General features: G+C 40.8%; 5 protein-coding genes and 2 long non-coding RNA genes across 20 annotated transcripts; 5 read left to right on the top strand and 2 right to left on the bottom strand.

Annotated features, from left to right (window-relative positions):
* Nucleotides 1–99,552: 99,552 nt before the first annotated feature.
* Nucleotides 99,553–108,856, bottom strand: MRPL15 (mitochondrial ribosomal protein L15). The gene is made up of 5 exons (XM_065668274.1): nucleotides 108,699–108,856; nucleotides 105,305–105,462; nucleotides 102,566–102,731; nucleotides 102,003–102,126; nucleotides 99,553–100,899 (listed from the first exon to the last, which is right to left on the bottom strand). The coding sequence occupies exons 1-5, from the start codon at nucleotides 108,795–108,797 to the stop codon at nucleotides 100,562–100,564; spliced, it is 885 nt and encodes a 294-aa protein (XP_065524346.1). The 5' UTR covers nucleotides 108,798–108,856; the 3' UTR covers nucleotides 99,553–100,561.
* Nucleotides 108,857–112,393: 3,537 nt separating this feature from the next.
* On the top strand, nucleotides 112,394–126,214 carry LYPLA1 (lysophospholipase 1). Of its 2 annotated transcripts, none has more exons than XM_065668272.1 (9): nucleotides 112,394–112,517; nucleotides 113,121–113,152; nucleotides 116,207–116,272; nucleotides 117,981–118,028; nucleotides 118,969–119,039; nucleotides 119,627–119,700; nucleotides 120,345–120,446; nucleotides 121,039–121,215; nucleotides 122,669–126,214. In XM_065668272.1, exons 1-9 carry the CDS (start codon nucleotides 112,449–112,451, stop codon nucleotides 122,720–122,722), a joined length of 693 nt encoding a protein of 230 aa, XP_065524344.1. In that variant the 5' UTR covers nucleotides 112,394–112,448; the 3' UTR covers nucleotides 122,723–126,214. The 2 variants fall into 2 exon arrangements, with proteins under 2 accessions (XP_065524344.1, XP_065524345.1); XM_065668273.1 differs by lacking the exon at nucleotides 112,394–112,517 and adding an exon at nucleotides 112,648–112,697.
* A 5,249-nt stretch (nucleotides 126,215–131,463) lies between these two features.
* On the top strand, nucleotides 131,464–158,539 carry TCEA1 (transcription elongation factor A1). 2 transcript variants are annotated; one of them, XM_065668270.1, is made up of 10 exons: nucleotides 131,464–131,801; nucleotides 137,628–137,690; nucleotides 140,837–140,942; nucleotides 149,779–149,866; nucleotides 150,914–151,059; nucleotides 152,893–152,949; nucleotides 153,884–154,038; nucleotides 155,938–156,084; nucleotides 157,009–157,080; nucleotides 158,200–158,539. In XM_065668270.1, exons 1-10 carry the CDS (start codon nucleotides 131,733–131,735, stop codon nucleotides 158,206–158,208), a joined length of 912 nt encoding a protein of 303 aa, XP_065524342.1. In that variant the 5' UTR covers nucleotides 131,464–131,732; the 3' UTR covers nucleotides 158,209–158,539. The 2 variants fall into 2 exon arrangements, with proteins under 2 accessions (XP_065524342.1, XP_065524341.1); XM_065668269.1 differs by having other exon boundaries at nucleotides 131,469–131,801; nucleotides 150,911–151,059.
* Nucleotides 158,540–162,469: 3,930 nt separating this feature from the next.
* Nucleotides 162,470–214,020, bottom strand: RGS20 (regulator of G protein signaling 20). 7 transcript variants are annotated; one of them, XM_065668262.1, is made up of 7 exons: nucleotides 213,941–214,020; nucleotides 208,014–208,370; nucleotides 207,533–207,855; nucleotides 172,392–172,540; nucleotides 168,750–168,836; nucleotides 167,727–167,961; nucleotides 162,470–166,239 (listed from the first exon to the last, which is right to left on the bottom strand). In XM_065668262.1, the coding sequence occupies exons 3-7, from the start codon at nucleotides 207,650–207,652 to the stop codon at nucleotides 166,051–166,053; spliced, it is 780 nt and encodes a 259-aa protein (XP_065524334.1). In that variant the 5' UTR covers nucleotides 207,653–207,855; nucleotides 208,014–208,370; nucleotides 213,941–214,020; the 3' UTR covers nucleotides 162,470–166,050. The 7 variants fall into 7 exon arrangements, with proteins under 7 accessions (XP_065524334.1, XP_065524335.1, XP_065524338.1 ...); XM_065668263.1 differs by having other exon boundaries at nucleotides 207,533–207,757; XM_065668266.1 differs by having other exon boundaries at nucleotides 207,533–207,623.
* Nucleotides 166,970–169,886, top strand: LOC136008675 (uncharacterized). The gene is made up of 3 exons (XR_010610192.1): nucleotides 166,970–167,108; nucleotides 167,814–168,073; nucleotides 168,721–169,886. It is a non-coding gene; the product is annotated as an uncharacterized LOC136008675 (long non-coding RNA).
* On the top strand, nucleotides 169,956–196,620 carry LOC136008673 (uncharacterized). Of its 4 annotated transcripts, XR_010610191.1 has the most exons (6): nucleotides 169,957–172,566; nucleotides 179,314–179,602; nucleotides 182,452–182,555; nucleotides 184,056–184,300; nucleotides 184,877–185,041; nucleotides 195,782–196,620. It is a non-coding gene; the product is annotated as an uncharacterized LOC136008673 (long non-coding RNA). The 4 variants fall into 4 exon arrangements; XR_010610189.1 differs by lacking the exon at nucleotides 195,782–196,620 and having other exon boundaries at nucleotides 169,956–172,566; nucleotides 184,056–184,695; nucleotides 184,996–185,462; XR_010610190.1 differs by lacking the exon at nucleotides 195,782–196,620 and having other exon boundaries at nucleotides 169,959–172,566; nucleotides 184,877–185,462.
* A 3,084-nt stretch (nucleotides 214,021–217,104) lies between the features above and the next one.
* On the top strand, nucleotides 217,105–263,062 carry ATP6V1H (ATPase H+ transporting V1 subunit H). Of its 3 annotated transcripts, none has more exons than XM_065668261.1 (14): nucleotides 217,105–217,176; nucleotides 218,379–218,505; nucleotides 226,785–226,887; nucleotides 228,348–228,437; nucleotides 233,121–233,234; nucleotides 234,287–234,391; nucleotides 235,281–235,334; nucleotides 238,077–238,174; nucleotides 240,534–240,726; nucleotides 243,755–243,933; nucleotides 244,714–244,839; nucleotides 246,286–246,387; nucleotides 252,368–252,481; nucleotides 262,705–263,062. In XM_065668261.1, exons 2-14 carry the CDS (start codon nucleotides 218,402–218,404, stop codon nucleotides 262,763–262,765), a joined length of 1,443 nt encoding a protein of 480 aa, XP_065524333.1. In that variant the 5' UTR covers nucleotides 217,105–217,176; nucleotides 218,379–218,401; the 3' UTR covers nucleotides 262,766–263,062. The 3 variants fall into 3 exon arrangements, with proteins under 3 accessions (XP_065524333.1, XP_065524330.1, XP_065524332.1); XM_065668258.1 differs by lacking the exon at nucleotides 217,105–217,176 and adding an exon at nucleotides 217,183–217,352; XM_065668260.1 differs by lacking the exon at nucleotides 217,105–217,176 and adding an exon at nucleotides 218,012–218,058.
* The last annotated feature ends 25,296 nt before the right edge of the window (nucleotides 263,063–288,358 follow it).

Raw genomic sequence — 288,358 nt, 5'->3', positions numbered from 1 at the left:
CCCCAGCCAGGCCGGCCCTGGGCTCTGCGGGGAGGGCGGCTGGCCCTCCGGCAGCTCCGCACACAGCCCGGGCCACACCTCACCTTGCAGAGGAAATCTGGCGAGAGCTCCAGACTTTATGACTTCTTCTTTACGAGCCCCCACTTTTTTTTTTCCACTTTGCTCTGGTAGTGGTGTTCACACTGGGCTCTCAGGGAACTATTTAAAGCTGCAAGCAATAAATGAGCCGATGACAGGGTTATTGGAGAAAGTCGTACTTCGCTACCCCAAAATGCATGTTATATTCCTCTCACTCTTTAAGCGATGGCGAATTACTATCACCACCACCCATCGTACAGAATAAGTACTGGAGGCAGAACAGGCACATTCTCCAAACTTTTTCATTTTTATTTAATTCTACCAGGTTTATTTAAGATACATATTCTGTTTAAAGCAGACATTGTTCTTAACACACAAAGGAGTTCAAGGATGTGGCATCAGTGTGTTCCCACCCACCATTCGCTCTGATGGTGTTAGACTCTCTGAGAAAACACATGCAAGTCCCGGCGCAAGTATTGTGCTGGTTGTATTTTTAAATTGTGTCTTTCAGTAATGGTAAATCAAAGATATTCAAAGTTGAGTAAAAGCTTACCCTTTACAAAATCTATGTGAAAAAAACCCAACCCAAAACTGCTACCAACCAACAAATAAAATATAGCACAGACAGCATCTGCTACCTTTGTTCCACAGAAGCAACATTTTACAGTCCCAGCAGCTTCTTCAAGAGCACCCGTCATATGCCTTCCAAACATACATTTGCACACACACATAAAAGCTCACCATGCTGGATTTAAGGATCTCCTTAAGCATTCTGTTAAAAAGGTAGCAAATGGAACAATAGTGGATATAGCTAATCAGTGAGAATACCAATATTTGCTTTTTCAAGCACATTAGATATTTATTAAAATTGATGGAAATTAGTGTAAGACTAGGAATGGATTTCTACACCAGCATTAAATAAATTGATTCCTGGTTTTATATTAGTATTAAATAATTACTCAGGCAGCATGTGGCATTTCTTCATGGCTTAATTTTATCACAAAATAACAAATGCTTCAGCAGGTGAATTACCTCCCTGTACTTTTATAAGAATATTAGATAGGACCTTATTATTAAATAATAATAGTTTAATTGCTATAAAAGTAATATTTGAGACAGAGCCAATTCTGGCTACCTACATAACTCTAGTTCACTTTATTTCTGTAACTTTATTTTTCATGTGTTTAGCAAGTAAAAATCACTATAGCAGCAAGACTTCAGTTCCAAAACAGCAAAGGCGGTCTTATGCTTGAGGCACTACACTTAACCTGGATCTGTACAGAGAAAGACCTTGTCCATGAGAGGCATAATCCATATATCAAAAATATCGAAAGTGAAATATCAATAGTCCCAAAATTCACTGTTACTGCATGTTTAATTATAATTCACAATCTGAGACAGATCTTGAAAATAAACAGTGTCACTAGCTTTAAAATTAATGTTTTAAAAATGGGGGGTTTACTTGTATTTTCAATTTTTAACCTCTAGGATTCACATTTTCAAGCTGTTCTGTAATCGAGAAAGTGAGAAGAATACTTCAGTATCACACCATATTTTTTAAGTCACAGGACATTCAGAAGAAAAGGCTTCAAAGGAAATCAAAGTAACTTATTTAAAGTTTGGTTTGCTTAAACCAGTTCAGATATATTCTAGAAGAATATAATAACAAGTGAACTATCTCATGTTTCTTAGCCAAACCAATATGTTCATCAAAACCCAACTCATTATAAAAGAAGTAAAATTTAAAATAAACAATTATGTTGCACATATCAACATATCAAAATACTTAAAAAGTGGTGTATCAACATAAAAAAAAATTATGAGTAATTCTGGACAACCTGACACATCTTAGAAGTCTCATTTTTTGGAGATGATTGCTCAAAAAAACCCATTGCTTATGTTGAACAATTAGAAAAATAAACTGTTATACAGGTTTCTTTATATTCCTTTAGAAGTTTTAGTAGGTAGGAAATCCCAAAGGGTTAACTTCTTCCTTGTCACACCTATTGTTTCTATGCAGTGACAATACAGAAAACCTGGTAGCAGCCTAGACGTGACCCTGTAGTAACCCTGATGTATGCACTTCTCTGATTGTCTCCTTTGGACTGATCCAACTGCTTGACCAAAGATCCAGTAAATATTTGAGTGCACAGAGTAAGGTAGTGGCACTTTCTGTGTAGAGCTGGTAACAAGACACAACATCTCACCTCTGTGTCAACAGTGAAAAACAAACAGTGGCTGCTAGTGAAGAACATCAACTTTCATGCAATAGTCAGCACTCAGGTACTCATGACTGTGACCTACACACTTTATCACATTTTGATCTGCATTGTGAAAGCAGAGACTACAGCGGTGGCTGTCCAAAGTGTAGCCTTGAGGGCTCACTGGTCCCAAAAGAATCTTCTTGGTCCTCCTCTCTGTGTTCCTTCTCAATCTATTTCACCATTTTATGCAAACACGATAGAATCCACATGAGGGAAGATGAAATACATCTATGTAATTGCTGATCTCAAAAAATATGTGCCAACTCTAAAATTCAACTTGCAATACAAGGGCACACATAAAGTTTGCACACATACTTTGTGCATACTGTTTCCTCTCCTACTGTGATAGGAGTACAAGGAATTAGGCAGCAAGAGGGACTATAACTGTAGGCACTGAACAAATTAAAATGCAGTCAAATCTAATGGAACTCCAGAATACTGCATTTTACCACGTGCACCTATTTTTCTGTCCAGGAAGAATCCTATTGAAACAATAGCAGCAATGTTTTTTTCTAACTGAGCTCAGGCTCCTCGTCTGCCTTACAGTTCTACCATCCGCCCCGAACAAATGCAGAACAACTTGTGCTGCAGTAAATTATTTGTGCCTGAAATAGTATGAAATACTTTGCTGAAGGGAAGTAGCTCTGTACAAGAGCTTAAAAAACAGGCTTTGTAGAGTCAAGAACCTATCTAATCTGAGATGAAAAATAATTAAACCCAGGTCTTGCATATTGCTTAACTAAGAATTAACCTTTATTAACTGTCAGTTTTTCTTCAGCCTCTTGCAGTTTCATATTGATCTGCTCATATACTACTTTTCACCAAAGATCCACATTGCTAAATATCTTAATATCAATGTTTTAAAAAGGATGTCAGAAAACACTATCTTTTTCTTTGCCCACTCTATTTCATTTATGTAAAATGAAGATTTTCATTTTTTTGATTTTTTGATGTTTTGATTTTCATAGTTTGACAAAAAAACACAACCTAGCCCAGCCTAAGGGCAAAGACAGCCCAGGTTTGTAAAACTCCAGTGAAACCCTTGTAGTTTTTGGTAAGTTTTGGATATCCACTGGAGCAACTCCAAAAAGGCTTTTTATTACAATGCATTGCACAGCCCCAGTGATGATGCAGACTGTGTTTGTATAGAATTTAAAAGAATGTGAGAGTCAGATTTTGTTCTGTCCCCTTCTACAGAATTTATTAAGAGCTGCTTGTCAAACCAGGCAGAAAGAAAACAAAACATCCTCAGCAAAATAGGTAGTGTTCCAAGAGACAAGGGCTTGAAAGAAGGCTCTAGGGGCCATAATCAAGGAAGAGAAAAGGTGTAAAAATAAATATTTATCATGAGCTCAAGAAGGATTAGAATAGTAAGTAGCTGGAATTCTTTCATCTCTCCCCTTTTACCCATATAAGTCTCAGGCAGGGCATTACAGGGTTCAGGTGTGACAGCTTGAGTGATAATTTTAGAGCAAAGGGGTTGGCAAGGAATTTTGTGATCAATGTCTTGCAGTGGTTGGTGGCTTCAAGATAATCAGGAAGTAGCATGCTAAAGAGCAGAAATCTATATTCACATCTGCAAGTAACAAAGATCACATGGCACTTTATAAGGAACAAAAGACCCTGCAAATCATGCGACAGAATGGGATCAGAGCAAAGCTTCAGTATGTTTTGTGATTACAATTTACTCAAAAATTCTTCCTTGTGAGGGTGGTGAGGCACTGGCACAGGCTGCCCAGAGAAGTTGTGGCTGCCCCATCCCTGGTAGTGTTCAAGGCCAGGTCGGAAGGAGCTTTGAGCAACCTGGTCTAGTGGAAGGTGTCTCTGCCCATGGTAGGGGGGTTGGAACTAGATGATCTTTAAGGTGCCTTCCAACCCAAACCATTCTATGGTTCTATGATTCTACAAACAAGAGGCAGTTTATCAAAGGAATTTTCTTAGTACTTCTCAAGCTGTAGCTGGACATCAGTGTCACAATTGTATCTTCTCTTGCATATTCCCAAGGTTTCCCTGGGCTTCCTCATCTTGTCAGCATTGCTTTCTGCTTCTCTATTCCCCCCAGTCATTTTGCTGCTTCCTCACTCATCCCCCCACACGTCAGTAGTGATTTGTGCCCCAGATTTTTCCAGTACTACTATCTCTTCCACAGCTGCCCACTAGTAGGTTCAGCAGCTCCAGCAAAAAGTCCAAGCTATTAAACCCTCTTGTGTACTGTTACAATGGGAGCAAGGAAAGTGGGATGAACAGAAAAATGATTGACCTGCCACATGTGGGGACAGTGTGGAACCTTGACAGCAATGGATTTATTTCCAGGCTCTGGAAAACGGCATGCTATTGCAACTGACTTTTTTTGATTACTCTATAATTTTTTCACTTAAACAGCATACAATTCCTACAAATTCTTTCTACTCCTAAATAATTTCATACTCTTCCTCTTTTTATAACTCTCCTTTGTCCCCTCTCCAGCATTATGGTTTCCCCATTACTATGCCATCTCTTTTTTTTCCCAACTCTTTGCATTTTAACTTGCCTTCATTTCTCCAGGATTCTAGAAGAAGAAAACCATGAGAACTGTCTCTGTCCAACTTACATAGCTCAAGACTAGTTGCAGAAAAGGCCTTCCTTAATGTCTGATACTGTATTTTGTGGCACACTCATAGTGGCAGCAAGTCTGACTATCTTAGCTTAAAATTTAGTGAATATTATTAGCATCTAAAATTCCTTTTTTTTCTCATGAAAAGTATAAGAAGTATAGAGGCATAGTGATTCTCTGCCTTCCTCCAAACAAGAGAAAGGTCAAGTCCCTGTGCCAAATAATATACCTGCTAGATTATTGCACTTTAGTATTAATTAAATACTGAAACACCACATCATGGCTAAAGAATGAGCGAGAAACTCAGAAGAAATTTTCCATCCAAACTATTTAATAATGGTAACATTAAGATCTTAACCTGGGAGATATGGGCACCTGGGCTGGGGCCTGATAAAGTGCAAATTGTGATCAGTTCCAGTGTGATCACTGTGCTGTGATCCAAGAAAGGAATTCCAGAAGAAAATTCCAGACAGAAAATAAAATTTCAGGTTCTCTGCCCATTCAAATATATAGCCTGCAGGGCATTTTTTTTTTCTCCTAATACTGCAGCCCACATTGAAAATGCAGAAGTTTTTTAAAATCTTTGTTCAAAACTTGACATCTTATACCTCAGAAATAAAACTAAAGTATTAGCAATTGTACAACTGCACAAGATCAAAGATACTTAAGAAGAAGCATAGCATTATTGTGACCTGAATAGTGGCAAAAGCCATTCTGAAGTCCTGGACCGTGACATTGCCTTTCCACTGCTGCGTGATCTCACATAAGAGAAAGGAAGAGAAGAAACTGAAAAAAATGTGGTTTTAGTATGATGGCAGAAGGGAAAATCTTGGAACTGGCCGGTCCTGGAAAGGGTACTGTTGCTCTAGGAACAGGTGAATTCTGAATGTCAGAGCATAGAGTGGGGCTTGCAGGGTAACTGTGCTTCCCAGGAAGTCTGTATCTGGAAAAAAGAGCCAACAGTAAAATGAAAGATTCAATTCTGCTGATTCACTAATACAGAAGACAAAGCTGCATTTGGGAAGGGTGATATTTTTTTAGTAGAAAATATTCCTATTTAAATAAAAATCAAAAGAATAGCACAAAAGCATAACAAGATAAGAGATACAAAGGAAATAAATAAACAAACTTTCTTTTTAAATGAAGCAGAAATGCAAAAATGAAAATTTGGATGATGGCTTAGGTGATGAAAAAATATTTGCATGTCTAAAGGCAAAAATAGTTAGAGGATGTATATTTTCTGCTTTTCAACATTATTATGAATTGAGACAACCCTCTACTCAGACCGTATCCTTGCTTAATGTAAACTGAAATAAACAATATCAAATTTGTAACAGCTCTGTAACAGATGATGATCTCGTTCTCTGTGCACTGCATATTTTTATAGCCTTTGTCTATCTAGCTATAGGAGCCATAATACATGTACTTGCTTTCTACCGAATAGTGACTGGCTTACAAATACCTTATCTGTGCACTGAAATCAGGCAAGGGGGAGGCAGACGCACATACTTGCTGATAGACATTGCAGCACTACAATGTAAGGAAATAAAGTAATGCAGGATTAACTGAAATCTTTTTAGAGGCACTACTCCAATTTCCTATTGCTCTAAGCAGCACCTATAATGTGGCAGTGTCGATTTACTCTTCTTGCACACTAAATGTACAAGATTGCGGGGGTAACTGTTTCTTTTATTACAACATTCACATTTAGAATTATGTGCATTAGTTAACTTGCCAGATATAAGCTGCATACTGTACTTCAAGCCTGTTTTCAGTTGCACTGGGGGTAACTCCTTAGGCAACAAAAGACCTAACAGATTGCAGATACATATGAATTAATAGTTGTTTTGCACAGCATATGAACGGGTCACAGCTTACTGCAATTCATGTCTAGCAATGCTCTTTAATCACTACTTTCGTGGGTTTTGTCCTATAACCAGCCCCATGACATAGCTGTAATGGGTAATCAATCTTTTTTCCTATATTTAAGATATAGCATCGCAAATGTTTTATTCTTAAAAGAATTTTTCTTATAGAAATTTTATTTTAAAATCTCACCAAAAATACTGACTTCATTGACCTGCTGGAGTTTATTTTGAACTTTCATGTATCATCTTCCTACATTCTTTTCAGGACATGCTCATCACAGTTTTGTCTTTGAAGTCTGATGAATCTTGAAAATATTTTACTACCCAGTAGCACTGCTGGTACAAAGGCAATCTTCTATCAGAACATTTATGAACTTTTACTTTTTGTATTTGTTATCTCCAGTTAATTTCTAGTTAAGAGGCACAAAACTCTAATTTCTTAATTTCAGCCTAGAGAACACATGCTGTCCTCCCAGTTTTTGCTAAACAAGGTCATAGATTTGTTTAGAAAAGATGCTTATTTCAAAGAAGTAGGCACATGGTCCTAGCATGGAAGGCATGCTAAGGCACATGAAAAACAACAAGGTGCTTGGTGACAACCAGCATGGCTTCACTAAGGGGAAATCCTGCCTGACCAATTTGGTGGCCTTCTATGATGGGGTACAGAACTGATGGACAGGGGTAGGGCAATTAACGTCATCTACCTGGACTTGCTCAAAGTGTTCGACACTGTCCCACACAACATCCTTGTCTCTAAATTGGAGAGACATTAATTTGACAGGTGGACTACTCGATGGATAAAGAACTGGCTGGATGGCCGCACACAAAGAGTTGTGGTCAATGGCTCGATGTCTGGCTGGAGACCGGTAACGAGTGGTGTCCCTCAGACACCGGTGTTGGGACCGGTCTTGTTTAACATTTTCATTGCTGACATGGACAGTGGGATTGAGTGTGCCCTCAGCAAGTTTGCCGATGACACCAAGCTGTGTGGTCTGGTTGATATGCTGGAGGGAACGGATGCCATCCAGAGGGACCTTGACACGCTTGTGAGGTGGGCTGATGCCAACCTTATGAAGTTTAACCATGACAAGTGCAACGTCCTGCAGCTGGGTCAAAGCCATCCCAGGCACAGCTACAGCTTGGGCAGAGAAGAGATTCAGAGCAGCCCTGCAGAGAAGCACTTGGGGGTGCTGGTTGATGAGAAAATGAACATGAGCCAGCTTCAGTGTGCGCTTGCAGCCCAGAAAGCCAACCATATCCTGGGCTGCATCAAAAGGAACGTGACCAACAGGTTGAAGGAGGTGATCCTGCCCCTCTACTCTGCTCTCATGAGACCTCACCTAGAGTATTGTGTGCAGTTCTGGTGCAGTTCAACATAAAAATGACATGGAACTGTTTGAACAGGTCCAGAGGAGGGCCACGAGGATGATCAGGGGACTGGAGCACCTCCTGTAGGAAGACAGGCTGAGAAAGTTGGGGCTGTTCAGCCTGGAGAAGAGAAGGCTCTGTGGAGACCTCATAGCAGCCTTCCAGTATCTGAAGGGGGCCTACAAGGATGCTGGAGAGGGACTCTTCACTAGGGACTGTAGTGATAGGACAAGGGGTAATGGGTTAAAACTAAAACAGGGGAAGTTTAGATTGGATATAAGGAAGAAGTTCTTTACTGTGAGGGTGGTGAGGCACTGTAATGGGTTGCCCAGGGAAGTTGTGACGCTCCATCCCTGGTGGTGTTCAAGGCCAGGTTGGACAGAGCCTTGGGTGGCATGGTTTAGTGTGAGGTGTCCCTGCCCATGGCAGGGGGGTTGGAACTAGATGATCTTAAGGTCCTTTCCAACCCTAACTGTTCTATGATTCTATGATTTTTGTATTTACAGGTATTCTTTACAGGAGATGCTGCTCTGTGTAGTCAAGGGTATCTATAGCAGCATTACCCCTACATGTTTATACAATCCTCCAACAGTAGCAACCTGTGCAAGTCTATTCCCAGGTACATATAGAAATTTTGGCACATGTTTAATATAAGCAGGCCTGGTCTTGTGTTCTCAGAGTAGGCAAGTCTCCAAGAAACCACTGAACTGGAATTTGCCTGGATAAAAAAAATGCATGGTTTCATTACATTCTTACCTACTTACATACTTGCATACAGAAAGAAGAACTGAAAATCCTCACTCAAAGTTTAGTTCTTACTTTCTCAACTTTTTAATCCAGCTGAATAGATAATTTGATGTTTCATTCAGTTCTATCAGCTCTTCTCTCAAGAATTTTAAGGCAAAAATGAGACCACAGGTCCGAAGTCATGAGGCTACAAGAACCAATTTTCAATTTTACAAACAGAACTGTTGGAGGGACACTGCAAGTGCCATTCCCTAGCCTTTATAAATTACCATTAAACACAACTGCAGGAAGAAGACAACAGATCAGCAGCCACCACCCCAAAAAATAATCTTCAGCCTGCTCATACCAAAGTGAGCATGCTGACATTTTCATGTGGTTGACTAGCTTTTCTTTATGGCTACCATAAATTCAACTTGTTATAATTACTGTCAATAAAATTAATGAAATTACAGGCTGCTCAACAAAAGGAATATCAATCTGTAGCATTTTATTAGGTCAGTAAGACCTCCATTTATCACTGTTACATTTTGTGTAAGGCAGGGATTTGGCTCTTGATTTGTAGCTGTTGTAATTTCTTAAAGTTACATTCCAAGATCTTAGAAACATCTCATATATCGATTCTGCTTGCTTGATCAAGAAAAAGCTTCTCAAATTAAGCAGAACTTCTAAAACACTTTCTGAAAGCTTAGAATACTTTTGGTCCCTAACCAAATGCAAAAAAGAATAGCACTTTAAAAAAACAAAATGCAGCAAATTTTAAGTAACTGATGATTTGGAAAAGCATCTCAACTACAACCCTTCCTAAAAGGAGTTGTAAGGTTTTCCACTTTGGAGCAGCAGGCATGAAGAAGTCCATGCCTTTCTAGTTTCCTGTTTACTATATACCAGTAAGGAGAATGCTGCAATTTTTTTCATTTGTGATACAGTCTTTTCTTTTTTATAATTAACCTGAAGTCACACAAAGCCTTTCCAATATTTAAAAAAGCTCATGATCAACACATACGTATAGAATCATATCAATTCTTTTACACAATGTAAATCAGAGCAACTCATCTGCATTTTGTCTTCCTGTGTTACATGAAGAAAATGGTTCTTGGTGATTCCATGATCAACTAATAATAGAATTGCTTCACAGATACATTGACACTGGTTGATAGTCTGGTGTCAGAATCTAATTCTTTATTCTGTGACAACATTAACAATAAGAAACATACTGGAATTTCAGTTTTGAAACTTTGGCTGATCTTACTTTCAAAACTACCTCGGTTGTTTCATAACCTGCCTTCCATTTTCAGCCATGTCCTACGCATTGAAGAATTCAAATTTCACTGAAAGTCAGAGGGTCTTAGAGTTTCTGTTATGTGAAACCACAAGCATTACTCTAAACAAGAAATAATCCCACAACAAAACCCAGTTAAACAAATAGCTTCACAGGTTATACTGTGTAGTCAGATTTAAAGAAAATATGTGTTTACTTTCTAGAATCTTCTGACCTTGCTTTACTAAAAAGCCAGTTTTGGCAGGTTATGTCTAATGATCACAAATTTCTGTCAGCAGTCTGGGCTTTCAGTGAAACAATCAGCTGCTGTTCACTGGAATGATAAAGGCATAATCCCATTTGGATTTTCTTTTCATCACTGTAGCTTACTCCCATTTCAGGCAGGCTAAACTAAATAACACAGACTGCCTACCCTAAAGTTCTGTACTGGTGCAGGTATAATGATGGAAGTAAATGGGATAGTACTTTGTGAAGATATACTGCCTGGGGAGTTTCTTGCTTCAACACAAATATCTCAAAGTCAATGACTGCTGAAACTAGTTCTTTGTCTTACAACTTCATTGTAGAGATATTTTTTGCCACTTGTACATAGAGTTATACAAGATGTGCAGAAGCCGTCTTATTTAATTAAGCAACAGAAACATAGGGGTTTAAAACAATAAAAACTGGTGTGGGTTGAAATGTTTAACAGCATTTTTCACAGCACCGTAGCAGGCTGAAGTGTAATATTACATGCCATCAAGAATCTGTGCTAAAAATCTAGATATATACGTTATTAAATTGTTCAGGCACTAAAAAAAAGTGAGATATGTATTCCTCTTTTTTGAATGGGTTTGAAGATATGAGGCTAGAGCTCTGTCACCCGTTTGGAGGGTGTTTTACATGTGCAAATACAACAGCTCCAGTAGATACACTGCTTGTTGCAGACTGGCAATATAAACCTTTTCTTTATTGCTAGAAAATATGAGTGCTACCATTTACTCCTTTTAGTGATGTTAACACAGCCCAGAAATTAATTGTATCTATTTTCTGTTGCATGTATCATTAAGCTAAGGAACAGCCTGTTCTCTTACAGACCCACACCTTTAGGAGTAGAATGAAAGTTTCTCTTCTCACTTAGCAACACTGTCTGCAAGTAGTACATCAGGTATTAACACTCACTTTTCAGGCCAGTCACAAACATAACAAATGTTAAAAAAGCAAAGCAGATAAGGACTTCACAAATTCACACTGCATTTTGTGAAGGTTGACATTGCAGGCATCCCTTTTAGTAATCAACTGGAACAAGGTGTTTGCTTCTATTATGTGTTTCCCAGGTGAACTTAAAGAAGCCAGGCATTTAAAAATATTAAAGCATTATCTAACCTAGTTGTATGCAAAACTACCTGCTGTAGGACAGGATGCTCCACAAAACTGAGTAAGGATCATTAGTGTCCTGCCTAACCATAACAGAAGCCATGACTGGAGTTACCACTGTAATCAGTGTTTCATAAAACAAATATAGGAAAACTGATTTAGGGACAATAGATAGTTTTTCAAGCAGTAAAACCAGAAAGTATTTTATTAGAGTAAAAAATATGACTTTTTTACCCTGAAAATCACTTAGAGGCTCCTCATATGAGCAGCTTACTAAAGGTAATGACTAGAGGACTCATGACAAACAAGCCATCTCTTCTCTCATGAATATTTGCCTCTCAACTGCAGAAAAACAAACCCTCCTTTATTTCTAGTTTTGGAATGCTACTGGCACAGTCTGTCCAAGGAAGCATTAGAACTTGTTGTCTTTTGTTTTTCAGTGTGTTCCTCAATACTTATTCCAGGTGAAATACATTTTAAGACACTAAGAAAAAGACTTTCCTTAGGTTTTGACTTTATGTCTTGGGGGAGTTTATCAAGCAAAATGACATTAAAAAGTGCTAGGTTATGTCCTCAAATATTTATTTAATTTAGAACAATGAAGTTGTGTTTGGAAATTATACCTGTCACTTTAAAATATGCCTCCTCCTGATTTAATGCTGATTCATGGCACAAGACCCAGTTTCAAGATTACGCCAAAATGACAGCAGTGCTTTTTAAATGACAGGTCAACTAAACCTGAGTGATTTTAGTGAAATGTCGTTAAGGGATCTAGGAGACCGGCGTGGTTAAACAAGGAGCTGCTGGGCAAACTCAAGTGGAAAAGGAGAATCTATGGATTATGGAAGGAGGGGCTGGCCGCTTGGGAGGAATATAGGACAGTTGTTAGAGGATGTAGGGAGGCAATTAGGACAGCTAAGGCCTCCTTGGAACTCAATCTTGCTAGTCGGGTTAAAGACAATAGAAAGGGCTTCTTCAAATACATAGCAAATAAAACTAAAACAAGAGGCAATATAGGCCCACTGCTGAACGAAGTGGGTACCCTGGAGACAGAGGATATAAAGAAGGCAGAGGTGCTGAATGCCTTCTTTGCCTCTGTCTTTACTCCTGCAGACTCTCCCCGAGGGCCCCGGATTTCTATAGCCCCAGAAGGAGTCAGGACAAAGGAGGAGTTTGCTTTGGTAGATGAGGATTGGGTTAGGGATCAGCTATGCAAACTGGACATCTGTAAATCGATGGGTCCGGATGGAATGCACCCACGGGTGCTGAGGGAGCTGGCGGAGGTCATTGCTAGGCCACTTTCCATCATCTTTGGTAAGTCGTGGGAAATGGGCGAGGTGCCTGAGGATTGGCGGATGGCAAAGGTCACACCAATCTATAAGAAGGGCAAGAAGGAGGACCCGGGTAATTATAGACCGGTCAGCCTTACCTCCATCCCTGGAAAGATGATGGAACAACTTATTCTTGACTCCATCACTAGGCATATCAAGGATGAGGGGGTCATTAAGAACAGCCAACATGGTTTTATGAGGGGGAAGTCATGTATGACCAACCTTATAGCCTTCTATGAGGAAGTGACTAGGTGGAGGGATGATGGTAGAGCGGTAGATGTGGTTTTTCTTGATTTCAGTAAGGCATTTGATACTGTCTCCCACAGCATCCTCATAGATAAGCTGAGGAAGTGTGGGCTTGACGATCAAGTAGTGAGGTGGATCGAGAACTGGTTGAAAGGAAGAAGGCAGAGAGTTGTGGTCAATGGCGCAGAATCTAGCTGGAGGTCTGTGACTAGTGGAGTTCCTCAGGGGTCGGTGCTGGGACCGGTGCTGTTTAATATTTTCATCAATGACCTGGATGAGGGAACTGAGTGCACCCTCAGCAAGTTTGCTGATGACACAAAACTGGGAGGAGTGGCTGACACACCAGAGGACTGTGCTGCCATTCAGCGAGACCTGGACAGGCTGGAGAGTTGGGCGGGGAGAAACTTGATGAAATTTAACAAGGGCAAGTGTAGAGTCTTGCATCTGGGGAAGAACAACCCCATGTACCAGTACAGGTTGGGGGTTGACCTGCTGGAAAGTAGTGAAGGGGAAAGGGACCTGGGGGTCCTGGTGGATAGGAGGATGACCATGAGCCAGCAATGTGCTCTTGTGGCCAAGAAGGCAAATGGCATCTTAGGGTGCATTAGAAAGGGAGTGGTTAGTAGGTCAAGAGAGGTTCTCCTCCCCCTCTACTCAGCCTTGGTGAGGCCGCATCTGGAATATTGCGTCCAGTTCTGGGCCCCTCTGTTCAAGAAGGACAGGGAATTGCTTGAAGGAGTCCAGCGCAGAGCCACAAAGATGATTAAGGGAGTGGAACATCTCCCTTATGAGGAGAGGCTGAGGGAGCTGGGTCTCTTTAGCTTGCAAAAGAGGAGACTGAGGGGTGACCTCATCAATGTTTACAAATATGTGAAGGGTAGGTGTCAGGATGATGGAGCTAGGCTTTTTTCAGTGATATCCAGTGATAGGACAAGGGGCAATGGGTGTAAACTGGAACATAGGAAGTTCCACGTTAACATCAGGAAGAACTTCTTTACTGTAAGAGTGACAGAGCACTGGAACAGGCTGCCCAGGGGGGTTGTGGAGTCTCCTACACTGGAGATATTCAAGGCCCGCCTGGACAAGTTCCTGTGTGATGTACTGTAGGTTACCCTGCTCTTGCAAGGGGGTTGGACTAGATGATCTTTTTAGGTCCCTTCCAACCCTTGGGATTCTGTGTGATTCTGTGATTTGTAGTCTTCATCAAAACTTGCTGGGGTTATGTATGTGCTTTTAAAGAGAAACAAAGATTTCAAGGTGTTTTCTTCCTGCTGAAGGAAAAACAAACACCTTACTGTGGAAATCACTTTCCAGTAGGTTAGAAAAATGTGAAAACCAGTGAAATCATATGGGAATTTTATTGAGTAATTATCTCTAGCCCCAAGGTAGCAGCACTTAGCAGACCTGGTGAGAAGCCAAGTGAGAGAACTAGTACAAATGGAAACCAAAGAATACTTATTCTTGAAGGTTTACAAATTAGTAGGTCATAATCAGTTTATAGCAAGACACTTTTTAAATTAATCTTTTGTTTTCACCCAGGGATCTTATAGAATCATAGAATAGTTTGGGTCAGAAGGGCTTGTGCGATAAGCTGATTTGCTCACCACTTTTAAAGATATGAAGATTCATACATATTTGACTTAGAGTGCAAAACACAGTTTTGCTGTTGTCCTGCAAATTATACTAAAGAATTCTGGGGGTAGATGAAACTTCTCTTTAATTTTAAAGTCCTCCATATACTTTCACTGTTTAAAGGAAACACACAGTTATATTTAAAGTTCAAGTTCTTGTATGCCATGGAAAACGTGTTGAACCTAGTACAGAATTTGCCTCAGTGCAATTCCAGTGCTGGTAGTAAGCCATTTTCTAAGAGCCCTTCTTCTGAAGACTTGTGCACTGGGTTGCTGAAGCTGGTTTTCTAAAGGGTCAGACCGAGGCCCACATGAGGCCTGAGCTGAGTGGAGGAAGATTCCTGACCTTCATTTTCACCTGAATTGTGCTATGAATGTCAGGCTTACAGAAGAGGGCAAATTAAACACAATTATTACATCTGAAATAGCTGTCTGTCACTTATTTTGTTACTTTGAAAATGCTGTTTCAGAGACAACACCTGTGTTATCACAGCATTTTGTTAACAGACCCAAAATAGTAAGCAGCCTCAAATAAGGAAGGAGATAGGGACCATATTCCTGCAGAAATTAAATGCCACCTCTCTATAAGTCACCTGATAAGCAACTGATGTTCCCAACAAAATAAAGTACTTGCAAACTGTTATTAGCTTCCAGTTACTAGCAAGATGTTATGCATTTTCAATACACTATATATTACAGAATTTGGATCAAATTAACTTTCTTAGCAGAAATTTCAATTGGATAATAACTTTACTCTTGAAAGACATAATGCTAAATGAGGCTATCAGTTTTATGGAGAAAATCCAGAACTGAAACCACAAAGTTTATTGCAGCAGATCAGAGTAGTAACGTAAAGTACTGTTACCTTTTTTTTTACTAGCAGAAACCTGCTGTGGGAAAAAAATATTTCTCAACCCAACTGTTTAAAACAAGGCATAGGCAGACAAAATAAGCTGTGCTGAGATGACACATCTACTGTACATCTTCTGGCAAGCAGGCCCCAATATTCTAGACAACACATAAACAAGTGTCTTTTTACAGAGGGACAGAATGGCTCCAGTTCCAAATCATGGCTTTCAATAACAAAGCAGGGAAGTGAAAACTCCAGTTTATTTACAAAGTGTATGTGCTACAAATGACAGAGATAAAAGCGTTTCCGAGAAGAAATTCAAGGAACTTATTAGCCTGTAGACTAACAGTATTCTCTTTGATATACATTAGAAGTCTAGATACATGTGTGTCACAAGCCAGTTGTGAAGCTATGGCAAATGGCAATTTGAAACCTTATAAAAAATTAAAGGATATAATAAAAAAATTAAAAAGTATCTGTTTCTATCTTAAAAAAGTGAAACTAGTCCCAGGGACTACGTTTTCAGCTTTTGAAGGAAAAAAAAGTCCAAAGGTTTTTCTTGGCTCAATATTTTTATGGGTCATCTGCAAAGGCAACATAAAAGTCAGGAGGAAGAAAGCTTGCAACAGAAAGGAGAATGTCACAGAGGAGAGTGGAAGGAAAACATCAGATGGTCCTCCAGTTTGCACTTCCTAAAATCTTTTTGTGCAATTCTTTCATCCTTTAATTTCTTTTCATCCCTTGTTAGCACATATATTACAAAGATTCAATTTTTATCCAGAAATATATTGCAATTTAAAGAAAAAGAAAACAAAGCAAAAAAACCATCAAGCTGACAAACCCCATGATGTGTTTTATAGGTGTTCAAACTAGATTATCATATTTTCTAGCTTGATAATCCATAAGAAAATTTAGGCTATGAAACTATCTTATAAAATCTGTTCTTTGAGTTTTCCTGACAGCAGAATATGTGTGAAGTTACCAAGAGTTTTGGCATCTTTTAGAGCATTTATCTGCACCACAAGAAGGCTGATTGACACCAGTTAATTCATACCAACAGGATTTAAAACATCAGCAACAGACGTTTCTTAATGGAGCATATCCAATAACCACTGTTTTTACTAGTTGCTTACAGCACACTCTTTATGCAAGAATGTTTTTACAACATAGTTATATACTAAAAATGATGTGGAAGCTACCTAATACCAGTTTTCATCAGTTTATCTGATGAATTTAGCTGATTTGGCCTTGCTTCTTTCTTGTTACTAAGGCCCTATGGAGAACAGCTGGATGTGCTGTTAAAAGAGAGCTTCCTGATGCTCTTGTGTCTGGCTATATTAAAGGCGAAGTTATCTATCCCCTCTCCCCAGCCACAACAGAAGAGACAATAAACAAAACCCTTTCAACCCTAGAAATCACATTTTCTCTGTGGAAGGCAGAATGGGGCACAGCTGAATGGCTGGGTCAGACTCACCTTCCTACAGCACCTCCTTCTAGAAGCTTCTGCAGAGGTCCCACCTTGCTCTTCTTCAGAGGCAGCAGCCACTCACTCACTGGCTTTATTATGCTTGTAATCTCATTATTTCCATGTAAACTCCATCCAAATCCAGAAAAAAACAACATGAATGTGCAACAAACTTCCATCCTGGGGAGAGTGACTGCATCTTTCCTGTCAGCATGCAGGCACTGAGGGCTGTCGGGGCTCTCACCTCCCCAGCACTTCACCATTGCTCCCCTTTGGGATCATTCTTCATCCTTCATGATCTTTAGCCTCTTTTTCCCACAACACAGACCTTTTCAGACAGCTGTTACTCAGAGGAGCCTCTCCATGGCCCAGCCACCAGTGGGTGCAGAGGGTGGAAGGAGGGATAAGCCATGCCAGCTGAGGTGGTTCCAGGCATTCACTGGGCTCTGCTGCCTGCCCCGAAATGCAACCCAGAATGAAAGCAGGCAGGACTAACTGACTGCCCTTGGTCACCGTGGGTATCTTGGCCAGTAAAAACTGGACCATATGACCCCTTTGCTAGAAAATAAAATCTGAGAGGATGGGGATGCATGTTGCCCTCCATTACCAGAAGCCCAGCCACCATTTGCAAGCAGCCTCTGCCAGATCACTGAGGAGAGCAGGGAAACATTCCCCAGAGAAGCTGTGGCTGTTCCATCCCTGGCAGTGTTCAGGGCCAGGTTGGATGGGGCTTGGAGCAGCCTGGCCTAGTGGAAGGTGTCCCTGCCCATGGCAGGGGGTTGGAACTGGATGAGCTTTAAGGTCCCTTCCAGCCCAAACCATTCTCTGATTCTCTATCTAGTGTGTTAAAATGTGCAGTCTGATTAAAAGTGATGCTGACATATGAAGTAAGATACAGAGGAAGAGTTGAAGGTTCCTCATTTTTGCACTTAAATCTGTGATTTGACCTCTTTTTTTTTCCACACACATTCCTCCAAATTTACTATTTAATAAAAAATTGATTTTGTGAGAAGTTTCTAATTAAATTTTGTTATTAAAACCCCCCACATTAAGATAGGTACTTAAAAATTTGGCACCCAGCATGCTTTTTTTCTGTCATAAATATTTCCATGGAAGAAAACACAGCAACAGAAATTCCTGGGATTTTCTCTACAATTATAAAAACCAAAAGGATATAAAGTTTATTTTATTTCACACTTGGATTTCAGTTAACAAAGGCACAACATAGCATAAATAATTTTGGATGTTATGTGTAATGTATTGCCTAATTTTTTGACAATTACGCATTGACTGCAGCTGTTTTAAGGGAAACTATGTTTAAAAAAGCTAATTATATTCCAAGTATTCCAAGGGAAGTGGCCAGAAGAGAGCATAAATGGCAAGGATATTCATCAGACAGCGGCAGGAGCAAAAGCATGTTGTGATTGGGATTTTAACACATTTCAGAAGCCTACTGCATGAGATAGTTTAGTGATTACATACTCACTCATCTATTTCCCCTCAGTGTTTATGTTGGAAGGATGGCAAGTTATTTTGAAAGAAATGAAGAAAAAAAGAAGTTTGCAAAGGAAACTGTAGAAACTGGTCCTGATATGGAGTAATTTAACACTGAAACATAGAAGTAATATGCACAAGTTGGTTAAAAAAAGGAATGTCCAGTACTAGTGGCTTAATGCTTTAAAAGTAGATTGTGTATTCTTACTGTCCTGAAGGTAATGTGAGTCTTCCCATCAACTATTCCCATCAACAAATTACAGGATATGTGTAGATCTTTCTGGTTGTTTTGGGAGGATGGAATTTGCTTTGTAAGGAGAACAGAATATTGCCTTCAGACCAGTGGCCAGGTCTGTTTGCCACTGTAGACATAGGTGCAGGCGTTGCTTCTACTGGCATTTCCCTTCCTCTTTCCAGGTTGTGTTGTTGAAAGAACATATCTGGTTTACTCCCTGTATTTCTTCTGATTTAGGCAATTCTTTGATCATCACTCAGCTGGAGCAGTAAAGAGAGCATTGAAGTTTTTGTGTCACTGCATGCCACTCAGGACAGTGTAGGGTCTATCTGCACACAGTAAAACGCAGCACAGTATCAGATGAGAATGTGTTGGCAGTCTTGCCGTCCAAATGTCTTGAAAGAAGTCTAATCTTCTAAAAAAAAAAATAATTAGTGATTTGGTGGCTGTGAGTTTTTTAAATATACAGAATCTTATTAATGCCTCTGCCCAGGTTTCATACATGCTTTAGGGTATTCAGAAACCAAATAAAATCAGAGTTTAACTAAAATGAAGATGAAAAAAACTTGTATCTGTAGAATCTGTTGTAATTTTAAAAGAAAAGCAAAGAACTCTCTTTCTGGATGAACTAATTTTCCTTAGCGAGACAGGATTTCCCTACTGACTATCAAAAACATTGCTCAGCACCTTCTCTGAAACAGTGGAGTAGTTAAGATGCTAATAACAGATTGACTTCTGATGTACAAGATTAAAAAGAAGAAACAAAAAACAAAACACTAAGGTCTTAACAAAGAGGAATTGGGGCAGATGAAGTATTGAGTCAACATCCTTTGCCTCAGTCCTCACAGCTGTAGGCATTGTAACAGGGTAGATGAAGGCTCACCTAATGTAAGGAAGGCTTACGGTGAGTATAAAATCTCTGAAAGCGTCTGTAATGTTCTTCATATTGCTCCAGTTCAGGCTAGAAACTACTTCCACTCCTATCTAGGACAACAGTCATGATATCATGCTAATGACAGATTAACCACAAATGAGGATGTAACCCCAAATATTACAAGCCTGAGGCACCCACTACCTGCTGTTATGACCACAGCCATAGAGATAAATGCACATTTTAGGTAAAAAATATGCTTAAGAAAAACATTTGTCTTTGCACAAACTCACAATACCTAGGAAATATGACAACAATATGCTTTTATGAGTTTTGGCTGACTTGGATTACGACTGTAACAATTTTCACAGAAAATGCTGTATTTCAGCTGAAAGTGAAAAAGGAAAATGACACAGATGGATGAACTCCTGCAGTAAGAGAAAGGGAAAAGTCCCTGTGTTGGAAGATAATCTAAATACAATAAATAGTTCCTGGAAGAAATCAAGGTCAGAATTCTGCAAGGTAACTGCTTTTCAGCCACTCAAAATGCTATGTTATAAATTTAAATTTAAGAGGTCCAGACAAGATCTCACGGCCATTACTATTCCTCCACTGACTCAGAGTTAACAGCTTTCTTAAACTGGTACCTGTGAGTCAAATTCATGCTTGAAAGCAATTGTCCTTGCCCAAAGCTGAAAATAAGTTCTACTGTAAAACAAATGTAATTACGTCTCTGCAGGAAGGAACACGTTCAGAACGATCATGAAGTTGGTTGTAATCAATGACCTTTTCCGAAATACCTTGAACTCTTTCTTTTGTTGATGGGACTTTCTAAAAGTATACTGGGAGCCATAGGTTTCTGGCTTGTACCCATTTTAAACATTGCTTATCGCGCAGTGCTACAATTTGTTATCAGATGACCCTGTGCTCATATACAAACACAACCACTATCAGGCACAGACAGGCTATAATCTGGCAATAGCTTTAAAAAACAGAAACAAACACAATGTGTAGGGAATATTAATAAAGTCAAGGAATTCTGGCACAGAATAAGACTACTAATAAGTATTTGGACGGAAGTACAACTAAGACATGATAAAAGTCCACATTAATTTCAGTCCTATTCCCTATGACATAAACTATTCTAAATAGCTACCATCACCTGAAGGGCTCACTTTAGAGCGGTTAAAAAACCTTTGCCTTATCTAGCTTTTGCAAATATCATAATTACCTTGTTTTATAGGATTCTATTGTGTCTAATGAGTCAACACATAGACATTTGTACAGAACCAGTCATTTAATTATAACCATTATACTTGCTTTTGAAGAAACATCTTACAGGAAAGACTCTTCCTTCAGTAGATACCATACTAGCATACATTACAGGATAAATTTATTAAATTTCAGAATTCTTCAGTACCTGTAACAGGAGCCAATGTTTTTAAAAGCACTCCCATATGGCAAGATATGCAAAGTAGTCTAATTTCAGAAACTACCAGCAACTACCATGGTTCGTAATATGTTTAGGTTCACAGTCTCTCATAATACTGCATTTTCAAAAATGACATTTCATTGTTCTAACCTTCAGTAGAAAGTCAGTGAATTGTTGTCCATTTATTCTAAAATGGGAATTAGTTCCCTGCCTCACAAGAATACAGTGAAAGTAAAATGGAGGAATGACTATGCAGCTATCGGACGCTTTAGAGATGGGTACTAAATAACCAGGCGGATAAATAAGAACAATCTAACTTCATGGTTCTTTTGTCAGCATAGCCTCTGAAGAGTATGGTGACTTTTTGTTAGTTTAAAAAAATTGCCTGTATCAAAAAGATCATTTATAACATTCATTGAAAGCTGTGCATGACTTTTTCAGGGGCATAGCATGCAAAAGGCAAAGGTCATAAAATTCTAATGTATGCTGAAATGTTTTTTTTTGCAAAGAACAATGGATTTGCCCAGATGCAAGTTTATCTTCCTTGGCCAGTGCATAGGTAGACTTAAATGCTTCATTTTTCATCCCTTACTATCTATTCTTTGGGCACAAACCAGGAGGAGGACCAAGAACACAGCCTTTCTTCTCACACTGTATCCAGTCCTGGGATCCAGAGGTCGCTACACAACTACATAGCTAAAAGTCACAACTGAAAACTAGAGCAGGGCACAGCTGATGGGACAGATGTGTTTAATACTGAGCCTGAGCAGACAGTGTATACATTTTCTCTTCATAGTACTCTTTAGATTATTTTAAAAGATTATCATATTATCTCCCTCTCCTTTTTTTGGATCAAACCTTGCAACAAATTCATGTTATATTACCAAAACCAAATCCAGAAGCTTTGGTCAGCAAATGTGTGTGGCATTAATAAGGATCACTCAGGAATTATGCTTACCAAGTGTGGAAATAAATGGGATTCCATTTAAATGGCGCTTGTTCTTTCTGACCTTATCCCTCATGATGCAAGAGTTCCTGGAAAACTTCAAACTTTGACATTTTAGAGATAGGCTCTCATTTAAGAGAGCATGGAAGATTTTAAGCCACTCAATACCAGTATTCTTTGATACGTGAGGCACATTCCTTCTTTTTTTAAAGATCCCAGTAGTTTATTTGCAAAAATGGTTGAAAAGAATTCACATTGTTCAGAGAAGAGCTTGATTTTAGAGAATCCAATCTCTGGACCGTTCATCTAAGTGTTTTCTTACAGATGCTCTACTATCATCATTACCATGATGTCACTGATTACAATATTCCAACTGACTAATCAGGAAGGAGGCTATGCCTAAACTGGATGAGGTTATGACTATAAAGTATTGTTATCTTTTTCTGCTAAGGAAAGTTTGGTAGGGGAACTCCCACTCAGGAATTCTTTCTTTTGCCAACTGAAGGGTGGTTGAAGTGCCAGTTCAATCAGCTTTATCACATACATTGGTAGATTGCACCCATGCTTAGGCTGTGAAATAAATCGACTCATTGTCTCTTATTACTATAAAATAACTGGATTTCAATAGCATCCGCAAGTCTCATAGTACCTTTACAAATGTGGGAAAATACAGTTCTTCTCTAGAGACGTTATCTAATACTATCAAAAGGTGTTAAAGTAAAAGAAGGCAGAGAAGGATATAATCACATTTACATACATGTATATGCAAGCATACAGTTTTTATTAAAATCAACATGGCTAAACTTAAGCATTCAAAATTACCAAGACCAAAAAATTATGTGATAGGAAGAGGATTCCCATATAAAATAATTTAGTGAAATCTCTTAATTAACTAATATGATTCAGCTGAATATGGGTTACAGAGAATTTGTAAAAGGAGAGTAAAAAAAAAAAAAATCAGAGTGCCATGTGGATGGTATAAGGTACATATAATATAAAAATAGGTATTTTTATCCAGCAATTCTATAACTCAACAAAAGTTATCAAAGATCCGATAAGACTTATTTTCCAAATAAACAAAGTGATTTAATGAAAAACTAATTTTAAGAATTCAGTTAATTAAAAAAAAAATATTCAATTAACCATACTACTGTCTTATTTTCTGATTCTTTTGTCTGAGTAATGTCAACACAACCCATTTGCTGAACCAATTAAATGTAAGTATCTTATCAATTCAAAATAATGTTGATATATTCTAAGATGCCCCCATAAGATGTTCCACTGTTTGGAAACTGATGGAATAGAATTGGAATGCTTCCCTAATTTACCCATTGGAGTATGCTACCTGATGATACCCTGAATTCTTTATGGTTGTGATCAAACTGAAAGCTTATGATTTTCTTGAATGAAATTTTTATGAAGTTTGTGAACGCTGGAGTTTGGATTAGTGTTCATTAAGAGTCTCCTTTGATCCTAAAATATAATAATAAAATGGTGTCTATATGCGTGAGTTCAGTAAAAGACATTTGTCTCCTTAAGAGTATATGAACAATATATTACACTTAGATTTTGCTAACTTGTTGCGTGTGGTTTTGTTGCTAACTGAGCAGAGTGTAAGGGAACTACACTTTTCTCCTAAGGAAATCCAGTGTTTTAATTAAAAATAATTATTCAAGGCAACACAGCTAGGTCTGGTCAACTAAAGTCAGTAGAATCATTCTTTTGACATCCCTATTGTCATATGAGTTATAAAGGCTCATGTTATTGCACTTTTTAGTCTCTATGAAGAAAACCAATATTCTAAGTGGAGAATTCTATTGCTGTGCTGGGGATGCAATTACACTGGATTTTGAATCACCACCTTAATGTGTTCTATCTACTGAACTTCTGCAATATTCTCCTTTTATGGTGTTTAGAGCAAGGAGACATATTCCTCAACTGATGTAAACTGACATCAGGGCTGTTAAAGTTTTTGTAATGCTGATTTCAGCATGAGAGATGGATTCACAGGTTGCAGAAAAGCAAACCTAAGAGAAACAAGAGAGTTTTCCTTTCTCTTTTTGCATTTCCCCAGCCCCTTCTTTTTATTTCTTCTTTTACCTATTTCAAATAACATATCTAAAAGAGAAAAATTAAGTGTCAGAAGGAAATTACTGAGTGATCTGCAGATGATAGTTGTTTGTAAATGTAAAGGTAAGGATATTTCCATTTACGGAATTCAAATGCATTCCAAGTGGCACAGCCAGGATAATGTCAAGTTTTTTTCCGTGATAAGGCTAGAGGCAGGAAGCCATGAGAGGTCAGGAAGGAAGCACTATCAGGCCTGAGAGAGGACCAAACTGCAAAGGGAGTAGCAGAGATTCTTGTATTTAGGCTATGTAACAACTGCGCTATTTTACAAAGATAAATAGCTACAAGTGCAAAATCCTACCTACTGTCCCTTTAAACTTACTGGGGAAAAATATATACCCTTATTTGCCATGTTTGTCTGTTGCTTCTAGCTGCTTTATTAGGGGGAAGAGGGAAAAGGAGGGGAAAGCAACAGGGAAAGTATTATTTCACATAAACATTTCTTCTGGGATGCAGACTGGTTTGTTTATAGCAATTCAGTTTGACCCTGGGCACACCAAAGGAAATGGCTTTAATACAGGTTTTGATTTGTCATGCCAGAGCTGAATGTAAGTGGTTTAGTTTGCACTGATATGTTTCCAAACATCACCAGCATCACCTGCTTCCCGATATACTGCCCAATGGGAAAAAGGTCAGAGAGCAAGTTAAGGAGAAAGGGAAAGCTCTTACAAAGTTTACTTGTAAAAGAGCTACAGTGAAAAGTCCAAGGCTATTGCTCTTTATCACAGCACCAAAGGTTTTCAAAAGAGGTCTAGGGAATCCAGCTAAACTGGGCTGACAGTTTCCCCACCTTGTGAAGTGAGGGGACTTATATTTTATTCCAATTCAGTCCTGTCATGAAATAAAGACATTTTACATTTTTTCTTGGAAAACGAGAGAGACAAACTGCAGGAGAGCTGCTTGCCTTGTAAGGTGTTTGTTGCCTTGCTATTTTACCTACTGAGGTCGAAGTTCTTACTCTGCTGTTCACATACATTGGAGAAGAGAGGGGGTTGGGGAAAACCTGGCAATTTGACTTTTGGTACCTTCGAGATGTTGTCTCTGAAAAACAACTGATGGTGAAACAGGCCACATTCGAATAGCTGATACGTGGTGAGACAGCCATGAAGGAGGGGGTGGATCCAGACCAGACCCAGTAATAATGATGACGAATCAGTGTGAAGATTTGTCCTAGATCTCATTAATTCTAATTATTGACTAGTTCAGGGGATACCAAGTAGCTTAGAGTGGGCTAGTGTCTTTCTTGGTTCCCCTAGGAATTTTATAGGATTTTCATGCTTCTCTGATATTCTTTGCTGGCTCTTAAAGGCAGCTAGTTTAAAAATAAATGACCACATCCCAGTGGTGCTATGACTTTCAGGCATAGAGAGACTTCAGGTTTGTTGCTACTATTTTATACTTATATAGTTAAATGAAAGCCAAACAATTTACTATTGTACTAGGCCATCTAAAACATGAAGGGTGAAAGCCAGGGCCCACTGCCTTTAATGAAAGCAGGATACCAAAAATAGTAGCAGCTCCAAAAAGCTGTCTAAAAATACAATTACTCACAATAGTAAACTTGTGCACATGCTTTGGGATCTTGGCCCAAGTAGTTTCAGAGGAACTCATTCCCAATTAACTGGTAGGATTGCTCAACTACGCTCCCTTAAGTTATGGAATAACAACCAAGAAGCTTATCCAATTTACAGCAAAAGTGGGAGCTTTAGAGCTGTATATTGGATTTTACAATTATTTTTCTATAGGAAAAGTGTCAGCAGCAGAAAGAGAAGAACATAAATCCAACCTGACTCTTTTTTTACCCCAACCATAGGACTATCATATTTTTCTGTTTTCTGGAGCCTCTTTTGGAGCAACTAGAATAAAGTCTTTCCATGAGATTCATTAAAAGGAAATATAGAAACATTTGGACATTTCAGTAAGACCATGCAGGGTCCCAGCCTTCCTGAGGAGGCTGCATACTTCGAGCAATTTGCTTCTTCCATTAAATCCAGCAGTATTTTGATAGACTGCTGGATTGTTTCTTCACTGTCAATCTTATTTTCAAAGCAGTGCAATGCAGGGGAAGGGAAATAGCTTTTTCTGTGAAGGTTACAACTGAGCAAAGCAGAGAACACAAGTCAAACAGCATGTAGAAGGAGAGAAGATTTTGTTGCACTGCTTGGTTTTGGTAGGTTTTGGTTATTTTTTTGACAACAGCTGCTTATTGTTATTTTCATTAAGATTTCATTGCATTGAATTTGAGAAATGATATGGAGAACTATTTTGCTTTAAGAAATAAATTTAATTTGAAAATACAGAGATTTCTGAAAGTTGCAGCAAAATGACAGAAAGGTGGTATCATTAAGACAAATAATAGGTTGGAAATATGAAGCTGGAGTGCACTGGCGGAGGTGAAGGAGGCATCATCCCTGCTCTGATGCCTCTGAAGTGCGGCCATCCAACAATGACTACTGGTGATATAACCAAAACTATGACAAACAATGTAAAACATAATTGCTTATTTGCCTTGTCTCTCATGCCTTGACACTCTGTGTTCTTTAAGACAGAGGCTCTCTTTTATTATGTTTATATAGACCTTATACCTTAGAGCCACTCAGCAATATAAATAAGCAAATATTGAAAAAAAAAAAGAGGTATGTGGAGACTGCTTTTATAATTCATATTTATCACTTAAATATTAAACTGGAACAGCAAAAAGATCCAAGAGGTGTACAAGGAAAACAATTTTAGCTAACATTTTTTGAGTTATCAGAAGGAGGTTAAAGGCAGTTTAAATGACATTTTTATTTCAGGAGTGTTGCCAATTTCAATATTTGTTGCATTTTTAAAGCCCCAGCTCACAAATCTCAGGCAACCTTACTTTTGAAAAGTTTTCAAAAACTCACAGTTGCAGAGTGGAATAAAAATTGGTTTTGGTAATATAACATGAATTTGTTGCAAGGTTTGATCCAAAATGAAAGAGCTTAGAAACCTTAATAAAAGGAACTCAACAATTTGGTTTTTTTGAAGTTTCTTTAATTCAAATGTATTTTCTTGACCTGGTAGATAGCAGATCCTGAACTCAGGTGTTGTGAATACACCAGACCACCTATAATTGCTTTCTTTGAAGCAGTACCTGACCTGCAGAAGGTGAACCCAGATCAGAAACCTTGTCGTTCAAGAAGCCTTGGATGGAAAGACTTAATCCAAATAATGTTTGTATTATGAAGGAGGTACCCAAACCAGGAGAACTGATATCTGAAAAAGAAACATGAAGTGACTAGACCTTCATACTTCAAAAAGCTTGAATACCGTGATAGCCCCCTAGGTGATGGGTTTGGTCTGTACAAAACCCCAACTTATGATCAAACTAAAACTCTGACAAAATGAACTTTCTTGCAGGGGAAGAGGCATGGATATTGCTTATTGTCCACGTGCCTAGTCAAAACAAAGATTCCTTTCTGAGCCCTTTTCAGGCTGAAATGCTGAAATGCCTTTAAATGCTTTCTCTGTCCAGTTAGAACACAAAAACATGTTTAGTCAGAAAAAGTCTTGAACAGTTCAATAGAAACATAAAGAAAAATTCAGTAGTCAAGAAGACTGAAAATCCATCTCAACCACTGTTTAATTTCACCCATTTGAAGAGTGAAAGCTTATTCCTGATGGAGAAAGGTGAACAGAAATTCACTTTTGTAAAAATATATCACCTATGTGAGTTTCCAAGGTCACTGAGACCTCTCCTGGGTTGAATAAGTACCAATGGGTACTTACTCAAGAACCAGACTGGGAGGTAGCTTTACCTTATGAACGGCTTTTTAGGTTGCTAAACACACCAGGGAGGTGAAAGTACAGAGCTACATTCTACCCATTTTATAAGCACGTGATTCTGTTACCTTAATGGTATTCGTACAGAAGTAATAGAAGAACTTTGTTCATGGCATTCCACTTGTCTAAAAGTAATTCTTTGCTCCTGCCTTTAACAACAAACTTATGGTACATTACTGTGTGACACTTCCATAATGGCAGAGTTAGTGGAGCATGACAAAATCTGGCCCAATTTACACTGGGTTTTGAGAAAAACTAGGACGATTCCTGGCATGATCAAGAGATTTTTATTAAATCGGAACTGATGTGAAATTGAGTTAGTCCACCTAAAGCTCAGAATGAATTTTTACACTTACTTGAACTTGAACATCAAAGTACAGCTTAAGAGCAGGCCAAAATAAATAACCTGGAAGTGTATCCACAAATCCTACAAGTCAGAGCTAACAAGGCTTTTAAAAAGCTCTGCCAGATGCCCTTTGTAATACACACAACTCTTTCCATGTATGTAACGGCTATATAAAGTTAATGCTAATATATCATGAAAAGAACAACCTTTTGTTTACAGTAAGTGATACGTTCAAAGGCATCAAGTTTAGCCTAATTTTTCTTTGCTTATATTAAATCTGACTCCTTTACCTGCCCTCTACAGGTACTTTTCTTGATGTACCGGTAGCAGAGTCATAGACTAGACAAAGATTTATTCTCTACACATCTAGTCTATGTCTAATTTGACAAGCAGAGAATTCTCAGTGTTGTGGTCCAAAGCCGCATCATTTTCCCTTTCCAAGCAGACAGCTGAAATACATTATTCATAACATCCAGCAACAGGTATTCCAGAACATGTACTGCAATACCTGGTTAGAAATAGTACAGTGAAATAAAACTCAGAGGACCAAGCTGGGGGACAAATGAGCTGACCTTCTTGTAAAAAAAGGAACTATACTATGCTGTTCAGAGGATACTTTTTAAATGTCTTAATAAAGACGTTTATGTAAAAGGAAGTAAGTTCCATTGCATAAATTCTTTAGTCCAATGGCTAAGTACTATGGGTTCTTCCCTGATGTTATCATCCTTGTCTGTTGTCCTCCTAAAAGTCAAATAAAAGCTGATTTACATGTTTTGAATCATAGCTATTTGATTTCATTTGTAAAATACGTTTTCAGACCAGATACAGCTATTTACCTGCTCCCTCTTGTGTGCTGTTACAGAATGGTTTGAGGAATATGCCTTAATTCACTTACAGAACCAGAAGAAAACTCAACTGAAAACATAACTTAAAAACATCTGAACAGCTGCATTAAGCATTATCATTCTTCTGTTAAAGACTCTGCCAGAGGTGCTCTGGTGGGTACCTTGGCAGCAATTTAAGATACGACAACAGTTTGCCTCTGCTATCTGTCTGCCAGATATTACTCTCCCTAGAGCATGTACTCACTCTTCAGCAGCTCAAGCTTACAGCATCTTATTTGAAACAGCTGAGTACTGTACTGTGTTATGAACTGAAAAGGCTGAGGTGCAGGAACACATCCCTTCTGCTACCATGTCACAGATGCTAAACTGTGTAAATCCACCAAAGCTAGATCTACCAAAGCCCATAAAAGCCTTTCCAGAAAGTTTTAAATACTGAGTGATCTACCTCTCCCCAGAGTGGCTTCTACTCTCCTCTAGTTAACTGCAGAAGGTTAAATCCCCTTTCCTTCTGCTTGAAGACTGGAGATGGCTGAATGAGGGGGTATAAAACTGTATGGTGAAAGATTTAGTGGGTGTGTTGTTTGCCATTAGAATTTGGCTTGGAATTTTAAGGAGCTTTCAGGAGACTTAGCAGATAATGATCTGAAGCCACAAAATCACTCCAGGCATCTCTTCATCCCACTATGCATTATCTGAGGCAGTAATACCATCTTCTCTGCCTAGTGGCTACTTCTAAGTAAAAGGGTTCCTTAATCTGTTCTTAAATGTTTCTGTCACCAGATTGCTTTGTGTTTTTAAGCAAAGTGAAATTCAGTGCTTGAGAAAAGTGCAAGGATGTTGATATAGTGGAAACTATAGTAACAAAATAACAGCATTCACAAACTTTCCATGAGGAAGTGAAAATGAAGTTGTTACATACCATTCCAGTGTCAGCTGTCATCCATTCTCCACCCAAACAAAGACCAAAGTTGCACAGTGGAGTGTGAGGTGGCCAATGAAAAATCACTCTTTCTTCAAGGATGCTTGGACTACCTTGCTTTTTGAAAAGAGGAAAAGAAACTGCACACCTGCAGAGTCACCAAATCCTCTCAGCCTCTAACACGTCCCATGGACCACTTACTCCTTCTATCTACTTCCTGAACTTCTAACACCTCTTCAAAAAAAGCCATTTCCACAACATACCAAAGACCATCATATTTGGATATTGCTAAACACGGGAGGTAAGAAAAGGACACATGGAACTGAGAGGTTCTTACAGATAAGGCCATGGCTAACTGATCACTTTCTGGCAGCACAGGTCCCCAGGTGAACTGACCCTTGGTGATATAACACTGAAGGACTTCTAGGCAGGTAGGTCATGAGGGGCTGTTCTACTTAACACTTTAAGATTTCCATTAGAAGTCAGTAAAAAGCTGATGCAGACACAGAGTATCAAACACTTGGCAAATCAGGCCACAACATGCTGCATGAGATTTATATTCAAAGCAGACTTAGTTTTAATTTTAGCCACAGGTTGAACATTCACCATGTTTGATGGTCCCATATCCTGTGTCCATGGTGGGTACGATACACAGAATTACTGTCCATCTGAAACAGGCCACCATTGGGTGGACAGGTAATAGAAAAAGGGGTTATTCCGCACCCCCCCCCCTTTTTTTTTCCTAATAAAATCTGAAAAGAACTGAATGGTATTGTGATAAGCCAGAACATAGGTTAAATAAGCAGAGGATAGTTTAATTTGGAAAATTTCCTCTGCTCCTCTGATATATCTGATTTTGATGAAGTCACAGATATCTTTTTGTCATTCATCCCATAGTCTCACCCCAACAAAAAGGCAGCTTACTGCCTCTTCTATGCTTCATAAGACAAAAATAGAGATTTGCTACCATAAGGTAGCAGTGAGCATAGAAGACTGAAATCTTTTGGCAGAAAAGCAACTCTCATAGAATCATAGAATAGTTAGGGTTGGAAAGGACCTTAAGATCACCTAGTTCCAACCCCCTGTCCCCTACCTCACACTAAACTATCTCACCCAAGACTTCGTTCAACCTGGCCTTGAACACTGCCAGGGATGGAGCATTCACAGCCTCCCTGGGCAACCCATTCCAGTGCCTCACCACCCTCACAGTAAAGAACTTCTTCCTTATATCCAATCTAGACTTCCCCTGTTTGAGTTTTAACCTGTTACCCCTTGTCCTGTCACTACAGTCCCTAATGAGGAGTCCATCCCCAGCATCCCTGTAGGCCCCCTTCAGACGCTGGAAGGCTGTGATGAGGTCTCCACGCAGCCTTCTCTTCTCCAGGCTGAACAGCCCCAGCTTTCTCAGCCTGTCTTCATATGGGAGGTGCTCCAGTCCCCTGATCATCCTCGTGGCCCTCCTCTGGACTTGTTCCAACAGTTCCATGTCCTTTTCATTTTGAGGACACCAGAACTGCACACAGTACTCCAAGTGAGGTCTCATGGGAGCAGAGTAGAAGGGCAAGATCACCTCCTTCGACCTGCTGGTCACACTCCTTTTGATGCAGCCCAGGATACGGTTGGCTTTCTGGGCTGCAAGAGCACACTGCAGCCGGCTCATGTTCATTTTCTCAACAACCAGCACCCCCAAGTCCTTCTCTGCAGGGCTGCTCTGAATCTCCTTTTTGCCCAAGCTGTAGCTGTGCCTGGGATTGCTCCTCCCCAGGTGTAGGACCTTGCACTTGTCCTGGTTAAATTTCATAAGGTTGGCATCAGCCCACCTCACAAGTGTGTCAAGCTCCCTCTGGATGTCATTCCTTCCCTCCAGCGTCAGCCACACCCTCCTGGGATGACTAAGCAAGTAAGTAAGGTTACTTGCTTAAGCAATAAGTAAGTAACCAAGCCAGTCATGGAAGTATCATCCCTCATTCCAGCCAGCAGTAACGGGCATGTGGACTACATGTCATGATCCTGAGTATAAAAAAGCAATTAATCTACCTAATGATACCAGTGTTACCATCCTGAGAGAAATCCTGCTCCATGGAAATCACCTTCCTGTTGTTATTTCTTTAGTATGTAATTATAAATGAAGCTTAAATATTACTGATTCATTCTGAGATTTTCACATGGGAACCCAAGACATCATCCCTTTTTTTGTTGTTTGGTAATGAGTTATTTACTGTGATATATTCCTGAGAACTTTAACAGGAAAGAACAGTAGCTGACATCTGGCAGAAATATAGACAGTTATATAGATTTTAAACAGAATGACCTATCACTTTTAGCAAATATATACCAGAACAAAAGGCATTAACTAGAAGCCTAAATGGCAAAACATAGATGGCAGGAAGAGATCAAAGAAATCCTGCTCTTTGCTATATGAATAGAATAGGTGAAATTACTATACAAGGAAGAGTCTTATATAAAATTAGCATTGATATGTTTATCCTTGTTTTGAATACAGCTTTGTTTGAACTGAGAAAAAAATCATAAAGCAGCCAACAGTGTTCAAAAGTGGGTATCCTTTATTGCTGTGTTATGTTTTCAGGAAAGATTGATTTCCACCCTCTCCTTTTCTTACCCCCTGCCATTAAACATAAAGGTTTTTTCTACTAACACATTTTTATTTGTTTGAAAGCATTGAATAGAAACATTATATAGAAGTTTGAGCTGAAAGGGATGGAGAAAAATATTTCTTTCTTAAAAAGCACATTTTAATAGAACATTATATGCTCTATTAAAAAAAACCCAACTGAAAACTAATGCTTTCATGTCATTAAGAGTAGGCAAGATAACTTTAGGCAACTGTGAGGTTCTTGAGGGGTGGCAGAGTCATGCAGCCACTCCTAATTCACATGATCAGCAACACGTGCTGCAGTAAGCAACGCTAATAGGGGTAAGGGCTTCAGCCCCCATGGCTCTTCTGGGAAATCTTTCCTGGGACTTTAGCAACAGTTGCTAAGATAATCAGGCTTTATTTCAGTTTCTCTACTGTCTGTTGTAAGAGGATTTCATTAATGAAGGTGAAATTATTAGGTCTTCCATATTTTCCTAGTATACAAAGTATAACAAAAGCAATGCACAGAATGCATTTTTTGATTTGCAGTGGGGACAAACTGAAGCAAAACAATATCCCAACTAACCCAGTGTGGTATTACACATTAAAGGCTGGTATTATGACTTAAGGAACCCTGAAAGATCCAATTATAGAATAATATACTCAAGGGAAGTCCTGTCCTAACTGCTTTCAGCATAAAGTGGCCTTCTGTTCAGAGGCAGCAGAGTACCTTTCAAGCCCCTGGGATATGCTGTTCATTTAATTATCATACTATCCGAGTTATTTAACTTACCTCTAAGAAAATGACTAACACTTTTTAATGAATTATGCTGTTTTGTGGTTCAGTAAAAATTATATGTGCTAGTAACTTTTCTCAACAGCTATTTAGAAATTTTCTATCACTTGTGACAGAATATACAGATTTATGGATACTAAAGTATTTCACCAGAATGTCAATACTATATTTTGAAAAACTAAAGTACTTTGATCTAATGAGAACTTTCATGTCTTTCTGTTCAGATACTTCATCAAGTTGCTTTACATTTTATTTTAATAATACAAATAAAAAAGTACTTGACAAATCCTAAATGTAGTAAGAAATGTCTACATTTCCTCTCTTGAAAAAATCAGGATTTTTCTCCAGGCCAGATGTATTTCTTGCTATTATATGTTTTGTAGTAGGGCCTGCAGGCCAGCCTGAACTTACAGGGTCCTATGTATGTATATGTAACCTACTTCAGGTCTTGAATTGGAATGTTGATGACAGTGTCCCTAGGCTCCCTACTTAATAAATTCTTTCCAAAAGCCATTCAGAGAAGCTACTTGAAAGTAAATTGTGTGAATATCTCCTAAACAAACTAGTTCTGGCCTGCACCCCGCAAAAAGCCTGACGGTCTATGTAAGGAAATTCTAGGCAGTATATTCTGTACAAATAGTAAAATCTTGGCATATTATAAGGCCTTTGGAAACTTTCTTCTTTCTTATCTCTAGTTATGCAACTTTGCTAACCTTTTTTCTGCAGAGGTCTTTGAGTCCTTGGCTGCTGGCCATAGCAAAACAGCTGAACATCTTGATTATCAACAACTTCAGCTATATTTCCATCCTAGAAATAATTTCTTTCCTGACTCAGGTGGTAATTCAGCCATAGAATAGCAGGAAAATTAACTTAGTCTTCCAAAGGAGTATAAAACTTGTGACATCCATGCTTCAGCGAGAAGTGATCTTAAGTGTAGAGTTCTGTTCTTCAATTTTAAAGCCAAAAGTCTCAGAAAGTGCCCAATCAAGTTCACTGTTTTTATACAAAATTATGTCTTTAACCTCTTGAGGTCTCCCTGTCTTAACAATGATAGTAATAGCAGTCAGTATACAGGTTCTTTTTAGTAAAAAAATAATGTGACTATCAGAATACATTAGAAGTTATTAATGAAATATGTCTTTTGAGGAAAAATGTCTCATTGTGCAAGCTGAGAGAGACATATTAGTTTGAATGCAAGTATGACTGAACACTTGGTATTAAATTCACTCTTTATTCATCACCACCAGCTGTTTCTATCTTTTGAAATTTGGGTTTAATCATACAAGTCCCCAATCAGCAGGTCTGTCCTACAAAAGCATTATCCTTCAGCATCCCTAAAATCAAATTATTGTGCATTTAGAGAAAGAGGATGAGTAACACAGGAAGAAGTGCCACCTAAATCTCCCCAAGATTAATTGAAAATGGAATATCATTTTAAGTAATATATCCATGACTTTAGCTGCTTTTTCAAGCCCTGGAGTTTCAAATTCTTCTTAAAATGCCATACAGACACTACTTCTGTTTAAAAAGTCGTATGAATATTACCTCTGATGAGCAAATGCAAACTTCTAAAAGATGATGTAATGGACAAACTGTCAGGTTTTTAATTTAAAAATTATAGCCTTTATAAATTGTGAATAAAGGCTGGCCCTCGTTGTGTAGGTGTGTAATTTCATTGGTTAATCAGAGATGAATTAAGAACAGAATCTAAGCAACAATTAGAAATCACCATGCTCGTTTGAGGAGGATTCATTGCTATCAATTCCATGCAGCTGTTTTCTCAATAAGCCCTGCTAGCACAGATATTTCTTATTATTTCTGTTAAAACAGAATGTTGGTATACGACTACCGCTAAAGGACATTGTTTAAGAATCACTGAATTCATGTGTCTTTTTTGATATGATCACTGATCATAAAACTGTACTCCTAAAACTGTAATCATTAAACTGATATGGCCTAAAAGGACCAGACAGTTTTGTCAAGTACTCTTAGCTTCTATTTATCAAATAACCAATTTCATCTAAAGTCAAATTACTTGTTTTTTTATTAATTTTCAACACTTACCGTAAAACTTTACAGTTCAGGCTTAGTTATCTAATTCTGTTTGGGCTAAATAGGCATTTAGTTTCATAACTTTTTATGAAGGAACAAAGAAACATAGGATCACTACAGATCCCTAGAGTCATGGAGGCCAGGTGCCTGCTCTTAAGGGGTAAGATTTATGTCATCAAAATTTAGTCATTAAGGATAGTTATCTACTCCAAGGGTCCTTGTATCAGAGGGAGATTCACCCCCCTGAGTTAGACACCTATCTTAGTCTCAGCCCAAGACCCAGATCATCTCTGGCTGTAGAAGGACTAATAAGCGTCAGAAGTTTCTTATGAAATAAATTCCACTTTTAATTTACAGCACACTCAGAGCCTTTTTCAGTGTCCAGCCCATGAGAAAGGCTGGGCCTCAAGGACATGTTTTGGTTCACTGTGCTGAAAAGAATGAGCTTAACTAACCAGAGCATGGTAATTAGAAAACAGGTGAGTGAGAGAGAAAAGTGCTGGGGAATAGAAAGCAGTTTTATGCAACTCTGTAGGGAAAAATAGTGTGCCTGTGAAAACTAGGCTAATAAACAGACCAATTAGTATAGCAGAAAACAAACAAACTCAAGCATATATGAAATTTTCCTTGGAAGTTTCATACGTCTGAAAGAATCCCTGTTTTTTCAACTTCTTTAGTTGTCTTAATAAAAAGTATTCCCTCTATAAAGTTTTTTCTTACCTCCTGAATCTGTGAATGTTGTAGTGAAGATAGTGAAGCTATGATTATTTTTTTACTTTTCCCTGTATTATTTGTATAATAACTGTAAATATAAGTTATTGATACAAGCTTTTGATCTCTTGAAGTTTCCATAAAATCATTTTATGCTTTATAAGCACAATAATTTTAACCTTGGCGTACTCCTGTTTAGACCCCTCAGGATTTTACATAATCAGAATCTCTCTCCATAAATATGAAGCAGGTCTAAGGACAAGGTAGCAAGTAAGAAACCTTAATTAGATGCCTAAAGCTGGGTAGTGTGAATGCTCTTCATGCTATTAAATAGGTACTGTGAACAGCTTTAAATACCATTAAGAAAGGCATTTCAGTGTATTGTCTAATTTGTAGTGGTAATGCTGTCATCACAGCAGTAAGGCTATGAGACAGACAAAATTAACACAGAAGCTTAATGACCTCTATGGGAAAAGCAAAGAAATTGTTGAGCCAATAGCCTCTTTAAATACATTGAAATTGAAAAGTTTCTCTGGATAGAAGCCACTAACACAGGCTGAAGGAGAACCTGAGAAAGTCAAGGGAAGGGAAATTCATAAAGGGTTACTACCTACACAGAAACCATGTCTAGGTCGGGAAATCCCAGAGCTTTAAGTATGTGAAGGCTGGGAGAGCATTCAGTAAAATAAGATATATGTTTGTCCTGTTCTTACAGTTCCCCTTAGCCATCTGCTCTTAAGCAGACTCTGATCTGACCTAGAGCAGATGCCGTTATGGACATATTTATGTTTTTAAGAAGTAAAACATTGAAATTAAATATAGTTTTATTTATTAAAAAAAGGCACCAGATAGATACATTTCACAGTTGAAAACATTTTCCAGGTGACATTTCAGAGATCTCGTTGGTCTCTGCATGCATATAAAGTGGGTAATTCTTCATTTCTGAAATAAATTACTTTATGCCATATCTCAAGAAATGCCTAGTTAATAGAAAGCAATAGATCTAATTCAGGAGATAGATACATTCATGAAAGGCATAACATTTTCTAGTGAGGGACTAGATGCATTCTGTTTACTAACAAGTACTTCAAAGCCTTTAGAAGGCATCCTCACCCTAATTGAGCTTGCTAGTCCTCTAAAATGTTTAGGAGATGAAAGCAAAGCTAATCCACAATTTGTTCACCTTCCTGGTTATACATGCAGCACCAATACAATGCCTTCTTGATTAGAAGTGAATCAGGCACATAGTGCAAGGAGAAGCCATCAATAGAAAAGATGCAGATTACTATTGTTTTAGTTAGGAATGAACATCCTCTCACGCCTAATCTATGCAGTGCTATCAGGTGCTAAAATATTCTCTCTACAGTACAGCAGCAAACAAACAGGGTCTTTATTATACTGCTCCAAAGTATCTCAGATTCACTTGTGATCACAAGCTGTTACAAGAGGGATGTGAAACAATAACATCACAGCCCTGGTGAGCATGTTCACAAGATTTACCTGTCAAGAGGACAGCGGATGTACTACATTGGAAGTCAGGGATGATAGCTCATTTCTTTGTTTTGTCTTGTTTGCAGAAAACAGGATCATTTGAGGGGCCTGCAGCTGAAGAGAGAGAAAGAAAGGGTAGAGAAGTCTCTGTTTCCTAAGTTGTGACCTGATAATTCTGATAGACTTTTAATGCATAGTCTATTTGAGCTGTAGTTTAGGCTAGCTGAAAGCATAAACTATGTAATGATTGCCTTATAACTCCATTTAAGCACCTGACACATTGAACAGTTGAAGGCCTTCAGCTGGCGGAAACTGGAGAAAAAAGGACAAGAACTGTACTCAGTGATATCAGCTATAGTCTGGCATGAAATTTGTGCTGCTTTCTCCTTTTGACCTATCTACTTATTTAACCAAAATTTCAAGGTGATTTTTTTTTTTAACCTAATGGAAAGCCACGCTTGAAGCTCAAAAAAAAAAGAGTTGTCTTTGCACTGACTGTGCTCTACCTGCAAAAATCAGTGGAGAACAGCTTTGCAAATAATTCCTCTTTGGAAACTAGTAGCTACTGTGAATCCTAACAGAAATTAATTGGCTCAGACAGTCCTCCTGCCTCCAGATACTACCTTCAGAGGAAGAGGGACTGCAGGCTTGGGTGACAGACACTTAAGCAATGTCTTCATTGTCATAATAATTATTAATATCCAATAGCAAGATACAAAATTCACCTTGAGAGTAGGCCTAATCGCTTCTGCTGTAGTGCAAGTAGATTAGATCAAAAACTGGACTTGTACTGCAAGGAAAGACTGAAAATGGATTGTGTCTCTTCAGGCTGGAGAGCAGAATGCTGAGAGGAATGAGATCAAGATCATCATAAAGCGAGTTGATAAGATGCGTGTGACAAAGGTGAAATTATTAATCACCACTTCTGCAGTAGCAGAATGAGAGAAAACACTGAAGTTATTACAAAAATTGGTTTAAAAGAGATAAAATATTTCTTTGCCCAGCAGGCAGTAAACTTTGGGAATTTGCTGCTACAGGAGGCAGTGGAGGCAGGCGGTGGCAGCAGGTTCAAAAAGGGGTTAGACAAATTCATAGGAAACAGCTCCATAAGCAGGTTCTGAAGGGCACAAGAGCCATGCCCCCAAATATCCTTCATGCAACAGCTATGGTTGTTGGGAAGTGTAAGGGGAAAGCACCACAGAATGTGGTTGGGCTTGAAGGCTTTTCTCCAGACAGCATCTCCTATTGTCCTGTTGGAGATGAGCTGTGGACACAGACCATGCTCTGAACTTTTAGAACCTAAGAATCCACATTAGATAACAGATAAAACCACAATGAATAAACAAACCAAAATATCATTAATAGTTTCCTGTTACAAGTAGTCCCTCACTTTGCTTAACTGATATCTCTCTCCTTTTCTTCCATCTTTTGTCTTCAGCTGTTTGTGGAGTAAGTAAAATTTGCCCTTATGTTTCTGTTCTCTCCTTTTTCTCTGACCTTTCATTCATTCTTTCCATACTCATACCAGCACAGTTACAGGCCTAAGGGAATTAAGGTCTTATCTGAAACATGTAATGCTTTGGAGAACTTTCACAGGGTCTTTGGATCTCATCAGTGACGAAAGCACATAGAAATTATTACTGTTCTAAAAGTGCTCATTGAAATGCTTGCAGTCTGCTTTTTGAGATGCTTGCATGGAAATGCTATGTAAACTCCACTTTCTAAAATCCAGAACACACAGAGGATAAAGATGAGTTACCAAGATCAACAGCAACATGGTGGTTATTTGTTGTCATTTTTTGCTCGCCCTTTCTAGGTTTTAAAATTACTGATATTTAATTCAGACTATTTTGGGCTGAAGTTCTCAAGCATGCCACAATGGATCCATCCAGAATCCTCCCTCTGAAAGGGAGTTAGCAGCAAATGCTTTGAATAATAACGAAAGAAACTCCAGTTCTTCAGAACATTTCCACCTAGCCCTCTAAATTAAAGGTAGTATATGACAAGTTTTGTTCCGCTTATAGAAAAACATGATCGTATTTCTTTGAATAAACATCTTATCATTTTTTGACATATAGGAACAAAAAGATGAAGAGAAAGCAATGATTTCTCACATTGTCCAGCTAAGATCTGCTGACTGATAACATAAGCAGGAAGGTGGAAGGAAAAGACATGCATGCCTGCTGTTAAAGAAAAGACTATTTGCACATAATGCTCTGGAGAAATTATTGAACATTTCATGCACACAAAATACAAGCCCTGTCACTTTGCCAGGGTCAGTGAGACCTGGGCTAATCTACTGAGTCAGTTCTAGTTATGCAAGTTAAACGGTTTAGTGGTTGCTTTAATTAGGAACCCCACTTTATTTACGCTCTCAAGAAATTGTAGTAAAGAATGTTCCATGTCCATGCTTACCAGCCCCACTCCTTGTCCAAACCCTCACCCCTCCAAAAAAGCTCTTTGGCTCCTTCTGCTCACGGCTGGCAAGTTGCCAGAAACACATTCCAGAGTGTAACAAACGCAGGTATCTCAGCATAAAAGTGAGATGCAGCACAAAGCATCCCTTCTGTGAGAATCCCTCAGAGCACATGGACAAGAAAGGCTAAGAAATTATTGGCACTGTGAAGAAAACAACAGGAATTTAAATTAAAGAACAATTACAAAAATTATTCACATTTTCCTACATCTGTTAACAACATCACTGCAAATGTTTTCATTGTGACATCAATCGTCCTTCACATAATACTCCTTTCTCATTCTTATCTCACAAACATATCCACACCTTCTTCCATGCTGCTCTTTCTAGCAGACAGTAATGACCTTCCACAATGTATTTGTCCAGTTTCACCCTTACCTAACACAAACCCTGGCCAAAGGAACTTTTTGACCACTTTGCTTCATTAAAGTTCTGTGTATCCTGAGGACAGGAACTCATCAAACAAACAACTCAAACACTAAGATGGCCAAACCTAGTCTTATTTTCATACCACAGCCTTATTCCCATTATTTGACTCTCTCCTGAGGATGTTTCTTCTGCCATTTTACCACTGTATACTGGCAATAACTTAATTAAAACCCACAGACCCCTGCTGCTCTAAGTAGATATAATAAACCTCAGTAGGGACCTGTTGATTTTTTCCAGCTTGGCCCATTGAATTCATCATTTATGAGTGATGCATTCATTCAATGGGGCTGGGATCAACTTCCACACATTCCATGACTCACATAGCATGTTTGTAAGTGCTGTCATCATCAAGCAGCAATAAAAAGTAGCATCTCTCACATATAGATGCAAGTATACAGACCCAATGCAGTATTTCTCAGAAGCATTGAATTCTGCCACTCCAAAAAAGGAGGCAAAACCATGACCATTCCTGCTATAGGAAGAAGGAGAGAGGTGTCGTATCTATAACAGGCAAGAAGAACCCTAAAGATTTCAGCCAGCCATTCTGCAAGGAATCCTCTTTGCTGCCACTGCCCTGAGGACATGAAATCTTCTCTTGGTTAGAGGTGCAGCAACTGTTCCAGTTTGGTCTTCTACAAGTCCCATACAAACAAAGAAAACATTGCATATATGGTCACTCTCCTGCCTTAGCAGTTGCCTGCCTTGTCTTTACCTAAAGCTTGCTCTAGCTGTATGGATCTTTCCAAAATATTTGAAGGAGATGGCTTTGAGTTTCCACTTATTTATTTAAAAAAAAAGAACCGCAAACAACAACAAAATGTAGAAAATCAGGGGCTTTTGATGGAAACTGGTTTTACTAACCCAGAAACAGCAAAGCCTCCTCTCCCCAGAGCCCATACTTACCAGAAACTTAAAGGAAAAGGATAGATAAGAAGAAAACATCAGAATTTTCACTTTCAGAGATCCTAGTGAATCTCTTAAGATAATCTGACATGGACCAGAAGGTTTCCATATTCACACTGGAAAGTTATCTTGCTAAAACAGGGCTTTGAAGAGTTGCAATGAAAACCATTTTGTGACCTGAGTGGTCTGACAAGGGAGGCAACTACACTTAGCATTACAGCAGGTGACCACAATGAAGCCACCAGGCAAAGTACAGTTCAGACCAATTAATACCATGGTCAGCCATGTAACTTTGTAATTTGTAAACATGCCTAATGAATCAGGAGAATGACGCTCCAAGATGTACTGAAATCCAAAGGAAAACACAACAGAATTTGGGCTGCAGCAAGACCAGACATCCTGTTCAGAGAAGTTGTTCTTCTGTGCAGCTTCCTTTCCCCACTTCCTCTTGGCGCCTAGTCCTGTCCTCAGGTCATTAGACCACATCACTTCCCTGGTAGCAGGTTATAAATACTGAGACAGATAGGTACCAACATGATACTGATAGCACTTCGATAGCAACAGGTCTACATTATCAGCTGTATCTCTTGCCTAAAAGCTAACAGAGATTTGATGGACCACCCCTGCTAAGGACCAGTTTCAAATTTACACCTCCCTTACTGTAAGCCTAAAAGGTTTTTCCTGTGTTAATAGCAACTCAACCTTGTAATTTTTTCTACATGGTTCAAGCATAACACTGTGCAGGGCACAGGAAGATTTGGCTACCCACAAAAAGTATATGATCGGTTTTTTGGTCTTTGGTTTTGGTGTTGTGTTTTTTTTTTTGTTAGCACATTTTAAAAACCCAGACAAACAGTGCAGCATGTTTTAACACTGGTTAATATGGGATTTTTAAATCAAAGCACTGCAAATCGATAGTGAAGTACCTAACACTCAGCTTTATTGATTATGTCTACACAGACTTAATTCACAGGTTAACCATGCTGGCTCCCCAGATCTTGTCTTTGCTGAATGTAGACACAGCTTGCACACAGTGGAGAGAATCTTCCTATCACGCTTTTGTTCTTTAAGGTAATTAATCCAATAAAAATCCATGTGGCAAGTGCTAGACATTTTTGTGGTGGTGTAGCCCCAGAGAAAAAGGTTTCTCAGTCTGAGCTGGGCTTTCAGCACATGCCACAAAGAAATGTGCTCTCATTTCTGTCACATAAAAAAGCACCATGAATCGATGTTATCAAGTGTTCTCAGATCTCCTTGCAAATTCCTCTGAATTATTTAGAATTTTTCCTCAAAATAGAAAATATTTTTTTTTCATTGAAAACAATAACAACATCAGCAAACTTCCCATCAATAAACCATGAATTTAATGCAAATCTCTGTGTATGATTAAGAGAAAAATGTCAATATAGGAAGAGTTTTCAGAGGACAGTATTTGAACACAGCCTCTTAATTTGAGGAGGAATCCAATCAGCAAGATGTCATCCAGCTAACTGAAGAAGTGAAAAAGTGAAGGTGTACTCTGTGTGTTGTAATCAGGCTTTTGGCAAATTCTTTTTGGTACCTTCTTTTCTAGCAGCATTTTCTTTTTTGGTACCATCTTCTCTAATGGTTCTGTATTAACTAGTAGGATGTTGTCATCAGTTTGGGGTAGTGAGAGAAGATTTCTGCTGTGCAAAATTCTGTATGAGTGAAGGATTTGAGTGAAGAGGAGGAAATGGATGGAAACAGCCATTCAGCAGTACATAAGTGCTTCTTTTCACAGCTGTGCTAACCAAGGCAAGCAAGGGAAAGATGAATAAAAATTTCTCCCAGATCTTACCTGTATTCCTAAAGGGATTCTGTGAGGAAAATGCTTCTCTTGGTGTACTGTACTGCTTTGTGGAATAGGTTTGCTGAATGATCAGTTGAGAAAGGGAAGAGTACAAATCTGCATCTTTACAGATTGCACTTGCTGCTAAATACACACTGACTGTGCTGGTTTACTGCCCCACCACATTTTTGAAACTGTGGGTATGACAATAGTTTCTACCACATGCAGGATTACCTTAGCACCTATATTTTCACCTTCTGTAAGCAACATTCAGCACCACAGTGTAACAACTTACAAGCCACAGCAAAGAATGCAGCATTTGACCAACAGTACAGATAAAGACACTAGGGTTTGGGTTTAACTCTAAATGAGGGTGACCATATAAAGAAATATTGAAAACCTTTGAAAATCTTATAGCCTGGATATGTTAAGGTCCACCAATTAGCTGAGCCAGTAACCCAAGGCTGCTGCAGGCCCACTCTGTACCTGCACCAAGCCTCTTTTCACATATCATATAATCACTTTGTGAACTTTGGCTCAGGCATTTCTCTAATGCTGTCAGGGATAAAAGAGTGCTGTCTGTCAGCTCTCCATACACCACATTTCCCCACCTTCCCATATCTTCCACCTGAGCAATATTAGGCATTCTTGGTTTCTGTTTCAATATAATGTCTTATTCAAGGTTGGCACATTGAGTTGTAGCATGAGCACAGTTCATCCCTTCCAAGCAATGACTTAAGTTATTTTTAGGATATCAAGTAAATTACACATTTCATTTCAGAAAATGCCCCAGTTTTAAAACTAGATGTTGAAAACCATCTGCAGAATCGTGATCCTTATTGTTACTCTCACACGCTCTATAGATTAAACTAACCTTTTTTCCTGGAGGTGGGGCAAGGCCTCTATTCTCAACGGCATTTCCCTCCTAAGGGCAAGTTGTTTCCTTATATGTTACATTGAATGAGTGAAAGAAAATGGACAGAAAGCTGCACAGGCCAGGCACTGGCAGTCCTGTGAAGAATGGGGAGAGTTAATTGTGTGAAGTAAGTAGCTGTGGCTCCCTAAGAAGGAGAAAGATGGAGGGGAAAATAAGGGAGGGCAAGTGAAGCCCAAGTCAGATTAAGATCTCTTTCCCTCTTTCTTCTTGTGGCTGCAGCTGGGTCTCACCCACTCTCCTCCTTGAAACTGTCAGCAAGCCAATGCCTGGCACAACGGCCAAGTAATTACTGATGACATGCGAGAAGTATTTTTTCCAGATTGGCTTTCCTGCCTTTCTGAAAGAAAAATAAATGAAAAGCTGTACCCCAACAAACACGACGGGAAAAATAACAACACTTGTATGGGACTGATACTGGAAAGGTGCTGCTCCTCCAGCTGCAAGCTGGAGGGAACTACTACCAATCTTGCCCTTTGTCGTCTCAGCAAGGAAGGGAAAGATTGAAGGCAGGATGGGAGAAGGGCTCTTTTCAAAAGTCAGCACATCTCTTTAGTCAAAGCTCAATATCACACCAAAAACAGGGAGAGAAGACAGCAATATACAGGTTACCAGGCTTGGCAGTAACTGAGACTGATACAGCACAGTTTGCGTTTGATTTACTGAAAGTAAAAGAACAGTATCATTCTATCCTCTCCTCTCCTTTGAACCTGAGTTATATGATTCATCCCGCCATCTGTTAAAGACTAATGAACTCGTGTCCCCCCAAAAGATGATTTCTGCATGTCTTTCTCAACTATCAACTTCTACACTTTAAGACAGGAAGATTGATTTCTAAAACTCCACCCCATATTGCAGAACTGGCCTTAACGGTTTGTACAGTCCTATCTTGCAAATATTATCTGATGGCTTATGCAAAAGGCTGTTTTATTCCATCTGATAAAATCAGGACCAGAGATCCCACTACCTGAAAAGAAACCTATGTGCCCAAACAAGATCTCATTTCTACCCAGAAAAGTTGCTTTTCTTTCTTTTCACAGCAAACTTTTATTCTATAACTCTCAGTAGAAGCCACAGAGAACAGATTTCTAACCTTCATCTAGTGCAGCCCGGGAGATGTTTGTAATCTCTCTCTCTGTGGACAACACAAAGAGAACTATGCCCATTAGATTGATGAATTGATAGAACTAATTTGGAGGTTTTGGCTTTTTTTTTTTTTTTCACTGTAAGAACCTTGTTTCTCTTCCCTTTATATCTACAGATGACAGATTCGTTAGGACAGTCCTTGAAAAGACTGTTTGGGTTACATAGTTAGGCTTCCTGGGATATATAGATATTAGAATGCTTTCCAATTCATGATTATGGGGTAGAAAATTCAAATAATAAGTCATTGTATATGACAATGGATGGGCAAAGGAGCTGGGATATTATTTGCTACAGACAAATAATTAATTAATGAAAGATAACGAGAAAACCTCTCATTTTAAAACTACAAAAACTCCAATTTGAAAAAATTAATTGTTCATTCATACCACAATGATTGCTACAGTCAATGATGATTCTGCAAAACTTTCTGTTTTAGAACCCTGATTTTACATGTTTCTCATTTGAAAGCATTACCATTTTCAGGGTAGCTTTTCATTCTATTTCAAAGTGAACTCCTCACTGACGTTTTTGCTAAGTTCTTATGAAATCAATTCAATTATGTTAGAGCCATGCAAGAATAGAAAGTCCCATTAAAAGAAAATTGTCTAACTGGGCCTATGAGTTTAATTCACAACATCCTGCATTTGAAAGCCTCAAATCTGGGGCTTAGTCCTCCCAGTAAGACCAACCAGCCAAAGCTCCTATGAGAATCAGTGGGACATTTCTTCTCAAAAAAGGCCTGGTAAAACTTTATAATAGTTTATGTTTCCTTGAAAAAATGATGCAAAATCTGAGCTTGCTTCTACAGAACCAAGTTATCAAAATAGCATGCTTTAAGATGATTTAAACTAACCCATTGTCCTTAACACCACAATAGAGCAGAACACACACAGCTACTGTTCCCCAGCTGAAGGATAATAACTTCCTCCTAAGGGATGGGGCCTCCTTTGAATGTGTTAACTCATTCACTTTCAATCACATACCCATATCTGTGAGCAACTCACCAGAAGGTGTTATCTGTGGAGCACTGGTACTTACCTGGCTCTGTTCCCCCAGAATCTTACCCCCATCTTTCTTATGGTTCAAATCTCTGGCTCATGCTCCTAATAGATGGGACTGCTCCCTGTCTACTTGGGTGCTTGTCACTGCCCACAGAACTAAGCTGCCTCCCAGGCAGTTTCTGAACCACTACAGTTTGCTCACAAAGTGTTTAGTGACAAAACATAAACCAGAATTCAGGATGTGGAAATCTGCAAATGGGCTTGTAGCAGAACAGGGTTAATATGGCCAAAAAGGGCAGCTCCGTGAGACAAGCATTGCGGTGTCTTCAGAATAAGAAGATAACCAGATGTTCTAACCGTGAAAATACTCTTGCCTTCATTTTCTTTTCTTTTTAAAATATATTTTATGCGTAACTTTATACAGCATTGTGAAAACATAAACAGAAATGCAAGAAATTGCAGAAGCAAACCTTTATGCAAGACATATCTGTGTTGCCCATAAGCAAGTTTGGACCTTATCCCTCCCACCCTCATGTCTGAGTGCTTTGACGCACATAAATCTGCCTTGAAAGAAAACAATCATTGAGGTACAGTTATTTAGAAAATTAAATTACTCTTCAGAATATTTAAACAGACCCTAAATCAGAGAGTGCATTTATAGCATGCTAACAGTCAAAATCTGCCCCACAGCTACTTACAAAAAAAAGCTGAATTTTACCTATTTACATTGCTCTCTCTTCTGCTCTGTGATCAGGTGCTCCTGGTGTGCTTCTTGCCAGGTAGTCCAACAAGCTCAGTTCCACGCACTGGGAAAGAAACTGCCTGGGCCCTTTGCAAGAAATAGGTATTGTAGGCACATTGATGTGCACAGAGCCAAGGGTATGCACTTGTTGCAGTATGTGATATAAGCTTTTCATCTTTAGTTCAACCTCTAGGTCTCATACTTGAAATAACCAGTGTAACCCCTAATGTGTCAACCAAGGTACCACTAACTATCATCCCTCTTAATAACATCTGTTCTGGTAAGCAGACAGTATCTAGGGTTTGGTTTTTATACACTGCTCCCCCGACACTGTTTAGGAGCACTGCCACTGGCCCACATGGTGCTAAAAAAGTAGCATTTGGTTTATCATACTTCAACTCTGCAAATAGCAGGTTCTTTTCTAAATGGGTGGTTTCTTTTTTAGCATACTGCTTGTTTCTTACTGTAATTTCTTGCAAGAAAGAAAAGGTGAGCAAGGAGACATAAACAGGAATTTGCTCTTTGTAAATTAAATCCTAGTCTTGCTACTTCAGCCACAGTGTGCTTTTTGCACAGTCTCATTGAACACAGAGGAACTGAGATGCAAGGACTGTATCTCCAATCTAATGATCAGATGTAAAAGATTTCTATATGGCAACACGAAAGAATCAAAAGGGGATAAACAAATAAATAGGGAAGCATGTATGACAGGCTATGTATTCTCATCATCTTCTATTTTACTCACATCAGAAACTTCCCAAAGTCTTTACTCAGCAAGCATCACATCGTCTTCCATGAGCCATATTCACTTGCATTGCAGCAAACTTTAAGTCATAAGATTATATACAGGCTGGCTTTACGCAAGATACAGAAAGCTCACTTGGAATTTTACATATATTTGAATCGTAATGATTCAAATACTGCAGCTTTTCCCTCTCTCTCCCTGTCCTTCCAATCCTTATTTTTCCCCATTTTGTAGCACTTGCAAGTTGGGTTTCAGGGTGTTAATAAAGCACAGAGCAGAATATTGGAAGGTGTCCAGTTCTTCACCCCACCCAGATGAATACCTGGAAGCACACTGTTACCATGGCTATCCTGCCAGACCGAAATCAAGTGTGGCCTCGACTGGAACAAATGTTGAAAAGATGAAAAGATGCCCTCTGAAACAGGTAACCGCAAAACTGACGCAGAAACAATCTGCAGTTTTATATCTTTCTGGTAAATAACTTCATTTTACTCTACAAATCCTTTATAGTAGGACCAGACATGTTGCAAGCGAGTCTCAATGATATCTGCTTTAAATACACTTTATCTTACCATTTTCTAAATTAACCTAATCATTTTGGCAAAACAGGATTTGATCAAGTTCAGGATTTAGGATTTTGCAGGAGTGTCTAGTGTCACTCATGCTTCCCACTTTCTGGCAAAACAATACAAAGAGATTTTGTTTGTGTGTCAGCGCTAGAACTGGCTGAGGATTTTGCAGAGCATAAGATGGTTCATGTGTATTGCTTCTACTTCTAAAAGCTTTCACCAAACCTGAGGCAGGCACCCAGTGGAACTCTTCAGCCACTTCCACACACTAATTCAGAGCCAGGGACACTGGTCGTCTCTTGGGCCCTTGGCTCTAGCTCCAATGTTCTGCAGTGGAGGACTCCATGCTTCCAAGGTCTGAGGCTTTGGTACAGCACCTCCAGCTCACTTAGGCTAGAGGCACCTCCAAAACTCCTGGCTCCAAAATAACTGTCCCAGAGCTTTCTGGTCCCGTACTATGAAGTGAAGAGGCTGATATTTGAGGATCCTCCATTAACCACTATTTGTCTCCTGAATCCTCAATCAGGCCAATAGTTTCTGGGTGCCTCACTTTAGCAAAAGTCACACACACACTCCCCCGAGGTCCCAGAAAACCTCAGGAAAGCTGACATGATGGCCAGTGTCATGGCTGAGTGTCAGAAGAGAGGTGGCAGGAGGTATGGAGCTTTTCACACCAAGCTGTTGGCCCCATCAATGCACCATCCTGTGATGTGTGAAACATGACTTAGATGGAAATCACAGCAGAGAAGACAACTCACAAAGCAGCAGACATAACCAGCCAAAGCAAAAGTTGCTACTAACTCAAAAACTTACTTTCCCATGCAATCTGGCCCTCACCTGGACTCACCTGGACTGAGGAACCGCCTAACTTTTGCCCCCTCATGCAGAAATATCAGGCATAATGTTGGACCCTGGTCTCAGAGCTGGGCAAAAGCCCTTCCTTCCTAACTCCGCTGCAAGCTACCCAGAGGGCGAGAAAGGCCATTACTTAGTCATTACCTTCCTCTGTTGTCTGCCTCAGAGGATAAAGCCCTTCTCCTTCAGGGTGGTAGGGGTGGCTCATTTGTCCTCTGTGACAGATGTAGCTGTATCTCTGGAGACAAGGTTCCTCCTGGGTCTTCCTCCACAATAACTGGCTCCATGGAGTCCCTGCCATCAGCCTTCATGTGTCTGCCAGAGTCTGATCGTATTGATTTAGTAGTCCATTGTCCTGTAGGAAAAGTGCTTAGTGGCAAATACCAGAACATGATCAATAACACACAACCTCCAGAGTTTGTATTAGAGGTTCAACACTAGGCCTTGGGCACTAGAAACACCTTGGTAGCACCACTGAAAACTAGGCTGGTGAAGTGAGTGGGTCAAACTGGGAAGCATCAGAAGCAGACTAAGGACACTTGCTTTGCATGCCTCAGGTGCCTGCTGAAATGTCATGAATCATTTGATAGTAACATGTTAAGACAAGACCCTGAAAATCTAGTTCAAAGGTGTGATTCTGATTTCAGGTACATGATTTTTGCACTTCCGAGAAGCCACTGATTTCAGTTCAATTGCTCCTGCATTTTAGAACTGTGAGCTTAGGCTCCAGCTCTTTAATTTTTAGAACACCAGCATCATGCTGTCACCAACCGCAAGCCTGGAAACATCAGCAGATCACGGCAGATGTGTCACATCCTCTTTCACCTTTCTGAACCCCACTCCCTGCTACCCACATATGCTCCTTACCACAGCACGAGCAAGTCCACAGCACTGTGATGTATTCTTGTAAAACAAAATAGATGAGGTCTGAAGAACATAAACAGCAACGCACTAACCCACTCCATCGTATGATCCCAGGCTCCAAACAAAAGGGCAAGGGTGGGGCCCACAGACCAGTCCAAGTGTCGGGTGGGTCCATGTTTCACGAAAGATAAGAACATATTCTATTAAAACAAGTCTTTTGTACAGTTGCTCTTTGCGACCCTGAAGGGGGGAAAAATTATCTTCAGGCACAGACTGCAGCGGTGTGGGGCGGTGCACGCACATACGCGCGCCCTCGCAGTGGTGTTGCCAGGCATCGGGGATGTGTACGTTATTTACAAGTTGGCACTGCCAAGGGAATGCTGATGGAAACTTCATCACCCAACAGCAGCACAGCAACAGATTTGCCCTGTGCTATATTTTTATCCTGGCTTGTTTTATTTTGTTTTTAGCCTCTTTCTTTGGTCAGTATTGTAACTGAGAGTTCTAGAATTCTGGTTTTTCTTATTACCAGGATTTAAAAGGTCTGGACACTGACGTGGATGAGAATATCCACCATAATAATTCTAGCACCAAGAAAACATGAAAGTCTTCACTCTTTAGGGCATCACTATTCAAATGACCCACTCATGGTCCTAATCCACAGTGAGTGTGTGTTATGTGGGCCTTGCCAAGGCCTCAAATGTGGGGTGTCCCACACTACTCCAAGTGGGTTCCCAGGCCCCTGGGGTGCAGCAGCAGGGCCTGCCGGCCAGGCCAGGCAGGGTCTGCATCCAACAGCCTGCACCCTGGTGGGACTGTATGGGAAACCCCAGCAGTGATGAGGAGCCCAGCTTTAAAGCTCAGGCCAGCCATCCTTGCTAGCAATCCCAGCAAAGCTTCCCCTGGGGGCAAGCCCTCTCCTTATTGTCTGGTACAGGAATTTTATCCATTTAAAAGGCAAAGAACAGAGAATTGTCTGAATCACAACTATAAGCACCTTGGAAGTTTTTATATTCTTTTGCTGTTATGTTGTGCCCACCACTGCTGGAACGGCAGAATTTGGGTTCACATCCCCTCCTGAAAGTAAATTTCTTTAAAATTCATGGAAATGTTTGAGTTTAGCTTCTGTCCAAAAGGAGCCAGGTTTAAAATACTGATCCACAGCTGGGTTCAGACTCTTCAAATGTGTGACTGCTTACACACAGCACCCTGGGTTCAGCCCATGTTAGGCATCATCACAAAAGGAGTAAGATTATTGAGATAAAGGAAATTAACACACTCCTATAAAATCAAAATAATAAATTAATTTGTGTCCTATTTATTGGACAGAAAGGCTGAAAATTGATGTGATTGACTTTCTGAAATCCACATGCAAAACTTAGAAATTCAGTCAAGGATTTTACACCTACCAGCATTTTATTCCCTTCAGGAAGGCTTAATTATGTCTAAGCAAAACGTATGTTTCTTAGGAAGGAACTTTAAGTGTTTAGGAAGGCACATTTGCCTGTTTATCCTAAAGAAAATCAGTCCATCAAATTTAATGACAAGTAATATTGTCCCTAAGAGAAGTTCTGTAATTACCCATCTATCCCTTTCTATTCTTTGTAATTATTCACATGCAATTATCTCCATCCTGCCTGATGTTTTCCTAAATCCTGCATGAATACAAAGTAAAGCAACAGTCAAACCAGGCATGATAGCTCTTTAAATGCCTGAAAGGATTCCTGCAGTCAGTGAGAGGATGGCATGGAAGGGGTTACACTCTGTGATTGAGTTCCTCTTTTTGTCCCTAAGGAGAGGAAAGAAGCAGAATACCTCCAGAAGCTAATGAAACATGGAAACAATTTGTGTACAAGCAAAATCCAAGGTTTGTCGTCTCTCACTGCCAATAATAATACTTTATTTCCTATTTGTACTGTATAATGTTCAGGGTGAAAAACAAGTGATATTACTAGGTAATTCCCAAATATGCCATTTTATAGGTAGTGTGGCAATCTCCATGAACTTAGAGTGTGGAAATTACTCTTCACCCATGCAAACAGGAGCCAGAAGCTACCTTTTTTATTTTAGTTTCAGTATCTTTGAAATCTCCTGGATGGAAAACTTCAGGAAGTGTTGCTTCTTTGAGGAATCAGACTTTCAAATCAAACTCTCATAAGCCTACTTAGAGCTGTCCATCAGCAAAGTAAATCCAGTTAAACCTTCTTTACTGATAGAATTTAAAGCCTTATTTTTGTCCCAAACCAGAGAACATGCAGGCACAGCACAGAGTAGGGCACAAGGTTGATTACAGATCAGCACTGATTATCAGTGACAGTTTCCTCAAGAAAGAATTAGCATCAAAACTAGTTCCAGCTTTACTAGGATGCAGTCTCACTGACATTAATGGAAATTCCTGTCTATTTTAACTAGGTCTGGATGTGCCCAGGGAAGAAGCTGAAACTGCCTGCCAGAACAATGCACAACAGTGTAGCACTGGGGCCCCCCACAAATGACTGCTTGGATAATTAGAGCAGGTGTCAAAATCCCTTAGAATAGCTGAGAAACAGTACCTCCCAGCCCAGCGCTGGTGTCAGATCAACAGAGATAAAACAACAAACGGACAAGGTCCCAGTGGGTCTCCCCAGGCCAGCAGGGCTCACCTTCCTCCGGGAGCTTGTTTGATGCTGCTGGAAGCCAACCTCTCTGCTGGTGTCATACATCCCTTCACCCCGGACAGCAGCTTGAGAGCTTGATCTATGATCCGGGAATGCAACCTAAGGCCAACAGCTTTCCTGTAATGTGTATCCAGAGGTCAGTTGCAGCTGAGACTTGCTTCACTGTATTCAGCAACTGCATATTCAGAGACTGCCTTGATCCACCTGTGTTTTCAAGTTCTCATAAAAACCTCGGTGGGCTTGCCTTGATGAAATAAAAGTATAAAAGCATCAGTACCCCTATCCACATACACTCACTACTCTGGTTTCAAAGTCACAGCAAACTGAGAAACTGCTGCCGGACAATACCTCCTGGCTTGGCTGATCAGCACTGAGAACAACCTGGAATATCCCTGGTACTATCTGCTAGGTGCCTCATCTGCAGCAGGTTAAAGCCTGAGAGAACATGTTGTTAGTGTCTGTACTTCTTCAGAATGGTAATGGTGGGGCACCAACCAGTTATTGCTAGAAATATTTAAAAAATAACCTGAGAATAATATAAAATAACCTGAGAATATATAAAAAATAACCTGCTAGAAATATTTAAAAAATATCCATGCAATGCTGCAATCAGGCCAAAAAGGTAGATGCAGCCCCAGCCCTGTTGTAGCTCTCTGTTCCCTTTGCATGCAGGTGCCTCACCATCAGACATGAGCACTCTGTGCTAGCACATGTTGAGCTGTCAGACCAAGGGCAGTGTCAGCCCAGCGTCATGGGTTTCAGCAAGGCTGGATGCAGATTCATGGATGGCTCAGGAAAAAGGCTGGGTCACAGATTCACTACATAGCAGTTTCTTTCTGTTATCTCTTACAGCTTGAGTGGTCTTGCTATCATGCATGTAGTTCCAGCATGGACATGTTCCTTATGATGAATTGGAAGGCCCAGTTATAAAATGCCTGTTTCCTGTCTCAGGTGTAACACGGTAACAAGTTGCAAGTGGAAATACAGCTATGTTCCCAATAATTTCCTAGCCCTCAGACAGTCCAGCATTTTAACAAGGGGAGAGTGACATTACTTAGCCATACCTATACAAAGCCAAGAAGGGCGAGCTGCTTCTCTCCCTCTCTTCCATGGTCACCACTGCAATACAGCTTTAGCACATCTAGCAAATGCAGGCTTTGGAGATGGAGTTAGGGAAGCCATCTCAGTAACAAAGGATACATAAAACAAGAGCTCCCTATTGTCAACCCCCTCTGCTGAAACCAGGAGACGCTAGAAAATCACGAGGCAATCTAATGCTGGAAGTTTCTTGCTTATTCCTTGGATCCAAACAGCCTTAAAGTTCAATCTAGAAGTCACCAGTTGCCAGTAGCAAATACATATCCCAAAGCAATACAAAGTGTACTCATCACAAAAAAACCCCAACCCTCACTATAATATGGGTCTTGCCATCATTAAATGCCAGCAGTCTTCTGGTCACATCTACACAAGCTATCTGGTATGACAGAAAGCTCCAAGGGCAAATCCAGACTTTGCAGAGCCATACAGGGCTAGATACTATGGAAATGAATTGCTAACACTGCTGACCAGCTCCATTGTTTAAACCAGCGCCCTCTCAGACTTCAGCAATAATTCAACAGTGAAATAAACAGCTCTGATCAGATAGCTAGGGAAATTAGATAAAGAGCACAATAGCTGTGAAGATAGGAATACTTCATGACGAGTCATATATCAGTTTATTCCTGATTTAACTCCCTTCTGATTACTCTTTGTTAATACTTCACATCTGTATGACAAGTCAGAGGGAAAGGCAAAGAACTTTTGAGACAGAATCTGTCTTCCCCCAAGATGACATATGCATGCTACCTTCATGACTTACTACCCACCCATCTCCTTGTGACTCTTTCATGTTACTTACTTAGAAATAATGTCTGCGTTTCAGGACATAGCAATTTCCTCACAGCAAGTTTTTATACTTCAGTGTGCTCCCGAGATACCAAACTATTCAAAAGTGCTCTTTTCCTCTACGTCTGTTCCCACAGAAGTCCCAGGACAGCACCTTTGAAAAATCTTTCCCCCCTATAGCTTTGAACATGAGCAGGATAAACCCAAGCTTAACACTTATTTTACACTGTCACATATTTATTGCTTTCAAAATGAGTCATTTAACTAAAAAAACCCAATAAAAACTCCACAACTGTTGGATATAATGGGATTAATGGGATCACCAGGCTGTTTTAACCGTATACTTTCTAAAAATGGTTGCTGTGAATGAAAGAAGCTGTCACAGCAGAAGTAAGCTTTCAGGCACCGGGAAAGAAGCAATCTCCAGCAAATCTTGCTAAATGGAGCTACTGTGGAATTCAGGATGCACCGTACACACAGCTGGCTATAAAACTCTTCAGATCATCCAGCTCTGCCTCTCCCCTCGAGCAAACAATTCTCTTTGCATTTCTTGCAGCTCTTATCAAAGGCAAATAGGCTGGGTACTTCATAGTACTCTAGGGTTTTTTTGAGGATATTCTTAAAAGACCTGGTGAAGCCAGAGGACCCCAGCCCCAGGAGGAGAGGCTGCTCTCTTTACAGGTTTGGGGCACTACTTTTCAAGCTAACACATTGTGAAATGTGTCTCCTCTTCAGATAGTCTTGAGAGGTAGGTTGATACCAAACTAAAACATGCATATCTAGGTTTTATAACCATTGTAAATCATTTCAGTATCTGTTTGGTTATCATAAATTCAATATTGTATCCTTTCAAATTAGTAACTTTAACAAAGGAGAGGAAAAGAAGACACATTTAACTAATGATACTGAACTACTGGTTTTCCTTTGCCTTTTTTACGGACGTGCCATGCAGCTGCTATCCATGCATTCCCATCCAGTGTCCTGGTTTGTTTGCTACCATGTGCCTTAAGAAGCTATGCTTTAAATAGCACAACTAATATCTACAGTTAAATAAAAGCAAATCACCTCCTAAGTTTTCATTTAAAATTAACCATAGAAATCTAAAAAACTTTTTAAAGGCTTTTTTTCCCCTTTGTAGATCTGAATCTTGGTACCTCAGCTTCAAGCATATGGGATCTCCTTTCAGTGCATCTTACCCTGAGTTCCCTGGATTTGAGGACTTACTACCTGCAGTACTCTTACAAGCAACACTATATTTTAATCACCATTAACTATTCTCAATCCGAATTTACCTTCAGTGAAGGAATTTTAAGGAAATTACCTTAGCTTTTTTCCCCAATGGTTCTACATTTTACAGAAAGGAAAATTCAATTGAGGCGAAGAGAGATACACGACAGAGGAAGAAGGGTTTCCTGAAGTGATGAGCAAGTCTTAACACTGCATAAAAGTCCCAAAAACTTCCTCAGACTTACTCAGCCTCCTTTCTCTCCAGCTCTCAAAGAATAGAATCTCTTCTTCTACAGATCTGATGTTGTAAGCTGGAGAGAGCTGTAAATAGTGAGAACCCATGCACAATTATCAAATCAAGTTTGAGATAGATTCTCTTTTCCAATCATAATGATAAATGTGTTGCTAATAACCTCTCCTATTTGCTCCAGTATAAATGTAAAGTGGATTCGTGAACTGTACTAAAGTTATTTTGGGAATAACACCCCTGTAACTGAAGCAAAGGTTTGAGTCTATTTCTTGATGACATATTACCAATATAGAATGTTTTAGAATAAAAAATCTAGAAAACCCCATGATATTTCTGCTCAGATATATGAAATGCAAAGTTAAATGCATTAAAAAAACCCCTACTACAATACTGGTTGAGCAATATGGTGAAAGTCACTGGCTTTACTTCACATTTATCAGAAACCAGAATCATTTGTTGTGCAAAGGGTTAAGCAGAGACAATCACTTTAGTGACAACTGCAAATACAGCTTCTCCAAATTGCATGGCAAAGTTCTGCAGAAGAAAATAAAATTTGAAGATCATTTGAGATGATAGACTTGAACCTTTAACAGTGTTAACTATTATTAATTTTCCACGAGTTACTATAATTAGATATAAGAAAGTTTTGAATATGTTTTGCAAATACTCCATTATGGCCAAATCCTGCAACTCTTATTTGGGTAAGGCATTTCAGTTGGGTTAATGGGACTCATCTCACAAACTCATGGATCAGAATTAGGCTCCAGGTGCATTTAGGATTTGTAGCACAAAAGTCCTCACCATACTGATTATTCTTTTAAGAACTCTGCAGCGTATCAACAGGAACGCAGAGCATATCTTGGGTTGCATCATTAGCTTCAGTTTCAGGAATTACTAAAATCCCCTAAGCTGCAATTTGTCATGATTCTCATTCTTGGGAAATCCTTTAAAGGGCCTGTTAAAGTCATTAAGCTAGTGTCCTCGATTTAATCTTTAAGGCTGCCCAGCCAACATTGAGTCACTGTAGTCTTCTAGGTCAGACAGGAAAAGAATTGACGTCATTGCAAAACGCCACTGCGTAAGTGTCTCTGAAAAAAATGGCAGCCAAGTGTACACAGTTGGATAATCAGATGCTGTGAATAACATGCAGCTCAACAGGTGAGCTTAGGGAATTTGGCACTTCAGAGCTGAAACGAGCGTGTCCTTATGTGGATGATATAAGATCCGAGATACACTTTCTCTGACATAACATATTTAGCAAACTTATCAAGATGTTTCCTCTGTCCAGAAAGTCAACCAGCCTATTAGGAATGATAATTTGGCACACAGTATGCTCGAGGGACAAATACGATAAGGGATGTTTCATACAAAGGGGCTTCCACTACTAGTCAGTTATGTCAATCTGCAGCTAAAAACAGAGCGGCATAAAAATAAACTTTAACTCTTCACCCTGGGCAATTAAGCTGTTTTCTAACAAAATAAGCACAGCTTAAGCAAGCACCAGGAAAAGACAGCTACTCCGCTGCAATGCTTACTCTCGAAACACCAGAAACAAGCATTTAAGCAGGGCACTGAAATCTAGATGTTTTCCTGCTGACGATTTAACATTTCCCAATTCCAGATGAAGCGGAGCAGAACCACATAGTTCAGACTGGGACCCTGGTTTTCCTCAAACCTGAAGACCCTTCAGACCAGGACTGTTCCCATTCGGACTCATTTTTAGAAAAGTCACAAACAGGAAGCGCATGTGCTGCTGTCCACAGGCAAATGGAGGGAGAATAAATCTGTGTTTAGGCATACACTAACCTTGAACCTTATCCCAGTGACTTGTACCTGCCCCAGCACTAATCAGAAGACTTTTCTCATGAGTAGCAAAAGCCCACATCCTTGCAATGATTTAAATGATTCAGAAATGCATCTAGCGTGGCTGTCCAGAATCCTTACCTTAATCCCCAGAATAACCTCACTGCAGCCCAGAAATCTTTTCTACAGATGAAATAATAATAGCACATATTTGTTCTTTAAGGATGTTAATGGTTCTGGTCTTCACTTTATCTCTAAGAGCTTTATCTCTCTAACTATAAAGCTACCTCTGTTGGAGTTATCCTAAACCTAAGCCCAAATTCAACCGAAAGCCCACGTAACACCTGGCTACCACAAAATTCTTCAATTCATTGTTCACCCCAGTTCTCCCAGCAAGACCAATGATATGGCATCCAGTAACAACCTTGAATCATCATTCTTCTTTTACAGACACTTGAAACTATCATTTAATGGTAGCCCAAGGACTTCTACCCACAGCAAGAAATCTTCCTTTGACAGTACCTAGAGGACCTGCGACTCTAGCAGGACCTAACACAAACACACATCTTCCATACTACACTGTGAGAAACTTTATCCAGCCTTAGCTTGAACCTAAGATATTTTAAAACTTGCCCTCAGATATTCTCACCTGTCAGACTGAACCTTCACCCTAGTCCTGCAGGGCTTGTAGGATTCAACAGTGAACTGTCTTCACCTTTGTAATACTCAGGGCTAAGGCTTAATCATAGCTGAGCGGCCCTGTGTAGCTTGCAGCATAAACAATGGTACAAAAAGCATTCTTTGAAGCATATAGCTCTGCTAACTCTCGCCATCATCCTTATAAATGTAACCAGGCTACAGTCGCATCTTGAGTTTAGAGTTTGTGTCTGGGACAGAACTGATTTTGTTACTGTAAGTGCAAAGCTACAGTTCAAGGATGAAGACTGAGCCATAAAGGGTGAATGACTTCTGCTGAGTTCTGGAACAAATATGAGTTTGCTGTGCCCTGCAGTTAGAGTTGGGTTTATGTTCCAGTTGAGCACAACAGGAGATGAAAAGATCCCTTTATCACTGAATTTTACAATACCTGGAGGTCTATTATGAGGGCAGGCACCAAGAGAGATGCCCGAAGTGGATAAGATGCAGACTGGTGTTGAAACAACCAGCACTGACAAGGTTGGGTTTAATGGGCTATAATGGTGGGGCTGGAATTGGCTGGAGCAGAAGGTGGTGTGTAAAGCCTAGCAAAGGCTAGAGACAGTAGCAAAGGACTTCCGAGTTTGTTAACAGGGGGTCTGTCAATCATGTCACAAGCATGAGTTAAGCTCAGCATTGAAGATGAACTCTGAATTTAAGACAGCAGGAACTAAAATGCTAAGGAGCTTGCAGCATCCCACAGGGAGAGATTGAGGGCTACAATCATCTCAAAGCAATGGCTAAAGGTAAATACATCAAGTTCCGGGTTTATAAGTATGACAAAGTAGTTTTATACAGTTATAAACCTACCAAGAATATGTTTACTGTTAGGGCTGGAAGCAGCAGTTTTGCCTGGTGATTCAAATACATTTCAAAAAATCACTGTCTAAACTTGCCACTAGAAAACCGGCGGCTTTATTAGGATCCAGCAAAAGAAAGTATCTCTAGGTTTATTATTTTAGCTATAGGGTCCTGGGCCCTACTCCTCATCTGATACTTTAGTTTTAATTGCACCATAGATTTTTCTAGCATTCACAGGGCTGACTATGGAGTAATTCACACTGGTGTCTCTAACCCTATCCCTAAGTCTGCAGGCTTTGCAAGATCCAGCAATAAAGCCAGCTCTTCTTTTCCTCCCACCCTGTAGGAAAACACTTTCCCCAGAAAAAATGCTGGCCTATGCCCATATGACAGTGACTTGTAGCACTAACAATAAGCCAACTACCTCTTCCTCCTCTGGCCATTATCCCTGTGGATATCTTGCTCTTTAAACCTTTCCCCAGTGCAGAAGCAGTTCTCAAAGTGGGATACGGTTTTCTTATGAGGAGAACAGAGTCAGACTGTGGACTAAACCAGAAAGCCTGAACATTTCCACATTGATTTTACCTCTCCCCTCACTTCCACTCGATTTCTCTTCCTCTCCCCTCTGGCCCATCAGCACTCTCATCTCCATCTCTGCAGCGTTCCCATCCCGAAACTTTTTGCAGTGTGCATGATGGGGTAGGGAGTGAGTTAGGTCAGAGGATGCTCACTAGATGGGTTGTAGCAGCTGGCTTGTTTCTCCCTTCACTGCTCTCTTCCCTTTCCCCATCATGCTGCAATATGGAGCTTTGGGAAGAGGGTTGCTACAGCTGAAGGCACATGGGGGTTTTGGCAGTGTAAGACAGTGCCGAGTACAAGGCAGGCTGGAGGTGAAGAAGCAGGAGCCACAAGCAGTCACACACAGATATGCAGGGAGAACAGTCAGAAAGCAGGGAAGGGTTCCAAACTGTAAAGAAGTGAGATCCCAGTCTGGAAAGTTTGCATTTCCCTGGTTTAGGGAACTAACCTAGAGTGCAAGTGACCAATACTGAGGTTTCTGATCTACCACAGACATCGTGTGACCTTGGGAAGGTTTATCTATGATGTCTGTGTACAGCAGCTATCTTAAGTGATTCAGGAGAACTATCTTTATTTTCTGAGGTGGTGTGACAGAATTTACAGTCACGATTTACTGAGACTGTAAGGTGCTCAGCTAGAATTGTAAGGGGTGCTATAGCCATGAATCAGCCAACCCTATTTACTTCAGTGTATTGGAATATTGTTTAACTAGCCCTAACAGCTAGCTTTTAATAGCCAGCCCAGAGTGAATGCACTGAAAATCTGAGCATAGTGAGTTCTGGGCCCTTCTCTTTCAGTTTGCACTAGGAGGCTCAAAGGCAAAGATGGGTATGGTGAGAATAAAAGCATCCCTGATAGAAGGTGCCACAGAGCTGGTAAAACCCAGCAAAGAGGGTGGCTGAGATTTATGCTTAAAGCCTCAGTGACTCTCTTCCTTAACCTTTAGGGAAGCAGGCCTGAAAACACTATGTAAACAAAGCCATCTAAAGGCAAATTCTAATGCAGCTAGTTGCTTCTCTAAAAATAAACAGACATTAGCATTTAGCCTAATCTTTAGCTAGGTGAAATTGTATTCTTCCTACAGATTGATAAGAGCGATATTTAAAGTACATGAGTATTTAACAGGAAAGAGGTCTTAATTTTCAAGAATAAATTCCTAGAATTGAAAAAAGAGGTCGCCAAAGAGGAACCAACCCTTTTTAACAAAGCTGGTGAAGAGCTTAGAGCACAAACCTGATGAAGAACGGCTGAGGGAACTGGGGTTGTTTAGTCTGGAGAAAAGGAGGCTCAGGGGAGACCTTACCACTCTCCACAGCTACCTGAAAGGTGGTTGTAGTTAGGTAGGTTCAGTCTCTTCTCCCAAGCAACAAGTGGTAGGACAAGAGGAAATAGCCTCAAATTACACCAGGGGAGGTTTAGGTTCAATATTAGGACAACTTTCTTCACTGAAAGGGTTGTCAGGCATGGATCAGGCTGCCCAAGGAGATGGTGCAGCCCCCATACTTGGAGGTATTTAAAAGACATGTAGGTGTGGCACTTTGGGACATGGTTTAGTGACAGACTTGGCAGTATTAGGTTAATAGTTGGACTCAGTGATCTTAAAGGTCTTTTCCAACCTAAAGGACTCTATGATTCTATGACTTTCAGCCTTTCAAGCAAAGCTGAGAGCCGCGGTGTCCTGTGCTGGCTTCCCACCTTGGTGGCTGTGCATGCCAATCCACAGTCCCTATGTCTGCCACCTCACCAAGCACATCATTTACACGAGAATGACTTTCACCCTCTTCAATCACAGATAATCAGGCTACCTGGCAACAGAAAAGGATGGGTATTTAAGAGTCAGGCCTATATTTTTCGCTATCAAAAATGTAAATAGCCAATGTAATTTTAAAGCACTGTAGGAGGGGAGGGATCAGTGGGAGTTATCAGAGGAGTAGAAATAGCTGTAAAACTTGGGCCAGTCTGTCTCTCGACCACAGCACCCAAATTAGCAGTGAATATGAGCAATGAACAGGTTCTCAAGAGCTCCCAGGAGATTCCACAGCTTCTACTTTTCATTTCCATTTATTCTGTTAACTCTTAGATGAGGCACATAGGCAAATGCATCGCTTCCTCCTCACCCTTGCACTTGATCAAAATCACAGTCAGCCTGAAGGGCTCTTTAGATCGTTCTCATGGTCATTTGGCCAATCACACCAGCAATTACTTCTACTGCATAAATTCCCTTCCTTGAAAGATTATCCTGGCATTCCTGCTTCAAGTACTGTGCAAACTGTCTTCTTATGATAGCAAGAACAGGCTTGTCCACAGGACAGGCATGAACTTGTTCTCTTAGAAGTCCTTCCTTTCTTTTCCTCCCTCTTTTCCCATTAGCATTGCACTTCACTGTGGCAGACAGAAATCTAAATCATGAACTGCTTAGCTCTTGGGAAGAATTGTCAGATAAGTTAAACAGTGTTTACCTCTAACTAAAGCCTTCACTATTACAAGCGACAGTCTGGCCACACTATGGATTTGCACTTTGGAACTGAAACATCTTAACACTTCCTCCAGCTAGGAATATTTTTCCAGCTGAGGCTCTCCAGAGGCTGCCATAAACAGCTATAATTTGAGCACACATTTTATACAAAAATCACCATTATTTTCACGTTTTTCTTTAGATTCTGGAAATGGTTAACAAACCTTCTAAGATCAGCTGAACAAATGTACAGACACATTTCTGTTGCTCTTGAAGCCCTGAAGTTTCCATTTTTCAACCTGTGAGATTTCAAAAGCTTATAAATTTCTAGGTGGTTGCTTTTGCTCAGGTGTTTGTAGGAGTCAGTGGCAAAATTTGACAGAGCAGGCACACTTAGAAAAGCAACTTACTTACAAGGAAGCTCCAAGTTAAAAAAACCACAAATGGAACAAAGTGTTTCTGGTGAAAATGTTTGCCATTTTGTGTCACTCCCATTTGAATGCTAGAGGAATGCCAGCCACGGCACTGGCTGTGGAAAGCCTTTGCTTGATGGGCAGAGTACATTACGTACAGTCAGGATACTGTGTCCTGGGTTCTCATACCTTTTCCTGACCGGCAGCTTGGCTGTCAGCCTGCAGGAACAGGAGATGCTCAACTGCTTGCTGACAGCAAACAGTACTTTCCAATCTTTAATGGCTGGTAGACAAAGTACAGTATGTGCTGTAAATTGCATTTTATTTAGAAGGAGAAACTGTCCAAGCCGGGCATATAAAGTAGGCACAAAAGGCAGCTAAGCAAAACCAGGTTATGCTCACAGAGCTCTGGGTTTCAACTTTACCTCACTGTCATTTCAGTGTCACCTGAAGCATCTGACAGTGACCATTTCAAAAGGTACTAGCTATCAACGGTGTTCATTCAAGAACCCATAACAACCTCAGCTTTACGGCACACAGTAGGTAAGCCTGTCAGAGATCTAAATAAAGTAGATGAATGAATGCAACCGTCTGTCACATGTGCATTGTGTGCAACAAAGGTAAATTTAAGTTGAGCTAAGGATGTTTTAAGAGCAAGTGTGCAAAGCTGAGCTTCTGAATAGGTATTATGTCCTATCAAGGACTCATTGTTTAGCAGATCCTATATCTAACAATGCCTCATTGTGAAGGCTCCAAAGATCAGTGCATTAAATACCAGTTTTTCAGACCCCTTCACATTTTCAGTGTCTTCCAGTGCTGCAAACACTTGGATATTCTTGCTACACTCATACCCGTATGTGCATCCATTGCTGTGTCTGCGCTATTCTACGAATGGGAGAAATGGCTCAAATCAATGGGTCCAGTTCTTCAAGAATTTTATTCTGTCCCATTCCAAAGAAATCTCCTTTTTGGGATATTTGAAAGCTACTGCACATGTGAAAAAAAGAAGTCTGGATTTCACTAATTATTTCACCTGGATGGCTACTTCAGATGGAGACCAGGAGAAATAGCACTGTGTAAGGCCATGGATTAACATGCATTTACATGTCCAGGCTCTGTGTGTGCAACTGGCAGGAGGATATGGCCTTCTGTAGGAGGAGAGATTCCGGTTCATTATGCTGTATGTAGGAAGTGGCTGTCACGAGCACAGGGAGACAAGCACCTCTTCCTTTCTGACAACTAAAGTATGTGAAAGCACTGTTATCTGATTACCAAAAATGAGTGGAAGACTGATGACAGAATCAACATCATGGTGTAAAAGTGCCAGCTGAGAGATCTCCACACTTCTGCTGAGGAGAAGGTGAGACCTACCTCTGGATTTGTAAAACCAGCGTAAGGAATTGCAACATTTAATTCTAAACAATTCCAACATGACATAGGTTCATGGGGCAGATCTCTGACATAGGTGGTAGTGGTGGGGTGTCAGCAGTTCTCCCAGCCAATAAGGTTAATTAAAATAAGGATTTGCACTTTCCTTCTGGCACAGCCTCCAGTAAAGGATGGATCCCTTGGGGCAGGTTGGAGGAAGAGGAAGGCAGAGTGAAGGGGGGCGGGTGGGGGGTGAAGGGAAGGTGGAGGGGGAGGAGATCTTTGAAATCACTGCTTAGACATGACAGGGGGATGCTTTCATGGCTCTGGAAGCTCTCTGAACTTCAGCACAGGTACAGGGAATCTATTGGGTTTCAAAGAAAACTAAAACCATTGCTCCTTCTGCTAGCAAAGAAAGGGGAAAGATTACTATAAATGCCCCTCATCTGCCATTGAGAAGGAATATCAATAAATGCCATAGAGCAAGTTAGACGGAAGGATTTCTGTGGGCATTTCCCCCAGGGTAGTTATTTTCAGCTTTGTGCCCCAGAATTTGCAAATGTGAATCTCTGCTCTAGCTTCATGTCAGCATCACACCAATGCAGGGTGTGCAATTAACTACCAGCACCACAACAAAAGAAAATGTTACAAGCCAGTTTTGCACTGGGTAGAAAATCAGCTTCTGGCAGTTTGAGCTGCCTGAGCTCAGCTCAGGGTTTCTGAGCAGCGTATGCTGCGTTCAGTGTATCCTCTACAATAAAGGCATCCCCTTAATCAAAATCTGTACATTTTATATGTGCCAGAAGCTCCTCTATAACAGCTGAAAACTATAGTGATACTATTCATTCCTGTATGTGCTAGACTTGTCATTTTCAAGCATCTCTGGAGACTAAGGGAAGACAGGGTCTGTCTACATAAGGATACAAAGAAGTTCAAAAGGCATGTCTGTAAAGCACTAGAGGCTGGTGTAGAACAGTGTGACATCAGCTGTGAAATCAGCCATGTAAAAGCACAATTAAGGTTGAGGATGTTTTCTTCACCTGTGTATTCTAGTACTGTTGTCACCATGTTAAGCTAATTAATTTGCAAAGCTCCTCCCTTTTAGGATAATTTCTCACTCCAGAAATCAGAACAGTAGAGCTACTGCCAATTCTCCCTTCCTCCACTCCCATCAGCCTTATGTTAGCATGAAGAATGAACAAAGTCTGAGTTTATCAGTGTTCAAATGTAGCAATCCCCAGTACTCAAATGTTTCCAACCAGATTTTACTTCCAGGTTATAACCAGTGAGAGATCTGACTCTGAAATTGACCCCAGGGCAATGTAACATTTAAGCCAGGCATCACTTTCGAACTGCAATTTAAAATGAAACGGCAGCCCTTCAGAGCTGCTCAGAGCAGCCAAGGTTTTTCCAGCTTGGGCTAGCTTAGAACAGGTCTGACCGTGATTTAAATTTTGTCAACACAGAAGTACTCTCCACTATGTCTTCCCATGGCATTCAGTGGTCCTGAACTTCTGGCACTCTCCTTCTTTCTCTCAAAATTGTAGGGGTTTTATCTGATTAGCTCTAAGTGATCTTAATAACTATTCAGGTCTAGTTATTTCTTGAATTCATTGCTGGGAGATCAAACATTACATCAGAAGAATTTAATCCTGTTCCAAATTAAGCCAAGGACAAAACTCCCATTGACTTCTGTGTGTGCAGGGAAAGGGCATAAATCCTTGAAAATCTGAGCGTCCAATTTTCAAATTAAAACATAACGAACTTAATAGTCGTGGATTTAATGGCTGTTACAATTCACATCTTACATGAGATTCTACAGCTGGGTTACTAACACTCCTAAAACTTTGATGCTCCGAGGGAGGGTCATTTTCTGAGAGCTCCCATCATTAGCTATCAGGCCAGTACACAAAACACACAATGGAAGTGATACTGCCCTGACTGCAAACAATGTCTTTGGAAAGCTTCAAACAATTTCTTTGTAAACAACTGATCAGGGTAATTACATTTTCTAATCTTAAATGCTGCTGTGACATTGTTTCAGGTAACACATGAATCATGCTAAAGGGTTTTCCTCTGCTAGCCCGGGCTACCTTATCTAAGCAAGCTCTAGCCTAAGGATGGAGATCTAAGCCTGATGAAGTATTGTACTGGCACTGCAGGTAGTGGCTCCACTACCTGCCTGTAAGACTCCCCCAGTCCACTGCTACTGTTGGGCATAGAGATCACCAAGTAATTAAAAACCCTGAAGAAATAGTGGAGCTGTGCCTAATGCCTCATGATCCCAACTCATTCTCCCTGGGAGATGAGGTGTTAGATGGGACAACTTTGCTGCATATCTGGATGATGCTGAGTCCAGGTGAGAGAACTACGGCTTCACTTAGCAGAAGGCAAACATGGCATTGATGACTTTGCACTTGCTAATGAACACAAATGACCTAAAACACAATGAGTGTGTCTCCCACCACCTTTAATCCAAGTTGCAATGTAATAATGTGGTTGTCAAATCCTCCCCACTGCATGGGATTGTGCTAACAGACTAGTCCAAGTTTATTTCACAAATCATGATTAAATTCTTGCAGAAGAAGCAACTTCAGATTTCTGGTTTGTTTAGTTTCGTTTTTAATGGCAGTTGCAATAGAAAAACTGAAGTATGACCTGCCCCTACAGTATTCTTTTATTCCTCAATCTCTTGTCATAGATGCGATCTGTACACTGCTTAATTTTTGTTATCATTGACTTGGATATCTACCAGCTATGATTGTCATGATTAAATCAGTATTAACTTAATTACAAAGGGCTTTACTCAAGATAAACAGTAAAGAAGTGATCCAGAACAGTGAGAACTGCACTGCTGAGGACGTCTGGCAAAGGCCCTGCAGAGACTTTGAGAGGCTTTTCTTTAACTCACATACATAAGTGTATTTTTTCTTTCTTTCTTTCTTTTTTTCTTTTTTTTTTTTTTAAATCTAGATGTGTTGTTTTTGTTAAATCCCAAAAATTAGATCAGTCTGTCACCTCCAAGTCTGACCCTTGAACCCAGCCCCATCAATGCTTTGTCCATTATTTCCCTTTACTGCCTTCAGCAGCTACATTTTTTGCTTCACTCCAAACTTGATGCCACTGGTGGTCTGCCATGTGTCAGACACTAAGGGTTTTCCTAATTTCCTCCTCAGAGTGCCATGAACAAAGGACATCAGGTTTTGGCACACTTACCATGTTCATCTCCTGCTCTAAGGTATTCACTCCCATTCTGCAGGATGAACACCCTATCATTTATATAATTACTTTAGGGGGAACCATTTAATCTCTGCTCACCTCTAATTTCTCGCCTCTCTTATCTGACCTTGCAGAAATTTAGTTATGATTTAGACACTGAATCTGTCCCAGCTGAATTCAACAGCAAAATTCTCATAGACTTTAATATGAATATTAGTCATTTTCTAATTACGATAGTAATCATATATTGCTGACACAATAGCTGATGATCCAGCTTTTTAAAAAGTCTTTTAAAAGATCTCAAATATTCCCTCACATTTTTGAGAGTACTGCACAGCAAATATACATGTCACACGTGAACAGACAGCAAGAGGCATTTCAGCATTTCAAGTGAAAAGCTAAGAGTTTTCCACAAATTACACATGATTTGCTTAAAAGTTTAGAACCTAAACTAAGTTTTTCAGAGCCCCTGGTCTGTATATTCAGCTGTTTGATACACGACCTGTGGCCAACTACTATCTGTTCTCCAGGGAGAAGCTTGGAAGAACTTCCATCAGGTGTGTAAATGTCCTGGTTTTCCTCAAAGTCCTCAGTAGACTCCATTAGCATTCTCCTGAATGCTATCAACAGAAAAGGAGACATGGCATTCAGTACATTCAGTCCTCTGGTGGATTTTTTCTGCCACCTGTGATAAAAAGAAAATACTTCCAGATAATGAATGTTTCCTAATTTCTCATGCACATACGTCCAGAAATTTCTCTTGTTTTCCAACAGCAAGAAAAAGCCATTATTACACCCTTTCTCACTATCAAGAGCTGAAATAGGGTCCTGTTTATGACGTTTCCATGGGTTGACACCAGAAAGGTCAGGATGAACTAACTAATCCCTTATAATGTTAATTTTTCATATGCCAATTTCTTATATGACAATTCTTGTATGACATTCCTTGCATTTTTTTTCTGATATTTCTTCTTTAAATTTTCCCTAATGATAGACTACCTTTTCCAGAGGCCTAAAAATTAACTTCATTAGAGTTGTGTCCTTTCTATTCATTGGTATTGTCTTCTTTTGGCCAGTTGAAGACAACTCCTTGTAATCCTCTCTTCTGCTTTTTGGCCTAACACAGGGTAGTGTGCTCTTCTAAAGGTACTAAACCTAGCCCCATAAATCAAATAAATCCTATCTGACACTAGCCACTCTATGAAGGCTGGTTATGTTATAAAACACAGAGATTTGGTGGTGCAGAGTTGTTAGAGAGCGGAAGTTACGTGATGCAGGCCAGTTTTTTGTCCATAGGCTTCTAGCAAGTCAGTAAGCTAGAACTCAAAGACAGATAGGTAGAAAAGATCTTTCTCTGGCAGAGAGAATGATGGATTTGCTGATGTAGCATACACTGTACATCCTTTCTGGCAGACAGAAGCTTCATAACGTTCAACAGAACAAATGCAATGTCCTTCACATGGGACAGAAGAAGCCCCTGCAAGGAGAGCAGGACCTGAGGTAGAGGAGTGGTTGAGCGTGATTCAGCAGTGCGCCCTTGAGGTAATGAAAGCTAATCACATGTCGGGCCGCATTAGCAAGAGAGCTGGCAGCAGCTTGAGGAAAGTGGCTGCTCCCTTCCAGTTCCAGTGGGGCCACATTTGGAGTACTCTGTCATGTCCACTTTTGGGTTTCCCACTGAAAGGCACTAACATCTTAGACCAAATCCAGTGTAGGGCCACCAAGACTGTGGGGCATGACATTCAAGGACGGCTGAGGGTTTGCCCAGTCTGAAGAAGAAAAGGCTGTAGGTGGAGGGTGATCTGATTGTGATCTTCAACTGCTTAAAGGGGTCCTACAGGCAAGATGGAGTCAGACCTCTTTCAGAGGTATGCAGCCAAAGAACAAGAAGCAGTGGCCCCAAGCTGCATCCAGGGAAATGCTCAGCAAGTATAAGAAGAAAACAAAATCAGGTAAGAGTGGTTAAACCCAGCCAGAGAAGTTGGGGAACCTCCACCCTCAGAGAGGTGGGTGGGAGAAGGCCATGGATAACCTCATCTGGCTTTTAAGTTAGCCCTGCCTGGAGCAGAGGGTTGAACTAGATGACCTCTAGGGGTCTTTTCCAATCTAAATTATTCTACGATTCTAAAAATAAGCTAGAGGTTGCAAGGAAAAGGACCTAAATCAGATTCAGGAGTGGCATGAGTTTTTCCTGTGTTGAGAGGAGAGAGCAAGCCTGCATACCGTTGGTACTGCTGACCTCTTAAGGGCTAGATGATTGAAAATCACTCCTGGATGCAGTGGAGCGTGTGTTCCTGGCACAGTGCTTACATTGAGCCATTCCCAAGTTTCTCTAAGCAGTGGCCTTATCTGGGTGGAGTGCTGTCAGTCAGGCATTTTTTCCTTCAGTTTTGCCTCACCCCTTGCCGTCACAGTGTGTTAAACCCAGCCTGTTATAAAGACCCACCAAACTTCCACACTCCAAGAGCAGGAATGTGATTTTAATTTTGTTAAATACAGTTTTCATTTCTTGGGAAATAATTTGTACTTTTGATGACAGAAATGTGGCAGAAATAAAATGTGTCAATTACAAGCAAATTCCGGTGTCTAACCTGAGCTAGAACACCAGTCAGCAAGAAGGAACAAATGGACTTTCACGAAAAATAAGTATTCTCCTCTCTTTCTAAAAGAAAGCTAAACCAATTTTACTTAAGATGAATAAAGAGCCATACATTTAATTCAGATGTCTTCAGAAAGTAAAAGGCTGGAGTGACACGTTTTTCATGTTGGTCAATTAAACTTGCGGAATGTATACTCTAATTTCTAATTAAAAAAATGTTCTGATACATTGCTTAGAAGAGCTTTACTCCACCATCAGCCACTGACCTGACACACATAACCCCCCTTACCTGTGTGGAATAAAACCATTTCAAGCTAATTAAAAAATCCCCAAACAAACAAAACTACCAAACAACAAAATGAGTTTGATTTTCAGACTACTCTGTTGCAGACAAAAAACCATTTTCATCTGATAATACCTGCCCAACAGACTAATAAAGCTGTCTTTTCCTAGCAAAAACTTTTAGAGTCTGGATTTTCTTGCTGTAAGGATGGACATGTAAATGAACAACTTTGCACATGCAAGTAGTTCTAGTAATGTGGTTTCTCTTGGGTTCAGCTTGTTCCCTGCTCATGTTTCACAGGTTTGTGGCATATGAGAAGAGTAACAAGCTATGGCAATAGTAACAAGAAGATTTTGTGACTCATAAATTCAATAGACAAACAGCATATTTGGTGAACTGTCACTTCATTATTTCAAGTCCCCAGGTTTTCCCATTTTGAATAATCTGCTCATTTTTGTCTCTCCATGAAAGATGTCGTTTTGTGTTGAAGTCTCACATTTCCTTATATTCAGAATTTGAAACTGGCATGCCACAGTTAGCAATTTCTTACTTGTAGAAAAAAGGCAAAAGAAACATCTGCACAACAAAACTATAAGCTGGCCAGACAACAGGCTTGCAATGGGGAGCTCCATCATCCTGGGCCTCCCTCAGTTCATACCACTGCCTTTTTGCCTATGTGGAGCTCCAGCTCCAAACATCCATATTGTGTTTATGAGGAGCCAGATACAAAATATCTTCTGGGGGCTGAAGTATCACACCTGATCTGTCCCGACTGCGGGAAAGAAAGCTCGTATCACATCACAGTGACCACACCACAGCTGAAACCAAGCCTGCACCAAGTGTGAACATGGGCATACATTGTACAGATAGCTGGCAAGCTGAGGCTCAGGTAGGTTCTTGGAAGCAGCCTTACCTGGCAGTGGAAGCAGCCTCAAGCTGATCAAAATCTCAAACACAATTATGAAATGCGTCCTCCATTCAGCAGATGACCATTTTATGAACTTCATTAAAATCTTTTCTGTTCAATCAGCTTGATTTGGGGTTCAGTTCCTCACTAGTTCTTGCATTATTTTCTTGTGGTCAAGAGTCTACTCTTTGAAATACATCAAGGTGAGCACTCTGAGACAGAAAACTGCCTTCTTCATTTTCATGGGGACCCAAGTCTTAGCATTTTCTTGGCCTTTAAAAGAGGGTGCTCAAAAAGAAGTGCAAGCACTACATGTGATAAGACATGGAAAGAATAGACTGCTAATGTTAGCTTACATGTCCCTAGCTCTTGCCTAAGTAGACTCCAGCGTCCAACAAATCACAGAGAATTTAGTGCATGCTGCCACATCCCAGTCTTTTTGCAGTGCATGGCAAAACTCCCACTGTTTTCAATAGGAGTAGGTTTTAACCCGAAGTTGGCAAGCTTGGAAATAAATAAAATCAAGCAAAAGTATTTTTAAGTCCTCATGTTGGAACAAAAAGCATCTTAGAGGATCTATATCAAAAGTGAAAACTGAAGCTGGAACTTAACTTCAGCTTCATGGTACTCCTAACCTTTACGCCAGTATACTAAACCAGTTTCTTTAAATACAATAGAAACTCTGCCACTTTGAAGATAAGCCCTCACAGTTAGCTTAAAACAATAATTCTGTACTTTCTTTCCTGTTTCTAGATTTATTTTAAGTATTAGTATAAAATGTCAGAGTCTGATAGCAGCCAGATCAGTTTGTATAAAAATCAACTGCCTGTTTGTAGTATATTACAGGCTATATTTGACACAGGAAAGCACTTAATCATGAATGCTATCAGCACACCACACCCATCTTTGTAAGTGCCTTATAAGCTAGATTTATCACCATGAACTCGAACTGGATAGAGACAAGTAATGATGAATAATGCAAACCCCTTCTGTGGAGGTAAGGTTAAAGGTGTATTATCCACAATACAATTGCCAGGCTACAGTTCAGAAGCTGGGCTCGTGTCTATCGGTGGCACAGAGGCAACCCTCTTTCGCTTTGGATTAATGTCCAGAGGACTATTTCTACTGGAGGTATCAGGCTCAGATAAACAAAGTTCAGGTAAAAGAGAGAGGTATCTGTCTCACATATATGATCACACATACCTGCCATTTTAGGTATTTTATATCTCTCATTGTATTTGCACAGCAGAACTGACAACCCTTCAAAAACTTCAATAAAAACCACAAAAGCCTTTGCCATGCACTAAGTTTGATTTTATTTCACATTCCTAACTTTTTATTTTTACTCTAGCTTTTGCGCTCTAATATGCCACTTTTTGGATGCGTGCACTTCAGAGACAGCCTGAAAAACGTACACATTACATGGGGGATGGGAACTTCCTCCTTTTCTGTGTTGACTCATGCAAAGAGTACTGCTCCCTCCTACAGAGGCCACCCCTGTGGCTGGCTCCTCCATGTTTCTGTGCCTACCACCACGCAGAAGCTTTTCCAAGCTCATGTATAGAGTCAGCAATAAAGAGAGAGCCAAACTTCCACTCTTCTTCCAACTGTCCTCTTCTGCTCTCCCATCTCTCCAACTCCTGGAGCAGCCCTCACTGGAGAATGGAAGGATCTGGGCAGATGCAGAGGCTGGCTCTCCACTGTGCTGCATGTATCCCCTCTGCCTGCTTCTTCCCTGCCACCACCATGCTCTGTGCCAGCCAGCCCATGGGGGACAGAGGACAGAGCAGTGCAATGGGGCTGGGGCTGGATCAGAGATGCCCTTCTCCCCTTGGCAGAACATGTCAAGAAACCAAAATCGTTCAAAAAAAACCTAAGTAAAAATGCTTCCCAGAAACCACAGCGTTTGCATCTAAGTTTTCTATGCGTTCGGGATCTAAGTTTTGACAGTCACTTTGAGATGTGCTGTGACCATTCACACCTCCAGCACATGTTCACCACCAAATATACACATAAAGGAGCCCCGTTACCTATTAATGACATTCATTCACTGCAGCCCGGTTAGGAGCTACACGATATTGTCTGAGCTACTGGGTATTGTTTGATGAAAAGAGAGGAATTTTGGCTGGGTATTATTAGTGTATTAGCTCAATCTAGCTCAACCACTTTTACTTATAGAGGAAGACAAAGCTTTTCTACCTTGTATATCCTCACAACTTCTTACACAATATTTATTGCAATAATGCTAAACCCTCAAACGCTTTGCAGGTAAATGCACCCACAGGAATGTTGTGCATTTTTGAATCTCTTCAGCTTTCACAAGAACAGGAAAGATACTGGAGAGCATGGAATCATGGAATAATGTAGGTTGGAAGGGACCTTTAAAGGTCATTTAGTCCTATCCCCCTGCAATGAGCAGGGACATCTTCAACTAGATCAGACTATATATACATATGCTGGTGTATATTTCAGCAGTTCAAAAGAAATGCTGAAATAGTCATAAAAATATACCTTAGGTAGAACATTGTTTTGTCTCTGGTGAGAAAACACTCGTGTGTTTCCAAGGATCTATACCTCATGTGACAGACACCTCCACCAGCGGATGGTGCTCATCAGGTGGTGGTGCAGGGCTTCTCCATGGTGAGTCAGAGGGCAGTGTGCCACCCACCACACTGAATCACCAGTGCTTCCCGGGGCAGCCAGGAGTTCCCAGGTGGCCTGACCTTGCCAGCTTGGGATGAGGTAATATGGATGAAAACTAAATAAAGACAGAAACTGCAGAACTGAATTCAAAGGGTGGAGTGATATATTTTGGATTTCAATAAATTAAGGCCATTCTCATTTGGCAGCATGGTTATTTCTCCACCATGCAGAGCAGACACCCGTCCACTCAACAACTTCACTTTGGAATTTTCTGATAGATAATTTTTACTAAATTAGCACTTCCTTAATACACTTATTCAACTGCATAAAAATGCGAAACTTAACATGAGCCGGCTTCAGTGTGCATTCACAGCCCAGAAAGCCAACTGTATCCTGGGCTGCATCAAAAGGAGCGTGACCAGCAGGTCGAAGGAGGTGATCCTGGCCCTCTACTCTGCTCTCATGAGACCTCACTTGGAGTATTATGTGCAGTTCTGGTGTCCTCAACATAAAAAGGACATGGAACTGCTGGAACAAGTCCAGAGGAGGGCCACGAGGATGATCAGGGGACTGGAGCACCTCCCGTATGAAGACAGGCTGAGGAAGTTGGGGCTGTTCAGCCTGGAGAAGAGAAGGCTGCGTGGAGACCTCATAGCAGCCTTCCAGTATCTGAAGGGGGCCTATAGGGATGCTGGGGAGGGACTCTTTGTCAGGGACTGTAGTGACAGGACAAGGGGTAACAAGTTAAAACTTAAACAGGGGAAGTTTATATTGGATATAAGGAAGAAATTCTTTCCTGTTAGGGTGGTGAGGCACTGGAATGGGTTGCCCAAAGAAGCTGTGAATGCTCCATCCCTGTCAGTGTTCAAGGCCAGGCTGGACAGAGCCTTGGGTGGCACGGTTTAGTGTCAGGTGTCCCTGCCCATGGCAGCGGGGTTGGAACTAGAAGATCTTGAGGTTCTTTCCAACCCTAACTATTCTGTGATTCTATGATTCAGTGAATACAAAGGGAATGGGAGATGGTGTCTAACCCCCACAAGCTAGTGATGCGCTTCACAGAAAAAACAAACATTGGCAGGCTCAATGCAGAAGAGCTACTTTGCATGTCGTGGCTTCTGTGGCTTCCTTAAATGCAATCCAGCATTTCTAGCACAGGGCAAGCAGCAGAGAGAGAAAAATCAAGTACACCAAACCACAAATACTTTGAAGGTGGAAGTAGACCCTCATAAAGCTACCCAAATTGCTTACCTCTCTTGTCCAGCACCAACTGCATGAGTAAAACATCTTTTACGTATCCAGTGTAGGGTACTTAAATCTGTCAGTATCCAGAACTGTCCACCCCAGCACCCTACATGCACACTGTCAAGACATACGATATTATTGAACTGTCAGTGCAACGTTACTGATGGCAGAGATGGCTTGCTTATGTGCTGTACCTTGTGAGGAATGTTGATTTTGACCCAGCTGCAGAAATCATGGAATCGCAGAATCATTTAGGTTGGAAAAGACCCTCAAGATCATTGAATCCACCTGTTAACGCTACTGTGTCCACCACTAAATCCTTTTCACTTAATTTCTCAGCTTTCACTCCTGTGTTATTGTTATTTTAGCTTAGTCACAGAGTCTCTCAGGGACAAAGAAAACCCAAACTCCTGATGTTAAAAAACAAACAAACACAAGAAACACAAACAGAGAGGGGAAAAAAGCCAGGAGAAAAGGTAGTGTCCTTTGTGCACTACAGCACAGTCAAAGCAAAACACACCCACGCTCCCTGCCTCTTTGTACTTCATTTTTAAGTCCTGCCGCGTCCAACAGCTGGAAACTGTCTCGCCATTGAACTGTGCACAGGGATGTGCCAGAGATTCTCTCTTACTCCCTTGGGTGGGATGTAAAGAATTCCTCTCCTCATAGCTGACATTCCTGCTACACTGAGACAATAACATGCAAGTCTTGTTCAAACATTCATAGGGAGACACTGTAATTTTTTCCCAATGACATAAATATGAGAATGTCCATTGGATATGAAACTTCCTGGCCAAAACCTGTATTAAAAACAGAGTAGCTCATGCTCACCACCTGCAGTTAAGAGGCTTACTTTGGTGTTCTTCCACCTTCACAAGATTAATTAAAGACCGGTGAAGGGGATTCAAATTCACAGCATAGCTATTCAAATAAATTTCACTCCTGGAGGATGCAGGAGTCAGTAACACAGCAACAAGCACAAACACAGAGGTCTGCTGTGCTTTGTTCTTAAGCATAAGCCTGCCTGATGGTTTACCAACAGCTTTAGAAGAGTATGTCACCTTGTCTGACATACCTGTGCTGCAGTGGTGGGGTGGAATTAGAAGGGGTTGGTTTAGGGGTTTTTAGGTGATTAGTTGCAAATACAAGCATAAGTCAGAACTAGGTATCCAGCACAAGCTGCCAGAGTGGCATTTCTACTTTGAAGGCATTATTAAGTGATAGCCGAAAGCAAATATCACTGTTAACACTGTTGTCACTGTTAGGTGAAATTCTGGTGGAACCCAACGCAGGCAAGAGCAGAATAGGAAGAAGATGGCTCTGATCTTTCATTCAGGTTCTGGGTATCAACCCAAAAAATCTGAGATGGTTGCATTTGCGATTCTGGAGCAAACTGTAAAGAAATAGAAGCCTTAACTTCTAAACTAAAGTTTGGGGTTTGAAGCAATTTTCAACTGCCTTGCCAGGCTGAAGTTGTCAATATTGGTGACTATTGTCCACCTAGGTTATGAGACTGTATGTAATCAGGGAAAGCATCAGAGCTCTGCATGTGCCAAAGAAACGCTGGGGTGTCAGACCTGTTTTGTGGTGTGAAGTAGCCACCCGTGATTAGGTTATGCTTTATTACACTCCAAAGGTCTTAGCAAGCTTCTTCTTGTACCTTTGCTCACATAAAGCGCCCTCCTTTCTATGCAGATTGCCCCAGTAGGAAACCCTTTCTCCTCAAGATTAATTAAATGCATTAGCTTTTCATTCTGTGGGGTTTAGATATTTTATTCAGCTTTTCCTTCCTATTCAGCTTGTTCCTTTTCTTTTGCCACGGAATCTAACAGAGGAAATTTGGAATTACAGGGTAGAGGATCCAATTTATCTTGTACTCTGTGCAGAGGGAGGCTATCTTGCCATTCAAAAGTAGATCTATAGAAAATAACAGGATTAATTGCTCAACAAAGTAATTTTTGCTTAAAGTCATTTACTGGTATTGTAGCCCATGAGTGAGAGGTACAGCTCATCTACAGAGCAGCCAAAATTCTATTGGTAAGGCCAGACTCTTGGAATATCCCTTATGGGCTCGTGTCTCAGGGCTACTTCACAGTGGTTCAGTCTTTCTGGTTTTACACACACAAGATGCAGCAACTCCAGTCCCCCCACAAGGTCTCAGTGTCATCTGTGCAGAGCAGGAATGATTTTAAACTGCAGAAAAGTGTAGCAGTAAGCAAACATAATTTTTCATTCAGTCTATCCAATCCCCATCCAAGAGCCAATGCCCTCCAAAAAACTGACTCTGCATCTAACCACTTGTCCATACAGGAATTTGGATTCTGGATGTCTGGAAACATATCAACACGTTTCACATGCAGACAAGAGCTCTAACTTCTGCAAGAAAATTATATGCAGATTATCCACGGCGTAAGCTTTGGGAGCTATTTTACCATAAAAAGATAGATTTGCAAGTACACACTTACAGATACTAGAACATGCTAAAAGGGTCTTGGTGCACGGTATAGGCTAATTTTAACGGAGCAGGCATCATCTGCGTTCAGCGTCTTTCCAGGCAAATCATTGGCTTCTAGCCAAGGAAACTACTTTAAACAAGAAGAATCAAATAATTTACTGGAACTAACCTACTGATTCAGTTTTGGTCGCTTTCACCACTGTGTCCAACGTCCAGGCAACAAATCACTCCTTTTCCTGAGCTGGTCAGGATTGCGAGATGCCAGCAAAGGCAGGTTCTGCAGGGCTGCATGGGAACAGGGCACAACAGGTAGGTGAGGAGGTCATTGGGAAGTTTGGGCTGGACTCTGCCGAAGGAGGGGCTCTTTAGGTGTCCAGTCTCTCATCAAAAGACAAAACTGGTTGCAATGCACAAACACACACAAAAGATGAACTAGTTTTTTAAGTAACATTTACTTACCTAGTACACAATCATTTTTATGCACACCTTCCAAAAACCCTAAATACCTTCTTACCGTAAAACATACCACACAGCTAAGATAACCCTTTCTGTGTTCTCCATTTCTGTAGAAAAACAAAATCAAAAGCCAGATTGCAATGTAAGGAATAGTGGTATAGAATATTATGTAGTAAGCACATGACCTTTACAGAAAACTTCCTGTGGCTCTAAGTAGCACAATTTTTGCAGCTCCACAACCCACTGAAGGCATGGGTGTTGTGCCTTGGTGAGGCTGTATAATCTGGGTCTAGCAGTCACAATTTCAAGAGGCAATAAACAAAATCTCTGCCTTGTCTCACTGCACAATGAAAATAGAAAGATTTCTGTGCCATTTTTGTCATTTTTCCTCCTTCCTAATGAATTCACCAGTAACATTTCACCACGCTGAGATGTGATGTGGTAACCAAGCCTCTATTAAGAGAGAATTCTGTATTGCTCATTTTTTTGGTTCAAGAATTGGGCAGCTAGGATGTTGCAAATGGTCCTATTTGCCCACTCTAATTCCACTATGCTGATAGCAACTGTCCATCAGCATGCAAGTGTAATAAAAATGTCAGCTTCATTTTTTGTGTTTACGGAGGAGTAATGTGTAATGAATTAATAAATTACTCCAGTGACCACGTTCCAAAGGGAGAAGTAACTCATGGCTATACCCCACTTAAATTTCTTGCAATTTCTCCTTTCTGCCTCTGTATGTTCACACTTGATTTTGATGCTCCAGCTGACATTGTTGTGATTCAAAATCATCTAGTGTTCCCTATCCATGTATGAGCCCCCTACATTAAAGAATTGCCTGTTTAATAAAGTGTGTAAAGATCTTGTCTCCCCCTTTTCATTTAAAGTGTTTTGCTTTTATTCGTGTTTGAAAACCCAAAACACATTCTCACTGCAGACCTCTTGAGGTTACATGGGGGTGGTTTGTAGGTTTTGTGAGCTCATTCACCAGTAACTTGTGCAGGAACTTGAAATGAGGAGCAGGTAAGACAAGGGCTGGGTGCTTCACCCACAACACTGTCTTTCTAATGGAAATGTAAAGCAATGCATCAGCAAGAAGGTTGAAGAAAACTTTAGATTTCTTAGATCGGGCTCTGATGCACTCATTTAGCACTGACCATAGCCTTAATTCTGGGTGTTTCTCCAAATACTCTGAATCACTTTATCAGTGGTTCTGTGGGGGTGAGCAGCTCCGACACACACTCTCCTCTCTGCAGCCAAAAGAAGGGGAAACAAGGAATAGCCACGATATGCTTCTAATCACAGCAATTGCTGCCTGCTATCATTACAGCCATTATATGACTCAGTGCTGGCTCCAGGTTACTCTATAGATAGCATCATAGAAGCCTCAGTAGATGTTGCACTGAGGGCATGTTACGCCAGACTCCTCCTCTGTTGATAATAAAGATCTGGCCGCAACTTTCAACATGATAGAGAAACCAGATAAATCCTGCTCTGAAATGGAAATCAAATACTCGTGATCACCTGAACATTTCTTCAACCCCCCTTTCCTTCTCCTTTCTAAAGATGATTTTTACAGAAGCATTTTACAGAGAGCTATACCTGCTTTTTGTGTTATAACCCTGTCATGCTTGCTGCTCCCCCCTTTCTTGTGCATGTATGTGTGCTTTTGTTACTTGTATTGTATAAGGTGCCTTGGGATATTCGCATCCTGTGCATTGTGTGGCATTGTGTTGAATAGGAGGTACAGAAATTAAAAGCAGGTCTCCTCCTACCCACATATGCCTTTTCTTTGCAGGTTTTCCTGGAAGTTTTGTGTGGGGAGGGAAGGGAAGAGGTAAAATATGACTTGGCTGAGACTGCCGGATGCTGAATCAGCTGCGATTGCCTCACGTTTTCCTTTCTGTTAAAATAAGGGGTACAGTGTTCAGAAATGCCCATCTGACTTCTCTAGAGGCCCTGCCCAGCCCATCACTTCTCAGTAAGTTACTTTTTAGAAATGGTGCATATGCTTCTAAGTTCCATGGGCATTTTCAGGGAACATCTTTATAATGCCTTCGTCCTAGGTCCAGAGATGATGTGCTGTGGGGTTGCTGGTATAGCCACACTCATCAACCAAAACCAAAACCCACTCCAAAGCCCTCAAGACACACAACCTCTTAAGCATAATTTTGTTCTGCTGCACTGTTCGGGTTAAAGACACCTGAAGTGCTGGCTCCTTGCTGCTCGCACCTACACACACAGGCACAGATTGTGCTGGTGAGGCTGGTCAGTGATGGCGTGTGTGGTAATGCAGAACTCAATGAACAGAGGAGCACTTCAGGAGCAGCAAACAAGGAGTGTGGCACCAAAATCCTACAAGATGAAGAGAAAGCCATTTTCAGAAGACTTACACATCCTGAGATTGCAGGCACGTGAGATCAGGCACTGGTTAGAAGCTAATAGCAGTTCCCTGGAAGCATGTCATCTTCCGCATTTTAGCAGGGGTCACTATCTTGCTTTGACAGCATCCCTGTCTTTAAGATAAAGAAGGAGTTTGATACCTTTTAGTTACAGAACACACAACCCTGTAGCATCCAACCACATACATACTGCGCATCTTTTGCAAGATTGCTTCCCTGTTGTGCACTGACTCATGCAGATAAAGGTTCATCCAGTCTTGCTTGCTTACCAAGGTAGCAACTGTGACTGAATACCTGACACCTCAGCAGAAGAGCAGAGAAAAATGGAGTATTAATGAGGGCTGTGACCTCCAAGGTGTACAAGAAACTGATGTCTGACAAGAAAAGCCTGTGCATTCAAAGGTGAGAAAAGCAATTGCCAGTTGCTGGCTTTCTTCTTCCTCCTTTGCAGAAATGTCTATATATTCACCTGATGCAGCTAGTTTTCGAGGCCTTGATAGCTGGTTTCATACACTCTCCTAAACGTTATTAATTCTTCCTACTCTGTTCCCAGTTAGATGGAGTACCTTATAATATAACTTCCTCATTAACATCAAGAGCTGTGATTATACAGTTGTGTTACCAAGGGCTTCAAAGACACGAAGCCTAAATATAATCTTACAGTACCTTGTTACAATACAAAGCACATCCTCTAATACATTTTTTTGTTTGCATAAAATGCAGCACAATAATGGTTCACTTGACCTTTGCCCCGCTGTATAGTTCATTTTAACATTGTTTGAGGAGCACAGAGCTTGCCTTTTGCAGGGCACAGGTGCTCCTGCCCCACACTGCGGCTAAGGCTCAACCCGGCGGTGCGCTGTGCCTCTTCTCCCCCCCCAGCAGCTGGGCTCAGGGGATTGCTTTTGTGGTCCACCAGGAATTTCCTGTGATAGAATATCAGAAACCTACTGGTGACTAGTAGGAGGTGACTTCACAGGGCAAAAGTTCTCTCCCTACAATAAACATTCTCAGCGCCGCTGTGGAGATTTCCTACGCAGACCTGACAGCCGCCAGCTACTTGTCATCTCCACAGAGAATGGCTCAGGGAAGGCATCGTCATGTTTTGCAAGTGTCTGTCACCTTAAAACTGAAGCTGTGCCCTGCTGCCATGTTATTAATGCCTCCTGAGGAAAGGGAGAACTCAAGCTACCTATGCCAATTCAGAACATCCCAACAATATTGACTGAAAAGACTTTTAATGTACAAATCCACAGTCAAAGACAAAATAACCTGGTATCTATAGGTACCATGATACACATACAGTCCTGTGATATATGCTGTGTATCATGGCATCTGTAAGTACCATGGTACTCACAGTCCATATATAATGTATATCTTAACATCTATACATATCATAGTGCATATACAGTCCATATATACCATGCATCCTGGTATCTGTAGGTATCACGGTACACAGACAGTTAGACAACAATTAGGAAACACTGTACTTTCTCTGTACGCAAGTTTCCTTAGATAAAAAACACAGGGATATTCAGCCAACAGATCTCTTGCAGGGGACTGTCATTTGGAGGATCCAAGTAGTAAATCTGAGCTTGACACAAATCCCTTGGCTGAAACTACTAAAGGGACTGTTGGGGGCACTAGATTAGTTTGGCTCACTGCAATAACGTGCGACTGGGCAGACTGCAGTGGAGCTTACAGACTGAAATAGCTTTGGGGAAACAATACATTAATTTCCTGTGGAAAATACATCTATTAAAATGGAGATTAGCCTTGGTTGAGTCCAACATGGTAAAAAAGCATGCTGCAAAGCTTGGAAGAAAACACAGCTCAGTGTTAGTTTGGAAGTAAAAAAGTGCTCAAAAGTAAAGTTATCCTCAGGATCAGGGCTGTGCCAGGGTCCTCCTTGGTAAAGGCAGTGAGAGAGAGCAGAGATTTCCAGAAGATATCTTTGAGGTCTCTCACCAATTCATCCACATACTCCAGCACTTAATGCACCCAGCCTGCAGCTATGGCCTGCAGCATGCACTTACTGAGCAGGTTCCTTGTCCACTGGATAAAATTCAACCCAAAACAATATTGATTTATTTTGCTTCTGAAATCTCATCATCAGCTAGTGGCCATTTCCATGGGTAAGAATTCACTAGGGCTGGACAGAACAGATCAGTCTCACATCTCACCTTGCTCTGCAATTAATAGCACCGCATCGGGAACAAGAAAGGAGAAAAAGGCAGTGAGAAACCTGTAGGAATACCCAGCAACACTGGGAATGTTTGATGCTGCACTCCTTGATTGCTGTTCCTGAAGTGCTTCTATATTCCCCATCCCTGGCAGTGTTCAAGATCAGGTTGGATGTGGCTTTGAGCAACCTGGTCTGGTGGAGGGTGTCCCTGCCCATGGAAGGCGGGGTGGAATTGGATGGTCTTTTAAGTCCCTTTCAACCCAAACCTTTCTATGATTCTGTGATTCATTGACATTTGCACAGAAATCACTGGTCAGAGCTGCCTGTGTCTGTGCACACAGGTGTGAGGACCAGGAGGCCGGCACTGCAGCTTCCTTTAGCATAGCAGTGGGGAGGAGCAAAGCCCTGCTCTTAAGAGTTGCTTGTCCTTATATGCTCAGATAAACTTTCCTTCCTCCCCAGCCATGTACAACCTTTTAAGCAGCACGATTTCTATGAAAGCTCTGGCCATCCCCTCTCAAAGGGCTTAATTCAAAGAAATAACATCCGCTGTACCCCAGAGTCTGTTAATGATGACTGGGAGATGAAACCATGTTATCTGGCCTCAGTGCACTCACCAGACTTTCAGCGGCAAATAGATGTCCATGCTGAGGGAAAACTAAATCCATCTGTCAAACACTTCTCTGTTTTTGCGATCGGGGCTGATATTTTTAGTCTCAGTGACTGAATTTCCAGTCAATCACTATGTACTCAGGAGGAAGAAACCAGTTTGGTTAGCTTTTCTTCTGTTTCTCAGCAAGCAGAACACTGTATTCCATTTCTGTGGACCGTGACATCCCATGGCACATTAAAAGCCTTATTCAAACTGCAAGACAGCCATATTTTACACTCAGCAGGAGGCTCTAGGAAGCAGTATGAGGCCAGGGTTATTCTGACTCTGGACAGTTTGTCAAACTGGGAGCTAGGAACAAAGCTTAGGACATTCTCTACCAGTTCATGTGATCCTGAAATAAATAAGTAGAAGATTGCCTCAGCAGGGATTTTCTTTATATTAGAAGAGACTCTCCACAGAGAAAGGTTTAAATTCAGAAGCAGCTGGACCTGCCCTTGTGCTTTTGCTCTAAGTCTCCATCCATTCTGTAGTATCCCAAAACCTGTGGAAACGCTGAGGAGAGCTCTGAAATAAGCTGTGTTTCATTCTCCACTTCACACTTGAACAGAGCAATTGAACAGTAAGATCTCAGTTTATTTCATGGACCAGGTTCACTGATACCTGCAAGCTCCTGTTCTAACCTGGCCCATATCTCACCTGCCGATCCATAGTTCTCAAAACCATAAAAAATTCATCGGGTGGTGGGAGAGCTTGAGAAGCCCTTTAGGAGCCTGCTCTGCATTTTATTCTGACGGATCTCTTCAGAGAGATGAAGACAGAAATCACAAGAATCCCTTCTGCCTTCCGAAACAATAAATTGCATTTATTGAACTCTACCACAAAATCTCACACATCGCTTCTCACGTAAAGGCAGAGTACATGACATTTCCCATGGCTATCCAGTTCTGCTATGCTGGTGAGGGGGGGTTATACAATTCCACTTGCAAGGAGCCCTTTCTCTTCTTGTCTTCCACAGAAGTGTACGATAAATAGGAATGGAAAAGGCTCTGCAAGGTGGACACTATCCTTGCTCTTTGTAGCCATGCAAGGCCAGCTTTAAGTTGGGCAAAGTCTGATCTTCTGAGTGTGCTATAAAACATAAATTTTTCTAGCGGATATTGCTCATAACAGTGTTATATAAATTAGAGCTATCACCCATGAGAAATAGCATCATCCAACCTTAGGTATGCACTTGATTTTCACAATTAAGAGGCACAGGGGGCACACGGGCTTCGTAGGCAATTCAGTTCACTTTATTACAAAATGCTCCAAGATGGCTTCTTGCCTCCTGAAGCTTGTTTCATAGGGTGCAAGCAGCCAACAAACTCTGCTGTGATTTTTGCCTTTGCACATGACAGAAACTTTAAAGAGTCTGTTCTTTGTGCCATGCAGGGGAGAAGACACACAGATACTGATTCCTTGCTTGTATTAGCAAAGTTTAATCAGAAAATTTCCACTGAAAATCTAAGCTAAACTTAGGGGGAAAGTTTTCATCAAGTCAATATGTAGGAAAGAGGGCTTGGCTTGGAGCTGGACTTTATCACTCCATGGGTACATCATAGGAGAAAATAAACCCATTGACTTTGGCAAATAACTATTTCCATCAACAAGGAGCATAATAAACTACATGATCTTTTTGATCCCAGTGCGTATCACAGTCAATGGGTGTAAGGAGAAGGACTGAGGCCAAAAACATGTCTCTTGCCTTTCAACATTCCTGAAGTTTGTACACGCAATCTGGTTTTGTTGTGGGGGGCAGATCTCTTCTTTTCACAGATGTTACATTGTGTTGGGACATGGGGGGAAGACAACAGTGACTGTTGTTTTCTGATCTTATAGAGGCTGCTTTTCTTCTTCACATGTCTTGTTTCCTCAGAGCTGTAACCAGAGGAGTTGGGGACAACCAGTTCTGAAGCCCTTGCTGTGCTTTCTGGAAGAAAATGGAAAACTTCCCAGAATCAGCAGTGTATTTCCCATCTAAAAAAGTGTCCGACAGTAGTGGACTATAGGAAAGCAGCAGAGGTTATGGTACAACCAGGTAGCCTAAACCCAAACCACAAAACCTTGTCCTCTGCAGAGCTGAAAACAAGGCAGCCCTTCTCTAATACACTTATGCTGCAATACTGTGCTAAAAATTTCCCAGGCTTGTGGGTATCTGAAGATCCTACACCACTGTACATTCACATCTTTCCTGAATGCGAGGTGAGGATGAACTAAAGGACTCACTGATGATAAAAGCAACTTGAGTTTGCTTTCTGTCCTAGTTTAACACTGCCTATTTACAACCAGCAGGAGACACAGCTATATGGCAGAAAGGTACTGCTCTCACTTTTTGTGATCCCTGAATTGGCCACTTTGTGCTTGGGTCATTGTGAATGGTTCATTACTTGATTTTAGGGTGAAAAAAAGAATAGATGCCTTTTCCTCTTTCAGTAGAACACTGTGTCATGTGTCATGTCACAAACATGGACTGCACATCACAATATTGGTTTCCCATAACACTTTGGTTTGGTTATAGAAATTAACATGAAAATGCTGTGTATCTGTACTGTATCTGATTTCCCAAGGCTGCTTGTTCCAGTATTTTACAGCTTGGTGCTGATTTAATGGAATCATAAAATCAGAATGATTTGAGTTGGAAGGGACCTTAAAGCTCATCCAGTTCCAACCCCCTGCCTTGGGCAGGGACACCTTCCACTAGACCGGGTTGCTCAAATCAGCGTCCAGCCTGGCCTTGAATACTGCTAGGGATGGGGCAGCCACAGCTTCTGTGAGCAATCTGCTCCAGTGCCTCACCACTGCCACCTCAGCTTTCCCGCCTGGAAGACTAAATCTTAGGGTACCTTCAGTTCTTCAGTTTGGAAGCAGAGCACTGGAGGAATAAGTTTACTCCTACTAAACAGCAACTTCATAAGCAGCTCAGTGGGTCTGTTTGCAGAGTACAAACATCACATTATAGCATAATGTAATTCTAAACTTCTAACCCCCTTCAAAACTGGTCCAAATATATAATGATTAATGAATACTTTCCATCACTGTTCAAATCCAGTAAGAGAAGAGAATGAAAAAGTGTCTTTACAAGAGACTTTACTTACTGCATTGTTAGCACTTCTTTGCTGACAGTCTTAAAGCGCCTACTACCACTTTATTATTTCAGTAAAACAGAAGAATTCATCTTGCTATTTCTGAACTAGAGATATCCTCAAAGACTGCAGTTTTTAACACCAGGAAATGTAGAGATAACAAGAGTAGCAGCTTTCCCATTTACTAACCATTATCTTTCAAAACTCTCCTTCCCCCCAAAGCTGATGCCTCATTAATCTCCACGCGTGACTGAAAGCGTTAAAAGCTTTCATGAGCAATTAATTACAGAAAGATGTCTGGGGGCATTTCCCATCGTTTTCAACAGCTCTGTGTGTTGTGGTGCAAGGCACATTTTGAACTAGTCCTGCTTCGGAACATACCCCGAGACTTCTCCCGAACTGAAGGCTTTTAACCTCAGCACCTGAGCCAGACACGGAGCCGACTCTCGCCGGCTGCCCGGGGTAACATCTCCCCCCAGCGGCCACTGCACCGCCGTCCTTCTCCCAAGTTTCGAAGAAGCCTACACACGTTCCTGCATCCGGCTTCAGCGTTATTCCTGCTTTCCGGTACGGCGGTGGAGGTGATGGGTGCACCTCCCGCTGTGTAACGCTGTTCGCATCCTTCTGCTGACAGCGATGGATGCCACCATACCGACAAAGCTCTGCACTGCGATGGCAAAACTATTCCAGGTGGATTAAAGGCAAATTCAGCCCTGTGAGTTGAACTTTTGCATGCTGCTTTCTTCCAGCTTTGTATCCATCTTCACTTACATTCTCAAGTGTTTTCCACCTACCGCTCCTAAACCAGAGAGAGAGATTTTATTGACCAGTGTCAGAAAGAAACAAGCACTGATGGCACAAAACCCACAGGGCTGAAAAACCTCATTAGTGCTGGTGGTTTAGCAATAAGCATATCTGGGGGGATAACCCCCCTTGGGAGATGCCAGGAAGTACCAACCAGCCTCTTTCTTGAGCAGCAAAACCCATGGCCCTGTGTGTAGCTGAGTTACCTCCTTGTTTCCCACTGAGTCACACAGGCAGGTGCACTCTTGTAGCTCCAGCCAGGGCAGAAAAGGGGCTGGTTCCTCTCCCAAAGAAAATGTGTAGCAAAGAAGGAAAGCGGTGCTTTTCTAGGCAATTTGGAAATGGTCCACATCTGCAGGATAAGTTTGCTCAAACCAGGACTCTTTATGTTTGCCTGAATAATCAATGAAAGTCATCATCAAATCACACATGGAACAAACTAGGAAAAAGGGTGAATGTTCACGTCACAAAGAGTTAGGAAATCATCTTGTTAATGAAAATCCTCTCCGTGGCTGAGAGCAGCTTCCAACATTTTATATTGTCTGTATTGTCTGTGCTTTATGTTATCTGTGACACTGATCAACAAAATCTGTTCCCCTCATTTAAGAGTGGCAAGTGAAAAAAAGAAGCAGAGAGTAAATGCAGACAAAACTAGAACAAAGCAGCATTCAGCTTACTGAGCTGAATTCATATTAAATATGCTTGGAATAGTTTTGAAAGTTTTAGACCTGCTGATGTGAAAGCAGAAGTTATTCTAATTTTTGTAACTTTAGAGGGCTGTCAACTTTGTATAAATCACACCATAGCTGAAAGCGCTGGTTTTACTGCTGTTACAAGCAGTATTAACACTGCTGCCATGGGGAATAGTTTTTGTGAAAATGTTTCGATTTTACTTTTCATAGAACCATGGAATGGTTTGGGTTGGAAGGGACCTTAAAGACCATCCAGTTCCAACCCCTCTGCTGCGGGCAGGGACACCTTCCACTAGGCCAGGTTGCTTTTGACAGGGTATTTTGTGGATTTGATTTTGTTGTTTCCCACTCCAGTCAGTACGTTTATGTGCATCTTCCCAACACCACCAAGGGCAGGAGATACATCCAGAGCAGCACCTCTGCTGAAGCCTGGCTTCTGTTGCTGGAGTCTGGAAGCTACATTGGCTGGTGTCTAATGAGAAGGATTCATATTTAAGCCCATTGATGGGGAGACATAAGCCTTCTCTCCTAGTCTGGCTGCTTGTCTTCACAGGGCTTGTGGGACCTTCTTCTCTTTGATACTTCCACTCCTCCATCAGGCAGAGCTGAAAGTTCAAATGGTTTCAAAAGGAATGGTGAGGGAGCCAAATGGATACACAGACAGGCAAGTGTGTGCTGTTACACAACACTTCTTTCCTTAGACTAAAACACAGGAAAACTTGACTGTAGTGTTCCCTGAACCTGATTAAGGGAATCAACCCTGACTGTGAGGCTATGACAAGAAGCCATCATGTTCTCGGAATGTCAGCTGACATTAGCATTAGCTACTGAAGCGTATTTCCTTTCCTCTCCTTTCCGGGTGGGCCTGCAGCCATGAGTTCTGCTCCCTACTGAAGCCGTGGCTATGCCAGCATCGCCAGCTCTTCTCTGTCTGTGCCTCCCAAACTGTGACCAGAGGACTGCTACTACCAGCCTTCCACTATAGGCTTCCATGCATCCAGGTCAAGGTTTTACTTGAAAACACTGTACAGATTATATGCAAGGATGGTGTATTTTCGGCTGCCAGGCTGCAGTTTGATGATATCAAGGGTTTATGTGCAGTCTACTTTTTACCAAAACAATAGCCAGGGAGGGGCTTGATGATTGGATTTTGATTTTCATAGAATCATGCCCCATCCCTGGCAGTGTTCAAGGCCAGGTTTGATGGGGCTTTGAACAACCTGGTCTAGTGGAAGGTGTCACTGCCCACGGCAGGGGGGCTGGAACTAGATAAGCTTTAAGGTCCCTTCCAACTCAAACCATCCTGTGATTCTGTGATTTTATATTCTCCCTTTGATCTCTTTCTTTTAGTAAACATTTTCTGTTCATATTAACCATTTCAACAAATTGCTCAAACATACAAAAAGAAATTCAGTCATTCCTCAATGGACTCTGAAGTCCCATCATTATTTAAATGACACTGTACTGTACAGCTTAACGCGTGAGCCTATACTTTACCATGATGTCTTTATTTGGACTAGTTGATAAGCTTTTATAAGACAGTGGAGTCAGGAATTTTCCAAAACTGTTGTTTCAAAAAGGAGTCAGTAACACTATAGTCAGAAACTACCACAAAGAGCTGCCACCTTCTGATGAAGAATATTAATGGATAGAGACACAAAGGTAGTTTTTTCAGTGTAGAAACACGCATTTCCTGTTGCATTTCTGAAAACCACAAACACCCCAAACAAACAAAACCTAAACAAAACCCCAACAAACAGCAATCTCAGCAGTGTAAAATCTTTCACTTGACTTTCATCAACTGGCATTTTTAGAACACAGCTGTGTAAAATTGAAGTGAATATGCAGTGGGGATATATCCTGAGTCACAAGAAAAACCAAGATCAAAGAGGTAGGTTTAGCTTTAGCTTTCATTTAACTTCACTTTTGCTGTGACTGAAAGTAGGAAATGCCTTTGTACCTCAGTTTGCAAGTGTATGATCAATTCAGTTGCTTTATGAATATAGTACAGGTAAACACCAAGTGAATCGGTAGAAAAACTTGTAATATAAAAAGTAAGTATAAATTTAAGCAGTCCAGCTCCTTGGATAGTTGGAAGTACCACTAAATCTCTTGCAATTTAGGATACAATCAGAAGAAAAGAGGCAAAGTTGCATACCTCATTTACTGGCTCCTACATAGTTCTGGTGAAGGCATGTGAGTCTGAAAGATCAGTTTCTTCTTTACTATGATGATAGCTGGCTGTATAAGCAGGCAGAGCAAGACTAGTAATTGTCCTGGCTGAGTGTGCCATTAAGCAAATACAGGAAATACAATTATTCCTGCACTACCCGGTGGTGGCTGATAGTGGGGGTCTTGCAGGTGGACTCTGTCAGAGGAGAGAAAACTTCTCCAAACCCCTTTGCTAGACCAGGAGGCAGGTCACCTTTTCAGCTCCCAACCTAGCTGCAAAGACAGCAGGTCAACCCAGGGATCCAGGGCAGGGGAGAAGGCACACAGCTGCTCCGTGGCACTCGGGGGACTCGCTGGGGCCGTGGGGCTCTCTCTGTGTCACCACCTCCAGGCTGGGGCATTGCTGGAGGACTGTAGCCACCATGAGAAGGAAGCTTTTGGGAGGGTTTTAAGCACAGGGAGCTGCTCTGTGTGATTTCTTCTGCCTATGCCTGTACAGGCTCTCATGTCTGCACTGCTGGAGCTCTGTACCGCATGTTAGTTTGGAGCAGACACATGGACTGAGCTGTACCTTAGGGCACTTACTACTTGGGTACTACTGCTACCACTGTAAGCAGAGCAGCACAGGACTCACAAAGACTATACAAGTTGCCTGAAGTGTTGAGTAAGTTTTCCAGAAGTGATGTATACTGGTCCATGGAGACGGAGCTGTAACAGATTCCCTGTAGGGAAGCCTCATTCGCTGTAGGCACAAGAAGTTTGGTACTGGAGAGCTTTATTTTTCCCCACAACGCTGCTTTGAACAAAGGCAGGAATCCTGCACTCGTGGTCTGAAATAATGAAAACAATTGATGCAGTCTGACCGATTAACAAAACTCCCATTACCTAAAAAACAAAAAAGAAGGTGAATCATTATATACTGCATTCCTTATGAAAGCAAAGATCACATTCAAGCCTTCAGGGCCCCCAATATTTAGCTTTCAAACTGAAGAATTTGAAGTCTCTTTATTACTTAAATCTGGTCAAAGTCACATTTACCTGTTCTGTGACTCTTGTTCATAAACGCTTATTAGCTTTTCAGCGCAAACAGAATTGTTTAGAAGCCAGGTTTTGTGAACTTCTAAAATAACTATTCAAATTGACTATGCAAATGAACAGTCCTTTAACCTGGATTGTTAGCTACTTCTGGAGAGACACCAAGGATGGCTGCAAACAGGAGCGAGAAAATGCAGCCTTCTCTTCAGGTAAATACTACCAGGCAACAGTACTGAGACACTTGCTGCACTGCACCGACAGTTTTATGTGTGTGTTTGGGCAGCTTTGCTATCCTCATTCCCAGGCATCAGGAGCTGACCGGTGTGTCCAGACTGGTTTGTCCCTTGCAGACCTGGGACAAACTGTGACAAGCTGTAATGATGGAAAAAAACAGGCCATGATAATGGAGACTATGAGTTTTGTGTACACAACATCGGAGCACCTGAATCCCAGACTGATGGAAAGATGATGGCTATAGTGAAAGCCCATGTTGCTCAGAGACCGGAATATGTTGCCTTTGATGGAGACCTTTGCCTCAGGAATTTGTTATCCCTCTCTCCAGAGGCACACCCTATCAGACACAATTAGCAGATGAAAAATCAGTGGATTTTAAAACACAGAACCTTTATTTTTTTCGTTGTCTAATTAGAAACATGCCACAGATACAGACCCAGAGCCATATGTAAAATTGTGAGTCAGATAGAAAAGATTATCTGAAGGAGAAAAAGCCTGCCTTTTCCGTTCAACAACACAGGGCTTGTGCAAGTTCCTAGTTATTTCATTCAGGAAGAATCAAAGTTTCCTTTCAGCCACAGAAAAACACTGAGCTCTGACTCTTTGTGTAACCAAACACAGTGCTAGCAGCAAACAGCATGCTGAATCAACCAACTTCCAATATTTCAAGAAATATTTAAATAACAAAAGTCATTTAGAAGACAAAATACTGCTCCAGTCCCAAGGACTGCTCCAAGGTTGGCTTCTTTAGGGCATCAGTACAGGTTTGCCTGTGAAACTGAGTGATGTGAGGAACCACTGAACATGTCTGCAGTCTACTTTTGGAGTCAATGATTATTCTTACAAGGACAAAAGACTGCTTTCACATGGGGGTGGCTGTTTCCCAAAATTTATATGGCTATTTGTTTTGCCAAAGGTCACATACAATTCTCAGAAATGTTATACACTTGAAATGTTAATCTAGGCAACCAAAGAAAAATCAGAAGCATTCTGGAAATCTTTAAGGTAGGTTTTACTCTTCCTTTTCAATATACAGTTTGCTGAGGCACAGAACTCAAAATCATTTCCAGCAGGATCTGCCATGATGATAGAATCATAGAATCAACAAGGTCAGAAAAAACCTTTAAGGTGATCAAGTCCAACCTTTACCCCAGAACTGCCAAGTCCACCATTAAATCACATCACTAAGGGCTTCATCTACACGATTGTTGAACACTTCCAGGGATGGTGATTCCACCACTCCCCTGGGCAGCCTGGTCCAATGTCTGTTCTATCACCCTTTTGGTGAAGAAATTTTTCCTAATATCCAGTCTAAACCTCCCCTGGCACAGCTTGAGGCCATTTCCTCTTGTCCTTGTTACTTGGAAGACGAGACCAGCCACCTCCTGATGATGAAACAGATGTCAGTGTCATTGTAAGACGTTACTTACGCCTGGTCAGCAGAAATTCTGCAACTCAGAGAATGTCCCATTATGCTTGATTTTGGATTCTTTAAGACTGGATGAGTAAGGAGAATCCAAACACCAAGGTCAGCCATGATTATTAAGGAAAACAAAAGGAGCATATTCCGAACTTTGGTTGCTGTCTGCCATCTCACAGTTTGCTCAGAGCAGCCGCAATACACAGCTCCCAGGAGACCAGATGCAAAAACTTCATGTTTTGAACAAGCCTTCAAGCTACCTTAACTTCATCTTTTGAAGTGTACATTAGAAACACTGAAAAAAGAGGCCAAATGTGATGATCAAGTCAATTAACTGTTCATCTCGAAGTTCAAGCCTTCCAGACTTAGAGAAGAGTGACTAGAGAACCAGAATTCAGGGAATTCCCACAGGAATAAACGCGTCTGGTCACTAGGTGTCAGCCTTGCCTGTACCACAAGTACACGGGACCTTCTCCCAATCCCCATGAGCAGATGCAACAGCTCTCCGCACTACAGATGATCATAGCAGTCCTGGTATCTGGGGAAAGGAGCAGAGGAGGATATTGTTTGTGTGGGATGTTTATTTATGTACCTGGTACTATAATATTTGTTACCGTCAGGTTTGGAGGCTGGAAACAACAGCATGTTTCTTTCCTGCCGAGGGGAGGTGACTGGAGGTAAACTGCAGAGACAGCAGAGGCGTTATGCTCTCAGTGAATAAATCAGCAGGGTATAAGCAATGAATCAGTAACTGCTTTGCAAGCCTCACAATATTTACTGTTTATCCTAAAGCACCAGTCCCTGGAATAATGCCATCACACAAAAATGCTGGCTCCCACTTCCTAAATTTGCTTGTTGCCTTGCTGGATACAGGAACAATGCTTGGAAACAAGATCCCTGCAGGGCTGAAAACTCTAAGGACAACAAAGAAAACCTAAATTCTATTCTTTAAATCATTTCTCAAATACTTATATTTTATAACAGTACAGTCAGCAAAAAAACAATGAGCAATTAGACACGCAGTGGAGCTTCAGTGGTGTTTGCAGAACACTTGTATGTTTCTGATTCTGGAATCTTTTCAGATGGAGACTTTCATACCAATATTCTCATTTTCCCAAGTCTGCATCTTTTCCTTATCTAGGGCCAACTATAGTACTATGGCTGCATGGCAGTGTCTATAGGGGTCTGCTGTCACTGCGGTTTTCTAATACGCTGCAAGCAAAGTCATCCAGCTCAGCTGAGAGCAACAGTTCTAGCTGGGAAAACATGCATTTTGTGCAAGATGCAGGAAAAATTACTTGCCAGGCTTTTACCCCCCATTTTCTTCTTAGGTTCTCTTAATAGATAAGCTTTTCCACAAGGAAGACAAAATTACAGCATCCCAGTGCTTTGATTCCCTCAGATACACAAAAATGAGGCAGAAGAACTCACCCAGGTAGGATTTTGCAACATGTTAATATCCTCACTAATCCATCTCATGATCATTGCACAGCGACCACCTGTCCTTGGTGATGAACCTGGAAGGGCTGGAGCCTTCCGACACCAACAGTAACAACAAACCCCAACAACAAAGTCACAATTAGCCCAGACATTTCACAAGTCCTAGAAGCCAGGGAGGCAGCAGTGTCCCACCAGCCAAGTCCAACATAAACCCAGTAGAATAATATTTTGACTGGAACAGTCTCAAGCCTAGTACAGGGCCCATACCCAGATTGCCTGCTGTGGAGATGAGTGCCTTGCCAAAAATGAAAAAAGAAAGAAAAAAGGAAGGGATAAACGATTGCCTGTGAACTAAAAGCCAAACACATCGATGAGGTTTCAGGGATCCAGGAACCAGAAAACAGAAAAATGATGAGTCCAAACCTCTTTCATAAAAACAACACAATTCATCACAGGAGATAAAGGAGAGGCCCTAAGACACACTGAATTGCAGGTTCTCAGAGGGCAGTGAGACATGTGTTCAAATATCTCAGTCACCTTCTCCAACCATTCCAAGCACCACTTGCTGAAGCAGACACCTCGAGGGGGGGCACTACCTTCCTCTCTTGTTTTTTTCTTTTGCAGATCCAGGTGACTTTAATTTCCATGCTTTGCTTACAGAAGAAACACATGCATCACTTAGCACAAACATCAGTAACATATTACATGAGGGCTGAAGAAGGTAGGGGGGCAGACTTTGAATGGCAATGCCAGTGCAGGGCTGGGAACTGAGAGTCATCCATCTTGAAATTTAGAGCCAGTGGCTTCCAGGTGGGGATGCCAGCAATTTCTGTGTCCTGGGAAAGCTGCTGTCTCCAATGGTTGTAAAATAACACTGAGTATCTGAGTGCCAGCATTTCACCTCTTGTAGCACCAAAGGTGTCCTCTGACTTGCTTTTCATTAAATCAGCATGCTTCCCTTCAAAGACAAATACAACCTAAAAGACAGAAAGCTTCAGAAGTGTTTGAGACAGACATTAAGCTTCAGAAGTTCCCAATGGCAAGCTGGGCAATCCACACTGGTGATATGTGGATCCCTAAGGAGAATGTCCAACTATTAACTTCAAGCATCTCAGGTCACCGAAAACACAGATTCAGCTCCAGGTACATCAGTTTTGGGTATAGACAAGTGTGCTATGTATTAAAACTACTGTCATGGTCAGTGGAGCTTGGAGTGCAATTTAGTTGCTCAGATGTCTGCTTCAGGCTAAACATAGCAATTCTCCAGACTCCGCTCACTGTATCTGTCAGATTACTACTGACTATGAAATGAGTTTAAGCAAGTGTCTACATGTGAGCAATGTAAATTTAGACTTGCATTAATTCTGAAATTAAGTCAATAACTCACTATCCTAAATTTATAGGGAACTTGGATTCCAACTTTTGAAGCTCTGAACCACAGCTCCATTCAATGAAGTAAAAAACCCACCATCTCCCTTGTCAGATATTAAAAGTGAATTGATGTTAAAACATTAACATCAAGAAATGTCAGACTTCCAGGTTAACCTGCCCATGTTTAGAAAGTAGAGCCCAGACAGGACAATCCTATCAGGAGACAGAGTGAATCTTACAGAGGCTGGGTTTCCAAAATTCAAAGAGAGTCCAATTTGGGCATTGATGCATTGAACACAAAATTGCTTGTCCATTCAGACTTGAACCTAGAGTGTGTAGTTCTGAGCTCAGTACACAGCCACCCTTCAGTGGGTGCTCCTTGACTCTGGGTAAGCTCTCAATCCATTACTCAAAGGGCCTTCCAGCCCCGGTCACCATGTGTCTTGGAAGCTACAAGGTTAACTAGTAAACAACACTGCTGTTGACATTTTTAACAACAAAAGCAACACCAGTCCAGGAAACTCAAGCCATGAAAAACCCCCTCGTATAAACAGATGCAGGAATGATCAACACTTTTCCTGCTCCAGAGGCACATAAAACAACCAGATTTTCAAACCTAGAGTGGGCCAGACAGGATGACACTGTGAGAATGATTGAGCCCTGTAGTTCCCACCACTACAGCAGGAGAAACGAGAAGAGACCTTGGGAAGATGCAGACGCAACAGAGAGAATATTAGCCAAAGGTCACAGAATAGATCTGAGGATAGTTTGCTTCCATTGAGAAACCAATGCTTACTTTAGACAATGCCATGTATTTCTGCTACAAAAGACCAAGAGGGGACCTCTGGCCTAGGAGACGGAGATCTAATGGGTAAGAATTCTGTCACGCCTGGACTTGTAACTACACCTTTTCATAGACTGAACCATAACAATAAACTGAAGTACAGGCTGTGGGTTCTGTCCTATTCCCACCTGATCACAAAATTTTAAGAAATCAATCTGTGTATGGAATATAAACCTGTCCATTTCGGACAGACACAGCATCTTTCTGATTTTAGATACGTGTAAATATAACACTTAAATATTTAAAATGCAGAACTTGTGCAACAATTTCAAATTAGAGACAAGATTTTTACAGAACCCAAGTGTTCAACGGTACAAAATTATCTTTGCATTAGCATTTTGAATTTTAGCAATAAAATGCAAAATAATAAAATAGCAATGGGAAGCTATCTTCATAATTGATCACTTTTATATGACTTCCTGAGCACTACCATCAATTATGCTTGTATGTCAAAACAATGCTGGCATGCTGCCAGCGAAGATCCAGATCAAGGCCACAGATTTATTCCTTCACTGACATCAAAGAATGGCACCATCAACTCTGGTTGTTAAACACGAATGCTATAATATGAAGTATAACAAAGTAAAAGGCAACATGATTTTGTTGTAAGAAAAAGGGAAAATGTACGTTTTAACTTGCTTCATTTTGAGTCTGCAGTCAGATACCTGTAAGTATAGTCTTGATCAGCTGCTGTTAGTAGAGTCCCCTAGGAAATCTGTGATTTGTAATTATCACAGTATGATATAACAAGGCACATCCTCATTCAGAGCCCTTTATTTTATACCAGCCTCACATATGTAATGAGTTTTATCAAGGAACCATTCAAAAGTATGATGTTGATGATAAAAACTGACATGGCTTTCAGCATTTTATAGCACAAGTATCATGTATTCTCCTCAGCTACCTGATTGATAATGCTTTTCTGGTTACATCAGATTGGGTGCTTCTCGCTGTGCAATACATTGTTGCATATGAAAACCCCCTACCAAAACAGGATATCCAAAGCAATCATTTATCTGGTGAACATGAAAACATGGTACATATTCCTAAGTAAAGAGAATGGCCTTAGATGCCAATGCTGCGTTAGTCTTGCATCAGTGAGCCTGATCTTCACATAAACAACAGTCCATTGGGAGACTGTTTATTACGGATTTATTAGAAACCTTGTCAATAACTTATTTGTGCTTTTGATAATTCTGTGTTTGGTTGCCAGGAGCCTTGTGCTCCTGATGAGATAAAGTGAACAGGAAATCCTCTATAGCCTTGTCACTTTTTCACTAGTAAATAAAAATCAGAGCAACCATCATAAAACACTAGCTAGTGTAAACAGAAGAGGTTACAAGAAAAAAAAGACAGTGTTGCATATTTTAAATAAAGCAACATACAGCCCTTTCTGCCCTCTCCAGTTATAAGATGATAAAAGATCACCTTTATAAAGCAGAATGACCGGATTTTGTGGAACGTGGCTGTTTTGGCTCCAAGGTATTTGTAGCGTTGTAGTATCAGAGCCAGGATACAGCTGCCTTGTGACTAAGATGTCGTTCACTGAATAAGTGCTATCCAATCCCTCAACGTCACCAGACATCTGTTTCCTGTTTTCATTCTTTCTTTCGCTGTTATCATTTTATCCAAGTTACCCTTTCACCTGAAAACCATTTAGAAACACACAGAAACCAGTGCATGCACACATGTGTGTATCAAAGAAGTTGATTAAGAAAACAAAAAAATTGCAAAAGCAATTTGCTCATTTTAATACAAAGAGCAGGAGTGGAAACAAAGTTGCCATATCCCCCCCCCCTCCCCTTCTCCTCCCCAAAATACACAATGATACATAAACACTTTTGTCTTCTGGTCTTCACTAATATGACTAACTTCCTTCTTCGCTTCCAGTTAAGTAGCTTTCCTGTTGAGTACCACCACCTCCACAAAATACAATTGTGAATTGATTCATAAAAACAGAAACATTATGGCACAAATAAGGGAAGGCAATAAATACTCTTCCCCCCCGCCTCCTCCAACTCCTTCCCAAATGGAGGCAGTGTAGTATTGTAATAACAAACAGAGAAAAAAAAAGTATTGCTTGTCATTTAAGGTTCCAAACCAACAATCATCAGGATGCAGAACAGGATACATCTAAAGTGAGAAAGTTATTTACCTCACATTCAAGTTAACACTAGCTATACTTTTTTTTGGCACACGGTATTATTCTTAAGGTGCCAAAGAAGTGTCGTGCACCTCATAAAACATGAACGTTAACACCACTAAGAACAAATTCCTGCTATTCACAATCCAATTTTATATTGGTGTTCTTTTGCTGTTTCACCTATACTTAAACCACAAGTCAGGAGAACTACCATTACTGATAGCATCTAAACACACATTAACAACGAACAATAGAACCTGAAGAGTAACTTGTCAAAAGTTAGGGACTTTCTATTGTTAAGCTCTGAATTTCAGATTAGTTAATGAGCATGAGAATGGAAGACTTAATTTGTGTTTACAGATGCTGGTATGAACTGACAATGCAGTTTGTTGAGTGAAGCAAAAATCTGGGCTGGCTGACAAACACAAAAATTCCTCCTCCTCTTGTTATTCTCTGAAAGAAAAAGATTTTTAAATTTGAGGCTCACCAGCAAAATACCAGTGTTATACAGAAACAGGAGAAACAGGAGATTCAGGCACTCAAAGGGCTTTCCCTAGGAGATGGACTGGTTTGGCACCTACAGGAAACTGTAAGTAGCATTTCCAAAGGCACGTGAAAATTGCGAAGCAAAACAACTTCTTGTCTTCTGGTCTTCTGGGCTGTTTCCTGAATCCTAATAAACAAATTATCCCTATTTTAAAGGCAAATTCAGCTTCTATTAAAGTTCATGTAACTATGAGGGATCTCATTAACTTCTGAGGAATCAGAGCAAGTTGCGATAACTTAGTTTCCGCTCTTACCTTTCAGTTTACTCGTTTCACCACCCCAAACGCCCAAAACTAATCTTGCGAGTGAAACCTAGGATACTCTTGCATAGCAATAATACAGCATTCTGCAGAGATTGACAATACATACATCTGTTGGAACATGTTTTTTAAGATTTTAATGAGACCAACCTGATACACGGATAAAAAGAATTTGTTCATAACTTCTCACATCATCTTAATTCATTTGTGCACTGTCACATATGCAACCTGTGACCAAGCTGAAAACTGATCCTAATTGTGTACTTTGTTCATCACATCCTCATCCTTCCCAATCTACGGCCACTTTCTAGTATTCATTGACTCCAGATTCTGCTACGCATTTCCATTAATGATACTACATTCGTGTCTGGAAAAGTTCTAAATTCTGATTGAATAAAAAAAAGCCATTGATTTAAGATAGATATCTTTTTTTTTTCCTTCTAAATTTAGACAGAAAGTTCTTTTAAACTGCATACCCTATCCTTCTTTATTCCACCTGAAGAAGTAAGACAAAAATCAAGACACTCTCAAGCTCTACTGCTATCGATGGCAATGGCAAAATGCAAAACATTGCTATGGTATTGAAGAGGTTAATGAATTCTTCTGTACATTGTTACTTCTAGTTGGTTCTAATTTTCCCCATCGGAAAAAAGGTGAACACCTCAAGAGGTATTCAAGATAACATTATAAATTATGTGTTAGAAAACTGTATGTAGTATGATTGTAAAACTAACAGGAGTTCTGTACAGCCATGCTCCTGATTTTAAATGGGGGGGGGGGGGGATATATATAAACTAATTATTATGTCAAGTTACTCTTTGGAATCATCCTCTGAAATAAATGCAACATCACAATATTCCATCCAATAATGTAACTAGCAAATCACTGCAAGAGAAAGTGCTCCAACATGCACTTTATGTCAGACTCTATGCTGTTTCCAAACGTTAAGGCTTTTCATACAATGTATTATGACAATAATAAAGTTGAGAGCTAGCCCAGATGAACAAAAATTTATGTTTTGTCTAGTATAACAGGAGTCTTAAAAAAAACAAACATCACTTGGTATCCATTATTTCACACCCAGATGTTTCCTGTACACCTGCAGTTGTCTCCAGTCCTGAAATCATGAGCTATAGTATTTTAACAGCCTCTCATCAGTTGGTTTTAGAACTTTCTTGTCTGTCATGCTCACGATCCACCCTGGAGCAAGACCAAAAAATATCTGCCTAGGATCCTTGCGCATGCTTAACATTTTGAAGAGTTCATCCTTAGTTATGTCTGGTAAGATGTAGCCGTATTTCTTGGCAAGTTCAAGCCTGGCTTCTGCAACCTTAGATGGATCTGCCAGGTACCCACGATTCCTGGCATCTGTGTAGTAACGGACTAGATCTTCAGGTGGAAGCATTCGCTTTGGAATAGGCTGGCCACGCAGGAAGAATACTATTGGTTTACATAAAATTTCTGTGGGCAGACATGAGATAACATTAGATGCTATGCTTTATAAGACATATTTAAAGACATTAATTATACCTTCTTAATTTAATATTTTGTGCTGAATAAATTTTTCAACTCTTACTACAAATATCAAGCAAAATCACCAAATCTTCAGAATATCCTTGCTCAGAATGAGATAGTGGTTTAACAGTTTCACTTAATCAAACACCTCTGTTTGAACTGGTATTTACAGTGACAGTCTGGATGAACTACTACTTCTAATACATTTAGAATGTCTACTTTGGAAAGATACTAAGCTAGATGCCACCATTTATTTAAAGGACTGCCTTTCAGGTTAGAAGCAATGCATTCGCATGGCTACTTACACAGCGTACCAACAAATGTCAAATTTGGTGTTTCTGTTAAGTACTTTTAAATCAAGAATGAATGGCACATACACCTATTTAATCATTTGTGAGACTATCCTCTTCTCCTCAAGTTTTACTGAATTTGGCAAATTACATTCCGGGTCCTTTTAATCTCAGTATTTTGATTATTTTCCCAATTGGAAAAAAAAAAAAAGAAAGAACTTGTATCACTCCAGGGTAACATATTTTGCACACTAAAAATGTCTATTCCTCTTGTTCTCAGCCTCATTCACACATGAAAGCTCCATTATTGTCAATAAAAACTGCATGAATGAATATAAGGCAGGATGCAGCCTCAAGTAAAGCAAAGCCTCATTCTTCAGTGAAAGTGTTCTGAAAACAATAGCCATTTCGACTGGAATGATTCTGAGCTTCTGTAACTTAGTTATTTCCTCACTTTAACTGGAAAGTATTTTAAATTAAAAATATAAACATGCACAGTGTTTTCCAGATCTTTTTTCCTGAATCTTCTCAGTGTTCTTAAACACGTGAGAAAGAAGACAAAAATTAAAATAAGGTTTTTTTTTATTAGTTCCTCTACTTACAAAGCTTCTCGGACTCCTTTAACTGGCTGACTGGTAAATGACTGCAAAGACTGCTACGGCTAAAGAGCAAAACTGAGGATGCATTACAGTTCAACATTTCCATAACGGTGTTTTGTTGAAGCTTTTAGAATAGAAGAAGTGGATGAGAAATTCTTACCCAAACTCCTTGGATCATAGAATGATGTTGTTACAACACCTCCATTTTTTTCTACGGCTGCAATTGCTAATTCAGATGCCCTCTGCACTTCAATATTTACTTTTGCTGCAAAAATATCAGCACCCTGTAAATTTCAACACATATTAGAGTAACATTAAAATAAGTATTTAATGACATACATTTATTCTTCTCTACAGAGTTGTAGAAACATTAAATCCAGCAAAATATTATGATTTGTCTGTTCCCTGCACAAAGACAGGTAACCAAATTGCTCAGTCACCTGGGCTGAATGAAAAAACAAACCCCCTGCCTTTCCAAAACATGCATACATTTCCTTCAGTACATTATAGTCTTCTGTGCAAAATACTTGTTCGACCTCTTGTTATGTGCTCCTTCACCATCATTTTTGTAGTCTCTCAGGTCTTAAACCACCATCCTGGGTTTTTTTTTTTGCTAACACACAGTGCCCTCTAGTGGATTTACTACCACAAACAGCAAACTAATTTATGAAGCAAAGATGCTTCCAAAACACAGCAAAGAACCTGACAGTCTAGTACGCATACCTCCTCCACCAGCTGGATACCATAATCCCTTTTGAGAGGTTGCACCGTTACACCTCTGGCATTAATGAGCTGTGTTAAGTCAATCGGTTGTGTGGGGTCAACTCTACCCAAATCAATCAGGTACTGCAGCCTCTGCAGACTGAGCGGTTGATACTGACGTCTGCAGCTGGGGAGAGGAAAACAAAAAACAACCAAACAAAACAATCAGGAATTTACAAAACTGAAGCTTTAATAGGAAGTGGTCAACTGAGGTACTGCACACTGTAGTCCATTTTCTACCTACTCCTAACACTACCAAGGAAATGTTTAAAACACACCCATCCATAAGGCAAAATTTTAAGTTTAAGGCAAATAAAAGCCATAGCTACAGCACAGGATTCTATTTGCCTTCAGGTTTGCTCATACAACCCCACCTCCAGTATGATATTAATCAATAAAGGAATCAAAGTGTCGGCATTTCTTGGGAAGCCAACATGGTTCTAAATAACTACCATGCTCAAAGTGAACCAAGCTTGGTAGCTTCACTGATACATTCAGAAAATTCCCCCACAAAAAACAACCCAAAGACAGCAAAACACAATCAAAACCAAATATACCCTCTCCTCCCATATAAAAGACTACCAAAACAAACCCAGCACGTGCTCCTGCACAGCTTGCCTATATCCAACAAGACTTCTTCAGTCCATTCCCACTGTACCTGGTATCTCACCAGTACTAAATGGAATCTTCCTCTAAGTATCACAAAAAAAGAGAAACATTGCAAATATACACATTAACCCATATCCCCAGAGAAAGCTGGAATATTTCATCAATAGCCATCAGCTTCAGCAGAATCTAATTTTGAGGTTTACGCAGTTCTAAATTTAGAATACAAGCAAATTCTCAGAACAGTATTTTCCCCATCCCAGTGTCTATGCCTCGTGCATTCCACTGATGTCAATGCTTAAAACTCTCATACAGTTTGACCACTGCTAGTGGAAACTGGTGAGCGGTAGCAGAAAAACTGAGCAGCAGTTTTATCTTTTACTGGCAAGCTAAGTAAGAAAGACAAGTAAGGCAATTTGCACTGCCAGACAGCTCCTAACAGAGCAGAAGTTCAAGAAGTAGAGGAACACCACTGCAGATAGCAAGAAGAGTGAGGTGAAGATAAACAGGCAAAGACATTGCTCAGTGTGCTCCCATCCAGCCATGATAATGTCTCTCCAGTGTACACGTTCACTAGGAAACCATTCACAATTGCCTAATGTGGAAATTTTGCAAACAATATTGAAAAGAAATTACAGAATATATTTTTTTGTTTCCACATGATGTCAGATGTGCTAAAAAGAGCAAGGCTATCAATTTCTTGTCACTGCAGAAGCTTGGATTTTTGGTATTGGTTATTGATGAACTTGTGCCCACTGTTAACATAAGAAGCTCAGTGTCTGCATTGTGCAGCATTTCCTTTGGACTGCAAATCTACATTCTGTTTTCTAAGGTGCTTCTCATTTACTCTTATAATAATGTAAACAAACAGGAAGAAATGACAGTACTTGGAAATAAAGTTTGAATTACACTTCAAAACTAGTAAGACTCACAGAGAAAAGCTTTAATAACCAGGACAGGTCTGTAAGTTATGGTGCATGCATGAGGCATGTAAATACAAAAATGCACAACTATTTGAAGTTATATCAGCAGATGAAACAAACTGTAAGTTTAACAATTCACAAGCAAATACACATTAGCCTTTTCATTCTTGAAATGTCTGCTAGGTGTGGCATATTTTTGTTACTACTGCCTATAACAGCATCGTATGGGTGCAGAAGTTTTCACGACCACACCTAAAGCAACAAAATGGTTAGTGACCCAGGTAACACACATGCTATGTTAGGAAACAAAACCAGCTTTAAATAACGACAAAAAAAAACCCCACCACAATTAATTTTTTAAAATTGTCAATATAAGGGAAGGAAATTAATAGAACAGTGGCACGTGGCTCTTCAGCTAAGGACAGTGACTGCAGAAAAAGACATGTTAGAAGAATACTTTAAAACGTTAAAAAGCTGGAAGATGGATACAGCACAAACAAGCACAATGTGAAAAGAGGACAGTGTCAAATAAGGCAATGTCAAACAAGGCAATGCCCGAGGAGAACAACAGTGAAACATGACTTACTGGCCTCATGCAGCAGATTTGGTATCAAAGTGCTTGTTAAGACCCCAGGTAGAACAGATTGAGTACAGACAGACAAAACACTGCAGTGTTGCAGAGCTAAGAAAGTAGAGTCATGAAAAGAAGCAGAATTGCTTGGCTAGCAGCAGATCAGAGATTCAGGTGAATACAGCAAAGAGAAATAACACAGCAAGGCTATGGATTACACTGTCATGCCCAACATCCTTGCTGGAGTCAATGGGGCTTTTCCCAGTTGGTTTGATAGGTTACCTGCTGTGCTGACAGGCTGAGAGAAACTAGCACACATGGAGGAATAGTGTCAGAGGAGAAACACATTCAGCTGGTGGGAGGAGATTACGCAAAGAAAAGGGTTAATAAGCAAAACTTTACAGCAACAGAAAATAAGTTAATTCATTAAAAAAATATCTCACAAGAAGTGGGAGATTCTGCTGGTAAGGAAGCTAGTGATCTGAGAGGAATATCTCATTTTCAGTTAGGCCTGTTTTGACATATTAGAATCTGGCTTCAGTAGAAAGATCAAGAAAAGCAGAAAATGATCAATTTATATGTAAATGTGAATGAACTTACCTATGTCCCTCATTAAACCCATATTTTGGTATGGCCAAGTAAAATGGAGTTTGGCCACCCTCAAAGCCTAATCGGGGGCGATTTCCTCTTTGTCTTTCTCCTTTGTGACCTCGACCACACTTCCTACCGCCGTGTCTTCCGCGGCCACGTCTTTTCTCCTTGAAAACAATCAACAATACATTTAGTCAACTACTTTGGAGAGAAATATCTATAAAACATAAGATTTCAGAGATAGAAACACCTAAGCAAAAAGGTGATTCTGGAGGAAAAATTAAGAGACAGCTCTTTTCTAAAGGGAAAATCAGAAAGGACTCAACGTGTTTTTTGCAGAGCACACACAGCTCTAGGCAGGCACCACAAACAGTCTGAAAGTTTACATGGGCACATACTGCTATAGAAGGAATACCAGTATTTAATCATACCTCTTACACCTCCAAGTTAGAGAATTTTCCTGAATTAACTATTGATATTTCCTCCTATTTCATGAGAAAGTTACTCAGTGCTCAGGAGTTTCCCAAAACTGACAATGGAAAAAAGATATCAAAGAAAAAAACCCTCAAATCAATTCTACTTCAAGGTGTAGGGGAACATTCTATATATGCTGTGCACATAGAGAGAATTCTTTGTATGGATTCAGACTTTCTAAACAGTCTGCGAGTGTTGCAATTTCTACTGACAACAAATCAAAAGAACATTTTATTTTAGCCTTTATTATTTTCAAAATTAAGACTATTATACTAAGTTATTAGTTTCTTAAGCACTTTAAAGTAGCACTGCAGCTCTAAGTTGCAGTTGAGGCAATCTTCTCACATCAGCAGAAGTACTTGCACAGCAAAACGGTGAATGGGATCAAAGAGTTAAGCACAGGTAAATCTTTTTAACCTTCAATTTAAAATCTAGGTCACTTGCACCCTTCAGTACCATTCAACATTCAGATAACCAAGCTTCAAGTACCCTAATTCTATGAATCACTCCGTGCAGTTAGACTGCAGCACACAATATTGAATGACTATATAGAATATTTCATTCAAATCTGAGAAACGCTCATTACATCATGGTACTTGATTATGAGCCTAACACTACAAAGACACAAAATTTGATGGTTTATGCTCTTTATTGTGTCTGTAAGTTTTCCAAAGTTATTACTTAACATGCAATGACTTAGTAGAAGAGTCAGTACAGACGTATATTACTGATTTTTTTTCTGCTCTATTTGAAACAACACCTGACTTAAGATGCAAACTTACCTGTATTAATACTAAATCGTAGAACCATAGAATGATTTGGGTTGGAAGGGACCTTAAAGATCATCCATTTCCAACCATCCTGCCATGAGCAGGGACACTTCACACTAGACCATGTCACCCAAGGCTCTGTTCAGCTTGGCCTTGAACACTGTCAGGGATGAAGAATTTACCACTTCTTTGGGCAACCGGTTCCAGTGCCTCACCACCCTCACAGTAAAGAACTTCTTCCTTATATCCAACTTGAATTTCCTCTGTTTAAGTTTTAACTTGTTACCCCTTGTCCTGTCACTACAGTCCCTGATGTCACTACAGTCCCTGACGTCACTACAGTCCCTCTCCAGCATCCTTGCAGGCTCACTTCAGATACTGGAAGGCTGCTATGACGTCTCCACGCCTTCTCTTCTCCAGGCTGAACAGCCCCAAATATTAATCAAGTGCAGTTTTAAGCTAGATTAGACCATCCATGCCACCAAAGGAAACTGACTTGTCCCCAGACTACATGCTATACTTCCTTATAGAGCTCCTTGCACTGACACAAGCAGTTGTGCAGCTCTGTCCTGGTCAGGTCAGGGAATTAAATGTTCATCTAACCTTCTTTCAGATGGTTTAGCTCTCTGTTCTGGGTCACTGCACAACCTCTAGCAGCAGCACAAAATATACAGTGGGTGTGAGCACCTGGAGGCAAAAGGACTGCCCAGCTGCACACACCCTCCCCCCTTCTGACAGTTGCCCATACACACACCAGATTACATGGTGACTTTAGTTAACACAAGTACACTGGGAACATCTGGTCACAAACGGAATGTAATCAGTACATTGACCAGATTTTAGATTGTCAGAGGACCTTGTCAAAACTCAAGCTTTTTCTGCAACTTATGCTTGTGAAGTCAAATGCTCTTAAATCTTCTTATTTAGGAACTTCCTTAATCACAGAATGAGGTTGTCAGACACAAAAATACCAGAGAAACAGATTCGAGGTCACTTGTATAAACTCTAACTGAAGGCAAACAGTTAACAGCAAAAAGGGGGAAGGAGGGAGGGTAGAACCTCATTTCCCAGATGAAGTCCCAAATTACCTGCTAAAGAGCCAGTGAGCATATAAAAATCTATTTTTGAGCTGAAAAAAAAAGTGGCTCCCAAAAACCAACAGCTGCCTTGAAAAAAACAGTCCTGAGAGCAAACACTGGCAGGAAAGCATCAGTTCTGGTAAACCTCAAGTCCAGACTATCTCACATCATCTGGATGCTAAGCCTGAAAATACCATTTTGAAGCCTGGATTAGTTTGAAAAACCTTAAGAATCACCACTCCAGCCCTGTACAGGGTGACTCCTAGCTCTGCTTGACCCTGGCCAAGCTGGACATTCACAGATCTAAGTGAAGCAACTTGACAGGGGAACCCCAACAGCTGCAGGGAGAGAAGAATTTCCATTATCTTGCCTTGTCAAGGCAAGAGGAGTTTCTGAGTTACAACTATGCAGTGCTCACCAGCTCTGCAGGCATCTATAGGGAGCCTTAAGCACTGACAGGGAAGTGCTGCTTGGTGCCATTTCTCTATTCCTATGACTTTAGCCCTTGAACCTCATTCCCCTGTTCACTGATATGCCCCCCAAACCAGGAGAGTTTCTTCCTGGTTTCTTTTATTTAGTTTTCTATCACTTTACAAGACAAGGAAGATACCATTTAGTTTTGGTTTTGATAAAACAACAGTAACAACAAATCCTCCTGGCATCACACTCCTTTTTAAGCCTTTTAACTGTCCCTTTTCAAATATATTACCCCATTCCATAAGTATCTGGTACTCCTTACTTTTTTACTGTCTCTACACACACCCTGACAACGGCCCTGAGGTTTAGCCAGGGCCACTCATCAACCTGTTCTCTGTACGTATGGCTATTCATGCACCCGCTACAAGCACGCAAAGAGCAAGAACAGGGCCAACACACACAACAGTACCACTCACTCCTTTGCCTTCCCACACCTGTTCCTGCGAGGCCGCTCTCCTGGGCCTGCAGCCATCTCCCTAAAGGCCCCATGAGAACCCCCCAGGCAACCGCTACCGGGGCCAGGTATGGCCGCTGCCGAGACAGCGTCCTGCCACCGCGGGGAAAAAGCACCCGTACCCCACCCAACAAGCTGCAGGCACTCACCTTCTTTTTGGAGCCTGGGCTCGGTCTTAGGTTGGCCAGACTGACCCTAGGAAGGGACCGCAGCAGCTCCAGGGCCTTGCTCCCGCCATGCCCGCTCATGTCCGCTCACCCCCCAAGGGCGGCCGCAACGCTGATCCGCACAATTGCTTTACGGCAGAACCATAAACCGCACCTCCCGAGACTTCTCAACAGTGTCGTGCAGGCTCCCCCGCCAACGGGGGTGTAGAGGGAGCTGAGGCAGCGCAGGGCCGAGGCTGAGAACGCTGCCCGGTGACCCGGGGCGCCCGAGCCTGGGACGGAAGAGGTGCGGCGTGCCCGGGCAGGGCAGCCCTGCCGCCTCCGGCTGAAGCCTCGGGGCCGGCAGCGGAGCGGGATCAGCGCGGCTACCGCCTTGGGCCTCGGCCGGCTGCTGCCCCGTACGCGCTCTGCTGGGATGAAGGGGAAGATGCGGAGAGTCCGGCGCTAACGTGTATTAGAATACCCGTGGGTCCCAAACTACGCATCCTTTCACAGTATTTGCTTTTCTATTACTCACAGATTTCAGTCACATAACACCAAGCCTTTACAACCACTGGGATACAACTAAAACCAGCTGATGGTGCGCAGAACATCCCTCAAAAGTGCTACACCCTGCATCAATCCAGCAAAGGTTAAAGGGAGATACTGATTGGAAATGTGCATGACTATTAAGGACATGGAGCTCTTGGAGCAAGTCCAGAGGAGCACCACGAGGATGGTAGGGGGCAGAGCAGTTTGGGTTGGAAAGGACCTTAAGATAATACAATTCCAACTCCCCTGCCATGAGCAGGGAGACCTCACAATAGACCATGTTGCCGAAGGCTCTGTCCAACATTGCCTCGAAAACTGCCAGGGATGGAACATTTACCACTTCTTTGGGCACCCTGTTCCAGCTCCTCACCACTCTCACAGTAAAGAACCTTATAGCTAACCTGAACTTCCCCCGTTTAAATCTGTTACCCCTTGTCCTATTGCTACAGTCCCTGATGAAGAGTCCCGCTCCAGCATCCCTGTAGGCCCTCTGGAAGGCTGCTATGAGGCCTCCACGCAACCTTCTCTTCTCCAGGCTGAACAGCCCCATCTTTCTCAGCCTGTCTTTGTATGGGAGGTGCTCCAGCCCCCTTATCATCCTTGTGGCCACCACATCAGGGACTGTGGTGATGAGACAAGGGCTCATGGCCCTTGATGATCTTGAGGCCCAATCTTAACCATTCTGTGATTCTTTGATGAGAGACTCTCCTTGTACTTGACAAAAACTGTTATTTTAATCTGAGAAGCAGACCTACTGGAAAATCACACAGCAGTTTCAACCAGTATACACGTCTGGTGGAAAGTGAGTTACTCTCTAGCAGGGGGTGTAGGGTGTAGGCAAAGAACTGAATTCTAGAAGCTGCTGCTGAGGAGTTGGCAGAAAGGCCGGTTCCTGTTGTGAAAATTACCCAGTACTCCTTGGTGCAATATCCTGCTTTTGGTCCTGGAACTTCTGTTTGACCAAAACCTTCTTCCCTGTTGAATTCCTGTTTCAGATTACATCTTGGAGGACAGGTCATGTAACAGCTCAGCCAGTTCTGAGAGTAAACAGGTGAAACGGAAATCATGTTGCAGAAATTTGCAAGTTTCACCCAGAAATCTTTACAGCTTCTTACCCCCTTCAAAAAATTAATACAAAAAATTAATACAAATTACAATTGAACAACCCACAGGAAACTCAGGTACGGACAACCATCTTATCCAAGTCCGTTTCAGCCTCCAGAATAGGGAAAAATACAGTTTAGAGCATGGTTTGCCTTCTAAAGCTCTCTTTAAGCAGAACATTGAAATTAGATGGAGAAGTTCATCATCACCCATATGATAGACACCTCACTGTAAAGAGACAGCCAACTTGCAAGTATCTGAAAGATCCATCAGTTTTCAGCAGCTCAGTTCCTTGAACATTTGCCTGTGAGGGGCAGAGTGCATGCTCAGTCCATGCAGCACTCACCTCTCCCCAGTGCCCCTCAGCCTCAGTGGCAGCAGCTGGGAATTCTGGGAAGATCACTCCAGCTATTCTGACTAAAAGATTAAAAGCTTGGTCTGATTATGAGCAGAGTACTGATCTCCTAGCCCAGAGGTTCATCACCTCATGGAGGTGATGTTTTCACAGTAAACAGCAAAATAGAGAAGGAACACAAAACTTTGTTCATGTTCCAAAAGGATGCTCTACAGAGAGAGCATAATTGGGAAGCACCTGACATAATGGGAAGCTCCAGATCTTTTAGGAATCTTTTATGCGTGAGTTGTATTTTCTCAACAGATGTGAATTGGGTGCAGTAGGTGAGGCAAGAGCACACACTAAAGAGCACACACTAAAGTCGAGAGAAATCAAAACACGAAGGGCTACCTGTAAAAATAACCCAATTTTAGCAATAACAGTGACCCCCTGGCATAAATGCCATGTATCAAAGCAGCTTGATAACCATGGCAAAAGAGGTTGTGTTTAATGTTATACAGCTGGCACAAAGGCTTCTCCAATATACTTGATACAGCCATGCTGATAAAAATATAAGGGTTGTTGAGCAAAAGCTTTATGAAAAACCATCTCTGCCTGGTGTGGAACATGCTAGTGGGTAGAATGTGAAAGAAGCATAGTGTGCTCTCAGCTGTTGGTTGAGCTGCCAAGAAAGCATCCTTGGTAGCCAGATACCACCCGGCAAATACAATGAGTAGATTGACTTTCCGGGAGCAAGTATCTGACAAAGATGTATGGAGCAGAAGACAAAGAACAAAGTCTTTCATTTTGATAGAAATGTGTTTGCCATACTTGCTCGGAGTTGGTCTAAGTATTTGGAATGGACTGGAATGATCCAGTAATTTCAATACAGAGTGCCTGAATAGCCTAATACATTTCAAGATGAATAAGAATCATTGACTCTTTGGCTGTAAGCCAGAAGCCTTAATTTGGTGATGAAGGCATCTGATCTGATGAGAACAAATGAGTTCCGTCTAACAATGCTGCTGTTTACTGCATTTGTGCTGGTTTTCCTGTTTCCCAGGACTTACTCTTTTGTATTTACCTTTTTAAGAATACTCTAACATCCCTTTTACCCTAAGCATAAAATATGCCTATACAGCATAAAATACAGCATAAATATGTACAGCTAATAAATCGGCACAGCCAGTACAGCCTAATGACTTTTACAGGAAACAAACCACACACGTGTACAGATCATACTATACAAGTGCAAAATAATCTGGCAGACATATCTGTCTGTTTGAAAGGTAGTTTTAAAGGTGCTCAGGCATTGGAACAGGCTTCCAAGGGAAGTGGTGGAATCAGCGTCCCTGGAAGTGTTCGAAACCCGTGTAGATGAGGTCCTTGGTGACATGGCTTAATGGTGGACTTGGCAGTCCTGGGGTAAAGCTCGGACTTGGTGATCTTAAAGTCTTTTCCAACCCGGTTGATTCTATGATTCTAAGGTGAAAGGCAGTTCAGACTCTGAACTCCATATGGCCGTCTTCGGGCCGCTGCCCCGGCGACAGCAGGGCCGGCAGACGGCCGCCGGGCACGGGCGTGTATGTGGGTCTCCCGCCACCATGCCCGGCTCCCCGCTCCCCCACCCCCGGCTGCCGCTTGCCCGCCCGCGCCGCTCCTCCTCTCCTTGCCGCCCGCCTTCCCCCGCCCTCCTGGGCCGGCGCCAGTCCCGCCTCCCCGCTGCTGGCCGCTGTCCCGCTGGCAGCCTCGCAGCCCGGTGTATGTGCGGCAACAACATGTCGGCGCCGCTCCCCGCCATCGTCCCGGCCGCCAGGAAGGCAACAGCTGCTGTGAGTGCGGATCGGGGAGAGCCGAGGGCAGGCGTCGGCGACCAGGGGCCCCCGCCTCCCTTTGTTCTCAGCTGTGGCCTTAGCCCCGGGCGGAGGGCGCCCGTCCCGCCGGTCGCTGCGGCCCCGCAGCCTGAGGGCGAGGCCGCGGCCAGGCCCGGCCCGGCTGAGGGTGGACTCCCGGTGTGTGTGTGTGTGGGGGTTACGGCGGGGCGGCCCGTCCAGGGCACTTTGACAGGTCTCTGCCGTTACTTTCCTGCCCGGCGTCCCGCTCCTCTCGCGGCTGAAGTCCGCCCTGGGCACGGGAAGGTCATCGGTATCGGCGCTGTGTGCCGGGCACGGGCGGGTGCGCCCGCTGATGGCGGTTGAGGGTGGGAGGGCTGGAGAGAGGGGGATCCGGGTTGGAAGGGACCCGGGGTCTGGGGAGCCGGCATGGGGGAGAGCTGGGATGGGATAGGGTAAGTGAAGCATAGTTTTCTTTTGAGAAAGTCGTGTGGAGCTCCAAACTGTGTGATCGTGTGCGGGCCACTGTGGTACGCGGGTTTGGTGTGGTTATTGTTTAGTAATCTTACGCTGCTACGTTTTGTTGTTTCGTTTTCCCTTTAGGTCATTTTTCTTCACGGATTGGGAGATACCGGGTGTGTATTCTCGTCTGTTACATGCTTAATAGTTGTTGTAGTTTCAAATATAAGGCTGCATGCTTTAAAAGTGTGATTAGTTAGAGCTTCTTATTTAGCCCTTAACTGAATGCAGGGACTAACAACAGATGAAAGTTCATGTGTGCTGGAGTGATGGTGACAAATATTTATGCGAAATTTCCCAGCATGAGTACTCGAAAGCTTTTTCTTCCCCCTTTTCAATCACCTAATTTGGTTTGAATGTGATCCCTCTTTTGTTTCTGGGTCAAAGTTGGTGGAAAAAAAAAGTCTGTAGGTTTCTCATCTTTCACTTTCCTGAGAGTAGGTTCCTGGTTATTCCTGTGCTTGTCTAAATTTAGAGGGTGGTTTGTTCTTTTTTCTTTCTCTTCTCCAGACCTGTGGGTTGCTGGTTTGCCAGTAGGTGCAGTTAGTCCATGGTTTATTCTCCAGTGTGTCATACTTTTATTAAAATCCAGACTTGCTTTTATCTAAGCAAAGTCTTAAGGAGTCGCCTGATGTCTACAGATGTCTCTTTCTGAAATACAGTCTTAAGAGTCCAAAAAACCCCCACCCAAATAAGCTGTGAAATACCCTGCTTTCCTTATTCCTGTTATTTCCATGTTTGAGTAGAAATGGAAAGAGTAAAGAATTTATGGGGGGCATTCTAGGTGTGGTGTAATGTTTCCATTTGGAGCTTGTGTGTAATGCGATACTGAATTAAAAGTTAGGAGTGCATTGAAACGTTTTTTGGTGGAAGACCTTAAAGGAATTCACACTTTGATATTGACAATAAGTAGCATGAGTGCTTTGTCTGTGTTCTTTCTTACAGGCAAAATTGCATAATACTGTTTTTGTTACCTGAAACATGAATGTTGCCTCTGGGTTAAAACTTGTTTCAGACACAAACTTTTTCTGAGGAACTAAAAAAAAGGTCAGCTTTCAGAAGTGAAAGTTGTGTAACCTGGGCACTTAATACATTAAGAAGAGTCAAATCCATACGATTGGCAGTATTCTACAAGTGGAGATGTTTGCTCTGTTGTGCTGACACACCACCTTGTTTGCATTATCTCTCTTCCTTACTGCTGGTAGGACGCAGCTGAGGCAGCAGAACTGCCTTGGTGTCTTGGCACCAAATGTTCAGTGAGTGATTGCAAAATCTTTTGACCCTTTGGAATTCAAGTCCTTGCAAATTGGGTTGATGTTGGTTTTGGCAAGGGGAAAAAAACACAGATTCGATTAAATTTGTGTTAAAGAGATTTGCTCTATAACATAAATTGTATTTCTTATACAAATGTGCTATTTCCATTTTGGTGACAAAGCTAACACAGTCTCCAGCTCTGAGCATACTGGAACGTATGCATTAACAAGTTGTAACACCTCTCTGGAAATACAGTGATTTCGCTGCATTTGTTCCTTTTGGCCACTGCAGATCAGATTAGCTGGAGCTGCCTTTGACATCCTGCTGGGTTTTTTTCCAAAAGAGCTGCAGTAGTGACCCAAAAAAGGATTGTCTGAAGAGAACTAAGTTTTATCAGTTCCCACAGTTTAAAGTGACCTGTTCTACTTCACGTGAAATTTCAAATTGCTCACTTCAGTTTACCAAGTGTATTTTTCTTATTCTGAGAAGTGTCTAACAGAGGTTATGTTCTTTTTCTCTCTTAGCTCCTATATAAATGGCACTTAAAGATTGGTACATACTTGTCAAAATCTGAACAAAAGGTACAACACAGAGGATTGTTCTAAGGAGTCTGCCTAAATGTGTATACAATGTTGCTTTCCAAATTTGTCAAATTAATCTTTATAGCTGGCTTAAGAAAGTCCCCAAATTCTTACCTAACTACTTCTTCTCAGTTGTATTTCTCATTAAGATTCTTATTTGGCCTTCTGTGATACTGCAAATATTATGCAAGTAATAGCACACACAATTTGTTAATAGTATATATAAAAGTATTGGTAGGAAGTAGGCTGAGATATACAGCCAGTATTTCAAATGTTTGTGCTGTCTGTGTGTTTGAGATGTCTCTAATGTTGGGTAACATACATTAACTTTTCAGGATGATACTAAATTTAAAACTAAACCGAACGTGCTTTTATGGCTTGTCTGTGGTTGGTCTCATTAGTTCAGTTGTGTCACTGATGAATTTGTTAAAGGTGTTCTCTGCTTACAATCAACTTTCCAGTATCTAGTTAAGTGGGTGAGTTAGGAATACTGAATGAGAAAAATCAAGAAATACAGGTCCTATTGTGTGTTCTGGAAAGCTAAGTGCAGGCACAGGCAGTGGTTCAGATTTGGGTCCAGCTTCCTTCATGTCTAGATGAGTCCTGGAGTGAGTCTTTCAGAGCTGTTTATTTAAATTGTGCTTTCCAGTTTCCTGATTTGTAGGAAGCTTGATAACTCATCTGCTATGCAGATCTTGCTTGTTCCGGGCATTCATACAGCATGTGCTTGACATTAAAAAGCTACCTACTGTTTGGACTGTAGTTCCGGACTGCTTGAATCTTAGGAGCATTCAAGCTGACCCAAGGCTGAGGGGTCTGATGGATTAGGTTGGCTCCCTGTTGAGTAAGCTTAGATGGCAGCTCACTATGATCTCACGTCAAGAAATGTGGCTCGGAAAAAAACAAATCTGTCTGTGAAAGAAGCTGCTTTAACTCCACAGGAGCAGCAAAGTAGCTTCTGGGCTAGAGCTGCCTGGAAGCAGGGTATCTGGGTTCATGTCTTGTGGCACCCAAGTTAATAAAACCAGCCAGATACAGAGCAGATTTTGCCTAGAGCCAAAGTGGTATTTCTACAGCTGTGCTGCAACTGTAGGAATCAAATCAGATAAAGTCTCCCTGGCTGTATACATGCAACAAACACTCAGAGGCAGAACAAACCCTTTAAGTTTAGTACTGTATTCATAGCATACTGCAGTGGATGTAAAAATTCCCTGGAAATGTGTTTATATTGATCTAATTCAGCATATTTCATACTTGGTCTGTGCTGTTGCACCAACACAGAAGTAAGAGCTAAGCCAAACATTAAGTTGCATTTAATGTATTTTTTGTTAACAGGCATGGATGGTCAGAAGCGCTTGCAGGTATCAAAAGCCCCCATGTAAAATACATTTGCCCACATGCGTAAGTTTGTAACTTCTCTTGTTTTACCTATTTCTGTAGAGTTGTATGTTAAGATGCTCTCACAGATGAAGTCAGATGGGATTTGGATTTTTTAATATAAAACACCACTGTAAAATAATGTTGATGCTAATAAGTATTTTGTTATTTTGGGGAACTGCTGTGTGATTTATTTAGGGCAAAACTGCAGTTGTATTCATATTTTTCTTTTATTACTAATTCAGACTGAAAATAGATTTGGAAAGTTTTATGTGCAAAATTATAGATTATTTTGATTTTATGTTTTCACTGGATTGGGTTGTTTGTTTCTTCCCCCCCTCCCCGCCCCCAGTAATTTGTTAAAAGCCTGTTCTAGCAAGGAGTAATTTTCTGTATTCTACTGATGATTAGATATACTTTGTACTAGGTACATGTACTTAAACTTAAATGGGCTTATAGTAGATGAAACTTCTGTTACCTGCAGCGAATTTCAGAGGTTCACAGGGTATTCAGATTTTCAGTAAATAAGGTCACTTGAGCTGTCTTTTTGCAATCTGAGAAGTGAAATACTTCTAAGCAGGGTCAGGAGTCAGTAAATAAAACATTAAGATTTATCTAGTATTTACTTAATGATAGAAAAAATAATTAAGTATAATCTTAATTTATTTTAACACAAAATTCAGGTTGTCTTCTGCTCCAACAGTCTTGGGAGATGTGGAGCAGTGATGATAGGGAGATAAATAGGCGATGTTTTGGTTTGATTACTGGGATGTGATTTATTTATTTATCATACGGCTATGCTTTGCTGAGCCATTCAAAAACAGCTTAGCAGTATCTGCTCTTTCTTGTTTCTTGCCCTTTGTTTTCTTTCAGTCTTTCCCTGCAGAGCTTACAGAATCATAGAATCATAAAATCATTCACTGGTTTGGGTTGGAAGGGGTCTTAAAGACCGCTTAGTTCCAACACCTTCCACTAGACCAGGTTGCTTAAAGACCCATCCAACCTGGCCTTGAACACTGCCAGGGATGGGGCAGCCACAACTTCTTGGTGCAGCTTGTTCCAGTTCCTCACCACCCTCAGTAAAGAATTTGTTTGTAATATCTTATGTTCCTTGGTTTCTGTAGATAAAAACTATAGCCAGATTTAATCTGTAGCATGGTCCATTGAAGTGGTTGTGGAGTGTCTGAAAAGATGCTGTGAAGCAGTGTAAGATTGGGGATGAGTCCTCCAGTGAAGGCAGGCACTGCTTAAGCAGATTCAGCTCTTGAGATAACCATGTGTGGCCAGACTTCTGTCCACCGGTATGCTACATTTAGCTGCTTCCTTAGGTCGGCTGATGCTGCTCTGCAAGGTGCCTTTATCCACTGAGCATTTGTGTAGAACTATGATAAATAACTGTTACTTAGAAATAACTGAATTGTATGTATAAAATATGTATATGATTTATATGCAGTACCACCACCCCCCCCTCCACTACGTATAAAGCAGCCCATGAATGCTTTGCTTGCTCTCCATAGAAAGTGGGTAATTCAGCCCTGAATATTAAATGTGTTTGGGCTGGCAGGTTTCAAGAGAGATTTCTTGAAGAGACACTACAAAGTAGCTAATGTTAATTACGGTTTAAAAGAAAGACGGAATTAGGGATATGTAATTTCATGATATAACTGCATCCACATTATTAAATTTCAGTATATATCTTTTTTATGTCGTTTTTGTTCATTCTTATTTCTAGGCCAGTTATGCCAGTTTCTTTGAACATGAACATGGCTATGCCATCATGGTGAGTATCTGTTCAGTCGCGGATGACTCTAATCAAAAGATACCTAGGGGTTTGAACTCATTGTTCTTAATTAAAACATGAACAACCTGACTGGCTGGGTTTAATTACATGTAAGTATAAAAGGGTTTTTGCTTTAGTTCTATTCTTTTAAAGGGCTCTCATGAGTACACTCTTAATTCTCTTTATGTATCTATGGTAATGGTTAGTCCTCTGAGCTAATCCGTTTATCTTAAAATATGAAACACACTTGTATAGTCTGTAGTCTGTATTATGTATGATTTCATAGTAGTAGTAGAGGTGGAGTGGAAGTATTATTGCTGCTAGTGAGAAATATTTGGTGGGTTAGTTGGATATCTAGCAACTGTTTTTGTTTTTGTTTTTTTTTTTTGAACATCCATTCTGAATAGAAAATAAGAAAAGAGGATAATTTCAATGGTTTTAAACCTGTCCACTTGTTTTTGGGGTTTTTTTTCTCAACTTGTGTTTGTTTTCCCTATATTCCTTCAAACCATATTCTAATTTTGTACATGCAGCTTATAAACTGAAATTCCTGCTGATATTTTTGAGTAAATGTCAAAACTGAGCTGCTTAATCTGCAGGAAGTTACAGAAGATATCAAAACTCAGAAAAGCTTTGTTGACTAGATGTAGCCTTTTAGTCGTTGGATGAAGCCTTGTGTGGGATGGTTTAGTGTGAGGTGTCCCTGCCCATGGCAGGGGGGTTGGAACTAGATGATCTTGAGGTCCTTTCCAACCCTAACTATTCTATGATTCTATGTTCACAGGTTGTCTATTATTTCTTGTAATCTATGGGTGTTTGGTAATAAATAATATATAAGCTAGCATTTTTATCTGGAAATTGTCCCAGTTTTATTATTTGTGTTTTAGGGAAGTGAAATGGATGCTCTAATGAGTAATGCTTTTGTTGATATTTTTGTAAGGTTTGATATCATTGGACTTTCTCCAGATTCACAGGAAGATGAAGCTGGGATCAAGCAGGCAGCGGAGAATGGTATGCTTAGGAAGTACTTTCTATGTCTTAAAAGTGCTTCTTTCTTTTCTTAAAAATGAAGTATCAGTCTGAAACAGATTTTAGGAACACAACATTATTAGGGAAAATAATATGTATATATTGTATTATTGGTGATCAAAGTTTAGCTAAGTGCATCGTTTGGGTTTTCTGTTTGGTTTGGTGTTTTTGTTTTTAAAAACAAAAGAGTAAGTAGAGCAATTCATCCATATAAACACTTCATACTCTCAAATATGAAATGTACGTGGGAACCAGTGTACTCTTAAGAGCTTCTGAGTAGCATAGCAGGTTAGAGCTTTATGAGCATCCCCTCGTGATGCTGGATGATTAGAAGAGGATGCCATCCTCTTGGCAGTGGGGCTTTTGCAAGACTTGCCTGTTTTTCTCTTTGGAAATGGTATACAGTGGCACTGGAATTTCTGATCATGCTCGAGATCTTCTGATACTTTTTAATGTATAGCAGACTATATTTTACTTTCACTAGCTTTCTGTTGACATCAAGGAGGTCTTTCATCTTCTAGACTTTACATAGAACAGTGTTTTTTAACTACTGGCCTTTTATGTTGCAGTTAAAGCACTCATAGATCAAGAAGTAAAAAATGGAATTCCTTCTAATCGAATTATTCTAGGAGGCTTTTCTCAGGTAAGATATAGTTGGAAAGAACTGTCTTTTTCTAGGGAAGCAACCTAGCTTTCCTAACATAGGAAATCCAGGCAATGAATTGAAAAAAGCTGATGTTATGTGCTTCTAAAACTTTAAGGTGTCAGTTTTCTTTTGTCTTAAGAAATTAATGTTTTCTAGTTTTATGCAAATAATTACTCTTCCCTGGAAAATGAACATGTATGTGGAAAAAAGATACTAAAATGAATAGTGTATTTAAAATCTTAATGCATGTAGTGTATGTATCTTTGCTTGAAAATCTTGTTAGTATTTTTAATGTAACGTTAATTTGGTAGATAATTGATGGTCTGGATTTATTTGGGAAATTCTTCCCTTCATACTTGAAAGACGTCTGTGGTAGGTAGGTTAATAGATCATTTGGTCGATAAACCAACTCCCCAGTCTCCATACAAGTAAATTAAAATATTAAAGTAGTGATAATGTGGGGGGAGGAGGGGCAGGGAACAAAATAAAAGCTGTACAGGAATACTCGTTTTAGTGTTGGTTCTAAGGAAGAATAGATTAGAATAAAGAAAGACCTTTAAAGGAGAAACCAGACATCTCGAGACAAGCATTAAAAGGAACGTTACCATCACCATTCTAATACCTGTATCTCTTTATCTCAGGGAGGTGCTTTATCATTGTATACAGCTCTTACAACACACCAGAAATTAGCAGGTGTTGTAGCCCTCAGCTGTTGGCTTCCTCTACGGGCTTCTTTTCCTCAGGTACTTGTTTTTTTCCTAAGCTAATTTGCACTTAGGGAATGGGTATATCTGAAGACTGTATCTTGTGCAGAAATTGGTGGCCATTGTTCTTACTGAATATTGACACTTGTTTGATAACTCAAAAGGCTCTGGAGTTCCAGAGTTTGGCAGGTAGAGAAAATGAGGAAATACTCAATAGCTATCTCTGCTTAAAATTGCATTCCTAGGAAACTTAAAAGGATTCAGCAAATTTTCATTGAATATCAATTTTCTATTTGCCATTTGTTCCATCTGCAAGACACTATCTTATTAGAGAACTAGGTATTTAAACAAACAGGTTTTTTCACTTGTCCAAAAATCGTGATGTTCTGTTCTGAAATTAGTGCCACAATTTTATTTGCAGGTGTTTGAACTTAATATGTTGTCAGGCACAGAGCTTATTTTATAAGGAACTTGCAGACTATGCATTGTGGGTTTGGTTTTTTTTTCTTCAGAATTTAACTGATTTGTCATCCCACAGGGCATAGTGCCGTGGGGTTATTTTATCTCAAAGTCATTAGTCATACTTACTGTCTCTTTTTATTCTTCTCTGCTCTAATCCCACCCCTAACAGGGCCCTATCAGTGGTGTCAACAAGGATATTGCTGTTCTTCAGTGCCATGGGGACTGTGACCCATTGGTTCCTTTAATGTTTGGTTCTCTCACTGTTGAGAAACTGAAGAGTATGATAAATCCTGCCAATGTAACCTTCAGGACCTACTCTGGCATGATGCATAGCTCGTGTATTGAGGTGATTTTCTTAATATACAGTGTTTCAGCTGGGAGGTTAATTCCCCTCTCCCCCCAAACAAATACGTATTGGGTGGGGGTTTTGGAGGGTTGTCTGTGGAATGTTGTGTGGGGTTTGTTGTTATTTGTGTGTGTGGTGTTTTTTAATAACAAGTGCTTGATGCTGCTGACTTATTTTAATAAGTAACTGAATGCTTGGCTGAAAAAGCATCCAAGGCAAAGGTTTGTATGACTAGCGGGAATTTCTTCTTAAGATTGTAGTTTAGGGACTAGGCTAGTTAGTCTATAAAATGTTCTTTTTTCTCAAATTTTTATTATTTGCTAAAAAGTATAAATAAATAAAACACTGAATTAGAAGGCAGATTCTCACAGCATAAATCCAACTTGGTATTTTGGAGAGAAGAATCCTGTTCTATGGATGGAGCTATCAAAGGAATAGGGAGGGAGGGAGAGGAGGAGTGTTGATGATACAGAATAGGAAGCCTCGGATCCTATGTTTATGGGTCTGGCTCAACACACAGTTGAGCTGATGTAACGGCTTGCTGCTGCCAGAGAAGGGTGGACTAGTTCCTTCTGCTCATGACCCTGTAGCACTCTCTTCCTTCTTGTACCAGATCTGGGGCTGATCAGATATTTCTTTGAACCATTTGAACTTGCTAAAATGGCAAAAGCTACTGACTTCAGTTTTGGCAGCTGACTTGAACTGAAGCATCAGAGCTCACACAAAGCAAATGGTAGGAGCAAGAAACAGAAGAGGAGGCAAGGAACAGGTCTGCCATTCGTCAGCAGCAGTAACTTTGTTAATTTGGATTGCTGCATCTTGTGGGAACTGTACCTTTGGACATCCTCTTTGGGATGCACGCAGTTGTGTTTTGTTTAGGCAGTAATATCATTGAGTTGTCACATAAAAATAATGGGCTTTTTCTTGCAGCATAGTCTTAATAAAAATATTAATTATTTTTAATACGGATTAGTTTCCCAGTCTAGTTTGCTTTATTGCTTTTCCTTAGGGAAGGAAGTATCATGAAGGTGAAACTGAACATTTAGGAGGAGGAGCTACTGGGTTTTCACACTTCTGCTAACTTGCAAAAGTTTAAAGTATACACAAAGGTGAAGCCTTAGCCACATTCAAATCCCGTCCATGCTCAGCCTGGTCCTATTCAGATCACTTGATAATTAATATGTAGTTTGCTTGCTCAGCTTCAGAGAGAAAGAGAGGGTAATAAAGTAGTCTTTGCTCTCTTGTATTCTAGTCTCCTCTGAGTGCACGGTGCCTTGAAGCGTTATCAGCCTTGACTTACTGTGTGCAAAGTGGTACAACTGTATTGAGAGCTAATTACTCAATACTTGTAGCCCAGCTGCTCATTATAACTGGAATGTTGAACATGATTTAGTGTATCCGAATATATATTAGTATGGAACTTCAGCTAATGCATACTTTTATCTTTAAACAGGAGATGATGGATGTAAAGCAGTTCATAGACAAACATCTACCTCCCATAGACTGAGATAATATGTGAGAAGCCTTCTGTATAAATACACCAGCATCAACTGTGGTAGAGTGTTAATCTTTTCATATGCCTGATAGGAAGCATTACTTCTATACCTGCAGTGTTACTACTGTGTTGCAAATTTATACTTAGGATGAGGATTAAATAATGTACAAGAAATGGTTATGTTTTTGGTATTAATCATCCACTGGTGGGACTGTATGAATGAGGCAGCTAAATAACAATGATAGAATGTAACCTAACATACTGGTTTAAAACATCTGATTTTTTTTTGTTTGTTTTTGATTGCAGAATTAAACTATTTGTACAAGTAATTAAAAACTAAATTTAAGTGAGCAACATAAATATGACCACTTGAGAAATTATTTGTTCTCAGTACTCACTGAAAAGATATTACAGCATTTCCTGCATAAAGTACACAACACGTAACGCAGTGGGCATATTATGGTAGAATAAATACTGCTAAGGACAAAGCTTTAAATGTTAATTGCTACTCCATATAAGGAGGGTTGTTCTCCTATAATGGCTAGACATCAGCGTATTTTAAACACCTCAGTTTTTAACTGTTTCATATTGGTAGATATTGTTTAAATTCTAAAGGGACTCATTCCGTGTCAGACCATGATTTGATGCTCATTGTCTTTTCTTTTTTTTAATTACTGTAAACTGATGTCAAACTCTGACTTGGAACAGAATTCTGAAGAAGTGCATAGAGTCAGTTCAAGTTTCAATTCAAAATTCCTGGGTTTGTACTGAGTATCTGTCGTGTCTGTTAGTCTGTGTAGTTTTCATTTGTGTAGACATGTTGATATATTTCACAGAGTAATTCCAGAATATAGTTTTGATTTTTCTGTCTGCTGTGGAGTAACTAAGTGAAAACAATGCAGCTGTATAGTTTTATCTATTGTTGAAGTCTCATCTGTAACACAGACATTGACAATAATTTTAACTTTTTTTTAATAGAACTATAAGTGCAATTAGGATGTAACTTACTTTAAAATTGCACCATGTAGTACTTTCTTTCATTGCTTATTGAGACTTAGCCTAGGAATATGAAGGCCTACTATGGGAAAAAATAAATCTGCAGGATACAGAATGCCTCTTTCAGAAGCTTAAAATCCTAGAATGCACTGGGTTACGGAAATTGATGCACATTCAAGAGCATTTTGCAGTTAAGAGCCATAATTCACTTCTGGAAACAGCTGCTCTTCTGCAGAGCTCAGAGGCTGTCACCACACAGGAATGTTTAAAAAAACACACTACAATTTTTACTACGTATTAGGCTGCATAACAATGTTCTATACTATAATGTCTGCAAGCAAAGAATATTCCTTTTTGAATGCATCTCTTGTGTCAGCACAGTGCTTCATACCTGCATTTAAGGTACTTTCTCCTCTCCCAGCTTAATCGAGTGGTTCTCTTATAATGTATATGGATTTATGTCCACAGCATCTGCAATGCAAATGCGTAAGTAGGGAATTATGCCTCTATAGCCCTTCTTTTTGCTGCCAGACATCTGACTTGTTCACCTGGCATGAGTTCTTAGTTTTCAGTGCTGGGTTTTGTTTTTTTCATATGTATTGCACTTCATTTACAGGAAGTAATTTTTCTTGTATAATCCAGTCTTTCTGGACTATTAAATGTCTCTTTAACATGTAAAACTGGAAAAGAGTTTTTTCTAAATGGTATTGAACTACACTTAGATATTCCATCTGTGTGGTTGAGAGGGCATGTCTGTTAACTTTTAAGTTTAATTAGTTTTTTCCCTTCAGTCACTGTTCTATAGATCTGCCAATTTGTCTTTCAGTTAATTTAGTTCACAGAAGAAACGGTAATATTCTTATTGTAGTTGTGCCAAAGTTCTACTGAGAAAACAGTATGTCCTAGCTTGGAGTCATTCCTAAATTGCATTAGCTAATTTTGCAGTCCTGCTGAATTGCAGACTTGGTAAGCAAACCAGATGAAATTTCTCCTAGTTTTCAGATTTCCCATCACCCCCCTGTTGTATAAATAATTCCCTGAATATTGGCATGTTTCCAGCATTCTTGCACAAGCTTCTGGTTTTTTTCTTCTTTGTTATTTTTTTGTTCTGTGTTTAAATTGTTTGCAAATGCCGTTCAGCTGTCTTGTTCAACTTCTCATTGTGTGCTCATTTCACATATTCTTTCTTCTGTTAGAATGAGTCTAAAAAATATTTCTAAGATGTTAAAATGAGATCAGGCCTAGCTTTATTCTGTGTCAGCTTTGTAACACTTTCTTTACTTCATGAACTATGTTCACAAATTGTGGTCAGTTTCTAGTACTTACGCATTTTAGTCTGAGTCAGTTTCAGCTGTTGTCTCCATGATGATTTCAGATGTTTTTCTAGAAATGCTTTATGTGCTACTTTTACTCAAATATTCAGCTATCATAACAAGATTTTTTTTTCATACTGTTGTTTTGCTGCTTGCCTAATCTACAAAGAGCTGTGTTACCAAAGTAAATGGAAGTAAATGTTGTGACTTACTCTGAATTTCTGTATTCTATGAAGAATTCTCCTCAAGGTTTTATTTGCAGAAACGTATGTGTATGTTGTAGCTGGGGGTTGTTAGAAAGCCCAGAAGCTAGAGGAAACTTCAAGGATGTATTCTGTCTCCTGTATAACAGTGTGTATCTTGAGCTCCTGTCTTTGTACCTTCCCAATTGGTTAGAAAGCTGTGTATACGATATTGTAGCTGAACTTCTTCGCTACCTGAATGGATCTGATGCTGGGATTATTGCCATAACTGCATGTGTTTTTAGGCTGAATGATAGCTTGGTCTAGTGTTGCGGTTTTCATAATACTTTATAAAAATGGAGAACTCACACTGTCAGTGTTCTAAATGTGAATGTCCTAGCTTCAAAACCTACAATTTGAAACTTGTCAGATAATGAAATTTATTTGTTAGAATGTTGGACTTCCCCCAAAAGGGGGTGATGTCTGTCAAACCTTTTAAAGCATGATACGGAAATACTTTGTTTGCAGATCAAGTTTGTTTCAATGGGTATTTAACTCTGTAATGCATTTTTGATTCCAAAATGGTACTTAAATTTGACTGCAATTTTGTGTGGTCAGAAGCCTGACTTCTTGTTGGAATATGTTGCCCACTTTTTAATAAACATGTTGAGTTACGTATTGTATGCCAAATCATTCAGCCATTCATGAGGTAAACCTGTACTGGCATCTGTACTGTGATGAGTGCTGTATGATTTGGTCTCTTCCTCTTTTGTATAATCACAACACAGTAGGTTGGTAAAAATATTGTACACTGTAACTGGTATTAGAACTGCTAATTGAAACGTTCTTTCTAATGGAGTATACTGCATTTCATTGAAATCATTAAGATGCATCTTTTATGTAGAGATGCTATTTGTGTTGATGGATATGACTGAGAACAAACTGTATGTTAATGAAGCCATATGTACAAGGCCTGTGTATCTTAAATTTTATAAAGAAATACTGAACACTTACTCTTTGTGTTATGAAGTATAAGCCATTTATATTTAATATAAGCCTCTAAGATGTAACTTACTTAGTTTACTCTTTTTATTTATGATGAGAAATCTTAACTTTGGAAATTATTTCTGTAGTAGGGAAAATTGTAAAATCTTTTCATTTTTATCATTGTGAAATAAATTTTAAACAGCGTTTGGGCAAGTACGAAAGACTTTTTCCATATTTACCTGAAGGAAGTTGAGCTTTCATGTGCTGCAAAACAGGCAGTTTAGAGGCTTCTTGCAAACACTTTGGATGGTAATTATGCATGATGCTGTAATACAAGAGAACGATGGTTTGTAGTTACTGAATCTAAAAGGGGGGGGGGGGGGAAATTCACATACCAAGATACGTTTTGCTGCTTTATTGAGAGAATACTGAGTATGATTTGATTCCCCCCCCCCCCCCCCCCCACAATGTTCTGGGTTAATTTTAACCTTTTTTTTTTTTTTTTTTTTTTTTAATTTGCAGTAATTTGGAAAGGTAGAGAAAATTAAAATATATTCTAGTAGCCTTACTCTAGGACACTTAAGAGCCGAAGTCTTCTCGCTATTTTGCTACACCTTTCTCTGGGGTTTCTGCGGTTTTGGGGAGCCTTTGAAGTTATATTAGGCTTGGCATGTATACCAATTAACATATTTGTTATAGAAGCAGTTTTCAGGTCAGGGTTTACATGTGCTTTTTAGGTTAAGTGTAATATTTGAAGCTGAGCAGTGGTACACGTAGTGTGGAGCACTCTAGAGAAAACTTGAGATTATCTGGAAAGACAGCCTGAGAGGGGATTGGGTGTACCTAGAATCATAGACTGGTTTGGGTTGGAAGGGACCGTAAAGATCATTAGTTCCAACCCCCATGCCATGGACAGGGACACCTTCCACCAGACCAGATTGCTCAAAGCCCTGTCCAACCTGTCCCTGAACACTGCCAGGGATGGGGCACCTGCAGCTTCTCTGGGGACCTGTTGCATTGTCTCACCACCCTCATAGCGAAGAATTTCTTTCTAGTACCTAATCTAAATCTGCCTCCTTTCTGTTTAAAGCCATTCCCTCCTGTGGTGTCACTACAGGCCCTTGTAAAAAATTCCTCTCCAGCTTTCGTACAGTAAAGGTAGACTTCCCCTCCTCAAGCAGCTTCAAGCAAATAAAAGGCTGCTTGTCTCCATAGTCTGATGTCTGAAAGTCAGCATGCAGTACAGTTAGGAAGTTAATGAGTATATGGAAATGTACAATAGATGCAGTGCTGTATATGAATATATTGTGGCAACTTACAAGCATAAGAATAGCTAGTAAGTATAAAGATGTGATACAGTACAGAATAACTTGTCAGTTTATATTTTATGGAAAACTTCTTGAGTAAAGTTCGATTTCTATTTACTTTCAGCTGTGGCACCCCTGAAGAGATAATTGTGAGGAGAAACATTGCCTAAAATTAGCATAGTAAATAAATTACAATGTTTTATTGTATTAACCTTTATCCAATACAGTATGAGACCACTTGTGTAAGTGAAGGTGACTTTCAAGAAGTTTTCAGAATGACTGTTGGTTAACTTGGAAATAGGATTCTTTGAAGAATAATAGCTGTAGGGAAAAATAAAATCTGTTCTTTCTTCTCTCCCTCCTCTCTCCCCCGCCTTCATTGCTTGCCACTCTCATGTTACCACCATTTGCCTTTGGGATAACAGGTTTTATTAATTCTCTTTGAGTGAAACAAATGCCTTTGATGTAGCTGATTAAAGCTGATTTAAATGAAGCACTTGTATAATTTAATGGACATCCACAAAGTGAATGAGTAGATAATGGCTGTTTCTTAGTTCCAATTACTACAAAAGAGGAACCCATTGCCTCTTTTTTTTCTTTGCAAAACTTTTTCTAGGTAGTTTGCTGAGGTGTAGTGAACCTTGCTTCAGGCATCTAAGTAGGAGATGTAGCTTCTGTGTGTGGAGAAGGTAGACTTCCCTCAGGATTGTTCAAGGTTCTTTTTTTAAAAGGCTACTTGTTTGAATTAAGAGGTGGAGCAGATGGAGTCTGAAAGTTGTCTGAATGTTCCCTGGCTGTGAACATGAGCAAACTTCTTCAAGCTTCTGCTTGAAATCATTTGCTAGCTATGTCATGGCGTTTAAAATTATCTGGGGGAATCTTGAAAAGGCTTAAATATTTTCTGTATATGCATGAACAGTAAGTGGAGGTTGCCCCAGAACAGAGAACTCTAATAACGTGACCTTAAAAACCAAAATATTTTCTTACATATCCTGTATTTGTTTGCTTCCAGTTACTGCTTCTCAGTTGAAAAAAGTGAAGACATTTTGAATGTGAACTTAATAACATAGCGTGAACACCAGAATTTGAAAACTATACTTGGTGTAACTTCAGACCATGCCATTATAATCTACAGGAAATGAATAAGTAAATTAAAAAAACTCTCTGTTGAATAACCATAGAAACAACTAATCAAGATGCTTGTTACAGATGCTGTTTCAGAAGTTTTTGAGGGAAATCTGGCCATTACAAAGAACTGAAATTTCCATTTGCTATAGCTCCACTTGTGTATCATGGTTGGGCTCATCTCTTCTTCCCCAGTGAAGGCTGGGGATCAGTTGGCTGATTCAGACTGTTTCAACGTCTGTCTTGGTAGGCCTAAGTCACTGGTAGATTGAAGGCTCAAGTAGAGAGGAGAGGTATAATGGGTATAACACATTGTTACATAAAACCTTTGGGAATGCTGTGAATGTTCTATTTTGCATAGTTCTTTTAACACTTGATTAGAGGAGCTTTTCCCATACAGAATATTAGTCCTGAAAACAGAGCATGAAAGTGCATTCATAAGAGTTCAGAGATGCTTCGTTACACACATTTTTGTGTGTACTACTGTTTGCACTCCTCCATCTAACCCCCTTCACCCCCCCAAAAAAAATTCTCAAGATGCTTTCTCTCATCGAATGAGATTAGTAAGAACTACAACATTTTGTATGTGTACCCTCTTAAGAGAGCCACGTCTACACCTATTAAGTTTAGGTTATCGTGGAAGATCCTGTGGTACAGCAGATGATGGGCTCTAGGGAGTTAGATGCAGGCTCCTTGCAGCAGCAGGTGTATGATACCTTTTGGAAAACGTTGCAAAAGAATACTGAGAATATGCTTTAACAGGTAAAGGCAGTGCAACAGTGTGTTATTTATTCTTTCCAATAGGTTTATTTAGGAGAAAGAAACTGAAAAGAAAGGAAAAGGTTGCCTAGTTTTAACTTTTGCTTGGTCTCCTTTCTACTATTGTTCTTTGGACTTGCAGCAACATGTTACAGGAGAAACTGATGCTGTACAAAGCTGCTGCTTGGTTTAGAACCAATTAAAAGGGAACAGTCATGGAGACTGCTGCGTATTTCTTTGCAGTAAAGAATTGCTGCCCCAAGGATGATTGAGCAGGTAATATGAAGAATCTGGTTAGTACTGGTTCAGTTAATTGAGTATTGTTCGACATTGTAGCATGCAGTACAAATAATGTGAGCTGTGTTTTGTTTCCTTTTAATACATCTATTTGCAAAAAGATACGCATTACCATCTGCTTAGTCCCTGATTTCTCCACTGAAATACTTCCCTGATGCCATGTCTATTGGTTTTGTTGCTACATGTGACATGCTTTCTTCTTAACAGTCCCACAGCAGGCTTTTTATAAGTGCTATATAGCCATTAATTTACAATTATAATTTCCTTACCTGATACATTTTGGATGTTGATAGATTTCATCTGCATTTCCAATGAAGAAGGTGCTGGATTGTGTTTTTAAAGAAATGAATACTGTAGGACTTCATTCTAGAACTTAAATATGTTCAAAGTGATCATACTGAGTTGAGATTCCTAGCTTTCCAATCGAATTATCTCTGACCTCACTTGCACCCCCTGTAGAACACGTACAAGCTTGTTTACCATCTAGCATAGCGGTAATAGCGGTAGCTCTCAGCTGCTAACTCACTGTGTACTGCTTTTGTCAGTGATGTGGTTGTAGGAGAAATGCCGATAAATTTCATTTGAGGTTAACATCTGATTTAACCTGAGTCAATTATTGCAGGTGCTGGGTTACTGCATCTGGGCAAAATGGAATTAAATCTGAACTGGTGCAATCCCTTAAATGTTACGGCAAGCCCTTCTGGGTTGTTTTTTTTTTTTTCCCTCTCCAAAATCTGTTGCTGAAAGAATACTTATTCTTTTCCTTAAGAATTCATTCCTTTGTTGGGTTTTCTTACCCCCTTGGGCAGAACAGACAGAATTTTTCAATGCTTGTCCAGTTCATGGCTCAGATTTAACCTGTGGCAAGACCCTGTCTAGGTCCCAAATAATTTTAGTTGCCTCTGATCTGCCTCTGTATGTGCAGCCCTGTCAGCTGGCAGGCACTCTGACCACTGTGTACACTGACCATGATGTACGAGTGCCTAAAACCCACCTGTCTCTCCATGGCTTCAAGACACAAGACAGTCTTGCTGTGAAGAGTGCATGACGCAGGTGAGGTGGCAGTTTGTGCTGTCATCGCTTCTTTGAGTGTTGTCAAGGAAAAGGCCTATCTTACCTCTTCTCCAAAATGTACATATTTTACAGTCCTCGGTTTACAACTTGGGCATCCACAGCATTTGGCTGCTTACTAATAATAGAGCTGCATGTGTAAGCACCCTCCCAGTTCTTAGTAGGGGATAATCTTCCTGTAACCTTCAGCTACGCTTGCAATTTTGTTGAAGTAGATGCTTCTGTTTTACAGTGAAAAAAGGTGGTTTAATGTTGCTGCTGTTTTCAGCATGGAAGTCCTGTAACTCCATGATTGGAATTGCCACTGTGGTACACCATATAAATGTGACAAACCTTGTAAATGTGATACTGAACGAAATGCCCCACTGGAACGTGCATACCGTTCAGGTTAGTATTCAGGCCTAGAAGTACTTTAGCATGTTACAGTGTGACACCTGGGCAATGCAAAAATTTACCTCCAACTCTGTTGTACTGACTCCACTAAAACTGCAGTGTGAAGTCCTCGCTCCATTGTATATAAAAGGAACTATTTAGGGAAAGACTTTAAAGAAGAACTTTCTGTTACAGGGAAGAGGGGATTTCCCATCCACCTCAACCTGATGAGATCAGGTGTTTGCTGGCTGAGATGAGATGCGCTGGCGGTGAGAGGTCCCGGCACCATTTAATTGCACTTCCGTTGGGTTTGGGGCTTTTGGGGGGCGAGGCTCGGAACGCGCAGCAGCCCCTTACTCCTCCCCCGCCGCGCTCTCGGCCTTCCGTAGCGCTGCCTGGCTCCTGCGGCCGGCGCTCGACGCGCGCTGCCTGGCGCCACCGCTCGGGCTGCTGGGTCGGGTCGGGGCGCTGCGCCGCGGCCTGGCTCCGCTCCTGCCCGCTCCGCTCTTTGGAGGTCCCGGCCGCGCCTCGAAAGACGGGACGGGGGTCTGCGCGGCGCCGCTCGCTTCATCTTCCGCCCACCGCGCCGGGTCCTGCTCGGACCGCCGCAGCCATGACCACGGAGGACGAGATCATCCGCATCGCCAAGAAGATGGACAAGATGGTGCAGAAGAAGAACGCGGTGAGCGGGGCTGGGGAGGAACGGGAGGTAGCTCGGCAGCGCGGAGACACCGCGGGCCGCGGCTCAGCGCCGGCTATCCCCGCGCTCCTTCCTTTCAGTGGGCCCGGGGTCCGTCCCCGCCCCGCCTGGCCCGGGGCCTTTCGCCCGGCTTCGTTTCAACCCAGAAGCTGCGGAGCCGACGGGCGGCCCGGCCCGCCCGCCGCGGGGTCCCTTAGCCTTGTCAGCCGGGCCTCCGCCCCGACGGGTTATTCTGGCCACCCTCGGCGGCGGGCGGGGAGGCGTGCCTCTTCCCTCTCCAGCGCGGCATCGTGCCCGGCGTCTCCGACCGAGAGGAGGCTCCTGCCCCGGCACCGAGCGGCGCGCACTGAGAGCACTAATCTGCTCTTCCCTCCTCTCCCCCATTCATTAAAGTCGCAACAGTGGCGAGGCACTGGCACAGGCTGCCCAGAGAAGCTGTGGCTGCTCCATTCCTGGCAGTGTTTAAGGCCAGGTTGGACGGGGCCTTGAGCAGGCTGGTCTAGTGGAAGGTGTCCCTGCCGATGGCAGGGGAGTTGGAACTGGATGAACTTCAAGGCCCCTTTCAACCCAAACAGTGCTGTGATTCTGTGATGATACCGGCCTTGCTCGAGGGACCGCATTGTTTGGGTGATAATACCGACCTTGATCGAGAGCAGGACGTGAAGTGATGGGGGAGCCCGGCCGGCTAGAGGAGAGTGACTGCTGAGCGGGTTTCCTTTAGATGGGTTGATTGCGCTTCCAAGCATGAAAGCTGTAGCTTTATGTGGGGGGTGTATTCAGATATGGATGAAGAATCCTAATAACTTTAGCCCCAGAATAGAGGTAGACTACAGTTAGGTAGAATTCAGTTAGCTTACTTCAAGTATTCTCATGCCCTTGATATAGAACTTATTTAGATAACATTACAGTGTTTATGCTGTTGCTACAAAAACATCAAAATACATAAAATCAGAGTGTGCAGTAACAGCCAAATACCTGATTATGGTTACACATAAAATAGCATACAAGTAAATTGCAAAGCATGTTTACTGCTTATCAGCAAGACACACAGTTGTTCTCTTGTAATTGTGTATTTATGATTCCTGCACTTCCTGCAAGCTATTATTTTAATACCTAAAGTTAAGCTTGTTTTTTGGTTTTGTTGTTTTTTTTTTTTCCCTGTGTGTTATAATAGTACATTAAATGCTCAGTGTTAACCGAGTGGTGTGGAATTTCAATTTATAGAAGGGTTGTTCTTTTCTTTCCATTCAAGATAGTAGAAATTGTAAGTAACTTTTTTTAATAGGGTTTGCATGTTTATAGAAATACTGATTGCATTAAACCAATGAAATTTGTTTCGTTCAGAATCCAAACAAATTAACTGCAAGGGCACACAGGCTATGCTTTGCTTTGTTTCAAAATCCTTGATGTTCTGTAATATTGCATGGTTTAATTTTTATACCTTTGAACCCTCTAATGATACAGTGTGGAGGCAGGAGCCTGGTCTAGTGAAAGTAATCTTTTATTACCGACATTTATTAATTTATTTTTTCCTTTTGGTCTTCTTCCTCTTTCTTTTTATTTCTATTCTCCATGCTTTTCAGCACAGAAGAATTCACTACCTCACTTTCCTGACTTTAAAAGTAGTGGCTCTTTCCTATGAGGTGTCAAAGGGTGGAAACGTACTGACTGAAATCTTTAAATACTATGGAAATGAGAATGATAAAGTGTGGTCAATTCATAGAATCATAGAATAGTTAGGGTTGGAAAGAACAGTTTTACTTGGAAGACTTTGGACAATTGAAAGAAAATGGCAATTCCCAGTTAATACAGGAATGACTATTGATGCTGGAGAGCAGCACTGCAGTAATACCAGAGATGTTCCAGGTGACCACAGTGTATTTCTCTATAATCTGGGAGGTTTAGGAGTTTGGATGTAATTCCTAGCAGCAGCTGGGGGCATGTATTTCTGCCGTAGCATGTGTAACCTACTGACCTTTAAAATCTCTAGGGAGCAGTGCAGTGTCTTTGCTGTGATCAGGGTAGGTCAATTTACCAGACTCGGCAGGCACAGCTGGGCTGGCCAGAGGCAGCACTTGGGTCGTCTTCTTCACCCCTTTCCCAGGCTCAAGAGTGACAGGAGCACCAGAAGCAGTTGTGATTCTGTACTTTGTTGGGACAGAGCTCATTTGTTCCAGGTCATTACCACATACAGGAGGCTGTGTTAGCTTGACTCTGTCTCAAAAACCTTCTGAGGCTGACGGCTTGAGCTGCCTCTATGGCCAGTAGTGGAGATCTGACATTTTATTCAAAGCACGTGTACATAAAAACACTTAGTTGTAGATAGGAGAGGAACTACATTGGTATTTAACTGAGGAGATGTCTCTGTGTTTTTCTTACTAGCCTTTGTGCAATTAAGGAAATACCTTCTAAATGACAACGTGATTTCCTACCTAATCCTGCCCTCCAGTTAGAATTTTAACTTTAGCAAAATTAAGATAATTTCTATCAAGAGGTACTTCGTTGTCTCACAAAGATGAAGCTGAATGAGAAACGCATTCTTAAATAAGCACCTGTTAGACAATAGTGCTCCTGACAACCTCTTGGATTCCTTGCTCCATTTTTACCCAACAAGAACAGGTATTTGGTGTATATCTTTGAGAATGATTTGAAAGCCCTAAATTAAAAAAATAAAAAGGGATTTAGTTGCAGGTGTGAAGATTTCCTAAGTATTTTAATGAAGTGATATAGGCAGTTCTTTTGGTTTGAAGGACAAAATAATAATGAAATGTTGTATTTAATACAGTGTGAGATAAATATTTCTGCTGTTAGTTCAGATACTTTGAAATAGATACTCCTCTTTCAGAATAGCTGTGATTGGATTAAAACATATGTAATGCCTTCCTTACAGCTTTTGTTGTACGTAAATACACTTTTCATTAAGCTGCTGTAATGAACAAGTATGAAAAAAGGGTTGGGTTAAAAAAATCAGGAGCAGTTGAGTAAGTTTAGAGAAGAAAATGTAAAATTGTCTATGTTATTAAATGTTTGCTGCCTTAAGTAGAACAGAATTCTAACTGAATGGCTCTGCTGTCTTGAGAAACATACTCCATTGGCTTTAAAATATGAATACGTGACATCATTCTGGTGTTGTGATTTGACCAACTGTGGGAAGCTGAGAGTAGTCTACTAAATCTGTCTGACTTCCGTTAATTCAAGTAGCAACCTAAACTGAAAGCCAACTGTCCTAGTGGAATAGGGCATTGCCTTTCATTTACTATAAAATTATAGAAATGATTTTAAAAGAAGATTTATAATAATGTGTTTGTTTTTTTTTTTTTACATTACATCAGAAAAACAGGAATTGCAAGATTTACAGTGCAGTTTCTAATCTGGTTTTGCAAAAAGCAGGGCATTTGACTTTATGCCAAGAAAAGTGGTTATGAAAAACTGTTTAGTTGCCGTGAGTTTAAACTCAAATTAAATTTCATTTTAAAGCATCTAATTCTTGGTACACTTAATATAATTGATTAGAATGAAAACTTAGAAAGCATTAGTGCATTAGAAATTTTGGTTAATTTGGTACAGAAAACAGTATGAAGTATAGGTAACATCTGTGTAGAGAATACCTGGGTGGGTTTTTTCACTTGTTGCCTGGTTTGTTAACCTCCAGTGTATCAAGTTACTAGTTTTGGAAAACATTTAGACTTGGAATAATAAAGTTGTTTTGACACATATAGTTGGAAGGGGATTTTAGAGGCAAAGAAATTCTGACTAGACTATTTCTAAGACGAAGTGAGGAGAGTGCTACTTTGCATTACAGCATCATTGTTATGCTGAAATTGCAGACAACAGTAACCTAGGTTTATTTTGAAATCACATACTGTTCCCAGTTTGCTAATTATTGGTTCAGAGGTGGTGTTGGATTGTATGTTTGAATATGGCATGTTAACTTTTGTCACTCATTTTGTTTCAGCTAAGAAACTTTTCTTGAGTTTGTTTTGTAGCAGTGAAGATAATTAACTTGCTTTACTTGGATCTGTGTTTGCACAGGAGAAACCACATTTACGGCTGTGTAGAAGAAGAAATGGTTTAGTATGCTAAGTCAGTTTAGCTCCTGAAAATAGCATAATATTGGCCAGTCTTGAATCATTGCTGCTGTAAAAGTTTTGTATATCATGAATAGAAGTTAAATAAGACTTCTTTAGTTTTGTAAGTGAATTTGTGTAAGGTGAGACACAGTGATACGTATGTTTTTTGGTTTTAGAGGCTTCTCTGCTATCAGATGTGTTTATAAAAACAGAGGTTATAGCAGACATTTGAAAATATGCAAAGCTGTGCCTGTTGCATGTGGCACAGAAGTTCCACTTTCAGCTTTCTCAGCTTCTTGGTGGTTATTTTATGTGCTGTCTTTAGTGGTTAAAATGTAAGACCTGCAGATGCAGCAGATTGCAAGCATTTCCTTGCAACAGGTGTCATATTAGAAGTTGAGTAGGGAGAATTTAAAAATAAAGGCAGGGAAAATGCATATTAAAGTAACCAAAAATAGGATGTGTTGAGAGAGAGGTAAGGAAAGAGGAATCAAATTCCAAAGATCTGCAGGACAGAAATTTTGTGGGGTTTATTTCTAAACCTCATGAATCAAAAAAACCAAAGGGAAGGTGGCTTAGCCTGAGTGGCCTCCTGTGTGCAAAGTGTGCATAGTAAGATGTGGATGGTGCAGAGCTTTGCTTAAGTAGAGGCCGTAAATTATCAAGGATGGTTAAGAGATTCCAGTAAATTATGGAGCTCACATTTGTGAAATCTTTGATTTTAAGTAAGGCCAACATTGCCAAGGAATGAATTGTTAAGAGTAGCTGTGTATAGTTTATTAATACCTAACAGTTAAGTCTGCGAAATTGTCATCTATCTAGAAAGTTGCTGCTTAAACAGTGTTAATTTTCACCTTTCCTTATGGTCTTAGCATGGGAAAAGGATAAAAGAAAAGCCCACAACGGCTGAATAATAAACAAGGGGGATTAGCTCAGATGTTACAGCACATTAGGATGGGCTCTGGCTTCTAGTTTGGAACACGCTGATGTTTTGCCAGTCTGGTATAGGCTGAAGAGTGTTTTCTGCACTAATCTGTATGTCATTGAATTAATATTAAAATTTAATAGTTGAAAATAAGACTTGAAAACAAGCCTTGCTCAGCTTTTTTTATTTGGGCATTTGTTGGTAGACATACCCACAAAGTTGTCTTTTTCTTTGGGGAAAACTATAGCTGTGTCCAGTAAAATAGTGTAATCTGATCATGGTTTTTAAACCAGTAAACTATTTTGGCTTTACCACACCACTGCAAGAATGTTTGCTATAAATGGTTTCTATATATTTATATATATATATATATATATGCATTATTGATGCACTGTGCAGAGCTTCTCAACTACAAGCTCTTCTGCTAAAACAGCAGAGGTGGTTCTGAACTGAAAATTGGTGCTGCTTTCTGGCTTGTTTTCTGATGCTGTTAAGTGAAGTGCCCTTGAGGCTGTTTTCCGGAGGATGTGTGTTGGTTAAGTAGTAATTGACAATGCATTTCAATTATATGGCATAAAGCTTTTCTAGTCTTTGAATGAATACTTTGATTTCTAAGTTAAGGCCTGTTAATGCTTTGAGTTTGCGAAGCAGAACATTCCTTGGCCTAGAGTAGTTCTGTAGATAATTTGGGAACTGGTGATTTGAATCCAATCTGCGACCTTGAAAGCAGATAAGAAAGAGTATGTTGTTGTTATGTTTAAAGTACCTGATTGCTACTGAATTTGACTTTTTTTTTTCTTCCTTTTTTTGCAGGCTGGAGCTCTTGATTTATTGAAGGAGCTTAAGAATATTCCCATGACCCTTGAGTTGTTGCAGGTATTATTTTCTTACTGTTATGTTGCCGATATTAACTCTGATGACGGTGTAGCCGGCAAATTTTGAAGAAGATTGCACTATTAAAGTAGATTCCTATGTTGAAACTCCTTTGAAGAATGAGTGTTATTATAGTATATATTATACTTCATATATATATGTTATATATATTATAGATATGTTGTATTCCATAATGTGTATATATATATACACACACATTGAGAAAAGCACTGCTAGATGATATGATAGTTTCATTATTCTTGTATCATATGAGAAGTGACGTATTTTCCTGTAATATGACTGTTGCTTTACTCTGAGCTGTCGAGCTCCTCTGAACAATTTACAGGTGTGTGAAACAGGAAGGTGCACATCAGTAGTCTGGACTTGTGCTTGTGTCTTTCTTGAGGGATTTTTGTCACAGAAAGCCGAAGGGGCTACAGACAACAGTACGACTGTGTCATGTCTGAGCTTTATGTAAGCAAGTTGATCCTTGCTTAGCTAGGGTGAGAGCCAGTAGCCTTCCTCACACATGATGTATCTGGTGGTCAGAGTTGCAAATCTATTTAGCAGCCACATGGTATTAAAGGCATCGTGTCCCTGGTGCTAATTGTGGGTAGTGCACAGCTAAACAATGAGTGAGACAGACAGTCTTTACTTTAACAAACAGGTTTTACTGGAAATTGCATACAAGTATGCAAAACTAGGCTGTAATCTACAGTCCTTGTTAATGACTTTTTGCCAGCTGATTTGACCTGGGAAACCTAGAGATGGTTATTCTTCAGGGCTTGATTTGGTTCTGCTTTGGTCCAGGAGCTCACCAGTTCTCTGTCCTCCTACTCTCTCACAATTTAAAGGTTGCTAACACCTCTTCCTGCTTCAATGGTTACTTCATCAGCTATGTTCCTTACATGTTTTCATTTGCTCTGATGTAGAGAAGACTAGCTGCCACCATACGCTTTGTTTTGGGTTTAGTCATAGGTTACATATGCTATTGCTCGTACCAATTGAAGGCTACTTCGCCCGCAGCTTGAATGCTTCAGGGATGAAAACAGCTGTTTTGTGCTGTCTCTGAGCCTCTTCACTCAGCAAGCAGATGAAAGGTGGTCTAGAATTTGAAATGGGGAAGAATGATCCACTAAAATGCATTTTGGACTGGCTGAAAAAGGTTTTCATATACCTACACACTTATAAAATCTCACAGAGAGAAAGCAATTCAACAAGTAACAGTGGGCTAGGCAGAAATACTGGAGTTTTCCACTTAAAAAGACTCGGACAAGAACAGCTCTGCAGGATGGAAGACTGAAGAAATTTCAAGTGCTGACAGCTGATTTGTCTTTAAAGCACTGTAATTTTGAGAACGTAACACTGATCTTTCGCAATTACCAGTGTCAGTTTGCAGGCAAATAAATTGGTGGGTCATTCCTTCCCCTCTCTTTAGGCAAGGTGAGGTCAAGTGTTCTATAAAAGCAAACAAATTAACTATGTTTATGCATTGCATTTTTAGTAAACTGTTAGACAGTTACCGTAATGTTTCTTTTGTGTGATCAGAAGAAGAAAACAATTTATCCAATTAATTTTGAGTTTTACTTGGTTTTTTGAATTTTGTGTAAATAAGTCTGTAAGTTGGTGTCTTTTACTTATGAGAGTAGGCTGTGGTTGTGCATAGTTATCAAGGGAGGGTTGGGGTTTTTTCATAGATACCTGAATGAGAAAAATGTATGGTGAGTATATTGTGGAATTTCAAGCACGTTATTCTTTATTGTCTAAACATGATGTTGAGAGTATATGTTTAAAATATCACAAGCGTTGGATGTGCCGTTAGTATGAGTCCATCCCAAAACACTTCAGTTATAGGTAGCTGTTTTCTTTAACCCGAAATACGTGTTCAGAGCTGATGCTCAGACCTGAGGTTATTTGATGTGTTCCCTTTGCTGAAATAGCTACTGAATATTTCAATACATTTCTAGTCATGTAGCGCATCCATGGTGCCCCAGGGAAGTGTTGTGTGGGTTGTAAGGAGTAATTTACAGGAACAAATCATTTCCATTCTTAGCAAGTCACAAAGACTGAAATTTTCCTTTAAAGGAGAAGGAAATTTAGGATGAGCTATTGCAAAAGTAATTAGAAAATTTATAGTTAGTGAGTCCCATAAATGGCAAATGCAACAAACCTGATCATTTAAGAACAAAAAAAAATTGTGGTCATTAGTCAAAATATGAAATGATAATAAAATCCTTATTTGTGTTGTTAAATGCTCTTCTCCTCTCGTGAAAGTAAAAGCGTGGGAATGTTTTACTTGCTAGGTTAACACCTTAGTCAGAAGTCTTCTAAAATGAAACTGTTGTTGCTTTTGAGCTAAATTTGTATCCTAATCTTCCTAGTCTTAAAAGGAGCGAATTGTAAATGAATCTCCTTTTCATTCTATAGGTGGCAGTAGTGCCAAAGGTTTAAAGCCTGTCATTGTCAGCCTTTTCAAAGAGGTAGGCTAGTCTTAATTGGTTCTGTCTAAAAGCAAAACCCTATGTGTTTAAGATTTTAAAGAATCTCAGTATCACCAAAATTATTAGGAACCTAAAACGTGGTCTTTCCGAACTAGTATTACCACTTCTACTGCAGCCATGAAACAGGAATTCTAAGAGTCCCTGGAGTAACCAGCAAGCTTCTGATTATGCCAAAACATAAATACAGTCACTGCTTCACAGAAAAATAAGGCTTTGAGGCTAGAATCCCTGCTAAAAACTATATAATGTGAAGATGTAGGTACAATTTTTGCGTTGTTAGATGTTTTGTATGTTGTACTTAATAGTTCTGCAGAGTTGTTTTTAAGTGGTTTGAGAGCAAAAATCTGATTGACTCTTCTTGCTGCCCTCTCCTCCCTCCAGCTTCTGTGATGGCAACAAATGGTAATACTATTGTATTTCTTTTTAAAATGTCCATCTTAAAATGAGTTTTGTGAAGGCTGACACCACTTCATCCTGATATTCTTAAACCAAACCAAAACAAGAACAAAACAACCAAACCCCACAGCACAAAACCAGGAAAAAATATGCTTTAAAAAAACGTATGTAAAAGTACAACTTTATGTATGTTTGCTTGTCAAATTGTCTTTATGTCACCTTTCATAGTGGTTATTTTTCTTTCTTTTGCAGTCTACCAGAATTGGAATGTCAGTGAATGCAATACGCAAGCAAAGCACAGATGAAGAAGTTACATCTTTAGCAAAATCTCTGATCAAGTCTTGGAAAAAACTGTTAGGTATGGTGACACAAACGTTCTTGCATGTTCTCCCTGTTCTTGCATGTCTTAACTGTACGCAGTCTCAATGCAAAACCTAGACACTGCCTTTATTTAGATATGTTTGTGCTCCTGTGTAAGTATTGAAACTTTCTGCACTGAGGTAGCTGGTTTTTACTCTTCGACTATCACCAGTGCAATACTCTGAAAGGGCATTGATAGAAAAAGTTGGTATGTTTTTACTGGGGCTGGCGAGCAGTAGGAAGCCAGTTTCTGTGACATGACTCATTTCTGAAGTCTCATTGCTTGCTTTTGAGCTAGAGTGACTGTATTGCAGTACGAAGCACTAACGAACCTGTTCTGGACTATTTCCTTTGTCAAATATAACAGGTGCTCTGAAAAACTTGTGCAAAATCTCATATGAGAGTATGGTGGCTTTGAAGTTTGGTTATAAAGTGATGTGTGAAGAGGAAGGAAAAAAATAGACGTTAAAAGTCTGTTAGAACTTACAGGTAGTGGGAAATAGATCTGCACTTTCTAAAACCTGCATAGTTTTAAAAAACTTACCAATTAGTGAGTTATACTTTTTGTTTAACTGCATTCACTGCCTTAAGGAAAATTAATGAGAACTTTCTGTTATCAGGGTTTTATTCAGGGTTATTTTGTAGTACTTAATGTGTTTGAGAATAGTCAGATCTCAAACTGGGTCCAGCTGTTTTTGTTCACATGCTGTACTCCATTTCATTTCTTTGTATCTAATTTTAAATAAACTAAGATTTAGGAAGGTTAAAGTTTGAAACAGGTAACAGTTTACTTAATGTTCTGCTGATGGAAATATGTGGCATTCTGTGTTAGAGTTCCCTGCCATTTGAAGTCAGCCTCATTTTCATCAATGGTGAAGTATTTTATCAGGTACTTTATTACTCTCTTGTAAATGGTTTAGAAATTACTTTGTATCCATCTGACAGTCTATGTATGTAGAAACAGAATTTGTCACTGCTGTCATAGAACAGAGTCATAGAATAGTTAGTGTTGGAAAGGACCTTAAGATCATCTAGTTCCAATCCCCCTTCCCAGGGCAGGGACACCTCACACTAGACCAGATTGCTCAAAGCCTCATCCAGCCTGGCCTGGAACACTGCCAGGGATGGAGCACTCACCGCTTCTCTGGGCAACCTGTTCCTGTGCCTCGCCACCCTCACAGTAAAGAATTTCTTCCTTACATCCAACCTGAACTTCCCCTGTGTAAGTCTGAACTCGTTACCTCTTGTCCTATCACTACAACTACTACAATCCTATCAGCTTCTACATTCTGGTAAGAAGCAGCAGTCTCTACAGCAGACATAATTTTTTATCCTTCGTTTTAAAAGTTAGATAATAGTAATTAGGTTAGTTTTAATAATTAGATAATGCTAAATATGGTGATAAATTATTTTTTAATGTATGATAATGACTTACTGATCAGATCTTTTATGAAGTATGCATTTAATCTGAGTTCAGTGGCAAATAGTGCAAATTATGTACCTTTTTATGTTTATATTTCCACTTAGAATTTGAAGTCCAACTGTATTCTATCCAGTGCATAAAATGATAAGATACATAAGTGGAGAAATGGACTTACCTGTTACTTGAGTTATTCTAAAGACTTCTAAAAGCAGCAGCTGGATTGAGTAACCTAGCTCTCGAGATACTAACCTAAATTAAAAAAGGGCCTTATCAAAGTTATTTTTTCTTTTTAATCTACAGGTTCAAATCTGTGATACTGCGACTTAGTTTAGGCAACAAGTAGAGGAAATACTCTTCCCCCCTACCCCTTCCTGAATTAGCATTTCTGGGGATTGCCGTTGGATGATACAGCTTTTTTGAGGGGGGTAGGGGGGTGAACAGTGGATGAGGGGGTGCTAATGAGCAAAGGAATTGATATGTATTTATTGAGACTGTAAAAATAGCCTTGTCTCTTTTTTTTTTGACACAGCATCTTAAGTCAGTCAGACTTGTCTTTCTGTATTGTTTCTAACAGCTGACTGATCCTTAAATGTTCAAACATTGTGAAACACAGGGAGTATTATTCCCTCCAGAGAACCAGAGTGTGTTCATGCTGTGGAAATCTGGAATAAGACTGTGGTGCCTGGTGGTTGCAGCAGCTCAATGTGGGTGCAAACTGCTGCTGAAAGGGGTGGTCCTGGCTTCCCTCCTGTGCTACAACTGGTGCTCAAGTAGCTGTCCAGGAGACCAGAGCTGGGAAGCTAATGGCTTTGTTCATTTCTTCTGGCTTGCGTTTCAACTGTGTCAGTTTTCTGGTCCAGCCTGTTTGCAGTTACTGTTTTCTGCACAGAGATTGTGGCAGTAACCTACAGTTGGAGCAAGGTGGACCTTCCCCTTTTGGTGGCTCACTACATTCAGATTGTTGTAAGACAGTTGGGAGTCTCTGCCTAGTTCTTCTTGCATGAGGTGAAGTCAAACATATGAGAAACTGGAAAGTAAATAGCAAATACTTGACATTAATCAGAACTGAATACTTTCTTCTTGAGGCAGTGGGTATGTGACCGTTTGTGTTCTGATTTTTGTTATAGGAAAGGTATTATTGCATGCACATAATAGCATAGTTTGGTTGTGCACTTACTACATAAAATCAGATTATTGCTGAAAAAACAGCAGTGCTTGAATTCAAAACTTAGTTAAATTCTCCTTGATTGTGATTCAGACCTTACAATAAGGCGTAGTAGGGCAAATGTTTCACCTCTAATAATTAGAACTTGAAATTTTATAATTATAGAAGGTAGGCTGTCTGTGTTGCACAAAGTATGGGTGGGTATCTTACAAAGTACTCTGTTTTGTCATTAGTTTTGACTTTCTCGGGAGAATATGAAATACCGTATATTGAGCTGCTTGAGAAATCAGTTTCCATTGTGCTGTTTATAGTGCATGTAAAATGGTATGGATCAAAGATGGCAGCAGAAGCGACCAGCTGTTAATCATACCAAGCATTGTACTCAGAGATCTGAAGTCTTTGTGAGTTATTTTTATAAATGACATTTTGAATTTAGGCAAGAATTGTTGACTGTTCAGGCTGCATGTACTGTTTAAGTTCAGTGCTATTGGAACTTTGTTTTTAAGAATGTATGGGAAACATGAGAAGGAATCAAAGTCAGGTTGTGAAGCACCAGATGTTTATAGCTTGAATAGAGCCATGCAAGGCTACCAGTGCTTTTAAGGGGTGTCAAAGGCTGCCCAGCACAATGCTTCCAAGTGTTGTCTGAAATGACTCACTGAGTGAGCTACAGTGGGAGATCACTTCTAGATGCTGCTGTAAGAATGTTAAACCACATAGCTGAGTTGGTCACAGTTTACATAAGGAAGCAAATTCAGCTCTCAGAATAAAATATTGTGGAGTTATAACACAGGATTTACAAATTATTGTTTTGCCAGGTAGCTGAATATATAGGGTATGCTATGCAGCTAATGGATCTATGCACACCCATTTTAGGTTGAGGAGTGTTCCTTTTTATTAAAAAACAACAGGCTCTTAAAGGAATTTAACATTCTCCATCACAAATAGTTACTCGCTGAACCCTTAAGAGTATATAGTGAAGAAGAATGTCCAGACCTCTAAGTAAACTCCAGTAAGTTTATATACTGAACTGGAAATGCAAAATGATTGGACAGTCATCTTAACATTAAGTGCACATGTGACACCTATTGCTGGTACTAAAAACTAAAAATAGTCTCATGAACATTTTGAAATGCCTATTCCAAAAAAAGTGCATGCCTGAGTAATTTTTTTTTTTTAAAGAATGTTGAAGTGCTTGATGTTGTCAAGAGAAGGTAACACCAGCCAGACTTCACAGGAGTGTTTTACTCTGATTACTTTGTTCATGGAATCCTTTGTTATTTCAAACCTGGGTTTGATTCTACTGGAGCAAGCTGGAAAAGTCTAAGATTATCTTACAGTTACGCTAGTGCTGTGTCCTGGGTTCAGCAGTAGCAGTCATTTTTCTTCTTCTTAGTAGCTGGTGCAGTGCTGTGGTTTTGACTTTCAGCCTGGGAACAACGCTGATAACACCGATGTTTTTAGTTGTTGCTGAGTAAGGTTTACTCTGACTAAGGACTTTCTCAGTCTCATGCTCTGCCAGGGAGGAGGGGAAGCCGAGAGGAAGCAGAGACAGGACACCTGACCCAAACTAGCCAAAGGAATATTCCATACCACAGCACGTCATGCCCAGTATATAAACATGGGGGCAGTTACCCAGAAAGGCTAGATTGCTGCTTGGGTTGGGCTGGGTATCGGTCGGCGGGTGGTGAGCGGTTGTATTCTCTTCCCTTGTTATTTCCCTTATTATTGTTGGTGGTGGTAGCAGTAGTGATTTGTGTTATACCTTAGTTACTGGACTGTTCTTATCTCAACCCGTAGGAGTTACATTCTTTCGATTCTCCTCCTCATCCTTCCGGGAGTGGGGGGAGGAAGAAGAGGGGGGAGTGAGCGAGCAGCTGCGTGGTTCTGAGTACCGGCTGGGCTTAGACCACGACTGCTGGCATTAGGTAAAGTTGCTCAAGGACATCTAGTAACTTAGTGGCTTTGCTCAAAAAATTGTTACTGACAAAAAAAGTTCCTTACAGTCTAATAGTGTTTAAGGGTATTGTTTCTTAGTGATTAGAGTACATGTCTTTATGAGATACGAAGTGCAAAAGTTATTTCAGTAGTTTCATTTCCATATCAAGTATGAGCTTTGGAAATTGTCTTCTGTCAGATGTATGTTTGAAACTGTTTCATGTGCAGTTAGTAGATCTATATTTTGTTCAGATTATCAATGGAGAGATAATGGCACATGATGCAAATTATACTGTATAGGAGAAAAAACACATATAGGAAAGTTCATATGTCATGCTCTTCTGTCAATTCTGAAAATAAAAATCTTTAAAAATGGCAAACAGTTCATGATTTTGTTATTTATAGATTTTTAGATATTTTTCCTCCCTATGCTACTACTAGGAAGAAGCTTTTTTGCTCTTACCTTCATGTCTTACTGCATCTTGCAGAGGAATTGCCAACAAGTGTAGCTGCTTGTGCATCTCAGGATTATTTTTGTCAGGGTCTGGAAAATGTGGTCTGAAGAACTATTAAGTAGAGTCATTGTTAAATTAATAGCTATGCCATCTGTTTCCTGTTCTAATATCTCTTTCTTTAAACTTAATACTCAGAAGACTTTCCAAGTTTTGGGTGTGATACCTGAATCACTAACCTACAGTAACCTGCTAAATTAAATTCTTATGTGCTTCCAGAGAATAACTAGCCACCTTTCATTAATAATTCTGAAAGAAATCTCACTTTAAAAATTTTCTTTATTTAAAGTTAAATTTATAAGTTAATAGCATAGAATCATAGAATGGTTAGGGTTGGAAAGGACCTGAAGATCATCTAGTTGACCCCCTCCTGCCATGAGTAGGACGCCTTGCCCAAAGCTCTGTCCAGCCTGGTCTTGAACACTGCCAGGGATGGAGCATTTGCCTCTTCTTTGAGATACAGAACATGGCATCTTTATATTTTCTATTTTTTTCTCTTGCTACTAGCAAATGTCCTGAGTTCACTCGTAATACAATTATGAAAATCTACAATGGAGCTGTTAATGGCTTCTAACATTCAGATTAATTATATTATCTGGCTATATATTATTACATTAAAAATTCTGTTCTAGTAAAAAAGAACACTGTTATGTCATGTTTGACCCCTGAAGAGATTATTTCACTGGAAAAGCTAGAAGTATCTTTTAGATTAATTGTGAGTCCCAGGTAAAAGCCGCAATGCAGTAGTCAGAATTTGATAGTCTTATTCCAGTAGCTGATATTCATGTTCTCAGTGTGCTTTTTGTATTCTAAAGAAGCAGCATGAATATAAACTAGCATCTCTTATTTAAACAAACAAACAAAAACCACTTAAAGACTTTTTTTATGGCCTTCTGAACCTGGAGTAGCTACAACTGTAATGTTCAATTTGTTCTGAAAGAAAGTTTTGTTAAATTATAATAGCTCTATGAAGCTGAAAAAGTAATGGCACATCTTTAAAGGAACTTACAGTTTATATCATATTGATGTTTGTGATATTCTGTAGACTTCCTGATGTGAATTGCTTGCTTGTTGGAATTTTTAAGTATCTCTTACAGAAGGTCCATTTTTTCCATTTTACTTTGTTAGAATTTCTGTGTTTGGTTGTATCCTCATTAGCTGTCATTCTTCCATTCCAGGTCTCCTCTCCTTGGTGCTTTCCAATTTGATCCATAAGGGTGAATGACTTAAACACTTGGGAGAATATTTCTAGCACATAGAGAACATTGTTAACTCTGTTTTCAGATTTCTGAAACTGGATTGAACGGAAGTATCTGTAAACTCCTCTAAGCAATTAAAGAAATTGTAATTTTGAAGACATACTTGCTGAAGCTGTTCCAGCGGTCTCAGCTGCTGAAGTTTGACCTTGGATTGAGATGCGCTTGCATAGACTAGTCTGCAAGCTATAAAGAGCTGCACTTTTACCTGTTGCTTTATCGCCATACCTCAGGTATACCCTGCCCTCCGTAAGGGAAAGAAGCGATTGGGGTATTGGCAGATGTGTTCTCAGCTGTCTGCCTTCTCTGAAACAGTGCTGAGCTAAATGGAAGTGTTTGATAAACTAAGAAGAGGTGCTGGCTATACCATAGTGGTGTGTTTGATGTAAAATAAGCAGGAGATACCTACGTCAGCTCTGAATTTGACAACTTGTGTGCCAGAAAAATATATGGAGGTAAATGGACTGAAGCAGAGCTCAGCTCTAAGGTGGCAGGTATGCTGCTTTGCAGAACCTGAGATGTACCCCAAGATAGCTGTTTGATCTATCAGTTTGTCTTAAAGCTGCTGACAAAAATGATCACGTAAATGATGAAAGTAAATGAGATTATGTGCAGATTTAGAAGATTTTTTAAAATCGTATATCATGTGTTTGTTGCCATAGAGAGTAGTCATGTGGATCTGCATGTTAAAAATGGGATTTGTCTTCTTTCTCTTAGTATTGTGCATTTTAGGTATCATGGAAAAGAACTTGCGTGATCGGTTCAGTTTACATAGCCTTGTTTGCTTTCTTAGTGAAATTACTTTTAAAAATAATAGTCGATAAATGGATATCTGTTTTAGGATTTTTTTTTAATAACAGCTTTAGCTTATTAAAGACAATCAGTCCAAGCGCATCATCTACTGTGTTTAATTTTCCTATTTTTGTTTAATGGTGAAATTTAGTAAGGATTGAATATAAAGTTACAAACAGTAGGTGACCTGTTGAAGGCTGAGGAAATATTCTGGAGAAGTATCTTTGTGTGCTTGCCTGGTTTCTGTTTTGTAGGCATCTCTTAAGGTACAGCTGGAGACAGACTAGTAAATGGGTGCTTGCTCTGATCCAGTACGGCTGTATCTGGTCTCCTTTTATGATGATGATTTTTTAACAAAGTGATACTTTGTTTTATAAATTCCTTAACTAAAAAGTTAAGGAAAGGATCAAAATCCTGTTCAATTTAATATCTTTTCTGTGTAGCCTTAAATGTAAATTGTTACTATTAAAAATAATCCAGTACATTAATTTTCTGTTCTCTAGGAGAAAAAAAAGCTCAGTGCTTTAATAAGAGACCTGAAGTTTTTGGTTCCGTACCATCAAGTTACCCACAGAAATGTGGGGATGGAAATGGGGATACTTTTAGATGCTTAAACAAGGATTTGGCTGGTTTGGAGCAACCTGGTCTCGTGAAAGGTGTGCCTGCCCGTATCAGAGGGGTTGGAACTAGATGATCTTTAAGATCCTTTCCAACAGGAACTGTCCTGTGATTCTACGATTCAGATACCTAGTTCAAAACATCCTTGTGGGGAAGACAGACTTATCAGATTTCCCTCCTTTTCCTGATCTGTTGTTAGTTATTTTAAAAGTTGGTAATATATGCTTATCCCAGTAGTACAGTCTGTGGATTTAGACTGGTAATAGCAGCTTCATGAGGGCTTAGAGAGAGGAATTCACAAAATCTGTCAGTGAGTGATGCCAGTCTTGCTAGGCTTTCTCTGTAGGCCGTGGAGAGTCAGCCTTTCTAGAGAGTGAATTAAAGCAGGAGCTCGATTTAGCCACTCTGAATTCCTCTTTACAATAGAAGGGTGTATGTGTTCTTTCTAGGCTAAAGTTAAATGTTGCGTCTGCCTTTTTTAATAAAGGCTTTTGGTTTTAGTCTTTATAAAATCACTATTAAACATAGCCTGTATGGGAAGAGCAAATACAAATATTTTTAATCACAAAGGCAAATAATTTCAGAGCTGTCACAAAAAATACCCTGTGTGTGTCCGGAAAACTCCTTCAAAAGCATGTGAAAATGATCTTTATATCTTTTGGCAACCGTGTGAGCTTTTGCACCACAGTTTTGTTTGGTTCAGTCCTTTAGTAGAAATCCTGTGAATATATCTAAAGAGAATGGCATGTATTTAGTAGGAACTTATATTTAAAACATGGAAGACAAGCTCTAGGGACCTGATGCAGTAATTTAAGAACTTACTGTTTACGTCGTGCACCTGCGTTGGCAAAAATAAATCATAAAAGTCTATGTTTTCATCATGCCTTTGCTGCCAGTCTAAGCAGATGCTGGACTTGACTTGGAGGATCTGAAGTGTTGTCATTCTCCATTTGCTGGGTTGGCGAAGGTGTTGGGGAGTGAAAGGCTGTACTGCAAGAGAAGGTCAAAGCAGAGGGTGGGAGCTGATAGCATTTCCAACTGGTTTGGGAGAAATCATCAAAGATACTTTACCACTGCTTTAAACCGGTTACTATTTCTGGGTAAAAGTTTCTCATGTTTTGTATTTCCAGATGGACCTTCAACTGATAAAGATTCTGAAGAAAAGAAGAAGGAGCCTGCATCTTCCTCACAAAATAGTCCTGAAGCAAGAGAAGAAAGGTGCGAAGTTCTTCATGACTATGCAAATGATCTCACTCAGTATAAACATTAAATTGGTTGGTCACAATTTGTCATGTTAGAGACAGCTTCCGCGTTCTTTTCTGAAATAGAGTTATGTAAGAAATGGTGTCTTGTTAGAGAAGTAAATTATGATGCTGCTGACATTAAAGATGAAAATCTCAGGTCAAGATACAGCCAGACTAGTTATTGTTTATTCCATCTGTCTCATCTGTCAAATACTCCTGCCTTTCTCAATACTCAGTACTTTCTCTCTCAATAGCACTGAGCTTTGAGAACTGTAAAACAACTTTCAGTCACAGCTTTTTGGTAATTGCATATGTTAGAAGTTTAGAACACTACTTTTGTCTGTTAGCTTTTATATTCAATAAACAATCCCACTCTGCACTTCTTTTGGTAAACACAAAGTATATGTTATCAGAAAAAATGAGCCCATGTTAATGACATTATAGGAGCTGAAGAACATTTGCAAACCAGTACCGGGAGGCCCATTTCTTCTGTATATTTCTGGTTTTAGTGAATTAGTTTGTAGCAGCCATTTTCAAATTGAAGTTAACCTCTAAGCATTTGTCGTGATGCAAGCTGAAAACTTTCTAGTTTACAGTTCTCAAAGCTGCTTGTTTGTCATCCTGGTACCACTGCAGTACAGTAAGCAGACTGAATGCAAGGCATTCACTGCAGGGGGCATGTTAGTGTTCTCTGTCTTCATGGTTTTTTTAAAGTTCCATGGGGGAAAGAAAAGATTTCATGTTAATGTAAAGAACTAAAACTTACATGCCACATAATGGAATGAAATACCTGCTGTGTCTCTATTGTGTGGAATACCCTGGTGAATATTCTAACGACACTTTTAAAACTGTATTGACGCTAGAGCTATAAGTAGCTTTAAAAGGGTGGCTAGTGTTCTTTTTGTTTGGAATACCATCAAATGGGTATAGCAAAAGACCTGTGTTTTGTCCTGGAACAAAGTTATTTGAAGAGGGGGGAAAAAACATTAATAGTAGCTTTCTTTTTGCCTTTTTTTAGCAGTTCAAGTAGCAATTCCAGCAGCAGGAAGGAGGAGGGTAGTGCTCCCTCAAATTCTTTCATCCCTTCTTTTCCCCGGGCTCCAAGCACTTCGGATTCTGTACGAGTGAAATGTAGAGAAATGCTCTCTGCAGCTCTCAGAACAGGAGGTGAGCTTTTGTAGACTATTTTTCGAGTTTTAACTATTTCTTTCTTCTCTGTTTCAGTCCCTCCCACTATTTTTCTCAAGTCCCGTAGGGTAGAATAAACCCTGTTTATGTCCATTTGTGTGTATACACCCATAGGCCATTTCCCCCAGATTGCAAGTAATGAGTAACCCTGACAGCATGGGAATGTATTGAAATACATTTTTGTTGCTGATGATATGGGACATTTTGTGTCATCTATTCATCTGATATCTTGCCTACAGTGGAACTTCTTTTCAGGAAGGTTATTGACTCCTTAATGCCTCATTCGAATGGTTTTTTTGGAAGCTGCTGGGTGTTTTTTGTCTTCTCTCTGACCAAGAATGCCACTATATACACGCCTGCCTTTCTTACACTAGAGACACTGGGGGCCTTCACATTGTGTATTTTGAAGGCTGCTTTTCTCTTTTTCAGTTTAATTTTGAGGATTCATTGAGATAGGACTCTCTTGCAATAAGAGTCTTGCATTGCTCTATCTTCATGCTTTTGGGCATCTGTAAATTCCTTGACTGTTTTGTTTTCTTCTTTCCTCCCTCATGTACACTTGGGTGTCTTCAAACTGACAAACTGAATGATAACACTATATGAGGAGCAAACTGAAACTGGACTCCTCAGAATGATCTCACTTTTTTTCTTGTGGGTCCTTTTCTGCCAGAACTTATGACCCAGTCCTGTTCCTCTGTTTTTAGCTTAGCATAACCTGACCCAGTGTAAGCAGACTTCCGAGTCTTACATTTTTACCCTCTTCACTCTTATTCTTTCACTTAATTCACAGAAATTCAGATATGGACAATAATCAAAGCTGACTAAAGGCCATGAATTTGTGGTCCACTGGATATGTAATTCAGTGACTTCTAAAATAATTTGTGACAAGAAATTGCATACAGCATCTTAGTATTCATAAATCTATGTAGCCTTAATTTTAGCTAGTTTTGCAAGAACTCCTTTTTTGCTATGTTTTCTACAAGACCTATAAACTGATCATCTGTGGATTGAATACAGGTATCAAAAAATAAGGTTATTTTCTGGTTTTATAACCTTATGCATGAGATTGAAGGAGAGATGGTGTTTGGCTTACTTGGTGAAGTACACCCGTGTTAAAATGAGAAGGAGGAAAGCACATACTGTATCTAATTTGTCCTAAACCGTCTTGGAAAGGCAGCTGTCTTTATGAGTAAGGATTTTGGTCAGAAACTTTAGACAATTATCTTGAGATAATTTAGGTCGAGTGTTGAGTTTTCTTCAAAATCGCTATGGTTTATTTCCTCTAATTTACATGTTTTATGACACGTCTCTGCTTTGCATTTAAAACAAAAATCTAATAATACTGTTTCTGTTATTTAATTACTATGTTTCTAATGAAATCTTTCTCTTGCATGCAAAACATTAATTGCTTATGCTTGTGTGGACTGAAACAATTGAAACACAATACAAAATATTTTCTGCTTAGAATAGCTTGTTCTATGCTGAGGAGATGGGTATTTGCCAACCCTATTAGAATATTAAAAATTTTTCTGTATAGCAGTGATTTTTGTTACTATGTTTGCAACTAGATGTCAGAACTTTTGTTTTTCTGAAAAATCCGGGCTTTTTCTACTTTTTAAAGCTTTGGTTGCTCTTCATTTCACTTATTTTTGTTATTTCAAGTGGTAAATAGACAGTAAATTAAACTTGCCTATATGAAAGGAAAATTCAGCTGCAGTTGTTTCATAATTGGCTGAGATTGAGTTTCAGATGGGTTTTCAGGGATGTAGAACTCTGAGATTGTAAGGTTACTAATATTCTATTTTTTCTCAGATGATTATATTGCTATTGGTGCTGATGAAGAAGAACTGGGTTCTCAGATTGAAGAAGATATCCTTTGTTGCACATCTATGTGCTCTGGAACAAGAGTATATTTTAAAAGCATTAATAATGTTAAATATAGTTAACTGGACCTATACATTGAATATTTTTAAAGTTTTATTTAAAAGAGAAATAGCAAGCTTTGTCCAACACATCAGTGCTGAAATTTAGTGTTTGGCAAACCAGCACGACCTAAATGATTTGTCTTAAAACATGTAGGAATGTGTGTAGGTGAGTGTGTGTGGGTTTTTTCAGTTCAGTATGTTTTCATTGCAGCAGCAGTATTGTATCTTAGTGAAGCATTCTGACATAAAATGCTGGGCTCTTCTATGCTATTTTAAAATATTGTTAACAGTTTTAATATTTTTATAATGTCTGTTTCATTTTCTACAAGTCTATTTCTAAATTATTTGGAATTTTCAAAAGGGTTGTTCTCTTGGCAGTGTTTGCATAGTTACAGAGCAGAGGTCTGAGCTTCTTTTTCTTTTACCTTGGATTTTGGGTGTTTTTTTCGGGGGAGGCATATTCTTAAGTATAGAAATAATTTAAGCTTCATGATTCTATCTTGCTAATGTTGTTTGGTAGTTACAGTCAGCCACCATTCCTGTTAAGGAATTCCCTGCTCCTGTTGCAAGCCTATTTTAAAATTCTATTAGAAATCAATTAATCCTCAGGATGAGGTCAAGGCACTGGACATGAATTTATGGGTGACTTTTCACAATTTCAATTGACCTCATACTGTCCAAATATTCATGTTTCACTGACCATGTGCTGAACGATGATTAGGCTTCAGAAGGATGTGAAGTCTTCTGTGTTGAACAGAAAAGTAGAAGGAGGAGTTGATCAGCAGTGGAGAAGTACATTGCTTTAGGAAATTTGCCTCCGTAAAATAATCCTGTATAGTGCTCTACTTTACTTGTTTTGTTCCTTAAATCCAAAGCACCTATTTTTCAAGAATTAAAAAACACTGATATGAAATACAAAAACAGGGTACGAAGTAGAATATCGAATCTCAAGGATGCGAAGAATCCTAACCTAAGGAAAAATGTGTTATGTGGGAACATTCCTCCTGACAAGTTTGCCAAAATGACAGCAGAGGTAAGCAAAGCATAGGTTTTGAGCTGTTTTTCTATTGGACTTAGCCATAAAAATAATTTAAGTTGTCTGCACTTTTCAAAGACTGTGGCATGTTTGTGGCTTGCACAGTGTGTGCAAGGCTATGTTGGGACAGAAGGAATGAAAGTGGTGTCTTAATGTTCCTAAATGCCTGATTTTGTCTTTAAGTCAGAAGGCAGATAAGCTGTTGCATGCAAATTTCCTGAAATATGGTATATTGTGCTGGTTTTAAAAGGCCACGTGATGTATCAGTGGTAGTTTTTAAGTTCAGGAAGACGTAAATATGACTGGCTAATGACTCCAAGCTGCTTACACATTCACTTTTCTGGATATGTAACTGTTAGCCTGTCTTGCCATTTGTTTTTTGAACGCTAACCTCTGCTATTTTACGCCTGTGCAAGGTAGAGCACTGTGGTTTTAAAGATCAGTCTCCCTCCTGTTGGCATTTTCAGTGTTTATCTAAAGCTTATCTCTTGAATCTGCCTTTTGAATTCTTGAAGTGAATTTGAAGAAAACTCTTAACAATAAATAGAAAAAGCCATAAATGGTAGGGGAAAGAAGCTAGGAGAATTGTCTTTTAAACCCAATTGCATTTCTGTTGAAAGAACATTTTTAGCACTTGAAAAGAAATTCTTGTTTACACGCTCACTGTCTTTACACATTACTTTTGAGATGCTTGCTGTCTTTACAAATAAAACGAGATTTTGGAAGTCAAATGAAAAATTAGATTTTATGAGAGAGAAAAATGAGAGCATGGTTAACATCTGGTTTCCGTTTTATAGTTCTGCTTATAGATTTTAGATACCCATCCAAATGAGGTGTAAAGCAGTATCTTGGAGACTGAAAGAAGTGGTATTTAAGATGATGTAATGAAAATCATGGTTAGCTTTTTTCTAAAGGAAAGGATTTTTAAGGGTGTTTTGTTTTCTCCTTTCTTTAGCTTTATGTAAAGATTAAGGCAAACGGACTGTTTATAGAGTATAGTAAAGTGTATAGAGTGTATATAGAATATATACACACTATATATATAGTGTATATAAAAAAAACAGTAGATTGTATCTTTAGTACATAGAGTTTTTCTTTCCACTGTGTGTATATACGTATGCACAAATATATGTCTTGTGTTAACCAGTGCTCTTTCTTTGTATCAGTTAATATGTTGAATTAAAAACTCAATGGCTAACACCCACCCCTAGCCCCCTTTACATGAGATGTGGAATAAAACTTTACTGAAGAAAAATGGAACATCTTGGTTTTTGCTATGCGTACGTGATTACTATACATTGAGGAGATCCTGCGCACTAGAACTGTTTTAAAGGGAGAAGAAAATTGGTGAATCTGAGCTGTTCAGTTAGTGTTTTGAAATGAAGTGTATATAACTTCTGGTAACACATGGGAAGTTACAGCTTTACTATATTTCTCAGTACAAGTATGGAAATAGTCAAAATAGTGTAAGTTTTTCCTAGAATAATCTTCTGTAGCTCAATGAGATAATTATGCAAGGATCTAACCTTGGAAAATGATCTTTTTCTTCTTCTCTAGAGAACATTTAAGTTATCCTCTACCTTCTCTCTGTATTACATTTCTGAACTTCAGAAATACATTTACATAGAAATGTTTCCAGGTGTTTGATATGACAGCTTTTACTGATTTTCTTTTTCCAGCTGCATAAAAAAATCCCAACAAAAACCCACCAACTTTTTGTAGCTTCTGTGCTGTGAAATACCCAAACTTCAGTTTTATAAAATTACTTTGCCCTTCAGTAATGTTGCTGTTCATAGATTCTAAACAAAAAAAAATAGTATGGGCGTGCACAGTAGTAATGGCTTATTTAAAGCTAAAACTCTCTACTAATCTCTGTTTGCTCTTTGTCTGTAACAGGAAATGGCAAGTGATGAGCTGAAAGAAATGCGCAAAAATCTGACCAAAGAGGCTATTAGAGAGCACCAGATGGCTAAAACGGGAGGTACCCAAACTGATCTGTTTACATGTGGCAAGTGCAAAAAGAAGAACTGTACATACACCCAGGTACATGGTTATTCAGGCTCTTTGTTTTCCTTTTTCAAAGCTCAAGTTCTATATAAATATTGTCAGAGAAAATGTTTTAATTACAAAATGAACTTTTAACAAAACACTAACAAATTACAAAGTATGTGAAGATAGTTGGGTCTACTTAGATGTGCTTATGAAAGAATGTTTGTTGTGTTGATTTACCAAAGATTTTATGTAAATCCAAACTGATTATATAGCCTGAAAGGTCAGTTTCTTAGCACTGCTGAGTTTTTGTTAATTCTTTTATTACATCTTGTTGTAATACAGTTTTATGTGGAGAAGGGCTAATTTACTGGTTTTGGTATGTGTATACTTTTCTTTAAAGAGGGAATAAATAGCAGAAAATAATGATGCATACATATAAAATATACATCATATATATAAATCTACCATTTGACGAACTCTAAACCCTGATTTACAGTCATTCCTACAACCTTTTTCTGTTTTAATTAGGAAATATGTGCAAGAAGCAAGGATTTAATTTGTTTAGCAGCACTTCAGGGCATGTAATTTTTATCATAGGATCAGCTGCGTTTGTAATACTGTGTATCAGATGCTTTAAGTAGCAAGCTGTTTTTAAATCATGACGCTTTCAAGCTTTTGCATCAGTAAATATATGTAAAGCTGTACTGAGCATGTAGTTTTACAGCAGTCTTTCCCTAGAAGTATGTGCAGTTTCTATGCTAAAATTGATATTTTAGTGCTGAATCTGTCAAAACGTGTTTATGATGGCTTTACAATCTGGAGAAAAAATAACAGTTTCAATTTTCATGAAAAGTTAACATATTTTTATTCAAATACATTTCCTTAATGTTAAACTTTGATTTTAAACCTTTACATGGAACGTATACAGATGATACTGATTCTCCTTTTTTGCTCTGGCTTTTGCGTTTATGAAAGGTTCAAACCCGCAGTGCCGATGAACCCATGACAACGTTTGTTGTCTGTAATGAATGTGGAAACAGATGGAAGGTAAGACTGATAGACTGCTCCACATATTTGATAGCAGACAGCCAGGCTCTGTGCTTAATTTTGGTTTACAGTAAACGACAACTAAGATTCTGTTAACTTTTGGTTATTGCTTAGCTCATCAATGATATTACATCTTGATAGTGCGAAATTGCTTAGGTTAGAAAAGTGTTTTTGACTGAAGGCGTGAGATCACTCAAGTAGGGCAGTGGCAAGACATAAATTTAACCCTTGTGATGTTTAGTTCTAATACTGCTTTGCCACACAAAGTAGTGGCAAGTTAGTCACTGTGTTTTTCTTTACCCGAAGATATTCTAATTCTTTTTAATCTGTGCTTTGATGAGTGGAATTGGCCTTTTTAGACCTTTCATTATTGTCTTTTCTGTTGTGTTTTGGTTTGGTTGTTTTTTTTTTTTTTTTTTTAATTTGGTTTGGTTTGGGGTTTTTTTTTTGTTTTTTTTTTTTTTTTCCGACTCTGGAAAGGAGAGGGAATAAAAAGAGATGACTGATCCATATTCCTGTTCCAGGATGAGTAGGGCAGTGATAACTTGATTTAATTTTTCTTTTCCAAGTTTGGGAAATGGGAATTGTAAAGTTTTTGAGGAACACATAGTCCAATAAAGTGGAGAAAAACTGAAATGAAGGCCTATAAAATGTACAACTTCAGATGCGATAGCATGCAATATGAAGCATGTACCCACATTCCCTTATATTTCTGTTCAGAGCGCTGCAGAACTACATTGCACAGCATACGTTAAGATTACAGCAATAATTTCATGCATCTAGTTTTATATATGTTATCTAGTTTTATATATGTTTTATATATGTTTATATATGAATATTGTATAAATATATACTCCAAGATGCCTAAATAATTTATAAAGCTTAGAAATTATTTGATGTAGCACCTGGAAGAATTCATTTGTCCTTAAAACCTTCTGTAAGGTGGCGGTTACAAAAGCATCTTGTATAAAGATGCTTGAGTGAAGGAATGGGTATGATATAAGCAAATGCTTTAGTAATTTCCATATCCAAAGTATGGTGTCATATTTTTGTTTCTTCTTGCAAAGATTTAGAAATAAGCTGTATGAAGATCTCATAAAAATTCCTTTCTTTTGACAGTTCTGTTAGAAGAAGAAATTGTCAAGACATCTGGACCAGTATGAAAGAGGATTTTGTAATTGGCTTTAAAAACTAGGCTAAGCATCTAGCTTCCTGCAAGTGAGAGAAATTTGGGGTTTTTCTTTTTCCTTTTTTTTTTTTTTTTTGGGGGGGGGTTTGGTTTGTTTTTAAAGCAGCATACATGCCTGAAGTTAGCCTTTGTTTTGACACAGCCATCATTTCCTTAAATGCCTTCCTGTAGCTAATAGTCAGTAGGGCCAGGTTGCTCAATTGTATGGTGAATGTTAAAATATTTTTTCATTTTTATAAGTAAGTTGACATTAAACTTTTACCAACTAAACATCTTGGTAATTGGCTTGTTTTTTTCTAACTATGTGAATAATGTACTGTATTTTTTGTTGTCTAAAACATATCCCTGGATATGTATTTTACCTTTCCACATTTGTTCAGTTGTAAGAATAGAATTTGTTTCTTGCTGCTGTGTTCACTGGTTTTGCAAGGAGAAAAGGTGTCTAACTTCATCTAATTATGTTAAACTCAGTTGTTAACCAAATCACAATTTAGTTAACTCTCCAGTTTGTACATACTGCTTCTGAATTGGGACTAAATTTGTGATCATGGGGTTTAGAAATTTATTAGTGGATATGACGACCTCTTTTGTTCATTAAGCTTGCTTATGTAACCAGCTTTGATCAATGCAATATATTTTATTGCCCAAAGCATGTATTTGACATTCTATCAGTAGGTATTATTTCTAGCAGTGTTTTAAAATAGTAGGTTGAATCTGATTTGAGTGTTCAGTTTTGCTTAATGTGTTTGACAACCAAGTTTTGTTTAGACTTTGTAAATAAGCAAAGGCATTGTGTCGTAGGCTGTCCTGATAACACCAGCTAACCAATTCATCACAATATAAACAGGCTGGGGAGGCAATACTAAATTCACTTAATAGAAATAACATGGATTTTTGTTCATAAACTGAATTTTGAGATGTAGAGTATCCAATCTCAATCATAGACCTGCAGGTGAGAATATGTTATTTAAGTAATGGTCTTTTCCGTATGTGGAATGATACAAATACTGCTTTGTTAGAGTCTGCTTTTTAACAGTGCACATGTTTAGAAGTATTTTCAAATGTGCTTTCAAGGCAAAATGTGTCAATGTCTTTAGAAGAGATTAAATTCTTTCGTTGTACTGAAGTTTATATTATTTAATTTATCAAAGCCTGGGGATGAGGAGGCCTGTCCCAGAACTGTGTGAAAGATTCTTGGGGGGATGGGAAGAGTGTGTGTGGTTTCTGGAGAATAAATTCCTTGGCTGTAAAGGGGAAACAAGATTTTCTATGTTGAATATCTTTGTGTGATGGTGGCAGTTGTAACAAATGAGTTGGAAATAGGATGATAACACTTGAGCTTTGGAAGACAAGAAATGTTTGGTAAATACTTTACAGAGCAAGCTTTTCCAGTCAGCCTGTACAAGAAAAGAAATGTGATTAAAATAGAAGCTTAGTTGCAAACATTTTTTTAGGCAGAAAATTGTTCAGCATTCAAAATTTCTTGCATAACTTTATAGAAAAACATCTTTAACTACATTTATTTGATGCTAACACCTTACTTCAGGAAACATTTTTTCTACTAACAGAATGGGTTTATTTTTAGCCTGTGTGTAGGTCCTTTGGCAGGCTTTCTTCTGAAGAATTTACTTAAAGATATATAATTCATTGTTTTTCAAGTTAAGACAGCAACAAATTAATGGCAGATGTTTAATATCAATTACAGTGCTTTGTTTGGAGACCTTTTTAAAGAAGCAAGTCCAAAAAATTGTGTTAAAAATTATTGCAAATTGGATGCCAAGCAGACCTTAATTTCCACTGCTGTTCACAGCATATATACAGAGCAGGCACAGGTTGGTTTGCATAACCTTCCTCATGCTATGTGCCCCTTAATAATTGTGCCTGGTTGTGACACTTAAGAGAACTACCCTTTGAGAAAATACAGTAATTGTCTTTCTATACATACCAAATTCTATCTGGACTTTATTAAAAGAACTGCAACAGCAATAGCACTTTCTGTTATATAGGGGTATCCAAGTAGGTGTTCAAATCATAGAACCATAGAATGATTTGGGTTGGAAGGGACCTTAGAAGTTCAAATAGTTCCAACCCCCCTGCCATGGGCAGGAACACCTTCCACTAGACCAAGTTGCTGAAAGCCCTGTCCAACCTGGCTTTGAACACTGCCAGGGATGGGGCAGCCACAGCTTCTCTGGGCAACCTGTGCCAGTGTCTCACCACCCTCATAGTGAAGAATTTCTTTCTAATATCTAATCTAAATCTGCACTCTTTCAGTTTAAAGCCATTCCCCATTGTCTTACTGGTACATGCCCTTGCAAAAAGTCATCCCCCCCCCCCCCCCCCCAGATTTCTTGTAGACCCGCTTTAGGTACTGGAATACTCTAAGGTCTCCCTGGAGCCTTCTCTTCTCCTGGCTGAACAGCCTTCACTCTCTCAGCCTGTCTTCATAGCAGAGGTGCTCCAGCCCTCTGGTCATCTTTGTGGCCTCCTCTGGATTCACTCAAACAGATCCATGTTCTTCTTATATTAAAATGTTGTTTCACCTAACACTACCTTATGTCTGAGTAACAGCCTTCACCTTTTCTCCCTTCTGTCCCGAGGTAAAAAGAACAGGGTTTTTTCTTAACAGTGAAAGATGAATTCCAAGAAGTAGGTCCAAAAAACATCATAGGTGCCTAAAGTTCTGTTCATGCTTTGTTTTGATTACCCAAATCCAGAAGTAAAACTGCCCTGTAGCAAGTTTGGGGTGCACCGCTGCTCAGCACGTGCTTCAGTTGTCTCAGTTGTCTGAAATTGCTCTCCTATGTCTGAGAGAATGTGAAGTCTAAAGGATGTATAGGAGAAGGATGGAGAAGTGGGGCTGGGACAGTATCTCATTTCTACAAGCTGGCTGCCTTATCCATAGAACTGCAGTTGTGCCACTGCTGACCCAGTACATTCAGATGTTTTATGCAATGAAACATGCCAACAGAACTGGTGATGAATCTCTCCCATCCAATAATAGCAGGTTTCTTTATTACCTCTATGGACTTTTTAATCCTCTCAAGTGAAAGAGAGACTGGAATACAATTTAACCCTACAATTACCATACTATTTAAGCTAGTTTTTACAGTAATCTGGTAGAGAAAAAGAGGGGGCTGCGTTCCTTTTAATGTGTGTGTGTAGTTCTTAAAGGATGCCATCCTTCTTCTGTAAGGAAGGCTAGAGGTTTCTGCTGCTCGGGAAACACAGCTTCCATATCCTTTGTTAGAAGGCATTTCATCATATAGAATTGTTAACTTGCTCAGGAGAAAATGTTGGGTTTAAACTATCTTTTACCAAGTTAATCTTTTTTACTAGCACTAAGCAGAAGGTAGTATCTGCTCAAGGAGCTTGGCTTTTGTGAATCCCACTTGGAAGGCTTCTATTGCACTTTCCAAGTGTGGCAAAGGAAGTGCCTTTTTTTTTATCCAGAGTTCAGGATTCCACTTGTGGTCATGAATGTGAATTTTAAATTGAAACTTACAACCCATACCAGCTTAAGTAGAACTCAGATTCATCAACATGAAGTATTCATTCTGCAAAAAGTGGTTGTATTGCCTTTCCAGCTTTTTGTAACAGATCATTAGTAGTCATTCATATAAATACAACTGAAGAGTTTTAACTTTTTTAAGTACAATTTCATACAGCTGTATGTTAGCTTCTGTTTTACTAGATCATCACTAATCTTGATTTACCATTTAATCACCATTTTAAAAGGTTTAGGATTTAGTTACAACATTAGTGCAGAAAGTCTTTCATTAATGTCATTGAAGCAATCCTGATGCCTTTCATGACAAAAGATGTGTTCTTAAGTGCTATTCAGCGCACACTTGTTCAAAAATTACTTGACATTGTGCTAGTCTCATCACTTTCTTTTGTTTTCAGATATCCTTTGTAATCAGGAAGTGCACAAGTGCATGATGTTTGTGTGATACATTTTAATCTGCATATAGTAGAGCCCTTCAGAATATATATATTTTTTTCCTTTGTTTGTATTGTGCTAATGACTTTGGAATTTAAAGGTCATTATATAAAGCATAATATGTTGGCTGAAGGAGCCCATGCAATTTTAATACTGCTTAGCAGGCTGGTGAAAAGAGCAGTCTTTAACAGTATACATGTTCTGTGGGAGTTACTGGTTTGTGAAGTGCAGACACTGAAGAAAGAATACCAGTGGACTGGAAAGTTATTAGAGTTTAATGATACCCTGCAGTTAGATAAATGCCAAGACAAACCAACCATGCTTATTTGCAAGCCAGGATAAATTGATTTTGTGATAATTTCTTACTTGATGAATTATAAATAATATCTTGTGTCAGTATGATTTTCTCCTGCTGTTCATGTAATACCTTCTGTATAGTATCTTTTCTTTTCCAGACTGACTCACTTTTGCCCTGAGAAAAGTTGATGCATAATGAGCAAGTATATAGTAATGAACTGTAGTTAAAACCCTGCATTCTGTGTGGGTGGAGTTTTGTTTTCCTCCTTTTTTCTTTCTCCTTTTCTCCCCCGTCCCCCCCTTCTTTCCTGCTTCAATTAAATCCGGCATTAAGCAGTCTCAAAATAACAACGTATTTAGGGGAATGTCTTGTCTGTTTGGGCTTTTCAAGAGGTTGTCTTGGGGTATGTAGGGACCAGCGTTCTGCTGGTGGTGTTGGGCATAAACTTAAACCTAAACCATAGCATTAAAATTTGTTACAATTTTTCAGGAAAGATGCACATTGCAGAAATAAAAGGAAAATTGCCCAGAGAATTCTAATTGCTTAGAAGTTGTGGCACATGGAAAACAAACTTTGAAATGATTTTCTTCTTCTTTTAATAATCATATGGTAACCACAGAACTGCCCAAAACAATATAGTTCTCTCTCCTCCCTAGTTTAATTTAATCTTTTTCTTTCTTGCAGAATAATAGAATGTATTGTGTGAAGTAAAGTATGAGTGTTTGGCCTGTCTTCCAGCTCTTAATGAGGTATCTTTGCAGGGAAGACAGATAACTTAAAAGAAATTAAATCCTCCATTTTGTGAAATGGCACACTTTGAACTTTTTCTGATATGCGTGTCTGATCTTTCTAGCAAGCTGAATTTGACCTAGTTAAACTTACTTTGTTAACTTAAGAATTTTAGAGTACTTTTACCCACCCTGATTAAAACGAGTATGCCAACCATATGCTGCCCTTCATCAAAAGGAGCATGGCCAGCAGGTCAACGGAGGTGATTCTGCTTCTCTACTCCACTGTCATGGGACCCCACCTGGGCTACTGCGTGTAGCCCTGAGGCCCCCAGCACAAGAGGGATGTGAACCCTTTGGACCAAGTCCAGAGGAGGCCACAAAGATGATCAGAGGGCTGGAGCTCCTTTGCTGTGAAGACAGGCTGTGAGAGAGCTGAGGTTGTTCAGGAGAAGAGAAGGCTCTGGGGAGACCTTAGACCAGCTTCCTAAAGGCAGCCTACAAAAAAATCTGGAGAGGGGCTTCTTACAAGGGCATGTAATGATAGGACAAGGGGGAGTGTCTTTAAACTGAAAGAGGGTAAATTTAGATTAGGTATTAGAAAAAAATTCTTCACTGTGAGAATGGTGACTCAAAGTTGTGGCTGCCCCAACCTTGGAAATACTCAAGGCCAGGTTGGATGGGGCTTTGAGGAAGCCGGTCTAGTGGAAGGTGTTCCTGCCCATGGCAGGGAGGTTGGAACTATATGATCTTTCTGATGACTAGACGACCCTTCCAACCCAAATCAATCTATGATTGTATGGTACATAACGCTTCAGAAATTTGACTGCAAGTTCCTCATGAACGCTGCGTTACTGATATGTCTAGTTTGATTTGTAGAAGTTACTACCTATAGTTTAATACTTTATGTAAATTAAAATTGTGTTGGTAGTGCTTTGGGTATGTTTAGTAGAAATTCAGCTGAGATAACCAGTGTTGGTATGTTAAGTGGTGGTGACTGCTAACTAGACTGCCTCTTAAGTAGCAGTATATTGAAGGGCTTCCTCTTAACTCAGTCATCCAGTGTTGTGCTACAGAGGACAAGAGCACTTTTGATTTGCTGTTTTAAGTTTTTTGGTTTACTTTTTTGTGCTGACATGTTGCATAGTGGTTTTGTTTTGGAAAGAGATGATGGAAACTGGTCCATAGGTATTGTTAACTTACCATGGATTGAGTATTCTACTGCAGTGGTGTGTAATGAAAAATCTTATCATTATTGGTTTAATAATGCAAACTATGTAAGGGGAGAACATGTCTCCTGCTGAGTGCATTGAGGAAACAATTAAACTAATATCCTAAATCTTGCCTTGTTATTCCCATTGTCTTTTATCAGAGGAAGTCCCCATTTTGTGCTTTTTATAGTGCTGGAATTAGGCAAAGAGTAGGCTCTAGAAAGGTTACAGTAAATTCCACTGAACTGTGCCTGTCTGGTTCTTCCCTTCTAGGGGTATTTTTTTTCTTTCTGTTTCCCACATGTCCTTTTCCTACCTATATGTGTCATTTAGTTCATTTAAATAAATGTACAGGAAAAAACACAATTCAATGGAAGTCCACTGTGAACTCCAAACTTTAATTCAGTGGAATTGTAGTGAATCTTGTAATTTAAAATAAAGAAGTTGTTAGAGTAACATACATAGTTATACATAGAATAATGTACATAATCCACACATAGACTGTGCAGATTCAACTTACTTTCTTCCTAGTATTTCCTGTGATTACTGGTTTTTGAGATGCAGTCAGAAATCAAGTGTAATGCTTTGGGGATAATGTAAATGAACATGGTTTATTAGTGGATGGAGCTGTTGCTTTTCTTTCAGACAGTCTGAAATAGTGCTGTATCAGAACAGAATAGTTCTAGCTTCCTTCTTTTCTCAATCAAATATGTGTGTATCTGGAATAGAAACCTTACAAGATCTGTGAGATAATGGGACAATTTAATATGTACAAAATCAAGATGGCTGATACTGCCATCCTCTCAGGAACAAATAGTGAAGGGTTTTTACATCTACCTACCAAGGGAAGAGAAGAATACGTGAGAATTCTTGTGCTTTGTTTTGGAATTTAAATGCCCAGATTCTTCTTCCTCTTAAGTAAATAATTTAACTTTATAAACATCAACAGTATGAACTTAAAAATGCATTCAGCAGACTCTAATAATAAAATAACAATTCTTCAGCAAAAGAATTTTATAGGCAGCTTTTCAACCATTAGCTTCCATAAACTTGAGATTGCCATACTGATTTCCATTAGTGCACCATATATGCATTAAATATACCAAGAGAAGTGGACTGTATGTAAGCCAGGTATATGTGAAACTTTGTCTCGTGTAACCCAGATACTGACAGTACTGTTTACAATTTGGGCACAGTGTGGATGGGGCAACTGGTTTGGTTTTCCAGAAAATTCTAACAATCCACTTATAAATAAAATGTAGTCTTCGTGCTCAGTTGGTATTTGTGCCTCAGACATATGCTGCTAACAGTTTTGCTTCTGAATTGCATGCTGTGTTTGAAGAAAAAGAAATACTGCAGTTTTTGAACAACATTTTCTCATCATTCTCTTCATTCTCTTTTGCAAAGACACGCTGAATTTGATTAGAAATTGTAGTTAGCTGATGTGTGTCAGAGCCTTGTGCGGGTTTAAATCATTCAGTCTGTAGTAAAACTTGCCTGAGTTATTTTCAGGTAAATATCTGATTAATTCTAAATTCCCTGTGGATTGGTGTAGCCCAGAGTTCTGTTTGTTTTAAAATAAATACATTTAAGAAAAAATTCTATGCTTCAATGGATTTTTCAGATAAGGACTGAAGCAAGTCCTTATAAATAGCAGAGTTCATAAACCGTGGGTAGGAGTCTCTGTGCATTAAGGTATAAATTTGAAGCTGTGCATCATCAAAGGTATGTTGTGAGGGTTCCAGCATATTTCGGTTAATAACTTCTCGTACTCTGGAGTCCAGACTGACCTGCATATTAAAACAGAAAGTCACATAAATAATATTGGTGCATAGTACACGTGGGGGTTAGGTTTGTTTTACTGTTTGAAAAGGCAGTCTTGTTTATTTAAACTGAAAGAGGGTAGATTTAGATTAGATACTAAGAAGAATCTCTTTTCTGTGAGGGTAGTGAGGCACTGTAACAGGGAAGCCCAGGGAAGCTGTGGCTTGCCCCATTCCTGGCAGTGTTCAAGGCCAGGCTGGATGGGGCTTTGAGCAACCTGGTCTAACAGAAGGTGACCCTGCTAATGGCAGGGGGGTTGGAATTGGATGAGCTTTAAGGTCCCTTCCAACCCAAACCATTCTGTGATTTCAGCTGGTGTCCTTCAAGAGTGTAAAAACTGATAAATATACTTGGGCAGAAAATTACTGTCTTGAAATTTGGAAGTAGTAGTATCTCTAGTATGGATACAGAAATTTTCTCCTTGATGTAACTTTACTCTGGACAAGGCTGTCTGTGATCCCATTATTACTGAAACCTGAGAGACTGGTGGACTATTTCCAGACCAACTTCCTGCTTTGTAATAGAGAGAATTTGTAATTTTTTGTGACAGTTCGTTTCCTTGGGAGTTAGTGCTATTGTAAAGAGACTGAATTTGGAGCAAGCAGTATGACGCAGACGGAAACTGTAACCCTGTTTTAAGCTGTTGCTTAATCAAATTCCTGTTAAAAAGCAGGGTGAATTGCTGTGAACCACAGATATGGCTATATAATGACTCCATGCAACATACAAGTAATGTTCTCTTCTTTTTTTTTTTTGCAAGGCTGTAGTGTCAGTAGAGAGACATTAGTATTACTGGAATAGGCTGACTGGATTTAAAGAGCATTTTTATAAATACGTAAGTATAGCTTGCACCACAAACAATTGAGTTTTGCAATGATACTGGAAGGTTTAAATTTCCAGTCTACTTGGCAGGAGTATATTCAGACTGAACTGAGGTGTCTTCAAAACTTGACGCGTTTGCTAACGGCAACCGTGATGAGTGGCTTTGAAAATTCTCAGGAAGTCAGCATGTTTGTTCTCTGCCATATTTTGTCAGCTGCTCTTTGAATAATTTGTGCTTTGCAAATAACACTACTTGCGGTTGCTGTGCTTTTGGGGAGATGCGCACATCCCCTTTCTAGTGCAAAGAATAAAGAAACTCATTTGTGCAACAAAATTTGATCAGGGATAAAGTGATCATCTGTATATTTGTGCCTCAAACTAAAAATTTCACACCAGAATGCCAGGGTAGCATAAGCAGAGCTTTTGCAGCCAGTGAAAGTAGCTTTGACTACTTTCAGTAGTTTTGAGGTGAGATCCTCAACAATGGGTCTGCCTTTTTTTCCCCTAAATTCCTACTTGATGGCAGTGGAATAGACTGGCAAGTTCTCCCTGAGTATTGTAGCTTTAAACACATGATATAACTAACTATGCAAAGCAGCATCAAAGAACATATTGGGGAAAGTTAATATACCTCTTTTGGAGAAAGGATAGAAATATAATCTTCATAAATTAGTCTTGCTTTTTCTTCAATGACACTTTTGTTGGATTCTTGTTTCAGTTCCTCACAGGCCATCCAGAAAAGCATGTTTTCCTCGCTGAATTCTGTTCGTAGAAATTCCCGAAAAGCATTTCTGCCAGCGGGAGTAAGCATCAACTTATCAAATGATTGAGCCCAGGCATTTACTTCTTCAAGAGTAGGAGCAGGGCTTGAGGAGGAAGAAGAGGACGGGAGGAGGAATGAGAGGACAAGAAGAGAGAAATGAATGACTGTTACTCAAGCTGTTTGCAGCTACCATCACGATGGAACAAAATCACAAGGTTCATGGGGCTCCATTCCTCACTGGACCTACCTAGTGCAAACGCTTTTTCAAAGTGTGCTTATCAAAAACTCAGATGCAGATGATTGCTAGTGTTTCAATGCTGAAATTGCAATTTACTGCTCCAAGTAATTGCAACAAAGAAGTCCCTCTGAAACAGCTAAGCATTTTTTTTCTATACCCAAAAGTCCTTGTTGAATCATTGTTAGAAACTGAATGAAAATATGTAGAAAGAAGCAATGATTCAAAATCTTATAAAAGGTACCCTCCTGTCTGTTACAGGCGCTCCTGCCTGTTTGAGCGAGAGGCAGTTACCTGACTCTTGGGAGAATTTGAGCACCTCTTTATTATTGTTGTAAGGCTAAGCACTGCCAGTTACCTTCCTTACATAGCTGCTGGGTGGGAACAGGATGTGTTTTAAAGTTATTTCAGGAAAAAAGGAAGCCTGTGTTCACAGTGCTGGTTTTGATCTGCCATGCTATGAAAGTGGGGATGCAGTTACATCCTCTGTATAAATAAGGTAAAAGATTATAGATCTTGGTTCCTTAAGAGGTAAAAGACGGGTGATTGCAAATTCCACATAAATAACAAATTTGGGTAATTCACTTTAATTACTTAGTATGTTTTCTTGGCTTTATGTCATTTTAGGTTGACAGAACACTTGGTAAAGACCATACCTTTCCTCGCAGTTTGGAACACCCTCTGCTTGCAGTTCATGAGATGTTCTCCTTGCTCTCTCTTCATCTTGATTTCTAACAGTAAGACTGCAAGGTAGCAAACAAAACTTCAGCCAGCTTTATAAAGGAAGAGGCTGAAGGTACACCAGATGCTTTTCCTCTGATATTTGAAAGAAATTAGCAAAAGCTAACAGTAGCCACATTACCCATAGTTACACTCTGACATTAATTTTACACTTGAATAAACCTGGCAAACATTAATGTAGCAGAATGCTATTCAATATTGTATCACATACATTTTCTATACAGGGATCACAGATTCATAGGATATCTCAAGTAAGAAGGGACCCATAAAAATAATCAAGTCCAAGTGCCTATATATATATATAAAAACCCCACAAGTGTTTATATACATACACACGTTTGTGTATACATATATGGGATATATATCTATGAATAAATGTACACACATGTACCCTTTATTACATAGCAGATCTGCTCTCTATTGATGCTTATTATACTGTGTATGCCCAATGCAATTTTTTTATTTAAGTTAGATCTGATGCATTGGTTAGGAGTTAGATTTCAAGGCTCATATAATCACAGAATGGTTTGGGTTGGAAGGGACCTTAAGGATCATCTAGTTCCAACCTCTCTGCCATGGACAGGGATTCCTTGCACTAGACCAGGTTGGTTGGTTTGGTTTTGGCGTTGTTTGATCTTTTTTCTTCTTGGCTATTTTTTATATCTGTAGGGTATGATGCTTGCCAAGACTGGTTTAGAGTGGTGATGCCATGTTACAAAAAACTTAGAGTTCAGAAGCTGGAGCGCAAGTTTTAAGCAAGCTAGACACTTCCGTATGTGATGTTGAAACTGTAAGCATCATTTGGTTTTCAGATGTAGATCTAGCCAGACAGTGTGGTAATTGATTGCAGCTTTAAGAAAGTGTTAATACATGCTTAAAAATGTGAGGCAGGCCTGTGGAGTGAAAAGCAGATAAATAATTGCTCAATATCGTTTTGAGTTTGACTGGAAATGAGTACGTCTCATTTGAGACATTGTGGTTGCTCCATCCCTGGCAGTGTTCAAGGCCAGGTTAGACAGGGCCTTGAGTAACCTAGTCTAGTGGAAGGTGTCCCTGCTCATGGCAGGCAGTTGGAACTGGATGAGCTTTAAGGTCACTTCCAACTCAAACCATTCTATGATTCTGTGATTTCAGTTCACCATTTCAGAATAAGATTTAAAAACTAAGTAGTATTGTTAGTTCTCTGTTCTTTTGGGATATATAGGATTCTGCCCTTTTTTTAATATGAAAAGTGGTATATTATGAACTCCTCACACCCACAGAAGAAGTGATATGCTTGTCAGTTATTTTTGGATTGAGGGGAACCAACAGACCCAATAGAAAAGGTAAGTGTCTTCATAGGATAATGCATAAAAGGGGAAAAAAGACAAAAGCAATAACAGCTTCTTTAAGAGAACATGTCATTCCTCAGAAAATGCCTCTCAGGCAGGCTCTTTCCCAGGTAAAGAAAAACAGACTAGAGCAATACTGCATCATCTTAGGATTTGGAAAGTAACAGGTTGGAGGCTTGAGTTGTGGCTGTAGAAATGAACGCAAGCTCTGAGCATCCAGCTGAGACTCATTTCACTAATTCTTCACTCTAAATCTACTATTAAGAGTATGCTGAATATTGGATGTTCAGCAACTTAGCTGCATGACTCATGTAGACTGCTATTTTTATTCCTATTCATAATTTTTCTGTTCAAAGTGCTTGAGCTATTTTGAGGAAAAGCTCTATGAATAGGGAATATAAATAGCATAATTACGGTTTGTTTTGCATTTCTTGCTACTAGAAAACAATTGTTCTCAAAAAAATCAAATTATTTTAAAGCTAAAACAAGCTGCTCTGTTTTGAAGCCTATTCTGGTTTCCCAGGTGATTCTGAAATGCAAATAGGAATGTTAGGCATCATGAAATTCAGGTACTTTCACAGACCCTATTGAGTAAATTGCTTTCTTTGAATTGTTTGAATAGCGAGGTGCACAGAAAATGAGCATCCTGCAAAATATCAGGTAAAATGGCAAAAAAGCAGTTTATCAACAATTTAAAAGAGAATGCAGATTTGATGTACTCTTAGTAGATAAATGTGCCTTATTTTTTCCCTTTTATGGAAAGACTTGTGTTTGTGTAATGCAACTCTAGACTGAGCCACTTGAGAGTCCATTCTGTGGAACCTTTAACCATTCTATAACCATTCTGTATGATTCTATAAGATTGCACTGGACAGGTATGCAGATGACACTGGAATTTGTATTGGGATGCTTTAAGATGCAGTCCTGTGAGGCGGCAGGCTCCGATCCTGTATGGGTACAGTATTTAATGTTTCCTTAAACTCTCCCATAGTTTGCCTCTAAGCACCTCCTGAAAAACTTGGTGGGATCACAGCCAGAGTACTTGGCATCTTGCAAAAGAACTCCAAGCACCCTCTAGTCCTTACAAAATGTTAACTATTTGCATTTGGGAGGGCAGAAGTAGGTATCTCTGCTTCTGATGAGTACTAATAGCAAAGGAGTGATCAACCTGCTCTTGCCTTTAATGGAATACTCCAAAGCACTTGTGTCAGCTCCTGTTGGAAAAAAATGGTGGATTAATTGCCTAGTCTGGGCTATAATGTTATTTCTGACTTCTTCCCTTCACCTCAGTGCCAGGTTTGCTTGCTTTGAGGTGTGTATATGGTGGATAGTGCATTTGTAAGAAGCACTCAGCTTGCTCTCAGTGTTTTGGTTGAACTCCTACAGTTGTTTAAGACTTTTTATTTCAGTGCAAGTTCTGATCTTTCCCATTAGTTAACATTTGGCCTTGAACCAAATACAGGACTTTGAGTAGGGGAAGCTTTTGTTTTGAATGAAATCACTTGGATCTGGAGGAGCTGGTAAGAGAGAGATGTGAACACATCATTAATTTAAGGAACCGAGTGATTCCTTTTCCTCTTGCTTTGATTCCTTTATAAATGTTCCTCCTTAACACTTGTCATGGGATTTCTTCTGAATTATGTTTTGCTTAACTCCTCATCTTCAGCAAATACCCACAATGTTTGAAGTCTCTGATCCTAAGATCAGCTGGCAACAGTAATTAATGACAACAGATCCAGTTGCCTTTGAACAGTGTTGGGCACCTGGTTGTTTGCTTTCTGACCTACAAATTCTACCACCTTCTCCTAACTCCACTTAACAGTCTGTGCTGCTTGTTAAGTCCCAGTCCTGAATCTAAAGCAGTGACATAGCCTGGTATTGCTTTCAGTTTTTAGTGGAAACCCTGTTGAAGCTCAAGGCTGAGAAGAACCAGTCATGCATGAAACAGACCTTCTATTACACAGTATTGACAACTGAAGTACAACAGAGATACTGTACAGAGATTATTTAAAAAAAAACATTATTTCAATGGCAGAGTAAAAATAAAATAAAATAGAGTAAACTAGAGTAGAAGGTTGTGCATAGTGCTAGAGCACAGTAATCTCTCTTAGTTCCAGACTTGCAGAATAACCCAGCTGTTTTGTTTGGCTTGTGTTGTCTATATGCTGGCTATTGCCTCCCTCCCCTGCTGTTCTGTTCCCCAGAGACTTGAATGAGAGGGGTTACCATGAGCAGCTGCAGCAGCAGCACCAACAAAAGCAGCAGGCATTGGACCCTCGATTTCCTGCGCTGAGCGGAGCCTGTGCAGAACCTGGGGTCTCCTGGGTCGTAGACATCTGCCGTTTGCGCATCTCCATCCGCTCTGATCCCATGGGCTACAAGACAGCAAGAAAAGGAGGAAGTAAGAAACATTTATATCTCTTTTTTTTCCTTTTATTTGCCTTAAAAGTCTTACCAAGAAGTGCTGAAGGCCACAGCCCTAGAGGAATTGAAAAGCTAAATGCCTGATTTTTTTTTTTTAGGTTTTTTTTTTTTTTTTTTAGTTTTTTTTCCCCCCACAGAAGCTCTTGGGTGTTGAATGCTTTGGAAGATATACTCATTTAAGTGCTCTGATGGAAGGCAAAGGGCTAATGAATTCTGCCCATGGGTGGGAATACAAAGAGAAGGGAGTGATAATACAGAGAGCAAAAAATGGAAGTGAGGGCTCTCAAAGAACTGCAGCTTAGTACCATGATACATAAGCCCAGGAGCTGAAAAGGGTTTCCTGAGGTTTTGACTTAAAGGCCAGTCCTAAAAGAAATGGTACAGAGTAGAAGTAGTTAGAGCCTATTTTCTTTCTTTGTTTCTTTCTCTTGATTAGCCCAGTGCAGAGGCTGAGTGATGCTTGAGTGATACTTCTGAGCTTTCCTGAAAATCTGGCCTTTGGTGATATGTCTCAAACCTGCTGGATGCCCTGTAGCAAAGGGAAAGGGCCAGTGCTTGTCTGTCCATTATAGGTCTGACTGCCACAGTTTCTTTAATGTGTGTTTCTCTCAAGGAGTTGTCAGTTGTTTCTGTAAGATGAGTAATTACTAATGGAGAAAGCACACAACTGGATGTTAGTATTTAACGTTCAGGTTTTTGGTTGCCTCCCCAGCTGAAGACGGCATGAAACAATTTTTTGTGGAAGCACTGGTCATGTTTTTTGCACTGTTCTAGGACACCTTTTTGGAGCCTGGATTCTGCAGACTGTGCAGAGAAGGGGTGTTAATGACAAGCACCCTTGAAGTCCCTGTCCCTTTCTGACCTCTCTCTCTATGAGCTTCAAACCTGCTCTACAGCACTTAATGCTCTCCCTATTATGCTGCGTGTTGTGCCACATCTAAGTGACATATGTCTTTTATAGATGAAATGCCAGCTTGTACAAAGATGAGTGTCTTTCTTTTGGTTGTATTTGATTTTTGGATACGTTACTAGTCATCCTCCTGTGCCATGGGTTTCCTGTGTGTGTAGGGTTTTTTCAGGTTGCTAAACCTTTTGAGGCCATGACAGCTGTGGAGGAATTAAAATTAGCTGCTACCGATTTTGAGTTCTTTTAAAATTGATAATTGAATACAAGACATGGAAGTTCATAACCTGATGAACTGAACACTGGAGGGTTAAAAGTTGTCTTCCTTTCTGAAATGCTCAGCCAGGTTTAGGAAATATTGCTGTTGTAACTTGAGGGAGAATGCACAGGCATTGCCACAGACTCCAAAGAAGTGTCAGGAGAAAAAAGGAGATTATTTCGTCAGAGTGCAGCATTACATTTTGCTGGAATGTTTTTTTTTATGCAGAATTTGTTTCTTACAGAGCTTAATACTTTTTATTTCTGTGAGAACCACCCACTCTCCCAAGCGTAAATGCATGACATGCTGAGAAGAAGATGCACCTGTTTGTAGGGAGAATAAAATGTAAGAACAACAATACAGACAGAAATGATAACCCATTTTGTAACTCTGTTCACCTAATCTAACAAGCAATCTCTAAATGCCCAGAAATAGAAAATGAGAGCAAGAACATGGCTCCTAAAACCCCCACAATCTTTCTTGTTTGAAAATGTAGAAGAATAAAGGCAAAACGTAGAATATATTTGTGGATTCAGATCTCTTTCCTTCAGAGTTTTAGATTCACAGGAATAGAATGAAGCCCTAAATACTAATTCCCTCCCAGATACCTACACTTTTTAAAATAGAGTATCTTTGTATTTTGATTTGAAAATGATAGCGTATAAACCATTATTGGAGTGATAACGTATCTAACTTTGGACTGCTTTGGACAGTAAACATTACCGATTACAAAAGCATAGTTTGGATTGAGAAACTTTGCAGTTTATACAGACTAATCTGGCTACTCTCACTTTTGAGATGTTTTATGTGGATAGTTCACACATTCATATCTCTAATCCCTATTACAATTGAACTGACAATGGTCTGAAGTAGAAAAGCCGCTTCCTCTTTGCTTTTTTTTTCTAAGAAGAAAGGTAAAGGATGGCAGAAGTAGGAAGAATACACTCTTCCTCCCTATCCCATCCCACTGCGACTTAATTCAAGCAGTCTTCTGGATCCATTGTTACCATTTCAGGTTCTTCAGAATTGCTCTTTGATGTCTTCAATGAAAAGGAAGAATATAGAAGTAGCTGTATGGCAAAAACTGGCCAGCAGCATTGCGTCTTTGTTTCACTTCTGAATCATACGCCTTACTTGTATGTTTTCTGGTGCTATGGGTTTTTATAAATGTTCATCATTGCATGATATTTCACACAGTTTGCAGAAAATGAAGAAGCGAGCAACACAAAAATTCAAGACACACTTTTTCAGATTAAATGATACATTTTCATTTTTATTTGTCAGGTGTATGCCAACTTATTGAGTAAGCAAGTAGATTTGGTCATTTATGTGGTGAAGACTTTCTTTGAAAGATATTTTTAGATGCTTTCATAACAGAGCTGTATTAGAGTTAATGGGAAATAAGAGAAATAGGACTAGAATGTATCCATTGGCTTAAAGACAACCCAAGCTCTTGAATTACAGAACTCTTCAGTGATTATCGTGCATGTATTTCCTGTGGCAGTTTTCCGTCATATTGTACATTTGATAGAGATTTGGAGTGGATCACAAACTAATTTGGATGCGACTTCTGTGGTGTATTAACAGGAATACTGTGGCAAGATACAGGAAATAATTTACTCCTCTGTGCAACTACTATGGGTATTGCATGCCAAGAAAGAGTATCTTTTCTATCTAACAAGATGTTTAGAAAGTATGATTTATGTAGAAAAACTAGGAGTTTGGGTTGTTAATGTAGAAAGGGGAACTGAGAAGCATATTGATCATCTGATCAGTAAAAGGTTATGGTGTTCTATTCTCTGTTTCTTTCAGAGAGTAATAATGAGTTAGCTTGGGCTAAGTAAAATCTAGGCTTGTTTTTTATAGATAGCAAGGTAGAGAGCTGAGCACCGGTGCAGGTTATTACAAAGTTGTAGAAACTCCTTTGGCAGATAGTATTAAGACAAAAACGTATCAGACTGGTCCAGTTCACAGCACAAGCAATGAGTAAGTGATCCATCCCAGCATCATTTTTCTAACTTAATTCTTCCCTGCTTTTTTTTTTCCCCTAGCTATTGTCAAGCACATCATTCTATCTAACCTTTCCACCTGGACCAGCTCCCTTTGGCTACATAGGAATGATTAATCTGCAGAAACGGATGTCTTACATTAGAAGTCTAGGTTTTTGTGGTTCGCCCTCTAACCAGAATTGTATACTAAAGTGAAAATGTTCATGTTTGCAGCACAATTTGTTTCAAGGGTGTATCACTGTGATTGTACTGAGATCATGCACGGCCAGACATGAGCCACTGAATGTATAGTAAGAGATGGGCTCTGCCTAAAGGACGTCTTAATTTCACATGTATATTAATGGATATATAGTGACTTTCTAAATTTTTTTTTGCTTTTTACAAAAGAGATATAATTAAAAAAAAAAAAAAAAGAAAAAAAAAAAGAAAAGAGGTAAACCAGGGAAACCCAAACCCTAGTTTTGCAGCTGTGCATGGCGGTATAAGAAGTTTACTATGAGCTCTCTATCTGCTGCTTTTGCTCTCCCATAAACTGCTGCTTGGCTGGAACAGAAACAAAGGCACAGACACTGAGTTTGTGCAAGTCATCTAAGGACTGTTTTTCAAAGAAAAGTACCTTAAAAAGTATTAAGGCTATCCAAGTATGACTGTACACAGAGCAGTATAATGATCTTGGAAGGTGTATGGAAAAAAGTCTTAGAGATGAGATCTTGCAATGAGCTAATGACAGAGCCATTAATGGGATGCAAACAGAAAGCCTTGTTTTATGTATGTAGTTGTTTTCCTGCTACCTCTACTATATCCAGAATTTCACTGTGGGTTGTCCAAGTTCTCCATCATGCTTTGCTGCTTCTTGCTGCAGCTACCACAGCGGCGTAATGAGCCTTTCCAGACAACTGCTCCAATTACTGTTTTGGGTTGTGCTGTGTGCAGGAGTGGACAGTAGATTTAGGAGCATCTCCAGTGAATATTATTTGAGTAATTTACAAAAATTCCTTGTTTCTTTGTAGCATAGCCCACACTAGCAGCAATTTAAACAGTTGCTTGGCTGACTTGTGGGTCTGTGGGAATGGAGGTGGCTGGTTTTTTGCCCTCAGTAGACTTCAGTTGCTCGAGTGCAAAAAGGAGAGGATTTGTTTTTTTAGACGTCCAAGTAAAAAGATGTTACGGTTGTTAATTTGGGACATCAGATGGTCAGACTGGATGATGTACTGTGTAAAACCAATTAGTAAACCTAGTGCCTGTGTTCTTTCCATCAATGATGAGATTAACAGTATGTATTTGTTGAAGGATTATTCACCTGTGGCTCCTACTGCTATAGTACATGGTACCAGCGATTAACAACCTCTTCAAGTTCATTCTTGCACATTATTAATCCAAAGAGCCTCAACAAACTGTAACCAAAACCAGTGGAAGTGTGACTGCTAATTGTCCAAGAGGGCTTTCCTTATTTGCTAGACTGCTATTGTGGGTGATCAGGTTGTTTTAATAATGAAAAAATCTGAATCATCAACAGCATTTTGATCTAACAGCTTACTTTGAAGTTGTAAAGGAAATTATATCTGTTGACACCTACATTTAGCTACACAAGTGGTGGAGTGAAGAAAAAGGGTAAGAGGCACATGGGTATTGCTCTCCGACCAGCTCCTGTATGTCATTAAGTACCGTAAGAGGTGGCCTAAACTTGACCCCACAACCTGACTGTGATGCTCAAATAATGATCTCCATTTTCTTAAACCAGTAGTATGATGTTGCAGAGAAATGCAGGTACAGAGCTGGGCAGGGAAAACCTTAGTAGTAGCAATCAGTTGGAAGACTTTGGAGCTTAAGGAGCTCTGAGAGCTGAAGTGTGTGTAAAAGCAAGTGCATTAAAGGATGAGACATAGTTCAGAGGTGCTATTTGGCTGTAGAACAAAAGGGTGCACTCCTGAGGAGAGCAAGGTGTACAGCCATCCGCCTACACGTGGCCCTGTCAGGTAGATCACTTAAGTCTGACAGGAGACTGGTTTTCAGTCAATACATCATTGAAGTGAGAAAGAACTTGCTATTGAACTGGGCAGATTTCTCTCCACAGAGAAATTACATAATGCAGTTAGAAAAAATAAATAAACTTGGTGCATTTTCTCTAAACATCAATGCAACTGTTCTGCCATCAGCCAAAATATTCTGTTCCTTATTACCAGGTGTGCACCTTGAAAATGGCAATTGATAAATACAGCCTGTTGTCACACCACCCCCCCCCCAGGACAGTCACTTACTTGGTCTGAATAGCTCTGACATGAAATGCTGACACTCTGAAATAAAACTGAGATGGAGCTGTTCTTTCCAAGGTTTTAATTTGCATGGTGTGCAATTGGTATCTGCGTTTAAACGGATTTGCTACTGGCTAGTGTCAAGTATTTTCTGTTTCATTTCCCAGGACGATCAAGTATAAGTATGTCTGTCAACAAAGAGGATGTTTTCTTTGGGACATCAAGATCTTGTTGTGATAAGAGACAATTATACATGCAATTTTGAAGTATTAATGCTGATTACGTGTAGCATGTGTCACATTTTCAGTTGCTGAAAAACTACATCACTTCATTATGGCCAGTGAAGAGAAGAGGATTTATACCAGCTGAGGATCTGATCTGGTACTATTTATGCTGTAGAGAAAAGTGACTTCATATCTTGGGTTGGACTTAGTACCAGGTGGTGCTATGCAGAGGTGTTATGAATTGTCTGAAATGCCTTTCTTCAAAATATAAATGTTTTGTTTAAAAATCCTCCTTCTGCTTCCTGGCTGCATTTACACAGATGGTTACAAACAGGGAGAGTTTTATCTTACCACTGAGAGTGACCTTTTCCATCTAACTAAGAAAATGCAGAGGGTGAACGTGCATTGGTGCGCTTAAACTATTGTTCTCTCTTTCCACTCTGAATAGTTTTGTATTTATTCTGTGAGAGAATTCTTACTGTTCCGAGTATAAGGTGCATGTAGAGATGGATGGTTTTAGTTTTTCCACAGTAGTTTAAGTGTGTTCAGGCTTCTAGGTACATTTCTTTAAATAGTTAAGATTCAGACCTTTGGGATTCTGTTCTGTTTTTATTTATGTCCTTTTAAATTCAGGAAGACTAACATCTCGCAGGTTCAGGCTCAAATTACTTCTCTGTTTTGGGGGGTTTTCTTATGTCACTTGGGTAGCCTCACTGAGCTTTAGCGCTTTCCCTCTTTAAGACTGAGGCCGCTTCAAGGTAAGAGAGGAAGGTCCAGGAGAAGTTACTTCTGAGTCCTAGTGGAGGGATTCATCAACCTATTTTGTGGCAAGTTTATCCCTGAATATACCCGGATTTCAAAAACCTCAGGTGCTGCCTGGTCTCTTGTTTAATTCTGTTACCTTAAACTCCCTTACTAGGCTGCTGTACTACAAGACAGATCCACACCCTAAAATTTGTCTTGCTGAGGAAGGACAAGCCAATCAAAACTGGCTTTTCTATCTGTAGGTTATCTCCCTGACACCAAAATGGAAATGTCACTGCTCTAAACTCCCTGTGCCTCCTTTATCTTCTCAGATTGCCAGACCTCTCAGAAGGTGCTAGGAGAATGAGCAAATTGTGTGAGAACCCTCTGTGCTGGATGCTCTCTGTGCTTAGAGAATTAGGGTCTGCCTTCTCTGTCCCCACCATCTGGAGCAGCTACGTGCCTTGCTTGAAAATGGGTTGCAGAAGAAAGCACAGGGGATTTAAAAACTGGAGATGGACTCTATCTTGCACATGTTTTCTTAACGGCGTGTATAAATATCTTGTGGGAAGCAATGAAGAAGAAGGAGCGAGGCTCTTCTCACCGGTGCTCAATGGAAGGGTAAGTGACAATGGGCACAAATTGAAACACAGGAAATTCCATTTAAACATTAAAAAATATGAATCACTGTGAGGATGATCAAACACTGGCACAGGTTACCCAGAGAGCTTGTAGAGTCTCCACCCTTGGAAATACTCAAAACCTGACTAAACATGGCCCTGAGTGACCTGCTGCACTTGGCCTTGCTTGTGTAATGGGGTTGGGCTGGATGATCTCCAGAGGTCCCTTCCAGCCTCAACCATTCTGAAATTCTGTGAATCACTTTTAGACTACTGATGAAATGAGTTGAGATACTTCTAACCAAAGGACTTCAGCCTCTACCACCTCCAGCAGTTTCACCTCATCCTGGGTACAGTTTTAGCCAATTGCTGGATATAACATGAAATGTATTTGGGTCGATTACATCAGTTTGACTGTACAAAGTAATGTCAGCACTATCAAAGACACCTATGTCTGCTTGGTGAGGGCTTGGTAGCCATGATTTAATAGAAAATATATGACTTTCTGGTTCATATGTATAGGGAAAGACTAAAAGGTTCTATTCTGCTGGTTCTTGGGTAGTCAGTGGGATCTGATTTTGGTAGTATCAAGTCCCTGAACAGGACAGTCAGTCAGTGTCCAGATGGCAAGAGGAGCTTCTGTTGCAGAGGTCCTTGTGGTGGTGTTGGCTGGATGAGATGAGACTCTCTGAATTGTGCACAGTTCTTAGATCCAGCTGGCCCATGCTCCTTTGGACCGCTCCAGCACATGCATGATCCATCCCTCATGGTTATCTCGAGCTACACACAAATATTTAACTACACTAAACTGTGTACAAGAGACTGTCCTAAGTGATCATTCCTGCATCTGCAGCAAGTTTCTTCTAACAATTTCTGAGTCACTGGCTACTTACAAGTCTCCTCTATGCAATCTATGTAGAGTTGGATCAATTTTGCAGCCTTGGAGTCTCTGGAAGGGCCATATTCTCCACTCTGGATGTTAGTCAGCACATTGAAACATAAGCTTGTCTAGGCACAGTGGGTCCTGCCTGGAGGAATCCACAGAACTGTCAAATACTTAATTGAGAAAGGGAAGTAGAAGTTGAGTTGATCAGTTCATCTCTGGTTAGTTCACTGTTTCAAGTCAATCTAATGTAGCATCTATGCAAATGCCTGGTGCAGTTTCTGGATGTCTCAGGGAGAGTGAGGTCCTTCTCTATATTATGATAACAAATTTAGTCCATTATAAATATATCCCTAAAAAGCAATAAACCAAAAATAGAGGAAAAATAATGACACACGTTCTTGCTTCTTATCCAGCTATTAGCATCTATGATTCAGATATAAAGTACAAGCTCTTGTTACTGAATGCTAATATGTAATTTAAAAAAAAAAACCCAGAAATCCAGGGATTTAAGCAAGCATCTGAAAAAGCTGCTTTTGATAATAGTGGAAAACCTATGGTATGCCTCAAGAGTAATGTTGATGTACTGGAATACATATGTCTGTTGTACCTTTTCCACTCCAAGGCATGCCTGTCTGACATTCAGATTATGAGGCAGTTCTGTATGTAACCTGATAAATGCAAAGGAGTGTGAGGTCAGGAACAGAAACTGTTTCCCTGGCTAAAAGCACTTCAGATTATATTTAACTTAGTTGTAACATTTGTAGTATTTGCTAATGTCTCAGTAGAAAAGGTGGGCTACCAAGCAAATAGTCTTCAAAGGAGGAATGTTTAAAATCTAAGCCACAAATGTCAAATTTAAAACCAAAACAAAGCCCCAACCAAATAAACCCCAAACAAAAGACATGGAAGGTTGTAGACAATGGATTTTATACTTTTATCCTCTTTTTTATGCTAAAGCACAATGACATTTTCTCAGCTCAAAGTGCAGAGATCCTATTAAATGTAATTCCTTAGGCATAATGTTTCCTCCTTGCACGCATTACACTCAGGCAGGTGGACAAGCCTTAACTTGTCCTCAGGGCTGATCTGTGCAGCCCCAGCATGGGGCTTTCACAGGAACTACACAGGCTGTGAAGTCCTGCGGTAGCAAGTGCCCAGATGGGGGTCATCACAGCCTGGCTACTTTTCAGTCAATAGCTGAGGCCTGATCCAAACTGCATGAAAGAAGGAAAACCACCTGTTGGTTTTTAGCAGGCATTAGGTGAGGGTACGGAACTCTGGCCATTGCTACTGTCTCTTCAGATCCCTCCAATAATGATAAACAGCGAGCTGGAAAAAAGAGATTCTGTCCATATCTGCTAATGGCGTAAGAGGCTTGAAGCTGGGGGTAAGCGCTAAGTAAATCTCTGAATCTGTATTTTGTTAATTTAGAAATATTTGGGGCTGCTCAGTGTACTCTCACTGAAAGCCTGTGGTAGTTTACTGTCAACTGAAATATGAACAGGAAGCTCCATGCTCATGCTTCTTCCTCTTCATTGACAAATCTGACACACAGGCTTTCTGCATCAAGCAGTGCACTATTTTAGATAGAGAAGAATTATAATAGATGTTAATGATCTCACCCACACATGTGCACAGGCTTTAGGCATAGTTATCGGATTGCCCACTTAGGGAGTTAAGAGCAAGAGCTCTTTGAAAGTGATTTTTTTGGCACATCATAGTGGGGTGACTGAAATGGTGGAGGCTTTGTGAATGCCCGACAGAGGTTACCAGAGAGGAGACTGACAGCCACACAGAATTACACAGCTTCTCCTATCCTTGTTGCACCCAAGTCTGCCAAAGGCTTAAGTGGATAAAATCGCATAGATAAATTCTGTGGGCTTAAATAACAATTCTGGGATGCTTTTATGTAAAATGTCCAGAAATTGAGTGCCTTTACCTGGTTATTTAATTTCTTTTTCCAGAGGAGCAGCAGCTGGAAAGAGCTGTGTTCATTTATCCAGATTAAAGCATTGCTTTACATTTCAAAAGGAATGGCTGAAAGCTTCTCACACCCACATAGTAACCGGTAATGGTACCTTGATCATGTCACCTGTAACCGAGGTCTTTTTCTTACCAAGAACTTAGGTATTTTCTGCTCCTTTTTCTCTGGTATTCAGTGCTGCACATTTGGCCACCAGATCAGCCCGCTGTCTGCAGAAAACTTCCTACACTGAAGTATTTTTCTGAGTAAACTCTGCTTTCTTGTTAAGAAATGTGGTTACTCGGGGTTTCAGTATTTTTGCCTATTGTTTTTTCTTTTTTAGAGGGATGCACTGTATCTTCTCTGGTAGTATTGCAAAGTATTGGTTTGGATTTTATCACAAGATACTTCACTGCAGATATTACTCTAACATGCAATCAGCAGGGTCACTCTCTGTCATATTTCTCCAGTAACATGGGAAAGACATGAGAAACTTTTCACCAATTGGATAGAAAGTAACCTGTTGCTCTGGTCCAGCCATTTATGTGGGTACTGCAATAGTGGAGCAGAACGAATACCAACATGGGTGTAACTTAGTTCCATGCTGAGTCCCTGCACAAACCAGGTTGTGAACTGCAGTTAAGATACACCAGTGTCAAGTCCTCCTCTGCATAGCCCAGGCTGCTGGCAGCCCTTGTCTTCCGTGGCAGCTGGAGTCAGCCTCAGTGGATATATGTCAGTTCACACTGGTTGATCAGCTCTCTTGGAAGCAAAAACAAGCAAAAAAACCCTGGGCTTCTCCAATGTTGGGAGTTTTACTGCTGCTTCAGCCCTGCCCTGGCTGCCTTTAATGTCAGAGGAAGTATTTGCTTCCAGTTATTTTTATGCAGCTCGCTTTAAAAAAAAATTCATTCATCCTAATATTTTACAAACCTCTTCACTATGCAAACAGTGAAACCAGTGCACAGAGCAGATTGCTCTGCTCACTCCCATCATCTCCTCCTGAGCGCTTGGTTGCATTGTGCTCAATTATGAATGGTCTCCAAAAAGCCCATTTTACTGTACTATGAAGTGACTCATATCACACAGAAGCTCTGACAACTCGCACTGGGTATGGGAGTCACATGGTGCCGTATTAGCTGGTGACTCATTTCATGTTGTACTCGGTGCCGAGATCTGACTCACATCGAACTGTGTGAGGAGCTGACTGACACTGTACTGGGCTGAAAGATGGTTAGAATCGGGATGACTCACCCTGGGGTGCATCAAGTAGTGATTCACATACCCTTTCCTATTGATTCCGATTGTCGCGATTCACTTCGGATTGAACTGCACTGGCATCTGGCTGCTTGGGCAGGGGATGCTCTGCGGTAGCAACCCCTCTGCCTTGCAAGCTCAGCTGTACTGCCAAATGGCACAGCATCAGCCAGGAGCAGTATTACCAGACCCAACTGAAAGCTGGATTTGACTTAGCGCACTGTTGTTTGGGTCATGACACTTCCTGGGCTGCTTTGCTTCACCTGGCTATGACAGATTTTAAAAGATGCCTACAAAGTTCAGAGTCATGAACCTCTAGCTAAGAATGCTCTTGTTTCTGAACACTAGGAGATCTCCGCAGTGTTTCCAAGACCTGCTGCCTCCTTGGGATAACTTTGCCTAGTGATGGAAAAAAGATGGGATGAATTTTGATAACTGGCTGAGTCTTTGTAGCTGTCTGCACTTCAGGTTCATCACCTTGAGACCTGGGCTCCAAGAAGCACAGAAACCTTGTACTCTGACAACTCCATCCTGGTACTTTAAGCTGAACTCTACTACTCCCTCTGTGAAATTCGAACTGTTCCTTTCAAGAGGTGTGTAACAGCTGAGGGGATGCTTCCATGGTTAACTATTTGTGGTCCAGAGCAACGCTACTTAAAGAAGTAATGATGGGGAGGGAAGTAGATAAGAAATTAAAGGGGAAATAAAGTAGCTGTTCTCTCATCTTAGAGCATTTTATAAATCACAGTGCTAGTTTTACGTTCAGTTGAGTTGAACATGCTCTTAGTTTAGAAGGACGCTCCTAATTTTAACCAGAGCACAAGTATGACTCCTAGCTGATATAGCAATTTTGGTGCTCTGTGTAGCTGAACTCATGGTTACTGGTTTTGGTTCCGTAGTCCAGCAACGCCATCACCGGCACCACAGTATGCAGCTCCGCAGAGTGTTGGGCCTGATGCTGATGTTCATTTGCGCAATGGGCACAAAGGTACGAGGAGACTCCTCACCTTTATGTTGTGCTGGCAGCACTTAACGGAAAGTTTGATCTTACATTTTTCAGTAGCAAACATGAAATAATGGAACGGGCACATCAAGTAAATTACATCAGTATTAAACCACTGTAACTCGTACTGGCATGTATGAGGACAATCTTATTTCACTTTCTGCAGTTGTGTCCAATTCTCATTACCTGCCGATGACGAAGCTCAGAAAGAGATGTGGCAGGCTCACACTGGAAGAGTCTATATGGGAACTCTCCTTACTGCTACTCATCTCCCTAACTTCGGAGGGGAAGGCTCCGACAACGGCCGCACCGCGGGACTCCCCTCGCGGAGGTGGGTGAGGGGTGATGGATGCTGCCATGGATGCTGCCTTGCTTTCATCCGCACTCTTGAGAAGAGGAAGGGCCCCTGGATGCACGGCGGGAGAGAGCGATCGACCCGAGCGTTGGGTCGAGGGAGGCGGCGCGGAGCGGGGCTCGAAGGGCCGAACCCGGGGGGAGCGCCTTGCTCTCGCTCCCGGGGCCGCGGTGGCCTGGTGGTGTTACACGCTGGGGACCCGGAGAGAGCGGCGCCGGGAGCCCGTGGGGAAGGACGGGACGGGACGGGGCGGTGCGAGCCCCAGCGCTGCCGACGCTCCGGGAGACCAAAGGAAGCGCCTTTGGCGCCCGGTCCCTGCGCTTGCTCCCGGGAAGGGCGCCGTCGGCAGCGCCTCCCGTCCCGTCCCGCTGCCCCCGGGGCGGCACCAGCTGCAGCACGGGGGTCGCGGCTGCCCGGGGCGCGGTGCCGCGGTGCCCGGCGGCTGCCGGGCGGGACCGAGCGGTACTTACGGTGTCGGCGGCGGGGCCCCGCCGGGATTCCTCGCCCGCTTCCCCTCCGGTAGCGGCGGGCTGGCCGCCCGGGGACGGCTGCTCGCCAGCCCCGCGCATGCGCCCGGCCCTCGCGGGCTCGTCTCACGACGCTGGCCGAGGATGCGGATGGGCTTCGCCCGCCGTGGCCGGAGCCGGGGGCAGCGAGGGCGGCCGCCCGCGCTCCCTCCCCTCCGGGCCAGGCACGACGGGGCGGGCTGCGGCCGGGCCGTCTCCGGGGAGGCGAGCACAGGGCAGTGCTGCGTTTCAGGGGCCGTTTGCAACGGGAGCAGCGGCCGCAGCGGCGGCACGGCGCCGGCGGCGTGGGGAGGGCGCGGGGGGAGCCATGGGGCCGGCGCCGGCGGGGGGGAACGCCGGAGAAACCAGCGTGAGTGCGTGTGAGAGTGTGTGCGCGCAGGGGAGGTGGTGGGAAGGGCTTGCAGAGGCGGCGGTGCCGCCGCGGGGCTCGGTGCTGGTGTTCTAATGTACATAGATGCCTTAAAGAATAGGAGTCGTGCTTATAAACCCGGGATTGGAGCACGCTTGCATTTTAAATAACTGCAGGATGCATCCTCCCTCTCCCTCAGCCGCCTCTTGTCTTCCTTGGGCACGCAGCTCGCCGCCGACGGGCTCTCTCGGTCTAGCTCTCCGGGTTTAGCAGGGCCGATGCACCCGGCCACGGTAGCCCCTGGAATAACTGTGCCCCGGGTAGGGGCTGTCGGGCCTGGCTCTCGCCCCGCTCCTCCGGGGGGTCGTTTCAGCAGCGCCCTTACCGACACCGCCACATTCTGGGGACTATTCACCGATAACGCCCTGCCACCGCGGCCCCTCGGGCAGACCCAAACCCAGTCTACTGGGAGGGCGCAGCGCGTCCGTCGGCGGGATAAGGGTTAACGGGACGGCCGCGGCTGGCTCGGGTCACCGCTGTCCCCAGGCAGAGCGACACGGTCTTCCCGTGAAACCGAGCCTGTCCGGCTGCGCGAACGCTTTGCGCCTTCCCGGGATGCCTGTCGGGCAGCCCTGCCGTCGGGGGTGCTCCCTTCCCTCCTACGCACCGGCTGCGGAGCAGGGCGGCCGCAGGAGCCGCCTTGCTGGAGCCGCTGGCTTCGGGGAGCGTTTTGGGGAGGAGGTAGATGGGAAGCAGCGGGCTTTGCCCGCGGAGCGTTGGAGACTCCCACGCCGGTGTCGGCTGGGGGCACGTGGGCGGGAGCGGCTTTCCCGGTGCGGGGAATAGGAAGAGGAGGAGGAGGAGGAAGGGGCGGACGCGGCCCCGCGAGCGGTACTCACGGCGCCGGGCGGCTCGGGGGCAGCGCGGGGCTGCGGCGGCGCGGCTCCGTGGCACGCTGGGCATCTCCGGCGCTCCGCGGAGAGGCGGCTGGGCGGCGGCGGCGGCGCCGGGGCCGGCGGCTGCTCAGCCCAGCGGCCCCGCAGCAGGGCGGCGAGCGGGCAGCGGGCGGCCGCCTCGGTGCCGGCCAGCAGAGCCGCCAAGCCCGTGGGGCCGAAGCGGGGCCCCGTGGCGTCCCGACGGGGCGCCGAGATGAAGCGTGTGCAGGGCCGGCGGGCGGGGAGCTGCGGCCGCAGAAAGGGGCTGGAGAGCAGAGCTGACAGCGGGGCGAGGGGCCCGGCAGGCCTCGGAGTCTGCGGCGTGCAGGGAGGTGTGGGAGCGGGGTGACGGGGCGGGGGGGGGGAAGAGAGAGAGAAACACAAAATAAGCGTTACCGGGGGAGGCGGGAGCCCTGCACAGCCCAGCCCCGAGAGGAGCCCCTCCGCCGCGGTGCTATTCCGACCCCCGCCGGCCGGCGCCTCTGTGCTCCGGGCTGCCCCTCTCCCCGCCGCAGTCACGCTCTCCGGTCTTAACTTTCCTAAGCTGGCCCTTCAGGAGAGGACTGGAGGAGACTTCTCGTACCGAGACGGTTCCCCGTGGGGCTCAGGGCTGGCCATAGTGCCGGAGTAGCACGGGGAAGAGGTTGGCTAATTACAACCTGCACCCCTCAAAGAAAAACAGCCCCCAAAAGCAGCCCCCAACCCCACACCGGGCCGCCGCCGACCGGCTCTGTCCAGGGTCCTGAACCCGCCCAGCTGCTCAGCGAGCACGCTCTGCTCGGCCAGTGGCAGGGCAGCATGATTGCTCCGTCCTGCCGAGTATCAACGTCCTGGAGACAGAAAGCCACCTTACTAGAGCATGAGCCCGGAATAGGAACAGACAGAAATCGCTTCCGTTCGGTCTCTGCCTCCCTTTTCTCTAGCAATAATTTCTGCCTATTTCTACTCAGGGCTCCATTTTTGCATCAAGCCCAGCCCTTCTCCAAACATTCCCCATTTGTGGCCTATAACCATTCTCTTGCCATCAAAGAGACAGAGAGGAACTGAAGTACGCACAGCATGAATAACGCCCTTCCTACAGTGATGGCACTGCCCTTGAAGGCTAAAGCCACTGCTGCTGCAATGAGAGAACATGGCTGTGGTGCTGTTTGTGCCTGGAGAAGGTGTTTGTTAGAGCTGAGACCAGCAGGGAAAGATGCCATTCCTGCACATATGGAGAGCTTGCTGTTGCTTAGCAGCAGAGAGTTCCCCGAGGTCTATTCAGAGAGGTGAACTAGGGTAGAAGGTGGACAATTTTCCCAGGAGAGCGGTAAAAATAGAAAGCCCCACCCCAAACCCCCACTTAGTGTTTGTCCGTCAGGGTGGCAAGGTGCCCTTCTGCAAATCTCTGCCCTTTTGGTCGTGGCACAGAGCACACAGCTGGGATGTTAAATGCATTACTCTGCTGAATTGCAACTGTCAAGGCCTGGACAGGACCCGTGGAGGTGTTGTAGGTTTGCCAATTAAGCTTAAATGATACTGGCTCACTCCTTGGCAGAGAAAAGGGAAGAAAGTCTCAGTAAATGTACCATGGTAGTTCTGCATGTGCCCTGAGATCAAACACCTCTTAACACCACTGGCCTTTGAGTCCAGCTCGAGACACTCTGCTAGGAAGGGCAGTCATTTCCCAGACCAGTGAGTGGATGTGACTCCCCTAAGCCCCCTCTGGACTACAGTCCCAGGTAGCTTTCTAAATCTTAGCAGGAATGCTTGAACAAGTTCAGGTTTAAAAAACTGGCATAGTGTAACCCCTCTGGAAGGCATGGTCTTGCTCCATCATTTGCATTCCTATCAGGAAGGGCATGATCAACTAACACTTTATCAAAGATGGCTATTTTTTTTTTTCAGTATTGGTGATGCACAGTGATAGCGTATAGCATTGTATAAAGAGATGGTACTCATGCTCTCCTAAGCCAAGCATATTCCAATGCCTGGTACTTGTAGCCAGCTCTACCTAGCTCTGTAGACAGGTACATCTGCCTCATTGCATATGTATGCAACCACCTAAATCCCTGAAACAGCTGAGCAGTTTGGAGGCTTAAAGTGCTCTCAAAAATAGGCATCTTCTCTTTTCACCCTGAATAGTGGATGTAGGCTGATGTTGAGCTCTATAAGACAGAACTGCATAAACAAGCGCTTGGACTTTGTTGAAATGGGTTTTAACATTGAGGGACCTTAAGAGCTGAAAGACACAGACTGAATCCCTTCAAATGCCTAGAAGGAATCTGAACATGCATTTCTCATGTGTGAAAGAAAATTCCCTTATTCATCAGAGTAGCATGCTATGCTCATGACAGTGAGAAGAGCGTGCAGCAAGCTCACTGCCCTGGACTTCAGGAGAGCAGACTTTGGCCTCTTCAGGAGCCTGCTTAGTAAGGTTCCATGGGATATAGCCCTGGAGGGCAGGGGAGCTCAAGACTGCTGGTTGATATTCAAGGATCGCCTGCTACAAGCTCAGGAGTGCTGCATCCCAACTAGAAGGAAGTGCAGCAGGAGGACCAGGAGACCTCCTTGGATGGATGTCGTGGTTTAAACAAAATCACACAGCTCGTTCACTCACTCCCCCCCTTCTTTCCCTCCCTCTACTCCTGGAGGGACGGAGAGGAGAATCAAAAAGAATGCAACTCCTACTGGTTAAGATAAGAACAGTTTAGTAACTAAGGTATAACACAAACCACTGCTGCTACCACCAATGATAATAATGATAAGAGAAATAACAAGGGAAGAGAATACAACACCTCACCACCAGCCGACCAATAACTCACCCAACCCCACCTGACCGATACCTCGTCCAACCCTGCAGTCCACTAGCGCTTCCGGGTAACTCTCCGTTACATCCTGGGCATGACGTGCTGTGGTATGGAATACCTCTTTGGTCAGTTTGGGTCAGGTGTCCTGTCTCTGCTTCCTTTCGGCTTTCCCTCCTCCCTGGCAGAGCATGAGGCTCAGAAAGTCCTTGGTCAGACTAAAACATTTGTGTTATCAGCTCTGTTCCCAGGCCAAAAGCCAAAACACAGTGCTGCACCAGCTACTAAAAAAGAGAAAAATGACTGCTACTGCTGAACCCAGGACAATGGACAAGGAGCTGCTGAGAAAAATTCAGAGGAAAAAAGAGGCTTATAAAAGGTGTAAGCAAGGACAGGCAGCCTGGGAAGAATACAGGGATGTTGTCCGGGAAGCTAGGGACCAGGTTAGGAAGGCTAAGGCCCAGTTAGAATTAAACTTGGCTAGGGATGTTAAAGATAACAGGAAGGGATTCTACAGGTACGTAGCGAATAAAAAACAGACCAGGGACAAAGTAGGCCCCCTGAGGAAGCTCTCGGGAGAACTGGCTACACAGGATTTGGAGAAGGCTGAGGTTCTGAATGACTTCTTTGCCTCGGTCATCACTGGCAAAGGCTCAGACCACACAACCCAAGTCTTGGAAGGCAGACGCAGGGACTGTGAGAATGAAGACCTTGGGCCCACTGTAGGAGGGGATCTGGTTCAAGACCGTCTTAAAAACCTGAACATGCACAAGTCCATGGGACCTGATGGAATCCATCCGCGGCTCCTGAAGGAGCTGGCAAATGAAGTTGCTAAGCCATTGGCCATCATACTTGAAAAATCATGGTAGTCAGGTGAAGTTCCCAACGACTGGAAAAAGGGAAATGTAACCCCCATTTTCAAGGAGGGGAAAATGGAAGACCCGGGGAATTACAGACCAGTCAGTCTCATCTCTGTGCCTGGTAAAATCTTGGAGCAGATTCTCCTGGAAGGCATGCTAAGGCACATGAAAAACAAGAAGGTGCTTGGTGACAGCCAGCATGGCTTCACTAAGGGGAAATCCTGCCTGACCAATTTGGTGGCCTTCTATGATGGGGCGACGGAACTGATGGACAGGGGTAGAGCAGTTGATGTCATCTTCCTGGACTTGTGCAAAGCGTTCAGCACTGTCCCGCACGACATCCTTTTCTCTAAATTGGAGAGACATCAATTTGATGGATGGACCACTCGGTGGATAAAGAACTGGCTGGATGGCCGCACACAAAGAGTTGTGGTCAATGGCTCAATGTCTGGCTGGAGACCAGTAACGAGTGGTGTTTCTCAGGGATTGGTTTTGGGACCAGTCCTGTTCAACATCTTCGTCGCTGACATGGATGGTGGGATTGAGTGCGCCCTCAGCAAGTTTGCCGATGACACCAAGCTGTGTGGTTCGGTTGGTACGCTGCAGGGAAGGGATGCCATCCAGAGGGACCTTGACACGCTTGTGAGGTGGGCTGATGCCAACCTCATGAAGTTCAACCATGACAAGTGCAAGGTCCTACACCTGGGTCAGAGCAATCCCAGGCACAGGTACAGGTTGGGCAAAGAAGAGATTCAGAGCGGCCCTGCAGAGAAGGACTTGGGGGTGTTGGTCAATGAGAAAATGAACATGAGCCGGCAGTGTGCCCAGAAAGCCAACCGTATCCTGGGCTGCATCAAAAGGAGCGTGACCAGCAGGTCGAAAGAGGTGATCCTGCTCCTCTGCTCTGCTCTCGTGAGACCTCACCTGGAGTATTGTGTGCAGTTCTGGTGTCCTCAACATAAAAAGGACATGGAACTGTTGGAGCAAGTCCAGAGGAGGGCCACGAGGATGATCAGGGGACTGGAGCACCTCCCGTATGAAGACAGGCTGAGGAAGTTGGGGCTGTTCAGCCTGGAGAAGAGAAGGCTGCGTGGAGACCTCATAGCAGCCTTCCAGCGTCTGAAGGGGGCCTATAGGGATGCTGGGGATGGACTCTTCGTCAGTGACTGTAGTGACAGGACAAGGGGTAATGGGTTAAAACTTAAACAGGGGAAGTTTAGACTGGATATAAGGAGGAAATTCTTTCCTGTTAGGGTGGTGAGACACTGGAATGGGTTGCCCAGGGAGGTTGTGAGTGCTCCATCCCTAGAGGTGTTCAAGGCCAGGTTGGACAGACCTCTGGGTAGCATGGTTTAGTGTGAGGTGTCCCTGCCCATGGCAGGGGGTTGGAACTAGATATCTTGAGGTCCTTTCCAACCCTAACTATTCTATGATTCTATGATTCTATGTCTGTGACCTTACTCTTAATCGCCGTTGCTACTCTGCTTTGTACAGCTTAACTTCACTAGGACAGAGAGAAAGCAAAATGTAAACATACTGCCAATCTAGTTAGGCATGGGAGTATTTGGCTTGGGTCTTGTTTTTGTTTCAAAAAAATCTGTTATGGAAAATGGAGAGTTTACATGCAAAGTGTGTGTTTAATAAAATTATCCCATATACTAGCACCTTTATTTGTAACATGCAAGGTAAAATTAAATCAGGACTAAATTTCAGTATTGGTACTAGCTACTAGTATGTAAGGCATTAGGAAAAGAAAATCTCTTTAGCTTAGACCATGACATAGACTCCCCTGAACATTTCACATTAAGTCTACATAAGTTATTGACAAACTTTTAGGAGGGAAGTCTATCCAACATGCAGTAGTTTTCTTTTATTCCACATCAGATACAAATGGCTTCATCTGAGGGTGCCCTTGCTATTTAATATTATCCCTTTGTATGTTTCTTAGACTCCATTCTCTCTCTTTCTGCAGACTTGTCCAGTTACTATATTTTCCTGATTTTGTCTTTGTGGAAATGAAGAAAGGTGTTGTTATCATTGTTATTATTATGACTACAGTAATATTTTGCTATTACTGAAAACTTGTATGACACATTTTCTTTATTTGTTCTCATTGAAAATGTTAAGAACAGCTTACAAGAAAGGCAATATAGAACAGGTATCTGTATTTTAATAACTTTGATTTCCACATTCTTCAACAGTCAGACTTCAGTGGGTGACCTAATGCACACACCAGCTCTTTTGGGGCCTGTTTTGCTTTTCTGTGTTAAAACAGATTGCTGGGCCTCATACCTGTACTTCTGCTCCTTGCCCAAGGAGAGGTTATACACATTTGTGTGGCGAATTACACGTACCAGTCTATTTTAGTGTTTCATGCTCACTTCAACTGTTAAATTGAGAGTTTCTAAACTGCTGAATGAAACTGATTCATAGTGAATTAGGGAGCAATCCAAACAGAAAGGAGAAGCCAATTTTTTACTATTTTCATTGACATGAAAGTACACTTGTTACAAATCACTTTGAAGACTGATAGGCTTTTCTGGGAGCGGAGATATTTTCTGATGTAAAATGAGTTTCCAGGGACTTTAGTTGTACTTCAATTTTCTTTGATATATCAGCAGTATTCTAGTGTTTGCTTCATCTTTTTTTTTAATAAAAACTAAAATGTAAAAAAAAAAAAAAGAATTTAAAAGATGCATTTTCAATACCCATATATTAAAGTGAACATAATGCCAGTGATATTATGGCAAACAGCTTTGTTGAACTTTTAAATGTTTGTATTCTTTCAACATCAGTTCCTTACAGGTGTAAGTGACTTCTCTTGATGAATCTATTGGTAATTGACTTCAAATAGAAGACGTAGGTTCAATGATGATGAGAGGCAAAATAAACCAGTCTTCCAACATGTAAAACCAACCACAGACCTGCATGGTTCCACAGAGCATTAACTGACTTGTCCCCCACACAGAGATGCCTGTTAGTACTTGATTTTTCATCAATGTTAATAGCAATGTGTTAATTCACCAATAGAATTTATTCTGTGTAAACCCAAAGGTGAAAATCCCCCTGGGAAGTTCCTCTCAATGCCATGCCATTCATACTGTCAAAATGTATCTGTTGGGCTGCATATATATACAGCAAAGGGTTTCTCATCCTTTTGATGGAGGGCTAAGGTCTTATTCTAAAAGCTGTGATCGCATTATGTTAGGTCTAATGCTTGAGAAGTTATTGTAATGGCTGGACTTGGCTTTGATCTCAGTGCAGCCAGAATTGTTTGCTATTGATGGCTCTGCTTAGTACTTTTCTAATTATTTCAGCACTGTAAGGTTATTTTCTGGGGTGATGTACTTTATCAGGGTTGGCCATTCCCAGATGTATGTTCTGCATCAGTGTCAGCTCAGAGGTGACTCTGCTCCCTGTTCTGGCCTCAGTCTAGCTGATGCATGCGGACACTGTAGGGATTGTGAGCCCTCGGATGGAGTTCTGTGGCACAACTTATGTGCTTAAAATCCTGGGTGACTTGTTTCTGGCAGATTGATAGATTTGGTGGCTTGGGCAAAGGAGGTCTGATTAGGAACTGCAATATGACACAGAGAAAAATGAAATCTTTGCTGAAGTACAGCTACATTAAGAAACTATGCCCTTCATTTCATTTGTCATGTGTGGCAAATTGAAGCCTCGCTGTATTCTGTATATTGATAATTAATTAAAAATGTAATGCTAACTACACTTCTGTTTTTAAATCATGAGGTTAGCATACACCTGTAATTCTATCCTCCTTTTTCTTTTTTCCACAAACCTTTGAATTATTCGGAATCATTAAAAAACCCCACACATTTGGGTTGATTTTAGAAGAAAATTTCTCCCATCGCAGCAACATTCTGTTAGTTTATGTCCCAACGACATCATAGAACCTGTAACAAAGGTCTGGGCAAAACAGTGACCAGAAGAAATTAGTTTCTACAAATAAAAATTGTGATTTTCCAGCTGATGACAAGAAGCTATTCAGTAGCTCTCATGACAAGCTTCCAGAAGGTGTCACTGTGCACCTACAGTTTGAGTGGGGACTCTCAACAGCTCAAGAAGCATGCCAAAGCACTACTCTTTGTGCGGGGTCCTCTTCCCTGGCCATAACAGAAATTAAATGAACTAAAACTAAAGACATAAATATTTTCCTCTTTTCATGGTTAGCAAAGGAAAAATATCTTTATAGGATCAATGTCACTCAAGAGGTATCCATCGAGCCATAACCTGCATGTCTACTCCGGATATTCTGGGTCACACATAACCTAATTATTACACAGGCTCCTTACCACACAGGTGCTTGGTAAGTAATAAATATAGTTATATTAAAGAGGAATCCAAAACTGACATGACTGCAATTTGTAGGTCTAGAAAGTCGTTTGTAGTTACATTCCAGAGCTGATTCAGAAACAAAGATTAATGGGGCAATTTGGAAGCAATGTTCCTGAACAGCTTGAGGTTTCACAGTAGTTCAGAGTGAGTCTGAAAGCCCAGTTGCACAACGTGGCTGCACATTAATATTCCAGCTTGACAAGATTCCCAAGGAAGTCACGGTGACTTCTACCACTGACTTTTTATCAGTTTTTGGATCTTATAAAATACGGAGGAATTGGAGGAATTATGCAGCCATGTAAAAGGCTGATGGGAGAAAATCACTCAAAGGATGTGGTGGAGAACGTGAAAAGAGATCAGAGCTAAACTACACTATAATTCCTTCAAAAAAGAGGAACAAAAGAATAAAGATCAGGCAATAAGAGATTGCTATAGAGTATGAGGTTAAAAAGAATAGTACCAGAAATGAGAATGTTCTTGGCTGATGAAGAGGAAACTCTGTCTCATTGCAGGACCAGTTTGAAGTGGTATCCAGGAGTATTCCTCTATCATCTTGAAAATACTTTTGAATGATGACAGGAGAAAGAAGAGCTGATCTGATGAGAATGGCAGTGAGGAAAGGTGTGAACGCATTAGGGAAATCGGAAAACTTCAGGTGATATGCACCCCCGCGTACCAAGTTATTAATGGTTCTGAACAAGTACTGATTTAGAGAGGTCATGTTACCCCTGTACCCCTGCAGAAGTGAGGGGAAAGGCCTGGGAAAGGCCTGCAGAATCTCTTAACTACTCTTTCTTTCAGAGATGCCTTATGTGATCTTACCCACATAGGAGTGTATGCCTGGATTAGAGACTGTGATTGCAGACAGCACATATTACTGGCTAAATGTCATATTTGCTTTAGTTTTAGGGGCAGACTTACAAACTGAATCAGTTGCCAGGTCTTCCTTGACACCACAGATGATACCAAGTTACAGATTACAGATAACAGAGGACCTGAAGATAAAAAAACGAAGGAAGGAAAAAACCCACAGCTTTCAAGGAAGACACTTGGTATGTTCCTGTGAAACCATGTTTCTCCTGTCTGATGCTCAGAGAGACTGACTCTCCCTTTTGCAAACAGGACCTTTTCTTCTGGCCACTCTGGGGCTGTCTGTCATGTTTCCCTGCAATTGGAAATACACCGCACTTTGCTGTGGATTCTACATGGGTCCTGAGAGAGGGAGAACAGCAGTCCAGATGGGTAGAAATTTGGACAAACCTATTTTTATATCACATCTTCATACACTGTTGTTCAAAACAGCTCAGTAACAGACCACACTTCTGATGGTTTCCCTCTACTTCGCTACTGATTTGAAGGACCATGTTCTCCTCCTGGGCAAATGAAACATTCATCCCAATCTCCTTTCCACAGTTCATTTTAAACTTACCTCCTGACCAAACAGAAAAGACAAAATGGGACTGAATGTGTTGTGTCTGCAACAGCCTGTAATTTCTTCTCTTATCTGTAACACCTTTAACTTATTTCTCCTGATGATCTGGAAAGGCTGGTAAGAATCCAGTACAGTTTGGCTTTTTATTCTGTTTAAAATGTGCCTGCTTAGAACCCAGTATGATACTTCAGAGTTTTTTATGAGTCTGAAACAACTTTATAGCATGCCATTATTGGTCAGGTAAATCATTCAAGCAGATGCTATTTTTGTACTTAAATGAAGCACATGCATTTATCTCCATGAGGTCTGTATGAACAGAATAAACACAGTGCAGTGAGGAAGTCTGGTCTGTCATAAAAATAACAACCATCTTTTAGAATCAAACATTTCAGTGAACATAAAGAAATGCTAGTTTGAAGAAATGTCCATGGCATTTATGCCAGGCTGTGACACACTTCATCAGTCTTCGGACTGGAGAATTATCCAACTATTCCATGCCAAACCATCCAGAAGATCTGGATGCAAACTGATAAACACTCTAACCCTCTTATTTAGAGACCACATTAAATACAGATGTTATAGATATCCCATTTACTGACATGCAGAATTCTGGGTAATGTAATTTGTCAATGGAGCAAGGATTTCCAAATAAAAAAAAACAGGATGAAGGGACGGACAGGAGCACCTTGGCCACTTTTCCAGTGCAGTCTCAGCATCTGTGCAAATCTGAGCACAAGCTGCAAGTACCAAAAAGCACAAAGAGTTTGAGTGCCAAAGCTCATTTTGGATATTAAACTCCAGGATTGGCAAGGAATCCCTAAAGGAAGGATTTCTTCCTGAAAGACATCTCTCCCAGAAGAATGCTTGTGTTTAAACAAATCAGTTTGGTAATAAATAGACCATGGATTTTATAAATTCAAGCACTGCAATACAAATAAGTTAATACTTTAAAATATTATAATCCTCTTACCTCACATAATTAACACCAATCATTATGCAGTTCATGAAAAAATACTTCATCCCATCTTGGTCTAAGCCTGATCCATTGTTTTTGCTTGTAACTTGCTTACTCTCAAAACAAACAGTGAAGTCAATAGAACAGTAAGGACTGTCTTCTTCTTTACTGAGCCCTAAAGTATGACACAAGATGTCACAGCAAAAATCACAGCTACTTCCTGAAATTAGGCTGTGTTCACAAATAGAACTGAATGAATAACGGAACAAAGTTGAGACCTTCCCCTTTTTCTGTATGAATCTCTCAGCCTACACCTGACATCTCTAGACTCCTGAGAATAATTTTATTCCTTCTTGTGAGTGTAATTAGGCACTTGCAATAGTGAATAAGGAAAACTGATGTGACATTTTGTAAGATCATCAGCTGCTGATTGGATGGTATCACTGGCAGCTCCTGGTTTGTTGCAGTCTGTTCCTGCTTTTAACAGTTGATATAACAGTTTAACCATGCCAAGTGCAAGGTCCTACACTTGGGTCAGAGCAATCCCAGGCACAGCTACAGACTGGGCAAAGAAGAGATTCAGAGCGGCTCTGCAGAGAAGGACTTGGGGGTGCTGGTCGATGAGAAAATGAACATGAGCTGGCTTCAGTGTGCGCTCACAGCCCAGAAAGCCAACCGTATCCTGGGCTGCATCAAAAGGAGCGTGACCAGCAGGTCGAAAGAGGTGATCCTGCCCCTCTACTCTGCTCTTGTGAGACCTCACCTGGAGTATTGTGTGCAGTTCTGGTGTCCTCAACATAAAAAGGACATGGAACTGCTGGAACAAGTCCAGAGGAGGGCCACGAGGATGATCAGGGGACTGGAGCACCTCCCGTATGAAGATAGGCTGAGGAAGTTGGGGCTGTTCAGCCTGGAGAAGAGAAGGCTGCGTGGGGACCTAATAGCAGCCTTCCAGCATCTGAAGGGGGCCTATAGGGATGCTGGGGAGGGACTCTTGTCAGGGACTGTAGTGACAGGACAAGGGGTAATGGGTAAAAACTTAAACAGGGGAAGTTTAAATTGGATATAAGGAAGAAGTTCTTTCCTGTTAGGGTGGTGAGGCACTGGAATGGGTTGCCCAGGGAGGTTGTGAATGCTCCATCCCTGGAGGTGTTCAAGGCCAGGTTGGATGAAGCCTTTGGTGACATGGTTTAGTGTAAGGTATCCCTGCCCATGGCAGGGGTGTTGGAACTAGATGATCTTAAGGTCCTTTCCAACCCTAACTATTCTATGATTCTATGATATGGTATTTTAGATTATCTTTATTTTGAGAATAACACTAAAAGTATACTGCTGAGGACAATCAGCCTCCTGAGCTGTTTTCAACCACATCTAGTGGTAGACTGAAGATCGGTATAATTAAAGCCCTCAATATCTAAGTTTCCGAAAATTCCACCGCCCAGCACAAGGATGGGCTGAGGAAAAGACCAAAACATCTCAGACATCAAAACCAGTCAGTAAACAGGCTCAGACCCACTGCAAGCCAGGCCTCTCCTCCTCACAGATCTTTGCCATTTCTGAAGCATTATCCTTCAGCACACCTTTTGGATCTGACTGATGGAAAAGTAAAATTCAGCCTGCCTCAGGGTTAAGTTTAAATGCTTGAAATGAAATATACAGTTACTTCTATTGTACATGAAAAGTGGTTTCACCCCTTGTGTTGCCTCTGGTCTGTCTTGCATTTCTTGGCTTGGCAGGGCTTTGGGCTTGACCGGCTCTCAGAAGCATGCACATGGCTGTCACCTAGCAACACTTTGACATGAAGGTATTTGCAGTAGGATATTCTGATCTCTTTTTGCATCTTTCTTTTGACTGGAAAAAGCCGACTCATAAAAAGATGCAAATAAATGTGAGTAAAAAGCTGTGCTGTTATTGCACAGAAGGGGCCAGCAAAATGTAGGACTCAGTAAGCTCTGAATGGCTTGAAAGAAAACATTTATTTTCCTCTAGACTCTTTGAATTTTTTTTGTGGAAAGAAATTGCTGTGAAAAAACATGTATGTGATTTATGACTTCTGTGTCTTTGCACCAGTCATAGGAAACAGGTATCAGGTAGCACACATTGCAAACAAGGAAGGGTAAGGAGTAAATTATCCTTCATGCCCACTACATACACAGCAAGGAGTAATGGATTTAAAAAGTAGGCAGAGATATTTAGGTTAATGGCTTTTTAATGGTAAGATGGTGAAGCACTGGGGCAGGCTGACTAGACAGTGGAGTCTGTGTTAGCGAGGTTTTAAAGAGCAGGCGAGGTAAACATGTGCCAGGAAGGGCTTAAGGATGGTTGATCCTAGCAACAAAGGTCAGATGACGCTTTCAAGTTCCCACACAGAACTGCCTTCGGTGATACTGCACCCCACACCACTCTCAGGTGATGCGGGATACATAGAAGAATTCACTAATGAGCATGGACTGTTTGACACTTGGAACCTGGGTGTGACTTATTCTGGCACTTAGGGATTCCTTTGGCACTCAGAAATTCCTGAGAAATCTGAGCTGAAAACAAAGAGAGCACAATTCCTCTTTCAATTGGATATGAGATTTGTAGGTTACCCTGCTCTTGCAGGGGGGTTGGACTAGATGATCTTTAGGTCCCTTCCAACCCTTGGGATTCTGTATGAGATGTATTGGAAATAAAGCAGGATGTGATGGCAATTCTGTGCTCAGGTGATTGCTACCACATGATGGCTTCTAGGAGAAACCATAAATCAGAGCCGCACCAGCTGTATTACGTCTTAATCACTCTGGGGCTGGTGATGTACACAGGCACTTCATTTTGGTTCTGTATTTTACTAGAAATCATTTACTTTCATCAGCCAGGGTGTGAAAGGCATGGAGTAAAGGTCAATTATTCCTGATTCACAGATGCCTTTGTAAGAGTAGATACCTTTTTAAGAAGGCCTCCATGATTTTCCAGAGAAATGTTGCTTTTCCCCAGTATTGTTTATCTAAACTGTTTATTCTTTATGGTGGAAGGATAACCTAAGCTAATACATTTGTAAATCTGAAGTTACCCATATCTTAAATTACTTGATTCAGGTTTAGAATGAGTGGGTTATTTATTAACTAGCTTGACATTTTTTCCCCTTAAAGAAGGTCATCTTATAGCAATCAAAACAGTTGCTGTTACTCAGGTCAATCTAGGATCATTTTGCTGAAAAATTTCCAGAACTAGTGTAAAAATAGTTTATCTTTCGGTTTTTTTTTTCTTATTCATTGAATTCTTTCTGTCAGGGGTATCCTAATCAGCCCAGGATTCCGCATTTTTCATTTCAAAGGTGGACAGCTAAAAAGAAAGTATTAGGGCTATTTCAAAGGTAAAATATGTAAATCACTAAACTGGAAAAACACATGGCTGCAGATTAGCACAAATTATCTCCGAGGACTAGAAAATATGCGCAGCATTAATGTGCAAGTAATCCACCCATTAATGTGTAGCACATGATTATTTTTACAACTTCTACAAGAGAATGCCCTCTGATTGCTGTCTGCACAGCTATTGCTGGCTCATAGACAAGGCTGAGCAACACAGCTCACTATTCTCTCAACAGTGTTTCTGGATGCAAAAGAAAAATATTTATTAATTTAAAAAATATCATTATGCCATGTAATTATAGGACAGTTTAAAAAGAAAGACACTGTAAAGAGCTCTTTGTTTCACAGAACAGGGGCCTCTACAGACTGTCTACTCCAACCTCCTGCTCTGGCACCCTAGGGCCGTGCCCAGAAGGGTTTGAATACCTCTGAGGATGGAGACTTCACAACCTCTCTGGGCATCCTGTCCCACTGTTCACCATCTCCACAGTAAATAACCAAACAACTTTCTGCCTGATAGAATAATTCGTGCATAAGCTGTGTTCATCTGTTCTTACATTCACATATGATGCTAAAGATTAAAACATACTATATTTAAAGGAGTTATATTTAATGGTATAAGCTGCCTGGGGCAGACTAATCTACTATGGACAGAGGAGACATGGGGAGACGAAAACCCCATCCAAACATGAAAGGTCTCTGCAAGGCTGCCCAGGAGTAGCAAGCAAGTGGTGAAAATGAGTCCTATTCACTGATACTAGCCAAACCAGTGACTTGTTGCAGGTTATTCAGGGCTAGGTTTGCTAAAGGGTGTCCCATTCACAGCGCAACGTGCTCCTGCATGGCTCCCAGAAGGACCCACAGGCCTGAACCAGGCATGGGCATGTGCTTCCTCATCTTGTGCGCACAGAGGTGGTATCTAAACATGCCATCCAAAACCACAAACACACTGCATGGGGAGCTGCCTCACAGGGACAGAGGAAACTCCCAGGCGCATGAAAAAGCATTTGTGCTGCATCTTTCAGAAGAAGCCATGGACTGTTTTGGCTCTGTATGTGCACTGCCCTTCATTTGGGAGCCACGGTCCCAGATAGCACCCAGCTCCCGCCCCAGGCCTGCATGTCTGAATGCTGCTGTTAGCATATAGGTTGGAGATACAGGGGGCAACAGGCTCAGATCCTTTTTCCACTCTGAATTTGCATGGGTTGATCTCCCAAGTTGGTGGCCTAGCCACTGGAGGTGGTCTGTCAGCCTCAGCTTTGAGAAGTGCCAGAAGCTAAAACCAGATGGAGGGAAAGGAGGATGACTTTCCAATTCAGCTGCAAGGGACCTCCCTGTGGATTTTGGACTGGGCCTCACTGAATATCTGTTAAAAGGGGAAATGGAAGCATTTCTTTTTGCATTTCATACTCTTGCATCGTAAGTGCCTTAAGCACAGTAAAGCATCACCACCCCCTCTATATAAGGAATACTAAATTATTATACAGCAAAGAATGATTTCAACACAAGGGAAGGAAGGGACCCCAGACACATTGCGGTCAGTAGTTATGTTATTCTTCTGCTGTGTATTGTTTCGAGTCACCTCAGGGGAAGGTTTTGAACCTGGACTTTCCATAATTTGGGCAACATCAGTATTTGATGGGCAGCTAAATGCAAAAGCACTCTCCTGTCCTGTGGCAGGACAGGACTAACTTCAGGAGCATGCCTGCGTCTGTGATTCACAATGGAAAGAAGAGTTGTATGCCTAATGTTACTTGGTATGTCTGTTGATGGCCACTTCTCCAGAGTGGTGGCTTGTTGAATCCTATCCCTGTGTACTCAGTCATGCTCATATATATGCAGACACCTAGTCCATAGCTCAGACACACGGGCTTTAGGGGACACCAGCACACCTAAATGCAGTATGAAGTGATGTTTCTCATTGGGGTGAACAAGGCCTGTTGTAGATCACGCTGGTTTTAGCTATGAGAGTAACTTTTGATAGCTATTAATGTTTATTTTGAATTCCAGTTGTGTACGGTTTACTTCCATCTTCTGGGTTTGTTTTACTTCCCTCACCCAACACAGAAAACTGTAGGATCTTTACTCAGCCAGCAGGTTTGTGCCTTGATGAACATAAATCACTTGAACACAGAATGTCTTTACCATAGTTACAAGTAATATAGTTAAACTAACAGATTTCCCACTTTAGATGATGAGATGGAAAGGAGGACTCTAACCCCCTAAATGACTAGTACAGTCCTCACAGCACGGATGACCTGACCCTAATTAGTGCCTGGGTATGGAGTAAGCCTGAAATACTGCCTCCTGTGCCCCAGGAAAACTTTGTGACTTCTGAAAGCAGCAATTAATGAAACAATTTTTTCCTTGGAGGAGGACTCTTGCAAGCAAGAGAAGCCACTTCCAGTTTCCACTGGATCCCTCTTGTAGGGCTGGTGGCTGACATGCCTTAATCTTCCTAATAGGTTTGCTGATGAGATACACACCAATATTTTGCTGACCACTACATGTCTCCGAAGGATTGATACTTTAGGACTGATATAGTCTGTAAAATATGCAGGAGTAGCCCTTTCTTGACTAGTAAAAACACTTCAGAGACAAGGTAAACACTTGTTATAGAGAGTATAAGTCAAGAAGATGAAATTAACCAGCACAAAAGACCACAGAGACAGTGTTCTCCAGTTTGCCCTAGAAATAATTTTGCTTACCTTTAAAACCAACTGCATATGGTGTTACCTCATTATCTTAATCTATAACTATTCAGCAAAATACCCAACTTTTTCCCTACCTAGAAGTATACTGTATTATCAAAGAAGTGGTCAGATAGACTAGGTGCACATAATTTGGTGGTCCTAAATACCCTGTAATACTCCTATTTCTCTTCCAGAATTCTGTCTCCTTTTGAAATGTTGTTCTTGAATAGAACAGAGCATCAAACATGCCTCATATTTTACATCTGCTGCATAAGAATAACTATTTTAGCACAGACGAAGAATGTTAGCTGCGAAGTGATTCAATCCACAGCCATACAGTTTGTGTCCCCTGCCCATCTCAAACATAAGAAATACAATGTGACTATTAAACTATGTTTCAGCCTATTTAACTAAGCACAACACCTGTTCAAAAGAACAGAAGGAATGTGTTTTTGGCATAAGTTACTGTTTGGTTTGTTCCTAGTGCCCTATGACAAAATCACAAGCTTTAAGACATACAAATGCTACCCTGACTAAGTATGAAAACCAGACTTCACCAAATAAACACTCCTGACACGAAAAATGTACTTGGGACAGATGATATCTGAAGAGGATGAGTATATTTACTAATATCAGGACTTTTCCTACTCTTATAAAAGATAAAAACAACATCTGACTTCAGAGGGTCTGATAACAGTAATTAATGACTGACAGCACTCATCACTTGAAGACATTTGAAGAGTACTTGGCAAAGCAATGCAGTCCTTCAACTGCATGTTGTCCTTTGCAAGTAACATCTTTTATGATTTTTTACTTTTCTGGACTTGTTTTATTAAACAAATCATGATTCTTAGCAGTTGTTGAGTAATTTAGATGAGTGATACACGGTCACAAGCAACTTCCACATTACATGCAATTCATGGATTGATGTTTGTCATCTCTAAACCCAAAGGATTTCTTCAGAGCTGAGATTAGCTAGATGTCTTATGAGAAACAGCTGAGGGAACTGGGTTTGTTTAGTCTGAAGAAACGAATGCTCAGGGAGGTGAGCTGGAAGCCATGGGGATCCCACAGCTCCTCCTACAGTAGTACTCAAGCAAGGCAAACAGGATGGACAGAGATGATCCAAGCAAGGTCGATTTCATAAGGCAGTGTCGCAGCAAGGTGGAAATCTACCCTTCAGATCAGGACTAAGATCAGGTCCCACAGTCATCAGACAAGGCCATGCTCACAAGGGACAGCCAAGATCAAGCCACAAGTCGGCCCAGGTGGGGTTAAGGTCTCAACCAGGTGGCCCCAACACCACAAAAGGCATGGCTTTCACTCAGCAAACACCAGTACTCCTTCAGTACAGCTCAAGCAGACAGTGAACAGGTCCTTGGGGATGAGCTTAAATAGAGTTACTGGGTGCATGAGTGAGGGTGGGGGCCCCAGGTAAGACTGGTCGGGCCATTATCACCTACTAGTGCCCTCAGAGCTGTAATATATATGCAAACTCTCACCATCTCCGTTTACAGTGTAATGTTTCTGGGGGTGTTTATTTTGTTAACTTGCAAAAAGCCCATTGGAACCACACAAGAATGTGTCTGTATTAGCTCCAGGTTAAGAGAGTCTTTACATCTTTGCGTCCAGAAGCAGTTTATTCACTTTTGCTTTTTACCACTTCTATAACTCAAGATGAAAACATGTCAGAGGAAAAGGCTTTTTTAGCAGTGCAAATGGAGATTAGAAATAAACAACTCATTGAGTTAATTTAAATGTCATGAAGAGAATTTAAAAGGCCTTTAAACTCTGCCTACCACTTTTCAAAAACATTTCTCTTGTAATTCAGTTTCTCTTTGAAAGCGTGTTCAAGAATAAATAAACCTAATTTGAGTGTTCTGTTAAAAGATTGTTTAAAATCCCAATTTATTTAATATTACAACTTTTTTACTATTTGGCATGTAGAATTAGACAACAGCTTGCTGTCAGAAGCAGCCACTGCTCACATTCAGAAACATAAAATTCAAAATCTCACAGAAGGAGGAAATGAACATGGGAACTAATGAGGACTGGGTAATCAGTCTGATCAAAGACAAATTATGGGTCTGGGAACATAGTTTGTCTATAGTGACCAGTGTCATGTATGGAAACATTTTACCAGAAAGAATCTGAACTTTCTGCAGGCTTTAATGCCACCAGAAAATAATAGATAAAGAAAATTTAATGTGATCTTCTCTGTTCTGGGAGTGTAAGTGACAAACTGGTCTTGAACCTTACAAACTTCCAAGTTGATTTCCTAAGTACTAAGAAATAATGTAATTTCCCTGACTTGGTTCTCTACCACTAAAAATGAAAGGTATTTCCTTCCTGTGTGAAGTAAAGCTTGCAATTTATTTTAGTTCCCCAGTCTTGGGGCTGTGCACATTTCTAGATGTCTAAGTTTCCTAATTTCCTATCACTAACATAGACCTTGTAAACTCATGAACTGCTAGTAGCATTGCTTACATTACATATGTGAAAGGATCATCTGATGATGAGGTTTATTAAGTTCAGGAGACATGCTCTCCAGGGCATGTAACCTCATACAAGAGCTTCCACAGACCGCAATTTCACCTGAAGTGGTTACAGAATATCTCCTGGGCTGTGGCTGCAGGCCATCCCTGCTAGCGGAGGCACACTGGCAGAGCTGTAGCATTTAAGAAACTTCAGCATAGAGCAAAGTAAATGGGACAGATAGCCAGTGCATGAAAGGAACTCTGGACACTAAGTGGTCCTGAACCTTGCAGTATCATTTAGGCCCTTCTGTAGATAAATCCCTTTGCAGAGCAGAGAAATAGTAAGTTATCTGTGTAATAATAAGCGAGGTCCCTGACTCAGTCCTGTGCACCATGTTCTCAGAAAGTCGGCAACAAAGAGCTGTAAAAGTAATCACCAAGCTGAAAAGAACTATTTACCTGGGATGAAGAAAAGGGTAACTAAATGAAAAATGACTGCGGACATAAGCTGTAAAGAACTCAATACATGGGTTTCAAAAGCTACAACTACCAAGGGTTGAATTCAGGAGCGATTATGCCTGTGACAAAACCCCCTCTGCTTTGAGACAGTCAACAAGTCCCCAGTGCTAAATGGACAGATAATGACACAGAATGACATGAAATTATAAAAGGAGTGTACTTGGTTCATTATCGGAAACAGTTTCCTGATAGTGGCAAAGGAGGCTGTCTTTCTTCTGTAATATTTCCTCTCAGCAAAAGTAATGAAAGTTATTTAGGATTTTTGATGAGTGTATTTCTGTAATTCAAATTAAATGGCCTCCTGGAAGCAGATGTGCATTAAGTAAGCAGATAGGATGGAGAAGACAATTCTTGTTTTAACTTGAACGTCTGTAAGGCAGATGTGGAATGGGGAATGGCTTCTTCCCCTGTCTAGTCTTTCACCAACCCTGCCAACTACCTTGACTGGCTGCCTTACTCCGTCCCCACTGTGGCGCAAAGGTAGTCTGAGAAACCCCCAAACTTCGTTGTTCTGAGAATCCGTGACTTTGATGTCACACTCTCTTCTCTACCATGCACTAGGGTGCACCACTCTGCATCAAAGTTTCTATAAGGTATGGTTTCTTGCACCTGTCTCTCTCACTTTGTGGAGCTGCAGAGGAGTGTGCTACCCACTATAAATATCGTTTCACCCCTCAGGCAGCTTTCGGGCTTTTGACAAAATCTACATGCTACATGTCTGTTGTTAACCAGCTCTACAGGTTCACTGTATCATCACCCAAATAGACTTTAGTATTATGCTGTGTTTGATTTCATTTGGATGTCCTTCGTTAACTATCAGTAAAAATCATCTGAGGTAGCATGAATAAAAAATGCATACCTCTTCAGCATTTAAACACCATGAAACAACATGCTTTCCCTCACCCTTTAAACCACAGATTAGCTTCACAAAGTATGAATCGTTTTTATGACTCAGACAGATGTGTTTAATATGTTGTTTGAAAACAGACACTTAACAGGTAGGTAGATCACCACCTCCTTTGTCACTGTGATTGCAACACACTGAGGAACAGAGGGCAGAGGACAAGGCTCAGAAATAAAGAAAAACTACATGAATACTGATGTCTTGGTGACAAATAGTGTATGGCTGTTATACATGACATTAACACTTTCTTGCTGCTTCTTTCCAGATACAGCATTTCACCCCTCCTTCAGGACATTTAGATATCCCTGGATTTTGTCTTACCTTGAAAATCCACTGTGGTCCTTTAATATTTTCTTCTTCATTTTGAAAGGTCTCCTTTGCTTGGCAGTTGTCTGCATGGTAGCTGTGAGTCCTGAAGTACAGCAAAACTTGCCTCCACATTAAGAAATAAAAAGGCTGCTCGGGAATCCAATTTTATGATGACCTTTCTTAGAAAAGTACCACTTCTATTTAACAATGAAACAAAACCAAATCCCAGACATTGGGCTGAAAGACAATAACATAGAGATGGCTCGTCCTTACACTGATGGGCAAACGTCAGGGCCTCTTGCAGCTTGCCAGTTCTTCCTGCAGCCTCCACAGTTCTGGAGACAAACAGGATTATCTGCCCTCGGATATCTGCAGCATCTCATCCCCTCAGCATTATGCTAGTTTAGAGATTAGATATGACTTCATAGGTTTTAGTAAATTGAATACATGTCAGAGGAACAGGCTGTAACAATAATGAAACACATTTTACCACCTTAAAGTGGATGTATTCCATTTGCAGCTTGAAGGAAGAAGCAACTCAGCATGTAGTTATACTCTGCAGACAGCACGAAATGGAGATGTCTGTCCTAGGTCAGTGGCACCTGTCAATCACATCCTTCTCACCGACTGAACAGATGGTCTACTGGTAATCCTTCCGGCCCCAGTGAAAACACCACACGAGTAGCAGCCATCTCTGAGGATAGAGACAAACTAAACATAAAGACTAAGACTCCAGGTAGATTATTAATAGATTATTTCTCTTAGCTTTATAGAGGGCTGCCAGGATTTTGTCTTCTGCTTGTCAACATCCACTTGCTATTTATTTTTGGTGCTTTCTCTTTTGGTTTCTCTTTTGAGGGCGAATCACACACACACACACAAAAATAAAAATAGGAGGGATATTAAATTATTGTGAAATTTTAATTTAAAGAATTTTATTTACATTGTTTATAGTTTTGGTCATTAGCAATGCTGTTGCAATGAAAGCTAAGCAAATAATAGTGTTCCTTGTGTGGGAAAGCATTTGGGAGCCTTTTAAAACATCTTATCCTGGAAAGCAGAAAGTCAAACTCATACACATGTTAGTGTGCACTAAAAAGAATCAATCTGTTAATATACTAATAATTTCAAAATACTTCTAGTTTTAATAATTTTAAGTTAGTACTTTTGTTAGTTAGCTGAAGCTTCCAAATGAGAAGTTACCATAAATGGGGAGGCAAGAAAGCTTCCATTTTAAAAGTGGCTGATGTGAAACTATCTATTTTGAAAGTTTACATCTTTTTCCAAGTTGAAGAATATGTCTAAGCCAACGTTTTTTTTCTGTCAAAAGTTTTGACAGTTCAGCACAGTAGATATAAGGTAGATACAGTGCCATCTGCCTCCATTTCATCTGTTATGAAAAGGGGTGTCTTGGTCACATCTCTGTCTTTTTTCGGAGAAATCAGAATCAACTGTGTTGGAAAAGACCTCTAAGATCATCAAGTTCAACCTTTACACCAGCACTGCCAAGTCCACCACTAACTCATGTCAGTAAGAGCCTCATCTACACAGTTTTTGAACACTTCCAAGGACCATGATTCCACCACTTCCATGGACAGCCTGTTCCAATGCCTGATCATCCTTTCAGTGAAGAATTTTTTCCTGATATCCAATATAAACCTTCCCTGGCACAGCTTGAGGCCGTTACCTCTTGTCCTATTTCTTACCTGGGAGAAGAAATCAACCACCTCCTCTCTGCATCTGGCTTTTAGGTATTCATAGAGAGCAATGAGGTCCCCTCTGAGCCTTCCCTTCTCCAGACTAAACAACTCCATCTCTCTCAGCTGCTTCTCATAAGACTTGTAGTACTGGCCCTCGCCAGCTTCGTTGCCTTTCTCTGGACCCACTCCAGTGCTGAGGAGAAAAATGAAGAGCAACGACAGATCACTATTTCCAGCATTTGGCTTGACAAGCTGAATTGCAATAGAAGTCATCTTACAGGAAGAAAGTTGTTGCATACCACTCGGTGGATAAAGAACTGGCTGGATGGCCGCACACAAAGAGTTGTGGTCAATGGCTCAATGTCAAGCTGGAAACCAGTAATGAGCGGTATCCCTCAGGATCGGTGTTGGGACTGATCCTGTTTAGCATCTTTGTCAGTGACATGGACAGTGGGATTGAGTGCACCCTCAGCAAGTTTGCTGATGACACCAAGCTGTGTGGTCCGGTTGATACGCTGGAGGGAAGGGATGCCATCCAGAGGGACCTTGACACGCTTGTAAGGTGGGCTGATGCCAACCTTATGAAGTTCAACCATGACAAGTGCAAGGTCCTACACCTCGGTCGGAGCAATCCCAGGCACAGCTACAGGTTGGGCAGAGAAGAGATTCAGAGCGGCCCTGCAGAGAAGGACTTGGGGGTGTTGGTCAATGAGAAAAAGAACATGAGCCGGCAGTGTGCGCTCGCAGCCCAGAAAGCCAACTGTATCCTGGGCTGCATCAAAAGGAGCGTGACCAGCAGGTCAAAAGAGGTGATCCTGCCCCTCTACTCTGCTCTAGTGAGACCTCACCTGGAGTATTATGTGCAGTTCTGGTGCCCTCAACATAAAAAGGACATGGAACTGTTGGAACAAGTGCAGAGGAGGGCCATGAGGATGATCAGGGGACTGGAGCACCTCCCGTATGAAGACAGGCTGAAAAAGTTGGGGCTGTTCAGCCTGGAGAAGAGAAGGCTGCGTGGAGACCTCATAGCAGCCTTCCAGTATCTGAAGGGGGCCTACAGGGATGCTGGAGAGGTACTCTTCACTAGGGACTGTAGTGATAGGACATGGGGTAACGGGTCAAAACTTAAACAGGGGAAGTTTAGATTGGATATGAGGAAGTTCTTTCCTGTTAGGGTGGTGGGGCACTGGAATGGGTTGCCCAGGGAGGTTGTGAATGCTCCATCCCTGGCAGTGTTCAAGGCCAGGTTGGATGAAGCCTTGGGTAGCATGCTTTAGTGTGAGTTATCTCTTCCCACGACAGAGGAGCTGGAACTAGATGATCTTAAGGTCTTTTCCAACCCTAACTATTCTATGATTCTATGATTCTATAAGTTTGACTTTGGCAGAGTTACTGCTGAGGTTTAGGTAACTACCTTCTTTTCTGTTCTCTAGCCAGGCTTACTGTCAGCAGCATTCCCTCTTTCCTTCATGAAGTTGCTGCTCTGACCTAGCCTCTTCTTGTGAGAGAGGAGGAAGTTAGAGGATACTATTTTATTTTATTTTATTGTATTGTATTGTATTTTATTTGTATTTTTTAACCCAGAAGTGGGCTTTATTTCACCTCATCCTGCAGTGCTGCTTCTACACATTGAGGTGTGGACTCCCTTGTCCAGACAAGAGTTGCTGGCACAAAGCAGCAGAGACCGACAGTGAGAGAAGGAGAGATGCTATAGGCTGCAAAGAGGGACTGGAGACTCCTAGCCCCTCCAGTTTTCAATACAGATGTATATGTTCATGAGACAGACATCTGTTCCCACTCCTTAAAATAATGTACCCTACTATTTCAACTCCACCTGCATTATCTCTCAAGGGTATAAATAGTTAGTTTTGCACTGGCCTTTCTGTTCCTGTTTCTGCACAGCACTTCACTTCGAATTTTCTGACAATTGTTCTATTCTACCAGCGAAAAAAATTGAAGAAGTATTTATCATAGAATCATAGGATCATAGAATGATTAGGGTTGGAAGGGACCTTACAGATCATCTAGTCCATTTATTACATTAAAATGTTAGTTTATTTTTCTTTTGAAAACACCATTCCTACTGAGGATACATGTGTGGTTCCTTAACTAAGCATGCAAAAGTTAGTTTCAAAGAAGTGGTGGGTGGAGCAATCAGAAGATTGCCCAGTATGACCTTTGCAAAACTGTGGTGCAGGTTAATTTCTACTTTGCACTACTTTTTTCTTCCATACTGGAGAGCAGTGCTTTGGGGAAAGGAGTATTTTAGATTTACAACAGCACATGCTTTGTTTTTCCCCATGTGTGTGACCTTGAGCTAGTTTCTTCATATTTCTCTGCCTCATTTTATCTAGAAAACAAAACCCCTTGTACTTTATATTAGTGTTGTATGGACTTAGCCACTGATTCTCAGAAAGGCTTCAAGCTTCACACATTACAAAACCAGCTAGATTCCCTCTAATGTTTCCCTCTTGCAACCCACAAGCACACTTGTAGTTATTTCTTCTCAGCTGTTGGGTCTCTCCTGCTACAGAGTCCTCCTTGCTAAAAAATACCAGGTTTAATTTAGTGTCTGCACCTGGCACTAGTTTTGTGATAGCAGAAACATGTCCTGCTCTTGCAGTGCACCCATGGGGACTTGCTGCTGAAACAAGTCATGTGAGGAAGCCCATGCCTAAGGCTCACATCCATCCCTCGTCATACAATGTACATACTGCCCCTTTCCACATTGCCTTGGGAGGATGGGGTTTAAGCCTTGGAAAGGTAAAAGTGAGCACTCAGAAGACTGGATCTGAATCCTTGCATGAATAACCTCAGGGTAAAATGAGCTCTTGTTTTAGGAATGGTAGCTCTCAAAGATGAAGCTAGTCTCTGTGCTTTTCTAGGAGATAGGTACCACTTTGAGAATGTTCTCTCTTACAGATTCTGCCATCTCTGATTTTTTATTTGTCAATAATATTTTGTGACTTAAAGAAGTGTGTTCACTTTTCCTGGCCTTCTAAGTGTGCTTTTCTTGGGTAAACTTTCCAAGCCATTTCCTCCATATGCTAAAAACTTGTACAGGCATGCTGGAGACAGCCAGGTGGTATACACAATGCTGAAAGGTTAAATTGCAGGTGTGCAAAGCGCCTATGTAATTTGCAGAATATATGAGACATTGCTCTTATTAAAGAAGGAAAGGATACTAGAAATATACTCTCACGATCCAGCTGTCTGTAATCTTACTGGGCGGATGACTCATCTGCATTCATTTTTCTAGTGTTAAACTACTGAACATTTTTATTCTTTGTGATTCAGGCAATTGAGGAATTTTTTTCCTGCATGCTGATATGCTTTTCATTTTTCACACACCACTAAATGCATCTAAACATAGCAACTTCAAATGAAGACGCACTGCCACGAGTTAATGGACAAGCGCTGTCTTGACCAAAATCAGCTAAATGGGAATTGTTTTGCAGCACCTGAATCCTGAAGGATAGAGGCTTACCAAAAAAAAGGAGCACAGAACTTCTCCAAATATAATCTTTAACAAGATCCAGTTCAGAGAATCAACCAGCCTGAATAAGGGCCCATGGCAGGGGGGGCTTGGAACTATATATCTTAAGGTCCTTTCCAACCCTAACTATTCTATGATTCTATGAGGTACTCTCTGAAGCTGGTGATAAAGGATTTGTGCTGGTTGCTGAGGATTACCTCTTGCTGTCATAGTGATGACAGGCACACGGGACAGATTCCTGCAATGACTGTGTAATGTTTTTCTTCCTCAAAGCTTACCCTTGCAATGAAGTTCCTTTACACCAGGCTTGCCTCACAAGACTCACACCAAGTGAAAATTTTCAGATGTTTGACAGACAGGAGATGGGAGCACATGTAAATCTGCAGCATACCCACCATCCTCCGGCAAGGTGTTTTACAGTTCAACTGTGCACTTGTCAAAGGAGTAGCACTATCATCAGCAAAGTTTTCACTACACTGTTTACCTCCTTTCTCAAACGCTTGTGAGTGTGATGAACAGCATGGACTCCAGCCAGATGCTTTTTGCCCTCTGCTGAAGACCCTTCTGTGCTGTGAATGCTGACCATTTCTTCCTGCCCTTTGTTGATGTGTCTCATTCAAGAGTTATGGATCAATGCACAGATCTTTCCTTTTAACCCAGGAGAGCTGTTTTTTTTTTTTTTTTCTTCTTAAGAGCACCTCCAGAGGCATGTCAGTGAATGCCTCTTGGAAATAAATCCAAGTGGACGGTGTCTGTCCGTACCAACCCTTTCCACACACACGAAGAACTCCTGAAGAGCTGTGAGACATGACTGTACCTTACAAAGCTGTACTGACTTTTTTGCTCATGTTTTGCATTTATTCCATTACACGACACGGAAGAATATGTAGATTAAGTATATTATTATGCAGGTATACTGAGGAACAATATATTGTTTGCATTCTCTAATATGGCACATTGCGTTCACTAATTTGATTATTGTGTTAGAGACTCAACCTGCCCGGTATAAATGCCATGTATAATGTTTGGTAGTTCCTTAAATGATCCCTGGTACTCCTGTTTAAAAAATTAGTAATTACTATTACAATTATTTCTGCTATCTGCCCTTCTCTCTCTGCTAAGTCAGTAGGGGCATACTTTCAGACAGTTTACAGAAACTAAGAAAATACATTTTACTGCAGCCTCCCAAACACCTGTGAAATGAACAGTAAAGTCAGAGCTTACCATTTACGATGAAGCAACATGCTGAATCACAGCTTTTCAAAGCTCTTTTCTATAGAAAACTGCAAGTAGCAGTCTGTCTTCTTTTAGCCAGACTGAATGGATGGTGCTAGACTCTTGCAGGTGATGCAATTAGGCAAAAATAAATAGTGTGTTATGAAAAAAAAAGGACCATGGATGACCTAATGCATGCTCCAATACGAGATCACACTGGGCACCGAATTGAAACCACAAGTTTATTTTTTTCTCTGCTTGCTATGGAGTACTGAAACAATTCTGGAAGCAGGGACTAGAAGTGATAGAACCACAGTCCTGTGTGTAGTTGTACTTGGGCTCAGACAGAACTAATTATAATTAATCAGTGGCACAGTAACAAAACCCCTCCTTGAATTAAAAAAAAACCCTGATAGAGGTACTGTGCAGGTATAAAGAACAGTGTATCCCCTAAATGGATGTTCTGGAAAACACAAAGACCATAGCAAAATGAAAAGTTAACTGTAGACATAGAATCATAGAATTATAGAATAGTTAGGGTTGGAAAGGACCTCAAGATCATCTAGTTCCAACCCCCCTGCCATAGGCAGGGACACCTCACACTAAACCATCCCACACAAGGCTTCGTCCAACCTGGCCTTGAACACTGCCAGGGATGGAGCGTCACAACCTCCCTGGGCAACCCATTCCAGTGCCTCACCACCCTAACAGGAAAGAACTTCTTCCTTATATCCAATCTAAACTTCCCCTGTTTAAGTTTTAACCCATTACCCCTTGTCCTATCACTACAGTCCCTAATGAAGAGTCCCTCCCCAGCATCCCTATAGGCCCCCTTCAGGTACTGGAAGGCTGCTATGAGGTCTCCACGCAGCCTTCTCTTCTCCAGGCTGAACAGCCCCAACTTTCTCAGCCTGTCTTTGTATGGGAGGTGCTCCAGTGCCCTGATCATCCTCGTGGCCCTCCTCTGCACTTGTTCCAGCAGTTCCATGTCCTTTTTATGTTGAGGGCACCAGAACTGCACACAATACTCCAGGTGAGGTCTCACAAGAGCAGAGTAGAGGGGCAGGATCACCTCCTTCGACCTGCTGGTCACACTCCTTTTGATGCAGCCCAGGATACGGTTGGCTTTCTGGGCTGCGAGTGCACACTGAAGTCGGCTCATGTTCATTTTCTCATCGACCAGCACCCCCAAGTCCTTCTCTGCAGGGCCGCTCTGAATCTCTTCTTTGCCCAATCTGTAGCTGTGCCTGGGATTGCCCCGACCCAGGTGTAGGACCTTGCACTTGTCATGGTTGAACTTCATAAGGTTGGCATCAGCCCACCTCACAAGCGTGTCAAGGTCCCTCTGGATGGCATCCCTTCCCTGCAGCGTATCAACCAGACCACACAGCTTGGTGTCATCGGCAAACTTGCTGAGGGTGCACTCAATCCCACTGTCCATGTCAGCGACAAAGATGTTAAACAAGACCTCTACTTTGGCTGTCTCAATCTGCTTGCACACAAAACTCTTGGATCTATTTCTCTTTCCCCTGTCTTTCCTCCTTACATATTAGCAGAATTACCCTTCAGGATCATTTCTGACTAGGAGTAGTGTGTCTGTGCACTTCATCACAGTATGACTGGAAAACTTCACTCAGCAACTGAAATCAGAGATATGTTTTTTTTCTTGGAAACACGGAAGCATAAACCTGTGGTTTCTGAAACACTCGGGCTTTTAGTCTGAAAAGTTTCCTGCTCCTTTGGTTAGAGAGACAAAGCTCAACATATATAGGCCATTTTTTACAAAAGGAAGAGGTTGCGCAGGGTCTATCTGCCATTGAGATGTGGCTTGGAAAGAATGAAATGGTGTGCCCCCAGCACATGATCCTGTGCAGCTATAAAGGAGAAGTGTGACACCACAGGCTGTGAGAACTGGCACACCACAACACAGCACAGGCAGTCAGACCTGCCTACCAGAAGTGGGGGTTCAGGAACTCCTGCCTGTTCTCCAGTTGTAGGAAAGAGCAAATTTGCCCCATTGCAGCACAAGAGGCAGGAAGCAAGAAAATACTGAGAACTGGAATAAAAGAATGCAGAGCCCAAGGAGGCATTTCAGTGCCTGGGGCATTGCCTGCCATCTTCCTGGCCCCTTCCCCTCCTGGGCCTCTGTCACAAGCTTGGTGGTCCCTCGCCCAGGTGGGAAACAGGGAGAAGTGCTGGGTGGTTGGAGAAGCTTGCCCTGAGCAGAGCTTCTAAGCCCTTCTCAGCCAGCCTTGTGTTCTCTGTGGAAACACTGAGCTGTTTCTTATTGGCAAATAGCATTGGTGGGCACCCACACGTTGTGTCCTGTCTTGTGTCCAGTCTTCTCAGTATGGGATGAGACCTCCATATAAAACTATACATACACGGGTATGTGTACATAATCAGAGAACCATAGAAAGATCTGGATTGGAAAGGATTTTAAAGCTCATCTCATTCCAACCCCCCTGCCATGGACAGGGACACCTTCCACTAGACCAGGTTGCTCAAAGCCCCGTCCAACCTGGCCTTGAACACTGCCGGAGATGGGGCAGCCACAGCTTCTCTGGGCAACTTCTGCCAGTGCCTCACCACCCTCACAGGAAAGAACGTCTTCCTAGTATCTAATCTAACTCTACCTTCTGACAGCTCAAAGCCGTTCCCCCTTGTCCTACCACTACAGGCCCTTGCAAAAAGTCCCTTTCCAGATTTCCTGTAGGCCCCCTTTAGGTACTGAAAGCTGCTCTAAGGTCCCCCTTCTCCAGGCTGCACAACCTACATTCTCTCAGCCTGTTTTCACAGGAGAGGCGCTCCAGCCTCCAAGCATCTTTGTGGCTTCCTCTGGACGTGTTCCAACAGGTCCACATTCCTTTTCTTTTGGGGGCCCCAGAGTTGAACGCAGTACTGCAGGTGGGGTCCCACGCGAGTGTAGTAGAGGGGGAAAATCACCTCCCTTGACCTGCTGGACACACTCCTCTTTTAATGCAGCCCAGCATACTACAGATATATATATGCGTATATATATATCTACATAAAAGCGTGTATATACATGTATACATAAAAAGATATCTGTAAACGCGTGTACAGTTGCATAAGGCCAAGCACACACGACTAACACCGTACACCACAACCCGGCACGCTCCCGACCGCTCTAACAGCTTCCGGGAGGAGCCTTTCGCCAGTCCCCCCGAACCGCGAGGCGCCCGGGGCGGGGCGTCTTGTCCCTCGGAGGCTGCCGTCGCGGTCAGGTGAGCGGCGTCACATGACGGCGGTGGCTGCGGGGCCGCTGCGGAGCGGAGCGGGGCTCGGCCCGGTGCGGCGGAGCGGTGGGGCCTTTGGTGCGTGGGCTCCCTGGGCTTGCCAAGCAGCGGCTGCGGCCTCCTTCCTCCCTCCCACGGCCCTCCTCCGCCGGCGCGCCCCTGGGGTGAGTGGCAGCTGCCGCGGGGCTGAGGCGCGGATGTGCCGCTGTCCGGGGGACTCTGGTGGGCCCGGGGCGGCGCGTTGGGTTCCGCCTGGCGCGGCAGCTTCTCTAAGGATTTGGGCTGCCACGGGCCCCTTTGGAGGTGTCCATGAGACCCTGCAGGGAGTAGCAGGACAGGGCCAAGTGTCTTCCTCCTCCCTGTCCCAGGCGCCTCTCTTCTTCTTGGACCCCAGTATTGCTTGCTTAGTCCTGCAGCCGGGCTTACCGACCCTGCCCCGCTTTGCGGCTCGAGGAGCGTTTAAATCACTCTGGCTGGGTCGGGTAAGAGCCCGGAAACGTTCAGTTGAAGGACACAGTAGATGGTGCCGTTGTTGTGGATGTCTGCTTGCAGAAGTAGTTTTAACTGCTGCTCCGTTTGTTCAGGGTAGTTCCTTTTTTTTTGTTGCTGTTGGAATTACACTTTCATTCAAGTCACGCAAACTGTATGCTTGTTAAGGATGGGGCAGAATGTGTCAGTGTGCTCTTGCTTGCCTCTCTGAAGGGAGCCAGAAAAGGCTGGACACAGGCTGTGTGGAGAGGCTTGATGCAGTTTAGATTGTAAGGAATGCTGCTCCAGCCTCTGCAAACACACTTCTTGTTTTGGCATCAAAGTCAGGGGGAGATTAAACCATAAAGAAGGAGAAAGGAGTGGTGAAGGTCGCTGTCTGTGGTAATGTACTATGTCCTTACGAAGAGCTTCTGTTCCTGTTTCTTTTCCAGTTTGCTTTCTGTACAGAGATGATATGAATTTTCTTGTTAGGCGATGTAACATGAATTTTAATTTGCATAACTTGTGTTTTGTTTAATTTTTATTGTTGTTGCTGGTTTTTTATTTTTTATTTTTACAAAACTTTATTTTTTCTGAAAGTACGAAGTAAATTTTTAGGGAATGGGACACCTGATTTTCTTTTTTTTTCTTTAAAATATTGGACAGATACTCTGCTTTTATATACTCGAATAAGAGGCCTCAAATCTGACTTGCATTTCTAGGTACATTTTGAATACCAATTAAGATGGATATCCGAGGTGCTGTAGATGCTGCTGTCCCAACAAACATCATTGCGGCCAAAGCTGCTGAAGTGCGAGCAAACAAAGTAAACTGGCAGTCATATCTCCAGTAAGTAAAAACTTTCCACATATTTTATTTCCTCTCCTTCCCTCTTAAGTGTTAGACTTTTTGATATTTTGGGTTACATTGAGGAACATTCTGTCTTGGTCCCATGGAAGTAGTTGGAAAAAATCTGAGTGGTTGGGGAAAATTTTCTTATGACTTATTGCCCAAAAGGGAACTCTACTTTTGTGGACTGAACACTACTAACAAATAATAAAAGTCGGCATGAATATGTGGTAAAACTCCGGAATGTATATAATGGCACTGGGAATAGTGAGAGAACTATTGTCGAAAAGGGACATAGGGACAAGTTGAGGAAAAGAGGTATGTGCATGAGATAGGGAAACAGCAGGAGAAGAAACAGGTTTTTATTAGTCCTCTGTACTCTGAAGTGAAATGCAAGTTCCTTGCAGCCATGCATTCCTCATGACAGGTACCTATGAAGAACATTGGCAAAGTGTAAATTACTGTTATCTCACATGTAATAGCAAATTACTTCAGTGTTTGCTGCATTGTAACTTAAGTGGCAGAAATCTTGATTCTAGAGATACAAGCCATTCTGATGATGCTTTGTGATTATTAATGTTACACAGAATAACCACAAAAAGAAAGTTTGGGTATTTTTTTCAGGCTGCTGTGATACATACTTAATATGCTATATATTAAAGTGAAGTTGCAAAAACATACACATGCAAGCTGAGAAATGCAAACCCAGTAGCTTATTAGTGACTACCTACTTTGCCCTGTGCTGTGTAGCTCAGTTTTGCCTATTCAATTCATTGAACTGTGTTATTTTTCCTCTTTGTGATTGTGTATCTGCATATAAGTCTGCATTGAGGAACTGGTCTGCTGCTGAAGCTTCATTTTTACAGGCTTTTTTTCAAATGGGTCAGTTCCTGGTTCAGTCTAGTGTGTGACATTACCGTGACTTTGCAGGCAAGAGAGGAAGGTTGTTGTGGTAGCTTGACAGTGGCAGCTACCAAGCACTTTTCAGACAGTTTGTAGTAGCTTTGTTGTTACTGTGTGCCCTGTATCCATCTGATTGGAAGTGTGTCCTGAGGAAAACTGAGCAGCTGTTCCTGTCCTAGTGGCAAATGAACTACTGCTAATTTGCAGTTAATCAGGATGAAATTGAGAGTACAGTTGTGCCCTGTCAACATAAGTGAATATGCGATAGTGGTTTTCACTGCTTTTCTAGTGGTTCAGACTGAAGGGCTGGTGAGATTCATCTGCTGCTTTCATTAGTATAAAGGATGGTTCTGTTTGGCAAGGAGTTGTATTTCAAATATATATATAGTATTAATTGCTTGACTGTGCTTTATGTGGTCACCATTTATAATTTTCCTTCATTCTTGGGGCTCACTCTCTGGTGCTGAATAAGGATGGGGGAGTTTTGTGTATGTATTTGTCAGCAAACTTCTATGTAACTTCTTTTGACTGGGAGGTAGGGTTGATGGTTATTTTTTTTTAACTCTAGAAATAGAATTTGACTTTTGTTCTGGAACCTATGAAAGAAGTATATATTAGTTATTTCCTGTCTTTGATCAGTTAGCCAGGTTTTGGATTCTACTGTTGTGCATCTGGGTAGTGTTTGTTATCCTGCTGTGAGACTGTTCAATGCTCGGTGCCCTTTCTATGTCAATGACAGTGTGTTCTGTTTATTATTGCTCTGAAATGATTGTCTCTTGTATGTACTGTTAACATCCTTGCTGTCTGGCTAAGGTAGCTTCAAGGATAAACTTCAGTGGTCCCAGAGGGATTGTGGAGCGTTGTGAAGATTATAGTTCCTTGGCTGAGGAGTTTCCTTATCCTTAGTTATTGTAAAACATCAGAAGAACTTTTGGTTCTTCTAAGGAGGAAGTAAAATTATACCTGAGTTTTGACATGTTCTTCTTACAATAGGCAGGTTTGGGTGTGATGGTGTCTTTGAGGCTGGTGCTTTAAAGGACTTATTACTAAATCACTATTGCAGCTGTATTGACTTATTTCTGGAAGGACATGGACCTGTTTGAGTGAGTCCAGAGGAGCCCACGAAAACAATCAGAGGGCTGGAGCACCTCTCCTGTGAAGACAGGCTGAGGGCATTGGGGTTGTTCAGCCTGGAGAAGAGAAGGCTCTGGGGAGACCTTAGAGCAGCCTTCTAGCACTTAAAGGGGACGTACAGGAAATCTGGAGAGGGACTTTTTGCAAGGGCCTGTAGGGATAGGACAAGGGGAAACAGCTTTAAATTGAAGAAGGTAGATTTAGATTAGATATTAGGAAGGAGTTCTTTCATGTGAGAGTGGTGAGGCACTGGCAGAAGTTGCCCAGAGAAGTTGTGGCTGCCCCGTGCCTGGCAGTGTTCAAAGCCAGGTTGGACGGGGCTTTGAGCAACCTGGCCTAGTGGCAAGTGCCCCTGCTCATGGCAGGGGGCTGGAACTAGATGGTCTTTAAGGTCGCTTAGAACCCAAAACATTCTATGATAAAAAGCAGTGGAAACTTCTTGCTTCTGATGTACCTGTTAGGGGCAGGTGAGAGTGGCTTGTTCTGGTCTATGGAGTAGAATGAAGATAGTGACTGTGAAGGACACTTCTCCTGCTTTCTTTTGAGCCTCTGTTCTAGCAGTGTGTGCATTTAGTGCAATAAGCTTGCGTTTAAGAGTAGGGGGGTGTACTTTAAATCTTCAGATGTTTTTACATTACAGGAAATATGTTTGTTTTCCTTTAGTTATGCCATGCCTCAGTTCATGTATTAATTTTGTTCCTTAAACTATGGATAGCTTTTATATAGTTGGAGTCAAAGAACTTCACAAGAAATTCTAATGAAGTATTATTTTCTTTTAAATCTGTCTGTGCCAGTTGTATGTGTATAAAGATGCTTTAAAAACTTCATCTGTCACAACAGTATTGGAGTTTGGTTTGCACAAGAAGGCATTCTGAAGTTATTTTCCACTCTCTGTTCTTCAGTGCAAAAGCAGAATGGCTTTCTAATAGTTGGTCAGACTATAGTAGCCTGACTGCTCTTGTAGAGTCAGGTAGGGCTAAAGATTAACTGGCATATTGCTTGTTCCGCCTCTGAAGGTTATAACTGTAAACTAAATGTGTAAACTGTAAACACAATACTGATTTTAGTTATTTTCTGTGTATGCTGTTGGCACAAAAAGGAAATATATAGGTATGGCAACACCAGTTTGCCACTGTGTTCATTGCTTGCTACTTTTTTTAATGCTAAAATATACACTTTCTTTGTGTTTAATTCCGGTTAGGGTATGTGTCTGAGGGAACAAAAAGTAGCAGAACATGCAAGAGTAGAAGGTGATGTGTAGGTCTACTTATCTTCTGGAAACTACATGTAGTACGTAGTTGAGGCCATTCTGTGCAGACTTTCTTGCCTTTGGATCTTGAGACTTCTAGTGGTTTAGAGGTGTTGATGCCTTCTTCTAGTTGAAAATGCAGTGGGTTGGTGTTGTGTACTGTGTGGTTGCTTTCAGTGTTTGCCTTGGGGTATCCGAATGTCTTTGGGAGAGTGTGTTAGTTTGCCTGAAGCAAGTTTGCTTTTGTTTTCTAAGAGTAGTAATTGAGTTCTGTGAAAAAGTGAACTTGTTTCAGAGTTCAGCCTCCCTCTGAATGTACTCTCAGTTTTCTAGGTATACAGCATAGCAATATTTCATTTTTTATCAGGTGAAATACCTGATGACTAATTTGTACTTAGTTTTCCATGTGTCTTCAAGTACTTTACATATATGTTTGTGAATTCTGATGTTAAAATACCAATTTTATTTTCTTGAGGGTGGGGGAACTTTCAAAGTGGGTTAAGTATCTTGGACTTTAAAAGCCAATCTTATCTAAGAAGAAAGAAGTTTCCTAAGTGACAATGTGTGTTGTTTGCTTTTTTATTTTTATTTTTATTTTTTTTAATTTTATTTTTTTAATTTGGTCCAGTTTTGTAGAGTACATTCAGTCTCTTTTACTGTTTTGATTTTGTAATGTTAAAACTGTTGAGCAGTTGGATAAAATGAATGCCCTTTAGGTACATGCATAATTCTGTGGATACCTGGATAAAAGAAATTATGCCTTGTTAAGATGTCGTCATAAAGAGTTTCATATTTGCTGCAGATGTCAATTTAAGAAAATATTAACAACAAACAACCCCCCAAATTAAAAACCAGACAAAGCCCCCTAACCTTCAGAATGGCTTTTGTTAAATCATTCAACCAAAAAAAGGAACAAGTGCTACTGGAGGAAATGCATAATAAAAAGAAGAAATCACAAGTTTCTGAATCATCTTGAGACACCAAAAGGTTTTAAAAATGGTAGTCTGACAAATTAATGCTTTCTAAATCTTACACAGCTTCAGTTTTTTCTCCTGTAGCTAGTGCTTTCAAGGCAGGCCTTAATAGCTCTCACAGAGTTTTAAAATGTGATTACAGGACTCCTGGGCTAAAATCTCCATGTCTACAGTCCTGTAATTTGCAGTGTACAGATAGATAATAGTATAGTTTCTCCTGGAAACAGTGCTAGGGTGCATGAAAAACGAAGTGGTTGGTGACAGCCAGCATGGCCTCACTAAGGGGAAATCCTGCCTGACCGATTTTGGGGGCCTTCTATGATGGGGCTACGGAACTGATGGATAGGGGCAAAGCAGTTGATGTCTTCTGCCTGGACTTGTGCAAAGCGTTCGATGCTGGTCCACATGACATCTTTGTCTCTAAATTGGAGAGACATCAATTTGATGGATGGACCGCTCGGTGGGTAAAGAACTGGCTGGATGGCAGCACGCAAAGAGTTGTGGTCAATGGCTCAATGTCCAGCTGGAGATCAGTAACGAGTGGTGTCCCTCAGGGATCGGTGTTGGGACTGATCCTGTTTAGCATCTTTGTCAGTGACATGGACAGTGGGATTGAGTGCGCCCTCAGCAAGTCTGCCGATGACACCAAGCTGTGTGGTTCAGTTGGTATGCTGGAGGGAAGGTATGCCATCCAGAGGGACCTTGACATGCTTGTGAGGTGGGCTGACGCCAACCTTATGAAGTTCAACCATGCCAAGTGCAAGGTCCTGCATTTAGGTCAGGGAAATCCCAGGCACAGGTTGGGCAGAGAAGAGATTCAGAGCAGCCCTGCAGAGAAGGACTTGGGGGTGTTGGTCGATGAGAAAATGAACATGAGCCGGCTTCAGTGTGCGCTCGCAGCCCAGAAAGCCAACCGTATCCTGGGCTGCATCAAAATGAGTGTGACCAGCAGGTCGAAGGAGGTGATCCTGCCCCTCTACTCTGCTCTAGTGAAACCTCACCTGGAGTATTGTGTGCAGTTCTGGTGTCCTCAACATAAAAAGGACATGGAACTGCTGGAACAAGTGCAGAGGAGGGCCACGAGGATGATCGGGGACTGGAGCATCTCCCCATATGAAGACAGACTGAGGGCGTTGGGGTCGTTCAGCCTGGAGAAGGCTGCATGGAGACCTCATAGCAGCCTTCCAGTGTCTGAAGGGGGCCTATAGGGATGCTGGGGAGGGACTCTTTGTCAGGGACTGTAGTGACAGGACAAGGGGTAATGGGTTAAAACTTAAACAGGGGAAGTTTAGGTTGGATATAAGGAAGAAGTTCTTTCCTGTTAGGGTGGTGAGGCACTGGAACAGGCAGCTCAAGTAATTTGTGGCTGCCCCATCTCTAGCGGTGTTCAAGGCAAGGTTGGACAGGGCCTTGAGCAACCTGGTCTAGTGTGAAGTGTCCCTGCCTATGGCAGGGGGGTTGGAACTAGGTGATCTTAAGGTCCTTTCTAACTCTAACTATTCTGTGTTTCTATGAAAAGTGTTATATCCAGACAACTGAAGCTCAGTCAAAATAATGTTTATCTGTTGGCAAAAGACTGTGTAGGCACATCCTGGAAAATAGGAAACTAAATGGTTATCAGTAAGAGGGATGGAGGGAAGCTGTGATTTCTTCCACTGTTTGCTTAGAGGTGCTGGGAAGTTCCTGTCTCTTTGAAGACAGGGTGAGAAAAATGTGTAATGGTATGAGTTAGCTGGTGCCAGCTGTCAGAGGCTGCTCTGCTTTTTTTTTTTTTTCTTTTAATTGGTTGCTAAGGTTTGCTACATAATCTGTTTTTTCTGTTTTAAATTGAGATTAATGGAGATGAAATGCATTTGAAATTACTAAAACTATTAATCAGATGTATGAGATCCCTGATAAAATATTAACAGCTTATTTACAAAGCTGTCAAATCCCTTGTGCTGTTTCGTATAGTTTGGAAAGTGTGTTTTTGAATGGCACTTAGAAGGCAATAAAGAGTAACCCTAACAGCTTTTTCCCCCAAGGCAACATCAATCCCAACACTATTTTTTTTTCCTTTTCTTCTTCTTATTTTTCTTTTTTTTCCCTGTGGTCTAATGTAGGATGAAAGTGAAAACTTCAAAGCTGTTTACCTTGATGGTTAGCAGACCTCTTCTAATAACCTGGTTATAAAGAAACATCTTTCTTCCTGTGATGAGGCTTTTTCAAGAATTAAAGCTGAAAATGAAGGATTCACCTTATGTCATGTTTGAAGTACTTTCTAAATGCCAATATTTTTATAAACAAGCAGCTCACCTTGTTACTTTCACATCAATATCATCCAGGAGTCCCTGGCTTGGCCAGTAGTGATTGAAACATGGAAGACTTCTAGTTATGGAACATTAAGTGTGCATTTGTGGCAGATGAATTATCCTCATCTTTCAGCAACTATTCAAATTCGTCTGTAATAGGCAGGAAAGAGCACAAGTCAATCTAAAAGGCTTGTGTAACAGCATGGTTATCATTAGCTTATTTTTTATCTGTAATTAGTTAAGTTTTGGTAGAAACTAGTCAAGGTTTACCGCTGCTTTATGAGTCTTCCATCTAGGATGTCTTAAATGCCTTTCCTCAGTGCGTATGAGGGTATTTCTCATAAAGCAGGTAGAATACAGAAATAGTGTACCGAACTACTTATGTTGTTTACTTGAAAAGTAAATAGGTAAAAGATGGCTCTGTGATGAAGCCATTCTCAAGACATAACTATAGGAGGTAAGATAGGAACATACTGTAAGTCTTTCTTATGTTTCTGTGTTTCAAGAATCCAGGTGAACCAATAAAAAAAACCACACCACCAACAAAAAAACCCACAAACAACCCAACCAGAAACCCCCATTAAACAAACAAAAAAAAACCCCAACCCTATACCCAACACCACAATCTCCTCCCTTCACCCCAGAAAAGTTTACAAGGATTTTAATGTAACTTCTGCTTAGGGAACATCTGGAACTTACCCAGAGTAATAGATGCATTAAAAGAATCTGTGCTACATAGTTTTGAGAAGTGGAAGGGGTATTTGACTCAGTGGAAATGTAAGAGGGGATGCGTCTTGGAAATAAATGAAACAGAGCAGTGTCTGATACTTTCATTCCCTGTGGCTTTTGTATTGATGATATGCACAATTTTCTTCTTTCATGAAGCACTCCTGGTATTAATTAATAAAGCTAGTCACCTATTAAAGTCTTGGATATTTTTGTGACTACCTGGTTTATAATTAGTTTTCTTACTGAAGAGTACCTGACTGTACTCTTTTGGCAAGTTTGTTATTTGTTGTGATGGTAAGTTTTGTATTATAACAAAACCTCGATGATATTTTGCCAGGTCTTCAGTGAAGTCAACAGCTTTCTGAAATAGTACTGATGATGGCAGTAACTCAGTAAAGAGAAGATCAAGTAGAGATCTGTTAGCTTGTAGGTGTCCACAGCAGTTTACTACATGAAGCTGCCTTGATATGCATTAGAATGAGCTTGCATGCATATCGTTTTTTAAACAAGCAGGGAAAGCTGGAGTGTCATAGTTAGTGAAAGCTAAAAATACATTAGGAACCAAGTTCTTTGCAGTCCTTATAAGTCTCTTCAATACTTATGGCAAATTTAAAATAACAATTAATTTTCTTTTTCTTCATTCAGATTGGATTAGACTATTATGCATATTCTGTATTATAATTTTCACATAATATGCTAGCTTTGCGTGTTTCAGTTCTTGCAACTATTTCCACTGCTTCACCATTAACCTCTGCAGGTTGCAGGTAGACATCTGCTCCACTGTGGACCTCAGTGGGCCACGGGGGGAACAGCCTAGCTTGCCAGTGGTCTGCAGCACAGGCTGCAGGGGAATCTCTACTCCAGTGTCTCCTCCCCTTCCTTGCACTGACCTTGGTGTTAGCAGAGTTATTCTCACATACTCTCAGTTCTCTCTCCTGGCTGTTAAGTTTGACATAACTTATTGTTCATGTTACTTACAGTTTCATATTTTCTTTTCAGAGGGCAGATGATTTCAGGTGAAGACTGTGAATTTATTCAAAGATTTGAACAAAAAAGAAATCCAGAAGAAAAACAGGAGTTGTTGCAAACAGAAGGCAATCAAGTAACTTTCTTTTAATCTACTGGGGAGGAAGATGGAAGGAAAATTTCCTAAGTCTTATTTTATTGTTTGCTGTAAATGGTTAAGATGTTATGAAAGAAGTTTAAAATTTGCTATTGTAATTCCCCCCCCCCCCCCCAAATATACATTGGGCATTCTTTTAAAAGCCTATTAAATAATTACTAAATGTCATCTGACTTTGAGTCTATAGTGGGACAAGCTAGCTGAAGTCTTTCCTCATCCCAGTTATCATGCACACTTGTACTTGAGTCACGTTTATTTTGAGCTTTTTTGCTTATGCCATATTGATGATGGCTGGTAACAGTGAGATTTCTGCTTAGTTAGCTGAACAATTATAATGTAGTTCTGGCAATAGAGCCCACTGACTGCTAGGGTAGATCCAGTTAAACATAGGTGTCTAGTATCATTTTAGCCCCAGTAAGATAGGAAATATCTGTACTGGACATAGTTGATGTGAGATTGATATGTGACCCATGCCATTTGGCTTATTGGAGTCCAGGCAGGATGCCCAAAGACACTTAAATAATATTTGAAGCACTGGAATGTCAGTCCTGAAGCCTGAGTTTCTATCAGACAGTGTCAGAGATCAAGAGGATTGGGGAGGCAGAGGGGAAGGTGAAGGGTCGCAGATGCACTCAAGATACAGAACTTCCCAGCCCTTTGTTCTACTTCAATTTTAGGCTGTTCCATATGGGCCTGTGTGTTTGGTGGTTTTTCTTCCACTTCCCCTCTTCCCCCCTGAGATTGTATTGTGTGACTGGTATGTAGTGGACCACAGTTTGCATAGTTATAAAAGCAAATATGGGGTACATGAGATGCCACAGTGTACCAGTTCAGAGTTCCATTTTTCTTTCAGTTTTAGTTGAATGTGGTGAAGGGAAAGGAGAAAGTGTAAAAGGTAGTGTTGTGAATGTTTCAGCCTATTATATCAGCCTGTTGCTGAAATTGTAAAGTTGTTCAGGAGGTGGAAACCAGCTCAAATATGAGCAAGGGTTTGTCTAGAAGGTATAGGAGTAAACAGGGTAAGAGTGACCTGTCTTCTCTCCCTCATGTTCAAGTAGCTGAAACCTTCTTACACCATGTCTGGATTTGTTGCTGTTTTGTCAGTTTATCTGGTTCTTCTCACTGCCACAAGAAAGAACAGGGGTGGAGATTTTTCTAATCAGTCTTTCAACAAAACACTGTGCTTTCGCTAGTGAGTAATTTTTATTTCATTTGAAAGCTGTAAACCAATTTGTAAAGGGTAACGATCAACATGACAGAAAATCTTTGTAATATAATGTCAAACGTATTCAGCTCTTATTGCAATAGAATAAAATGTTGGGATGCTCAATGCTTATGTAAGGCTTAATTGTGAATTAATGAGGTCCTAGTTTATATTACCAAAAGGATTGAAGACAATTGCTAATATTAATTTTAATGTCTTTTTTTTTTTTTTTTAGTGTGCTAAAACATTTATAAATTTGATGACTCATATCTCCAAGGAACAGACGGTTCAGTACATTCTGACTATGGTTGATGATATGCTGCAAGTAGGTCAATAACCTATCTTATTTTCAAGACTTTAAATGCATGCTTCAGTGGTTTTTTTAGTCTAATTCAGGTCTCTTCAGGTGTTTGTCATACTGTATTAAAAATACTCATAAATTTTCAGATCTTGTCTTCAGAGATTAAATGTTAGATCTAAAGTCGCATGGGTTAAATTAGTCTTATGTGAATATATATATGTTTATGTTCATATTCTGTAAACAAAACATACCTGTATTTTTGTCTGTTGGCTTTCAACCACGCTTCATGTGAAACTTTGATGTTAAGGGATGATTTGTAGCCTCTCTTGTTGTGTAGATAGGATATGACTTCTAATTTGAAGTTGTTGAAGCTTTTTTTCCTATGAAGGTGGTGTTGATTTGGCCACCCTCAGCAAGATGTAGTTTCTGCAGTTTCATGTTTCCAATGTAACTTTAGACTGTTTAGGACAACATGTTCTGAAATTCTGCATTGTTGAGTTATTAAATGGGAACAAGAGCTGGGTGGAGGGGGAAAATCCCCTCCCTCAACCTGCTCATGCTTCTTCAGATGCAGCCCAGAATATGGTAGACTTTTTGTGCTGCAAGAACACATTGCTGGGTGATATTGAGCTTCTCATCAACCGACACTCCCAAGTCTTTCTCCTCAGGGCTGCTTTCAGTCAATCCCATCTGCAGCTTTGTCACTCTAACCCTCTTCCTGTTTTCTTTGACTTTATTTTTTCTCGAGTGTGACAAGCATCAAGAAGCAGAAAAGACAGAAGGGAGCCTTAGTGTCATTCCTTGGTAGGACACTGAGTTGGGAGTACCTATTTTTGTTTTATGCATTTAATGACTTTGTCTTCATGTATGAAAACTCTGTTTGTTATGGTTACTTCTGTGAGGAATGGGTCTTGTTTTTGTGTGAGAAACCTCGGTGATGACAAAGTAACCATTTCACTTGCCTGTCTTTGTAAGTTAGTATGTCTTGCTTTGCTTAGGTGCTTAGACATTAGCGCATAGCCTGTAGCTACAATATGCAACAGGTGATACCTCCTGACCTGTTGTCGTGGTTTAAACTGAGCCACACAGCTTGTTCACTCACTCCCCCGCCCTTTCTCCCTCTTTCTTTCCTTCCCCCCCCAGCCCCTTCCCCGCTCCCGGAGGGATGGGGAGGAGAATCGAGAGAATGTAACTCCCACAGGTTGAGATAAGAACAGTCCAGTAACTAATGTGTAACACAAATCACTGCTGCTACCACCAATGATAATATTGATAAGAGAAAATAACAAGGGAAGAGAATACAATACCACTCACTGAACGAGTTCGATCCCCCCCAAAGAGAGCCCGTACCCTTCCGGGTAACTCCCAGTTACATCCCTGGGCATGACGTACTGTGGTATGGAATACCTCTTTGGCTAGTTTGGGTCAGGTGTCCTGTCTCTGCTTCCTCCCGGCCTCCCCCTCGTCCCTGGCAGAGCATGAGACTCACAGAAGTCCTTGGTCAGGGTAAACATTACGTAGCAACAACTAAAGACAATCGGTGTTACCAGCTCTGTTCCCAGGCCGAAAGTCAAAACACAGCGCTGCACCAGCTACTAAGGAGGAGAAAAACTGACTGCTACTGCTAAACCCAAGACACCTGTAGAATTAATACCCCACAGATAAATGCTTTCACTAGTCCACTCTTGAACAAGTGCATTAGTACTAGGTGGTCGCTGAAAGTAGTTTTGAGTGATCTCTTGTATGCCCTATTAATTCGGCATATGTGTCTAATGAACATGTTTTCTTGACTGCACTGACATTTCTGTGTTCAGGGTCTTACCCAGCCACAGAAGTGGCATATGTGGCATTCTTAAACATAATGACTTCAAATTGTAAGGAGAATAGAGATGTATGTATGTATATATTCTCTTTTGTTTGAAATTGGATGTCTTTTTCACTTTAGGAGTTCTGCTTCAGTGTCTGAAAGGCTGCGCTCTGTATAATTTCATTATTCAGGGATATCTTGCTGCTGGCACAGCAAGAGGGCTTGTGTGCAGGCATCTGCATGGCATCATCCCAGGACTTCCTAACTCTCCATCTCTCTATGAGTCAAAACTGCAGTGAGACTTCTATTTTCTTTTGGTCATGTTCAGATGGTGGAACATGCTGTCAGTGATTCCTTATGGAGCCTTGCTTGCACAATTTCAAGGTGTAACATTCTTGTCAGAAAGCAGCATATTGACCAATGACTCGTGAGTTTAGTGCAGGGGTCTCTGCAGACTGCCTGGGCAGAAGAATCCACAGTAGTGGATATGAAGTCTCCTCTCTTTGCCCAAGTAGTTTTAATTCAGTACACACAAAGGTTTTAAGTGAGAAATTGTTCAGGGATGTGGTCTTTCATGGTGCCAGTGACTCTTCAAGTAAAACTATTTTGAGCAAGGATGTTCACTGCAGTTTCAGGAGATAAACAATATTTGAAAGCTACTTTTGATAGCTGAAACTTCTAGAAACTATCATAGGTTAACAGTACCCAGCTTTATCCGTATTGATGATGACTGTGGTTCTTCTATTACCTTCCCGTGCTTTTCTTGTGAGGTGTAAAAATCGTATCAACTGTGTTTTGAGCACACAAAAGCTGTCTAGGTGCCTAGGATTGTTTCAGCAATTCTCCTTACAGATTTGATCATTGTTCTAGTAAAGATTTCTCTTGGAGGCTGGCAGAAGTGGAATTAATATGGTATTGCCTTATAAGAATATCACCATTCTGCTTATTTCTGAAGGTGGAGTGTTAGCATACTGGAGTCCCTGAGGAAACAATTATTCTATTCATATGATAAACACTTGGAATAATTTCTCTGGATTAGTGATCCTATCACACTGCACAGTCTGTTACTTACGAAATCTTTCAAGAGCCTGTGGTGTAGTTGGTGCAGGTAGCAGTACCACCCAAGTGAGCTTCGTCTGCTTCTTCAGAAATGACAGATGCTAAATTATTCAGCTGTTGATGTGGGAGCTTCAGGATTTCCTTTTTATTGGTGCAATCAGGAGCTGCCTAGGAAGGTGCAGTTTTGTGTGTTTCAGGGCCATAGGCAGTTCTCCATTCCTTCTGTCCTGTCTTTGCCCTGCACCTTAACAGCAAACCAGACTAGTTTTCTGATTGACAATATGTTGAAGTTATTTCGGCTTTTCTGCTTCCAGATCTGTCTCCTGCTTAGCTAAGTTGTAAAGTGAACTCACTGATCTAGTTATTTCTGATCTTTTTAGCTAGACTCTGTGTAGCACAAGTATAGATGCTAACAGTGATTTACTTCATTGAGCTTCCATTTTTTGTCAAACTAGCCCTCAAAGAGCAGAGGCTTTCCACCAAGATCCCATGTTCTTGAGATCCTACTTTTTTTTATTTCATAGTTTGAACAACAGATTTTGAGAGGGATTGAGTGTTGTTTGACATCTGCTGTATAGAGCATTAATCACTGTAAGAGTTATGACTGTTGGATAACTAGAGATACCTCATCTTCCCTAGTCAGTGATTGGGACAGCAATTTGCAGCCCATGTGGTGCAGTAACTTTGATGCTTTCAGTGAAGGGTTGTTGGTAGCTCTGATGCTTAGTAAGATGACAGTCTTTGGAGCATGAATACATTCAGGTCATCTTATGCTTAATGGATAATATTCCAACAAGCAGGCTTGCCTAGCTGATTGTTGGCCCATGAAGTTAATAATAGGGTGCTGAATGGATGGAGGACAGCCCTGCAGCTAGCGGAGTTTGAAAATTAAATTAGTTGGGTAGTGGAGACTGAGATACTGTCCTCTTGTGGGTTTCTCTATTACAGTGATTCAGGAGTTGTGTACTTGGCTATAGTAGCTTAACTTCAATGGGGAGATATCTTAAGAATTAAAGCTTACTGGGAATGCTGAGATAAAGCAGTAATCCAGGTATTTGATTTTCTGGAAGACTGTTTGTATTCTAGGCTATTAGGAAGTGGCAGAGCTCCTCTTTCTCCTCCAGGTTTGCATTGCCTCTTTGTTCTGCTTTAAGGGGAATCATAATAGCTACATATCACAGTGGTTATTAGGAGAGATGCTTGAAGAAACTGCACAGTGCCCAGGTTCAGGTGCTTAATGGTCTCTTGTGGTTCAGCCTAGAAGCCTTGGAGAACAGAGTTCTCTGGTGGCTATGTCCTCTCCTAGATATGCAGGTTGCCTGAGATAACAGCTGAATCAGTTGCAGCCTCATCTGGTGGAGAAGAGCTCACTTCCTATTGAGAGGAATGGAGAGGCAGGACTAGCTTACATCTCTGAATTTTCATTTGAAGCATACATAGCTATGTTGAACAGGCTTTTGTGTGGAAGTAGCAATATGGGGAAAACTTTGTATGGACCTGATTGAACATAATTGATTGAAGAGTAGTATTCCTCTGGAAAATGACAGTATTTAGTTTCTCTCTCATTTCTCTCATTCTGCTTGCTTGATCAAAAGGACATCCATTGTTACTCAAGCAGGTGTTGGAGTGCTAAGATCTAGCGAGAGTTTTAAAGGTTTTCTCCCTGTCCCGAATGTCTAATCTTAGTGGTGAACTGAAATGAACTGTATCCAACTGTCAGTCTGAAAAATTACTATGGGCTGTTACAAGCCAGGATACACTCTGGTAATATGTGCCAACATGGAAAAGCAAATAACTGCTTTATGTTGAGTGCTTTTACAGGGCTCTCCCCATTTTTACAGGAAAATCATCAGCGTGTTTCTATCTTCTTTGATTATGCAAAACGTGGCAAAAACACTGCGTGGTCCTATTTTCTCCCGATGTTGAATCGACAAGATCTTTTCACTGTGCATATGGTAAGTTTTAAATGAACCTGTTCCTGAAGATGGTAGAGAAAAATGCTGTGTTTATTTTAGTTCAGAGGACTTTTGGAGTTTGAAGCTGAATTACTGCCTGGACTAGAAAGTTTTCCTGTTGCAATCTAGGTGAGCTGTATCTGGGTGATACAAGCTTCACTTGGCCCCCATTTTAGAAAGAAAAGTTACATTGTTTATTGGCATTTTTTTTATTCTGGGAAGTCAAAGCAGGTTTTAAAGGCTTAGAAAAGCAGGTATTTTTTGATTAATTAAACGTAGTGAGACATAACTAAAAAAATTCATAACTGCCAGTGCTCCTCATGCTGTACAAATATTAGAGTTTCTTATCCTGTGAAAGGGAAATACCTTTATCTTGATTAACCTTATTCTCTGATATGCTCAAACTGGTACAGTGCCACTCAAAATCTGCTTGAATATGGTTTGTAAGCATACTGGGGAAGAAATAATGTGTGCTCTTGTGGTGGCTTCACCCTGGCTGACAGGAAAGCTCACACTCAGTTGCTTGCACAGTCCCCACAGCAGGACTGGGGGGAGAATTGGGAGGGCAGAAGCAGAAGAACTTGTACGCCAAGATAAAGACAGTTTAGTAAGAGAAGGGGAAAGAAGGGAGGGAATGGAAGCTGAAATGAATCCAACAGAAAGGAGTGATGAAAAGCAATCGCACAGCACCAGCAGACTGATGCCCAGCCAGTATAACTTTTTGGTCAGCTCTCTCACTGTGTCCCCTCCCAGCTGCTTTGTCATCACCATCCCCTTTACCCCCCTCCCCGCCCCTCTCCCCCTCCCCCCCCCAGTTTACTTGCTGAAAGTGTAGAGTAAGAAACAGAGAAGTCCTTGATGTTGTTCGAGTACTGCTCAGCAGCATCTAAAAACGTGGTATGCCATCAACACTGGTTCAGTCACCAGCCTGAACCACAGCATCATGTGGTCTGCTGTGAAAAAAAAAATAAAGTTTCCAGAACTTATAGGACTTCTCACTGAATCCTGAAATTGTTGCATTTGAAAAATCCGTTTACTGAATTCTTTTTCAGGCAGCAAGAATTATTGCCAAACTGGCTGCCTGGGGGAGGGAACTTATGGAAGGCAGTGACTTGAATTACTATTTCAACTGGATTAAAACTCAGCTCAGCTCACAGGTAAAAAAAACTACTCCTGTTTAAACACTACAGTGACTTTGGAGACTTTCTTAAAGAATATAGATGTGTGAATATGGCATATTTTTGGCTTTCCTTTTTTAAAATGAAATTTTACTTTGTCATTTTTAAAGCTAAATATCCTTTATTCAAACACCTAGTTTTTAACTTAATATTTTACATTTTCTACTCCAGTTCTTGAAATGTAAATTAAAAAATAAGGCCTTTTGTCTTTTCTGTTGGTTAACTTTTTTTTTCCTGGACACTGAGGAAACATTTGAAGGTTTTCTGTATCCCTGTATTGTTTTGTTTCTCAGCTATTTGCTGGGAAGAAAAATCACGTGGCAACAGGAAGTGAACATCAAAACTTTTTTCCAATTTGCTGTAGGACAAAGCTTTTATTTTCAGTCCTGTCTCTTGAAACTAGAGAAATCCTGACTTATTTGACAGTATTTTTGCGCCGTTAGCTCAGTATGAGCTGCTTACTGCTGGTTAGTGCTTCAAAGATGAATTGTTCTCCTTTCTATTTGTTTTTGGAGATTTTGCCTTCAATCCTTATCAAAACCCAGTGATTTGTCATTCTTTAAGGTAGTGTCATAGCAAAAGAGAGCAGTTTTCAAATTCTAAGATGAAAATGGATTAAAGTCTTTAGTAAATTTACACTTAAATAAATAAAAATCGTGATATACCAGGGTCGGGTCCAAGCATATTCTTCTAGACATGATGGTTTGTGTGTGGAAATTCAATACAGTATATTACCATAATATATTGCACAGGAAAAGAATCTATCAGATTCTTAATATTTTTATGACTAGAGAGATTGGAGAGTTGAAAGAAACTTGGTGACAACTGTTCCATAAGCATGCTTTTAAACTTTAATTTTTTCTGTTAGAAACTGCGTGGTACAGTGAGTTCTGTGGAAGCAGGAGCAGTCTCCACAACTGATGTGAGTATATCTTTGACATATGTCAATTTGCTATTTTGGACAGGTGATACCGAGTCATCAGACTAAGGTGCAGAGCTGTTCTGGTGTCTGTAATAGAAAGTACCTCTAATCAGAACTGTACAACAACAGAGTGCCAGGTGATGGCGCCAAGAAACAAAAGTACTTTTAAAATACGGATTTCTCAGAGAATGCTGGCAGTGGAAGTATTTTCCAGATGGGTTTGGGTTTTTAAAACTGTAGAGGTTTTAAAGCTTGAAAAAAATAAATGCAATTAATTCAGTATTTTTAAAATACTCTCTGTTTAGCACTGAACTATTGAACTTGTAGAAGAAACCTGGCACTAAGAAGCTCTTGTGATGTGAAGAATTTAGAAAGGGCACGTCAGATATTAAAAGCTAACATTGCCCCTCAACCAGTGTAGCATGAAATGGCAAGAGTGCTTTCAGGGCTGTAAGCTTTTCATATTTGAATAGCTTAAATTCAGGTGAAAACAGATTGTCCTTTTTCGGTATTTATTTGTACTAAATTTTGTGTAGTTATAATGGTGGTTGAGCTTGGAGATGAACTGTGGCAGGATAACGAACAAGTGATCATTGTAACTGGATTTTCTGTTTTGCTGTGGCACAGCAAAGTGGTTTATTGTGGCTCAATGTTGAGTAGAATTCAGTTTGGTCTTTTGTTCCTTTGCAACCTGAAAGTGTTCAGTTTTTCAGAAGACTTAAATATGAACCTGAAATTTTTCTTCTACGTGTAGTCATCGCTTTAAAGGGTTAGCTTCATGTTAAATTGCCACCTGACTGGGGTTTAAAATAAAAAAGATGAAAGACTGTTATGCATGACCTTGGATAAGGGGTAAAATCGCAGCCTGAACGTAGGAGTTGAACTATTTCAGTATTTCATGTACAGAATAGCACACAGAACTGTTAGGTTTTGTTAGGCTGACAGCCATTGGTCATACAGGCTTAAAAGAGTAAATAGTTCTACAGTATGCAACACCACTTGCTATGGAACTGTGAGCTCTTCTAACTTGTTTAGAAATCTGTACTCATTGTACTGTACTCCTGATTGGATGTACTGTATCACTTGAGGGTTCTGATAGTGCAGATATGTTCTAGGATAATTAAGTTGGGTAAGTGTTGTTTTGACTTTGTTAGTGTTCTGATTGCAGATCTAGCTTGTGCAGGATTCCCAAGCAGGTCCTGACTAATTTATTTCAGAGTGAATTAGAGCTGCAGTTGTAGCATTTTACGCAAGAGATGAGGGCTGGGATCTATTATGAAATTTTAACTATAACAGTATTGAAAGAGAATGCTTTTATGACCGACTCCTTAAAAAGAAAGCTCCAAGTCAGTAGTGCACGAGTTAGTGATGCAGATAAATTAATACATTATTTGAGGTGGGAGGGCTGCCTGTATATTTATAGCTGGTTAATTTGCATGGTATGTGAGAGTGAACCCAGGGAAACGAATGTTCTGTGTGATGATTTGGGCCTAGATGTTCAAACTCAGTTTTTCCGTAAAGGTCTTAATCTCTGTAGAGAGACACAGAATGAGTTAATCTTTAAATTTTATTTACTGTTTCTTTTCATGTGGTATTGCCTAAATTCTTCACTCCATTAAATGTTTGAAAGGCTTGACCTTGGTATTATGTGAGTGATCTACCGTAAGATTTTCAAGATACTTAGTAAAGAAAAAGGATTATAGAGGAAAAACAAACCCCACAACATTTTATCAGCAGCATATCTGAGTATTGGTGAAGATGATGTCAAAAGTTGACTGAGAACAAATAAAAAAATGCTGCTTTAATTGTGCCTTGGGATCTCTGTTGCTGTAGTGGGAGGACAATGTGTTGGCCAAAACCCGTTTTTTAACTGCTGCCCATTTTATGTATTACTGCACAAACAAAAAGAATGCTTTCCAAGATGAAAAGCTGCCTAATGATTCTGTTCTAGTGACTGTTCATGTAGGAATCTGAATAAAAATAGAGCTCAGTGGTGCATCTTCATGCTTTCCTAATGGGAAAGTTTGTCTAGCACGTGTTTGTATAGCACGATATACTATGCTAAGCTTTTAATGAAGAAAAAAATAAAATGTAAAGCTAAACTTTGAGGATGATTTTGCATAATCATTTTTCTAATGGTGTTGTTTTGTATAAATGCACCTCTCATTATGATAAGCATGGTACTTACCGTGTGGCACACTCATAGGAAGATACACAATTGTAATGACACCAGTGCTGTTTTGTGTTGGAGAACGGGTGTAGGAAGAGCCTGAGTTCAACATTGCCTTTTCTACAATGACCTCTAGTAAACTTCTTCAAACTGGTAATCACCTTGCTGGTTTATTTCCCAAAGTTTGCTCAATAGAATAACAATTGACTCTGTAGATGAAGACAGAAGACAGCCTTCATTCATAGATACTGAAAGAAGGTATATTCAAATGGGTTATAAAAATCTGTTATGGTAATGTAAAATGGTATCACTTGCATAATACTTCTTTCCTTTTAAAAACTCTTCATTTATGTTTTACTTCCCACTTTTTCTTGTGGGATTATTGTTTATTTATCTATTTTAAATAGAGAGATGTAAAGCATTATAATAAGAGTGAGCATGTTTGACTTGGAAATGTCATTGGAGAAATGCATGTTGAAGTATGACAATAAAGCCCAGTCTGGAAAGCTGAACTTTGGTACTTATTATCTAACTCTTCTTACAAAAAGTGGTATGTTCTTCTCTTCACCTAGAGTTCCCAGTATGTACAATGTGTTGCCGGATGTCTACAGCTGATGCTCAGGGTCAATGAGTATCGCTTTGCGTGGGTAGAAGCAGATGGAGTAAATTGGTGAGCATTTATTTCAGTTTATATGGATATACATACACACACAGTAGCACATTTCCCAGTGACCTCTTTTGGAATAGAACTCTCTTGCAAAAGACAGCTGATCTGTTTGAGTACAAAGCCTGTTTGTTTTCAAACATTAATACAATCAAATAGACAAACGAAACTTGCGGATACAGGTACCAGTGTTGAAGAATGCTACTTTCCACTGAGAACTGCTTTAATAAATATCTGAACAGAACTATAACCATTTGTCTTCAGCTAAAAGTTCTTTGCTTATTATTTGAGTAAGGACTAATGAAATGAGTTTCTGCTAATCTTCCTTGTCTTTCGGTTTGGAGTTCAGTATGTAAATATTTGTCAAAGGAGAAACATGTTCTGGAGCTATGCTCAATTTTTTTTTTTTTATTCACATGGCTTCAAGTAGGTAATTATTGTCATAAATAGCTCTGCGTAAGAATAGGAAGTTGTCACCTTATTTAAGATATGCTTGTCTATATATAACTTTTCTGTCGTGTGTGCCTCTATTTGGGTTGGTGGAAAAAATACCCCCTATGCTGAAATGGAGAAAAATCAGAAGTTGCCTGTGAAGCGAAAGTTCAAATGATGTTCACGTGTGTCAAGATGACACTATTGAAACAAACTTTTGCACCAAAGAAACTTTTTATTTTTTTTAATAGTCTTAGCTATTTTGGAACGCAGCTCTAAACTGCTTATTAAATTTTCAGAACTTCAGCTGACTTAAGCTTCTGCATGATTTCTTCTTGGACTATTTGTTGTTTAGCAGTGCCTTGTGTATCTGTGATGTGTTATATCTATTAGCTGTTTTCTGAGAACTCACTTGTTAAATAATGACTACTTTAGCTCATTTCAGACACTCCTGTGGAGAGATACAGTTAAGGAAACATTTTCAATTTGTGTAGATTTTGTTCTGTCTGTTTACTTCTTCTCCTTCATAACTCTGAAAGGGTAGTTTTCTTCGTTTCTCCTAGAATGACAAATAATGCTGTAAACATGCCAGTAGAAAAAGTCTCAGTGAACCTAAAGATGGATACAGTACATCAGTACACATGAGTGTCCTGGGTTCAGCAGTAGCAGTCATTTTTCTTCTTAGTAACCGGTGCAGTGCTGTGTTTTTGACTTCAGCCTGGGAACAACGCTGTTAATGCCAATGTTTTTAGTTGCTGCTCGGTAACAATGCAGAGGAAGCAGAGACAGGACACCTGACCCAAACTGACCAAAGAGGTATTCCATATGACAGCACGTCATGCCCACTATATAAACTGGGGGCAGTTACCTGGAAGGCTAGATCACTGCTTGGGTTGGGCTGGGTATCGGTCGGTGGGTGATGAGCAATTGTATTTTCTTCCCTTGTTATTTCCCTTATCATTATTATTATTGGTGGTAGCAGTAGTGGTTTGTGTTATACCTTAGTTACTGGACTGTTCTTATATCCATCTGTGGGAGTCACATTCTTTCAATTCTCATAAATATCATAAATACAATTAGACTCACTCCAGTCAGATCTGTCATTATCTCAACACTTCATGCCGCACGTTGGGCACCAAAAACAACTGTCGTGGTTTAAGCCCAGGCAGTAACTCAGAACTGCTCGCTCACTGCCCCTTCTTCCTCCCCCCCACTCCCAGAGGGATGGGGAGGAGAACTGAAAGAATGTGACTCCCATGGATGGAGATAAAAGCAGTCCAGTAACTAAGGTATAACACAAACCACTACTGCTACCACCAATAATAATAATGATAAGGGAAATAATAAGGGAAGAGAATACAATTGCTCATCACCCACTGACCGATACCCAGCCCGACCCAAGTGGTGATCTAGCCCTTCCAGGTAACTGCCCCTAGTTTATATAGTGGGCATGACGTGCTGTCGTATGGAATACCTCTTTGGTCAGTTTGGGTCAGGTGTCCTGTCTCTGCTTCCTCCTGGCTTCCTCTCCTCCCTGGCAGAGCATGAGACTCACAAAGTCCTTGATCAGAGTAAATGTTACTGAGCAACAACTAAAAACATCGGTGTTATCAGCATTGTTCCCAGGCTGAAAGTCAAAACCACAGCACTGCACCAGCTACTAAGAAGGAGAAAAATGGCTGCTACTGCTGAACCCAGGACAATGGGAAAAGCTGTCATGGCTGTAAAGCTAAGGAGAAAATAACTATCTTCAAAAGATGGCTTTCTGAACGAGCTGCTTGCACAATGGTAAATACTGGTACAGAATTACTGTGAAGTAAATACTGTGAAACATGCTTTGTACGCTCATCTTCAGCAGCTCTTTGCAATAAACTCCTGTTAACGACTTTTAATGTTTCAGGGTGGTTCAATGTATATTATGTTAATCTTTCAGTATCATGGGGGTCTTGAGCAACAAATGTGGATTCCAGCTCCAGTATCAGATGATTTTCTGTGTGTGGCTGCTGGCATTTAGCCCTCAAATGTGTGAATATCTCCGGCGGTATAATATTGTTCCAGTGCTGTCAGATATTCTTCAGGAGTCTGTCAAAGAGAAAGTAACTAGAATCATCCTTGCAGCATTTCGTGTAAGTATCTGTTGACTTCAATCTCACTGTGCTTCTCTCCCAAATTATGAGGTCTCAGATGTTGCTGATGCACAGCTGTTTCTGCTGGACTGTATCAGTAAACTGGATTGAAAGCTTAATTCTTTTTTATTTTTTTAATGAACTGAGTTTTGCTACAGGTAAAAGATGCTATTACAAGTATAGAAGTCTGTTATGCAATGTCTTTGTAAAATAGTCGACTAAAGAAATCTGCTAACAGAAGCACTAGTGATTTCCCTTCTTTAGTTTAAGATTTTGTTTCTACTGGTACTAGTGTGAAACACTGGTTACTAATACTTGATAAATTTATCCTTATGAACCGTTAATTAAAAAATATTATTTTAAATACATTTGTCCAATTTACTGACTTAGAAATTGTTTGTATCTACTAGTCCAAACCACTTTTCTTGGTGGCTCTATGAAGATGAATGAGAATATCCATGTAAAAGCAATTAGTTGACTTCTTGTGTCCATCGCTGGTCCTATTTAAGATAATTTGGAATAACTGAGCCACTGAGGCTCTATATTTTCAATGTGAGAGTACCAGTTTATGTTCATGGATGCTAATTGTGCATGTGCACATAGTTTTATGTGTATGCTTGTCAAGTGTCCTGTATGTAATACAGGAATGTTATAACAACTTGTAATCCTATTTTAAAACAGGATTTTTATCCTGAATAGATGTAGACGTTGGAAACTGTTTTCCTTGGTGTTGATTATGTTCCAATAGGAGATGTTGCAAGCAGATTAGGATGGCAAGAGCAGAACTGTTGCTTACTGACTTGCTGATTAGCAATCATAAGCTGTGTGGAGGGGCTTACTCTGTAACTTAGTCTCTCTAGTCAAAAGCATCTGCCACTTAGAAAAATTTCTGTTGAAAGCAGTCAGTGGCATGAGGCATTCAGTAGGGGCTATTCTTGTTATGCAGACCTCTGTAGGTGTCCTAGTGTTCTTTAGGATCTTTATGTTAGGATTATGCATGGGCGTATAGCAAGACAACTCGGGAGGGGCGGAGGGAAGCTGAGGGGCTAGGCAAGTCCTAAAAAGTAGGAGAAATAATTGCTAGTTCTTAAATTTTGTGGGTTTTACAAGAGGAGACAAAAGTGAAGCATTCTTTTAATAAATAAAGGCTTAGAAAGAGTAAGATGGTTCTGTTCCAGGCTTCAGGGAAATTAACTTAGCTGGGTTTTTTTTTTCTTCAACATTAAAGACTAGTGTTGGCATGAAAATGAGGTTATAAACTGGGAGCCAAGAAATAATAGATTAGAAATTAGACATCAGACCTGTGAGTTCTAAAGGGAAGTTAAAATATGTAGCAGAGGCAAAATAGCCCTTTTCGTTTTTTTAATTTGGGGGGGGGGGGGGATTGCATAAAGGACTGGGCTTGATGACTCCTGATCATCCCTACTGCTTGTGCATTGCTGAAGGTATGTCATGAGTTTTGGCAGCTTACATACGTCTCCTCTACTACTTGATTTCTCCAAATCTGACCTGTTTCACCTCTTTGGCAGGTTGGTTTTTTTTTTCTGTAAAGCAACTTTGAATCAATTACTTTACCTATTAAAATGTGGGGGTGTTTTCCTCTCATTTTTCATACTTCCGTCTTTTATGTGTTTTCCCCCTGCTGCTCATTTTGTACCTTTAAGATTTTTTTTTTATCACTGAGTAGTTTACTGATCCATTCTGTTTAGTTACGTGTTCGTGTTTGTACTCTCCTAGCTTTATCCGCTCCTTGAGCTTGTTGAATATATTGTCTTTGAAGGTTCATTATTTGTTCTTTTGCTGTCATTAGCACTTTTAACTCCAAATAATTTAGCATTACTTTCTGTAAATTACCTTTTACTTCTCAGTTCTCTTACTGAAATAGGAATGTGGGGTTTTGCACATTAAAGCAGGAATATGGCTTACTTTCAGTATGCAAGTTTAAACTTTTACTTGCAGTGTTCTTGCAGCTAATATGGTGTCTGGTATCTTAGAAACCTGAAGAGTAATGGTTCTGTGACATGAATGAGGATGATGGAGTCAAATTCCTTCTGTATTGTTTCTTTGCTTATTCTGGTAGATGTTAAGGCTTCTTTATATAAACACATGTTCTGTTAAGTACTTTGTCTTTTATATGGAATTAATGTTTTCAGCTTTATCAAAAAGTGCAGGTGTCTAGCTCTGAACAACAAAATTTGAAGCTGATTAAACTGAGTAGAAGTGTAATGAATAAATGAGACTGAACTTGGCTATTGCATTCTGTGCTTGTAATTCCAGTCTTACCAACAAGCTTCAGTTTGAGTAAAAATGTTTAGTTGGAATACTGCCAAATTCAAAAGGCACTATTCTAATCCAGATGGTAACTCTTGAGTTAGAAAGATGACTTCAGATTGTTTTTTGTTTGTGGGTATTCTTTTTTTGCTGGGGGATGACAGGGGGAGGCTTTCCTGCTTTATGCTATTGCTGCATAGAAATCTAAAACTATTATCCCAGATAAAAGTAGTTGCTTATAGCAGACAATTTGGGACTTGGGATATAAACCTTGCCTTTTTCTTTGATTAGTCTTTGCAATCAGCCCAATTTGATCTGGAAAATGACCAAGGCAGGTGCATTAATACTTTATAGTATTGAAGGTAGGACACCATCTAGGGGGGAAAAAGTGTAAATGACCGAAGTTGAATTCAGCAGTGGTTTTGTTTTCCAGCACATAGGTTGCTTTACTTCTGCCTTGCAAGACAGAGCCTTTTTTTTTTTTTTCTTTTTGTGGTAAGTTCCTATTCATCTGCTGTAGTGACAGATATGGATGCTCCTCCTGCATTGTAAGGTCAGTCCTAGGCAATTTATGCTACTAAATGTAGGTGTAAAGCAGCCACTGTGTGGTAGACTCATGCTTGACTTCTTTGGAATGATTATTTTGGGGAAGTGGCCAATTCTGTCAATAAATTAAAAAGCAACAATAAGAATTTCTTAAAAATAACCACTTTGTTTCAAAGTAGTCTGGTCTTAAAGTGAATTTTTACTTCCTTAGAATTTGTTAGAGAAATCTACTGAGAGAGAAACTCGCCAAGAATATGCTCTTGCCATGATTCAATGTAAAGTTTTGAAGCAGCTAGAGAATCTGGATCAGCAGAAATATGATGATGAAGACATAAGTGAAGATATCAAATTTCTACTGGACAAGCTTGGTGAGAGTGTGCAGGACCTTAGGTATGCTTTGCAGTGAGAACTTTTTTTTAAAAAAAGCCATTATATGAACATTGGTAATTTTTTTTTTCTTTTTTTAAGGCTAAATAACATCCAGAATTAGGATATATAAATGCTAGTTGATAAGGTAGAGCATACAGAGATGCTGGTTGTAGAGAAAAGTTTCATATTCTAAGTGTGTATTTACAAGCTGAATAGGAAATAAATCTTCACTTTTGGCTACATCGTCTTTGTAATTGATAAATTGTTAAAGGACGTCAGAGGAATCCTATAGCAGTTCCAGTCTAAGCTGAAGACTACCTGATTAGGGTACATTTTACTGTCCAGATAAACTCAAGTTTTTATTAGCGTTTGTCTAGTTCTTGCTCTTATGCATAAATTGAACTGCATATTGTATGAAAGACAAGGACTGGGATCCTCGGTTGGGGAATTTAAATCCTAGCAAATGGGTGAAACAGCCAGTTAAGTTCCTGAATGCTGTGGTTGTGTGGCTTGTTTTTTCCTCTGTTTGCTTGTTCTTCTTCAGGAATTGTGTTTTGGGGTGGATGGAGAGGTATGTTTGAAAACAAATCATTCTCTTGCCTTTCATGCCTTTCATTATTTTTAAAGTGTTGAACTCTGGGACAGGGCACAGTTCTTGTACTTTGCAGGGAGATGACTTTCATATTTGTCATAGCAAGTTCTGTTCCACCTTTGTCTTGATAGGGGCAAGCTTGGGCACACAGTTCAAACTCTGTTCGTAGAAGCTTAGCCAATGCTTTATTTAGGTCTTATATGTTGCAGCTCCTTCGATGAGTACAGTTCTGAGCTCAAGTCAGGAAGGCTGGAGTGGAGTCCTGTACACAAGTCTGAGAAGTTTTGGCGGGAGAATGCTGTAAGACTAAATGAGAAGAATTATGAGCTACTCAAGTAAGTTAAATAACAGAATTCTTTAATATTTTCTGTTTAACTGAACCTGTGTCTAATGTTTGGCGTTTCACCATGAAGTAATGTCTAGAATGAAACCAAGTCAGAACTTCTTGTTATTTTTAGAATATATGGTTCTTACTCATGGTTAGTTTTGTTCAGAACTAGAATTGTTTATTTGCTTTTACTGTCCAAAATGTATGGATGATGATGGAGGGAGTATGTCTAGCTTAACTTGCATACAAATTTGTGCTGTTGACTCTTTTTATGCTTTCACTTGAAAAAACAGCTAGACTAATTGATGTAATTAAAAAACTTTTACCATACCTTAGTCTTAGTTTTGTGTTCTTGTTGATCTGTGTAATGTTCTCCTATCTTTTGAATACTTGGGGTTTGAAAGTTGTGGCAGCGTCCCATGGAAAATCTGACTTGCTGCATTTCATTGCAGTCTCATTATTTTGTCTTGAGACTTTATTTGATATACGTAGATTGTTAGATTAAGCGAAGCTGAAGCTCATCTTTCTTTTTGGAGTTAAGGACTTATTTGCTGGCTTCTAAAAGTATGTACGCTAAAGATGTCTAGGCTTTAAGCAGCTTGTAAGAGCCCTCAGATATTTAATTGCATTGTTATTAACTGCTAATGTGTTGTTCTCCTTGTTGAGCATTTGCTAATAAGTGCCAGACCTAACAGAAAATTGGCAGTCTTGAACTCAGAGTTGTTCGTGGTTGTACAAACCAAGGAACTCCGTGTGCTGCTTTGTTCTCAACTGCTACAGTGGCTTTTAATTTTTAAACAGTTCTGCATAGCAGTGTTTTCCATAAAACTTTGCCCCTTTTCATCCTTTCCTGCAAGAGCAAGGTTACTGTTATAAGATGAGGGGAAGAACAGGGCTGGAGAAAGGCTGATAGATAGCAGGCTTGTCATACCCACCTTGCTGCGTCACCAGCAATGTCGCCTTACCACTCTCTGAATCCATAGTGTGACATCCTGAGTGCAGGAGCTGGGAAAAGCATGCAAGCAAGACTGGGGTCTGTTGTATAACAAAAGCAGCAGCATCTGTTGGCCTTGTGTAGGCATTGTGCTTGTGTTCCACCCCTGTTCCAGTCTATAAGTGTTTATACATTTGGTAAGTACAGCTGATATTGAACTCAAACCTGTTGATCTTGAAACATCTGTATGAAAAAAGGGAATACCTTGTAAACCTTAGGTATAGGTATTTGTAGATATAGCTCACTAAACTCAATCTAGTGAATGCTTTAATTCTGTTAACTAGGGCAGGATCTCCATTGTTTTAAGTGCAACTGCATATTTGGAAAAAGTTCCATTCTAGCTTTGCTGTTTAGGTGACTTGTATTTTTATGGTTATAGATTTCATTATTTTAAGCTTAAACCCAAAGCAAAACTCGAAACGAAAGCCTGGGACTTGATTGTTTCCAATCCTTTCCTAGAATCCTGACAAAACTTCTGGAGGTTTCTGATGACCCACAAGTGCTGGCTGTAGCTGCTCATGATGTGGGAGAGTACGTACGACACTATCCCCGTGGGAAACGGTAAGAAAAATGCCAACATGTTGTTGCTTAAGAGACTAGCTAGAGTATATCCTTTGCTTGTGGCTTTTTTTTTTTTTTTGCATTTATATTAAAATATGCTACATAGAGGTTGCAGGTTGTGTTTAAGTTTAATGCACTAGGAAGATGAGAAAACACAAACTAGATCAGGTGAGAAAATACAGACAAAATCTTTGGCTTAATGTATTTCAGTGTCTCTTAACAGTGATGGGATCCTATGTCTAAAGAAGTCTGAAGTTGTTTAGACTAAGGCAAAAGACATGAACCAGAAGAAATTAGAAGAACTACCAGGAATTTAAGCAACATCATTCTTACCTTCTACTATGACTTACTGGGCTTACAGTAGGGGTGCACTATTTCAGTAATTAAGTCTGTTTTGTGAATTAAAACTACAGGTACAAGATTTCTTTTCTCACAAACAATTGCTATTATAATTTCAGTGATGTTAGCACATATTCAGTTATCACTCTTCTATTTTACCATGTTTTCTTTTAGCTACACAAATACACATTTTAATGAAAGTGTTAATGTTTATTGTCAACCTGAATTCCTGTCAAAATACACAGACAGACGTTTCTGCGTATGTTTATTTTTTTTTAAACCTGTGAGCAAAGATGTTTGCTGAATAATTGCATCTCTAAGGTAAATAGCGACCACTGAAGCAGAAAGAGGCCTTTGGATTTTGCAGGAATCATGCTCGTCAGTCACCCAAAGGGACATGTGACTTAATTTTTGCAGCAAAATAGTGTTCTGTTTCTGACTTCTGCATATGGTTTAATGAGGAAGATGAGGATGGTCTCCTAGGCATGTTGGGAATGTCATGAACACTCCAGTCTGCTGTCCTGACAGTAGTAGAAACGTGAACAGCAGACCGAAACTTCATGTGTATATATGCTAAAAACATTTATTCACTTAGAAAAACTCACAGCCTTTGTAGTCTTGTAAGCGTCCTGAACTGAAGATATTTTTAAAATATTGGAACAGATTAACTGGGTTTTGCTAATTAGCTTCTGTGTCTTCCGAAAGAGATTTATGACAACTGCTATTTGTAGGGAAAACAAGATATTCTTCAGTAAGGTGTAAACTTGCACTGTTGCCTGCAAGTAGCAAATCTAAAGAAGCTTTGCTACTGGATGCTCCTACTTTGAGCTGCCCTTTGTCTGAAACCATTTTATTAGTGACTTGCATAATCTTTAAACAGTTTGGACACATCTGTCCAAATCTGGCATAATGCTTGGGCTAGTTTGGCCATGCAGTTGCTGCCCAAAGCAGTGAAGTCAGATGAGTGGATGAACAGGCCCTGCATCTACATCTGTAGTTGGGAAAAAGTACTACTGGTGGGACCACAGCGCTGCTCAACTATCAGGGTGTTAAACCTATTCAGAAGTGCATCAAACTTTGAAAAGAGTGGTCACTAGCAAACAAGAACTATTATACTACTATTCTAACCCACATTCTTCTATCAAATTCTTATACTTCAGCTGCTTTCTACTTACAAACTTGGCTTATTTAACTTTCTGTTCTGATGGACAAACTAAAATGCGTCAATCTCTTTCTTTTAAATAATTTCCTTTGTAATAGAGTGTATTCTTACTAAGCATGACATCAGCAATTTTAGGACTAAAAGCTTAAAATACCTGAGGACTGTATGTCAGTTCCCACATCAATTTCTTACCCTGATGCATAGAATCATAGAATGGTTAGGGTTGGAAAGGACCTTAAGATCATCTAGTTCCAACCCCCCTGCCATGGGCAGGGACACCTCACACTAAACCATGCTACCCAAGGCCTTCATCCAACCTGGCCTTGAACATTGCCAGGGATGGAGCATTCACAACCTCCCTAGGCAACCCATTCCAGTGTCTCACCACCCTCACAGTAAAGAACTTCCTCCTTATATCCAATCTAAACTTCCCCTGTTTATGTTTTGACCCGTTACCCCTTGTCCTATCACTACAGTCCCTAATGAAGAGTCCATCCCCAGCATCCTTATAGGCCCCCTTCAGAGATTGGAAGGCTGCTATGAGGTCTCCACGCAGCCTTCTCTTCTCCAGGCTGAACAGCCCCAACTTCCTCAGCCTGTCTTCATACGGGAGGTGCTCCAGTCCCCTGATCATCCTCGTGGCCCTCCTCTGGACTTGTTCCAACAGTTCCATGTCCTTTTTATGTTGAGGACACCAGAACTGCACACAATACTCCAGGTGAGGTCTCATGAGAGCAGAGCAGAGGGGCAGGAACACCTCCTTCAACCTGCTGGTCATGCTCCTTTTGATGCAGCCCCCAGGATACGGTTGGCTTTCTGGGCTGCGAGCGCACACTGCTGGCTCATGTTCATTTTCTCATCGACCAACACCCCCAAGTCCTTCTCTGCAGAGCTGCTCTGAATCTCTTCTCTGCCCAACCTGTAGCTGTGCCTGGGATTGCTCCGACCCAGGTGTAGGACCTTGCACTTGTCATGGTTAAACTTCATGAGATTGGCATCAGCCCATCTTACAAGCGTGTCAGGGTCCCTCTCGATGGCATCCCTTCCATCCAGCTTATCAACCGAACCACACAGCTTGGTGTCATCAGCAAACTTGCTGAGGGGGCTCTCAATCCCACTGTCCATGTCACTCAAAAAGATGTTGAACAAGACCGGTCCCAACACCGATCCCTGAGGGACAGTGGTCTCCAGCCAGACACTGAGCTATTGACCACAGCTCTTTGCATGTGGCCATCCAGCCAGTTCTTTATCCACCGAGTGGTCCATCCATCAAATTGATGTCTCTCCAATTTAGAGACAAGGATGTCGTGTGGGACAGTGCTGAATGCTTTGCACAGGTCCAGGTAGATGACATCAGCTGCTTTACCCCTGTCCATCAGTTCCATAGCCCCATCATAGAAGGCCACCAGATTGGTCAGGCAGGATTTCCCCTTAGTGAAGCCATGCTGGCTGTCACCAAGCACCTTGTTGTTTTTCATGTGCCTTAGCATGCCTTCCAGGAGAATCTGCTCCAAGATTTTGCTAGGCACAGAGGTGAGACTGACTGGTCTGCAGTTCCCTGGGTCTTCCATTTTCCCCTTCTTGAAAATGGGGGTTATATTTCCCTTTTTCCAGTCTTTGGGAACTTCACCTGACTGCCATGATTTTTCAAGTATGATGGCCAGTGGCTTAGCACCTTCATTCGCCAGCTCCTTCAGGACCCATGGATGGATTTCATCAGGTATAGTTTACTCCTCCCACGTCTGGCTGGCATTTCACACTCTCATTGCATGACTCACTTTGATAGTGGAAGCTCTTAATTGGTTTAGAAGAATAACAGAATTCAAATGTCTTAAATGTTTTTTTCTGTTAAGTGTTTATCGTTAACTCTTAACTGGATTGTCCTTCAGCCTTCAAAGGTTGCAGGGGTGAATTTGAACCTAAAACTTCTTGAGTTTACCTGCTGCACACAGTGGAGACCTAGAGTGGCAGTTCTGGCTAACTTTTCCTTTTGACAAAAGAAAATGTTTGTTAAACTTAAGTACTACGTTTTTGCTTGGCTGTTCTCTAGTGGTGTCTGCTTAAATAATTTTAACTTGCCTTTAAAATTGCACATTGAGGATCAGGTTCTTAAGGCATTAGCTCTGTGGAATTCTAATGAGGCTCAGCCATGTGTGTTTTTAACAGCGTAACAGCAGAGATGCAGTATGGCATCGGTGTTTCCTGTCACTGAAAATAAACGCAGGCTAGACATCAGCCTCCAGTGCAATTTACGTGTGGCCCAAGGGTTACTGCTGTGCAAGATCAACACTTTCAGTCACTTGAATGCTGTGAACATGGGTTTTATGTTTTGCATGTACAAGAGATTGACTCCTAGAGCCATTCCATTGCTTAGGTTGTGATTTAGAAACGGCTTAACTGCGTCCCCTTTTTTATCTTGGTCTGCTTTTAGATATGTAGGGTGGATTTTGTATTAGTATTTTCTACTATAATGGTCTAAACTATTTTCATTCGTCATCGTCTTCTGTTTCCTTTTTCTCCTTTTAAATGGGCCATGTTAAAATCTGGCTCTTCAGCATCCAGAAACTTGTTTGACTTGTCACTGTTTTGGCTTGGTGCACTGTTATTATGGGGAGCTGCAGAAGTTGTGCACGAATCATAACTGGCTCACTGAGATCTGTTGCTGTTGTAAAGTAAGCGGTAGCTGAGGACAGGGAAAACAGAACTAATAGTAGTGTTTTACGCAGGTTTGGAACTTGAAGGAATGGGATTAACTGTGAACCTTCCTCTCACTTTCTTACCTGTGGCTATAAAACATGTCTGGAAAGGGATTTGTACCATTAGGTAGTGTTATGCAAGAATGCTGTTCTCTGGCTCGTCATATTCTTAGCCATAATTTCAGTGATGTACTGTCATCTGAAATATCCTATTACCATCTGTGATTATAGGCTTTTAACTTTTCATTTTGATCCTTGTGTGTTCCTGATGTAAGGAAGCTTTTGAGTTTAATGCCTTAATTTACAATTCCTGAAAATTCAGTGTTTAAGTCAGTCTTGTAATGCAGAAAAAATTCTTGTTTGTGTTTCATTGTCTTGAACTCGTGTGCAGTGGTTTTACATTTAACTCATAAAAATGTGAGGCAGCCTAAAGCAGGCATAAATGGGTTTTTTTGACTCTGTTACATTGCTAATAATTTTTTGAATTCTTGGCCATGATTTTCCAGCTGAAAACAATTTCACTTCTCTGAATGCATGCCTGTTGTATGCAACATCCTTCTATGTTTTGATATTTCTGGGAAATAATATTCCCTGTGTTCTCCAGGATGGTTTTAACTGAGTCATAAAGTGAAACGGGAAATTCTCTTTTTCATCTCCGTGCTACGTTTTTGTACTTGTTACGCAGTTTGCAAAAATGTGTTGTGCAACAGTAATGCATTAATTTGGCCGTGAAAAGAACAGTAATAAAAGCAGATAGCTAATGCAAGTTTAGAATGGCAGGATAACACCAGGTTAATAGCAATGCAAAGGATAGCCTCTTCACAGGATATTATGTTTAACTGCTCAGAGACCTGTGAGAGAACTGATGTAAAAAACCATATGTTAGTCAGTGAGTAATCAGTTCATATATTCCTTGCAAATTCTCTCCAACCTCTCTTTGTTATGACAGACCAAAATGTTGCATGTAAAGTGTCATCTGGACGGTGGTACTTTTTCAAGTTTTAAGTGTATTGCCTTCCGTATTTTTTTTTAGAGATGATATATTCACGGCGTGATAAAAGGTTTCATCAGTATTTTGTGTGGGATTTGCTATAGCTATTAAAAAGTTATGGCTGACTACTGTGGGAAAGTTTGTAGTGAAAGATGAGCTCAAGTATGTGATTTTTCTGGAAATGGTACCTTAGCAGCCAGTTCTGCATCTTGTACAGGAATAGCTGTGGATCTAGTACAGTTTGAATCTCAGAAAACACTGTGAGGTATACCAGCTGGGTGATTTAATAGGTGTTGGTGTGTTGATAAGCATTTTTTCTGGATTAGGCACTTCTGGACTGGACTGGGGCTTTAGTCTTGTGAAAAATGGAGTGAGGTGGTTGTCATCAGTTTATCGAGGGGAGGGCATTACTTCCTCCTAAGTAATCATAGCTAGTGCAGTACCCTGCCAACTGTCTCAAACCAAGCTGGGTAAATAATGCTCTGTGAAAAGGGCTTCTTCCTGGATCATTGTTTATTTAAAAATTTATGGAAGTAGGTAGTAGGTAGCAAAGAGGAGTCCAATACAAACACTTTCTGATGCTGTGCACTCTTGAAAAAAAATTAAATTCATAGGTAGAATGAGAGATCTGCATTGGTAATGTGTCAAATAAGATGTATATGTTGGGAAACAAACACTTTCAACAAACATGTGACTTAATCTCTTAATGCCTTGAACCTGAGGTGGTTGGGTAGGATAGCTACCCAGAAGCTGAAGTAACATCAATAAAACTGCTCCCCTTCTGTCTTTCAGAGTGATTGAACAACTTGGTGGTAAGCAGTTGGTAATGAACCACATGCATCATGAAGACCAGCAAGTTCGTTATAATGCACTACTGGCTGTACAGAAGCTGATGGTTCACAACTGGTATGTGAATAATTAATATATGTGATTAGTTAATATACTACTAACATTGAGAAATATTTGGCATGGGGAGAGGATTCAAGACAATAGATTTCTTTAAGGGGGAATAACATTTTTTATGTGGTAAGACTGCAGTTTTAAATGATAGAGCAATATGATGCTGATATGTAAGATCTTAGCTAGTTTTTCTATGTATTTTGGTTGCAGTTTGAGTAGCTTCACCTTGCATGATTGAGTGTCACAAGAGTAATTCACTGTATTTCAACTTATCTGAACTGCTTAATGTTCAGTACGATCTGTAATTTAGGCTTGCACTTGTTCGAGTACTTAATTGACAGTTGCTTTTCAAAATGCATACCTGACCACTCTTTTGCATTGTTCTTTGCTCTAGTGCTTTTCTCCCACCTATGCTGTTATTTTTCTATTGCCATTTTAAGGGGTGTAGGTACAATTTTTCTTGAACTCCTGGGGTAGCAGAAGCTTACTGTCTGGTTGATTATATGAAGTTGAAAATCACTTGTTGGTATCTCTTTCATCAGTTGCTGAGAATAGTATTTGAAGTGAGGTTTTTCTTTCATTGTTTCTTGACTATTTCTCTAATAAAACTCCAAACCCCCCAAGTTCTGGTTTGCTCTACCACAGAACTTGTTGGTGGGTGATGCTGCCTTTTCACAGAGCACAGGACCTTTATAGTGAAGAGTTGAAGGACCAAAGTTCTGAAAAACTTCAGTGTTTGTGAAATAACTTAGTTTAACTTGCCAAATTAATTAATTATGCAAAGCATAAAGCATGGAGTTACAAATATTAATTGGGATTTCTTAATCTGATTATTAATTATGATTTCACCAAAGGTGACATTTCCAATTTGGCATTACCTTAGAAAGATAAAATGCAACAGTACATCTGAGTATATTTAAACATAAATGTTGAGATAAAACCAACTAACTTGATTTTGAATTTAAATGACCTTTTATTTCTGAAGAGTACCTACAACTTCTGTCAGCTTTCTCACTTCTCACACAATATGATTTTTTTAAAAGCCTGAGTAGTGGTGATGCTAACAGTATGAAAGTGGTAGGGAACAAGGTTTATCAAGCATATTCTGACTATTGAAGATCGGCTAGCAAGGCTGACAAAAACTCCTGTCCACTCTCCCTGCAGTGTATCTTCTATAAAAGAAAGATACTTTTCTCCCTTTTTCTTCTGAAGAATGTTTTTTTAACTCTCATGCATGTTATATTAGTTTTATTCTGCTTCCTCCCTCTCTCATACTGTGGGAACTTTCTATAGCAGAGAAACACACATTTAAATAACCTACTATATCAAATTCAGAATGAATATTCTCCACCTATAACAACAACTTTGGTTAAAAATACTGAATGTATTGAGTATTTTTAACCAAATACAAGTGTGTGAAGGTGGAAACACAATGTGTGGCTGAGTGCAACCTAATTTTGGGTCATTATTGAATATTACACTCCAGTCTGTTTCTCAGTTTGTTGATATGCTTATTTCTCACTATGCTATTCTCATATTTGAATAACTCAGTATTATAAACCAACAATAGCTACATAGAGATTACAGTGTTGAAGGCTTAGTTACTGGATTTACCTTCTGCCGGGGGGACAGGTCTTATTTCATGTCTGTCCTGATGTCTTGAAAATCTGGTAATAAAAATACAAAGCTCTGGTCTTTCTCCAGCACAAATCTCACTGGTAGTAAGTTTTCCTGGATGCCTAACCTGGCTTTTAGCATACTAATTAGCATCCTATTTTTAAGAATATCACAACAGGTCTTCTAGATTTGTCTTGGTTTTTTAATGGTGTGAACATTTCTGTGTGTGTTTTTCAGTTTGTGAACCTTTAGACTTGAGGCAGAGAAGAGATTACATCTGGTTAAAGACCTTCAGACGTGTCAACAAAAAGGATCTGTTTAAGTGCCATTTTCAGATTCATATTGTCATCTCTCTAGGGAATGTGTTCTTACTTAATTCTCACTGCATCAGCGCTCTGGGACACATTGTCCTTGGTTCATATTTGACAAAGCGTGTTCCCCTTTGAATGCACATAAGGTAGCTTGAGCTGAGGAAATGACACATTGTATGTGGGAAGCCAGATCTGTCTTTGTATAGATCTGGCTTTTGATGTGTGTCAGGACCTCTTCTGTTTTATAGCTTGTGTGGGGAGAAGAGAAAGCAGAGTCCTCTGACTGCTGCACAGTGCTGTTCAAGTGCCTACTTATTTAGCTTTGCTTTATCACAAGATGGATTACTCAGCAACTTAAAGGTTTTGCTTATCTTGCTCTTCGGAACTGGGGAAACAATAATCCCTTTTCTCCTTGCTTCCACATGTGTTGGAATTCAGTTACTTCATTCAGAGCAATTTTTTTTTGAGTTTAATTGGCATGGAACAACTCTGCATTACTATTTGTGACATTAACCTGGCTGCCTCTGTCATGCATTTCCTAGCCCTATAGGCTAACCAAGGGAAGGATTAGAAAATGCTTGCTAGCTTCCCAGGCTGAAGCTTGAGAGCCTAGAGCAGCAGAATAAGGAAAACCTTTGGTACCTGAACCAAGTGTCGTGGGACAGCTAAAGTGGCATTCTGTTTAAAACTTAGCTGTATTGTTAAACTGCTAATATCTCAACTTGGAGACAGTCAACTCCTAAGTAATTTGAATAGTTAGGTACAAGCTGCTCAACTTGCTTTTCCTTAGGGGTTTTAAAGTCAGGGCTAAATGGAGTGAAATCAGACTGTCAGGCAGTCTATTAAATGGTGAAGCTGGGTTGGCAAAAGCAGTAACTGCTGTCAGCTTTTCAGATGAGGTAAGTTCAGGTGAAATATTCTAGTTACATTTGAACGTTAAATGATCATGCACTTGATGAAGCAGGGAACAAAGCTATATTTGTAGCCTTGCTTAATGTCTTTAAATGGTAATTAATCCTGTGTTTTAATCTCACTTGCACTGTGTTAGTTGTGGCATCCCATGCTGATGGTAAAAACCTATTATTGGCAGATGGAGGAGTTTGGTATGGCAGTGATGGTGCAGATTTTTTGTGTGCATCCTGTTCAATTCGTGCTTTAACTATGTATGAGAAACATCATCTCCTTATTCCTTGCCTTTGCTGGTGTTTGGCGGCAATACCTAACTTGACCATTTTAGTATTAGGAAATAGCTTTGGGAACCTTGTGCTGGTTGGAACAATGTTTTTAATGATGTGGACTTTAAAAGAATCAAATAATTAAATTCTAAATTGACAACACTTACATATAGCACTTTAAAGAATCCCAATTATGTGAATCTATACAGATGAAGCACATGCCTTTCATGTGCTTCACACACAACATTTTTCTGAACTTAAGGGATGGGATGCTGTGACTCAAAGCACCTACAGTTAGAAAAGCCCAAATTCCTTCTGGGAGCTATGGAACACTGCACTTTGTTTTCAGGGCAGTGCAAAGCAATTTTAATGCCTGAAGTAGGTCAGTGGGAATAATATTTTTAAGAGGACAGTTCCTAGCTAAAATGAGACAAATTAGGCAAAAATCCAATTAGTGATAGGCACACTTGGCACATGGTGCAAGTGTTTCATCTTTTTATTTGAACATAAATATACACTGTTGTAAAGCTTCCTTCCATACAGGTAGGGACTGTGGTTTGTAGTGTGTGTGCTCTCTCTGGGATTGTACACTGTGACCATGTTCTGTTATGAGATCTGCACTCTTTGTAAAACACACTTTAATATTTCTGGAGCTTCTGTTAGCATGGAGCAAATATTTTGCAAATATTAAACATCCTGTTCAGTTTGAATTTTCTTTTCTTTTTTTTTTTTTTTTTTAATAAATTGTTCATTTTCATAGGCTGTGCTGAAAAACAGGTCACCAAAGAAGTAACTTTTTTTGGGTAGTTTCACATCTGATTACTATTACTTTAAAGATTTGATTTCCTTGTTTTTTTTGTTTGCTTGTGCTGGGTTATCTTCAGCACTTCTTACAGTCGGCATTGGTATAATAGACAAATATTTTATAAGCTTTAAACTTTTTTGTTTTTTTCTTGAATACTTCACATTGCATTAATCCGCTGAGTCAAGGGAGAAAATTGTATTCAGCAAAGAGGTGACAGAAGAGAACTGCAGATTCCCTGTGTGGTAGCACTCCAGTTACCCACTCTCAGTTCAACTCTGAAAGTAGTAAACTAAAGAACATAGCTGTACTATTTCTATTTACTACTGTGAAGAGCAGTGCATTTAATGTTTAAAATATACATATGGTATATTTAATATATATATATATAGTATATAGTTCATATATAAAATAATGTACAAAACTCTGCAGTGCCATAATTTCCGATCCAGCAGTATGACATTTTAATATTATATTTCAGGAACTAAATATTAGCATAGCCCCAGGTTTGATAGCACCTGGTTTCTTTATTTTCTTTACTGACTAGTATGGCTGTGGCTCTGTGACAAGGCAGATAAATCTGTGGTGGCCCCTCTCCAGCTGACTTTCTTCTGGCCACCGCTATTGTTACTGTGACACTGCAGTAACCAGGTTCAAAGGGGCTTATTACCAGAAAGCAATTCACCTGAACAAAAAGTACTGTCTCACCAGAGCAGTTGGATAAGTGCTCCAAGAGAAAGGCAGGCATTCAGATTCAAGGGTGGCTGTGTCAGCTTTGTCCCCCGCTGGATTAGATGGGGACTTGAGAGACAGTTGGAACCTTGCCCTCATGTTGCTACTTCATCTACTACTTCATGTTGCTACTTCGTCTCCTGCTCAGAAGGTTCCAGGGGTTGTCACATCTGTACAACAGAGCAGTTGCTTTTGGAGCAGTGTAACACAAGACCAGTGCTTTCAAGGGACACTTTAAACTGCTTAGAGCTGGGAATACATCAGTTGTGTAGCTTGAATACTTATTTGTGAAGCCATGATAAATTGCCAAAACTGGTGTCTCTCAACAAATCCAGGTTATTGGATCGCTAGTGGAAATGCAGTATAAAGATGGGAAGACTGTTCTGTCTGTTCAAACATTCTATCTGCTGCCTGTCTTGTGAAATTGTTTAAGTATTTGTCATATCTTTGATTTGTGTGTAACAGTGTATGTTGGCAATGTTTTTTGAGTGGCTTGAGGCACGTGGGGCTTTTAATTGTAGCTTTATTACACTTCTGTACCCTTTCATGAGGCATAGACTTTCTTCAGAACTGGCTTTTCAATTTAATTTTCAAAAGCAGGGGATTCTAGGTTTACATTTAGGTAGAGAAAAATAAAGTCAGTAGTTTTAGATTGTTCTTTGTCAAAGGAAAGCATTCTGCCTCTTAGGAACCTTAGACTGCTAAATCAAGTTAGAAATTACAGATGTTCCGAGCTGTCAAATATTTTTTGATAACTTGGTTCTTCAATAGATTGGAAGCAAGATTTAAAATAAATGTTGTCAGAAAAGAGAGAATGTGGCAGTTTCATCCTTCCTTTCTTTTATGCTTCATCCACTTTTCTTCCCTTGCCTCCTAAAAAGAAGAGTTTTCAGTTCTTTATAGGACAGGGAAATCTAACTACCCTGGAATTTGGAGTATAACACTGAAAGTAGTACTAATAAAACAGCAAGGCTTGTTCCCTTTAGCACGTGGCCTCTAGAAATCTCTTGTGTGCACCATAAAACTTCCCTATCTGTCAGAGATTGATTGTCCTTTACTATGAAATTTTCAGGTAGGGTCTTTTGTCAGTTTACAATTATCTCTTTATTTCGTACTCCCTGAATTTGGTGGCTTACGTGTTGGATTAGTTCCTTATGCCTTTTCCTAAATTACCTGTACACATTTGTTTCAATTACCATGACACTTAAGTGTATCTTAGCTTGAGGGTGTCAGTGTTTCTCATATACCAACAAACCCAGTTAAATGGAATGAAGCAACAAATTGCAATAAGGATTTGAGATACAACAACTTCATGTATTCAAGTTTCCTTTTCTTCTTGGAGAAAGCACTCTGGAAACTGCAGAAAAAGTGTGTTTAAAGATAGGCCCAAAAAAGGGTAAATTGCTGGTGTAGAAATCTCACTTGGTTATTCTAATATAGATGAAAAGATAATTTGCAAATAGAAATTACTTGCACCTCACCATCAGACTTATGAATAACCAAGAAAGTGAGAAAATGTGGTGTTTCAAGTTCTGTTGTTCTGAGAGCTAGTTGGGAAATGGAGGCTTGTGTAGTTACTCTCAAAAGTGGTGTCCTACACTAGTTTGTTTCGACACTTCCCAGCAATGCAGACGTAATATTTTGTGCTCTTGTAAATTTATACTGAATCAGTTGTTTCACGTTTGAATGCAGTTAACTGTAGATATAAGCTTGTCTGTACCAGCTTCATCTGCTTTGTCATAAAGATGGTTTTCTGTTCCACTGTGAGGAAGACAGTCAAAGTAGAACTTTTTGTTCCAAAGAGAACTTGGACCTTTGCTCAATGAACTTTCCATCTTGATTATTAGTGCTGGAGGATGAATTACCACCTTGTTCTGTGTTGCATGGTTTCTAGTACTGATTTCAAGTTAGTGTTACTGGGAACTGTTGCAAGGTACCCTAAAAGTATCTGTGGAGTTCACATCTACAGTTCCAGCAAGGGTCAGTATACCAAAATGATGCGCTTAATTCAAGTCTATTTGTGTCGGGGAGAACAGACTTTTCCAGATGCTTATTGACTTGAGGGAGCACTATTAAGCATGTGGTAACTTTCCTTCCCTTTCTTGGAAAGCAGTTAAGGAATAAAGCATTATATGTAAGCATGCACAGTATTACTGGTACATAGAATTTCATTTCTCTTCATCACCTTAGAAGATTTAAAATGAAAATGAGCCTTATGTAATGCCTGGAGAGCTGGTGTATTGAGAAAGTGTTTACTGCTTCTGACTGGCTTTTGAAGTATTATATACAATAATACAGTGCCTGCTCAAGGTAGAAGGCAGCTTTCTAGTGGAGGGAGTTGGTGAGTGAATTTGTTGCTGGCCAGGACAGTATTTTGCTCTTTTTCCACGAATTTGTATTTGAATTTTGTACATCTTGTAGAATGCATACTGACATTCTGCAGATCTCCTTGGACTGGTTAGAAGTGAAAAATGGTATTACTGGTAAGATGGTGTGCTAAAAGACAATAGGTATGTAGGCCCCAAAGCTCAGCTATGTCAAAGTTAGATATGTTTTGTCTTAGTCTATAATATGAGCTGATCAGGCACGCATGAATCTCTGCCAGACGTGTATGTTGTGTAATTTTGTTTCCGAGTTAACACTCTTAGAACCTTGATGTGCTTGCAGAAGACCAACCACAATGCTTTTTTATGGTAAAGTGGTCTTTGAAGTTATGAAGGAAGGACTAAGAAAGTGAGTGTAGAATAGGGTTAAGCGGTCCAATTTGTGGATTTATAGCTTGCAATTTAAAAAAAAACCTCATTGGTTTCCTTTGTAGCATGCATCTCTAATGTGTCAGGTGCTGTTTTCAATATTTTGCGAAGTCATTTGTTATCTTGGTGACAAGATTTATTGTTCTTTCATTGTGCATGCTCTTACAGTGCAGTGTGTTGAATGCTTGCATTCTTAATCGTAATTCAAATTTTGTTGGGTAAACATGAATTCTAAAATCCTATCTTTCTTTTAACTAAGTAACAGTGCAGGATAAATAAAATCTTAGATGCTTGACTTGTAATACATGGTGATGGACACCTATGTCCCACTTATGTGTAAAGATTGAAGCTTACAGTGCTACTTAACCTCCTGATGCGCTGAAATACCAGTATGTAAAAAAATAGACTTGCATCTTCTTGCCCTTTTAGTGTGTGTTTTCACATAGGGAGAACAGGGGCCTACTGAAGCTAACCTCAGTAGCTTGAGTTCTAGTGGAAGATCAGAGGGAGAAGTGACCAAAGGCCTGGCAGAATAACCTGTCAGTCTGCTCTCCTAAAGCTGCACATGAAGCTTTCATGTTGAAACATTGTCTAAATCCCTCCTATCAGTCTTTTACCAGTCTCTCTCAGCATCTGGCATAGACCAGGCAAGAACTTGTCCTAAGTTAACCAATGATACTTGATTTGAAATAGTAAGCAAGTAGAAAATTAACTGGTACTTGCAGCAGCAGATGGGACAAGGTTTGTGTATTTCAGTGACCCTTGGTGGTGGCTAAGGAAGTGATGGGGTAGGAACACCTGGGTTTGTAGCATTACCATGTAGAGCAGTAACTGCAGATATTTCCTCTGTATGGGGAGATGAGATAAAAGCTTTTCTTTGTCCCTGGACTTAAACCTCACACTTAAAAATGAATGACTGAAATGGCTTTGTAGGGAAGATACTGTGATATCTACTGCATGTGCTTAGAAGTTGAGTGAAGGCACTCACTACCCACAGAATATGTGACTGCTTTGCCTTCTCGGAGATTTTTGCTGAATACACTGCATTATGATTGGATTTTAGTAAGCCTTGAGCATGCGTCTGAACCAGTGTAAGCTATACAATAGTTGTACTGTTCCGGATTGTTAGCTTGATTGATTTTCCTACTTCTAAGTACTTGTGTAAGAAATTCACAGTCAAAATGGTTCATGTGTGCTTTCTAAATAAATAACTTTGCAGGCTTTTGGTGCTGTTTGCAGAGCCAAGTATGCAGCAAGTGTCAGTTGCTTGAAAGGCTGCATGTCAGAGAAGTACTAGAATCAGTACGTGCCTGAAACAAAGGGAGAAAGAACACTAGGGGAGCAGGAGGAGGTTTGGAAACCCTTCTGTAGTTGCTGGCTGTGTTTCTGGGTGGCTGCCAAATCTAGTTTATTTTGGTGGTACAACTTTGAGTCCTGCAAAACCACAGGAGAGCAGCTCGTTTCCTTCTTTGCCATCAGGAGTCTCTACTTTGAGGGTGGTAGCATACCTATTATGATCAAGAGTCATATCTATTGAGTGCAGCCCAGTTATTAAAATATTGTGATCCTGCTGCAACACCTGATAAAGCTGTGAAGGAAGGTGCTAAATCGTAACGTATGTGCAGCATCCAAATTGTGTTATTTTCTTTGCTAGTGGAGTTTGAAGTTAACAGTGTGGGAATTTTGCTTTTCTAGATACTTAACTTTAAAACTGAGAAAAATGATGTTGGGTGGTACAGTTGTGATCCTAAACTTTATTGTGTGGTAGGATTTGTGATGCCTAGGGAATAGCCATTCAACAGGACACTAAAATGAAAACTAGTTTTTGAAATGTACAGTGAGAACTAATATTTCTAACTTTAAATAAAGTGCAAGTGCATACTCTTGAGTTATCTTTTGAGTTCTTTTTAAGGCTTAATTCTAAACATAATTTCTCTGAACTGCTTCTTATGTTTAATCTGTGTAGGCTGAAATACCTGTTCAGTGAGCTAAAACTGGGTGCTAAGCGTACAATCAGCAGTGGAAAAAAACGTGTATGCCTCACAGGTCCTGAAACCTTTCTTTCTGCTGGTACAATGATACAATTATTGAAGTGTATTTTCTGTAACAAGCAATAGCCCAGGCACTACTAAATACCACTTTCAGCTTCTTTGTGGTTCTGTGAGATGTTGAGGTGCTTTCATAGGAGACAGTGAAAGATAGGAATATTCACAAGGATTGTGCAGTATTACAGGGAATTTAGGTATTGTTGTTCAAGGCAAGTGCTGAGAATTTGGGGGGCATTTGTTCCAGTGTTAAGATGACAGGTGTAAAAAAAGTGACAAAATAAGCACTTCAAAATACAGGTGAGGAAATTGTTGGTATACAGTGAGCCTGGCTCACATATCTGTTCTTTTTTCCAACTCAGACGTACAGTTCTTTAGTTAGTGTCTCTTTTGGTTGGCTATGGGTTAAGTTGCCAGTATGTCCATCAGTATTACTTGTGCTCATACAGCTGGGTTATGGGAAGAGAGCCTTTGGCGCAGCTTCTAACATGTATATTTAGCGAGCAAAATCTGTGGCCTTCATGGATGTTCTGTCACAGTTGCCAGGACTTCTAAAGATTACAACTGGACTGCTTCTTTTTCCAGTTTTGTTGATGTTTGGTTTGTACCTTATTTTCAGGACATTAGATGATGGATACCTAAAGCTTAGGTACTCTCATAGTAGTTCCAGCTGACAATCAACAGTAGGCATTATTTAAGGATTAATTCTAAGCTTAAAGCTTTTTCCTCTTTCTTTATTCCATACTCCCCAGTCTCCAGAATATTTCTCAATCTAATTTTTTATTGTATTTCAGGGAATACCTTGGAAAGCAGTTGCAGTCAGAACAACCTCAAACGGCCACCGCACGGAGCTAAACACTTTCATCGGTTCATACTTATAACTACAGTATGTTTGTCTTTAAATTAATATCAAGGGAACAATGAAATCACATGTTCTTTGCCTGCTACTAGCACATAAACTTTCCAGCTTTCCTCTGGTGATTTTGGCTTCGTAAAATTCTCTTTGTTCAACTGGTTCTGATGATTATGCCTGTTAGCTTCTTGTTACATTCTGAATGTATATGAGGAAATGTGGCTAATATATTGTGTTGTTTTATGTATTTATTCTCGTAATAAATAATGTTATTAAAGGATATTCATTCCATGTTATAATTGGCCTAGAAAAACTGTTCTTTCAGTGGGTTATCAGTGTTATCACTTCTCAAGAAAAGCAAGTAGTCCCTATATGTCTCCAGACAAATTAATAAAGCTTTTATTTAGTGTTCCGTAGGAAACACAATAGCCTGAAAAGTGTTGATTATCAGTACTAAAAATACACCAAGTCTCAAAACAGTGTTATAATTGTATATGAAAGCAAGTGTATGGGTTTTTTGGGGGTGGGGTTAGACACTACATTAAGAAAATCTGGAAATGAGAAAAGGAAAAGAAAACACTCCTTTAGTGAAAACTGGTAAATTTAAAATTATTAGTCAAGCTGTATAACATCAGAGTTAAGGCTGATCAGAGATGAGGGCTTCTTTCTGTGTTGTTTTAGTTTTTGGGTTTTTGGTTTGGGTTTTTTTTTTTTTTTAGTAACATGTTCCAGAACTGATAAACTTGGAATTTCATAGAGTGTTTTTGTTATTGAAAAGATTTGTAAATATTAGGGTTCTGGGGTCATTCTAGCATCCATTGTATTTCCTTTATATAAGCCAAATAATTTGGTTGCTGGTATTTTCTGTGTTTTGTAGCTCCTCATAGTAAAAAAGATGTAAGCATCAATAAATCAAATATGATACTGGACTGGCATGTGAAAACAGTCTTGTTGCACATATAGGAGCTTGGCCTCAGGCACCTGCAACACTAAACAGTCAATGTCCTTGTGATTAATTTTTAGAATGAAAATAAAAAAGATGAGAAACCAACTCTATTTCCTCAGTAGTTTTGTGTGGTGCAAGTCTCTGAGGAAGCTTGGGGTACTTTGTCATCAAAAAAGAAAAACAAATTGGGAGAACTTTTCTTACCCAGTCTGGATTTTCATCATATGTAACTGTAATTTGATCACTGCTGCAATGGCAAGAGAGAAGACATTTGGGATGACAGCTTGATTTCTTGGCCTGCTTAATCAAAATTAGATTGTGTAGATTAATGACTAGTACTTACCTCTACGTCTAGGAGATATGGGCTTTGATATCAAAGTTAGTATTATAAGGATAGATGCTGAAGCTTGTAAAGAATTAAACTGACTTTAGCTGGAGTGGGGTTATCTGAATGGATCTTATCTTGGCACTGCATGTTCCCATAGTGATGAGGGATGATAGTGGTGTGGGAAGCTACTGGGAGTTCAAGGGTGCACCTACACTGCCATTTTTATCTTGGGTCAGTTGAATGCTCCTGAAATAAATCTGATTTTTTTCCCTGCTTTTTACACTTCAATTTCCACTGCATGGTGGGATCGTTGTATAAGTGGAGTTCGTCGATAAAGCTAAACTGCTGGGTGTATATCCTGTGTGTCTTGGCTACTTGGCAAGTGTTCAGTCCACTGGACCAGGTAAGATTTTCTTTGAAGCACAGCCCTTTGAAATTCACACAGAGTGAAAGCTGGATTCTTGGCACCAAACTTCTTGGACTACAAGTCAGATTCTCGTGTCACACTTGCTGGTTTAAACACAGCCTGATGCTTACCTTGATGATGCTGTAAAAGGTTGGTCCTCTGGTTATAGCTGCACAGGAACCATAACAGGGCATTAATGGAGAAGTAACAGACTCCCATGTTCAAAACAGAAGTTTGTGTTGCTTTCTTGTCTGAAAGGGAGCACTGAAGGACTGCTTGGTAAGGGGGTATGGGTTTACAGTTGTATGAGTAAAGACGGTGAATGCTACCAATGGCAACTGTGCCTATTTTTTGAGAGCTATTCATAGCATGAAACAAAATTGCTTACAGGGGTTGTCCTGAAACATCTAAATATTGTGTTCATGTATTACACAATTAAATTCTTCTCTTTGTAGCTTTGCTAGTATTACTTTGTGCATAGTTTAATTCCTTGTTATGTTCAACTCTGTTTAGTTAGAAATCTGTTGTAGGCAGAAGAAGGTGTATTTAAAGAAATGGTCATGGTGTTTCACTTACATAAGTGTGCAGTACTGACACTTTGGTGCCTGTGAAACCTGAAAGCCGTGACATTTCCAGCCCCATATGGTAACGTTCAGGTGGCTCAAGAGAGAAAACAGGGCAGAACTGTCCTGGAGCTTTTAGCCTTTGAAGTCAAGAAACTTAACCAAAAGCTTTTGTTGAATTTCAGTTAATTCCTAAAACTTTCTACGGCATCTGGTTTTGTCTGATAAGTTATGATGAGCTTTAGCTTTTGCTGCTGAGCACTGTTTTTAGTATTCACCTGTTTGTGTTGACTCACTTAACTTGCTCACCTTCATTCTTCCAAACTGGGGCATGGGTAGGTACGCAGATGCCATGGTGGCAGATTGAAGCTTCAGGGCAGTGTGGTGACAGTGTGGATAGAGCTCAGTGTGTGCAAGTAGCTTCCTTCCCTTTGGTGACATGGAGATTTGGAGATGATGGCAGATTAGCTGCCATGAACCGGATGACTACCTTACTTCTTAGGTGAGGAGATAGTTACCTTCTCCCAAATAAGGGTAATCAGTCTTCTCTATATGAATTTTTTGTCCATTTTCCTAATTTTTGTTTTCACTCTTATGTTGCATCCAAGAATAAATGCAGTTTAATTTTCCTATAATGGAAATGAGTCTTTGAAATCTTTATAAGCTGGCTTTAAAGTTTTGCATTGAAGGTTTCTTTTGCTTTTAATGATACATCTGCTGGAATGATTTTCTTTGAACTTTGGTCTTGGTCTGAAGTCTCAATGGGAAACTGAGTAAGTTTACAAGATGCAGCAACTGTGAAAAGAATTTAAACCTGTCACTGTTCAATGCAGGAGGGATGGAGGGGGAAGTGTGATGAACAGTGCTGACATCAGGAACTAAGGCAGGAAAATGCTTTAATCATATGCCTAGTGCATGTTTATTATTCCAACAAGCCATTTGAGATTCTAAGGCCTGCAGCTGGATGAAGAGGAGGCCAGATCTTAGTTTTAGCCAGTGTGAGCTACTCTGCTAGTAAAAGCAGGGCTGAGCAGGAGATGGGCTGTACCACACTGCATCAAACCTCTCTTATGTATCTCATCAGAATTGCAGAAGTGTCATTGTGCACTTGCATGAATGAAGGAAGGTTGCCAACAATTCGTAACTCAGGCCTGCTGGGTCAATATATGTTTTTTTGGTGAATATGACATGCTAGTTTTAGCCCAGTAGGTGACAAGGGGTCAGAAGGAATCCCATTGACTCATCTCGATCTAAAAGCTTTTGCTTTTCTCTTTGGCATCTTCTGCAGGGTAGTTGTGAGTTATCTTTTTAGAACCATGTGCTTTGTCAGAGTTGATAACAGAGCTGACGGTCTCACGATGATCAGGTATGTTATTAACTTAATTATATTCACTTCCTCTTAGACTCCAAAAAATCTGAACTGCTGTTGAGCTTTTATCATTCAGTATCATTCAAATACCACAGAAAGCAGCAGCACTGCTGTAGCATCTAGAGAGTTACCTGGGAACTTTTCGTACTGTGGGGTATGCATATTTCATTGGTACGGCCGGTTCCAAGATGCCTCAGCCACTGCTGGTTACAAATGATGTGTTAAAAACTCTCAGTACCCTTTGAGAATGTTTTCTCATGATCTGTACCTTGGCTTTACTGCTGCTTTTAAACTAAGTTACTGTATAGTAAGGAGCCTCATATAAAACCCAACAATGGCATAATGGCTGATTGCTATGCAGAGTGTCTTGTTTCTATCACTTGGTTGTATCCAAGAACATTTCTGTGCAAAAACTTAAACAGCAGAAGGGAACAATACATTTTTTCATGAGTTAATCTTTAGTGCCATTATGTGCCCACTCGTGGTATATTTTTTTCAGGGCTCTTCGGTTAGTTTCCCTTGTCTGGAATCTGTAAGAGACAATGCTATCAAGCTGAAAATTTAAATAGCTTATGATGACACTGAAAAAGCTATGTTAAGAAGGCTGCAGGGATAGGTCCTGCTCTGCCAAAAAACGGGCAAAGAAATTGAGTGGCTGATTGTGGCAATCACAGTTAAAACCTATTGATTTGGAAACCACAAAAGTGCTAGAGTATCAGGTGACTGTGTAGCAAGAAAATGTGATGAATTGCAGGCTTAAAGGTCATTGTTCTCTAGATAACTTCCATGAAAAGGAAGTGTGCAAAATGACCCTATTCTTTCAGGTTCAGGTATTCCAAGTGCATCTTCAGATTATGAATTGTGCCAGTGTGGAGATCACAGCTAACAGTTTGGTTGTGGATGCATGCGAACACAGGGCAAGACGCTTTGGCCATCAGTTGAAAAGATGAAATCATTTTGCATAAAATATTGAGGAGAAAGATAATCTCAGATATGTTCTTTTTTTTTTTTTTTTTTCCTTTCAAGATTTCTGTGTTGCAACTTTTTTTTCTTTTTTTTTTATTGTTTGTCTAGGACATCACAGGATGTTTTAATCTCAAAGGATTCACAAAGAATCACTTTGTATCTGACTTCCCCAACCAGCACATTTGAACTGAGCTGGCCCTTTTCTACCAAAATGTGTGAGACCACTGGTGAGATTCTGAAATCCATCTGGGATGTCTTCCATTGGTGTAGTCCTTTTACAGGAGAAGTTGTTTGTGGGAAGTGCACAAATTTTGCCTTCTGTTGTATTTCTGAATGTCACTCTTCTCTCAGTATTCCCATTAGTGCCATATGGTTCTTTCCAGATTATATTCTGATTCATTTTACAATTGGTAGTATTTCCCAGTTGAAATACATTTCTGGTACTCTGCTGAACAGATAATGGATGAGACCTAGAATCAAGGAAATGTTTTAGAAAAATCAGTTACCTTTTTCTGGCAAGAAAGGGCTATTTATGCTGCTTCTGTCTTGTATTTTACCTGTCTTGTGTTTTCCTTATACATTTCAGTTCAAATTCTGTCAAATACTGTTTCTGAAGGAAGAGTCAAGGTTTTTATCCTATTGCTCTTAATCCAACAAGTCTAAGTCCAGATCATGTCCTTTTTATGTAGACATTACATTTCGTAAATTTTATCATCTCTGACTTAATATGCATTGTGCTTATTTTTTTTTTTGAAGAAATCTGGAATGGGATGAAATCTTCCCCTAAAGAGAATGCATTAAGCTCCCTAGACTTTGTTTCTAGGGAAGTTTTAATTTCCTGACCTTAATTTTATTAGTCTACATGAATAGCTTTATATTGGGGCAAAGCCAAGCCTATATTTTGACTGCCCTGCAGGGACTAGGCACTGTAACTTCTTTATAACAGAATAATGTTTGTCATTATATCTCCATGCCCTTTCTGGAGATGAAAGGAACTCTGTTGAAGATTGCTGAAATCTTACTGGTTTTTGCCTTTGTTTCCTAGTCCAGTATAATTAATTGATAATTTTGATGAGAATCTTATGATGATGCAACTCAGTGTGGAGGATTAGCGGAATACTCCATCAAACCAGTGAGATCCTTTTCATGTTCTGTTCTCCATCCTGTGTCTCTGCTCTTATTGTGCATTCTGAATTCCCTACTAGCTGGTTCGTTGCATGAGAAAAAAGTTCTCAGTCATGTACAGTTGCATCTCTTGCACTGGGTTGAACCTCTGGTCTTCTCTGGCTTTTCTTCCTTCTTCTGTTTGGTGCTTCCACACCCCCATCTCTTCATTTATTTCTGCCTCTTCCTTCCTTGTTCTGCAGTGGTGCAAGGCTCTTTCAGCTGGTGCCTCTTTGGTCACATAATTAAAGGCTGTTTTTCTCAGGTGTTTTTATTTAATCTGTAGATGCTGAGTTAACTGTTCTGTATTTCCTTGGAATTCTATATGAACTCTGTTTCCTAATCCAACTTTAGTCTCCAACTGCTCAATGCTTTATGCAGGGAAAAACTCTTCTGAGTGCCTGTTTGAAACTAATTAGCAGAACTTCTTCCTATAGTGCCATCTTTATTAGGTCTTTTTCAGTGCTGCCACAGTTGCCATCTCTGTCCATTCTCTCTCTCCTTCTTAAATTTGTTTTGAGGAGTAAGGAGCATTAATTCCTTTTTTTGAAAAGCCACTTGCAAATTTTTATGTTGGTTATAAAAATTTGGGTTTGTAAGTTTGTATTTTGAAGATATGGAAGTCTTTCTTTTACATCAATAGGATGCAAACATCTGTCACTGGCTGTGAGATGTAGCTTCATGTTAGCATAGTTTGAATTTTTGTTGTAGGCAGATATGGTAAATCACCATTTCGCTTTAAAAAGGCCAATTTATAGTGTGGAGAAATCGTAGATCGCAAGATGCAATAAATATAACACTTGAAATCAATAGCTTTTTAAAATATTCCTCTCTACTTCCTGCGCCAAGCTGAGTTGAGGAATGGAAGTTGGGAAATGATGCTTCCAAAGAGTGTATTCTTGAAGACCATTTTCATGCAGTGCTTGTAATAAAAGTATTTTGTATTCATTCTGGTCATATCTCACAAGATCCAGGCTGTGCAGTATCGGCAGCATGATACTTGAAATTTAATCTGTGTGCCTTAGACTCCATAGCCTGACAGCATTAGATAATGTGTTCTCAATTTAAAATAAAGTTCTGAAATAAAGGAATAATGAACAAAAGGGGTAACTTTTTCCTCATCAGTTCCCTTTTTGCCATTAATCGGTAACACTGAAGCATAAACCACTGCTGGACAAACACTGACATGAGTGCAGCTGGTGTAGGTGATGCTAATAACTTATACAAAAGCAAGTTAAATCTTAGTCTTTGTCAAAATAGACTGCTCTGCGCCATCTACTCCTCCCTCTGCTCAAGCTGTATTTAATTTGAAATGCCTGTGGTGCGATGTCTGTAGCCATTTGTTTCTCCCTTGTGCCCAATCTGTATTCCACAGAAGTAACTGAACTGGGGATGTTCATCAGGTAAATGGATTCCAAAAGAGATAAGCAAATGGATGATGATTTCTCAAGCTGTACTTTAGCTGTCAGCAGCTTGTATGGCTTTGCAAGGGACCAGGAGAGTTGTACAAGAATTGATATTAGTGGCTGTATTTCTCTCTGCATAGACAGGCAGCTACTGCCTTCCTCACCTTAGAGAAATCCAAGAACCCTTGAGAATATATGAGGGTAGACTTAGATTAGATATAAGCAAAAAATTCTTCCCTGTGAGGGTGGTGAGGCGCTGGCACAGGTTGTCCAGAGAAGCTGTGGCTGCCCCATCCTTGGCAGTGTTCAAAGCCAGGCTGGACGGGGTTTTGAGCAATCTGGTCTAGTGGAAGGTGTCCCTGCCTGTGCAGGGGGGGTTGGAACTAAATGAGCTTTAAGGTCCCTTCCAACCCAAACCAGTCTGTGACTCTGTGATTGTATAATTCTGTGTGCTGGGGCTTCTGTGTGGTGCATGTTTAGCGGTTTTGCTATTCTCCTGAATGTGGCTGATCCTACTTCCATGCTATGTCTGGATACAAACGCTGACTCCCAGGGCAGTGAAGAACTGCTTCCTGTTCCCACTTAACCTTTTGGTTTTCTGGGAGCTTGGCAAAGCAGCACAAGGGGTTGCATGGCTTGTACTAAGTATATTTCATTGCTGCCAACTCGTTTCTTTCTGCAAGCACACTTACAGCTTCATTTTATTCTCTTCCATCATGACAGCAGGAAAATCTGCTCTGCCTGAGGGATAAACACCAGGCAAGCCAGGAGAGGTATTATTTTCTCCTGGTGTAGTTATGGCTGAAGAGCTCCATGCAGCTTTTCCAGGGTGAGAGTTGTTTGTATTTCCTTTAAAACTACATTTATTTTTTTAAATCTTGATTATATATTTTTTTCCTATTGTGTGAAGCTGCTGGAAATTGCAGATAAAACTTGTCATTTTGTGAAGTGGTAGGGAAGCTATTTCCTACCTGAAGTGTCTGGGGAGCAAATGAAATAGAGACAGACCTGAGCAAATGACACTTCTGAAACTTACTCAAGGGGCTGATAATAGTCCTCATGGCTTTCTACCTTTATGTTGACGTGTGTGCCATGCCTGAGAGGACATCGTTAACCTGCATGGGGGGAGGAGTAGCTGATTGGGTTGTGCAGGTACAGGTACCTGGCAACAAAGAATCTGCACAACTAAGGGATGCTGCTGTGTTTCCATAGGCTGGCTGGGAAGTTTTGGCAGGAAGACATGTGGCTGAAGGAGCCTTGGGAATAATCAGGGTTCAAGTGATGCTGCGGTTTGGGCGCTGGGAGGTGTTAGTGGGGGAAAACATGCAGTTGCCTCTAGCTTCTCCCTGGATTCCTGTTTGGGTAAGTTCACCTTTCCTGAGTCCCAACATCCTGGTTGGATTCCTGGTGTTGACCTTTGACAAGTTAAACTGACGCCCTACATACCTGAAGTGGTATGTATCGGTATCGCTGTTTTGCTCCCAGAGGGGGTCTTCATTGATGACCAAAGGCTAAACCCTTAATGTTTTTGTTAACTTTTCTGAGCTTTTAGAAACTCTACTGCCAGGCCATGCAGCAACTCATCTGTCCATTTAAATTGCCTTTTGGTTATAGTATTTTGAATACAATAATTGCCATGAAAGGCCTTTACCATGGGATCTGCATAAAGGTTTTCTAAATGTTTGGGAATTTGCTTATAGTAAACATTACTTTGGCAAAAATGCATGCTCTTCTCCTAGCATTTTCGAAGATTAGTGCCTAGTAAGTACTAAGGGGTGACTGAAGTAGAGGACAGATGGTGATTTTTCTTCAGCACAACTTTGCAGTAAAAGAGTTAAAAATAAAGGCTGCAGTATTGTCATGAGCTCCTGTCTAGCATAAATGACATAGTGACGCAGCTTAATTAAACCAGTGCTTGGGAATGTAATCATCGCTGTTGCAGCCAAGATTTGGAATAAGCCGAAGAGATTAAACAAAAGCAATCTCTGTTCTGATGCAATCTGTTGTGAAAATAGTTGGTTATATGCAATGTGGACATAGCAAGCTCCACAGCTAGCTTCCTTTGTAGCCTCCCTTCCAAGATATGGCATCAGGAGATAACTGTTTTGTATTGAACAAGGCTTTCATGAAAAGGGCCCATGTTTTTAGTAGATGCCATGAGTGGTTTGAGGCATTGCTTGGTAACTCCACTATCCCCAGGCCACTGCAGCAGCTTGTGCTGCAGTTGAGGGACCTGCTGTGTTGAGCTGCACCAGTGCCTTGCCCTACTCTAGAAGTTATTCTTGATTTCATCCCTTTTAAAGGCTAATTCAGTGCTAATTCTGCCCAGGGAAACCAGATCTCTGGAGAGACCTCCCTTGGACAGGAGGACTCAGGCTAGTGCAAGTGCCTGTACACAAGGTGATGTTTCAGTAGGGAGTGGAGAGGGTTTGTGCTGGGAGAGGGGAGAGCTCTGGAGCAAAACCACCTCCCTGTTTCCCTGTAAATTTTTCCTGTTTCTTAACCAGTATCCCTGAAAGGTTGTGAATCCTTGAATTTGTGGAAGCAGGGCATTGTCTTGTGATTATAGGGAAGGTTCAGAAAAGTTCAGCAAAGGCTGAACTTGTTAGTTCAGAGGCTGCAATGCTAATTGCCTTTGTTGTAGTGTCAGTTGTGTTTCTTGCTCCTGCTGCTCCTGCTGTGAGATTGGACCAGAAACCCACTTCTCTGATAGCTTTAAACCTCCTTGCTTCCAGATTCATAGACCCACAGAATGGTTTGGGTTATAAGGGATCTTAAAGCTCCTCCAGTTCCACCCCTCCTGCCATGGGCAGGGGCACCTTCCACTAGACCAGGTTGCTCAAAGCCCCATCCAACCTGGCCTTGAACACTGCCGGGGATGGGGCAGCCACAGCTTCTCTGGGGAACTTGTTCCAGTGTCTCACCACCCTCACAGTAAAGAGCTTCTTCCTAATATCTAATGCTGTCCTATCACTACATACTCTTGTAAAATGTCCCTTCAGCTTTTGTGTAGGCCTGCTTTATGTGCTGACTGAAACTTACACTGGTAACTTATTCTTGTGCTGTATTTCACTATAGCTGCTTAAACTTTGGTGGCTGTAACTTTCTTCCACACACTTCCTGTAGTCATGTGGAGAGATGTCACTTAGAAACACTGTTACTTCTGTTTCTAGTAGGTCCTAGTGGCATTGCAAAGTTTGCTTCCTTCCTTGAACCAGAACACAAAACTTAGAAGTACCATAGGCTCCATGTGTTAGAACATCCTGACACGGACCTCACATCTGTGTTAGAGGGTTTGGGTTTGAGCTACGGGCTGTATATGTGTTATCTGTAACGGAGATGATAACCTTCTCACACAAATCAAAATCTGAAGTGTGAGGACCACAGGCCAAACTAATGAGCTGGTGTATGACTGGAGCCTTAATTAGTGACCTAATATGCTGTGTTTCTATTGTCTGTGCCAGGTCAGACTCATGCTTTGTGAGGAAGGCTGCAGTGTTATATATAAACTAAAAAATGCCTTAATTAAGCTGTTTATGCACACAACTATTTTTTGTTTGCTTTCTGCAGGGGAGCAAAACAGCTTTTGTAAATATGGTACTTTATAATTATCTTGTGACCAAGTGTTGTGGTTTGACTTGTTTTTCACACATAATGTACTGCCCTGCGACACAGTACACTTCTTGTGTGTTGTTACCTGAATTTGCTCTTTTTCTCAGGTCTCAAAAACTATGTGGTTAAATACATCAGTCTTCACTTTCCCCTTAATCCTCCTAAGTCACCCACGTATTATTTACCTTTGCATTACTCCATTCCCATGGTTCTCTCAAAGATAACAGGGAAAGCTATTTCTGTTGTCTCAATCTTTTTCCCCAGATCTGTTTTCTATTCTTTGAATAGTTTCTCGCTGATTTAAGTGCTATGACAGTCTGTTAACATCACACAGGTATTCTTGTTTCATCAACGCCTTCACAGTGGCCTCATAATTTATTTGGTGTGTAGCAAGGTGAAGATATGAGGGGAAGATGGGTAGCATTAAGTAGGCATTCAATCAGAGAGAATTCTGTGCTACCTTATTAATCAGATGGTCCTTGATGGCAGTGTCACTGCCTTTCCTATGCTACCCACTCCATGTCAGTATGAAAGCTGTGCCAACAGTATTTGGGTTCTACCTGTCTTCAGGATCAGTTGTTTATTCTGTTTGGCCTTTGGTATCTCGAAACACAGGCCAATGAAACCTAATCCTTGATTGCAATGAATGAGCACTATCTGTGTTCCTAATGAGGATGGTAGCATAATCCTATAAAAGACTTTAAGGCTTTGGAAGTTTATTGACTGTGAGGGCAGATTTTATTTCTTTTTTAATGTGTTCCTAATTTTGCAGCAGAGAGGATGAAGCTTTTCTGTTTTTTCTAGGTTTGGAGCTAAGAAGAGGTTAACTCCTGCTTGCAGGACTTAAACGTCTCGTAGCGTGTTTTCTTGAAACTTGTGACTGCATACGTGTAGCTACATAACAAGCTCTCATTAAGAGGATTTTCAGTCTTCCTGAGCTGAATTGCTCTGAAATATTCCCAAAGTTTAATGAGTAACTGTTAATGCAGCATGACTCTTTTTGTGTGTGTGTGTGTGTGTTTTGAAAAATACTTGTTTAGGTCATGTTAGTGCTTTGTTTAGCATAACTAAATTGCTTAGGTATTATGGTATTGGTAACTACTCCTGAGCATGATACCAACTCTCCTGTATGCTTAATTTACAAGCAGATAATGAATAGCTGTGGAACTACTGATGAAATGTGAGGCTCCCCCAGAGAATGAACTGGGGGCTGGAGAGTTTCCAGTCTGAAATAGTAGTCAGCATCTTTGGATGGTTGTAGTTTGTATCCAGCACCAAGTGAACAGCAGAGCTGATGCTGAAAACAGATGATTGTCTCTTGATGCACAACTCTCTACCTTAATTGAAATATTAGGGCAGAGAACAGGACAAAATAGTCTGAGCACTTGTTATAGAAACAAAAGACAGAGGCTATATCTACCCTTGGAAAGCAGACACAGGACTGTGAGAATGAAGACCCTGGCCCACTGTAGGAGGGGATCCGATTAGAGACCATCTTAAGAGCCTGAACATGCACAAGTCCATGGGGCCTGATAAAATCCATCCACGGGTCCTGAAGGAGCTGGCAAATGAAGTTGCTAAGCCACTGGCCATCATGTTTGAAAAATCATGGCAGTCAGGTGAAGTTCCCAAAGACTGGAAAAAGGGAAATATAACCCCCATTTTCAAGAAGGGGAAAATGGAAGACCCAGGGAATTACAGACCAGTCAGTCTCACCTCTGTGCCTGGTAAAATCTTGGAGCAGATTCTCCTGGAAGGCATGCTAAGGCACATGAAAAACAACAAGGTGCTTGGTGACAGCCAGCATGGCTTCACTAAGGGGAAATCCTGCCTGACCAATTTGGTGGCCTCCTATGATGGGGCTACAGAACTGATGGACACGAGTAGACCAGTTGATGTCATCCACCTGGACCTGTGCAAAGCGTTCAGCACTGTCCCACATAACATCCTTGTCTCTAAATTGGAGAGACATCAATTTGATGGATGGACCACTCGGTGGATAAAGAACTTGCTGGATGGCTGCACACAAAGAGTTGTGGTCAATGGCTCGATGTCCGGCTGGAGATCAGTAACAAGTGGGGTTCCTAAGGGATCGGTGTCGGGACCGGTCTTGTTTAACATCTTCATCGCTGACATGGACAGTGGGATTGAGTGCGCCCTCAGCAAGTTTGCCGATGACACCAAGCTGTGTGGTTCAGTTGATAAGCTGGAGGGAGGGAATGCCGTCCAGAGGGACCTTGACACGCTTGTGAGGTGGGCTGATGCCAACCTCATGAAGTTCAACCATGCCAAGTGCAAGGTCCTACACCTGGGTTGGAGCAATCCCAGGCACAGCTACAGACTGGGCAGAGAAGAGATTCAGAGCAGCCCTGCAGAGAAGGACTTGGGGGTGTTGATCAATGAGAAAATGAACATGAGTCGACTTCAGTGTGCGCTCGCAGCCCAGAAAGCCAACCATATCCTGGGCTGCATCAAAAGGAGCATGACCAGCAGGTCGAAGGAGGTGATCCTGCCCCTCTACTCTGCTCTCATGAGACTTGGAGTATTGTGTGCAGTTCTGGTGTCCTCAACATAAAAAGGACATGGAACTGTTGGAAGAAGTCCAGAGGAGGGCCACGAGGATGATCAGGGGACTGGAGCACCTCCCGTATGAAGACAGGCTGAGGAAGTTGGGGCTGTTCAGCCTGGAGAAGAGAAGGCTGCGTGGAGACCTCATAGCAGCCTTCCAGTATCTGAAGGGGGCCTACATGGATGCTGGGGAGGGACTCTTCATTAGGGACTATAGTGATAGGACAAGGGGTAACGGGTCAAAACATAAACAGGGGAAGTTTAGACTGGATATAAGGAGGAAGTTCTTTCCTGTTATGGTGGTGAGGCACTGGAATTGGTTGCCCAGGGAGGTTGTGAATGCTTCATCCCTGGCAGTGTTCAAGGCCAAGTTGGACGAAGCCTTGTGTGGGATGGTTTAGTGTGAGGTGTCCCTGCCCATGGCAGGGGGGTTGGAACTGGATGATCTTAAGATCCTTTCCAACCCTAACTATTCTCTGATTCTGTATCTGTCTGAGTAAATCAGCTATACAAAATGGAGCAGCAAAGCAGATGGAGAAGTTCCCAAAGAATGCTGTGCTGATGGTCACAACACCCATCTGAAGAGAGATATCTGCTTCCAAATTGATATTTCAAATTGGGCATCTGAAGTATCTGAACACCAGTATTTCCAACCAGAACGAAGTGGGTACCCTGGAGACAGAGGATATAAAGAAGGCAGAGGTGCTGAATGCCTTCTTTGCCTCTGTCTTTACTCCTGCAGACTCTCCCCGAGGGCCCCGGATTTCTATAGCCCCAGAAGGAGTCAGGACAAAGGAGGAGTTTGCTTTGGTAGATGAGGATTGGGTTAGGGATCAGCTATGCAAACTGGACATCTGTAAATCGATGGGTCCGGATGGAATGCACCCACGGGTGCTGAGGGAGCTGGCGGAGGTCATTGCTAGGCCACTTTCCATCATCTTTGGTAAGTCGTGGGAAATGGGCGAGGTGCCTGAGGATTGGCGGATGGCAAAGGTCACACCAATCTATAAGAAGGGCAAGAAGGAGGACCCGGGTAATTATAGACCGGTCAGCCTTACCTCCATCCCTGGAAAGATGATGGAACAACTTATTCTTGACTCCATCACTAGGCATATCAAGGATGAGGGGGTCATTAAGAACAGCCAACATGGTTTTATGAGGGGGAAGTCATGTATGACCAACCTTATAGCCTTCTATGAGGAAGTGACTAGGTGGAGGGATGATGGTAGAGCGGTAGATGTAGTTTTTCTTGATTTCAGTAAGGCATTTGATACTGTCTCCCACAGCATCCTCATAGATAAGCTAAGGAAGTGTGGGCTTGACGATCAAGTAGTGAGGTGGATCAAGAACTGGTTGAAAGGAAGAAGGCAGAGAGTTGTGGTCAATGGCGCAGAATCTAGCTGGAGGTCTGTGACTAGTGGAGTTCCTCAGGGGTCGGTGCTGGGACCGGTGCTGTTTAATATTTTCATCAATGACCTGGATGAGGGAACTGAGTGCACCCTCAGCAAGTTTGCTGATGACACAAAACTGGGAGGAGTGGCTGACACACCAGAGGACTGTGCTGCCATTCAGCGAGACCTGGACAGGCTGGAGAGTTGGGCGGGGAGAAACTTGATGAAATTTAACAAGGGCAAGTGTAGAGTCTTGCATCTGGGGAAGAACAACCCCATGTACCAGTACAGGTTGGGGGTTGACCTGCTGGAAAGTAGTGAAGGGGAAAGGGACCTGGGGGTCCTGGTGGATAGGAGGATGACCATGAGCCAGCAATGTGCTCTTGTGGCCAAGAAGGCAAATGGCATCTTAGGGTGCATTAGAAAGGGAGTGGTTAGTAGGTCAAGAGAGGTTCTCCTCCCCCTCTACTCAGCCTTGGTGAGGCCGCATCTGGAATATTGCGTCCAGTTCTGGGCCCCTCTGTTCAAGAAGGACAGGGAATTGCTTGAAGGAGTCCAGCGCAGAGCCACAAAGATGATTAAGGGAGTGGAACATCTCCCTTATGAGGAGAGGCTGAGGGAGCTGGGTCTCTTTAGCTTGCAAAAGAGGAGACTGAGGGGTGACCTCATCAATGTTTACAAATATGTGAAGGGTAGGTGTCAGGATGATGGAGCTAGGCTTTTTTCAGTGATATCCAGTGATAGGACAAGGGGCAATGGGTGTAAACTGGAACATAGGAAGTTCCACGTTAACATCAGGAAGAACGTCTTTACTGTAAGAGTGACAGAGCACTGGAACAGGTTGCCCAGGGGGGTTGTGGAGTCTCCTACGTTGGAGATATTCAAGGCCCGCCTGGACAAGTTCCTGTGTGATGTACTGTAGGTTACCCTGCTCTTGCAGGGTGGTTGGACTAGATGATCTTTTTAGGTCCCTTCCAACCCTTGGGATTCTGTGATTCTGTGATTCTGTGAATAAATAGTCAAACCATTGTTTTGTGGCTTGCAGATTTTTCCATTTAGACTTAAGTTCCTGAATGGCTTAAATGCTTTTCAACGTTAATGGGAACACTCCATAAATAGAATAGAAATTGAATCCAGCCAGGCAAACTTTATTTAATCTTATATGGCAATATAAGTGAATCCACTTGACACCATGGCTCTCATGCACACAGAAAAGGTGGTATAATATTGTCTTGCTTTTTAATGTAGCAGTTTATTATTTCTCTCTAAAACCCACTGCAGAATTTCATCCACTTGGATAGAAGCAATATTTAGTGTATAACTACAGAATTTACTGGATTTATTGAGATGAAGTTTGCTCATAAAATGCCTACGAGCAGGTTGTGATTCCATCAAGGTTATTTGTTCTTTAATTTATTTGACTTAATTTTCTGTTTAGAACTGTGTTTTGCTCCTCTCTGTTAGCAGCAGTTATGTCATAAACTGACACTATCAGTTAGAGCTAGATGAGCTGCTGTAATTACATAAGTCACAATCTATCACTTATGTATCTTTGTAATTAGAACAGCTTTGAAATTAGAAGAAAAATGGAGGCCGAGGGATGGGGAGAAGGCTTTGGCTCTTGGGGACCAACAGTAAATGGAGAGGATCAGGAAACTTCTTGACCTAAGCAGTATCTAAAATGTCAATCCCAGACACAACAGCCTATTTTTTCATTTGTTCTGGTTTCAGATATGAAATGAAATCTTCTTTCGCCAATTATCTATATTACAGTAGTTACTCCCTGCCCTGATGGGGGCTGTTGCCCTTTCTGCTAGGCATTGTGCACACTAACAGCATCTTGCTTGTTTGCCTGAAATAGGGCCCATTGTCCCATATGTGCTGTATTAGCTGCAGAGCCTTTGTGGTTTAAATGTTGAGTACTATTATTTATAATTATAACTTGGGTATGTGCAGTGGGTTGTTTTCTTGTCCTGGGAAGCAGGTGTAAAAGAAACATGATCACATTCAAGACAGTAATTTACTATACAGCATCCTCCTTTAGGTGTATAAAATGCATCATAAGTTAAATTACCACTAGTTATGGACAGTGACAAATGTTAATTTGTTGAATTAGTTTCGTAGGGGAACAGATCTCAGTATCAGAAGGGAAAAATACCTGTTCTGATAACTTTTGGTTATTGCATGCTTTTCCCTGTCTGGTTCTTTGTGGAAAGGGATGTCAGTTCTGCAGCTGTTGTGATTACAAGATTACAATAATTTGTAAGCAGCAATCCTTAACGTGCTTTCTTGCAAACCTGCAAACTCTTTCACCTGTTAGATTCTGAAACAGCAGCTCTCCCTTACTCTGTGGTCTCTGAATGTGATTCAAGTCCTAACTGATGGACTTGGATGCTCAGTTCCTGAGTTTTACTGTTTATCTTCATGAGCTAAACAAGCCAACAGAGGGAATCGTAGAATGATTTAGGTTGGAAGGCACCTCTAAAGATCTAGTCTATGCCCCCTGCCGTGGGCAGAGACATCTCTTACTAGACCAGGGTCCTCAAAGCTTTGCCCAGCTTGACCTTGAACACTTGCAGTGATGGGCATCCACAACTGCTCTGGGAAATGTCATGTTCGGGTCCCACACTATTCAATACATCTGATTACAGAATCACAGAATCACAGAATCCCAAGGGTTGGAAGGGACCTAAAAAGATCATCTAGTCCAACCCCCCTGCAAGAGCAGGGTAACCTACAGTACATCACACAGGAACTTGTCCAGGCGGGCCTTGAATATCTCCAGTGTAGGAGACTCCACAACCCCCCTGGGCAACCTGTTCCAGTGCTCTGTCACTCTTACAGTAAAGAAGTTCTTCCTGATGTTAACGTGGAACTTCCTATGTTCCAGTTTACACCCATTGCCCCTTGTCCTATCACTGGATATCACTGAAAAAAGCCTAGCTCCATCATCCTGACACCTACCCTTCACATATTTGTAAACATTGATGAGGTCACCCCTCAGTCTCCTCTTTTGCAAGCTAAAGAGACCCAGCTCCCTCAGCCTCTCCTCATAAGGGAGATGTTCCACTCCCTTAATCATCTTTGTGGCTCTGCGCTGGACTCCTTCAAGCAATTCCCTGTCCTTCTTGAACAGAGGGGCCCAGAACTGGACGCAATATTCCAGATGCGGCCTCACCAAGGCTGAGTAGAGGGGGAGGAGAACCTCTCTTGACCTACTAACCACTCCCTTTCTAATGCACCCTAAGATGCCATTTGCCTTCTTGGCCACAAGAGCACATTGCTGGCTCATGGTCATCCTCCTATCCACCAGGACCCCCAGGTCCCTTTCCCCTTCGCTACTTTCCAGCAGGTCACCCCCCAACCTGTACTGGTACATGGGGTTGTTCTTCCCCAGATGCAAGACTCTACACTTGCCCTTGTTAAATTTCATCAAGTTTCTCCCCGCCCAACTCTCCAGCCTGTCCAGGTCTCGCTGAATGGCAGCACAGTCCTCTGGTGTGTCAGCCACTCCTCCCAGTTTTGTGTCATCAGCAAACTTGCTGAGGGTGCACTCAGTTCCCTCATCCAGGTCATTGATGAAAATATTAAACAGCACCGGTCCCAGCACCGACCCCTGAGGAACTCCACTAGTCACAGACCTCCAGCTAGATTCTGCGCCATTGACCACAACTCTCTGCCTTCTTCCTTTCAACCAGTTCTCGATCCACCTCACTACTTGATCGTCAAGCCCACACTTCCTTAGCTTATCTATGAGGATGCTGTGGGAGACAGTATCAAATGCCTTACTGAAATCAAGAAAAACTACATCTACCGCTCTACCATCATCCCTCCACCTAGTCACTTCCTCATAGAAGGCTATAAGGTTGGTCATACATGACTTCCCCCTCATAAAACCATGTTGGCTGTTCGTAATGACCCCCTCATCCTTGATATGCCTAGTGATGGAGTCAAGAATAAGTTGTTCCATCATCTTTCCAGGGATGGAGGTAAGGCTGACCGGTCTATAATTACCCGGGTCCTCCTTCTTGCCCTTCTTATAGATTGGTGTGACCTTTGCCATCCGCCAATCCTCAGGCACCTCGCCCATTTCCCACGACTTACCAAAGATGATGGAAAGTGGCCTAGCAATGACCTCCGCCAGCTCCCTCAGCACCCGTGGGTGCATTCCATCCGGACCCATCGATTTACAGATGTCCAGTTTGCATAGCTGATCCCTAACCCAATCCTCATCTACCAAAGCAAACTCCTCCTTTGTCCTGACTCCTTCTGGGGCTAAAGAAATCCGGGGCCCTCGGGGAGAGTCTGCAGGAGTAAAGACAGAGGCAAAGAAGGCATTCAGCACCTCTGCCTTCTTTATATCCTCTGTCTCCAGGGTACCCACTTCGTTCAGCAGTGGGCCTATATTGCCTCTTGTTTTAGTTTTATTTGCTATGTATTTGAAGAAGCCCTTTCTATTGTCTTTAACCCGACTAGCAAGATTGAGTTCCAAGGAGGCCTTAGCTGTCCTAATTGCCTCCCTACATCCTCTAACAACTGTCCTATATTCCTCCCAAGCGGCCAGCCCCTCCTTCCATAATCCATAGATTCTCCTTTTCCACTTGAGTTTGCCCAGCAGCTCCTTGTTTAACCACGCCGGTCTCCTAGATCCCTTACTTGACTTCCTACTCATTGGGACGCTCCGATCCTGAGCTTGGAAGAAGCGGTCCTTGAATGCTAACCAACTATCTTGAGCCCCTTTACCGCCTAGTACACTTTCCCATGAGACTTCCCTTAGCAGTTGACTGAAGAGGCCAAAGTTGGCCCTTCGGAAATCCAGAACTGTGGCTTTGCTAGGTATTCTATTCCTCCCACACAGGATCCTAAACTCCACCATCTCATGGTCACTGCAGCCAAGGCTGCCATTGACCGTCACCACTTCGACCAAACCCTCCTTGTTGGCGAGTACTAAATCTAGCAGCGCTGCTCCCCTAGTTGGTACGTCCACCATTTGCATTAAGAAATTATCATCAATGCACTCGAGGAACCTCCTAGACTGTGAATGACTGGCTGTGTGAGTCTTCCAGCAAATATCGGGGTAATTAAAGTCCCCCACGACGACTAAGGCATGTAGTCGCGAGGCTACTTCCAGTTGCCTGTAGAAAGCCTCATCAACTCCTTCGTCCTGATCAGGAGGTCTGTAATAGACCCCCACAACTGTATCACCCGTGCCAGTCAGCCCCTTGATTCGTACCCACAGACATTCCACTTGCTCCTCATCCGACCCCGGACAGAACTCAATACATTCTAGTTGCTCTCTCACGTAAAGAGCAACTCCACCACCTCGCTTTGCTGACCTATCTTTCCTAAAAAGGACATAGCCATCCATGACCACATTCCAGTCATGTGAACTGTCCCACCATGTCTCTGTAATCGCCACTAGATCATAACCTTTAGCCCGCACACAGACTTCTAACTCCTCCTGTTTATTCCCCATGCTGCGTGCATTGGTGTACAGGCATTTCAGGGAGCCAGTCCTAGTACCCTTTTTCCCCTGGGGGACAGGGTCTAAAGAGCTATCCTTTCCCACAAGTGAAACAAGAGATTGATAGTCCTCCTTAGCCCGCCATCCTTCAATCCCTAGCATGTTCCTCTTGGGCTTGTCCCCAACAGGCCCAGTTAAATCCCCTCCCCCCTTCCTAACTAGTTTAAAGCCCTGTCAATAAGCCCTGCTAACTCCTGCCCCAAAACCCTTTTTTTTCTCTGGGACTGGTGTATCCCGCCTGTCACCAGCAAACCAGGTGTCCCATACAGCAGCCTGTGACTGAAAAACCCAAACCCCTGCCTTTGGCACCAGTCACGTAGCCATACATTAACCTGCAGAGTCTTCTTATATATCCCTTCACCCTCGCTTGCAACAGGTATGGAGGCAAACACCACTTGCGCTCCAGACCCTTTAACCAGCCGTCCCAGGGCCCTGTAGTCTCTCTTCATTGCCCTTACGTTCCTCGTAATAATTTCGTCACTGCCAACCTGAAAAACCAGCAGTGGGTAGTAGTCAGACGGCTGCACCAGTTCAGAGAGCTTCTTTTTAACATCTCTAATCGGAGCCCCAGGCAGGCAGCAGACCTCCCTGTGGGGTGGATCCGGTCGACAAATGGGCCCTTCTGTTCCCCTCAGAAGGGAGTCACCCACCACAATTACTCTTCTTTTCTTCTTGGTTGGGGAAGTTCTGAGGCATGTGGGTGAGTGACTAGCCCTGGGTGACTCACTAGATAGATTTGCCTCACCATCTCCATTCACCTGGCCCTGAATTTCCAAGACCTCGTACCTGTTATTCAAGGGCAACTGGGAGGGAGGAAGGGATTGTGAGGGTTTTCGCTTACCTCTCCGAGGAGGAACCTCCCTCCATCCATCCTTGTCCATTAAGCTCTCTCCTTCTGTCTGATGGTAGGAGGGAAGGGGATCCATAGTTTGTTGAACCACTTCCCTCTGCCCTTGCCTTAGGGTGTGGTTCCACCAATCTATTTCACTTTCACACTCTCTAATGGCTCTCAACCTTTCTACCTCCTCCCTCAGTTCAGCCACCTGCCTGAGCAGGTCATTTATTTGCTCACAGCGAACACAAGCAGTGTCACTGGCTCCCTCCAATACAAGTGCCAGGCTCAGGCATTCGCTGCAGCCAGAGACCTGCACAGCTGCATGTCTGCAGGAAGGCTCAGTCTGGATACCCACATTAGTACTCACTACAGCTTTCGATCGTGTTGTAACCATGATCTATCTGGTCAATCAATCCGTCTACGTCCCTCAGCACTCCTTCCCCCTCCTGTACTCCAGGCGAGTCCTCTCGATGAGGCGGATGAAACGCTTCCCTGCCCGCTCGCCTGCCCGCGCGAACTGCCGCGCAAACTGCCTCGACCCTCTGCCTCGACGCTCTCTGTTTGCCGGCTCTGGTCGCCGCGCTCCCTGGGAAGGTTTTTTAGCCACTCCCAGCTGGTGCCACTCCTCCTGGCTCTGCCCCCTGTGAGTCAGCCCCTCGCGGGAGCTGAGCTTCCGAGTCCTGGGCAAGTCCTGTTGAGGACTTGAGGCTCCCTCCTCAGTGGCTCTTGTCGCTCTGAGGTGAGGCTCCTGGACGCTGATCTCTCCCCTCTCCGCTCCGGTGTTGCAGGCGTCCTCTCTCAAGCTACTCACCTCAGCAACTGATCGAGAGTGGCCCTTGATGGCCGGTTTGAATCTGACACCGAGCCTCCTGGCTCCGCCCCCTGTGAGTCAGCCCCTCGCGGGAGCTGAGCTTCCGAGTCCTGGGCAAGTCCTGTTGAGGACTTGAGGCTCCCTCCTCAGTGGCTCTTGTCGCTCTGAGGTGAGGCTCCTGGACGCTGATCTCTCCCCTCTCCGCTCCGGTGTTGCAGGCGTCCTCTCTCAAACATGCAACCCCTGCCCCTTGCCATCCTTCTATATAATACACAGATATCATTTCCTTACTCTGCGGAACACCCATGTAAAATGTCTACAAGTGTCCATTGACAATAAAGTCTCCCTGGAGCCTTTTAATTCCAGCATTTCCGATATTTTATGACCTGAATTATAAAGATAAGAGAATAAAGGTTTTGCTAGTGTTCTGCGGGCTTTACAGTGCCTCTTTTATCCTGTCTTTCTGAGGGTATATCTGCACTTGGCTTTGAAAAGGAAATAAGCTCTAGCTGCCCAAGAAAATGGGGGTCTGCAGCATTCTAAATCCTTATTTTCTCTGAAAGAGCTGTTGGAGCAGAGCTCCTGTTCAGCTGCAGGAAGATTAACATCTGTGGAAACAGCAGGTGTTTTTCACTGGCTGAGGAACAGCTATTTGAAATGAGGCCGGCACTTGGCATGAAATAGCTGAGGTCAAAAGGAGAGCTGAATCCTCTGCACATATCTTTAGTGGTGGCTTCATTTGCATCTGTACAATGAGCTGTATAATCTGCTTGTTACTGGGGGACTGTGTTTTTTGTTTTGGTAGTGTTTTTTTTAAGGCTAAAGCTGTATTCTCTCTGAATATCTCTTCAGTGATATAGAAAATCAGCAATAACAAAGGTGAAATGAATGCTTTCCCTGGTGTGTGAGCAATAGAATTTTTCAGTCTCCAATACCCATCCCTGGTTTGTTTTTCTTTTTGGTCTCCAAAGGAAAGCTCTAGTTCTTCAGTTTGCTCATTTGCCTGTTAAAACCTTGATGGTTATCACAATAATGTGCCGAAGTTCCCAACAGCTCTTCACAGAATTACTTTTCCTTATGGTCTGTATCATGGGGAGTCCACTGTTACAGAACAATATTTATTTCCAGTTATTTGTTATCTGTTGGGTTTCCTGTGCTTTTGAAACAAGTGTGTTTATGCGGGTTTTTTTCATTTTTAGATCACTTGCTATTGCAAATGAGTACTCAAAGCTTAAACTTTGTACTCTGACAGCTGTCTGAAGTAACAGAATAAAGTAGATAATTGTAAGAACAGCAGTCCATTCAAATGTGACTAATTTCCTTGCATTAAAATTTATGCTTCTCTTAAGCCTTTTTTTCCTATGGAATTAGTTAAAGTAAAAATTAGTAACTGATAGTCAGCCTGAAGTGTCTGGATCTTAAGGATATACTCTGGAAAGGCTAAGTGGCAGAGATTTGCTGAAACACTACCACTGTGTTACTGTTTTTCAAATACAGACAGAAAAGGGGTTGATGCTCGCACATGTTTTTTACCTGGTCAGCTCCCACGTATTTTGTTTTGCAGAATTAGAGAGTAAGAGTACAAGAAAATCTTCCAAAATTAAATTAATGTTGCTGAAGATACAGGAACAATGATAAATAAACTGAGAATCTGGAAGAATGGGTTTATCCAAACAAGTGTTTTGTTTTCCCTGTTAAAAGGTAGAAAAAACCCTTCGGTAACTGTTTACTGGAAACAACGTAAATATATGGAAAATTTAAATATATGTCCACCATGTAAGTGTTGAAAGATGATTTATGATCTGAATTTCAGCATGAAGCCGGCTATTGTGTGAAGGCTGCCATGGACTTCAAACTGCACAGAAGGATCATGTTATCTCTGTAAACATTATTTGTCAAAAAAACTTCAGTTGCTCTCGGTTTTGTGCAGGACTTTGTCAATGTGATTTAAAACTTATTTAACACAAGAGCAATGGATATCACTCCTTTGCTATGTTTTCATTTCTGTCTGCAAACTCACCTTCAAAGTGCAGTTCCCCAAAACATAGTTCTCTAATATTCCTTTTATACAGTTTATCCACCCCAAATGCCTGAGAGAAGTTATGCCTAGCTAGTTGTATGTCTAGCTATCGCTGCTGTGTATAAAAGCTATCGCTGCTGTGTATAAAAGCTATTGCTGCTGTGTATAAAAGGTTCGTGTGTTCTTGATGTGTAGAGTCAGCTGCAGTTTAGCACTGCCCAAAAATCCATGGTGACTGAAGTGGTAGTCAACAAAATTATTTTGTTGGTATAAAACCAACTGAGACATCAATGTAATAATGAAGGCATAATGAAAACCCAGGAGTACAGAAAAACTCCAGAAGAGGAGAGATGAGATACCATAGGAAGCTGTAACTGTTTGACATTTTTGTAGCAGAAGTGCCTAAGAGATGCTCCTTATACAGTATGAGCTCTTTCTGTGCAAGCATTAAAAGCAGTGGCTGACAGCATGGCAGTGCTTTAGACCTTAGCCACAGCCAAGACAAGGGTGAGCCTGCTGTGAACATACAGATACAAACTTGATTGAGCTGGTGACTGAAAGAGCCAAAAATGAGTGTCAGCACATTCTCATCTGCTTGAACAAGAGCTCTTCAAAGTGGAATAGGAGGATGCAATAGGAGATCATCCTGATGCAGTTGTTTGTGTGTGCACAGGTCTGGCATTAGATGCATAATGTGATGCACATCAACTATTCATGTCATATTTTTGCTTCTGCACCTCACCCTGTGAATGCTGGAAGATGTGCTTGTTACCTGTTTGTTTAGAGGGAGGCTGTGGCAGAGGAGTGGAGTGGAGAATAGTTTCCTCTCCGTTAAAGCAAAGTAGATTCCTGGGGACAGGCAGCGGTATGTGGCTTGGTTGTATGCTATCAGAACCTGCCTGATGCTCTGGGTCAGTGTCTCTGTGTGCCTAAAATGAAGTTCCCCTAGAGTGTGTGCAGACGTTGGCTTTCCTCTGTGTGGAGGGTGAGCTCCACAGTCCCCAGAGCACTGTGAGCAAGCAGAAGCAGTAGAGAACTGGTGTCATAAGTGGGTCAACAATCTAAACCTGTGGGTTTTTTCACATCTACAGAGGCATAATTTCTCATTTCCTTTCTTTACATGGGCTCTAAATTGTGTGGAAATGAGAGAGTGAAAAGCGTATCACCTCTTTTATAAGGTCAGGTTAGAAGAAATGTCCATGACATCAGAACAATAGTACTTCAAAGGAGAGGTTTAACGAATGCCTGCTGGGCTGCTGTTCATGTATGCAGAGGATTAGCATAATGGGACTTGTGGGCTTTTTAAATGAGGAAATGTATGTTTGTGACTGAGCAACTGCCAATTATTTCAAAGGCAAAAAAAGCATATCAATAAAACTAGAATGAAAAAAAAAAGCAACAGGGAAATTGAGGTTTAAAGAGGTACTGGTTTCCCTGTTCAGTAGTGCATCAGCAGTTGGTAATCCTTTGTAAGGTGAAATAAATACTGTAACAACTGGATCACAATTCTTTTTCTTAATAAGTGGGTGGCAAGCAAAGCATCTTCAGTGCCTTTTTGTGAATAACAGCACCAAAATGATGTGTGTGATGAATTGAACCTAAAAAGATAGCAATTTATTTGGCCAATTTAGTTATGGGCTGTTTGGAATAATTTAAAAATCCTAGCCCTGTGGCACTTACAGTTGC

The sequence above is a fragment of the Lathamus discolor genome, chromosome 2 (assembly GCF_037157495.1).
Source record: "Lathamus discolor isolate bLatDis1 chromosome 2, bLatDis1.hap1, whole genome shotgun sequence".
NCBI classification, from domain to species: domain Eukaryota; kingdom Metazoa; phylum Chordata; class Aves; order Psittaciformes; family Psittacidae; genus Lathamus; species Lathamus discolor.
Note: the sequence above shows the minus strand (reverse complement) of the source record. Positions and strands in the feature narration are given on the sequence as shown.

Coding starts and splice junctions, on each gene's coding strand:
- MRPL15 (XM_065668274.1), bottom strand. CDS start 108,797: ATGAGCGGGCATGGCGGGAGCAAGGCCCTGGAGCTGCTGCGGTCCCTT. Junction 105,463..108,698: donor GCCCAGGCTCCAAAAAGAAG/GTGAGTGCCTGC, acceptor ATTGTTTTCAAG/GAGAAAAGACGTGGCCGCGG. Junction 102,732..105,304: donor GGGTTTAATGAGGGACATAG/GTAAGTTCATTC, acceptor TCCTCTCCCCAG/CTGCAGACGTCAGTATCAAC.
- LYPLA1 (XM_065668272.1), top strand. CDS start 112,449: ATGTGCGGCAACAACATGTCGGCGCCGCTCCCCGCCATCGTCCCGGCC. Junction 119,701..120,344: donor TTCTAGGAGGCTTTTCTCAG/GTAAGATATAGT, acceptor TCTTTATCTCAG/GGAGGTGCTTTATCATTGTA. Junction 121,216..122,668: donor TGCATAGCTCGTGTATTGAG/GTGATTTTCTTA, acceptor ATCTTTAAACAG/GAGATGATGGATGTAAAGCA.
- TCEA1 (XM_065668269.1), top strand. CDS start 131,733: ATGACCACGGAGGACGAGATCATCCGCATCGCCAAGAAGATGGACAAG. Junction 131,802..137,627: donor TGGTGCAGAAGAAGAACGCG/GTGAGCGGGGCT, acceptor CTTTTTTTGCAG/GCTGGAGCTCTTGATTTATT. Junction 140,943..149,778: donor GTCTTGGAAAAAACTGTTAG/GTATGGTGACAC, acceptor TTGTATTTCCAG/ATGGACCTTCAACTGATAAA.
- RGS20 (XM_065668262.1), bottom strand. CDS start 207,652: ATGTGGAGGCAAGTTTTGCTGTACTTCAGGACTCACAGCTACCATGCA. Junction 168,837..172,391: donor TGCTGCTGCAGCTGCTCATG/GTAACCCCTCTC, acceptor GCTACCTTGCAG/TCTTACTGTTAGAAATCAAG. Junction 167,962..168,749: donor GTTCCAAACTGCGAGGAAAG/GTATGGTCTTTA, acceptor TTCCTCCTCAAG/CCCTGCTCCTACTCTTGAAG.
- ATP6V1H (XM_065668261.1), top strand. CDS start 218,402: ATGGATATCCGAGGTGCTGTAGATGCTGCTGTCCCAACAAACATCATT. Junction 226,888..228,347: donor TGCAAACAGAAGGCAATCAA/GTAACTTTCTTT, acceptor TTTTTTTTTTAG/TGTGCTAAAACATTTATAAA. Junction 228,438..233,120: donor TGGTTGATGATATGCTGCAA/GTAGGTCAATAA, acceptor CCATTTTTACAG/GAAAATCATCAGCGTGTTTC.